General features: G+C 42.7%; 3 protein-coding genes across 3 annotated transcripts; all 3 read left to right on the top strand.

Moving 5' to 3' along the window:
* The first annotated feature begins 17,944 nt into the window (after window positions 1–17,944).
* LOC140187238 (myeloid-associated differentiation marker-like protein 2) lies at window positions 17,945–25,507 on the top strand. Its single transcript, XM_072242340.1, has one exon. The coding sequence runs from the start codon at window positions 18,079–18,081 to the stop codon at window positions 18,973–18,975; it is 897 nt and encodes a 298-aa protein (XP_072098441.1). The 5' UTR covers window positions 17,945–18,078; the 3' UTR covers window positions 18,976–25,507.
* Window positions 25,508–35,051: 9,544 nt separating this feature from the next.
* Window positions 35,052–65,435, top strand: LOC140187307 (pyrroline-5-carboxylate reductase 1, mitochondrial-like). Its single transcript, XM_072242472.1, has 7 exons — window positions 35,052–35,318; window positions 41,518–41,588; window positions 47,465–47,644; window positions 48,224–48,445; window positions 51,636–51,728; window positions 53,453–53,616; window positions 57,468–65,435. Exons 1-7 carry the CDS (start codon window positions 35,252–35,254, stop codon window positions 57,607–57,609), a joined length of 939 nt encoding a protein of 312 aa, XP_072098573.1. The 5' UTR covers window positions 35,052–35,251; the 3' UTR covers window positions 57,610–65,435.
* A 5,132-nt stretch (window positions 65,436–70,567) lies between these two features.
* cep131 (centrosomal protein 131) lies at window positions 70,568–220,260 on the top strand. Its single transcript, XM_072242397.1, has 28 exons — window positions 70,568–70,828; window positions 88,903–89,094; window positions 93,140–93,249; window positions 94,330–94,444; window positions 97,103–97,230; window positions 105,829–105,942; window positions 114,712–114,937; window positions 129,638–129,825; window positions 130,763–130,918; window positions 138,748–138,865; window positions 142,958–143,074; window positions 147,177–147,345; window positions 148,129–148,205; window positions 148,712–148,900; window positions 154,155–154,346; window positions 155,114–155,251; window positions 167,536–167,661; window positions 178,730–178,846; window positions 182,850–182,952; window positions 186,046–186,247; window positions 186,864–186,971; window positions 187,927–188,044; window positions 191,016–191,090; window positions 191,798–191,940; window positions 194,172–194,349; window positions 214,211–214,407; window positions 218,348–218,408; window positions 219,867–220,260. The coding sequence occupies exons 2-28, from the start codon at window positions 88,927–88,929 to the stop codon at window positions 219,936–219,938; spliced, it is 3,705 nt and encodes a 1,234-aa protein (XP_072098498.1). The 5' UTR covers window positions 70,568–70,828; window positions 88,903–88,926; the 3' UTR covers window positions 219,939–220,260.
* Window positions 220,261–225,468: the final 5,208 nt, after the last annotated feature.

Here is a 225,468-nt window from a genome sequence, read left to right as displayed (position 1 = left end):
TTGCCATAAACTTTGATGCCCTGACCGATCAGGAAACTATCAACTATAAATATACCTACGGACCTGGCCACAATACAAATACAATAGAATTTATGAAAAACTACACAAAGGCTGACAAACAATCAATATGCAAAAGAAAACAAGTTGTTCATAGCTGGACATATAGATAGATGAATGCTGGGAATTTGAGTGCAGAGTCCATGGAAGTGAGTTCATAGATTGTGGAATCAGTTCAGTGTTGAGGTGAGTGAATTTCTCCACGCCAGTTCAGGAGCCTGATGGTTGAAGGATTATAACAATTCCTGAACCTGGTAGTGTGGGACCTAAGGCTCTTTTATCTCCTGCCGAAGGTAATATTGAGGAGAGAGCACAGCCTGGATGGTGGGGGTTCTCGATAATGGGTGCTGATTTCTTGTGGCATTCGAAGACAGCTTGGAGAATAAACAGGGCTCAACTCCAGCTGTGTCTTGGGATAAAATGAGAAATGAAAAACGTCATTCTGCACTTGGCGAACTAAATTCTCCTGACTTACTTTATCCCAGGACTAAATTCAATCTGAGGAACGTCAAGAGCTGCCCACTGCTGTCCCCGTGTGCTTGTGCAGAGTAATGCACCTTGTGACATTTGAACAGTGCCAGTCCTTTCATTGGTACAACCCAAAGTTCAAAACAAATTTCTTATCAAAGTACGTACACAGTATGCCACCATATTTTTATTTAGTGGTTTTATTAAGCACAGAGTAGGCCCTTCTTGCCCTTTGACTCACACCACCCCAGCAACCCCCAACAAACCTGATCTAATCACGGGACAATTTACAATGACCAATTAAACTACCTGGTATGAGTTTGGACGGTGGGAGGAAACCAGAGGGCCCTGAGAAAACCACGGGGAGGGCGTACAGAGACTCCTTACAGAACGACAGCGCCAGAATCAAACCCGGAACTCTAGAACCCTCACAGCGTCAAGCTAACAGTTATGCTACTCTGACGGCCAGTACTACTCTGAGAATCATTTCATTGCATGAAGACAAAGAAATACAATAAAATCAATAGAAAAGCTACACAGAAACAAGGTTTGGCATGGGAACCATGGCAACACTTGCCAGCTGCCCCCAGCACATCGTCTGTCTGTCTTGGTCACTGACACTAAGGATACATTTCATTTTATGTTTCTAAATTTTGATATACATGTGACAAATAAAAGCTAGTCTTAAAATTTAATGCCAAGTGGAGGCCAAGTTATTTGGCATATTTAAGGCAGAGGTTGATAGATTCTTGATTAGTCAGGGCATGAAAGGATACGGGGAGAATGTAAGAGATTGGGGCTGAGAGTGAAATGGATCAGCCATGATGAAATGCTGGAGCAGACTCGATAGGCCGAATGGCCTAATTCCGCTCCTATATTTTAGGGTCTTATCTAATCTTAAGTGCTGCAGTATTAAAATTCTGATGCTTGTCTTCAACTGAATCAGAATCAGGTTTAATATCACTGGCATGTGTTGTGAAATTTGTTAACTTTGCGTAGAAAAAAGAACTGTGAATTGTGGTAAGTATATATATATATTAAATAGTCAAATTAAATAGGTACTGCAAAAATAGAAATAAAAAAGTATATTTGGACTTTCAAAAGGCATTTGACAAGATGCCACACATGAGGCTGCTTACCAAGTTAAGAGCCGATGGTATTACAGAAAAGTTACTGGCATGGTTAGAACATTGGCTGATTGATAGGAGGCAGCGAGTGGGAATAAAAGGATCCTTTTCTGGTTGGCTGCCAGTGACTAGTAGTGTTCCGCAGGGGTCAGTACTGGGACCGTTTAATTTTATACTGTATATCAATGATTTAGATGATGGAATAGATGACTTTGTTGCCAAGTTTGCAGATGATACGAAGATTGGTGGAGGGACAGGTAGTGTTGAGGAAACAGGTAGGATGCAGAAGGACTTAGACAGATTAGGAGAATGATGGGTGTGAGGAACACGCTACCAGGGGCGGTGGTCGAGGCAGGTACACTCGCGATACTTAAGAGAAAAATACAGGAGATTCTGCCGATGATGGAAATCCAGAGAAACACACACAAAATGCTGGAGGAACTCAACAGGTCAGGCAGCATCTATGGAAAGGAGTATGAGTCCATGTTTCAGTCTGAGTCCCTTTGTCAGAATGGGCCCCTCTGGTCCAACAAGCCACACCGCCAACAACTTCCAATTTAAGCCTAGCCTGGTCATGGGACCAGTTACAATAACCAATTAACCCACTAACTGGTACGTCTTGGGGCTGTGGGAGGAAACCAGAGCACCTGGAGAAAATCCACGCACTCATGTGGAGAACGTACAAACTCCTTACAGATGATGAACTGTGAACTCCGATTGCCCAGGCTGTTCTAGTGTCGCGCTAACCACTACGCCATCGTGGCGCCCCCAGACAGATACTTAAGAGAAACTTAGGAAGGGACATGGTTGAAAAATAAAATGGAGGAATATGTGGGAGCGAAGAGTTAGATTAATCTTAGAGGAGGTTAATAGGTTAGTACAACATCATGGGCTTAAGGGCCTGTACTGTGGAGTAATGTTCTATGTTCTAAGTTCTATTAATGGAGATGGTGGTTATGGTTGAATTAGCATCAAAATCAAGTTGACCTTAGCACCAAGTTACAGCTCCAGCCTAAACAATTATAAAAATTTGACTGGGTTTGATTCATTTATTGCGAGGCAGATTTTCTTTTTGTTGAGATACAGTGTGGAACAGGCCATTCTGTCCCTTTGAGCTGCGCTGCCCAGCAACCCCCAGTTTAACCCTAGCCTAATCATGGGCCAATTTACAATGACCAATTAACCCACATGGTCACAGGGAGAACATACAATTCCTTACAGGCAGTGATGGAAATTGGCTTGGGTCGCCAATACTGTAAAGCGATGTGCTAACCACTACATTACCATGCTGTCGATCACCATCATCAAATGCCTGTTATGCTGCTGGCCTCCATCTCTGTCTGTCCTTGGCCATCTTCTCCATTGTGCCCCAGGAGTGTTTCAGGGTTCTCAATTCTGCCTCTACAGTATGGCATCAAATTATCTTTGGTCTCCAACGTTTCCTCTGCACTTCAGGGATCCAGTGAAGTGCTGTCCTGATGATGGAGTTGGCATCTCTTCTCATCACGTGTCCAATCCATCTCCAACGTTTCCTCATGATGAGTGTGGACATGTCCTCTTGGTGACACTGAAGGAGTAGGGTGTGCTTGGAGATCTTTCTTGGCCAGAAAATACAGAGGGATTTTCCTGAGGCTCACGGTGTGGAATGATGACAACTCGGCAAGGCCATTCTGTGTCATGACCCAGTGTTCTGACCTGTACAAGAGTGTGGACAGAACACAGCTTCATCATGGTGTGGACGCTGTACTTGGTTGATCCCCATTTGTTGCTCGTTGACCTGAAGACATTTCTAGCTGTGACGAGTCTGCACCGGATGTCATCCCTGCTCCCACCATCCTGCCGAAAGATGCTGCCCAGGTAGGTGGATCTGCCAGTGCTGGGTGAGTTGATGCCATATGCCTTGACGGGAGGAGGAGACTACATTGAGGGTCATGGTCTCAGTCTTTCTCTGGCTGACTCTAAACCCCACCTGTCCAGCAGAGGTACACGGGCGCTGGGTTTTCTCTTGCATGTGCTGGTATGTATGTGACAGTAATGTGAGGCCATCCACAAAGTCAAGGTCTTCTAAAGCAGAGAATAGAGTTCACCTGATGCCCCTCTGCTTACCTTTTGTTGTTTGCCTCATGACCAAGTCAGTCACCGGGTTAAATAATATCACTGATGTCACACAGCCTTGCCTGACTTCAAAGCTCAAATTGCAGTTCCCAACTGTGCAGGTGAAATTAACATGGACAATCCTGGAGGGGGTGCTGCCACTCGTGTGGATAGCCAGAGGCTTTTTCCCAGGGCTGAAATGGCTAACACGAGCGGGCATAGTTTTTAGGTGCTTGGAGGTAGGTACAAAATAAGTTTTTCTCACAGAGAGTGGTGGGCGCATGGAATGCACTGCCAGCAAAGGTGGTAGAGGCTGATACAATAGGGTCTTTTAAGAGCCTCTTAGATAGGTACATGGAGCTTAGAAAAATAGAGGGCTATGTGGTAGGGAAAATGTAGGCAGTCTCTAGAGTAGATTAAAGATGGCAGATGGAGTTTAATGCTGAAAAATGTGAGGTGCTACATTTTGGTGGGACTAATCAAAATAGGACATACATGGTAGGGCATTGAAGAATGCAGTAGAACAGAGGGATCTAGGAATAATGGTGCATAGTTCCCTGAAGGTGGATCTCATGTGGATAGGGTGGTGAAGAAAGCTTTTGGTTTGCTGGCCTTTATTAATCAGAGCATTGAGTATAGGAGTTGGGATGTAATGTTGAATTTGTATAAGGCATTGGTGAGGCCAAATTTGGAGTATTGTGTACAGTCTGGTCACCGAATTATAGGAAAGATATCAATAAAATTAACAGAGTACAGATGAGGTTTACTAAAATGTTGCCTGGGTTTCATCTCCTAAATTACAGAGGAAGGTTGAACAAGTTAGGTCTTTATTCTTTGGAGTGTAGAAGGTTGAGGGGGGACTTGATAGAGGTGTTTAAAATTATGAGGGGGATTGATAAGAGTTGACGTGGATAGGCTTTTTCCATTGAGAGTGGGGGAGATTCAAACAAGAGGACATGAGTTGAGAGTTAAAGGGCAAAAGTTTAGGGGTAACATGAGGGGGAACTTCTTTACTCAGAGAGTGGTAGCTGTGTGGAACGAGCTTCCAGCAGAAGTGGTTGAGGCAGGTTCGATGTTGTTGTTTAAAGTTAAATTGGATAGATATATGGACAGGAAGGGAATGGAGGGTTATGGACTGAGTGCAGGTTGGTGAGACTAGGTGAGAGAAGGAGTTCGGCACGGACTAGAAGGGCTGAGGTGGCCTGTTTCCGTGCTGTAATTGTTATATGGTTATATGGTTACATGGTCGGCACAACATTGTGGGCTGAAGGGCCTGTAATACGCTGTAGGTCTCTATGTGGCCCTCCGGGTTGGCTCACTAGTAATTGAGGGAGCTCCTCACCCAACCCGGCCCCTGCCTCTCCAGTACTGGAAGAACCCTACACTGTGGTGCTTCCTCACCAAGCCCTTACGATGGCCGCACCAAGCTTTGGGGCATCCCTCACCATGTACTCCTGCAGCCTGGAATGCGCTATTCAGATTCTATTCCGGACTGCAAAGCCACTGCTGGAAAGGTATGCTGGAACAAATGGCAACCGGAAGATTGGAATGCTATTGAAATGCAAAGTAATTGTTATAGAAGGAAGCTGTTTGTCATTCTTTACATTTCTGGGCTGCCGTTACCCTGCTGGCTCACTGGGGCCATACCATTCCCTCAAATGCCTTATCGTCCTTCTCCTCAGGAACGTTTTCTGCCTGTTTCAGAAGAGTTCTGAGGTAACGGCTGAGCCAACGTGGGTGCCTTAGACTCTTAAACAAGAGAAATTCTGCAGGTGCTGGAAATCCACACACAAAACGCTGGAGGAACTCAGCAGGTCAGGCAGCGTCTATGGAAATGGATGGTCAACATTTCGGGCCGAGACCTTTCTTCAGGAATGAGACGGAAGAGGGAGGACACCAGAATAAAAAGGTGGGGGGGAGGGGAAGGAAGCTAGTTGGAAGGTGATAGGTGAAGAAGCCAGGTGGGTGGGAAAGGTCGGGGACCTCGTGAAGAAGAGACTTGATAGGAAAGAAGAGTGGGCCGTCGGAGAAGAAGATGGAGGAGGGTACCCATGGGGAAGCAATTGGCAGGTAAGAAGAAGTAGAAGGTCAGAGTTTGGATAAAGGAAGAGGGTGAGGGAGAAATTTTGTTCTCTGGAAGGAGAAATCGATACTCGTACCTGACGCAATATAAGGTGTTGCTCCTCCACCCTGAGGGTGGCCTTATCTTGGTACAAGGGGAGGCCATGGGCCGACACGTCGGAGTGGGAATGGGAATTAAAACGTTTGGCCGCTGGGAAGCTCCGCTTGTGGCGGATGGTGCGGAGGTGCTCGATGAAGCCGTCTCCTAATCCCCTTAGCCGCTTCCTCATGGGGCAGGCAGAACCCGGCAGGGCCGCCAGGAGAGTCGTTTAGGAGGCAGAGATGGGAAAGACCTTAAGAAATACACTCAGTGGCCACTTTATTAGATACAGAAGTGGAACCCGGTGTGGTCTTCTGCTGCTGTAGACCATCCACTTCAAGGTTTGACGTGTTGTGCATTCAGAAATGCTCTTCTGCACACTACTGTTGTTACGTGTGGTTATTTGAGTTACTGTTGCCTTCCTGTCAGCTTGAACCAGTCTGGCCATTCTCCTCTTACCTCTCATTAGCAAGACATTTTCACTCACAGAACTGCAGCGCACTGGATTTTTTTTTCTCTGTTTTTCACACCGTTCTCTGTAAACTCTGGAGACTGTTTTGCATGAAAATCCGAGGAAATCAGCAGTTTCTGAGATACTCAAACCACCTGTCAGGCACCAACCTTCATTCCCCAGTCAAAGTCACGTAAATCAGATTTCCTCCCCCATTCTGATATTCGGTCTGAACAACTGAACCTCTTGACCATGTCTGCATGCTTTTATGCATTGAGTTGCTGCCACATGATTGGTTGATTAGATATTTGCATTAACGAGCAAGCAGGTGTATCTAATAAATTGGCCACTGAGTGTAATTCACTGTGCTTCTTGTCGTACCACCTTAGCTCAGTGTTACCAACGATGACCTCCTCTTATCAATAATGACTTGAAGTAATGTTCCAGTAATTATCACCTCACAACTTTCACACACAATCTGCTCTGAGTTTGTAGGGATCTCATACACGGCCTCCATTAAAGATAAAGACCAGCTTTCTTTATTCCACGTACACCAAAACATACAGTGGAATGGGTCATTTGCATCAACAGCCAGCACAGTCTGAGGATGTGCTGGGGGCAGCCAGCAAGTGTCGCCATGCTTCCAGTGCCCACAACTCACTAACGCTATCACGTACATCTTTGGAATGTGGGTGGAAACCGGGGCACCTGGAGGAAACCCACACAGTCACGGGGAGAACGAACAAGCTCCTTACAGACAGTGAGGAGAAGTGAAACCCATTTGGAGATTGCTGGCACTGAGCTAACAGCTGTGCCATTGTGCTGCCCAGCCATGATGTGTAGCACCCATTCTAAGGATCTATTCCGGACCCAACATATCGATGCAGCTACAAAGAAGGCACACAGTGGTTATATTTCATTAGGAGTTTGAGGAGATTTGGCATGTTACCAAAGACACTCCATGGAGAGCATGGTGTACCATGGAGAGCATTCTAACTGGTTGCATCACATGGGGAGAGGGGGCAGCCACTGCACAGGATTGAAATTGGCTGCAGAAAGTTGTGAACTCGGTCAACTCCATCATGGTCACTGGCCTTCCGAGCATCCAGATCATCTTCAAGGAGCGGTGCCTCAGAAAAGCAGCATCCATCATTAAGGACCCCTGTCACCCAGGATGTGCCCTCTTCTCGTTGCTACCATCAGGGAGGAGGTACAGGAGCCTGAAGGCAAACACTCAATGATTCAGGAACAGCTTCTTCCCCTCTGCCATTGGATGCCTGAATGGACATTGAACCCAGGAACACTACCTCACTACTTTGCAAAACCCACAACATCATAATCTTGGCCCGAAACATCGACTATTTTCCATCGACTGTTGGCGCGTGGTCAAGTGGTTAAGGCATTGGACTAGTGATCTGAAGGTCGTGAGTTCGAGCCTCAGCTGAGGCAGCGTGTTGTGTCCTTGAGCAAGGCTCTGCACGTTTACAGCCCGGAGGCGACGGTTGATGCAGTATGGACAAGACAGGACAAGACAAGACACAGATGCTGTCTGACCTGCTGAGTTCCTCCAGCACTTTGTGTTGCTCTGGATTTCCAGCATCTGCAGATTTTCTTGTCTTTGTGCTACCCCACAGTACTTTTTCTTTCTTTTCTCTCTTTTTGCACTAATTATTTTTTTTTCAAATATATATGTACTACAATTCAGTGGTCCCCAACCACCGGGCCGCAAGGCATGCGCTACCGGGCCGTGAGGGAACGATATGAGTCAGCTGCACCTTTCCTCATCCCCTGTCACACACTGTTGAACTTGAACATAGGGTTGCCAACTGTCCCGTATTTGCCAGGACATCTCATATATTGGGCTAAGTTGGTTTGTCCCGTATTTCCCCCGCTAAGGCAGAGCGTTCCTATGAAACCTTTTGTGCAGAAATGGCGTGAAGCGAACAAGCAATTACTACTAATTTATATGGGAAAAATTTTTGAGCGTTCCCGGACCCAAAAGATAACCTAACAAATCATACCAAATAACACATAAAACCGAAAATAAGTAACACTAACATATAGTAAAAGCAGGAATGATATGATAAATACACAGACTATATAAAGTAGAAATAATGTATGTACAGTATAGTCAGGAAGATTAAGCCAAAACCGATTTGTGGGGAAAAAAAATTGGCACGTACGCGCATGCGCACACAGGTGCCCACGCAAGGCTTCGTGGTCATGGTAGTCTTTCCTGCGGTAAAGTGTCCCACGATTTGACTGCTACTTTTGTCCCTTATTTGGGAGTGAGAAAGTTGGCAACCCTAACTGTAAAAGACATGTTGAGGTGAGTTTAACCCTGCTTGAACACCCCCCTCCCTGGTCGGCCGGTCCGCAAGAATATTGTCAATATTAAACCGGTCCGCTGTGCAAAAAAGGTTGGGGACTCCTGTACTACATACTGCAGTTTACAGCTTTAATCACTAGGTATTGCATTGTACTGCTGCTGCATAGCAACAAATTTCACGACATATGCCGGTGATACTAAACCAGTTGCTGATTCACCACCCTGGCCAGTCCTTATCTCCATCACCAGTGTGCATCAGATCTAAAAACGCATTGTGATACTTCGTGGAAGTTTCTTTGAAAGATCTCACAAAACAATGTTTGGACAATGTTTTCTTTCAAAGTTCCTCATTCCATTTGACTTTCAACCTAGTTTCCCAGTTAGAAAGATATCCTCCCAGCAAATTCTATTTTAGATTCAGATTTTTGGTGTTCGCAGTCTTCCTTTATTTCATTCAGATTCCATGAATTCTTCGCGGGGCAGCTGAGCAGCTGAGACAGTAATACAGGAGAGAGGGAGTCAAAATTCGAGGAATCTCTCTCCACCCCCACGCCCCCTCCCAAACTTGTCAAGCTGCGACAGGAATGCAGTGGTAATGTGCTTGCGTTTATAGAGCACCTTATACATCACAGGCAGAATACCCTAAAGTGCTGAAGGATCAAGATTCACGTTTATTTATCCCGTGTACGGTGCATTGAAACATACAGTGAGATGCGTTAACAACCAACACACCCGAGGGTGTGCTGGGGGCAGCCCACAAGTGTCGTCACCCACTCCAACGCCAACATAGCACATCCACAAAGCTCAGCAGAACCACACGGAATGCAACAAGCAACAAGACAACAACAGCAAAACAAGTCTTCCCTCCTACCCACACACATGCACAGTCCTCTAACCCCAAGACAGGCCATCTTCTTCAGCCTCCAGCGGACTCAATTTCGGATGTTAACGATGATGGTGTATCAGAAGCAACTGCAATTAATTTGAACACAACAAACTCCTCAAAGCAATAACGTTATCCCTCAGAAATATTGATTGCAAGAAAATATTGGCTAGAACACCAGGATGCTTCTTCTAATCTGTGAAACTGTAGCTTGGCTCTGTTGCACCCATCTTAAAGAGTTCAAAGATGTTTTCTGTTTCCTGATTTTAACTGTAAGACACTTACCTGCTCTCAGTGGCCACTTTATTAGGTACACCTGCTCGTTAATGCCAATACCCAATCAGCCAATCACGTGGCAGCAACTCAATGCATAAAAGCATGCAGACATGGTCAAGAGATTCAGTTGTTGTTCAGACTAAGCATCAGAATGGGGAAGAAATGTGACCTTAGCGACTTTGACTGTGGAATGATTGTTGGTGCCAGATGGAGTGGTTTGAGTATCTCAGAAACTGCTGATCTCATGGGATTTTCATGCACAACTGTCTCTAGGTTACAGGGCATGGTGCAAAAAAAATCAGTGAGCAGCAGTTCTGTGGGTGAACACGCTTTGTTAATTCGAGAGTTCAGAGGAGAATGGCCAGACTGGTTCAAACTGACAGGAAGGCAACGGTAATGCAAATAGTCTGTTTTTTTATGAATTATTGTCCATTATTGTTCATTTTTTTGATGGCGCATGGCCAAGTGGTTAAGGCATCGGTCTAATGATCTGAAGGTCACTAGTTCGAGCCTCAGCTGAGGTAGCAGGTGTGTCCTTGAGCAAGGTACTTAATCACACATTGCTCTGCGATGACACCAGTGCCAAGCTGTATTGGCCCTAGTGCCCTTCCCTTGGACAACATCGGTGGCGTGGAGAAGGGAGACTTGCAGCATGGGCAACTGCCGGTCTTCCATACAACCTTGCCCAGGCCTGCGCCCTGGAAACCTTCCAAGGTGTAAATCCATGGTCTCACGAGACTAACGGATGCCTATAATTGTCCATTTTCACAATTTCTGAACAGTGTCTGACTGGGCAGAAACAACACTGGCACATCTGTTTAGCAGTGAAAAAGAGTAAAGTTCAGTTTCTAATCTAGGGTGTTCTGTAGAGATGGGCCACGTGGTTTTACAACAGTGGTGTCAGATGAGCATCTCTGAAAGCACAACATGTCAAACCTTGAAGTGGATGGGCTACAAAAGAGTATAAACATACAGTCAATGGTCACTTTATTAGGTAGAGGAGGTAACTAATAGAGTGGCCACTGAGTGTACATCATGAATTAGGAGGGATGTCTTCTGAAAGGGAGATCCTGTTAAGGCCTCAAGACCCTGGGGCCTCTCAATGATTTCCTGGCATGGTTCAGCTCAGTTTGCATCTCTTGGGTTTGGCATCTTGTGCCTAATTCCCACTCAGCTCTGTCTGAGGTTAACAGATCATAATAGGCATCTGTTAGTCTCATGAGACCATGGATTTGTGCCTTGGAAGGTTTCCAGGGTGCAGGCCTGGGCAAGGTTGTATGGAAGACCAGCAGTTGCCCATGCTGCAAGTCTCCCCTCTCCACGCCACCGATGTTGTCCAAGGGAAGGGCATTAGGACCCATACAGCTTGGCACCGGTGTTGTCACAGAGCAATGTGTGGTTAAGTGCCTTGCTCAAGGACACACATGCTGCCTCAGCCAAGGCTCGAACTAGTGACCTTCAGATCACTAGACAAACACCTTAACCACTTGGCCACGTGCCAACACGGCTAACAGATCTGCAATGTCACATTTACACAGAAGGAAGATCCCATGAGTAAGAGAAGGAGTGAACAAAATTGAGACAATTAAAAGGTTAATTGAGCAGAAAGCTAAGACCATATCTTGTCCAGAGCAAGGGAGATTTCTGGCTGCAGTTTCATAGTGCATGCAGGACTTTAACAGCGTTAATCAGTTGGTGCTGGAAATGTGGAGAAATTCCTTGATTTCCTTCTTCTTGCCAATTGCCAGGACACTGAGGAAGATAAAGAAAACTGCCAGGTCTCCTTTAAGCCTCACCAATTTTTACTGATGCACCACAGAAAGCATCTAATCCAGATCAATCACACCCTGATGTCCTGGTATGACAATCGCTCTGCCTGAGACCACAAGAAACTGCAGAGAGTTGTGGACAAGTCATGGATACCAGCCTCCCCTCCATGGGCTCTGTCCATGTTTCTTGCTGCCTCAGACAAGCAGCCAGCATAATCAAAGACACCTCCCGCCCCAGACATGCTCTCTTCTTGCCCACTGCCATTGGGAAGAAGGTACAAGATACTAAAGGTGCATATCACTAGGCTCAAGGACAGCTACCATACAGACCCTAGGAGTCAATGCCTCCCTCTGCAACTGGCTCCTTGACTTCCTGACCATCAAATCATAACCAGTAAGTACAGGCAGCAATACCTCTGCTACGGTTATTCCAAACACTGGTGCACCTCAAAGTTGCGTCCCCAGTTCCTACCCTACTCCCTGTACACTCATAACTGCATGGCCAGATTCTACTCTAACTATATCTAAACGTCTGCAGATGATGTAACCATAGTGGGCAGTACTGTACCTAAAATAGCGATGAGTCAGAGCTCAGGAAGGTGATAGAGAGCTTCGGGACACCGTGTTATGGCAACAACCTTTCTCTCAATGTCAACAAAACCAAAGAGCTGGACATTGACTTCCGGTGGTTCACACACTCCTGTCTACGTGTTGGGGTTGAGAAGGTTGAGCTTCAAGTTCCTGGATATGAATATTACCAATATGCCCCAACCATTTAGATACCACAGCCAAGAAAGCTCACCTGTGCCTGTTCTTCCCCGGGAGGCTAAAGAAATTTGGCATGTCCCCCCAGTTGACTCTTACCAATGTATATCAATGCACCAGAGAAAGCATTCTGTCTGGATACATTATGGCAACTGCTCTGCACGTGACTGCAAGAAACTGCAGAGTTCAAAGTAAATTCATTATCTAAGTATATATACGTCACCATAAACAACCCAATTAACCCCACTGGTGCATTCAGCCAGCCTGCAGAGGACAATAAACTGTGCAAATACAAAATAAGAAATAATAATAATAAATAAACAATAAATATCGAAAACATGAGCTGAAGAGATCTTGAAAGTGAGTTCGGTTGTTGGGAGAACACTTCAATGATGGGGCAAGTGAAGTTGAGTGAAGTTAACCGCGTTGGTTCAAAGGCCCAATGGTTGAAGGACACAGCTCAACACATCACGGAAACCACCCTCTGTCTGTACTGCCTGCTGCCTCAGTAAAGCAGCCAGTATAATCAAAGACCCCACCCACCCCAGACATTCTCTCCTCTCTCTACTTCCATCAGGCAGAAGATACAAAAGCCTGAAAGCAACAATCACCAACCAGGCTCAAAGACAGCTTCCATCTCATTACTATCAGATAGATTCTTGGCCTCACAATCTACCTCATTACGATTGTGCATTTATCATTTATCTGCAGTGCACTTTTTCAGTCGATTTTACACTTTATTCTGCATTGTTATTATTTTATCTTATTCTACCTCAATGCACTGTGTAATGATCTGATCTGCATTAACAGTACGCAAGACAAGCTTTTCACTGTATCTTGTTACATGTGACGATAATAAACCAGCACTAATACCATCCCACTGTTATAAGACTCTTTGGACAGTCCCCTCATATGCTGAGATGGAATATTGATGTTACAATGCCACATTCTGGCCTTGCACCTTGTTGTCTGCATTCAATGTTCCTTCTCTGTAACGATAACACTTTATTCTATATTCTGTTATTGTTTTACCGTGTACTTTGTCACCGCACTGATTTAGACAATAGACAATAGACAATAGGTGCAGGAGTAGACCATTCAGCCCTTCGAGCCAGCACCGCCATTCATTGTGATCATGGCTGATCATCCACAATCAGTACCCTTTTCCTGCCTTCTCCCCACATCCCTTCACTCCGCTATCTTTAACAGCTCTATCTAACTCTTTTTTGAAAGAATCCAGAGAATTGGCCTCCACTGCCTTCTGAGGCAGAGCATTCCACAGAACCACAACCCTCCGTGTGAAAAAGTTTTTCCTCAACTCTGTTCTAAATTGTCTACCCCTTATTCTTAAACTGTGGCCTCTGGTTCTGGACTCCCCCAACATCAGGAACATGTTTCCTTTTAGCGTGTCCAATCCCTTAATAATCTTATACATGTATGTTTCAATCAGATCCCCTCTCATCCTTCTAAATTCCAGTGTATACAACCCCAGTCGCTCCAATCTTTCAACATATGACAGTCCCTCCATCCCGGGAATTAACCTCGTGAACCTACGTTGCACTCCCTCAATAGCTAGAATGTCCTTCCTCAAATTTGGAGACCAAAACTGTACACAATACTCCAGGTGTGGTCTCACCAGGGCCCTGTACAACTGCAGAAGGACCTCTTTGCTCCTATACTTAATTCCCCTTGTTATGAAGGCCAGCATGCCATTAGCTTTCTTCACTGCCTGCTGTATCTGCATGCTTACTTTCAGTGACTGATGAACAAGGACACCTAGATCTCGTTGCACTTCCCCTTTTCCTAACTTGACACTATTCAGATAGTAATCTTTCTTCCTGTTTTTCCTACCAAAGTGGATAACCTCACATTTATCCACACTAAACTGCATCTGCCATGCATCAGCCCACTCACCCAAACTGTCCAAGTCACCCTGCATTCTCATAACATCCTCCTCACATTTCACACTGCCACCCAGCTTTGTGTCATCTGCAAATGATTTGATGAAATGACCTGTATGGGTGGCATGCAAAACAAAGAAGCTCACTCTGTCATGGTACACGTGACAAAAACAAAACAACCTGATTTACCAATTTACATCCCAAAGTATTGGGCCCTCTCAGCGATCTCTTACCTCGGTTCAGGGTGGAGCGCGTCCCCAGTTTCGGTGTCTTGTGCCTTAATTCCTGACGGGGGTCCTTCTCTGGTGCCATTTTAGCAATGTTGCTTCACACAGAATTCAGGCTCTGCATAATGAGATTGGGATGGGTCAGAGGTCATTGAGCATAGAACCAAATCTTATTGTTGCTACTATTATTTCTTCTTTTTTTTCCTCTTTCTTTTTGTATTTGGAGTTTGTTGGGCCTCCAACCTCCAGCGGACTCAATTTCGGACATTATTATTATAACCCCTTCCCCCCCCAATTATACCTCTCCTTTGGACCCTGACTCTCACATTCACCATCGTTCTGTTCTGCCACTCTTTACTTGTTCACGCTCAAGTTCAAGTTTATTGTCGTTCGACCATACACAAGTATACAGCTAAATGAAACATCGTTCCTCTGGGACAATGCAAAATAGTACATTTATCACATATGGCACATAAAATAATAGAAGCATAATAATATTAACAGATAATTAAAAATATTCTGTAGATGTACAAGTTGGCATAAAGTGCATATATTACATTTAGTTAAATATACAACAGAGTAGTGTCATAAATAATGTGTACCAGGTGTTCAGAAGTCTCACAGCCTGGGAGAAGAAGCTGTTACCCAGCCTAACTGTCCTTGTTCTTGTACTGCAGTACTTTCTGCTTGAGAGTAAGAGATCAAAGTGACTGTGGGATGGATGGGAGGGTTCTTGACAATGCGGACTGCTCCTGGCTGGGGGCTGATAGGTGCAGGTGACAGAAGATTGCAGATAATAGAATCGCCTTTATAGATGTCAAGTGTACAGTATATTGACCAGCTGCATCACTGCAGCCTGGTATGGAAATATCAATGCTTTTGAAAGGAAAATCCTACACAAAAGGAGTGGACATGGCCCAGTCCGTCATGGGCAAAGTCCTCCCACCATTGAGCATATCTACACGAAACGCTCTCTCAGGAAAGCAGCAACCATCATCTAGGACCCCCACCACCCAGGCCATGCTCTCTTCTTGCTGCTGCCATCAGGATGAAGGTACAGGAGCCTCAAGACTCACTCCACCAGGTTCGGGAACAGTTATGACCCCTCAATCATCAGGCTCTTGAACTAATGGGGATAACTCCACTCATTCTCACTTGCCCCATCACTTAACTGTTCCCACAACCTATGGACTCACTTTCAAGGACTTTTCGTCTCATGTTCTCAATATTTAGCATTTACTTATTTAATATAATTTTTTTTCTTCTGTATTTGCACAGTTTGTTGTTTTTTTTTGCCACATTGGTTGTTTGACTGTCCTGCTGGCTGCAGTCTTTCATTGATTCTATTATGGTTCTTGGATTTACTGAGTATGCCCTTAAGAAAATGAATCTCGGGGTTGCCTATGGTGATGTATATGTACTTTGATAATCAATTTACTTTGAACTTGATAGGAAAGGGAGATGGAGCATGGAATCAAATAAGGGAGGTGGGGAGAGCAGTAGGAATAGGGGAAGAGCATGTGGATGAAGAGCAGATGGAGGAGAAAGAAACGGTGTCGGTGGGGGGAGAGCTGGGAGTGGGGTGGGTGTAGAGGAACTGGACTGCCCAGCAGGAGAGAGAAAGGGACAGAGGAGGAGTAAATTACTTGAAATTGGAGAATTAGAAATTAGGATGTGGGGAGCAACCGGAGAAACCCACATGGTCACAGGGAGAACATGCAGGCTCTGCCTGGACAGAAACCATTCTGGATTAGACCCGGGGTGCCTGGTCCTGTACCTGCTGCACCACTCTGCCCTCTAGTGGACGTTAGCGGGAGCGATCGCAGTGCAGGGTTTCCCGAATAAGTAATCACTCTTCACCATTGTACCGCTGGTGTAAAAGATGCTATTTAAATGCAGGTCGCTTTTACACTAGGTTTTACTGATTAGTGTGCCTGCCAGCGACAGAGATGGTAGACAGCAAGGCAGCAGTCTGTTCTGTTTAGCTGTGATCGTGCTATAATTTTTTTTGTTGTACCTGGCATTTCATTTAGAATCAGTCAGAATCAGCTTCATTATTACCGATCACTTGCCAGCTTGTACTCCTTCCCCTACCGCTGTCGTGTACGAGCTATATGTGCCTTGTGCTGTGAATGATTGTTGGTACTGTGTTTTGCACCCTGGCCCCGGAGTAATGCTGTTTCGTTTGTCTGTATTCATGTATGGCTGAATGACAACTAATCTTCAGCTTGAACTAGAGGACACACAAAATGCTGGAGGAACTCAGCATCTATGGAGAAGATTAATGAGACAGCAGAAGCCGAAACGACATCATTCCGCACATGCCAGGGATCCGAGCTGTAAACAGAAAGCACTGGAAGTCTCGGCAGGGCAGACAGCATCTGTGGAGCGAGAAACAGGGTGAATATTTATGGGGGGGGGGAGGAGCAGTGCATATCCTTCATATGTGGAGGACACAGTTTTGAGGTGAAGGGGGGAGTTTAAAGGAGATGAGCAGGGAAGGTTTTCATACATGGTGGTCGCCTGGCACGGGCTCAAGGGAAGCAGACATGATAACAGACACCTGGACTGGCATGAGAAGGAGAGATGGAGGGAAATGGAGAGATGGGATGACCGGAACACTGTATTCTGCGTCTTTTTCTATGCACTTAGTGTGTGGAATTACGTGTCTGGGCTGCACGCAAACAAAAGCTTTTCACTGTATCTCGATACATATGACAACAATAAACCAACGCCAATCAGTTCAATGTGTCATCATGGTCACCCCAGACACTTTTTTAGTGAAAACAGCGCGGCCCTTCGATACACGCTGCCCCAGCAAGCCCACAACCCCGATTAACCCTAACCTAACCGCGAGACCATTGACAGTCCCGTGGAAGGATTTCAAGGTACCCGGGGAAATCCCACGCATTCCGCCGGAATCGAGCCGCGCACTCCGGAACGCCCGGAGCTGGAATACTACCCGCGGCGCCCAACGGCGGGCCGAACGGCCTGTTGCTATTCTGTACCGTTTTATGGAGGCACAAGACACTGCAGATGCTGGGATCCGGAGTGAACTCAGCGGGTCGGGCAGCATCTGTAGAGGGGAATGGGCAGTTGATGGATGGGGTGGAGACCCTTCATCTAGTCTAATAGGTAGAGGGGAGAGAACGGGGGGGGGAGGGTAAAGGGAAGAAAGATCCGATTATCTTCCCTCTAGCTGTCCCCCTACTTGACCCGCCGAGTTCTTTCAACATCGTGTGCGTTGTTGCTCTGCTCTCTGGTACCCGCGGCTGCACCTCTGCCCCACCGAGATCAGATATTGCGGGGTTTACGGACGGCCGAGGGGTGGAGCGGGGGTGGGAACGGGCGCCCCCTTTAAATAGCCGGGCGTCGCGACGCAGAGTTTGTCCGCCCGTTGCTCCCGCCAGCCGCGGGGAATTCGCTGATGCGCCAGCCTCTGGAGGCTGACATGCCTGTCTATTTATAGTGAACCCCCGCCGACCTCCAGAACAGGACGGCGGCTGCCGCAATGTCAGCGGGCGCTGCCTGACTCCCGGGCCGGAGGGGAAGGGGAGCGGCCGGCCAGTCATGGAGCCCCGGGGGCCGTTCCTGAACCCCGCGGCCGTGCTCTCGCCCCTGGGGCTGGTGCGCGTCCTGCAGAGCGTGGCTTGCTGCATCGCCCTCAGCCTGGTGGCTCACGACGGGGGCTCAGAGGGAGCCCCCGGCCACTTCTGCATGTTCTCTTGGGGCTTCAGCCTGGCTCTCAGCGCCCTGATCGTCTGCTTCGAATTCACCCGCCTACACAGCTGCCTGAGCCTATCGTGGGACAACTTCACCATCTCCATCGCCCTGTTGGCAGCCTTGATGAACCTGACGGCCACCGTGGTCTACCCGGTCTATTACGTGGATCTGAACTGCCAGGACTGCCGCTCCAGGGACTTCAGGATCTCGGCCACCGTCTGCTCGGCCGTCGCCTGCATCGTCTACGGCTTGGAGGTACATTTCACCCGGGCCAGACCGGGACACTTGGCCGGTTACATGGCCACCACGCCCGGGCTGCTGAAGGTGGTCCAAGCGTACGTGGCCTGCATCATCTTTGGCGCCTTGCTCAATGACAGCGAGTACAGTCGCTATGCGGCCACCCAGTGGTGTGTGGCGGTTTACTCGGTCTGCTTCATCTTCACCGTGCTGGTCATCGGGCTGAACGTGTCGGGGAGGGCGGCCCTCGTCCACTGCCCCCTGGGCAGAATGGTGGTGCTGCACACTTTCTTCTCCGCCCTGCTGTACCTGAGCGCCGCTATCGTCTGGCCCATCTTCTGCTTCGACAGCAAGTACGGCTCGCCGGAGCGGCCGGCCAGCTGCAGCCGCGGCCACTGCCCCTGGGACAGCCAGCTGGTCATCGCCATCTTCACCTACGTCAACCTCATCCTGTACGTGGCCGACCTGGTGTACTCGCAGAAGATCCTGTACGTGACCCAGTCCTGAGCAATCGCCCGCCCCACCTTCGGCCACCTGGAGACCCCAAGAGTCTGCAGGCCCTACGGTCCGGAGATGCTGGAGAAAATCAGCAGGTCGGGCAGCATCTGTCGGGGGCAAATGGGACAGTTGACGACTGGGTCCTAGGGTCTTCATCTGAACTGTAAGATAGAATCAGATTTAATACCACTGTCATATGTTGTGAAATTTGTTGTTTTGCAGCAAACTTAGTAGGTCAATTGGCCATTGTAAATTGTCCTGTGATTCGGCTGATGTTAATTAGGTGTGTTGCCGGGTGACGAGCCTTGTAGGGCCGGAGGGGGCTGTTCTGTGGGGTATCTCTAAATCAATAAACAACATTTTAATAAGTTGTGCAAAAATAGTGAGGTACTATTCCAAGAACGTAAGAAATAGGAGTAGAAGTAAGCCATCTGGCCCATCAAGCCTGCCCCGCCATTCATGGCTGATCTGGCTATGGACTCCTCTCCACCTACCTGCCTTTTCCCCATAACCCTTAATTTCCCTACTATACAAAAAACTATCCAACCTTGTCTCAAGTATATTTTCTGAGGTAGCCTCCATTGGGCAGAGTCCATGGTTCATTGTCTGTTGGGAAATCTGATGGTGGAGGGGCAGAAACTATGGGGGGTGGGGAGAAAAATAGCCAGTATAGCTCCTGCTCCGTCCCTTCCCTTCACCTTTTTATACCAGCAATCTACATTCTATCTTTCAGTCCGGACAAAGGGCCTTGACCTCCGGAACATTGACTCTCCATCTCCCTCTGCATATGCTGCCTGGCCCCCTGAGTTCCTGCCCACCACCCGACTCCAGGACCTGCAGTCTCTTGCGTTTCTGGTCTGCTGGAGGAACTCAGCGGGTCAGGCAGCGTGCGTGGGAGGAGTTCCTCTCCCCGCCGTTGTCGCTGGACCGGCAGATTGCTTGGCTGCATCCTCGTGACGGTGACGACCCCTCCGGGCCCAAGCGTAGGCCGCCACTGCCTGATTCCCTGCTCTTCAAGCAACGCACATAAGAATTGCTGGTGGAATGCAGCAGGCCAGGCAGCATCTATAGGAAGAGGTACAGTCGACGTTTCGGGCCGAGACCCTCTTCAACATCGGATGCAAACGGGTCTGCTTTTGAGATTCCGAGTACTCTATTGCTGCTTACACCAGTGCAATTAAGTTCCTTGCTGGCACGAAACTGACAGAGTGAAACAGCATACAGCAATCTGCCCGAGGAAGTGGCGGATGCGGGTTTGATAGTTTGGATAAGCACATGGATGGGAGGGTTATGGAGGGCTATGGTCCAGGCGCAGGTTGAAGGGACTGGGCCGATAGTAGTTTAGCATAGACTGGATGGGCTGAAGGGCCTGTTTCTCTGCTGTAGTTCTCTATGACTCTAATGGTAATCAATAACATCATAAACTACATCATGGTTTAAACACAAAATGCTGGAGGAACTCAGCAGGTCAGGCAGCATCTATGGAGAGGAGTAGAGATGATATTTCTGGCTGGGTGAAGAGTCTCAGCCCGAACTGTTGACTCTTCATTTCTTTCTATAGATGCCGCCTGACTGGCTGAGTTCCTCCAGTATTGTGTGTGTTACTCTGGATTTCCAGCATCTGCAGAACCTCTTGTGTTTGAAATGGTGCAAAATGGTTAGGCAAAAGTTTTTTTTTCCCCGTCAATGTGTGTGTCGGGGTAAGGGGAAGTGAGACAAGCAAATTGTTGATTACGAATGTAGAAGCGTCTGACCGCCTTTCTGAAGGAACTCTGGCATCAAAGCAGTTTGCCGCAGAGACACAAGAGAGCGAAGGTGCTGGAACCTGGAGCAACAGTTTGCTGGTCGAGCAGTGTCTGTGGAGGAGGAAGGATTTGGCCACGTTTACGGGTTGAGAGCCTGCATCAGGTTCCTCCAGCAGAGTGTTTGTTGCTCGACGGTGGGAATCTGAAATCTAAGTAGAAACTGCTGGGTCGCTCGGCAGCTCTGGTGTTAATGTTTTGGAACTGCTGGCAGCTGGCTGGTTTGAAACTATAATTAGTCCAGTTTGTGTCTGGCTAAGCCATTCACAGTGATGGCTCCACCAAATATGTGGGTATGTGGGTGGAACATAAGGTTGATCACCACCCACTGGATGTCAAAAATGTTGATTCAACTCAGGGGCTGCAACGTGGGATGGGTTGGCTGGTACAGGTATGATGGGCTGAATGGCTTCCTTCCATGTCCGAGATTTTCCATGATTCCAGCATTGTCTGACTATATTATATTGTTGCTGCTTTGTGCCTTGGACAGGATATTGATATTCTGTTAGCTTGAACCTAAGCGTATTAACAAGAACCAGAAATGAGAAGTGAGGTGGGTGTTTAAGGAAAGCAGGGAACAAGTTTTAATAATAATTAAAATAGCACTAATATGTGTGTCCATGTTAGAATAATATGCTGGGGCTGCTTACACAAGTCAAACAGTAATGTTCATACTGTCGCACCATTAATGCTCCACTGTATTTTAGGTTGAAGCGTCAGATAAGGGCATAAGGCATAGGAGCAGAACTAGGCTATTCAACCCATCGAGTCTGCTCTGCTATTCCATCAAGAGTGGTTTATTACCCCTCCCACTCCCCATTCTTATGCCGCCCCCCCATAACCTTTGATGCTCCTAATGGTCACCAGATGAGGAATAGAAAAAGAGGGAAGGAGGGAAGGTGGTTCAATATTCGTCTGCTGTGGCTTCACATGAGTGAAGATGGGGATGTTTAGGGTGGGTCTGAAGTCACACATTGGCCAGATTCTGTTATCAGCTGCTCATAAATCTCAAACGAAGCTTCAAAAAAAAATCAAATGTCACCAAAAACAAAACTGACAGGAATGCTCCAAAATATAAGCCAAAACTTCAGAAAACAAGTCCTAATTTTGAACACGAGATTCTACAGATGCTGGAAATACAGAGTAGGACCACGCAAAATGCTGGAGGAACTCAGCAGGTCAGGCAGCATCTGTGGAAATGAATAAACAGTGTTTCAGGCCAAGACCCTTCGTCAGGCTTGATGACGTTCAGCCCGAAATGTTGACTTTTTACTCCTTTCCAGAGATGCTGCCTGACCTTCCAAGTTCCTCCAGCGTTTCGTGTATGTTTCTCCTCGTTTTAGATTTAGGCATTGCAAATGAAGAACTGAAAACACCTAAACATGCATTTATTTTTTATATATAAAAGTGGCAAATACTTAAGCAAGGTTATTGACCCAAAGCCTGAACTGATTCTCTTTCTTGTAATGCATCCTCACCTGTTCACCTGTCCAGGATTTTTGTGTTAATTGTTATGATCTTGGTGTGTATTATTACAAAGAATTTTCTGAATGTAATTAATTGATTGACTCCCAAGGTCTGTGCCTGCGTTCACACTCTACAAGCCTCCTCCCACCCTCTTTAACTCGCACTTTCAGCACTTCTTTCCCTCCCCTTCTCTGCCATGTGTTTATCCTGTTTCCTGTCACATGACTGCTTTGGCCTGAACCACTTCCTGTGGTAAGGAACTCCACACTCTGGCTAAGGCAGTTTCTCCTGTTTTTCCAATTATTTTGATTAGTTATTATCTTATAATTATGAATCCTAGTTTAGGTCTCACCCATAAGTGGAATCATATTTGTCTCCAATTATCTGCAATCAGTGGTCACTTTACTAGGTGTTTCCTGTACTTCACGGTTTGGTGTGCCATGTGTTCAGAGATGCTTTTCTGCTCACCACAGCTGCTGTAGCCCGTCCACTTCATGGTTCAATGTGTTGTGCATTCAGAGATGCTCTTATGCACATGGCTGGTGTAACATGTGGTTATTTGAGTTACTGTCAACTTCCTGTCAGCTTAAACCAGTCTGGCCATTCTCCTCTGACCTCTCTCCATTGACAAAGTGCTTTCGCCAGCAAAGCTGCCGATCACTGGATGTTTTTTTTTGTTTTCCCACACCATTCTTTGTAAACTCTAGAGGCTGTTGTGTGTGAAAATCGCAGGAGATCAGCAGTTTCTGAGATACTCAAACCACCCTGTCTGGCACCAACAATTATTTCACAGTCGTAGTCACTTAAATCACATTTCTTCCCCATTCTGATGTTTGGTCTGAACGACAACTGAACCTCTTGACCATGACTGCATGCTTTTATGCATTGAGTTGCTGCCACATGATTGGCTGATTAGATATTTGCATTAAAGAGCAGGTGTACCTAGCAAAGTGGCCACCAAGTATATGCTATAAATAATCATGAAGACCTCTATGAGTCTCCTTCTGTCCAGTTAAAAGAATTTGCTTGTTTATCTTCCCTGACAGCTTATCATCTCTCACTCTGTTAAGACTTTGTTGTCCCTTCTCCGATAGATCTATAACTTTTTACTAATATAGAGACCAATATTGTATGAAGTATTCATGGTGTAACTTAACACAACTCCTCTGGAAGTAGACCTCAAGGCCTTGTAATGGCCCATTTCGCCCTTGTCATTATATTTTATTCTGTGAACACATTGAAATAATCACGGTGTTACTGTGTAGAAATGTATTTTGTAGCTCTGAATTAATTTGGCCCTTTGGACCAAGCTGTCTCTTTTTAATCCTACTCCCGAATCTAGCAGAGCAGGCATGAAATTAAATTTGCCAGGTTTTATCGAAGGGCGTGCACCCAATTCCTTGATGTTATGGGGTGAACGTGAGTGCGTGCATTCACTAGGTCCCATAAAAACTTTATTGAGGTGTCTATGCCCCTGCCTAGAACACACTACAAATATATAGAGTGTTCCATTAAATATTCCAAACTGTTGATTCAAAATGTTGGCGTCTTTCTAACTTGCATTTTATATGTAGAGAGTCAGAAAAGTGTTAATGCTCTATAGGAGCAGAGTTTGGCCATTCGGCCCCTCAAGTCTGCTCTGGATTCCATCATGGCCCTCTCAACCCCATTCTCCTACCTTCTCCTTGTACCCTCTGACACCCCTACTAATCAAGAACCTATCAACCTCCGCTTTAAATATATCCGGTGACTTGGCCTCCACGGCTGTCATTGGCAATAAATTCCACAGATTCACCCTCCACTGGCTAAAGAAATTTTTTCCTATCTCTGAACTGAAGAGACATCCTTGTATTCCGAACCTGTGCCACACCACCACTATAAGAAACATCCTCTCCACATCCAGTCTGTCTGGGCCTTTTTATATTTAATAAGCTTCAATGAGATCTCCCCCTCATTCTTCTAATCTCCAGCAAGTACAGGCCGAGAGCCATCAAATGCTCTTCATATGTTAACCCTTTCATTCCTGGGATTATTCTTATGAACCTCCTCTGGACCCTCACCAATGCCAGCACAGCCTTTCTTAGATAAGGGGCCCTACTCCGCTCACGCAAGTGTGGCCTGACCAATACTTTATAAAGCCTCAGCATTACATTCTTGCTTCTATATTCTGGTCCTCTTGAAATTAATCCTAATCAGAAACAGAATCAGGTTTAATATCACTGGCAAACAGTATGCCTGGAAATTTGTTGTTTGTACAAATTCCTACAAGCAGGATTTTATTTTCCCACGTAGGACGCCTCTGTAGCGTGGAGGTTAGCGCAATACCATTACAGCCCTTTGCGTCGGAGCTTGGAGTTCAATTCCATGTCTTCTGCAATGAGTTTGTACGTGTCCTTCTCGTGGAATGCGTGGGTTTTTCCTGGGCACTCCGGTTTCTTCCCAAGTTCAAAGATGTACCGGATAGGTTAATTGGTCATTGTGAATTGTCCCGTGATTAGGTTAGGGTTAAATCAGGTTTGTCAGGGGTTGCTGGGGCAGCATGGCTCGAAGGGCAGAATGGCCCACTCTGCACTGTATCTCTAAATAAATAAAAGCTGTTTACACCCAATCCACCAGCAGTAACTAGTCATACCTAAAAGTACTTGATATTTCCCAAGCGTGTTTACCTGATAAGATAAAATGTCTCCCAGAGTGTGTATCTCAGGATGTAAGTGTAATGTCTCACTGGTACAGATTTTATTTGGGTAAGGTAGAATGTGTGCTGTACGTGCTTTCTGCTGCTTGCATTAGGCTTGGCTTTCAGCCAGAGCTCGCGATGAAAAGATTTCCTTTGTTATGTTTTAGCTGAATCAGCGTGTTAATGAGGCTGAAGCCAAACAGGGTGTCTAACCAGGCCTGTTAAACAGAATTTGCTCAATGCAGCATGTACGGTGTGACTGGAGACTTCAATACTTTCAAATATCTAACATCTGTTGTTATGGTCATTTTCTGGGTAAAATCAGGCTTCTCAATCTGAACGCATGGATGCAATTTAAGCGTTTACTTGCACAGATTTACTACTTTGATATGTTAATCAGGATGAATATTAACTGACATGTAGCAGAGCATGCAACGTTACAATGCAGTTAACTCAATTAGCAATATCAAGTGTAAATTATTTAATGCTATTTTGAAAAAAAACTATGCAGTAAAAACTGCAATTAAGACTGTAATCCATCCTGGAATAATAGCAACTGTTATAATTAATGTGTTTACTGTGTGATGAAAATAAAACTTATTTATTATCTTGTGCCTATGTCTTACACTTTGTGTCAGATTATGGAGGTATAAGGAAACAAACTGTGCGGGTGCTGGAATTCTCACTGGGTATGGCAGTGCAAGTGGAAATATGGAAATGCAGTTTAATATTTTGGTGTGGATCTCATGCCACTGGTATAAACAGGGTAAGCATTTGAAACAAGGACTTCAGACACTCTGATACAAGCCCAGAACACTGCAGCAAGGACAGAAAATGCTGTTTTCCTCCCCCAGCCACTGTGGTTGTTTCTCTTCTGTTCCTGACAAACTCGTATGAAAGACACACACACACACAATGCTATAGCAGGCAGCATCTATGGAAGTGAATAAACAGTTGACGTTTCAGGCCGAGACCCTTCTCAGGACTGGAAAGGAAAGCAGGGAGATGCCAGAATAAAAAGGTGGGGGGAGACGGGAAGGAGGCTAGCTAGAAGGTGATAGGTGAAGCCAGGTGGGTGGGAAAGGTAAAGGGCTGGAGAGGAAGGAATCCGATAGGAGAAGAGGGTGAAAGATGCCTCAAACAAGAGGAAATCTGCAGATGCTGGAAATCCAAGCGACACACACAAAATGCTGGAGGAACTCAACAGGCCAGGCAGCATCTATGGGGGGTAAAAAAAATATGGTTGACGTTTCAGGCCAAAACGTCGACTGTACTTTCCCATAGATGCTGCCTGGCCTGCTGAGTTCCTCCAGCATCTTGTGAAAGGTGCCTCTTGCCTTTGATAGAGCCTTTTTTTAAAAGTATTTTCACGTGCTGAGAATGTCCTAAAGAACTCCACAAACAGCAAATTCCTTCTGGTGCAGTCAGTCCTGCCAATACCTGAGAGCCACTTTGCAGAGTGAAGCCTCATCACCTCCAACTGGATGAATGAGCTTCCTACCTGTTCTCTGTCAGTCAGAGGAGGATACTGGTCTGTTTGCTGGGGGAGACACTGTTACACACTTGGAAAGGTCCTTTTGGCTTTTAATATCAACTTGGACACACATAAATGGAGCTTTAATTTGCAGTGTGACCCAACTACCAAAGCACCTCTGATAAAGGATCACTCACTAGATGCTGAATTAAGACATTACCTTGGATGTATATGCTTAATTTGTGCATAATGCTTAGTGCCATTACTTTGTGATTCACATTTTAATAAACTACTCCTGCCTGTTGCTGAAGCTGTATTCCCTTAAACACAAAGGACTCGACAGATGTGGAAATCCAGAGCAACGCACACAAAATGCTTGAGGAACTCAGTAGGTCAGGTAGTGTCTATGTAGGTGGAATAAACAGTCGTAAGTTTTGGGCAGGGATCCTTCATCAGGATATGTCATCCTGATGAATGTACCTCAGCTCCCTCTGGTGCCCCTCCTCCTTCCCCTTCTCCCGTGGTCCACTCTCCTCTCCTATCAGATTCATTCTTCTTCAGCCCTTTACCTCTCCCAGCTTTTCACTTCATTCCATCTCCCCCACCCACCCACCAGCTAGTAGTCCTTCCTCTCCCCTTTCCTTCTTATACTGGCCTCTGCCCCTTTCCTTTCCAGTCCTGATCAAGAATCTCAATCTGAAAAGTCGACTGTTTATTCCCCTCCATAGATGCTGTCTGACCTGCTGAGTTCCTCCAGCATTTCATGTGTGTTGCTATAAGAGTACTATACAGTTGTGTTGCTGATTTGGGCAGCGTTATACTGTACAACTAAATCTCAGTTAATAGTCTCTGTGTTTCCTGCTATACAGTTTTAAATGTGTCTAGGGTAGAAGTTCATCCTTGGTCACATGTGTCATATGTAGCACTTGTAAAATGCTTTGAACAAGATTAAAAGTTCAAAGTATGTATATATTATACAACCTTGAGATTTGTCTTCTAACAAAGCCATGAAAGTCAGCCATGAAACAAAGAAACCCAAAAGAACCCATTAAAAAAGACCGTCAAACACCCAATATGCAGAGAGAGAGAAATAACAAACTATGAAAACAATAACCATAAGCAAATCCGCAAGAAGTTGTAAACACAAAATAATCGGCAGACGCTGGGGTCAAAGCAACACTCACAACACGCTGGAGGAACTCAACAGGTCGGGCAGCATCCGTGGAGTGAAATAGGGATATGCCCTCTTCCCCAGCTGCCTATCACCTCCCTCATTGTTCAGCCTCCTTCTACTACCCATTGTGTTTTCCCCTATTCTTTCTTCACCTTTCCTGCCTATCCCCTCCCTGCCTCCCCTCCCCTACCCCTTGATCTTCCCCCTTACTGGTTTTTCACCTAGAACCTACCAGCCTTCTCCTTCCCACCCTCCCCCCACCTTCTTTATAGGGCCTCTGCCCCTTCCCTCTACAGTCCTGACGAAGGGTTCTGGCCCGAAATGTTGACTCACCGTTTCCACAGATGCTGCCCGACCTGCTGAGTTCCTCCAGCGCGTTGTGAGTGTCCGCAAGAAGTCCACAAGGAGAGACTGAGACCCATAGTTCAGCACAGAGCCAAATGTTTAGCACCTAAAACTGATGAGGAATATATACCCCAGGGGTGACATTACCATGAATTATAATGTAAATTCTGTATTGCGGAGGTGGTGACTTGCAGGGGAGCTGTTGTATGGAGCCTTGCGTAAAAGAAGCCATTGCAATATTGGCTGAATTGGGAGTCTCCCATGTTCCTCAGGCTGCGCCATCTTTTCCTGTATTTGCTGTACATCAGCTGGCCTTGAGAAAGTGATGGTGAACAACCTTCTTGAGCTGCTGACTCTGTGAGGTGAGGGTACTCCCGAAGATCAGTGGAGTAGGGACATTCAGATCCAGACCCTGCTGCGTTGAAGATCATTAGATCATTAATGTGCTGTTTGTGACATGTATATAAACTGGCCGCTGCGTCTTACTGTGTAACATGTTTTGCACTGAAAAATAAAGTTATTCTTTGGTTAGAGTGCACTATGTGAATGTATGGGTTAACATTAGCTTTATTTGTCACACGTACAACAAACTATCAAAAATACAGTGAAATAAATGTTTCATTTGTGTCAAATCAAGTCAGCGAGGACTGCGCTGGGCAGCCCGCGAGTGTCACCACGTTTCCAGCACCAGCAGAGCGTGCCCACATCTCGCTAACCCTAAGCTGTGAGTTTTTGGAACGTGGGAGGAAACTGGAGCTGACGGAGGAAAGTGTTGCAGTCACGGGCAGAACGTACAAACTCCTCACAGACAGCTGCGGAAATTGACTCCCCGTTGACGGTCGCAGGCGCTGTAAAGCGATGCGCCACCGTGCTGCCCCGTGATCACATGAAAAGGTGAGAAATAACCACAAAAGCATTGTTCCGTTCCTTCTTTTACTCCGTACTCTGATTCCTTTATGCAAGAGCTCTGTTCCAAGTCTCAGACATGACCCCTACGCTTAGTTCTCCCTGAAACAAAGTTCTTAGGTCCTTTGATGTGTTCTAAGTGATGAACATTCATAAACATACACAGGACGTAGAAACTAGAACAATACAGGCCCTTCAACCCACGATGATGTGCTGACTTTTTAACTTAAGATTAGGCACTTGCAGCAGTAGCTCTGAAAGGGAGGATCAATGGACACCGTACAAACAACTGTGCGGCCAATGTCTACTGACAAAATCGTCAAAGTGGGATGCTTTGTTAGCACCTCAAAATCCTGAATGATCAGCTTCTGAACCATTGTGGATAACTTCACTCACCACAACTCTGAACTGATTCCGCAACCAACACACATTCAAGGACTCCGACACACATATTCTCAGTTTTATTTGTTCTTCCCTCTTACATAGGCCTCCATTTTTCTATCATTTGTGCATCTAAGAGCACATCTCCTGGTTAAGCTACTTTATATTTTCTGTTACACGTTGTACATGAACTCTTAATTATTTTTGCTTACCTAGTGGTCTACAGTTACTTCCTGCCCGTTACATCGCTGGTGTTTAGGGCAGCAATGAAGGTCCTCCATCTCTGTGTGTATAGAAGAATTTTTCATTGCTGTTTATTCTTTTTGACCCTACCGAGAACCAAAGCACAAGACCCTGACGCCAGCAAACATAGCTCTCTGGATCATTGAGGCACACAACCTTCCAAACCATGTTAAAGTTGTAACCCTCTTGGAGGGCTCTACAGTTAGAAGGACTGTAAATTTTTGGAGCACAGATTCTCCTGAATTGGAGGGAAAAGGTCACTGTCCTCAGAGTTCCTGGTATCGAGTCAGAGAGTCTCCATCGTGACCTCTTCATTGCTAAAAACAACTGAAAAATTCAGTGTGCTCTCTCTGTAACCAATTTGTGAGCCAAGAAATATCCAGATAAAACAACCGCTTTTCTTGAAAAATCATCAACTTTACAGAGTAGCTGTAAGTTATTTGCTAACTCCCAACCACCGGAATTTATTTTTGGTTCTAGCGTAGCTTAGTTAAATTGTTTACACACTAATCTATCTGGAATTGAAGGTAGTAGAATTTGTTTCTGATCTATGTTGAGTTGTTTACCTGAATTTATTCTTTATTTTGCATTTCATTCAATTACAGTAGGCCTTCAGAGGATATGGGTTAAGGGTGAAGGGGGAAAAGTTTAAAGGGAACATTGGCGGGGGGCTTCTTCACACAGAGAGTGGTGGGAGTGCGGAATGAGCTGCCAGACAAGGTGGTAAATGTGGGTTCTTTTTTAACATTTAAGAATAAATTGGACAGGTACATGGATGGGAGGTGTATGGAGGGATGTGGTCCATGTGCAGGTCAGTGGGACTAGGCAGAAAATGGTTTGGCACAGCCAAGAAGGGCCAGAAGGCCTATTGCTGTGCTGTAGTTTCTATGGTTTCTATGACTGCTCAGCCCTCAGCACTAATCTCCATCATGGCACTTACCTCTGCAAGTGACAAAAGTGTTACACCTGCCCATTCACCTTCTCCCTCACCTCCATTCAGGGCCCCAAACAATCCTTCCAGGTGAGGCAACATTTGCACCTCCAAACGCTACTCAGCTCAGGACGTCGGAGTTCAGAGTTCAGTTCGGGCGCCGTCAGTAAGAGGACTGTCCGTTCTCCCTGTGACCGTGTGGGTTTCCTCCCATAGTTCAAAGACGTACTGGTTGGTAGGTTAGTTGGTCATTGTAAATTGCCCTGTTATTAGGTTAGGGATAAATAGGTGGGTTGCTGGGCAGCGTGGCTTGTTGGGCCGGAAGGAGCTGTCCTGCACGGCTTCTCTAAATAATAAACCTTCTGGGGTCAAACACTGTGTCCCGTACTCCTGATGCAGCCTCCTCCATGTTGGTGAGACCTCGTCGTAAACTGGGGAACCGCTTCATCGAGGACCTCCGCTCCATCCGCCAAAAGTGAAACTTCCCGGTGGCCAGACATTTTAATTCCCATCCCCACTCCAACAAGATGAGGCCACCCTCTGGTTGAAGGAGCAACACTCTATATTCCGTTTGGGTAGCTACCAACCCAATGGTATGAATATTGATTTCTCCTTCCAGTTAAAAAAAGTTTCTGCCCCCTCCCCCCTTCTTCTATTTCCCAGTCTGGCCTCTTACCTTTTCTCACCTGCCTATCACCTCCCCCTGGGTCCCCTCCTCCTTCCCTTTCTCCTATGTTCCGCTCTCCTCTCCTATCAGATTCCTTCCTCTCCAGCTCTTTATGTTTCCCACCCGCCTGGCTTCACTTATCATCGCTATCCTCCCCTCCTTTTTATTCTGGCATCTTCCCCATTTCGAGCACCTCCGCTCCGTCCACCACAACAGACAGGATCTCCCAGTAGCCACCCACTTCAACTCTGCTTCCCATTCCCATTCAGATATGTCCATACATGGCCTCCTCTACTGACATGACGAGGCTAAACTCAGGTTGGAGGAGCAACACCTCATATACTGTCTAGGTAGTCTCCAGCCCTTGGTATGAACATAGAATTCTCCAACTTCCGGTACTTCCCTCCCCCTCCCTTCCTCTATCCCTATTTCACTCTGCCCCCTCCCGCAGCTGCCTATCACCTCCCTCATGGTTCCACCTCCTTCTACTACCCATTGTGTTTTCCCCTATTCCTTCTTCACCTTTCCTGCCTATCACCTCCCCACTTCCCCTCCCCCATCCCTTTATCTTTCCCCTTACTGGTTTTTCACCTGGTACCTACCAGCCTTCTCCTTCCCACCCTCACCCCACCTTCTTTATAGGGCCTCTGCCCCTTCCCTCTACAGTCCTGACGAAGGCTTCCGGCCCCAAACGTCGACTCATCGTTTCCATGGATGCTGCCTAACCTGCTGAGTTCCTCCAGCGTGTTGTGAGTGTTGCTCTTCCCCATTTCTTTCTAGTCCAGAAAAAGGATCTCAGCCTGACTATTTATGTATTTCCATCGATGCTTCCTGACCTGCCGAGTTCCTTCAGCGTTTTCTGTGAATCGTTCTGGATGTTACCTCATTACCAGCTTCACACCCCTACTCCACTCTTTACTCAAGGGACAGATGCAAGGCTCGATACAAGCTTTTTTTCATACTTAAGAGTAAATTTATTATCAAAGTTTATATATCATGCCATATAATAACTTGAGATAATTTTCTTACTGGCATTTACAGGAAAATAAAAAAATACAATAGAATTTATGGAAAACTATGCATTAACACACAAAGACCAACAAACAACCAAAGTGCAAAAGAAGACAAATTGTGCAAATAAAAGATAAATAATACAGAGAGCATGAGTTGTAGAGTCCTGGAAAATGAGTGTGTTAGTTGTGGAATCAGTTCAGAGTTGTGCTGAGTCAAGTTTTCCAAGTTGGTTCAGGGGTCTGATGGTGATTTCTCAGGATTTTGATGTGATCACTCTGCACCAACCCATCCCACTTTGACCATTTTGTCATCGAACATTGCCCAAGTCTAGTTGTTCATACAGCATCCATTGATCCCCCCACTAAGGGATTGCTCCATGAGTCTTTTTCACATAGTTATGTTTCATCAGGGACACGCTCACCCAAAGCTCTAGGGAAAATTGCTAATGGCAGGATCCTTAGCTGTGTGGAGGAACAGAGGTATTTGGGGTTCACGCTCATAGATGCCTCAAATTTTCAAGCAAGTTGATCAGGTGGTTAAGAAGGCGTATAGTGTGTTGGTCTTCATTGGTCAGAAATTTGAGTTCAGGAGCCACAAGGTAATGTTGCAGCTCTATCAAACTCTGGTTATTGTGTTCAGTTCATTATAGGAAGGATGGAGAAGATTTAGAGACAGTGCAGAGGAGATTTACAACAACGTTGCCTGGATTAGAGAGCATGTTTTATGAGGTTAGGTTACGTGAGTGAGGGCTTTTCTCTTTGAAGTGAAGGAGGATGTGAGGAGACTTGATGGAGGTGTACAAGATGATAAGAGGTATAGATCGAGTACAGCCAGAGACTTTCTCTCAGGATGGAAACGGCTCCAAATGGCTTCATCTTAAAATTAAGCCCCCTCGTATTAGCCATTTCTGCTCTGGGAAAAAGTCCTAGTTGTCCACTCTATCTATGCCTCCTATCATCTTATACACCTCTATCAAGTCTCCTCACATCCTTCACTCCAAAGAGAAAAGTCCTAGTTTGCTCAATCTATCGTCTTAAAACATGCTCTCTAATCCAGCCGGCATCCTCTGCACCCTCTCTAAAGCTTCCACATCCTTCCTATAATAGGGGGACGAGAACTGAACACAATACAGGTCTGGTCCTACCAGAGCTTTACATTATCTCGCAGCTCTTGAACTCAATCCCCCTAACTAATGAAGACCAATACACTATACATCTTCTTAATCACCCTATCAACTTGCGTAGGGACTTGGAGGGATCTAGGGACGTGGACTCTTAAGACCCCTCTGTTAAGACCATAAAGCATAGGAGCAGAATTAGGCCATTTGGCCCATTGAGTCTGCTCCGCTATTCCATCATGGCTGATCCCGGATCCCACGTAAACCTTATACCTGCCTTCTTGCCATAACCTTTGATATTCTGACCAATCAGGAAACTATCAATTTTCATAGACATAGAACATAGAACATAGAATAGTACAGCACAGTACAGGCCTTTCGGCCCACAATGTTGTGCTGACCCTCAAACCCTGCCTCCCATATAAGCCCCCACCTTAGATTCCTCCATATACCTGTCTAAAATATACCCATATTCGCTTTAAATATACCCACGGTCTTGGCCCCCACAGCTGTCTGTGGCAGAGCATTCCACAGATTCACTACTCTCTGGCAGTGTGTTCTCCTGCCATTAACTCTGCCTTGAAGTCCCATCTTCCCAATTGTATCTCTTCACACTTTTCCAGGTTGGACACCATCTGCCACTTCCCAGCCCTGCCCTGCATTGTATCATTGGCCTTTTGTAACCTATAGCAACCTCCTACACGATCCAGAGCACCACCAGCCTTCATTTCAGATGGGTCTTGGATTATGAGTTCAGGATGAGAATTAGTACGAAACTTCTCTAGTCCTGAAAGTACAGCTCCAGCAGCAACCTTTCGTCAATGTTCACTTCAGACAGGAGTGCCCGACCTTTTTTATACCATGCACTAATACCATTGAGCAAGGGGTCCATGGACCCAGGTTGGGAACCCTGACTGGATTTTTATGCTTAAGATTGAAGGGTATAGTAAAGACTCACAAGGATGATACTGGGCCTGGGGTGCTAGAGTTATAATGAGAGGTGGGCTAGCTGGAGCTTTTCTTCCCCAGAGTGTAGGAGACTGAGGGGTGACTTTACAGAGGTAGATGGAATCATGAGGGGCATAGATAAAGTGAATGTTCACAGTCTTTTACCCAGGGTAGGGGAGTCTAAAACAGATTTAAAGTGAGGGGGGCAAGATTTAAAAGGGGCCCAAAGGGCAACTTGTTCACACAGAGGATGGCGAATGTATGGAACAACGTGGTAGAGACATGCATGTTGAGGACATTTGGACAGGTACATGGAGAAGAAAGGTTAGCGATGAGAGCGAAACGCATACAAATACACCAGGCAACGTAGGCATAAATACAAGAGATTATATATATAATTTATTGATTGAATAGGCCCTTCCAGCCACAGTGGACTGTGTGGGAGGAAACCCGCGCGATCACGGGCAGAACACGCACAAGCGTACAGCGGCGGGAAATGAACCAGGGCATCCGTACTGTAAAGGCGTTGTGCTAATGTTGCCGTGTCTCACACACACACACACGGTGCTGGAGGAACTCAGCAGGCCAGGCAGCATCTATGGAGCGGAATAAACCCTTCGTCCGAAACGTTCTTCTTCCCCAGTGTGGATGCTGCCTGACCTGCTGAGTTCCTCCAGCATTTTGTGCGTGTGGGCGTAGCTCAGGTAGGCACGGACAAGATGGGCCGAATGACCTGTTTCCCCACTGTATAACTTTAGGACTTGGAAAGAAACAAATGCAAAGCCAATCTTTCAGCCGCTTCCTCGCGGTTCTCGACCGAATGATGCAATGCCGAGGATCTGCTGCAAAGCCCACCTAACTTGGTAGCAGGAATCTCCTGTTTTGCTCTCTATCCATTGGTGAACGGCAAGCAAGGTGGGCGGGCTCTGGCTGCGACTCTCAACGCCATTGGCGGGTGCGGCTGTGGGCCGGTAGCAGGCTTGGTTGCTCCGAGCCACGTTGACCTGAGGAGTTACCGGGGAGGGTCGGCACAGCCTGCGGCTTGGGGGGCTTGAAGCGCGCCGTTCAGCCGCTGTCCTGTTGCCACCGGGACTGGCCGAGTCCATCCGAGGCATTGCTCCTTGAGGAGGCTCCAGAGGATGAGTGTTGGGTTCATTGGAGCGGGCCAGCTGGCCTTCGCCCTGGCTCGTGGATTCACGGCCGCAGGTGAGTGCAAGGCACAGCTCCAATTTCCCTGGTAGATCTGGGATGAGCTGATCCATAGAGAAGTTTCATGTTAACCAGTTTACTATTTCCTCATTCCCAGTTCTATCAGTACCATGTCCAAAAAGAACAGTAATAACTTCTCCCAGTACAATTCAGACACAGGTAACGTTGTTCTCTCTTTAAAACACACGGGTCCACTGAGGTCCGAACATCTTCTGGGCTCTGACCCTGACTTCCATCTCGCTTCCATTGTTCGGGCCACCTGAACCCCTCTGTCTCTCCTATCTCTCACCCATCCCTTTTTACGATTTTTGCTTCCTCGCCCGTTGTCTCTTTGTCCTCTTCATATCTTCTGCACCTTAAATCAGTCTCTCGTATTCTGTCACTTGACCGCCATCTCTCCTTCCACTGTGTTTCTGGCCATCATTCTTCCCAAACAGTCTGTGGACACCATCATCGAGTCCTCCACCATCTCTCGCTCTGTCCCTCAGCACTATAAACCCCCATTCCCACCCTGTACCTAACCACCTCTTAGTCATAGAACCCACATCCACCATTTCTGCTAGCAGCTCATTCCACCCTCTGAGTGAAGAAGTTCCCGTCATATTCCCCTAAAACATTTCACCTTTCACCCTTAACCTACGACTTCTAGTCTCACCCTACCTCAGAAGAAAAAGCCTGCTTGCATTTACCCTATCTGGATCCTTCAAATTTGGATACCTATCACATCTGCCCTACGCTCAGTCCTCTACCGGAAAGTCCTAGTCTATTCAACATTTCCCTATAACTCAAGTCCTCAAGATTTGGCCACATCCTTGTAAATTTTCTCACTATTCTTTCAAGCTTATTGATACCTTTCTGTCGGTAGGAGACCCCGACTGCACACAATACTCCAAATTAGGTACCATCAGTGTCTTCTACAGCTCCAACGTAACATCCAACTGCTGTACTCAATACTTTGATTTATCAAGGCAAGCTCCCATTACAATCCTATCTTCCTATGACACCATTTTGAAGGAATTGTGGATCTGTATTCCCAGACCACTATGTTCTACCGCACTCCTCAGTGCCCTACCATTCACTGTTTAGGTCCTGCCCTGGTTTGTCCTCCCAAAGTGCAGCACCTCACACTTGTCTGCATTAAATTCCATCTGCCGCTGTTGCTGTAATAATGTTAACACTAACCGCTAAACTCCCCTTGAATTAAACTGGCGCCCACCTCCCTTGGCCCACTATGCAGCTTCTCAGCCCCCTGTTAGTCTATTTCTGCCTGGATTTCTCAGTGGATCAGATTTTAAGTCTTTAACTATAAATAACCCATTTATACGGTGTTGCACAGGTGTCTGCCTCCTTTCAGCTCTCCACTGCTGTGATTTTCATGGTTGGTGCATTCCCTGTCTCTGCAGATGGCCCTACAACATCACTGATAGCAGAATATTCCTATTTCCTTGTAAATTGCTACTCCTTTTTAGTAATTCTGTTCAAACCACTTCAGTGTTCAGTAATTACTCCTGGTTTTTCCATTCAGCTTGGCAGCTTGCTCTCTTTCAGAAGTTTGCTTACAACAAGGGCGCTGTTGTGGCAAACACGTCAACGTAAGACAGAGGAGCAGAATTAGGCCGTTCAGCCCATCGAGTCTGCTCTGCCATTTGATCATGACTGATTCATTAATGTTCTCAACCCTATTCAAACTTCAGAAGTTCAAAGTAACGTATTATCAAAGTACTACCTCGAGATTCATTTTCTTGCAGATATTCACAATAGATACAATAGAATCAATGAAAAGCTACACACAAAGATTGACGAACAACCAATGTACAAGACAAACTGCTAATACAGAAAAAAAACAATAATAATAAATAAGTAAATAAATAATACTGGGAACATGAGTTACAGAGTCCTTGAAAGTGTCTTCTCCCTGGAACCATTGAGACTTTTACTAATCAAGAAGATATCAACTACCAAGTTAAATATACCCAATGACTTGGCCTCCACAGCCATCTTTAGCAATGAATTCCACAGATTCACTACCGTCCATCTAAAGAAATTCCTCCTCATCTCTGTTCTGAAGGGGCATCATTCTGTTCTGAGGCTGTGCTTTGAGCTATTGGGAATGGTAAAGATTTGGTTGAAAAGAAAGGTTTATGATAAAAAAAATGGTTTAGGGCATTGTGCTTTTTTTGCTGTTTTGAGACGGCTGGCAGTTCAGGAATGTCTGTGTGACAACAGTAGTTAAACTTCAAAAGTAATTAAGTCATTAGAGGATGTAGCAGCTTTTCTAACAAATCAATGCCACTGCTGACGACCTAGCATTGGTTGTGTTCCTTGTTATGACCTGCCCGCCAATCAAACCAATAAAAATATTCCAAAAGTCAAAGAAATATATTTGATCTTTTATTAACAACTAGCGAAGTCTACCATCTTGAAGCTATGCAATTAAGTGTAGTTAAGCGTTGTTATGCGGTCAACAAAAGATAATGACACCCAACAGTTCCCCAGAACCAAACTGCCCAGAATAAAACACAAACATGTAACTTAGTCCTTTGCTTTTACCGCACCCCCAGCCACGTGACTAACTACCATAATAAACCCGCAACGCAGAATGCAATGCAGATAGAAAGCAGATGGCTCCTACAGAGGGGGCATGCTTGCCTTTCATTGGGGGGGGTAGGCTGACCGCTCCTCACTGTACATAAACGACTTCTCCGTGGAGAGAGATCGGAGCACCAGGTCTCTGGGAGTGTGCGTAACAAATGATCTCTGCTGGTCCCTCAACACAACCTCTTTAGCCATGAAAGGTCAGCAATATCTCCACTTCCTGAGGAGATTGAGGATCTCCCCCCCCCCCCCAACCATTCTAACAATTTTCACAGGAGCGCCATTGAGAGTGTCCAACTGCATCACCGTCTGGTATGGGAATTGCAAGGCATCTGACTGCAAGATCCTACAAAGGATTGTGAGGACTGCTGAGAAGATGAGCGGGATCTCTCTTCCACCTATCTGAAATATTTACCAGGAGTGCTGCGTGGACAGGGCCCTTAGCAATGGCAATAATCCCTCTCATTCATCCAACAATCTCTTTGACCCAATACACTCAGGTAGGAGGTACAGTAGCATTAGGACAAGGACTGTTAGGATGGGAAACGGCTTCATCCCCCCAGATTGTGAGACCCTGCCACCACCCAGGTCTCATCACGTACGTGTGTACTGTTTACTTTTTGATTTGTGTCGTAAAAGCACCTTGTAATGTTCTGATGAAGGATCCTGACCCGAAATATTGACTGTTTATTAATTTCCACAGATGCTGCCTGACCTGCTGAGTTCCTCCAGCATTTTGTTTGTGTGGCATCTTATTATATATTAATTTATTTGTGGTAATATTACCTTTGTGTTGTGTGAGTTAAATATACTGTGTTGTGCACCTTAAGGCTGATTTATACTTGTGCGTACCAGCCTACGCAAGTGGGCTACGCCGTTGTGAGCATTTATACTTGTGTGTTGCTGTGTCTACGTTGCTCTGCAATTCGGGGGCACACCTACCAGTACACGGCTTCATGATCATGGTAGTCTTTCTCGGGGTAAACAAGTTTAAAGCGAGTGTCTTTTTTTGTAAAAGTGAAATGTGCCCTCCATAATTTCGGAGGTCTATAAAGCTTTATGGAAAGCATTGTAGCCAGAGTTCCTTCCCTGCCCTTCAGTTGCCCAATGGGAAGCTATTGCAGCGTAGGAGGAAATGCGATGCTACCAAGCAGACCAAACCCAGCTGTTGTGGTCTGCGTTGCCGCGACGCGTAGTTACATTTTGGGAGAGGTGCGCGTCAGGCTACGGCGTAGGGATCCACGTAGGCACTGCGTAGGGTTCGTGGCTATGCCGTACCTACAGCGTCGATTTGACGCACAAGTATAAATCAGCCTTTAGTCTGGAGGAATGTTGCTTTGTTTTGGCGGTATACATGTGTACAGTAAACTTGAACTTAAAATCAAGCTGTTGTTTTTCACCTGAGGTTGTGTGAGACTCAAACTAGAGGTCATAGGTTAAGGGTGAAAGGTACAATGTTTAAGGGGAACCCAGGAGGGGGAGCTCCTTCATTTGGTAGTGGTACGAGTGTGGAACAAGCTGTCAGCGGAAGTGGTGGATTTAAGTACGTGAGTGGGAGGAGTATGGAAAGCTAAGGTTCAGATGCAGGTCGATGGGACCAGGTAGAATAACAGTTCAGCACTGACCTGATGGGCCAAAGGGCCTCTTTCTGTGCTGTAGTGTTCTATGACTCTAAGAATCATTGCTTGGAAAACGTTGGCTGCCAATTGTACTCGTCTCCTAATGTTTGGTTCCACTAAAGATGTTGGAGTTGATTGTACCAATGCTCCTTATATAGGCATCCGTTAGTCTTGTGAGATCATGGATTTGCGCCTTGGAAGGTTTCCAGGGTGCAGGCCTGGGCAAGGTTGTATGGAAGCCCATGCTGCAAGTCTCCCCTCTCCATGCCACCGATGTTGTCCAAGGGAAGGGCACTAGGACCAATACAGCTTGGCACCAGTGTCGTCGCAGAGCAATGTGTGGTTAAGTGCCTTTCTCAAGGACACAACACGCTGCCTCAGCTGAGGCTCGAACTAGCGACCTTCAGATCACTAGACTGACGCCTTAACCACTTGGCCATGCGCCAACACTCCTTAGTAATCAACAATAAATTATTCTCCATTGAGTCCTTTCATATTGGGAAGCTTTGAGAAACATTGTCAGAGGTAAAGAGCTCAAGATAATTGAAGACTACATTCTCAGTGCTGGTGGGATGGAAGATGCAGACACAAAAGATCAGTCATAGGAAACTGAAGATGGTAGGATGTACTGTAATGCTAAAAGAAATGCACACTCAGTGGCCATTTTATTGGATACCTTCTGTACCTAATAAAGTGGCTACTGAGTGTATGTGGTCATCTGTTGCTGTAGCCCATCCACTTCAAGGTTCAATATGTTTCTTGTGCATTCAGAGATGCACACCAGTGGTTATTTGAGTTACTTTCACCTTCCTGTCAGCTTGACCCAGTCTGGCTATTGTCCCCTGTCCTGTCATTAGCAAGTGTTTTGTCTGCAGAACTGCTGCTCACTGGATTTTTTTCTCACACTATTCTCTAAACTCTAGAGAGTATTGTATGTGAAAATCCCAGGTGATCAGCACCTTCTGAGATATTCAGACCACCCTGTCTGGCATCAGCAGTCATTCCACGGTCAAAGTCACTTGGATCAAATTTCTTCCCCATTTTGATGTTTGGTCTGAACAACAACTGAACCTCTCGACCATGTCTGCGTGCTTTTATGCATTAAGACAAATGAGACAAAAGTCAAACTTTTTGACAGAAATGCACACCACTACATTGGGAGGGAAAAGGGCGCTGCACACCAACACCAAAGCTTCATCCCAACTGTGAAGCCTGGTGGAAGGAGCATCATGGTTTGCAGCTGCTTTGCTGCCTCAGGGACTAGACGGCTTGCAATCATTGAGGGAATAATGAATTCAAAATTGTATCAGGATAGTGTCAGGGTAGTGGTCCATCACCTGAAGCTTAATAGGAGTTGGATGATGCAACAATGATCCAAAACAAAAGAGTTAATCAACACAGAATAGTTTAAAAAGAAGAAAATTTGTGTTTTGGAATGGCCAAGTCAGTGTCCAGACCTATACCAATTGAGATGCTGTAGCATGACCTGAAGAGGGCTGTTCATGTAAGGTATCCCAGAAATATTGATGAACTGAAACAGATTTGTATGGAGGAATGGTCTAAAGTTCCACCTTACTGTTGTGCAAGTCAGATCAGGAGCTACAGGAAGCATTTGGTGGAGGTTATTGCTGCTAAAAGAGGTTCTTAAATTCAAGGGTTCACATACTCAGACTGTGAATGATTAACCGATGTGTTCAATAAAGACATGAAAAGTACAATTGTTTGAGTGTTATTAGTTTAGGCAGATTGTGGTTGTCTATTATTGTGACTTAAATGAAGACCAGACCATATATTACGAATAGTTAATGCAGAAAACCAGGTAATTGCAAAGGGTTTACATACTTTTTCTTGCGACTGTATGCCTTACTGTCTATGGTCTAAATTAAACAGAAACATGGCTTTAAAGCAAGTTGCCTAATTGCGATTGAGAATTCCATTTACCAGGACTTCATTTTTCATAAATTTTTGTTTTTCTTCCTCAGGTGTCCTGGCTGCACACAAGATTATAGCAAGTTCACCGGATCCTGATTTACCCACTGTTGGAGGCCTGAGGGTAGGACTCACTTTGCTCTGTTATCTCTTTGGCAGTCCTTTGGGAACAAAAAAGTTTCGTGGGTTCTGGGGTTGAAGAAGAGCTCATTGAGGCAACCACAGACTCAGCCACTCGTGTGGACACAGTTCTCCAGTAGCTTGGGTGGTTTGTTTTAACAGCGGTTGGCTTCCACTGCATCGATATTTCAGCAGCCTTGGTTGAAATCACTGAGGGCTGAGATTACATCTAGAGTTGGCTCTGGGCCCCGTTGCAGTAACGTAAGAGTTACACTTTTGGCATGATTGAACGAATACAGCCTGCCTGGTGCCACGTCGATACTGTATCCTGCAGCACTGAGATCTAAGTTTAATGTTGAGCCAAAAGGACCAACTATTTTGTTACTAAAAGCTTTGTTGCTGGGCCTACGCACGTTTCCATTTCAAACTATTCCATATTTAACTTGGCTGAATTTTTTTTCCATCTTTAACTTTTCCTAGTTCGTTGACTCAGTTTCTCCCTTTGAGTGAGGCCATCTGTTGGCTGGGGTTGACCTATGGGTGTTGCATCCTACGCAAGCCAGGGCAGTATGACGTGGAGAGCAAGCTATAGCTTATGCAGTAGGCTCCCCCTTTCAACACACAGCTGATGGATCCAAAGGAACAGTTTGGCTCCAGCGGCATTGCAGGAGTTGCCAGTCAGCATTGAACCCAATGTTGGACTACCTTAGGGACTACAGCTAGCGAGCTGGAAACTCCAGCGAGTTGTCCTCGGAGGGCGGTGGGGGGGGTTTCTCCTGAAGCCTTCTCATGAGTGGGTATAGCTGCAAGATAGCGGAGATTTGAGATCAGTTTCCCTCCCAGATGAGCTGCCAACCATGCCTGACGAGCCCCACCTGCCCTGGAACAACTGGTTTTAAGGTGCCAGTAACCTGCCTTTGCCCCTTCTCCTGTTAGTAAAAACATTCTGCTGGGCTTAGTAGCTAAGCCACACGTGAAGGCCAGGAGCTGGATTTGGTTGCCAAGGCTATTTGAGGTGCACACCATTGGGAGCATTTAATAGGTAGTGGGAGCTTATCCCCTCTAACACCCTGGCTATAACAACCTTAGGGAACCTCCCTTTGAGTACTGAATACTTTGAGTATTTTTGGAATTCATATTCTTTTATCTCAAACATTCATGCAACATTGAAACAGGCCCTTTGATCCCACTCGCCTTGCTTCACCATCAAGCGTCTGTTTACACCAGTCCTACACAAAATCTATTTTAATGTCCCCTCTTAGAGTAGGTTAAAAGGTCAGCACAATATCATGGGCTGAAAGGCCTGTACTGTTTTAAAAAAAAATTGTTCTAAAATTTGTTATGTATCCTCTCCTAGTTCAGCTCAGGGTATTTAGATATGTATTCGTAAACAAAGGAGAGGACACGGATGTTCAAGGCCACAAGAAAACACTTTATTAGAATGAGAATAAATGCAAAACAAAAGGGAAATGAAATCTCTGTAGCAGTGTAGAAATCAAAATAATATTTATCATCCTCTGAATGAGCTGATCTGCGGAATGCTGACAGTCACTCTGTCCCCCTCCCTCTGTTGCTCCCCCCGCCCCCGCAAGAACACGAGATCAAGAATGCTTGGAAGTAAGTCCTAGGTTGTGGGAATAGTTTAGTGTTGGGATTGGTGAAGTTGTCCCCTGTGGTTCAAGAGCCTGATGGCTTAGGGGTAATATCTTTTCCTGAACCTGGTGGTGTGGGTCCTGAGGTTCCTGTAGCTCCTTCTTGAGGGCAGCAGAGAGAACAGAGCATGGCCTGGGTGGTGGGGGTCCTTGATAATGGATGCTGCTTTCCTGCGATAGTGCTCCTTGTAGATGTGCTCATTGGTAGGGAGGGCTTTACCTGTGATTGACTGGGCTGTATCCACTACTTTTTGTAGGCTTTTCTGTTCAAGGACATTGGTGTTTCCATACCAGGCTGTGAAGCAACCAGCCAGCACATTCTCCACCACTCACCTAGAGTAGTTTGTCTCAGCTTTAGATGACATGCCACATCTTTTCAAACTTCTAAGAAAGTAGAGGCGCAGCTGTGCTTTCTTTGAAATGGCGCTTGCGTGCTGGACCCAGGACAGTTGGCACAGTATGGACAAGACAAGTGTAGCCCAGAGGTGGAGGTTGGTGCAGTATGGACAAGGACAGATCCTCTGAACTGATAACACAGGACTTTAAAGCTGTTGACCCTCTCTACCTCTGATCCCCCATTGCGAATTGGCTCAGAGACCTCTGGTTTCCTCCTCCTGAAGTCAATAATCAGCTCCTTGGACTTGCTGACATTGAGAGAGAGGTTGTTGTGGCACCACTCAGCCAGATTTTCAGTCTCCCTCCTTATATACTGATTTGGTCACCGTAGTGATGTCAACAAACATAAATATAACATTAGAGCTGTTCTTGGCCTCGTAGTCACAAATATAAAGTGAGTAGAGCAGTGCTTAGTAATTAAGGAAGTCACCAAGCTGGAAAGGGTGCAGGGATCAAAGGACGGTGCCTGACTGAGTGCATTAAGAGCTGGAGAGGTATTGGAGATGGAGGGCTGCAGCCTAGATGATTGAGAGTCTTCAAATACTTTGCACATTTTAAGCCTTTAGAGAATTCCAGAGATTTGCCAACCCATGGGCAAAGAAATTTCTAAACACAAGAGATTCTGCAGATGCTGGAAATGCATTGTAATACACACACATGCTGGAGAAACTCGGCAGACCAGGCAGCATCTATGGAGGGGAATAAACAGTTATAGTTTCGGGTTGAGACCCTTTGTGAAGACTGGAAAGGAAGGGGAAGGAAGCCAGAATAAGAAGGTGGGGAAGGAGTACAGGCTGGCAGGTGATAGGTGAAGGGGAAGGTGGATGGGTTCTGGGGGCGGGGGGGGGGATGAAATGACAAGTTGGAAGGTGATGGGAGGAAGAGGTGGAGGAGGAATCTGATGGGAGAGGAGAGTTGGAGCATTGGAGAAAGGGAAGGAGGAGGAGAACCAGAGGGAGGCAAGAAGAAGAGAAGGGGTAAGAGGAGATACTTTTTTAAAAGAAAGGAAATACTTTTTAAAAAAACACAATGCAAGGGCAGTAGAGTTATAGATGGCCTATCTGCTTCCTAATTAAGGAAGATGCACAGTTACGCTTATTTAAAAGCCAGGCTTTTCAAGACCATAAGACATAGGAGCAGAATTAGGCTATTCGGCCTATCAAGTCTGAGCCATCATTCCATTATGGCTGATTTTTTATCCCTCTGGAGCCTTCTCTCTGTAACCTTGGATGCTTTGACAGATCAAGAGCCTATGAACCTCTGCTTTACATATACTCAACGACATGGCCTCCACAGCTGTCCATGGCAGTAAATTCCACAGGTTCATCACCCTCTGGCGAAAGAAATTCCTCCTCATCTCTGTTCTAAAGGGACGTTCCTCTTTTCTGAGATTGTGCACTCTGGTCCCAGACTCTCCCACTATAGGGAACATCCTCTCCACATCCACTTTATCTGGGCCTTTCAGTATTTTATAGGTTTCAATGAGTTCCCCCCACCCCCCATTCTACTAAACGCCAGTGAGAAAAGGCACAGAGCCATCAAACACTCCTCTTGAGGCTCACTGAACTTACATATTCATGTATATATTGGGCGGAACAGCGGTGTAGCGGTTAACGCAGCTCTTTATGGGGCCAGCGATTGTGATTGGGGTTCAATTCCCACCACAGTCTGCAGAGAGTTCCTATATTTTCCCCGTGATCCACATGGGTTTCCTCCCAGTTTTCCGGTTCCTTCCCACATTGCAAAGATGTACAGGCTCAGGTTTTAAAATTGCGGGCATGCTACGCTGGTGTCGGAAGCATGGTGACACTTGGAGGCTGCCCCCTGCACCACCTTTGGACTGTATTGGTTGTTGGTGCAATCGACACATTTCACTGAATGTTTTAGTGTATATGTAACAAATCAAGCTTTATCTTTATATTGAGAAAGGGAGGCAGATTCTGATTTGCAGCCAACTTTCAAGAATGTTGTCAGGAATGAAAGGGAGGCTCGGAGATATCACTTACATCAACCTACAGTTCTCCTGTACCTTGATTGTGAATGTTTCCTGGATTTAAGCTGAAGGCTGTGTAATTTTCAATTTCCTCGTGTTTGCCTAATTTTCAACTTTTACTAGGTTTCAATAGGTGCATTTAATGTCAGGAATGTGTAGAATATACCCCCTGAAATTCTTTTTCTTCCCAGACACCCACAAAAACAGAGGAGTGCCCTAAAGAATGAATGACAGTTAAAACATTAGAACCCCAAAGCATCCCCCCCACTCCCTCTCCCATGCACAAGCAGCAGCAAGGCAACAACCCTCCCCCAACCCCCACCAGCAAAAAAGCATCAATAAAGACACAGACTTGCAGTACCCCAAGACTACTCATACACCCAGTAATTAGACATGCCACAGGCTCTATCTCTCTCTTCCTAATAAGGGAAAAAGAGGTGTCCCTGTTTCACAGTGAGAGGGGAGACATAACAAACAACTCGCTGATTTACGATGTTAAAAGTCTGTTGTGTCGCTTTTTCCGAGCTCTGCACCCGGAGAGTCAGTACTAAGAAGGGGGCAGCTCTCTGGGTACATGACCCCCAGCAGCTGACCCACTGCTCCAGATGTACTGTGTTCTGTGACACTTCAGTCAGGGGCACCGGCCGAGAATCAGCATGTCCCCGGAGCCATAAAATCCCCAGAACCCTGAAGGCACGCTCGTCTTCTGGATATCAGAAAGCGGCTGGTCGTGAAGCCCTGAGAGCAGGTCCCATTCCCACAAAGAACTGAAGTCAGAGTGTAACTCCAGGTCAGGGTCTTCAAAAGAACCCTTCCACACCCTGAAAAGGGAAAAAAGAGATATCAAAGATAGAAATAAAGCTGTTTCCAAAGATGCAAGCAAAAGAGTTGCCGTTAAGTGTCATCTTGACTTTGCCCCGTCTTCTTTCCAGTGCCATTTCGTAATGGTATAACAGTTCGGGGCATCAGAGTTCAATTCTGGCATCCTCCAAGAAGCTTGCACATTCTTCCTGTGAGCATGGCTCCCACAGTTCAGTTACTGGATTAAATGGACATTGTAAATTGTCCTGTGATTAGGCTAGGGCTAACGGGTAGATTGCTGGGTGGTGCGGTTTGTTGTACTGGAAGGACCTGTTCTGTGCTGTATCTCTAAAATAAAACAGAATTCAATTTATTAAGGAAACAAAAAATAAGGTATAGCCTTCAGTTGTGATATTTGAAAACATTGATTCATGTGTGATAAACCAGACTCAGGTTTATTATCACCAACAACTTCTTGGACTGTTAGCTCCCGGTAAAGCACAGGCCATCGATGACCTCCCGTCTCCAACGTCCAAAACGTCCAAAGTCGATAGTATGGTTGGTGTTCATCAAAGCTTCTGCAATCCATTGCATCCACCGTACAGGGAATTGACCTAGAACTTCACCAGAGTCCTGTTGGCCGCCTTGCCCACTTCCACCTCTCACAATGGGAACGTAGAGTTGGACTTGGAGAGGCTATTATCCCTAATGTATGTTGTGAAATTTGTTGTTTGGCAGCAGCACTACAGTGAAATACATGTAAAAACCACGTGAGTTACAATAAGAAATATTTAATAAGTAGTGAAAAAAGTGTGCAAAATAGTGAAATTTAAAGAAGTATTGAGGTAGTGTTCATGGGATCAATGTCTGTTTAAAAATCAGATGATATAATAGCAATTATATTTTAGGGAAGTGATTTTGATCACAGGCTTTTGCATCTACGCAGTGCACGTTACAGGAGATCTGAAGATCCACTTTACAATGTGAAATGTTCTTTCATATCAGTACTCTTGTTTTTGTTCCAATTTCATTTTGTAGAAACTGGGCGTCAATTTTACCTCAAGCAACAAGGAAGCAGTTCAGAAGAGTGATGTACTGTTTCTGGCTGTTAAGCCACCTATTATCCCTTTTGTGTTGGATGAGATTGCTCCTGACATTGAAGATCGCCACTTGGTTGTGTCGTGTGCTGCTGGGGTCACAATTAGCTCCATCGAGAAGGTTAGGCTCTCTCTTAAAGGGAACTGTTAAATTAATCGTGTTCATGTAGTTACTGAAATGGCAATGTAATTGTGGATCACGATCTGTGATTTTTTTTTTTAGCACTTAAAGAGTTGATGGTTCACAATGAGACCTTTCATCAGGTCTCGTTATCAATGTTGACTATATTCCTCTCCGTAGATGCTGCCTGACCTGCTGAGTTTCTCCAACATTTTATGTGTGCTACTTTGACGTGAAATGTATTGTTTTGTCAAGTCAAGGTTATTGCTATTTACCTATATAACATGTATATAACTAAATAATGTATATAGAAATGAGGTAACATTTCTCTGAACCAGGTATAAAACACAGTAGTACACATAACACATGATCAGTTATGAAGGTACTGCACATAACACACTATAACTTATGAAGGTTGCAATACAGTGCAAGATGTAAAATTACCATAAATTACAAAAATAAATAGTGCAATAAAAGGAATAATGTGGTGGTATTCATGAACTTAAGCCGTTTGTTGTCAGTCCAGCGCATTTGGTGATCTGGCCATTCGTTTACTCAGAGAGATGTTTGATTTTGCAGAAACTGTCTGCTGTGAGCCAGTTTCCCAAAGTGATTCGTCTAATGACCAACACCCCGGTGATAGTGCGAGAGGGCGCCACGGTGTACGCCACAGGAACGCACGCAGAGGTGGAGGATGGGAATGTGCTGGAGCAGCTGATGGCCAGTGTTGGTTTCTGTGTGGAGGTGGAAGAGGACCTGATCGATGCGGTCACTGGCCTCAGCGGCAGTGGCCCTGCCTATGTACGTACAAAGCCTGTTGTGACTTGTCAATATGCTGATAATCATTGAGCGGAAACAGGTACAAGTCCATGGTGGGGGTGCTGGAAAGAGGAATAATGAGATTTGCGGGTCTATAGACCTTCCAGACATCTGAATGTGGAGGGGAATCATTGAGCATGGCTCTTCATGCTCTTGTACCTCTTCTCCAATGGTGGTAATGAGAATGGGGCATGTGTTGGGTGGTGGGTATTGGATCTTGATGCTTTTGCGATCCAAAGATTCTCCGGAAGTCAAGAATGAGCTATAAATTTGTTACTTATGATCATTTTCTTAAGTGATACAAGTGCAAAGGAGAAAAGGGAAGAGGCAAGCTGAGAGACAAAGAAAGACTAAAAAGTAGTGTAGTCTCTTCATATCAGACTAGAGATAACAGAAGTTCCATTGATAAAATCATCCGTGTCATTGTGTTCCATGTTGTATGACGTGGGCGATCATGGTCTTCCACTTGTCTTTAATCTGAAGTTCTTCAATTGTTTGTTTTTTCTATCCATGACCATGATTGTTCTTGGCAAATTTTTCTACAGAAGTGATCTGCCATTGCTGCCTTCTGAGCAGTGTCTGTACAAGGCAGGCAACCCCACCCATTATCAATATCCTTCAGAGATTGCCTGGCAACAGTGGTCGTATAAGAAGGACATGATATGCACCACCTGCCCCCATGGCTTCACGTGAGCCTGATTTGGGGGGGGGGGGGGCTAAACAGGTGCTACACCTCCTTTGGGACAGATGCATTTCCACCCCACTCCCACTGATAGCAGTTAACCAATAAGATAACTAGATTCAAGTAATATGACTCCCCCCCCCCCCACCCCCCACCCCGAAACCAAGAAGTCTCCAGAAAAATATAGATGCAACTGTAACCACTGGAAAGCCAACTGAATAATCACATGTATATTGATGGTTATATACAAATGCAAACAGGCATTTTAGAAATTCAAACTACAAGAAAAATCATAATTCTACAGCCCAATCTGACATGAGGGATGTTGCCTTCTTGAAGGCACCCTCGATGTTGGGGAGGGCTGTGGCCATGGTGTAACTGCAGGTCACTGAAAAGTTGGAGACAGCAATAAGCAATAAGCCTCTTCTCGTTGCCCTGCCACCGTTTCCCCAATGTAAACGTGAGCGTCAGACAAACTGCAGCAGTGCCTCTCGCCCATTGCCACTGTGTTCTCTGTCCCAACAGGTTCCAGGATGGGCACAGCCTTTCCATTGCTTTCAAAATTCTCTGAGAATCAGGATCAGGTTTTCTATCCATGGCATATATCATGAAGTCTGTTGTTTTGCAGCAGCAGTACAGATCTGTACATAAAATGCAAGAGGTTACAACAAGAAAAATAAAATTTGGGTGGTGGGGTGGAGTCACATCTCTATCAAAGGAGGTGTGAGGCACTCTGCTGGCCTGCAGATTCCCCCTTGGGCAAGGTGTAGCATCTGCTTAGACCCCATTTCCCCCCCCCCCCCCCCCCAAGATCAGGGTCACGTGCAGCCAAGGGAGCAGGTGGTGGATGGTCATATGAGCAGCCGGTGCATATCACAAGTTCTGGTTATGTGACCACTGACGCCAGGCAGACAATCTCTGAAGAGTATTGATAATGGCTGGGGTCACCCGTGTGGTAAAGACACTGCCCAGAAGGCAATGGCAAACCACCCCTCTACAGAAAAATTTGCCATGAAACAATCTTGGTCCTGCAAAGACATGATCGCCCATGTCATACGACAGGGCACATAACGAATGAACAAATATATAGAATAAATAAATAATGCAAATAGTGAGGTAGTGCCCACAGAGTGTTCAGAAATCTGATGGTGAGGGGGGAGGAAGCTGTTGCTAAAACGTTGAGTGTGTGTCTTCAGGCTCCTGTTCCTCCTCCCTGATGGTTGTAATGAGAAGAGGGCTGCGTGTTTGCTGTTTCCCTTTGGGCGTAGATAACTGTGTTTCAGTTTAAGCAATCTCTGGGCCTCTACAAGCTTGCTTTATCACCTTCACTTGTCTGAGCCCAGATCAGAAATCCTTCTGCAATTCTCTCCTTCTCTCTGCGCCCCCCCACCCTTCCCATTGTTTTTCACCTGTAATGCCTCTCTATGACTTGCTGTCAAGGTTTGTTTGAGAATAACTCTTGTGAAAGGATTTAGGACAACTGAGTGTCCTAGAGTGCTAATGTGATACTGCGTGCTCCTGTAATGTCTTTGCATTTATTGATTTAGCTGAGTCCTAGATAAAGGGTAGGAAGCTCAAGTGAATCTGCAGAATCCCCAGCTGGGTGGGTATAAATGATAGTAGGAAAAACAATCCCATTGGCAAGATGTGTGCATATTCACAGATGCAGGAGATTCTGCAGCTGCTGTAAATCCAGAGCAACACATTCAAAGACTTGTGGAACTGAGCAAGTCAGGCAGCATCTTTTGAGAGGAATCTTGTGCCTGACCTGTTGAGTTAAGACCATAAGATATAGGAGCAGAATTAGGCCATTTACTCATCGCGTCTGTTCTGCCATTCCATCATGGCTGATCCAAGCTCCAATCTCCTGCCTTCACCCTGTAACCCTTCATGCCCTGACTAATCAAGAATCCATCAATCTCTGTCTTAAATATACCCAATGACTTGGCCTCCACAGCTGCCTGTAGCAATGAGCTCCACAAATATACCGTTCTCTGGCTAAAGAAATTCTCCTCATCTCCGTTCTAAAAGGACATCCCTCTATTTTGAGGCTGTGTCCTCTGAGACGACACTCCCACCATCGGAAACATTCTCTCTGTATCCACTCTATCAAGACCTTTCAACATCAATACGTTTCAATGAGATTTCCACCTTCATTCTTCTGAAATCCAGTGAGTACAGGCCCAGAGCCCTCAAATGCTCCTCATATGATAAGCCTTTCAATCCCGGAATCATTTTTGTGAACCTCTCCAACATCCTTTCTTAGATAAGGAGCACAAAACTGCTCACAAACTCCAAGTGAGGCCTTACCAGTGCCTTATAAAGCCTCAATATTACATCCTTGCCTTGATATTCTCGTCCTCTCAAAATGAATGCTAACATCATGTTTGCCTTCCAGCATTGTCTGTGTGTGTGTATACGCGTGGCATTCTTAGTTGTTTAGCCATTTGCCCAAGCCAAGTGGGTTAATCCTTGTATCTTTATTTCCAGGCTTTCACAGCTATTGATGCCTTGGCAGATGGTGGTGTGAAGATGGGTCTCACTCGTAGATTAGCAGTTCGACTTGGTGCTCAAGCATTGATGGTCAGTAAATCACATTGCACCTTTAATTGGCTTCAAAAGCCGAGGCTAAGGCAGTCAATAAATGAAACTTATCGATCTCACATACTGTAGCTCTTCTATTCAAACCACTTCACTACTGGTCTGGTCTAAACCACTGGACTGGTCAAAGAACACTGAGGCTGTCTACAAGAAGGGTCAGAGCCATCTCTATTTCCTGAGGAGACTGAGGTCCTTTAACATCTGTTGGATGATGCTGAGGATGTTTTATGGGTCTGTGGTGGCCAGTGCGATCATGTTTGCTGTTGTGTGCTGGGGCAGCAGGCTGAGGGTAGCAGACACCAACAGAATCAACAAACTCATTCGTAAGGCCAGTGATGTTGTGGGGATGGAACTGGACTCTCTGACGGTGGTGTCTGAAAGGAGGATGCTGTCCAAGTTGCATGCCATCTTGGACAATGTCTCCCATCCACTACATAATGGACTGGTTGGGCACAGGAGTACATTCAGCCAGAGACTCATTCCACCGAGATGCAACACAGAGCGTCATAGGAAGTCATTCCTGCCTGTGGCCGTCAAACTTTACAACTCCTCCCTTGGAGGGTCAGACACATTGAGCCAATAGGCTGGTCCTAGACTTACTTCCTGGCATAATTTACATATTACTATTTAATTATTTATGGTTTTATATTGATATATTTATACTCTATTCTTGGTTGGGGCAACTGTAACGAAAATCAATTTCCCTCGGGATCAATAAAGTATGACTATGACTATTAAGCAGGTAGACCAAAAGTGATTTCACCCCAGCAAATGAAGTACTTAAAGATTAAGGCGCCACAGTAGCATACTGGTTATTAACCTGAATTCATCAGATTCATGCTCATCTTTATTGCAATACAATTTAGCAGCCTTGGGGAAGTAAAAAGCATGGACAAGCTTCAATAATAAATTTGACAGTAAAAGCAGTCTTCTATCGGCCAAAGTGCTGATCTGCTGTTGATAATGCCACTCATTGTAAAAGTCTTCTTCGAATTCAGTTACTGTTACAATTGCATATTATGCCACAGTAGCGTATCGATTAGTGCGACGCTATTACGGCACTGCGTGGTTCCGGAGTTCGGGGTTCAGTTCCATTCTGTAAGGAATTTCTGTACTCCCTGTGGAATGCATGGGTTTTCCCCAGCTGCTCTGGTTTCCTCCCACAGTCCAAAGACTGTAGATCAATTAGTCATTGTAAATTGTCCTGTGATTAGGTTAGGGTTATAGAGGGGTGTCCCTTTAGAATGGAGATGAGGGGGAATTTCTTTCTTCGCTGGTGAATCTGTGGAATTCGTTGCCACAGGTGGCTGTGGAAGTCAAGTCATTAGGTATACTTAAGGCAGAGGTTGATAGACTCTTGATTAGTCAGGGCATAAAGGAATATGGGGAGAGGGCAGGAGATTAGGGATGAGAGGAAAATTGGATCAGCCATGATGCAATGGCAGAGCAGGCTCAATGGGCCAAATGGCTTAATTCAGCTCCTGTATCTTATGGTGTTAATCAGGTTGTTGGGTTGCTGGGCAGCAATGCTTGAAGGGCCAGGAGGGCCTACTCTGTGTTGTATCGCTAAATAAAATAAATAAACTTGCTGACTGTTCAATCGAATCCACAGCAGCTGACTTTGCAGTTTTTGAATTTGAAATTTCCACTGTGTCGTGAGTTTTCTTGTGAAGTGAGGAATTCATTCTGCCATCTTCTGTTGCCAGGGAGCAGCCAAGATGTTGCTGGAGTCTGAGCAGCATCCTGGGCAGCTGAAAGATAACGTGTGTTCGCCAGGCGGTGCGACCATCCATGCCCTTCACTTAATGGAGAGCGGGGGATTCCGCAGTCTCCTTATCGATGCTGTTGAAGCCTCCTGTATAAGAACAAGGTGTGTGTGTGTGTATTCTGTCTATGGCGTGTGTGTGTGTGTGTGTGTGTGTGTGTATGTATGTATGCTGTCAGTGGCGTGTGAGTGTATTCATTCTGTCAGTGGCATGTGAGTGTATTCTGTCTATGATGTGTGTGTGTGTCAAAAGTCTGCCCGTGTGTTATTCATACATGGATTCATACAGCTTTGTCTGTGTCTGTTTTTACCCTTTAGATAGCACTTAAAACAAGAAGTTAACAAATTAGTGGCGGTAAATGATATTTAAGTTGTGATTGGACTTCGTTTCCAGTTCTTGAACTCTCACGCACCCTGGGTCGGCATGGTATTATAGTGGTTAGCACAACGCTTCATGGCACCAACAATCGGGGTTCAATTCAATTGTTTAGCTTGAGTTGCTAGAATCCTGGCATCTTTTTATCCCTGCCTCTTAATGTTTCTTTATTGAAAGCAAGGAACAGAGTCCAACATCTGCAGTCTCTTGTCTTCCTGCTTATGGGAATTCTACATATCAAACGCCCTGCTCTGATTAATGAAATTACCATGTAAAAGTCCATAACACCATAAGACATGGAAGCAAATTAGGCCATTCAGTCCATCCAGTCTGCACCGCCATTTCATCGTGGCTGATCCTGAACCCCACTCAACTCCATACACCTGCCTTGACATAAGAACATAAGAAATAGGAGCCAGGAGTTGGCCATCTGGCCCATTGAGCCTGCTCCGCCATGCAATAAGATCATGGCTGATCTGGCCGTGGACTGATCTCCACCTATCCACCTTTTCCCCGTAACCGTTAATTCCCCTATCATGCAAAAAGGTTCCCCTGCTATGCAAAAATGGTCTTACCATAACCTTTCATGCCCTGACCAAATCAGGAAACTATCAATTTTCACCCATGGTCTTGGCCTGCACAGCTGTCTGTGACTTAGCATTCCACAGATTCATATTCTCTGGCTAAAAAAAAAATCCTCTTTAACTCCATTCTAAAGGGTTGCCCTTCAATTTTGGGGTGCTACTCTCTAGTTCTGGACACCCCCACTGTTAGAAATATCCTCTCCACATCCACCTTAGCTAGTCCTTTCACCATTCGGTAGGTTTCAATGAGATCCCTCCCCCCACCCCAACCACATTCTTCTAAATTACAGTGAGTACAGGCTCTAAGTCTACAGGAAGTGGTGGATACAACACAACTCGGGCAAAGGCAAAGACCTCCCCATTAATGAGCACATCTATAAGGAATGCTGCCACAAGAAAGCAGCCATCATCCAGGATCCCTACCATCAAGGCCATGCCCTCTACTCAGTACTACCATCGGGCGGGAGGTACAGAAGGTCCCACACCATCAGGTTCAGGAACAGTTACGGCCCTACAACAATCTGGGTCCTGAACTGGCCTGGATAACTTCACTCATCACAACTCTGAACTGATTCTGCCTCACTTTCAAGGAGCCTTTACAACTCAAATTGTATTTTTTTCATGTGTACAATTTGTCTTCTTTTGCACATTGATTGTCAGTCTTCAAAGTTCAAGGTACTACTACTACGTCACCTCAGGCCTAGGGGCCAGCGTCGGGCAAAAAAAAAAAAAATTTTTTTTGCCTTACAAGGTGCAAAACGAAAGACTGTGTGGCGCGCCACTCCTCACACAGACAGTAAGTGGCCGTCGACTCACAAAGAGTTCATCCGCCCTTTGACAGGTTTTGTTTTTAGTCCTGCTGGGTGCCTACACACCTTCTTCCCTGGTTAACCAAAGTGCACCGGGGGGTGTGCCAGTTGAGTCGCTGACAGCCCGACTCGAGACAGGTAGTCCTGGGCTACGTGGTACCAATAGCAAGGCAAGGCCCTGACCTGACCTGATCAAGGTAAATATGTACATACTGTATATGTCACCCTGAGATTTCGTTTCTTGCGGGAAATCACAGTAAGTACAAGAAACACAATAGGTTCAACGAAAGAATGCACCCAACAAGATGGATCACAGCCAATGTGCAAATATAAAAAGAAAGAGAAAACAAAAGAAATAATAATAAATATTGAGAAGTGAGATGAAGAATCATTGAAAGTGAGCCCAATGGTGGGGCGAGTGAAGTTACCTTCTCTGGTTCAAGAACCTGATGGTTGAGGAGCGAACCTGGTGGTGTGAATCCTGAGGCTCCTCTACCTCCTTCCTGATGGCAGCAGCGAGAAGAGAGCATGGCCTGGATTTTAGGTGTCCCTAATGATGAATGCTGCTATTCTGAGACAGCTCTCCGTGTAGATGTGCTCAATGGTGGGCAGGGCTTTACCCCCATCTTGGCAATCCATTTGCAAAAGTTTCATCGCCATACAAGGAGACATCATCATTTGGTGACAAAACATTTGCAAATGGATTGCCAAGATCGGAGAACAGCTCAGCCCAACCATCAACCACCCAAGCTGCACGTTTACGAGTTATTTCCAGGGCTTTACCCATTTTCAATTGGGCTTTATCCACTACCTCTTGTAGGATTTTCTTTACATGGACATTGGTGTCTCCATACCAGCCTGTGATACAACCAGTCAATATCCCCTCCACCGCAAATCTCTGGAAGTTTCTCAAAGTTTAGATGGCGTGCAATATCTACACAACTTACTAAGGAAGTAGAGGAGCTGCGGTGCTTTCTTTGTGCTGGACCCAGAACAGTTCCTCTGAAAAGATCTTTTGTATTTCTTTATTTCCTGTAAATTCCTACAAGAAAATGAATCTCAAGGTAGTATATGTTAACATTCAAGATTCTAGGGTGTTTATTGTCATTCTTCAGTGCAATGAGTGTAAATGAGAACAAAATGATGTTACTCTGGATGTGATGCAGCATTAAAAAACATAAACATAAAGAACACAAATATAAATATGAAAGAAATACTATAAAACACAATGTACAAGTAATTGTTATATACATTGAGGGCATGTTCATAAAGCGACGCGAGGTAATGTGTATGTAGTGGTGGTAGTTCAGTCGTAGTTCAAATTTAATTGTCATTCAACCATACATGAATACCCATGAATGCAGCCGAACAAAGTTACTCTGAGGCCAAGGTGCAAAATACAGTACCAACAGTCACACACAACACAAGGTACATATAGCGCATATAAGCTAGCAGGCACATGCAAGATGTCAGTAAAATACAGTCACACAAAAAAAAATAGTCCAAGACCCTGAGTCCATGAATGTTGCAGCAGTCTGCAATTAAACACAGTGCTTCTGCCGAGCGAACACTGGGGGGCAGCACTGACTCCAGCTTGGGCGCTGCGGCACCCTGCTTCCGCCAGAGTGCACTGATTCCAATGCCTCGCTCCTGGGCGGCTGTAAACAGGCGACGCAGCGGCTTGGGAGCCAGTCCTCGTTACAACCGAGGCTACGCAGCTCCCCCCTGCCATCCGTCTCCCCAGTCCGCCAATAAATCGGCAGATTGGACTTGCATAACAATGTCTGACAGGGTCTTGTGATCACAAGAAAAACAACTAAGTTGGTCACTCACTGTTCAGCTGTACACAGCTTTCGCGCACCGACTCCATCGTGCCTCTCTGATGCAGGCAGTAGCATGAGCCCCAGCAAGTTCAGCTTCTTCCACTTCTCCACGAACGAGCGACTCACTGATAGGGTAGACCTGCAGTACTTTATGATGTCCAGCAGGGTTTTCTGATCATAAAAATGTTTAAAAAAGATGTTTTTAAAAACTACATTAAAAAAAAAGTTGTTGATCCACCTGGTGGGTTGGGAGAAGAAACAGGTTGTGAGACTACTAGTCCTGGCATGGATGCTGCATAACCTATGTGTACTTTGATAATAAATTTTACTTAGAATTTGAAAATTTATACCTGTCTCTGTTTAGGGAGCTCCAGTCTCTTGCAGACCAGGAAACTGTTCCCCCAGCAGCCATTAAGAAGACCACGCTGAACAAGGTGAAACAGAGTGCCTCTAAAGCTGGCATCAGCCTCTTCAACCACAAGTACCCTGGAAACAAGAGTCGTTAAATGCAGGAACTAGCATTTGCAATTGGATGGAAGAAAGAAGAAGAGAATTGCCAAACTACAGATCAATTACATAAAGGAAGGATGTTCCTTTATCACTGTGCTGTATTGCTTCTTAATCTCCAGTATGTTGAAATGGTAATGTGGAGATGAGAATGCATATTTAAGATGCCCTGTTGAAAATGAGGGCTGATTGTGAAGTAACACTGGCTATAGTAGTACATATAGCTTGTTACATCTTTCCTTCCTTGAGTAGAGATGTCATTACATTGCAGAAGAGCAAGAGAATAGTTGGCCAATATGAAGATGTTTGATATGGGAGTTTGCTGAGCTCAAATTGGCTCCAGCATTTTCTCCATTAGAGTATATAAGGTTTTGAATTCTATTACTGTAAATTGTTTTGGCCTTGCAAAAGGCTATTTGATTCCTTTCTTGCTAATATTGCTCCCTTGTTTACACAATGGTTGGCTCCTTTTGTGAATCTTCCCACGCAGACCAGAGAAAAATAACTTCTCTCGCTTTCTGTCCCTCAGTCGGTTTCATCTGGAGACATCTACAGCCCTTTAATCCCATGATTTGAGCCATATAGACATCAACCAGAGACTGACAAATGTTGACCTTGTTAACAAATCCCAGGTTCAAAATCAGGTTTATTATCACCTGAAATGGGTTGTGAAATTTGTCATTTTGTGTCAGCAGTACAGTGCAACACACATAAAAAATTACTATAGGTTACAAAAAGAAATATAGAACTAAATAGTGCAAAAAGAGGGTCATATCAAGGAATGAATTTAGACAAGGTCTGCTAAACCTATGTGGTACTTTATTAAATACATTTCAACTCCTCAACCCTTTATTTTCTTGAAGAACAGCTTTATATTTGCCATTTGCAACTTGCCTTTTTCAAATGTGTTGGCTGTTAGTTGTTAACCTATTTTTTTTTCGAGTGAAAAATACATGTACTCCAGTTTCATGTTTTATCCTGGGACCATGCTTTGTAAATGTAACCATAGAAATTCCTCCATGGTAACTTTGAATGGGGTGACGAGTGCTGGCTTCCCATGTTATCTTTATTTTGTCTAATGAACAGGGCATGTACAATCTTCCAGGAATTTAATACCATTCCAATAGATAGGTGGGCAATTTCTTTGAAAATAAATTAGATGTTTTTCTAATCCAATTATTTACAGGAATAATTTGGGTGGGCTTCTTGATGAAGGGCTGGGTTGAGGAACAATGAAGGCAATATCTAGCCTGTTGGGAAAAGGACATGTTCTTTGATTCTTAACAAAGAGTCGTCTTGAAGGGGATTTAAAACAAAAAGTATGGTTAATGTCTATTATTTGTATAAAGTAGCGTGCACCTTCTTGAAAATTAATATTCTGCTCAATTTTATCTCCCTGGGCTTGAAATTTGTTCCAGCAGGGTTGTTCCAAATTTCATGTGTGATATCAAAGCAGAGGACAATATAGTTCGCGTTTATAGTTTCGGACTGAGGTGAATTTTCTTCCCCACTGACTTGTAAATGTTTACAGAAATTCCCATAACACAGCATTACAGCGTGTTCTATCAAGCTATTTACATAACATTGAATAGATTTGAGAACATGTTTAATGGAGGTAAGGTTCAAGAACCTTTTATTTGATAAAAGAACAATTGAGACAATCCAATATATTAATGGTAATATGACTGTTTGTACTTGAGCTGTAAACCATTGCCTCAGTCAGCTACAAATACTTTCAGGATCATTCATGAAACTCTAATGTTGAGGATGTATTTTTTCCACACTTTGGTCTTGCAGCCAGACCAAGAGAGAATTTTATGAACTACCAGAAGTGATCAATGATTGTGTGTATTAGAAGTTAGCCAAAGTGATTAAATTCTGTACATTTACATCTTGGTGATCAGTTGGAAAATGCTGCAGACTTCCCATAGATACTCTAGAAAAAGTAGAATAAAATTTTAAACATTTGCCAGGACTGTGCCTCCTGGTTTTGTTATGACTAATGGATCATCATCTAAAAGCATGGCCTCTTTTAAGTATTATAGAGTTATGGGCCTATCTGGCAAAATAAAGCCAGCCTACCAAATCACAAGTGAAGAGTTCCTGGTTAAGTTATTGTACTGTTAATCTGTGGAGTTCATTGCCATATATGGCTTTAGAGGCCAAATCATTAGGTATATTTAAAGCGGAGGTTTATAGGTTCTTGATAGTAAGAGCGTCAAAGGTTGCGGGGAGAAGGCAAGAGAATGGAGTTGAAAGGGATAACAAATTTCACCTTCTTACTTCATTTCCCCCCTCCTGCACTCACTGGGCTTCACCTATCATCTTCTAGCTTGTACTCCTTCCCTTCTACCCACCACCTTATTCTGGCTTCTTCCCCCTTCCTTTCCAGTCCTGATGAGTTCTTGGCCCAAAATGTCGACAGCTTATTCCCCTCCATGGATGTTGCCTGACCTGCTGAATTTCTCCAGCATTTTGTGTGTATTGCTCTCGATTTCCATCATCTGCAGAATATCGTGTTGATAACTCTAACATGATGGAATGGCAGAGCATAAATGATGGGCCCAATAGGCTAATTCTGCTCCTGTGTCATATGGTCTTATCATACAAATATTTGTAATATAAGTAGTTCTGGTTGATATTTTTTAATTATCTGAATTTATCTGACAGTTTGGAGAATTGTTTACAATTTTCCAACAGATAAATAATCTTGTGAGGGTGAACTTCCTTTGAGTCAACATCAAGGAATTCACTACTTCATGAAATTTTACCATTTAAATACCAAAATATTTATTCATAGTACTGTATCTGTTACATCAGGGTAGGCCTTGTACATTGAATGGTAGCACCCTGGGGAGTGTAGTGGAACAGGAGGACCTAAGGGTACAGTGAAAGTGGCTTCACAGGTAGACAGTTGGCACACTGGCCTTCATTTATCAAGGCATTGAGCGCAAGTCTGTAATTGAGCAACTCTTAGAGTCACATCGGAACTTTTTAATCAATAAATAACTACCTTTTAATTTTTATTTACTTCTATCTCTACTATCTTTCCAATTTCATGTCCATTTTTAAGACTGCTACCAAGTACATCTGCTCCAGAGATTGGAGCAACTGAATCGGAATTGGACTTATCACTGGTCCTGGACCTTTTGTACTTTGTATTGTCCTTGGGCAATAGGCAAGCAACAAACATGTTGGGAATTACACGTGCAGATGCGTTACGAGAATGGGAATAAATGATCTCGATAGACTGGATGTGGAGAGGATGTTTCCTATAGTGGAGGAGTCTAGGACCAGATTGCAAAGCCTAGAAGGACATTCCTTTAGAACAAAGCTGAGGAGGAATTTCTTTAGCCAGAGGGTGATGAATCTGTGGATTCATTGCCACAGATGGCTGTGGAGTCACTGAGTATATTGAAAGCAGAGACTGATATGTTCTTGATTAGGAAGGGTGCTAAACGATCCAGGGAAAAGGCAGGAGAATGGGGTTGGGAGCGGTAATAAATTAGCCATGATGGAACGACAGAGCGGCCTCGATAGGCTGAAAAGCCTATTTCTGCTCCTAAGCCTTCTGGTAAACCTGTTTACAATTCAGCATGTCGTACACACTATATTGTTACTATGATACAGTGAAAGGAAAGCCAGCATCAAAGCAGTAAATTTTAAGTGCTTTATAGCTCAATATAAAAGTATGTCAGTTAACAATATAATTTGTATCTATGCAGCTTCAATATATATTTAATAAATAAAAGATGTTTTCTAAAATATTGAATACTTATCTGTTCCACACAAAGGCAGAATGCTTAAATCGAGTCACAGAGGATTGCAACACAAAAACGGACCCTTCAGCCCATCTAATCCATGGCAATCTATTCTGCCTAGTTCCCCTCCCATCCACATAGAGATCAGCATATTAAGAAGGTATTTTAGACCTTCACTGTGGGTCTGGAACATCATTCTCCATTTGTGTGTTTTCTTCTAGTTTTAAGGTGACATTTTGTGTTGCAGAGATGATAGGAGCTGGGTCAATTTCCAATGCCCTTAAAGACAGTTGTGAACCATAGTCTAGACCTTATGGGGTATATTGTCTACATCAGGGGTTCCCAACCTTTTTGATGTCATAGAGCAATACCATTCAGCAGGAGTTTGTGGACCCCAGATTGGGGTCCTGCATGGTAGGCTTGTTTGGAAGGTTGGATTGCAAGGGATCTAGGAAGAATTAGCTACTTGAATCCATGATTGGCTTGACAAATAATAAGGTGCATTTATGACGCAAGTTAAAAAGTAAACGGTATAACACTACTGGTGCTTTATACATTATGAGTCCTGGGCAGGGAGTTCAGTAGTCTTATTGCATGGGTGAAAAATCTGTTTTCAATCCTAACAGTTCTTGTCCTAATGCTACAGTACCTCCTGCCTGATGATAGGGAGCCAAACATATTGTTGGATGGATGGTGGGGATCATTGACAATGACAAGGGCCTTGTGTATGCAGTACTCCTGACAAATATCTGATAGGTGGAAGAGAGACCCTGATGATCCTGTCAGCAATCTTCGCAATGCTTTGTAGGGTCTTGTGATCAGATGCCTTGCAATTCCTATACCAGATGGTGACACAGCTGGTCAGGATATTCTCAGTAGCGCTCCTGTAAAAATTGGGTGGAATAGGTGGGAGGGGGGAGTGAATGCCTTGCTCACCTCAATCTCCTCAGGAGGTGGAGATGCTGCTGTGCTTTATTGAGCAAAGAGGTGGTTTTGAGGGACCAAGAGAGACCATCTGTCAATCCCAGAAACTTGATGTTGCTAACTCTCTCCACAGAGCTGCTCATGTGCAGAATGGAATAGCCAGCCTGCACCTTCCTAAAGTCCACAGTCATCTCACTGGTATTGTCCATGTTGAGACTTAAGTTGTGCTTGCACCGCTCTACCAGGTGCACTGCCTCCACTCTGTGCGCCGTCTCGTCACCATTGTTGATGAGGCCAACCACTGTTGTGTTATCAGCAAAGTTGATGATTCGGTTTGAACTGTAACTAGCAGTGCAATCATGCATTAGCAGTGTGAACAGCAGCGGAACGAGCTGCCAGAGAGGTAGGTACAACAATGACATTTCCATTAGAATGTATATCGATAGGAAAGATCGACAGAGATGCAGGTAAATGGGACTAGCTTAAATATGAAAGCCTACAGATGCTAGAGGAACTCAGCAGGTCCTGATCAAGGATCTCAACTTGAAACATTGACTCTTTTTTCCTTTTCATGTATGCAGCTGGCCTTACTGAGTTCCTTCAGCATTTTGTATGGAACAAACTTAGCTGGATATCTTGGTTGGCAAAGGTGGGATAGGTCGAAGGGCTGTTTTCCTGCTGTATTTCTTCATGACTCTACAATGCAATGCTGAGGGTGTGCTGCCATTTCTGATGAGGGGTATTTAACTGGGACCCTGTTATCAGAATCAGATTTATTATCATGTCTCACATGACGAGAAATGTGTTGTTTTGAGACGCAGTACAGCACTTCCAGGTGGGTGTAAAGGATGAGGTGATTTTAAGAAGAATATTGGGAGAGGGGTGTGGGGTGATAATACCCAAGTGTAGTAAACAATATTTATCCTTCAATCTGTGAGTAAGTGTGATCGTGTGGTCATTAATATAGTACTTTGTGGGATCTCGTTCTATGCAAAGTGAGTACTGCATCTCTTGTAATACAACTGGGCATCAAGAGTACTTACCATCAGGTTGGTAGCCTCCAACCTGATGACATGAACATCAATCTCTCTAATTTCCAGCGATTAATCCTACTCCCCGTTCTCTCTTTTTCCATTCTCCATTCTGGCTCCTCCTTCCCTTTCTCCCATGGTCCATTCTGCTATCCTACCAGATTCCCCCCTTCTCCAGCCCTTTAGCTTTTCCATGTTATCATCCAGTTTTTCACTTCATCCCCCTCCCCCTCACCTGGTCTCATCTATCACCTGCCAGTTTGTACTTACCCCTCTTCCCCATCCCCCCAACCTCCAACCTTCTTATTCTGGCCTCTGCCCTGTCCTTTCCGGTCCTGATAAAGGATCTTAACTTTTGCACTATTTATTTTTGCAACCTTTTTTTAATGTATTGCACTGTACTGCTGCTGCAAAACAACAAATTATCAAATTACACTTTGATACTTTAGACATTGAAAATCTACAGAAATTGAAATAAGTAATTAAACAAAAAGTTTAAACATTTAAGAGCCCCTGGTTTTCTGGCCAAAACATCGACTGTACTTTTTCCCATAGATGCTGCCTGGTCTGCTGAGTTCCTCCAGCATTTTGTGTGTGTTGCTCAGATTTCCAGCATCTGCGGATTTTTTTCTTGTTTGTGAGGAATTCAGCAAGTCAGGCAGTACCTATGGAAGGGAATAAACAGTTGCTGTTTTGGGCTGAGACCCTTCAGAAAGAAAAAATGGAGGGGAGAGAGGGGTTATTCTGGTTTCTGCCCCTTACTTTCCACTCAGAATGATCTGATTTCTCCAGCTTCAGAGTACACAGAAACCCCTATAGCATGGGTTCCCAAAATTTCTTATGCCAATGACCCAATGCTATTAAGAAAGGGGTCCATATACCCAATACCATTAAGGAAGGGTCCGTGGACCCTAAGTTAGAAATTCCAGCCCACTGGTAAACTTTACAGTTTTGGAGCATTTGAATTCTTATCAGCTGATAGTTTGGAAAACTTGTGACAAACATTATCTTCTGAACATGTGAAATTCAACCAGAATCCCATCAAATTGGGGGGAATAAAGTTCTTGAGACATTATCAACAAGCATAGCATGTTTTAAAAACAACTTTCTACGCCACTGGAATCAAGTGCTAATCTAGGGATTACTCCATAATTCGTTACTACTGACGCAAGAGTTGAGCTTTTTCTAGAAAACATTCTCATTGTTTGCAAAATATTTGTCGAACACATTCTTGAAGTTTTACTTTCGAAAATTTGATGTGCATCTGAAATGCTGCCTCAGCATTTTGACTGAACGCGAACAAATCCCAGCGCTGCATTTTATACCAATTGCTTATAAATTGTTTTGGCCTGAGCACAAATTTCTTCCATTCCCCAGGTCATGAGGGGGCATTTCAATGTGAATAATATTCATTGCAGGGGCCTTTACTGTAGCTCATTCTGAAGTGTTTATTTGTGAGAAACCTTTAAGTATACTTTACTAACTGTGTTCCTATCGGTGGTACTTATTCACACCTAATCAAAGAGGTGAAGGAAATTAGTAGATAGGAACTGATAGCCATCTAGCCTTTCAAACCTGCACTGCCATTCATTAAGACCATGGCTTAACTTCTCCACTGATTCTGGGCAGCATGCATATGGTTAGCGTAACGCTATTACAGCACCAGTGATCTCGGTTCAATTCCCCCCTGCTGTCTTTGAGAATTGACACTCTCCCAATGACTGTGTGGGGTTCCTCTGTTTCTCCAGTTTCCAGTTTCCTCCCACAGCCCAAAGGCTTACAGGCTAGCCAGTACATGTGAAATTTGGTCCTATGGGTGTAATTGGGCGTTGTGGGCACATGGTGGCAAGTTACCATGCTGTATCTCCAAATAAATGAAATAAATAAATTCAAGACAGAGAGGATTGAACTCTACATGTGTTATCTGTGACAATAAAATAGCTATTGCCACTGTCTGCAGGATGATAACCACATTAGGAGAATGTTAATGTATCATAGGAAGTTGTTAGGTGCAGATGTAGTTTGTAGATATAGATTAGTAAGGAAGAACTGAAATAATATGAACCGTAAAACCACAATCTAATTTGTGATTTGTAATAAGTATCTTACTTCTTATTTGAGTTGCATTCAAACAATACCAATAAACATTCTGGTCTCAAGGAATACCTTCTTCCAAATACATGAGATTCTGCAGATGCTGGAAATCCAAAGCAACACACACAGAATGCTGGAGGAACTCAGCAGGTCAGGCAGCATCCATGGAAATGAACAAACTGTTGACACTTTGGGCTGAGGCCCTTCTTCAGAACTCTTCTTCTTCTCCTCAAGCCCATCACTCCCGCTGGGGCATAGGCCTCTGACAGCAGCTCACCAGGGTCCTCTCTCCTGGGCCAGTCTTTCAAGTTTTCTCCAGGTGTAGCTCATCTTCAAAGATGGGCTACACCTGGCATTTCTGTAGCTCTGGGTTTTTACGGGATGAAGTTGCTAGCCCCATGCCCAACCCCCCTCCTTTCACAGCCAGGCTTGGGGCAGTCAGTGGCAGAATTTTCAAAGATCATACTGAACATTATAATAAGCTATGAATGTAACTAATCTGTGGAGCATCCTGGAATGTTTGACTGAAATCGAAGCTTATCAGGCCAGTGTGTGATTCAGCAGGTTCGTCCTGAGAGGGTCCATGGTGCCAGTAAGCATAAGAACAGAAAACTGCCTTGAGGACTAAGACTATACACGAGGACAAGATACAATAGTGTTTGAGCAGTAATTAATAGTCAGATGGACTAGATAAAGTTCAAAGTAAAATTTGTTATCAGAGTACATACATGTCACCACAACAACCCTGAGATTCTTTTTCTGTGGGCTTACTTATCAAATCTATAGAACAGTAACATCAGGAACTGTTAACTGTAAACAAACTGCAAATGCAGATTTAAATAAATAACAATAGATAATGAGCATGAAATAACATAGAAACATAGAAACATAGAAAATAGGTGCAGGAGTAGGCCATTCGGCCCTTCGAGCCGAATATAACAATATAACAGAGTCCTTAAATGAGTGTAGCCATCCCCTTTTGTTCAAGAGACTGATGGTTGAGGGGTAGGAACTGTTCTTGAACCTGGTGGTGTGAGTCCTGAGGCTCTTGTACCTTCTACCTGATGGCAGCAGCAAGAAAAGAGCATGGCATGGGTGGTGAGGATCTTTGATGATTGTTGCTGCTTTTTTACAGCAACATTTCACGTAGATGTACTCACTGGTTGGGAGGGGTTTACCCATGATGTACTGGACTGAATCCATTTCCTTTTGTAGGATTTTCCACTCAAAGGCATTGGTGTTCCCATACCAGGCCGTAATGCAGCCAGTCAGAATCAGAATCAGGTTTATTATCACTGGCATGTGACGTGAAATTTGTTAACTTATCAGCAGCAGTTCAATGCAATACATAATCTAGCAGAGAGAGAAAAAAATAATAATAAAATAAAACATAATAATTAAACAAGTAAATCAAGTACATATATTGAATAGATTTTAAAAACGTGCAAAAACAGAAATACTGTATATTAAAAAAAGTGAGGTAGTATCCAAAGCAATGTGCATTTAGGAATCCGATGGCAGAGGGGAAGAAGCTGTTCCTGAATCGCTGAGTGTGTGCCTTCAGGCTTCGGTATCTCCTACCTGATGGTAACAGTGAGAAACGGACATGCCCTGAGTGCTGGAGGTCCTGAATAATGGACACTGCCTTTCTGAGACACCGCTCCCTAAAGATGTCTTGGGTACTTTGGAGGCTAGTGCCCAAGATGGAGCTGACTAGATTTACAACCTTCTGCAGCTTCTTTCGGTCCTGTGCAGTAGGGCCCCCCCCCCCATACCATGATGCAGCCTGTCAGAATGCTCTCCACGGTACAACTATAGAAGTTTTTGAGTGTATTTGTTGACATGTCAAATCTCTTCAAACTCCTAATGAAGGATAGCCACTGTCTTGCCTTCTTTATGACTACATCGATATGTTGGTACCAAGGTTAGACCCTCAGAGATCTTGACACTGAGGAACTTGAAGCTGCTCACTCTCTCCACTTCTGATCCCTCTATGAGGATTGATATGTGCTCCTTCGTCTTACCCTTCCTGAAGTCCACAATCAGCTCTTTCGTCTTACTGATGTTGAGTGCCAGGGTGTTGCTGTGGCACCACTCCACTAGTTGGCACATCTCACTCCTGTACAGCCTCTCGTCACCACCTGAGGTTCCACCAACCATGGTTGTATCGTCAGCAAATTTGTAGATGGTATTTGAGCTCTGCCTAGTCAGACAATCATGGGTATACAGAGAGTAGAGCAGTGGGCTCAGCACACACCCCAGTATTGATCGTCAGCGAGGAAGATAGGTTATCACCAATCCGCAGAGATTGTGGCCTTCCGGTTAGGAAGTCAAGGATCCAATTGCAGAGGGAGGTACAGAGGCCTATTTTCTGCAACTTTTCAATCAGGATTGTGGGAACGATGGTATTAAATACTGAGCACACTTTCCACGACACATCTACAGAAGTTTTCAATGACATGGCTAACCTTTGCAAACCCCTGATGAAGTAGAGGCACTGTTGTGCTTTCTTTGCAATAATATATATATGATGGGTCCAGGACAAGTCTCCGAAATAGTGACCACCCAGGAATTTAAAGTTACTGACCCGCTTCACCTCTGATGTTCTGTTGATTACTGCCTTATGGACCTCTGGTCTCCCTCTCCTGAAGTCCACAATCATTTCCTTGGTTTTACTGACATTGAGTGAGAGATTGTTGTCAGCCAAATTTTCATTCTCCCTTCTGTATGTTGATTCATCACCAACTTTGATACGGCCCACAACAGTGGTGTCGTCAGCAAACCTGTGTGTGGTGTTGGAGCTGTGCTTAGCCACACAGCTATAGGTGCAAAGCGAGTAGAGCAGGGGGCTAAGTACACATCCCTGTGGTGCTGGGGGGCCATGGTAGTATTGTAGTTGGTGTGACGCTATTACAGCTCGCAGTGTTCCAGAGTTTAGAGTTCAATTCGGACATTGTCTGTAAGTACTCACTGTGAACCATGTGGGTTTCCTCTCACAGTCCAAATATGTACTGGTTAGTAGGTTAATTGGTCATTGTAGATTGTCCTGTCTTAAATAGGGGGGTTGCTGGGTGGTGCGGCTCATTGGGCTGGAGGGTCCTATTCCACATAAAATACAAGAGGTGAATCTTTTCTTAATAACTTCATGCAGAACTAGAGAAACTTTGTTTTGAATAATCAGAATTGTCTTATGAATTACATGGAAATTGTAGAGCAGTGGCTGGCTATTTATCCTAGATGCCAGTATTTCTGCTTCATATAGGTCCTCTCTACCTGACTGCATTTCATCATTTCAGAATAGTTTCTACGGAGAGAAATGACCCTGGACTGACTGGTAACTTCCATGGTCCATCCCCCCTCCTCACTGCTCAACCCACTGAGTTCTTCCAGCATTTTGTTTGTAGCTCCAGATTCCAGACATCTGCAGTGTCTCCACATATCTGCAGATCTCTACAGCATCTCTCACTCTCTTGTTCATCCAGATTAACCGTGTAGCTAAAAATCTCTGAGACCTGCCTACTTAATCCCCACCGCAGTTTAACAAAGTCCAAAGTAAATTTGTTATCAATATGTGTACAGTATGTGTCACCTTGAGATTCATTTTCTTGCAGGTCTACACAGTAGAGCAAAGAAATACAATAGAATCAATGAAAACGACACAAAAAGTCTCTCAAGCAACCAATGTGCAAGAAGAATACAAACTGTGAATTAAATTAATTAATTAATTAATACTGAGACCATTAATTAATACTGAGATCCTGACCCAAATCTGGGCCATACCCTCCAAATATCTGGACCTGCATCTCGGTTTCTTTGCACTACCTTACTTTCCATTTTTCTATTTTCTATTTATGATTTATAATTTAAATTTTTAATATTTACTATCGATTTGTAATCCAGGGAGCAGGAAGCACAGAATCAAATATTGCTATGATGATTGTACGTTCTAGTATCAATTGTTTGGCGACAATAAAGTATAATTGTAGAGTCCTTTAAAGTGAGTCCATAGGTTGTGTTCAGTGATCATTTCAGTGCTGTAAGTGAGTGAAGTCATCCACTCTGGTTCAGGAGCCTAGGGGTAGAAGGGTAATAACTCTTCCTGAACCTGGTAGTGTGGGACCTAAGGCTCCAGTACCTCCTTCCCAATGGCAGCAGCAAGATGAGAGCGTGGCCTTGATAATGGATGCTGCTTCCACCGAAACCATGAACACTACCTCACTAGTTTTTATTTCTGTTTTTGCATTGCTTTTTTAATTTAACTACTTAATACTATAATTCAGATTTCACGACAGCGGATCACCGCTGGAAGTCTCTGTAATTGGGGAATTGCTACTCTCTTTCTTTCGATGGTGGGGGAAGAGTTTGCCGCTGATTCTCGAATCAGCGAACTCGGGAGAGGAGAGAAGCAACGCGGCCGACTTTTAACATCGTAATCAGCGAGTTTTTGTTTTGTTTTGTTAGTCTCCCCGTTTGGTGCGTGACACCTTTTTGAGAGAAAGGGAGAGGGAGAGAGATATGCCGAGTTGTCGGGTGGGCGATTGTTGTACTGCATGCAGATCATGGTCTTTCCTGGGGGGCTTTGCTATTTCTCGCTCGGTGGGTGGTGGGTGCCTGTAGTCAGTGGAGAAAAGGGAGGGTGAGGGTTGATGTTTGCTGCTGTTTGTACGTGGGTGGGGAGTCTTGGGGTTCTGACGATTCTTTCTGGTACCCTTCTGCTTTAGTGGATGTCTGCAAAGAGCAAGAATTTCAGGTTCTCTGATATTAAATGGAACTATTGATTGGCTATTGACATATGGCGGTGATATTAAACTTGATTCTGATTCTTTTGGCAGTGAGGAGGCTTTGCATGTGATAGAGTGGGATAGAGTCGCATTTTTTTTTCACACCAACAATTTCAGAGGTGGCCGTGCACTTGGACTGAGTCGAGAAACAGCCCCCTCACCCTTTCGAACAACTAACTTACCCAGGCAGAGCGGCAAAGACTCCCCTTTGTGGGCGCCCGCCTCAACCGACCCTGATGACGGAAACAAGACAGGGGCGAGATTGATGTCGGTCTTGGCCAATCAGCCGTCGCGGGCGGGGCCACTGCTCGGCCGAGCGCGAATCGGCGTTGAGAGAAGCCGCTGAGGTGAGGTGAGGTTTGGTTGCATGATGACTCGGTTGCTAAGTGTCCCGGGCCTGAGATGACTCAGGAGGCCTCGGAGTCCGTTTCGTACGGAGTGTGGGCGTCGGTGTTGGGTGCGGGAAGGAGGCTTTGTGGCATTGTATCGTTCCTTTGTGCAGATTATTATTAAGCTTATCTTAAGCCAGAGGCTTTGAAAATTGTTTTGACATATCAGAGAGGCCCCGGGCTGGTTACTTTGAGCTTTCGGCTGTTACATGAAGACTCTGCACAATCTGCAAGGCTGGTAAGATGGGACAAAACCTAACAGTTAGTAAACAACAAAAAAAGTACTATGCATCGACTACATCTTTAACAACCTAATCTTGCTGAAGCTGCTGGGGTCAGGTGGGATCTCTGTCATGCCCGATCGCTCCAACCCAAGTGTGTTTTTAATCAATAAAACGTTCATGGTTAATTCTCTGTAGCGGGAAGGGACTGAATGGTGAAGCATGCTTGTGGATGTTGCCAGCGTTGCCTATGGTAACCCTCGACTCAAGTCAAGAAAATTATGCGTTAGTTCACGTTTGTAAGGTGATTTTGTTTGGGTTGAGTTTTATGTGGATGATCTGTGGAAGTTGAGCTTGCAAAGTATTAATCCTCTTTTGTAAAATGAAACTGTCTTTTTGATACGCATTTACATCGCAAGTTATTTCAAATAATGTTTGTAAGAAACTCTTACATGTAAAATCATATCGATCATACCGTGCAATTGGAATTGGTTTATTATTGTGACATGCGCCGAAGTATGGTGGAAAAACTTGTCTTATTCATACCGACTTGTATGAATAGACGTTTGACTTAATGAGGTAATCTAGGGAAAACAACAGAAAGCATAATGAAGCGCAGCAGTTACAGAGAACTGCAGAATAAAGTGCCGACCTTCAGGGAATGTTAGCTTTTCTTGTTCAATTGCTCTCCTGCTATTATCAGTGTTCAAATTTGTACTTAAGTCACAGATCTGATGGATTGCAGTCAATATAATTCATCTCAGGATAAATTTTTGCTTAACCGAAACACTTGGAATATTCATTAGAATCTGATGCAGGTGAAATAAAATGTGGACTGTTGCTCACTCACCAATATGCTTACTGACAGAACTGCTCTGCAACAGATGCCAAGCATCTGTCATGCACTTGGCCCTGGCACACCTAGAAAACAAGGACACTTGTGTCGGAATGCTGTTTGGGATTTCAGTTCAGCATTGTCCTACAGACCTTGGTAATGAAACCACTAAATACATCACTGTGCAATTGGGTGTTGGACTTCCTAACCAATATACCTCAGATAGTCAGCGCCAATCCTTATTCCCCATCATCCTGAACATGGGTACACCCAAGGCTGTGTGCTAAGCCCACTGCTGCGCACTCTGCTCCCACACAACTGTATGGCCAAACCTCATTGTCAAGTTGCTGATGATATTGGTGGTATGGCTTATCATCAGCAATGATGAGATGGCCTACCGGAAGGAGGTGGAAGAGCTCAAGGCCTTGTGCCAGGAAGATAACCTTTTCGTCAGTGATAAGACAAAGGAGATGGTTATTGACTTTCGGAGAACTCGCGTTCCCCCCCCCCCCCCCACCTCTTATATCAGTGGCACAACAATGGAAACTGTCAGCAGTTTCAAACTTCTGGGAGTGCACATCTTGCACAACCTCTCATGGTCCCAGAACACATCCTACACAGTCAAGGAAACTCACCAACGCCTCTACTTTTTGAGGAAGCTGAAGACAGTTGGATTATACACTTCAACATTCACCTTCTATGATGTACAGTAGAGAGTATCCAAACATACTGCATCACTGCATAGTATGGAAACTGCAGTGCGGCTGACTGGAGGGCTTTGCATGGGTAGTCGAAACTGCCCAATGCATCATCGGCAATAGTCTACCTGCCATCAATGACATGTATACAGAAAGGTGGCAGAAAAAGGCCAATTACATCATGAAGAATTCCACCCACCCTGTCCATGAACTGTTTATCAGTATGTAGCATCTATGTCAGGGCCATCAGACTCAAAAATGGTTACTTTTCACAAGCAGTAAGGCTGATCAACACCGCCACCCACTAATGCCTCACCACACTTCTTCCCCCCCCAACTACTTTATCATTTCCTCTCAAAGTCACCTAGAAAACAAGGACACTTCCAAGCCTATTGTCACTCTATGGACATGCAAGATATATATATCTCCAGGATCACGCATCAAAGTTGCTGGTGAACGCAGCAGGCCAGGCAGCATCTCTAGGAAGAGGTACAGTCGACGTTTCAGGCCAAGACCCTTCGTCAGGACTAACTGAAGGAAGAGTTAGTAAGAATTCTCTTACTATCTCTTCCTTCAGTTAGTCCTGACGAAGGGTCTCGGCCTGAAACGTCGACTGTACCTCTTCCTAGAGATGCTGCCTGTCCTGCTGCGTTCACCAGCAACTTTGATGTGTGTCGCTTAAATCTCCAGCATCTGCAGAATTCCTGTTGTTTGCGTTTTTATATATATATATATATCTTCACTATCTCAAGTAGTCATATTTATTGTTTATATTGTTTATTTATTTTTATCATTGTGTTCTTCATCTGATTTTTTTGTGCTGCATTGAATTCAGAGTAACAGATATGTTGATTTCCTTTACAATTGTGTACTGGAAGTGTCATTAACTAGTCTTGAATCTTGCTGAATGTTTATACCCATCCACCTGTCATGAAGTGAACTTTACTGTGATTCATTACAAGTTGAAGGAAGCTTTAAAAAACCTAATGTGTGTGTTACTGAACTGGAAAGCAAACAACTGTAGATGCTGAAAATCTCAGTGAAAAATAACAGAATATACTGGAATAATTTAGCAGGTCAATTTGCAGCCTTGAAGAGAGAAATCTGATGAAGTGTCCTGTACCAAAACATTAACAGCCTCTCTCTCCACTGTTAGACATAGTGAGTATTTCCGGAATTTTTTAAAAATTCTATTGCAATTTTCTTGAAGGTATTATCCTCAAATAACTACTGAAATAAACTGAATTTATAATTTACATGAAAGCTAATAGCCTTTGAAATTTGCATGAAAATATGTTGCAGGGGTTAGTTAAGTGTCCTAAAGCAGCATCAAACTGGCATACATAACGGTGATGACAGAGGAGGTTCAGAAGAATGATCCTGGGAATAAAATGTATACTGAGCATTTAGTGGCTTTGGGCTTGTACATGTTGGAGTGTAGAAGAATGAAGTGAGTGAATACCATTGAAACCTATCGAATATTGAAAGGCCTAGGTAGAGTGGATGTTTCCTGTAATGGGGGACTCTAGGACCAGAGTCCACAGCTTCAGAATAGAAGGATGTCTATTTAAAACAGATGAAGAGGATTTTTTATAGCCAGAGGGTGGGGGATCTATGGAATTCATTACCATAGGTTTTTGTGGAGGCTAAGTCATTGGGTATATTTAAAGCAGAGGTTGATGGTTCTTGATTAGTAAGGGTGTCAAAGGTTATGGGGAGAAGGCAGGAGAATGGGGTTGAGAGAGATAATAAATTAGCCATGATGGAATGGTGGAGCAGACTTGATGGGGCAAATGGCGTAATTCTGCTCCTATGTCTTATGGTTTATTGCAAGAAAAACTTTACTTAGCATTACATTGGGATGTCCTGAGTTAGACAAAGCAATTTATAAATAAGTCATTTACTTCTTTACAACTTTATTTACTTTTACTTTTTACCTCCTCTTGCCCGGCTTTCCTCTAAGAATGACAAAAGCATTCATGGTATCTAAACCCTTACTTGCTTTGGAAAAACGTAAGTTTATAAAATTTTATATTATTTCAGAAGGATGTGTAGGCATGAGTCCATTGGGATGAGTGGTTGCTGTATTGCCATTAATGGGCTGTCCATTAAATTTTCAGCATTGAGCAAGATATTAACCCCATTGAAATGAAAAACTTTGTTCAATTATCTCAAACAGCCAATACAAAGATCCTTCGCAGGTGGTAATAGCAAAGTTTTAAGCCTGTGACTCAGCAGCTTTTCTTTTGAGACTCTTGATTGGCAGAGGCAACATCTGTAAAGAGACAAGATGACACACTGTGCCCCAAAAGTGGCCAGATTTTAGAAACTAAAAACAAATCAAAAATATCTCAGAAATACAGTATTAAAATAGAGCATGGTGTAAATAAATTTGCTTTTTTAAAAATATAGCAAAGTTAGAATTTTGGATGTTACTGACGAAGGGTCTAAATTAAATCTTTCATATCATTACTGGTGAACTATGATAATGTTCTTGCAAATCACCCTGGGATGTCTTACTGTGTTAAGTGCATGTTATTGTCAAAATTGCAAGCGATTTGGATCCGGCGTCCTACAACCAGGGGTGAGATAAATGATTAATTTGTTTGCTTTGGTGAATCCTGGATCAGTCTCTATAGCCACCTGAGGATTCACCAATAGACAGCCCCTTAGAACATCATACTCGACTTGAGTGATTGCACTACTATTATTTGATAAATCTTAATATTACCAAGCTGCTTTATCCTTCCATGAATACTACTTCCACCTGCATGTACAGTTTGGATTTTCAGTAGAAGTTCTATGCAAACGTTATCTGATGTAGTGATGCAATACTTGTAAGTATACTGGTAATGTTGGCTCACATTTATGTCCCTGAATCATGGAATGGGACTTGAACCTTCACTAAATGTATTTAAGATACAGTTAGATAGGATTTTACATAGTAAGGGAACTAAGAGTTATGGGGAAAAGACAGGTAGATGGAGCTCAGTTTATGGACAGATCAGCTGTGATCTTATTAAATGTCAGGGCAGGCTCGATGGGCCGGTTGGCCTACTCCTGCTCCTATTCTTATGTAACCTGTAATCTAATAACATAGTGACAAGATGTTATAATTGAACCAAGACTGACATATGAACTTTTTCCAAATTTTTTTTCTTGTAGAGCAGTCTTTTTAACTTGCCATGATCTTAAGCAGCTTCCAGCAGGTTTTAGTATGTTCTTTTTTGCTGGAGTTATTGTCTACATTGAACAATGCTTTTAGCATCAAGAAGTTTTGTAGAATGTAATGAGATCCTGGCAAATAAATGTCTAAAAATTAAATTGAATTTCCTTCTGGTTTTCCAAGGAGGCTATTAACTGACTTCATTTTAAGTAGGTTAATAGTCCACTTGGAAATAATGGTAGAGATGTGTTATTTTGTAACCTGTGCATTCGTTTCACAGTATCATACAAACATACAGCCCAACATACCAATGCTGACTGTAATGCCTATCTATGTAATCCCATTTACCAGCAATTAAATTCATATCTCTCTATTCTATTCCTGGCAGAGGAACTGAACAAATATTTTGCATCAGTCTTCACTGAGGAAGACAGCAGGATACCAGACACTCAAGGGTGGCAGGGAAGAGAAGTGTGCGCAGTCACAATTACGACAGAGAAAGTACTCAGGAAACTGAATAGGCTAAAGGTCGATAAATCTCCTGGACCAGATGGAATGCACCCTCGTGTTCTGAAGGAAGTAGCTGTGGAGATTGCGGAGGCATTAGCGATGATCTTTCAAAAGTCAATAGATTCTGGCATCGTACCGGAGGACTGGAAGATTGCAAATGTCACTCCGCTATTTAAGAAGGGGGCAAGGAAACAAAAAGGAAATTATAGGCCTGTTAGCTTGATGTCGGTGGTTGGGAAGTTGTTGGAGTCGATTGTCAAGGATGAGGTACAGAGTACCTGGAGGCATATCACAAGATAGGCAGAACTCAGCATGGATTCCTTAAAGGAAAATCCTGCCTGACAAACCTATTACAATTTTTTGAGGAAATTACCAGTAGGCTAGACAGGGGAGATGTAGTGGATGTTGTATATTTGGATTTTTAGAAGGCCTTTGACAAGGTGCCACACATGAGGCTGCTTAACAAGATAAGAGCCCATGGAATTACAGGAAAGTTACGTACGTGGATAGAGCATTGGCTGATCGGCAGGAAACAGAGAGTGGGAATAAAGGGATCCTATTCTGGTTGGCTGCCGGTTACCAGTGGTGTTCCACAGGGGTCCGTGTTGGGGCCGCTTCTTTTTACATTGTACATCAACGATTTGTATTATGGCTTTGTGGCTAAGTTTGCTGACGATACGAAGATAGGTGGAGGGGCCGGTAGTACTGAGGAAACGGAGAGTCTGCAGAGAGACTTGGATAGATTGGAAGAATGGGCAGAGAAGTGGCAAATGAAGTACAATGTTGGAAAGTGTATGGTTATGCACTTTGGCAGAAAAAATAAACGGGCAGACTATTATTTAAATGGGGAAAGAATTCAAAGTTCTGAGATGCAACGGGACTTGGGAGTCCTTATACAGGATTCCCTTAAAGTTAACCTCCAGGTTGAGTCAGTAGTGAAGAAGGCGAATGCAATGTTGGCATTCATTTCTAGAGGAATAGAGTATAGGAGCAGGGATGTGATGTTGAGGCTCTATAAGGTGCTGGTGAGACTTCACTTGGAGTACTGTGGGCAGTTTTGGTCTCCTTATTTAAGAAAGGATGTGCTGACGTTGGAGAGGGTACAGAGAAGATTCACTAGAATGATTCCAGGAATGAGAGGGTTAATATATGAGGAACGTTTGTCCGCTCTTGGACTGTATTCCTTGGAGTTTAGAAGAATGAAGGGAGACCTCATAGAAACATTTCGAATGTTAAAAGGCATGGACAGAGTGGATGTGGCAAAGTTGTTTCCCATGATAGGGGAGTCCAGTACGAGAGGGCATGACTTCAGGATTGAAGGGCGCCCTTTCAGAACAGAAATGCGAAAAAATTTTTTTAGTCAGAGGGTGGTGAATCTATGGAATTTGTTGCCACAGGCAGCAGTGGAAGCCAAGTCATTGGGTGTCTTTAAGGCAGAGATTGATAGGTATCTGAGTAGCCAGGGCATCAAAGGTTATGGTGAGAAGGCGGGGCAGTGGGACTAAATAGGGTAAGATGGATCAGCTCATGATAAAATGGCGGAGCAGACTCGATGGGCCGAATGGCCTACTTCTGCTCCTTTGTCTTATGGTCTTATGGTCTTTCTAAATAGCAGCCTAAATGTTTTTTTTACTACCTCTCTGGCAGCTCTTCAAAGTATTCATCACTTCCTGTGTGTGGGGAAAAATACTCTTCAGATCTTATTTACAGTTCTCTCCTCTCTTAAACCTATGCCCTTACATTCTAGACTCCCCTGCCCTGAGAAGATGATTCTGACTATTCTAGCTATGCCCCTCGTTAGATTGTTGGAGTTTAGTCCACATGTTTTTGAAGAAGGCAAGACAGATTGAGAAGACCATTTAAAAATTAAGTTTTGGCTTTGTTAATCTAGTGCAAAAACAAAACTGTGTTTAAAGCTTTGCAAATTGTGGCTAGAACTTAACGTACTCATTTCAGAATACTCCTGTTTAGGAATTGTTAGGTTTTAGGAAATAACACAGAAGAAATTTAAATGAATTGTACCAAGAATGAGAGATTTCAATTTGCGCAAAGACTAGATAAGATGAAGTTCTTAAAGTAGAATGTTTAAAAGAGAATCTATTAACTCAATGGTATGAATTTGGCAGAGTAATGAGGTGAATCTGTAGCCCAGTGGCAGCAGGGTTGATGACCCAGAGCATATATAATGATCAGCAAAAGGTTTAAGCTGCCATGTGGAAATGTTTTCTTTTAATACAAAAAATTATCATGGTTGAAAATGCACTTCCTGAAATGATAGTGGAGGAAGATTCAATAATTGTGTGCACATATTCTTGATAGGTTACGCATGCTCTCACATAGCCGCACTTTTTATTCTGTGGACCAGTGATAATGCTATTTTTGATAGTTCCTTCTGTTCACTTTATGCAGTTTGGGGGGGGGGAGTTGTAGCAGGTGGGGGTGGAGGAAGCTAATCCATGTCTCTGTTCAATATGCTTTCTGCCATTTTCCAGATAAAAAACTGTAGTTTTTGGCAACATTTTAATATTTTTTGAATATAGTTCATACAATCTTTGATGCCAGGTACTATTTTGATTCTTTGATAAGAATGTAGAATAAATTCTTATTTTGTTTTCTAAATCAAAGCTACATTTCTCTTTGATGCTTCTAATTTCCTACTTAATCCTTTTGGAACAGTTAAACCCATTGCACTAGTAGGCATTTCAAATAGCTTATTGTATTATATTTGACACAAATAGCAATTTCGTGTGCCGCTGCTGATGTAACAGCCCTCTTTTAGGGATTGCTTTGCTGGAGAATGTTTGTGACCCTAGTGACAGTAAAGAAGACAAATGAACTTTATTCATTGGCTTGGATGAATTGTTTAGGGTGGAATTTAACTAATAACAAAAGATTGCTAATTTAATAACATTGATACCCTTTAGTGGATTATTAACATGAATTCTAAACTTGTCCTCATTTCTCACTTTGTCTACCATAAAGCTGTTAAGTCTGTATGCTTGGGACTTTGGTGCTAAATTAGCATATTTACCAAATATTTGTTATTTGTATCAATATCCCAGTTCACTTTTCTTTGTATATTACATAGCAGAGTAGTAAATTAACCAGTGAGCCATGTAAATTTAAAGCCAGCTCAGGAAACAAGACCCTGGTTAGTTTCATGGAAGGGCAGGAAACAAGTGAGTGATGTTCATTAGAGTGCCAGTAAAGAAATGTTGCCAAGCCATCACAATTTTGGAATAGTTTGCTAGCGGATTATTGGGATTCTGCTTTACTTTTGGATTTAAGGACCATCGTTTTTGAACCCACACTATAGCCACCTAACAGTGATCCTCAAAATTGCCTAAAATAACAATACCTTTGTTTTAAGTATGCTGACTGGCCTGAGGTAGCCCAAATTAGTTGGGCCTGAAAGGGTCATTGAAAAGGCTTTTTATATGAAGAATACCAAAACATGGAGTAAAGTTCTCTAATAAAGAGTTGAAAATTGAATTGTTCTGCAGTATATTTAAGCAACAGCTGCAGAAATTTTAAGATGCCTTCAGATTTCTAGTCAAAGTTTGTGGTGTTTCAAGAACCTTTGTTAGGGCCGTTTTAAGCAGAAAAGAATGAGTGAAATTTTCTGAAGTAAAAACACGAACAATGGTAAGTGTTTTGACTTCTGTCATAAATTTTGACTTGGATTACCTTGTATTTGATATTGTTGACTTATTATTCATGAATTTGGCAAGCCTTCAGATGTTTCCTGGTGCCTGATACAGCACTTAAGGAGCTGAAGGCTCCTTAAATTGTGGTTGATCGTTTGCTCTACGTCCTTTCACCATATCGCTTGTTCCTGCAGTATGCAGACATCTCAGTCATAGAGTCATACAGCTCGGGCTTTTTGGCTCACTTATCACTACAGATCAAGTTCAGGTTTAATTATCATTCAGCCATACGTGAATACAGCCAAACGAAACAGCTTTCCTCTGGGGTCAAGATTCCTGTGTGGGTGCCATGGTAACGTAGTGGCTAACACAATGCTACTACAGCTCGGGATGTCTGGAGTTAAAGTTCTCTAAGGAGTCTCTGTACTTCCTCCCAGTGGAACGCATGGGTTTTCCTTGGGTGCTCTGGTTTCCTTCCACAGTCCAAAGCCGTACCGGGTAGGTTAATTGGTCATTGTAAATTGTCCCATGATGAGGTTGTGGGTTTGCTCAAAGGACTGGAAGGGCTGTATTGCGCAATAAATAAACACAGTACCTATAGTCATACACAGCACGGCACACATAGCACATAAATGATAGCAGTAAACAGTAGTCACACAAAAAAAAATATATAGCCCAAGTTCCTGAGTGAGATGTTCTGTTAATTGACGGTGCATAGGTGTTGTTGGCAAGAAGAAGCAGTTCTCAGCAGCCCACAGATGATCATACTGTATACCAGCACTCAATCCAGCTTGTCTTCCTCTGAGTGAACACTGGAGGGCAGCATTGATAGGAGGGGGCCATCCCCCAACCCAGCATGGACACTGTGCCACACCGCCTCTGTCATCTCTCCTTCTGGACTGCTGCAACAGGCAAGCCCACGGCATGAGGACCCGTCCTTAGTACAACCAAAGCTGTGCAGCTCCCCCACTGGGGGTCTCGTCAGTAAACCAGAGAACTGGGTTTGCACTATTTTACATTATCAATGTCTAGCAAGGTTTTGCTATTACAAGAAAAACATCCAGGCCAATCCCTCGCTGTTAGACTGCACACAGCCTTTGAGCACAGACTCCAATGCCTCTCTGGAGCAGGCATCAACACAATCCACTCCAAGTCTAGCTCCTGTACTATCGAGCATCTCACTGATGGGGTAGACCTGCAGGACCTGAAGCTCTTAATGTTCAGCAGTATGTTACGATTGTAAAAAAATGTTTTAAAAAGGACAAAAGGACCTTTGGTTGGTCCTGGAGAGGCTGCTGTATCTGAGCACACCACCGTCTTACTGGATCAAGTGCCGATCTGTGCTGATCCTATTTACCAACACATAAACACAGGAGATTCTGCAGATACGGGAAATCCAAAATGCTGGAAGAACGCAACAGGTCAGGCAGCATCTATGGAGAGGAATAAACAATTACTATTTTGGAATGAGATCCTTTATCAGGAGTCTTAATTTATTAAACTTTTTTGTGGAGCTATGATTAAAGTGGAAAGATGCAACAAGCCATTTTAGATAATGACACGTTAATTAGTAATCTCAGATTAGGGAATCCATTAAGGAAAAACTGAATGCAACATGATAGAATTGAGTACGAGCATAACACCTTTCCGATGGAAACATGAGTCCTGAGAAAACTAATTGTATGTGCATGGAAAGAATTTCCAAGGTACTTTGATACATTAGTGAATAAACTTCATATAGACCTACACTTGGTCCATAGCCTTCTATGCATTAGTAGTTGAAGCACTCTTCTTGAAATGTTTTCAATGTTGTGAGAGTCACTGCTTTAATTACCCACTTAAGCAGTGCTTTCCTGCTTCCAACTACCAGCTGGATAAACAAAATGTACTTTAGATAGCCTGTAACCCTCTTTGCCTATCACTCTAAATCTATGCCTACTTTTAGATATCTCTGCTATGCAGAAAATTTCTCTACTGTCTAACTCATGACTTTGTACTTTTTCACCAGGTCGCTCCTTGTCCTCCCCCCACCCTTCTCCATTTCAAAGAAACCAAATCCAATCCCTCTTGTATCTTCCCATAACTGAAATGCTCCATCCCATGCAGCATCGTGATGAATCTCCTCCGTATCCTCGCTAAGTGAATTTTGTCCTTCCTGCAATGTGGTTACCAGAAATGTACACTATTCCAGCTATGGCCTAATAGTTGTTTTTATCAAGTTGTCCCATAAATTCTCTTGTATTCTACCCCTTGTTGAATGTAGGTCTATCCTTATTCAGTCTCTCCTTTTGGGACAATGCTTATCCCACCTGCCAACCAAATGTATTTATACTCCATTTCTGACTTGCAGTTGAATTGGTCCTTTGACGATTGGGCTATAGTTTGGACAATCTGCATGACATAATTAATAATGAGTTGCTGTATCACTTGCTCCCCAAGTTGTGAGTTTTGTTGGACTCATCTCTCAGGTGCCTGCAGGTGCCTTTATCATTGAGGTGGCTAGTCCAAGAATGACTTGTCTTTGTAAATCATTATTTCTTGGAGCTTCCGGTCAATCTAATAAAAACGGTCCTGAAATTTTCAGATGGGGAAGAAGAGTGGCTGTGCATAGATGATAATTAGATTACCTTTGTTTTCACATGTATATTGAAACATACAAGAAATTAATTGTTTTGCACCAACTACCCACACAGTCCAAAATGTGCCTGGGGCAGTCCACAAGTGTTGCTATGCTTCCGGTGCCAAAGTACCATGACTAGAACTCTCTAACTCTAACCCGTCATCTTTGGGATGTGGGAGGTATCTGGAACAGCTGCAGGAAACCCTTGCAATCATGGGGAGAATGTACAAGCTTCTTGCCTACCGTGGTGGGAATTGAACCCTGATCAGTGATCGCTGGCTCTAGAGCATTTGTGTTAACTACCAATATCGAAAAGCCTTTTGATCTTGGTTTTGATTGAAGTTGATGATTGATCTCAATGGCCTTCTGGGATGGAAAATTATCCCGCATTTTGAGTGAGAGCGTACAATTTTTAAATAATTTCAAATAATAAATCACTTTTTATTCCCTTAGCGTCATTTTAACTGATAGGTTTTCTGCTGTGAATGATTTAATAAGTTATATTTTCCCGGAAGTTTGCCTTAAACCAGCATTATAAATTAAAGACAAGTAAAAGGAAAGTAATACTCATCTATTTTCTGCCATGTTACATCAGTCCTCAACATCTTGTTATTTGGGCAGCACTTTCTATTCTGCTCTATACTCACAGCTCCTGTTGCCAACTGCTCTTGCATCTCAATAGATAGAACATTACAGCACAATACAGGTCCTTTGGCCTATGATGTTGTGCAGCCTTTTTAACCTACTGTAATATCAATCTAATTGTCTCCTGCTTAACCTTCCATATTTCTGTCATCCATGTGCCTAAGCAAGAGTTTTTTGAAATGCCCCTAACACCACCCCTCGCAGGATGTGCTATGCATCCACCATTCCTTGTATAAAGAACTTGCCTCTAAGATCTCCCCTGTAATTTTCTCCAATCACCTTAAAATTACACCCCCTTGTATTAGCCATTTTTGACCTGTGGGGGGAAAAAATCTCTGGCTATGCACTCTGTCTATGCCTCTTATAATTTTGTACCCATTTATCAAGTCACCTCTCATCCTCCTTTGCTCTAAAGTGAAAACCCTTAGCTCACTCAACCTTTCTTCATAATACCAGATTGTTAAGTGCAGACCTTTTTATCAACCTCGAGAGTTTACATGCATCATTGCTGTCGCAGTTTATGTTCCACTGGATGCTAACGCTAAAGTAGCCATGAAGGACCTCAGTGCCGCTATTAGCAAGCTGCAGACCGTGCTTCCAAGATTGTACCAAAATGTATCATGCACCATGAGGGGTAATAAAACCTTAGATCGTGTCTACACAAATGTGGCTGATGCTTACAAAGCCACTACCCTCCCCCACCTGGGACAGTCCAACCGTCTTTCACTGTTTCTGCTTCCCAAGTATAGCCTGGTCATTAAACGTGTGAAACCATAATGAAGACTATTAAGATCTGGCTGGAGGGTGCTGACTCTGCTCTTCAGCACCAATTCCAGCACACAGACTGGAGCGCGTTTGCTGCCCATGCCACCACAGACCCTCAGGTTAACATTGATTTATATACCAACTCTCTCCTTGAGCACATCAACAAGTGTGTAGATAGAGTGACATCACAAAAACAAATAAAAGTTTTCCGCAATCAGAAACCATGGACGAACAGAGAAGTTCACCTCCTGCTCAAAGCCAGAGATTCAGCCTTCAGGTCTGGAGACCAGGAGGCTGACAGCTCAGCCAGGGCCAACCTGAGGAGGGGAATCTCCCAGGCTAAACACATACACAAACAGAGAATCGAGGAGCATTTCAACTCCTCGGACCCCCGGCACATGTGGCACAGCATACAGGTCATTACAGACTTCAAACCACCTAGCACCGTGCCCCCTTCCAGCTCTGCTTCCCTCCCTGATGAGCTCAATTACTTCTATGTTCGCTTTGACTGAGAGAACAAGGAGGTCACCCTCAAAGCGGATCTTCCACCTGGTGAACTGCCTCTCTCACTTTCTACCTCCGATGTTTGCGCTACTCTGAGGGTGAATGTACGGAAGGCAGCTGGTCTGGATGGAATATGTGGCCGTGTGCTCAGAGTCTGTGCAGGGCAGTTGAATGGGGTCTTTATGGACATTTTTAATCTGTTCCTGGCCCAGGCAGTTGTTCCCACAAGCTTCAAGATCACCACCATCGTGCCAGTGCCGAAGCATTCCACTGCCACAGGCCTGAATGACTTCTGTCCAGTTGCAGTCACCCCCATCATTGCAAAGTATTTTGAGAGACTGGTTCTATCACATCTGAAATCCTGTCTGCCCACTACCCTGGACCCTCATCAATTTGCCTATCGCACCAACAGGTCAACAGAGGACACCATCTCCACGGCACTTCACTCTGCCCTGACCCACCTGGACAGCCCCAACTCTTACGTCAGAATGCTGTTCATTGACTTTAGTTCGGCATTCAATAATGTGATCCCTTCCAAGCTGATCTCCAAACTTCGCCAGCTCGGTATCAGCTCATTCCTCTGCAATTGGACCTTGGACTTTCCGACTAACAGATCCTAATCAGTTAAGTTAGACAACCTCTCCTCCTCCACTCTCACCCTGAACACAAGCGTGCCTGAAGGCTGTGTGCTGAGCCCTCTTCTGTACTCCCTTTTCACCTATGACTGCGTTCCTGTACATGGTTCTAACTCCATAATCAAGTTCGCAGACGACACCACGGTGGTTGGCCTGATCAGAGGGGATGATGAGACAGCCTACAGGGACGAGGTCCAGCACCTGGCCGCGTGGCGTGCCGACAACAACCTGGCCCATAACACCCAGAAGACCAAGGAGATCATTGTGGACTTCAGGCATGCTAGGAGCCACACTCATGTCCCCATCTACATCAACAGAGCTGTAGTGGAGCGTGTGTCAAGCTTCAGATTCCTTGGTGCCCACATTTCCGAGGATCTCACCTGGTCCCTGAACTCCATCCTGATCAGAAAGGTGCAACAGTGCCTTTATTTCCTGCGGAGCATCAAGAAACTTACCTCTGTCCCAGGATACTGACAGACTTTTACCGCTGTACCATTGAGAGCATACTCACCAACTGCATCTCAGTGTTGTATGGCAATTGTCCTGTATCGGACTGCAAAGCACTCCAGCGTGTGGTGAAAACTGCCCAGCGGATTATTGGCACCCAATTGCCCACCATTGAGAACATCTACCATAAACGCTGCCTGGGCAGGGCGAAAAGTATTATCAAGGATGCATCTCATCCTAACCATGGACTTTTTACTCTCCTCCCATCCGGTAGGCGCTACAGGATCCTCCACTCCCGCACCAGCAGGCACAGGAAGAGCTTCTTCCCTGAGGCTGTGACCCTGCTGAACCTCACACCACAGCGCTAAGCAGTATTGCACCCATTTTGTACTGTCTCAGTACTTTTATATTTGTGTACTGTACCACTTTTTATTCGCAGTTATTTTGTAAATAACAGTATACTTTGCATTTTGGGTTAGATGCTAACTGCATTTCATTGGCTTTGTATCTGTACTCGACACAATGACAATAAAGTTGAACCTAATCTAATCTCAAATCCAGGCAGCATCGTGGTAAATCTCTGCACCCTCTCTGGAGCTTCCACATCCTTCCTATTATAATGAAGCGACCAGAACTGAACCCTACGTTCCAAGTGTGGTCTGACCAGGGTTTCATAGAGCTGCAACATTACCTCTTGAGAAGAGACTACCTTTTGTCTTCCATCAGCCTTTAACCCTGCTTTGCATTCTCTGTTTTATATGTTTCCAGTTCATCCTGGGATCCCTTTTCTCAAAGAGGATTAAGGACCAATTTATTTGCTATATTTATTTACATAAGTTAGGAATTTGCTGTGGTGTGCTGGTCAGGGTGCAACATGCAACAGGAAACAACATTCAATAATGATAAAGAGATATAAAAGTAAATTTAGAGGTTAAAGAATGGATATGGGGTAAAATGTGCATAAATACATAAATACCAGCATGTATTTGCAATGTAAGCAGCATTATGAAAAGTGCAGCATTTTATCCCACTCTGTACAATAATGTGCTTTCATTTTTTATAACTAGTTGCATAGATTTGATTCTTTGCTTTTTCATCAAAGAAATTTTTATTATTTATTTCTCTGGTATCACTAGTTAACGCGTCAAGGAATGCTCTCTGGTGATTCAGCAAAAGTCGACCCTTAATATATTCTCCTTTTAATACAACAAATGTGCTTCAAAGTCCCTTTTTATTTGATTATTTCTCAAACACGAGGGAGCTGTTTTAGAAAACCTTAACTGGGGAGGGGAAAACAGAAGAGGAGCCATTTGAGAAAGAAATCTAGTGCGCAGGATGGAAAGGACAGTACATTTGATGTTGGCTTGGATATCTGTAGCATTGATTGAAATCGACATTGATTGCCTTAACCAAATTAACATTCATACGGGCAATGATTTTGACAGTGTAGCTCTTCTTCGGCCTGGTTAATGGTAAACTTTTAAGAGTGAAACAGCTACAAACCCCATTTCCAGAAAAGTTGGGATATTTTCCAAAATGCAATGAAAACAAAAATCTGTGATATGTTAATTCACATGAACCTTTATTTAACTGACAAAAGTACAAAGAAAAGATTTTCAATAGGTTTACTGACCAACTTAATTGTATTTTGTAATCATACACAAATTTAGAATTTTATGGCTGCAACACACCCAACAAAAGTTGGGACAGGGGCATGTTTACCATTGTGTTACATCACCTTTCCTTTTAATAACACATTTTAATCATTTTGGAACTGAGGATACTAATTGTAGTAGATTTGTAATTGGAAATTTTGTCCATTCTTGCTTGATATAAGACTTCAGCTGCTCAACAGTCCGTGATCTCCTCTTCATGATGCGCCATACATTTTCAATAGGAGATAGATCTGGACTGGCAGCAAGCCAGTCAAGCACGTGCACTCTGTGTCTACAATGCCACGCTGTTGTAGCCCGTGCAGAATGTGGTCTGGCATTGTCCTGCTGAAATAAGCACGGACGTCCTGGGAAGAGACATCGCCTTGATGGCAACATATGTCTCTCTCAAATTCTAATATACGCCTCAGTCAATGGTACCTTCACATACATGCAACTCACCCATGCCATGGGCACTGACGCACTCCCATACCATCACAGATGCTGGCTTTTGCACCTTTCGCTGATAATCTGGATGGTCGTTTTCATCTTTGGCACGGAGAACTTGATGCCAGTTTTTTCCGAAAACTAGCTGAAACGTGGACTCATCTGACCACAGCACACGGTTCCATAGTCTTTCAGTCCATCTGGGATGAGCTCGGGCCCAGAGAACTTGCCGGCGTTTCTGCATAGAGTTGATGTATGGCTTCCTCCTTGTGTAATACAGTTTCAAGTTGCATTTCTGGATGCAGTGACGGACTGTTGAGTGACGATGGTTTTCCGAAGTACTCCCGAGCCCAGATGGCTATAATTGCCACAGTAGCATGAGAGCTCGAAGATCACGCGCATTCAACAGTGGTTTCCGACCTTGCCCTTTAGGCAGTGAGATGTCTCTGAATCCTCTGAATCTTTTCACAATATTATATACTGTAGATGCTGAAAGACCTAAATTCTCTGCAATCTTGCGTTAAGAAATGTTCCTTTTGAACTGACTAACAATTCTCTCACGAATTTTGGCACAGAGGGGTGAGCCACAACCCATCCTTGCTTGCAAAGACTAAGCCTTTGATGGACGTTACTTTTATACCCTGTCATGATACCTCACCTGCTACCAATTAGCCTGCTTAATGTGGAGTCTTCCAAACCGGTGTTACTTGAATATTCTGTGCACTTTTCAATCTTATTTTAACTCTGTCCCAACTTTTGTTGAGTGTGTTGGAGCCATCAAATTCTAAATCTGTGTATGTTTACAAAATCTTTTCTTTGTACTTTTGTCAGTTAACTAAAGGTTCACGTGAATTAACATATCACAGATTTTTGTTTTTATTGCATTTTGGAAAATATCCCAACTTTTCTGGAAATGGGGTTTGTACTCCAGGATAGTATCACATGAGGCAAGCCTTATCTCCAAGCTAATTTGTTTACAGCAAGTGGTGTCAAGGTTTCATGCATTGTCCATCTTGTTAACTGATTTCAGCTAGTGATGTTAAAATGTTAATCCTACTCCTAACAGCTTTCTTTTGTACACACTGTAACCAATTGCTCACTCAGGGTCAAAGCAGATATTTTGATGGTTTTATTTGATGAAACATTAATTGACTGTAGGACTAATTGCCTTGCTTTTTGAAAGAGATAACAGATATTTGGTGGGATTAAAGCAACACACATAAAAGTTGCTGGTGAACGCAGCAGGCCAGGCAGCATCTCTGGGAAGAGGTGCAGTCGACGTTTCAGGCCGAGACCCTTCGTCAGACTTGAATTTCCAGCATCTGCAGAATTCCTGTTGTTTGGTGGGATTAATGCAGCTTTTGTACGGTACTATTTTATCTAAAAATTGGCAGAGCTTGAGATTGCAAGTGTTAACTTGTTTGTTATGAAACCCACAGAAAGGTTTAATTATTTTAAAATAGTAAACTATTATATTCAGAAAGCAAATGTTTATATCTTATTTTCTTATTTTATTCCAGGTTGCTTTCTCATATGTGTTCATTATGAATTCTTCTCGAAGCAGTTCTTCATTCCTATGTGATGGATTTGATCTCAGTTTGACCGGTTCTCAATTATCTATAACCAAACGCCCCAGCAGTGCTTCACCTGCTAAACAGCTAGCGCGGTCCACCTCTGTCAGCTCTGAAAACAAGTCCAAAGCAAACCTTTTGGTAAATGTATATGGAATTTGTAATGTAGCTTTGAGGTTAGCATAATGCTTTACAGCACCAGTGACCTGGGTTCATTTCCCGCTGCAGTTTGTAAGGAGTTTGTATATTCTCCCTGTGACTGCATATGTTTCTTCTTGGTGCTCTGGCTTCCTCTCACATCCCAAAGACACTTGGGTTAGTAAGTTAATTGGTCACGATTATAATTAGGTGGCACATGTTCATTGAATTGTAAGGGCCTACTGTTGTGTTGTATCTCAAAATAAAAATAACATAAGTTTCTCAGAACTGAATAAAGTTTAAACACTGAGGCATGAATATGATGATTTGTGCTCAGGTAACCCAGTGAGCACATAACTCCTGTTCCCTCATTTGCTCAGCTTGTGTACTTTCTAGTGGATACATTCCAGAGCATTTAGAAACATGAACTCCTGAAGGATTGTTCCCAGCCTTTGGCATGCACACACATTCAGGGAGTGTCATTTATTTTCAGTCAGTCAAACTTAAAGACACTTTTAGCTGTTCTGTCATAGAAAGACTGCCCAACCAGGGTGTTAAACCAGAGTGCAGAAGATACAAGCTGTGCAAATACAAAAAGAAATAATAATAAATACATGAGTAAGTGTTAAATATCGAGAATGTGACATGACGAGTGCCTGACAGTGAGTCAGTTGGTTGTGGAAACAGCTCATTGATGGGGAAAGTGAAGTTGAGTGAATTTATCACATCTAATTCAAGAGACTGATGGTTGAGGGGGAGTTAGACTATAAAATATACGAGCAGAATTAGGCCTTTTCCCTGTATCCCTTCATGCCCTGACTAATCAAGATTCTGTCAACCTCTGCCTTAAATATACCCATTGATTTGCCATCCACAGTTGCCTGTGGCAACAGATTCTGCAAGTTCACCACTCTGACTAAAGAAATTCCTCCTCTTCTGCATTCTAAGAGGACACCCCTCAAGTCTGAGGCTATGTCCTCTGGTCTTAGACTCCCCCACCATAGGAAACATCCTCTCCTACATCCACTCTGTTGAAACCTTTCAACATTTGATAGGTTTCAGTGATCTCATTCTTCTGATTTCCAGTGACCACAGGCCCAGAGACACTCTTCATATGATACGCCTTTCAATCCCAGAATCATTTTCGTGAAGCTCCTTTGAACCCTCTCTGGTTTCATCACATCTTTTCTAAGATTAGGAGCCCAAAACTGCTCACAATACTCTGTGAGGCCTCACCAGTGTTATATTAATTCTGAACATTACATCCATGCTTTTTTATTCTAGTCCTCTTGAAATGAATGCTAACACCCCTTTTGCCTCCCTCACCACTGATTCAGCCTGCAAATTAACCTTTAGGGAATTCTACAAAAGGACTCCCAAATCCCTTTCATCTCAGATTTTTAAATTTTCTCTCCAATTAGAAAATAGTCTACCCTTTTTATTAATTCTACCAAGGTGCATGACTATATACTTCTTGGCACTGTATTCCATCTGCCATTTCCTTGCCCATTCTCCTAATCTGTCTAAGTCCTTCTGTAGCCCCTCTACTTCCTCAAAACTACCTGCCCCTCCACCCATCTGCATATCATCCACAAACTTTGCCACAAAGCCATCAATTCTGTCATCCAAGTCATTGACATATAATGTAAAAAGAAACGGTCCCAACACTGACCCCTGTGGAATACCATTTGTCAATGGCAGTCAGCCAGAGAAGCTCCCCTTATTCCAACACTTTGCTTCCTGGCAATCAGCTACTGTTTTATCTATGCTAGTATCTTTCCTGTAATATCATGGGCTCTTACTTGCTAAGCAGCCTCAAGTGTGGCACCGTGTCAAAGGCCTTTAGAAGATTCAAGTACACAACATCAACTGATTCTCCTTTGTCAGGTGAGATTGTTCCTTAAGGAAACCATGCTGACTACGACCTATTTTATCATGAACTTCCAGGTACCCTGAAACCACATCCTTAACAATCGACTCCAGCATCTTCCCAACCACTGAAATCTGATTAACTAACCTATAATTTCCTTTCTTGAAGAGTGGAGTGACATTTGCAATTTTCTAGTCTTCCAGAACCATGCCAGACACAATTGATTCTTGCAAGGTCATTACTGATACCTCCACAATCTCTTCAGCCACCTCTTTCAGAACCTTGGGGTGTACATGATCTGGTCCAGGTGACTTCTCTACCCTCTGACCTTTCAGTTTCCCAAGCACCTTCTCGCTAGTAATGGCAACTTCACATACTCCTTTCTCCTGATACTGGTAACTTCCAGCATAGTGCTGGTGTCTTCCACAGTGAAGACTGATGCAAAACACTTAATTCAGTTATCCAGCATTTCTTTGTACCCATTACTACCTCTCCAGCATTGTTTTCCGGTGGTCCGATATCCACTCTCACCTCTTTTACTCTTTATCTGTAGAAACCTTTGGTATCCTCTTTAATATTTTTGGCTTGTTTACCTTTGTATTCCATTTTTTTCCTTAATTACTTTTTTAGTTGCCTTCTGTTGCTTTTTAAAAGCTTCTTAATCCTCCAACTTCCCACTAATTTTTGTTTTAATATTTGCCCTCTCTTTTGGCTTTTACATTGGCTTTGACTTCTCTTGTTAGCCATGGTTGTGTTATCCTGCCTTTAGAATCTACTTCTTTAGGATGTATATATCCTGTGCCTTCTGAATTGCTTCCAGAAATTCCAGCTATTGCTGCTGTGCTGTCATCCCTGCCCATGTTCTTTTCTAATTATTTTTGGCCAGCTTCTCCCTCATGCCTCTGTAATTCCCTTTTACTTAACTGTAATACTGATATATCTGATTTTAGCTTCTTCTCAAATTTTAGGGTAAATTCTATCATATTATGATCAATTATCCCCTAAGGATTCCTTTACCTTAAGCTCTCTCATGAATTCTGGTTCATAGCACAACACCAGTCTAGAATAGCTGATCCCCTAGTGGGCTCAGCCATGAGCTGCTCTAAAAAGCCATTCTGTAGGCATTCTAGGGATTCCCCTTTTTGGGATTCTGCAGCAACCTGATTTTCCCAACCTACCTGCATATTGAAATCCCATGTGACTATTGTAATATTGCCCTTTTGGCATGCATTTTCTATTTCCCATTGTAATTTGTAGACCACATCCTTAGGGGCCTGTAAACAGTGCCCATCAGAGTCTTTTTCCCTTTGTAGTTCCTTAGCTCTATCCACAATGATTCAACACCTTCTGAACCTACGTCACCTCTTTCTAATGATTTGATTTCATTTTTTATCGATAGAGCCAAGCCACCTCTTCTGCCTATCTGCCTGTCCTCTCGATACAATGTGTATCTTTGGACCTTAAGCTCCTAGCTATAATATTTCAGCTACGATTCAGTGATACCCACAACAACATACATGCCAATCTGTAACTGTGCTACATGTTCATCCACCTTATTCCACATGCTGTGCGTTTTCAAATATAACACCTTCAGTCCTGTATTCACCCTTTTTGATTGTGTCCGCCTTTTATGTTGCAACTCATCCTATTGACTTCAATTTTGCCCCATCATTAGCCTCTCCTTGCTGGGAGTCTCACTACTCACTGCCTCTTTTTGTGAACCTGCTACCTCATCCTTAGCGCTATCATTCCGGTTCCCATCCTTCTGCGAACTTAGTTTAAACCCTTCTGAATAGGTCTAGCTATTCCCGAACCTGGTGGAGTGAGTCCTGTAGCTCTTGTACCTTCTTCCTGATGGCAGCAGCGAGAAGAAAGCATGGTCTGGATGGTGGGGGACTCTGATGATGGATGCTGCTTTCCTGCAATAGTGTTTCATGTGACAGCGTTTCAAGTAGATTTTGGTGTTAATCGTTGCCAGCTTTAGTCCTGTGAAATTTCTTTCTTGGGTCCTTGCATTAAACCATCAATATAATTAAAATGGGAAGCTGTTCAGACAGAGGCAAAACATTCTTTGGCATGGCTGGAAAAAAGAATTTAGTGTATGTAAGTGCAGAAATGGAGTAGGTATCTGAAATGTCACATGCAGAAGTCACATTGATGCCATTTACTTCCTTCCAGGGTGATGCTGGTCGTGGAAACATCTCTGGTGGTAATTCTCGTGCGATTAACAATTTACGAAGATCAAATAGTACCACACAAGTCAATCAAAAAGCCAGTGCCACATCAAGGTATTGTAGTTAATTTGTCTGGGAGGAATATGAGCCAGGTCAGTGTTTAAGTGGAATTTAATCTCTAATAGGAGAAAGAGCGAGCTTGCAAATGGGTCCATTAATAACTGTGCCATTATACCGCATCAAATAGCCCCATAAGATTTCCCTGTACTTTTGGAGTTTGAAATATGAAGCAGGCATACGACCCATTGAATTATTCTCTCCCTGCCATCGATAGGGGAAAGATTGAAAGTGAAGGCAGCAGGTGCAATGATATTCCCAGCCTCTCTCATCATGGCTTGCCTTGTGCCAGCCCCACAGTGGATTTACTTGTGCACATTGGAATTTCTCCAGTAATGCAAGATGTTTCAGGAATGATAATGCCCATTTTGCCTGTTGGTAAGCATGCTTTTATTATGAAAAAACAGTGGACCAAGAGGTCCCAATGGGTTGAAAAGATGTGCTTTTATTATTCCAGCATGAACATCAAAAAATGGGATGAGTGACAATTTGGCTGCTGCATATTCTATATGGGGTGTTACGGTACTGTAGTGGTTAGTGCAATGCTTTACAGCAGCAGCTGTAAGATTAGGTTTCCATTTTCGCCCCTATCTGTAAGGAGTTTGTTCTCTCAGTGACTGTGTGGATTTCCTTCCACATTCCAAACAAATATAGATTAAGGTTAGGAGTTGTAGGAATGCTGTGTTGGCACTGGAAGCGTGGTGACACCTGTGAGCTGCCCTGCACAATCCTCGTTGATTTGATTTGATGCAAAGCCATACGTTTCACTGTATATTTTGAAGTACATGTGACAAATAAAGCTAAACTTTGTCTTTACATTTCAACAGTTACAGCACTTCGTAAATCTCTTGGGGACTTCTGAAAAGATAAAGTTGTTTTGTGGCTAAACATTATTAAGTAAACACTAGATAATGTTTTTTTTTTCTGTAAAGCTACAATGCTTTAGGGCAGGGTTCCCAACCTTTTTTATGCCATGGACCTCTACCATTAAGTGTGAGGTCTGTAGACCTCAGGTTGGGAACCCCTTGTTTAGGGAAATAAGCCCATTAATTTTGTCTGTCACACACCTCTCCCCAGTGAGGAAAGAACAGATGATTTCCTGGCTCTGTTCGATAGCTCTGCAGATGGAAGAAAAAAGCTGTCCAGTTTGAGCAAGGCCTCCTCAGAGAAGAGAACCACTTGGAATGTTCTGGTAATTATGAACTTATAATTCAGACATGAAAATTGGTGGTATTAAATTCAATAACTCCTGCAAATAGCACGAAATATGATGCGTGATTTAATGTGTTCAATATTTAGAATGCTGTAAGCAGACAGAAGTCACACTGTTTATTCTATTTCCCTGTAGAAATGACCAAATATTAATATAATACAAAATTAGTGTATATCCCTGAGAAAAATGTAGTTCCGCTTGCCAAAATAAACAGCTGTAGTAATGTTTAAGAGTCAAAATTGTTCAGACTGAATTTGGAGTGCTTTGGGGTCCCATTTTGTGCTGTCATTGCGGAGTGTCTAGAGGAGGTCCACAAGAATGATCCTGGTAATGAAAGGTTCACATGTCAAGCATTTGATGGCTCTGGAGTTCAGAAGAATGAGGGGGGGGGATCTCATTGAAACATTCTGAATATTGAAATATAGGATGTTTCCAATTGTGGGAGAGTCTAAGACCAGAGGGCACAGCCTCTGAATTGAAGGACATCCGTTCAGAACAGAGATGAGGAGGAATTTCTTTAGCTGGGGGTGGTGAATTTGTGGAATTCATTGCCACTCTCGGCAGAGAAGGGCAGGTCGTTGGGTATATTTAAAGCGGAGGATTGTAGGTTCTTGGTTAGTAAGGATGGCAAAGATTGCGGGGAGAAAGCAGGAGAATGGGGTTGAGAAGGATAATAAATCAGTAATGATGGAATGGCAGAGCAGACTGGGCTGAATAGCCTAATTCTTCTTGTATGTCCTCTGGTCTGTCTTATTTTTATATCTGTAAGTTGTAAAGAGAAGTCAGCAAGGTTAGTATTTATTTCCTTTCTCTAATTGCCCTGGAGAAGGCGATGGTGAGCTGTTATCCTGAACTGTTGCAGTCCATCTGTGGAAGATATTGGACAGCCCTGCAATTTGCATTGCCATGTCAGGTGGTGTGTGGTTTGGAGGGAAGCTTGCTAATTCTTGCATTTTCACATGCATGCTATCATCGTCCCACCAGGTGGCAGAGCTTGTGTGTTTGGGAGGTGTTGTCAAAGAGGTTAATATTTGCAGTGTATTGTGTAGGAATGAATGTACTGACTGTAGCCATAAAATCTGACTAGTGTTGGGTGTGAATGTTGAAGGTGGTTAATGGGATGCCAGTCAGCCAGTAGAGGTTCTTTTAGAGCCTTGTAGGTGGAGAGTTGGCATATAATCACACAACAGAATTCCAAGCCTTTGACCTCTTTCAGCAACAATGCTTCTGTGTCTGGTCCAGTTTTTTTCCTTTTCTCTCTCAGTCCTAACATTTCCCCAGTCCCCTCACGTGTCTCCATTCTGTTTTCTGAGTAGGTCTGAAGTAATGTGTAAGGTCTCCAACTATTCTAAGTAAGCTGGTATGCAAAGAGTGGTTACTTCAGTATTCTTAAAATAATTCATCCATGGGATGTAAATAATAACAATACTTATTAACAGCCCATATGTGCCCTGGATATGAGCAGTTACAAGTCAATCACATTGGTATTGCTCATTTCTAATTGGGTGAAAGTGCATTTCCTTCCTCAAAGACTGTTGGTGAGCCAGGTGGATTTTTACAATAGTTTGATAGTTTCATGAACTTTTAAGTCTGGTCCTATGAACTGACTTAAATTTAAGTTCATCAGATACCATGATGAATTCAAATTCACATCCTTGGATTAATGGAATCAGCATGCTACCCATGTTCTAAAGAGAAAAAAAAAATAACATTCCACCAACTGGGCAGTTTCTCCACTTGCTGTTATTAAAATTCATATTTGAGATTGATTTCAGTTTGGTCGTATGCTTGTACAATGAAGTACGTACTGCAGCAAATTCCTAATACATGTGAATATATACAGGTACGGCGAATAAAAGTTGATCCTTATTGCAGAACCAGGTAATCCTTGTTGTAAAATCCTAAAGTACGCACTGCACTGTCATTAGAAAATAATGATGGAAATTTTACCATTGTATTTGTTCACTCATAATGTAGATTATCACAGCTTCCTTTAGTTAATGCATGAGAAAAGAGTTCAAATGCACTACTAAATTTAAAACAAGGTGGAGTTTCAAGATATCTTTGAAAGCTAAGTCTTCTGCCAGAATGTTATTTAGTATTGCGTTTGTAGAAGCGTTTAGTTTTTACAAATTTAGTCAGGATAGTTTGATTGTATACTAAACTAACCTTGATCTCTTCAGTTCTGCAGAAATACTGGGATATTTCCTAACTAATCTGGAGCTCTCAAAGGGATTGATTTGCATTTTATGACCTTAATGCCTTCTGTTTCAAAAAAGAATCCAGTACTTCTCCAATCCAATGCTGTTGTTTCCTCTACACGATGCAATTTAATTGGCTAAATAAAATGGTTTGGTTATCATATGGCATACACTTTATTAAAAATGTATTTGGGGAGTTCCTTTTTGCTGTAACTATTTGAAAATAATGTTTTTGATATCAATTATCTTATAACACTTGCATATAATTCTGCAGGGGCAGTGTTTACCTAATTCAAATATGTGCAATTTATTTCAAAATCATTGGTTGAAATATTAATGTAAGTGTTTGTAGAGTGATAATGTTGTGACCTCAAAACCCTTTTGAAAGAGCGCACAGTATTCTAAAAGACAAATCTTATTTTTTTATTTTTGACAGGATGAGGAGCCCAGAGTTTTTCCAATTCCTGTTAGTGGTCGCAGCAGCAGCAGTACAGATGTGCCAGTCTTATCTAAAAGGCGGGAATTGGGTGTAGCACTAGCAGCCAACTTTACAGCCAACAATCGGTTAGTATATGGAAGAATATGAACAAAATATTTAGAAACAAAATGACTTAATTCCTATATAGTGTAAGTATATTTATCTTTGCATTGTCAACGTTAGTTTTTTTTGATCGAAGATGAACTATGAATGTGATAGAGGACAGAATCATGAGAAGATCCTGCCAACCATTGTGATTCAATCCTATAGAATTAATAATTTTAAAATAGTGCTGAATAACACAATTAGATGGAGATTTAATATACTCTTCTTCATAATAAAAGGACAATTTCCAATTTATTTTTATTTGATGAAATAACTTATTGACAGACTGACCACTTCGATGAACCTCGTGCATTTGTCATTGTTCAATATACTCTATGGGAAGTACAGCTGATACAACACTGATATTTATGTCACACAGCAAGTGGTGACATTGACAAACTCAAAATCATATTGCAATGCATAATATAGGTTGACCATCACAAATCCGGAACGATTGGGACCTGTGCAGTGCCAGATTAGTGATTTTGCCAAATTACAGGTGGTTAGGTTAGGATTAAATAAATACCTCTAACCCACTTGATAATAATTTAGCGAACTCATCAACAGACTCAACAGCTCTATCCCTCCCCCTCCTGTCTTCTCCTATCATTTTGGATCTCCCCCTCCCCCTCCAACTTTCAAATCCCTTACTCACTCTTCCTTCAGTTAGTCCTGAAGAAGGGTCTCGGCCTGAAACGTCGACTGCACCTCTTCCTAGAGATGCTGCCTGGCCTGCTGTGTTCACCAGCAACTTTGATGTGTGTTGGTTGAGACTCAACAGCTACTTCTTTATCTGTTTTTCACCACACACTGCACAAAATTTTATGTCATGTCGCTGCTTGAAATGCTGAATTCACCCTTCACTGAAATCATACTTATAACCCAGTCCTAATTTTTCATGAGATAATTTTGCTTGTTCCTTCATCATCTCTCCTGAAGTTCTGCACCTTTGCTGATGTGGAGTTTAAACCACTTTATGAGAACTTTACCTAGTTGTGAGCATCTTCCATCTATCATTGTTTTCCTTATACACATTTGCTATTTTGATTTGCTGTCAGCAAAGAACTGGAGCAACCATTCTTTTGCAAACAACAGGAATTCTGCAGATGCTCGAAATTCAAGCAACACACATCAAAGTTGCTGGTGAACGCAGCAGGCCAGGCAGCATCTCTAGGAAGAGGTACAGTCGACGTTTCAGGCCGAGACCCTTCGTCAGGAGTGTCCTGATGAAGGGTCTTGGCCTGAAACGTCAACTGTATCTCTTCCTAGAGATGCTGCCTGGCCTGCTGCGTTCACCAGCAACTTTGATGTGTGTTGCAACTATTCTTTCTGTTTCTTTATATCATAAACTGTGGAAGAGTCCCAATGTTATACAAGTCACATATGCCTTTCACAGATACACCACTGTTGAGCTTTTTTAGAACTTCCACCTTATCTTGTATTGATAATGTATGGTGTTTGTGCTTTTTACCACGAGAAGCACTTCCTTTATTGACATGACTGGGGCTAGATAAGCACAGGTTATATAAAACAGTGGTCCCCAACTACTGGGCCGCAAAGATGTGCTACCGGACCACGTGAAAACGATGTGATTTGGCGATATGAAAAGATATGAGTCAGCTGCACCTTTCCTCATTCCCTGTCACGCACTGTTGAACTTGAACACCAACCCCCACAGCCCCGTCGGCCGGTCCGCAAGAATATCGTCAATATTAAATTGATCCGTGGTGCAAAAAAGGTTAGGGACCCCTGATATAAAAAAAGCAGAATAACACAGAGGATCAACTTGCTTCTTTTGAGAAAGACTGTGCCAACAGCTGATTCTACTAATGGTGCCACTAAAACAGTGGCAATGGGTTGGCATAACGATGCAGGAAATTTGAAATTAGGCTGGTGAAAATTATGTCTGAACCAGTAGTAGAATTGGATTAAGGATTGCTTGATTCGAGATGGTTGACCTGTAATAAAAATTGGAAGTATATATAACTAGTGTAAAAAGAGAGGAAGTGTTCGTGGGTTCATTGCCCATTCAGAAATCTGATGGTGGAAGGGAAGAAGTTACTCCTGAGACTGAGAGTGTGTCTTCAGACTCCTGTACCACCTCCTTGATTGTAACAATGAGAAGAAGGCATGTCTTGGGTGATGGGGGCCTTTAATGATGGATGCAGCATTTTTTGATGCATCACCTTTTGAAGATGACTTGAATGCTGGGGAGGCTAGTGCCTATAATGGAGCTGGCTGAGTTTACAACTTTCTGCAGCTTTTTCTGATCCTGTGCAGTGGCCCTGCCATACCAGACAACTCTAATAATGATGGTATTGGCTTTGGTACTGCCACCAGCACTTGCTTGAGTCATCATTTTTAAAAAATCTGATACTTTATTCTTCCATTTTAGATTACTTCGCAGTCTTATTTCCTATCTCTCTCTAAAATCTTTGAGCAGAAGTGCACTTATCACAAATACAAACTTCTTTCCACTGTGATAAAGACGATCTTTTCCTTTTTCAGGTTCTTAAAATTTGTCCTCAGCTTTTATCACTGTTGACAGAATCTTCCTTTTTCATTGTATTCCAATGTAATCTAGCTGTGTGAGCCATAGATTAGGTTTCTTTTCTATCTAATATTAGCCAGAGAATTACTGGCAGTGCTCTCCCTGTATTCCCATTTATTGCTAAAGTCTAGATAGAGTAGACACGGAGAAGATGTTTCTTGGAGTGGAGAAGTCTAGGACCAGAGTGCACAGCCTCAGAATAGAAGAACTTCCATTTAGAACAGAGATGAGGAGGAATTTCTTTAGCCAGAGGGTGATGAATCTGAGGAATTCATTGCCACAGACGGCCATGGAGGCCAAGTCATTGGGTATATTTAAAGCGGGGCTTGATAGGTCCTTGATCAATAAGACTGTCAAAGGTTATGGGGAGAGAGCAGGAGAATGGGGTTGAGAGGGATAATAAATAGCCATAATGCAATGACCTCACTGGTGAGGTCTCACCTTGAGTATTGTGAACAGTTTTGAGCCCCTCATCTTAGAAAAGATGTGCTGGCATTGGAGAGGCTCCAGGATGATTCCAGGAATGAAAGGGTTATCATACGAGGAACGTTCGATGGCTCTGGGTCTGTACTCGCTGGAACGCAGAAGGATGAGGGGAGAACTCATTGAAACTTTTTGAATGTTGAAAGGCCTAGACAAAGTAGATGTGGAAAGCTTGTTTCCCACTGTGTGAGAGTCTAGGACAAGAGGGCACAGCCTCAGGATGGAGGGGCGCCTTTCAAAACAGATGCGGAGAAATTTCTTTAGCCAAAGGATGGTGAATTTGTGGAATTTGTTGCCACATGCAGCTGTGGAGGCCAGATTGTTGGGTTTATTTGAGGCAGAGATTGATAGGTTCCTGATTGGACGTGGCATCAAAGGTCATGGGGAGAAGACCGGGGACTGGGGTTGAGGCGGACATTTAAAAAAAAAGGATCAGGCATGATTGAATGGTGGAGCAGACTCGATGGGCTAGATGGCCTAATTCTGCTCCTATGTCTAATGGTCTAAGCAGATTCTTGGTTGAATGGCCTAATTCTGCTCGCATGTCTTTTTCTTTTTTCCCTATTCTCTCTTTTTTTTCTTTATATCTGTGAGTTTTAAAGAGGAGTCAGCAAGGTCGGTATTTATTCCCCATCTAATTGCTCTGGAGAAGGCGATGATGTGCTGTCATTCTGAACTGTTGCAGTCCTTCTGATTAGGGTTTGTCAGCATGGCTTTGTCAAGGGCAGGCCAAGCCTTATGAACCTGATTGAAATCTTTGAGGATGTAACAAAACACATTGATGAAGGTAGAGCAGTGGATGTATATATGGATTTCAGTAAGGAATTTGATAAGGTTCCCCATGCGAGGCTCATTCAGAAAGTAATGAGACATGGTATCCAAGGAGACCTTGCTTTGTGGATCTAGAATTGGCTTGATCACAGAAGGCAAAAGGTTGTTGTGGATGGTTTGTATTCTGCATGGAGGACAGTGACCAGTGCTGTTCCACAATGATCTGTTCTGGGATCCCTCCTCTTTGTGATTTTTATAAATGACCTCGATGAGGAAGTAGAAGGGAAGTAAGTTTGCTGATGATACAAAAGTTGGGGGTGTTGTGGATAGTCTGGAGGGTTGTCGGAGTTTACAGCAGTACATCCATAGGATGCAGAAATGGGCTGAGAAATGGCAGATGGAGTTCCACCCAGATAAGTGTGAAGTGGTTCATTTTGGGAGGTCAAATTTGAAGACAGAATATAATATGAATGGAAAGACTCTTGGCAGTGTGGAGGATCAGTGAGGTTTTGGGGTCCATGTCCATAGGACACTCAAAACTGCTGACAGTGTTGTTAAGGCATATGATGTGTTGGCCTTCATCAACCGTGGCATTAAGTTCAAGAATTGTGAAGTGATGTTACAACTATATTAGATCTTAGTTAGACCCCACTTGGAGTACTGTGTTCAGTTCTGGTCACCTCATTACAGGAAGGATGTGGGTGCTATACAGAGAGTGCAGAAGAGATTTCCAAGGATGTTGCCTAGATTGGAGAGTATGCCTTATGAGGATAGGTTGACTGAAACTTGGCCTCTTTTCCTTGGAGCGATGGAGGATGAGATGTGACCTCGTAGACGTATATAAGGTGATGAGAGGCATTGATCGTGTGGATAGCCAGAGGCTTTTTCCCAGTGCTGAAATGGCTAACATGAGAGGGCATAGTTTTAAGGTGCTTGGAAGTAGGTACAAGGGGGATGTCAGAGGCAAGTTTTTCACACAGAGTGGTGGGTACATGGAATATTCTGCCAGTGACGGTGGTAGAGGCAGATACAATAAGGTCTTTGAAGAGAAGCTTGGAAAAATAGAGGGCTATGCGATAGGGAAATTCTAGGCAGCTTCTAGAGTAGGTTACGTGGTCGGTACAACAGTGTGGGCTGAAGGGCCTGTAACGTGCTGTGGATTTTCTATGTTCTACATTGGACAGACATGCAATTTGCATTTCCATGTCAGGTGGTGTGTGATTTGGAGGGAAGCTTGCCAATTCTTGTATTTTTCACATGCTTGCTGTCATTGTTCCACCAGGTGGCAGAGCTTGTGTGTTTGTGAGGTGTTGTCAAAAAGGTTTTTTTTTGCATTCTATTGTGTAGGAATATACTGACTGGCCATAAAATTTTACTAATGTTGGAGTAATGGGTGTGAATGTAGAGGGTAGTTGATGGGATGCTAGTCAGCAGAGAGCATCCCTTGAGGTTCTTATACAAGTTATAATCCTGGGTGAGCCTTGTAGGCGGAGAGTTGGTATATAATCACACAACAGAATTCCAAGCCCTTGACCTCTTTAAGCAACAATGCTTCTGTGACTGGCCCAGTTTTTTCTTCCTCTTCCTCAGTCCTAATATTTCTCTGTATCCGATTGTATTTGATTGCCCTCTTTTGTTGTGCTGTGGAATACTTAAAGATATTACATAGTTGTTTCCATTTTCTAGTTTTGTACTTAGATATTATTAGCACTGAGAAGGTGGTGCAATAGTCCAGATGAGGTAGAGGAAGCTATGACAGCAATTGATGCTTGGTTAGATGAATTAAGATAATAGAGTCCTTCAGAGACTGAAAAAATCTTTTGTTATTTTCTTGAAACATAGAAACATAGAAAACACAGAAACATAGAAAACCTACAGCACAGTACAGGCCCTTTGGCCCACAAAGCCGTGCCGAACACGTCCTTACCTTAGAAATTACCTAGGGTTACCCATAGCCCCCTATTTTTCTAAGCTCCGTATACCTATCCAGGAGTCTCTTAAAAGACCGTATTGTATCCGCCTCCACCACTGACGCAGGCAGCCCATTCCACGCACTCACCACTCTCTGCAAAAAAAAAACAACTTACCCCTGACATCTCCTCTGTACCTACTCCCAAGCACCTTCAAACTATGCTTTCTCGTGCTAGCCATTTCAGTCCTGGGAAAAGGCCTCTGACTATCCACATGATCAATGCTTCTCATCATCTTGTACTCCTCTATCAGGTCACCTCTCATCCTACGCTCCAAGGAGAAAAGGCCGAGTTCACTCAATCTATTCTCATAAGGCACGCTCCTCAATCCAGGCAACACCCTTGTAAATCTCCTCTGCACCCTTTATATGGTTTCCACATCCTTCCTGTAATGAGGCGACCAGAACTGAGCACAGTACTCCAAGTGGGGTCTGACCAGGGTCCTAAATAGCTGCAACACTACCTCTTGGCTCTTAAACTCAATCCCATGATTGATGAAGGCCAATGCACTGTATGCCTTCTTAACCACAGAGTCAACCTGCACAGCAGCTTTGAGTATCCTATGGACTCGGACCCCAAGATCCCTCTGATCCTCCACATTGCCGAGAGTCTTGCCATTAATACTATATTCTGCCATCATATTTGACCTACCAAAATGAACCACCTCACACTTAGCTAGGTTGAACTCCATCTGCCACTTCTCAGCCCAGTTTTGCATCCTATCAATGTCCCTCTGTAACCTCTGACAGCACTCCACACTATCCACAACACCTCCAACCTTTGTGTCATTAGCAAATTTACTAACCCATCCCTCCACTTCCTCATCCAAGTCAGTTATAAATCACGAAGAGTAGGGGTCCCAGAACAGATCACTGAGGCATATCACTGGTCACCGACCTCCATGCAGAATATGACCCGTCTATAACCACTCTTTGCCTTCTGTGGGCAAGCCAGTGCTAGATCCACAAAGCAATTTCCTCTTGGATCCCATGCCTCCTGACTTTCTCAATAAGCCTTGCATATGGGGCACCTTATCAAATGCCTTACTGAAATCCATATATACTACATCTACTGCTCTACCTTCATCAATGTGTTTAGTCACATACTCAAAATATTTCTAACTGTGCAATCTGACTTACCCTTCAAGTTTACTTGAAATTTAAAAAAGTTAAGAAATGAATGATGTCATGATTGATTTTTGCCCAATGTCTTCAATGCAAGGTGCTGATATGTACTGTAAATTGGTTGAGTAGGTGAATCACATTGTTATTTAAATGCATACAATTATGCAGCAGACGAGGGGAGGATTCAAGTCATTGCATTTGTGCTAACCTATTCAGAGGTTATCCAACTCACCATTTACTGGTCCCATTGCCCTGCTATTTCCTGTAGATTTCAAGCACTGCATTTGAATGTGCTTCCACTATGTGTTCAATTAGGGCATTTGAGTCCGCAACTCTCTCTGTGTAAAATAAAATGTTTTTTTTTGTCCCTGGACATTCTTGTCAGTTTTCTGAAAGTGCCTGTCCCCTGGTTATCTACTTCCAGTATTTATTCTATCTGTACCAGTAACCGTTGTGAATGTTGCTGTGAAACTTTCCTTCAACAAGCTCTTCATGATATGAAGCCTTTATAATTAATAACATAGATTTCACTTATTGCAATGCCAACTGTGTCCTCACTTTGTAGCACTTCACAGACTTATGAGTGCCAAAGTGTAAGTTTACAGCCTTCATTTGAGAAACTTGAGGAAAAAGATTTGGGGTGATGCAATTCTTGGGGATAATATGGTGCTAAAGATGCCATCTTTTAGACAAGATTTTTAAAACATGTCCCATCTGCTTTCTTAATGGGCACTAAATATTGATGGTTCTACTTAAGAGGAGCAGCCATCATATCCAGAGACATCAGCCAATACTTATACCTTCATTCAACATCTCTAGCACAGATTATTTGGTTATTGTCACTCATCTGTTTGTGGGAGCTTGTAAATACATTGGCAGCCTGCTTATTTTACAATATTAACTACAGACCACCAAGCTCTGAAGATGTGTGAGCAGCCTGATCATTGAAGTTTATAATTAAAGTTACTGGTTATTCTATTTATTACAGCAAGAAAAAATGTTTCATGGAATTGACTTTGAAATATATTCCGAGTTCCTTCATTGTCACTGAATCAAAACTGTGGAGCTCACTACTCAAGGAAGGAGTTGGGTCATAGTGTTTTAACAATGCTGCTGCCACTTGCCAAATGAGAGGAAGTTTAATTCAGGGCAGAGAAGACAAAAGATTGTACTTTTCTCCCACTTCTACATTTGAATTGCTGCCATCTCCAGTCTATTTCAACTAATTCCCACAACTACTGCTTTACTGCTCTGTAAGAAATAGTGAGACATTCAAGTACCAGAGGGAGTTAAGGTGAGAGGGGGAAACTCTAATTGATATTTACAAGATAAGTTTTTTTTTAAAGACTGAGTGGTAGGTGCTTGGAGCACACTGCTAGGAGAGGTGGTAGCAACTTTTAAGAGGCATTTGCACTGGCACATGAACAGGCTGGGAATGGAGAGATATGGATCATGGGCAGACAGATGGCATCATGGTCTGGTGAAGCACTGAGGGCAAAGGGGCCTCTTCCTGTGTTGTACTGTTCTAAAACATACCCCAAACAAAAGTATTTGAGTTTGCTTAACTGAGTAATGAATGTAGATGTAGTTTAGATCCAGTTCATGGACGAATATTTGTATCCTAATTTGGCTATGCTGTAGCTTTCTTTGTGGAATAAATCATCCTTGTTTTGCTTTTAGGAGCAACAAGGGAACTGTTGGGAATTCTGTCACTACAATGTTGCACAACAACTACTCAACTGTTGACAAGCCCTTGACTCCAAAAAGCTCTAACCAGAAAGCAACATCTCTTAAGTAAGTTCACTATTTTCAATATTAGTGGAAATAAGATTAGTTTTAAATCCTAGTCTGATCAGCCAGTTATAAAGCTGATAAAGTTATAAAGTTATAAACATGTTTATGAACATGTTATTCCTGTTTAGACTAGCTTTATTGATGTATATTAAAGGGAATACCAGATTTCAATACAAAGGATTATTACCGTGCTGTATCTCTATATAAAATTCCAGTTCGAGGGTTTTTTTTTGGAACAAGTTGATCCAATGTATATTTCCAATAAGAAGGATAGAGCTTTTGGGCTCAGGGTTGAACTTTATTGGCCAACAGCAGAAATCCCCCCAGCAAAACAAAATGATTTACTGCTTTGGACTAAAGTTCAAAATAAATTTATTGTCAAAGTACAGCAATGTCATCATACTGTGGTGCTAGAAAGTTTGTGAACCCTGTAGAATTTTCTCTATTTCTGCGTGAATATGACCTAGAATGTGATCAGATCTTTATGTAAGTCCTAAAACTAGATAAGGAGAACCTAATTGAATAAATAACACAAAACCATTATACTTGTTCATTTATTTATTGAGAAAATTAATCCAACATTACATGTATTTGTTGAAAAAGGTATGTGAACCTCTGGGGTAATGCCTTCACAGAAGTTATTTGGAGTCAGGTGTTCCAATCAATGAGATGCGATTGGAGGTGTGGGTTGTAGAGGTGTCCCGCCTTTATATATTTATTTATATATAAAAAACACAAAGTCAGGTTACTGACAGAGCCTGCTCTTCTCAAGAAAGATCTGTTTATGTGTACTTTGCCTTGATCAAAACAACTTTCAGAGGACCTTGGAAGAAGAATTGTAGAAATACATGGAGCTGGAAAAGGCTAGAAAAATATTTCTAAAGACCTGAGTATTCATCAGTCATAGTAAGAGAAATTGTCTACAAATGGAGGAATCTCAGTACTGTTCCTCGTCTCCTGAGGACAGGGCGTCCTGCAAAGATCACACCAAGAGCAGAATGTGCAATGCTGAACGAGGTGAAAAAGAACTGAAGGGTAACAGTAAAGGACCTGCAGAAATCTCTGGAACTTGCTAAAGTCTCTGTTCATGTGTCCACTATAAGAGAAACACTGAACAAGAATGGTATTCATGGAAGGACACCACAGGGAAAACCACTGCTCTCCAAGAAAAACATTGCTGCACATCATAGATGGCGGTTCTGTGGACGTGAAAAAGAAACCAGGATGGTAGTTTGCTTCCCAGGTGCCAGCATTTGTGATGTCGCTGAGCGCGTCCACAATACCCTGAAATGGGAGGGTGAACATCCGGAACTCGTGGTACATATTGGTACCAATAGCATACAGTGGCATGCAAAAATTTGGGCACCCCAGTCAAAATTTATGTTACTGTGAATAGCTAAGTGAGTAAAAGATGACCTGATTTCCAAAAGGTATAAAGTTAAAGATGACACATTTCTTTAATATTTTAAGCAAGATTACTTTCTTATTTCCATCTTTTACAGTTTCAAAATAACAAAAAAAGGAAAGGGCCCAAAGAAAAAGTTTGGGCACCTTGCATGTTCAGTACTTAGTAACACCCCCTATGGCAAGTATCACAGCTTGTAAACGCTTTCTGTAGCCAGATAAGAGTCTTTCAATTCTTGTTTGGGGAATTTTTGCCCATTCTTCCTTGCAAAAGGCTTCTAGTTCTGTGAGATTCTTAGGCCGTCTTGCATGCACTGCTCTTTTGAGGTCTATCCACAGATTTTCGATGATGTTTAGGTTGGGGGACTGTGAGGGCCATGGCAAAACCTTCAGCTTGCGCTTCTTGATGTAGTCCATTGTGGATTTTGAGGTGTGTTTAGGATCATTATCCTGTTGTAGAAGCCATTCTCTTTTCATCTTCAGCTTTTTTTTTACAGACGGTATGATGTTTGCTTCCAGAATTTGTTGGTATTTAATTGAATTCATTCTTGCCTCTACCAGTGAAATGTTCCCCATGCCACTGGCTGCAACACAAGCCCAAAGCATGATCGATCCACCTCCGTGCTTAACAGTTGGAGAGGTGTTCTTTTCATGAAATTCTGCACCCTTTTTTCTCCAAACATACCTTTGCTCATTGGGGCCAAAAAGTTCTATTTTAACCATCAGTCGACAGGACTTGTTTCCAAAATGCATCAGGCTTGTTTAGATGTTCCTTTGCAAACTTCTGACGCTGAATTTTGTGGTGAGGCTGCAGGAAAGGTTTTCTTCTGATGACTCTTCCATGAAGGTCATATTTGTGTAGGTGTTGCTGCACAGTAGGACAGTGCACCACCACTCCAGAGTCTGCTAAACCTTCCTGAAGGTCTTTCGCAGTCAGACTGGGGTTTTGATTTGCCTTTCTAGCAATCCTACGAGCAGTTCTCTCGGAAAGCTTTCTTGGTCTTCCAGACCTCGACCTCCACTGTTCCTGTTAACTGCCATGTCTTAATTACATTACGAATTGAGGAAACGGCCACCTGAAAACACTTTGCTATCTTCTTGTAGCCTCTCCTGCTTTGTGGGCATCATTTATTTTAATTTATTTTACTTTACTTTATACTTTATTGTCGCCAAACAATTGATACTAGAACAATACAATCATCACAACGATATTTGATTCTGCGCTTCCCACTCCATGGATTACAAATATTAATATTAAAAATAGTAAAAATTAGTAAATATAAAAATTTAAATTATAAATCATGAATAGAAAATAGAAAAATGGAAAGTAAGGTAGTGCAAATAAACCGAGAGGCAGGTCCGGATATTTGGAGGGTATGGCCCAGATCCGGACCAGGATCTGTTCAGCAGTCTTATCACAGTTGGAAAGAAGCTGGTTCCAAATCTGGCCCTACGAGTCTTCAAGCTCCTGAGCCTTCTCCCGGAGGGAAGAGGGACGAAAAGTGTGTTGGCTGGGTGGGTCATGTCCTTGATTATCCTGGCAGCACTGCTTCGACAATGTGCGGTGTAAAGTGAGTCCAAGGATGGAAGATTGGAGATTGAAAATTTTCAGAGTGCTAGGCAGTTGCTTAGAGGAGCTCTTGGCTGCTGATTGTTGGGACAAGTTTTGACGAGAAAGGGTATTTATAAAGCTTTGAAATTTGCATCACCTGGCCTTTCCTAACAATGATTGTGAACAAGCCATAGCCCTAACAAGCTATTTAAGTTCTGAGACCTTGGTAAAAGTTATCTGAGAGCTCAAATCTCTTGGGGTGGCCAAACTTTCACATGGTGCTCCTTTCGTTTTTCCACTCTAAAATTGTACAAAACAAAAATAATACACTAATCTTGCTTAAAATGTTGAAAAGAATGTTTTATCTTTAACTTTATGACTTTTGGAGATCAGTTCATCATCGATTCACTTAACTATTCACAATAAAAGAAATTTTGACCAGGGGTGCCCAAACTTTTGCATGCCAACGTAGGTAGAAAAAGGGAGGAAGTCCTGAAAGCAAAATACTGGGAGTTAGGAAGGAAGCGAAGAAGCAAGACCTCAAAGGTAGTAATTGTGGGATTGCTGCCTGTACCACGTGACAGTATAGGAATAGAATAAGGTGGAGGATAAATGTGTGGTTGAAGGATTAGAGTGGGTGTAGGGATTCGGATTTTTAGATCATTGGGACCTCTTCTGGGGCAGGTATGACCTGTACAAAAAGGATGGGTTGCACTTGAATCCGAGGAGGGGGGCAGTGTGGGGGGGAGACCAATATCCTGGTCGGGAGGTTTGCCAGTGCTACTGGGGAGGGATCCTGGTTGGGACGTTAGCCAATGCTATTGGGGAAGGTTGAAACTAGATTTGCAGAGGGGTGGGAACTGAAGTGAAGAGGCAGAGGATGGGGAGGTTGGAGCACAAGTAGACACAGCTTGTAGGGAGTTTTTGAAGAAGGATCGGCAGATGTTAGAGCAAAGATGCACTCAGCCTGATGGTTTGAGATGTGTCTATTTTATTGCAGAGAGTATCATAAACAAGGTGGATGAACTTAGAGCGTGGATCAATACATGGAACTGTGGCATTGTGGCCATTACAGAAACTTGGATGTCTCAGGAGCAGGAATGGCTGCTGAGTGTACCAGGCTTTAGATGTTTCAAAAAGAACAGAGCGGGAGGCAAAAGAAGTGGGGGCATGGCATTGTTAATTAGGGATAGTTTCACAGCTGCAGAAAAGGAGGAAGTCATGGAGGGATTGTTTATTGAGTCAGTGTGGGTGGAAGTCAGAAACAGGAAAGGGGCAATAACTCTACTGTCTCTTTTATAGCCCCTCCAAAAGTAACAGGGATATCGAGGGGCAGATTCTGGAAGGGTGCAATAATAGTAGGGTTGTTCTGATGGGAGATTTTAACTTTCCTAGTATTGATTGGCATCTCCTGAGTGCAAGGGGTTTAGATGGGGTGGAGTTTGTTAGGTGTGTTCAGAAAGGTTTCCTGATGCAATATGTAGATAAGCGAACTAGAGGAGAGGCTGTACTTGACCTGGTATTGGGAAATGTACGAAGTATGTAGAAAATGAAAATAAAAGCTTATGAAAGGTTCAAGAAACTAGGTACTGTTATAGCTCTGGAAAATTACAAGGTTGCTAGGAAGGAGCTTAAGAATGGAATTAGGAATGAATGAAATTTATTTTGGTCAGTACAAACAACAAAAAACATCATTGTCAATAATGATTTCATAAGACAAAATTACAACAAAAAAAACATAGATATTCTTTAAAACAGACTGAAAGAGTGTTGGCCGAAACTACAGCTTATTATTACCTATCCCTCTTAGTAATACAACAACATATTTGGCGTCAATCATAACATCAAAACAAAAAATTTCATAATCTTTTAACACAAAATCCAATTCCAAGTATCATGTATCATTTATTTACATTACTCCCATTCATTTTAAATCATGTATTTTGTATTTGTTCATTAAATTATTTTTAAATAATTTTTTAAACTTGTGCATGTTTTTAAATTCTCACTACAACTGTTCCATAGATTCACCCCTCTGACTGAAATACAATGATTTTTTACATTTGTTCTTATCCTTTGTTTTTGAAATATACATGTTCCTCTCAAATCATGTTGACTTCCTCTCATTTTAAACAACCTTTGGATACTTTGTGGTAGCTGTCCATTTTTTACTTTATACATAATTTGTATTATTTTAAAATTATGAAATCTCTGAATTTTAAAGTGTTTAGTTGAATAAATAGTGGATTGGTTGGCTCATAATAACTTGTCTTATTTACAATTGGTATGACTTACTTTTGGAGTAGAAAAATTGAGTTTGTATTTGTTTTGTATGTATTTCTCCATACCTCTGCTCAGTATGGGACTCTAAATGAACAGTATAATGTATACAAAGATTCCTGATTTAAGAAGTTTTGTGCTTTGTACAGTATTACAATAGATGTTGACATTTTTGCTTTGACATAATTTATATGTGGTTTCCAGCTTAATTTATTATCTATTACCACTCCAAAAAATTTTGTTTCAGATACCTTATCAATTTCAACATCATTTATTCTAAGTTTACTATGTGAGTTTGGTACATGGTTTCCAAATATTATGAATTTAGTTTTATTTAGATTCAGTGATAACTCGTTAGTATCAAACCATTTCTTTATAATTTTTAGTTCTTTCTCCACTGCATCCAAAAGTTGTTTCAGATGTTCCCCACTACAAAATATACAAAATCATCAGCAAATAACATACATTTTAATGTCTGAGAGACCATACATATATCGTTCATATACAAAATGAACAGCAATGGACCAAGCACTGGAGGGGCCATGAGCAGGCCTTGGTGAGCAGGATTAAGGAAAACCCCAAGAAATTCTACAAGTATGTGAAGAGTAAGAGGATGAGCGGCTTGAGAATAGGACCAGTCAGGTGCAATAGTAGAAATGTGTGCATGGAGTGGGAGGAGGTAGCAGAGGTTACCTAATGAGTACTTTACTTCAGTATTCACCAGGGAAAAAGACCTTGGCAGTTGCGGGGATGACTTACAGTGGACTGAAACGCTTGAGCATTAAGAAAGAGGATGTGCTGGAGCTTCTGAAAAGCATTAAGCTAGATAAGTCACCGGGACTGGATACCCCACTCTTCTGTGGGAAGCAAGGGAGGAGATTGCTGAGCCTCTTGCGATGATCTTTCCTTCATCAATAGGGACGGAAGAAGTACCAGAGGATTGGAGGGTTGCAAATGTTGTTCCCTTGTTCAAGAAAGGGAGTAGAGATAACTCAGGAAATTATAGACCAGTGAGTTTGACTTCAGTGGTGAGCAAGTTGATGGAGAAGATCCTGAGAGGCAGGATTTATGAGCATTTGGAGAGACATAATCTGATTAGGTATAGTCAGCATGGCTTTGTCAAGGGCAGATCGTGCCTTACGAGCCTGATTGAATTCTTTGAGGAAGTAACAAAACACATTGAAGGTAGAGCAGTGGATGTCGTGTTATAAGATTCCCCATGCAAGGCTCCTTCAGAAAGTAAGGAGGCATAGGTTCCAAGGAGACCTTGCTTTGTGGATCCAGAACTGGCTTGCCCACAGAAAGCAAAGGGTGATTGTAGATTGTTTGTATTTTGTATGGAGGTCGGTGACCAAAGGTGTTCCGCAAGGATCTGTTCTGGGACCCTTCCTCTTTGTGATTTTTATAAATGACCTGGATGAGGAATTAGAAGGCTGGGTTAGTAAGTTTGCTGATGACACAAAGGTTGGGGGTGTTGTGGATAGTCTGAAGAGTTGTCAGAGGTTACAGTGGGACAGCGATAGGATGCAGAACTGGGCTGAAAAGTGGCAGATGGACTTCATCCCAGATAAGTGTGAAGTGGTTCATTTTGGTAGGTCCATTTGAAGACAGAATATAATATAAATGGTAAGACCCTTGGCAGGATGGAGTAACTGAGAGATCTTGGGGTCCCTGTCGATAGGATATTCGAAGCTGCTGCGCAGGTTTACAGTGTTGTTAAGAAGGCGCATGGTGTGTTGGCATTCATCAACCATGGGATTGAGTTCAAGACCTGTGAAGTATTGTTACAGTTATATATGACCTTGGTCTGACCCCACTTGGAGTACTGTGTTCAGTTCTGGTCACCTCGCTGCAGGAAGGATGTGGATACTATAGGGAGAGTGCAGAGGAGATTTACAAAGATGTTGCCTGGATTGGAGAGCGTACCTTATGAGTGTTGGTTGAGTGTACTTGGCCTTTTCTCCTTGGAGTGACTGAGGATGAGAGGTGAACAAGATGATGAGGGGCGTTGATTATGTGGATAGCTAGAGTCTTTTTCCCAGTGCTGAAATGGCTAACACGAGGGGCCATAGCTTTAAGGTGCTTGTTAACAGGTACCAGTAGACAATAGACAATAGGTGCAGAAGTAGGCCATTTGGCCCTTCGAGCCAGCACTGCCATTCACTTTGATCATAGCTGATCATCCACAGTCAGTATCCAGTTCCTGCTTTATCCCCATAACCTTTGATTCTGCTATCTTTAAGAGCTCTATCCATTTCTTTCTTGAAAGCATCCAGAGACGTGGCCTCTACAGCCTTCTGGGGCAGAGCATTCTGTACATCCACCACTCTCTGGATGATGGATTTTCTTTTTTCTTTTTTCTTTTTTCCTCAACTCCGTTCTAAATGGCCTACCCCTTATTCTTAAACTGTGGCCTCTGGTTCTGAACTCACCTATCAGTGGGAACATGCTTCCTGCCTCCAGCGTATCCACTCCCTTAATAATCTTATATGTTTCAATAAGATCCCCTCTCAGCCTTCTAAATTCCAGAGTATACAAGCCCAGTCGCTCCAATCTTTCGACATATGACAGTCCCGCCATCCCGGGAATTAACCTTGGGAACCTACGCTGCACTCCCTCAATAGCAAGAATGTCCTTCCTCAAATTTGGAGACCAAAACTGCACGCAGTACTCCAGGTATGGTCTCACCAGGGCGCTGTACAGCTACAGAAGGACCTCTTAGCTCTTATACTCCATTCTCCTTGTTATGAAGGCCAGCATGCCATTAGCTTTCTTCACAGCCTGCTGTACTTGCATGTTTGGTTTCAGTGACTGATGTACAAGAACACCTAGATCTCGTTGTACTTCCCCTTTTCCTAACTTGACTGCATTTAGATAATAATCTGCCTTCCTGTTCTTACCATCAAAGTGGATAACCTCAGGTTTATCCACATTAAACTGCATCTGCCATGCATCAGCCCACTCACCCAGCCTGTCCAAGTCACCCTGCATTCTCATAACATCCTCCTCACATTTCACACTGCCACCCAGCTTTGTGTCATCGGCAAATTTGCTAATGTTACTTTTAATTCCCCCATCTAGATCATTAATATATATTGTAAACAGCTGCGGTCCCAGCACTGAACCCTGCAGTACCCCACTGGTCACCGCCTACGGTTCCGAAAGGGACCCATGAATCGCTACTGTTTGTTTTCTGTCAGCCAGCCAATTTTCAATCCATGTCAGTACTCTGCCCCCAATACCATGTACCCTAATTTTGCCCTCTAATCTCCTATGTACCGAAGAGATGTCAGGGATAAGTTCTTCACACAGAGAGTGGTGGGTACGTGGAATGCACTGCTGGCAGCGGCGGTGGAAGCAGATACAATAGGGTCTTTTAAGAGCCTCTTAGATAGGTACATGGAGCTTAGAAAAATAGAGGGCTATGTGCCAGGGAAATTCTAGGCAGTCTGTAGAGTAGATTACATGGTTGGCACAACATTGTGGGCCGAAGAGCCTGTAATGTGCTGTAAATTTCTATGTTCTATCTCAAGTTTGCAAAAGGACCATCTGGATGTTCTACAATGTTTCTGGGACAATGTTCTGTGGACAGATGAGACAAAAGTTGAACTTTTGGGCAGAAATGAATACTGCTGTTTGGAGGGAGAAGGGAACTGCACACCAACACCAAAATCTCATCACAACTGTGAGGCCTGGTGGAAGGAGCATCATGGTTTGTGGCTGCTTTGCTGCCTCAGGGCCTGGACAACTTGCAATTGTTGAGAGAGCAATGAATTCAAAATTTTATCAAGGCATTTTACAGTGGAATGTCAGGATAGCAGTCCATCATCTGAAGCTTAATAGAAGGTGGATAATGCAACAAGACATTAATCTGAAAGACAAGAATAATTCAACAACAGAATGGTTTATGAATGGCCAAGTCAAAGTCTTGACCTTAATCCTATAGAAATGCTGTGAAAGAACCTGAAACAAGCAGTCCATGCAAGGTGCCCACCAACATCCCGGAGTTGAAGCAGCTTTGTAAGGTGGAATGGCCTAAAATTCTTCCAAACTGATGTGCAGAACAGTTACTGAAAACATTTGGTTGACATTATTGCTGTACAAGGGGGTCATACCACTTACTGAAAGCAAAGGTTCATATGCTTTTTCCAACAAATACATGTAATATTGGATCACTTTTCTCTATTAATAAATGGAAAAAGTACAATGTTTCTTGTGTTATTTATTTAATTGGGTTCTCTTTATCTAGTTTTAGGACTTGTGTGAAGATCTGATCACATTTTAGATCATATGTATAAATAAAGAAAGTTCTACAGGTTCACAAGCTTTCTGATACCACTGTATGCAACCCTGAGTTTCATTTTCTTGCAGGCAAACTCAATAAATCCATAACATAATCAATGATAGACTGCAGAAACTTGGACATTTAACCAGTGTGCAAAAGATAACAAACTTTGCCAATGCAAACAGAAAGAAATACTACTAATAATTAATAAATAAGCAATAAACATGGAAAACATGACATGAAGATTCCTTGAAAGTGAATCCATAGGTTGTGGGAACATTTCAGTGAATGTACAGATGAAGTTGGGTGAAGTTATACTTGTCGCCAAACAATTGATACTAGAACGTCCAATCATCACAGCGATATTTGATTCTGCGCTTCGTGCTCCGCGCTCCCTGGAGTACAAATTGATAGTAAATATTAAAAATTTAAATTATAAATCATAAATAGAAAATAGAAAAGGGGAAGTAAGGTAGTGCAAAAAAACCGAGAGGCAGGTCTGGATATTTGGAGGGTTCGGCCCAGATCCGGGTCAGGATCCGTTCAGCAGTCTTATCACAGTTGGGAAGAAGCTGTTCCCAAATCTGGCCATACGAGTCTTCAAGCTCCTGAGCCTTCTCCTGGAGGAAAGAGGGACGAAAAGTGTGTTGGCTGGGTGGGTCATGTCCTTGATTATTCTGGCAGCACTGCTCCGACAGCGTGCGGTGTAAAGTGAGTCCAAGGACGGAAGGTTGGTTTGTGTGATGTGCTGGGCTGTGTTCACGATCTTCTGCAGTTTCTTCCGGTCTTGGACAGGACAACTTCCATACCAGGTTGTGATGCACCCTAGAAGAATGCTTTTTACGGTGCATCTATAAAAATTAGTGAGGGTTTTAGGGGACGGGCCAAATTCCTTTAGTTTTCTCAAGAAGTAAAGGCGCTGGTGGGCCTTCTTGGCAGTGGATTCTGCTTGGTTGGACCAAGTCAGGCCATTTGTGATATTGGCCCTGAGGAACTTAAAGCTTTTGACCTGTTCCACTTGCGCACCACCGATGTAAATGGGGTCGTGTGGTCTGCTACTCCTTCCGAAGTCAACAACCAATTCCTTTGTCTTGCTGATGTTGAGGGATAGGTTATTGTCTTCGCATCATGCCACCAGGTTCTTAATTTCCTCTCTACTCAAACTCTTCGTTGCCCGAGAATCGGCCTATAATTGTGGAGTCATCAGCAAACTTATAAATTGAGTTCGATGGAAACTTGGCTGCACAATCATGGGTGTACAGTGAGTACAGCAGGGGGCTGAGTACACAGCCTTGTGGGGCACCGGTGCTCAGAGTGATTGTAGAGGAGAGCTTGTCCCCTATTTTTACAGCCTGGGTCCTGTCTGTGAGGAAGTTGAAGATCCAGCTGCAGATCTGAGTGCTGAGGCCCAGGTTCTGGAGCTTAGGAATCAGTTTACTTGGAATGATGGCATTACAGGCAGAGCTGTAGTCAATGTTATCCCCTTTGGTTCAAGAACCTAATGGTTGAGAAGTAATAACTGTTCTTGAACCTGGTGGTGCGAGTCCTAAGGCTTCCATACTACCTTCCTGATGGCAGCAGTGAGAAGAGAGCATGTACTGGGTGCTGGGGGTCCCGTTACAGCAGTGAAGAAAACTATTGAGCCCATCGAATCCAGGCTGGCTCCTTGTTGAGCAGTCAGTTACTAGCTAGCACAGTTATGAGCTCAACGTTTACTCTGATAATGGAATGAGCTTAAAATATAAGTGTTGGCATTGTGTAAGAGAAGATTTGATTTGTATACACTAACAAGTTCAGTCAAGAACAGTAATGCAGTTTTCACTGTCTTGTGACTCAAAAGACGAGTGCTCAGTGTTTTTGGGTGAAATTGTCACTTCATGTATATACACTCAGTAGCCATTTTATTAGGGATACCTATACATCTGCTCTTTAGTGCAAATATCTAATCAGGGAACTCAGTGCCTAAAAACGTGCAGACATGGTCAACAGGTTCACCAGATCAAGCATTAGAATGAGGAAAAAATGTAATCTAAGTGACTTTGATCATAGAATACTTCTTGGTGCCAGAGGGGGTGGTTTAAGTAATCTCAGAAACTGCTGATCTCCTGAGAGTTTCATGCACCACAGTCCAGTTTACAAAGAACGGTGTGAAAAACAAAGGGCATCCAGTGAGTGACAATTCTGTGGGTGAGAGAGGTCAGAGGAGAATGGCCATGGTGTGCAGAAGAACATCTCTAAATGCACATCATGTCCAAACTTGAAATGGATGGGCAACAGCAGCAAAAGACCACGAACATATGCTTAGTGGTCACTTTATTAGGTAGAGAGCCTGTACTACATAGAGCTAGATAACTATAATGTGTCACCTCTGTGCCTACTGAAATTCAGTATTCCCTGCCTGTATTTCAAATCCCTAAGACCATAAGGCATAGGAACAGAATTAGGCTATTTGGCCTATTGTGTCTGCTCCGCCATTCTATCAAGACTAATTTATTATCCCTCTCAGCTCCATTCTCTTGCTTTTTGCCTGTAACTTTTGACACCCTTATTATTCAAGAACCTATCAATCTCCACTTTAAATATACCTAATGACTTGGCCTCCGCAGCCTTCTGTGGCAATGAATTCCACAGATTCACTACTCGCTGACTGAAGGAATTCCTCATCTCTGTTCTAAAGGAACGTCCTCGTATTCTAAGACTGTGCGCTCTGGTCCTAGGCTCCCCCACTATTGGAAACATCCTCTCCATATCCACTCTATCTGGCCTTTCAATATTATACTTTATACTTTATTGTTGCCAAACAATTGATGCTAGAACGTACAATCATCACAGCGATATTTGATTCTGCGCTTTCCGCTCCCTGGATTACAAATATTAAATATTAAAAATAGTAAAAATTAGTAAATATTAAAAATTTAAATTATAAATCATAAATAGAAAATAGAAAAATGGAAAGTAAGGTAGTGCAAAAAAACTGAGAGTCAGGTCCGGATATTTGGAGGGTACGGCCCAATATTAGATGGGTTTCAATGAGATTCCTCCTCATTCTTCTAACCTCCAGCAACTGCAGGTCCAGAGTGATCAAATGCAGCTCATACATTAACCCTTTCATTTCTTGGATCATTCTCATAAGCCACTTCAATGCCAGCACATCCCTCTCCAATGCCCATATACGGTACACAGAACTGCTCTCAGTACTCCAAATGTGGTCTGACCAATGCTTTATAAAGCCTCAGCATTACATCTTTGCTTTTTTATTCTAGTCGTCTCAAAGTTTCTCTGACTCCAGCTAGAAAAAGTACAAGTTATCTGGATTGCATTACTATGCTGCCTCAAATTTATACTCTACATGAAAAATGAATATTTAGCATGGTACTAATGTCTGTTTGGAAGCTCAGTATCATATTCAGGGTTTAGTTAATTCTCTTCAGTGGGTGGAATTCCAGAAGTGAGTGTGCAATTGTCAGTGTTACGTGCTGAGTATCAAATATATGCATAAGTTTTGAATACGTGAACTTGTTTTAATGTTGGTAATGTGAATTGAGGGTCTGAATACCAACCACTTTCTCTGAATGCAGAAAATAATGGCATACCTTGATGTAATTAATTGAAAGGGAAATTTTGCAAACAACTGCTTAATTATGTTGAGCAATACTAGTTTGCCAGAGGATCATTCAGACGCTTAGTTGCAAACGCCATCAGGTGTTCGGCAAGATGTTGTAAGCTTAGGAAATTACAGTCATAACTATCTTTAGACATGATAAAACAAATATGTTTTATTTGTTGCAATTGTACAAGTGATTTGATAAAGAGATGGGCTTAAAACACCTAAAATTTGTCCACGGGGCCGGCACAGTAATGTAGCAGGAAGCGTAATGCCTTAGACCGCAGCTCTAGGATCATGGTATCATTTCTCTCTCTGTCTGAAGGGAGTTTCTTCGTTCTCCTCGTACCAATTGGGCATCTTCTGGATTCTTCGGTTTCCTCCCACATTCCAGAAAGACACGGTTAGAGTTAATGAGTTATGGGTATGCTCTGTTGGCACTGGAAGTGTGGCCACACTTGTGGGCTGCCCAGCACAATCCTTGCTGATTTTATTTGATGCCAACAATGCTTTTCACTGTATCACGCACAATATGCTGGAGGAACTCATTAGATCAGGCAGCATCTATGAAAATCAATAAACAGTTGACATATTGGGCTAAGATCCTTCATCAGGACTGGAAAGGAAGGGGGAAGACACCAGAAATAAAAGGTGGGGGGAGGGAAGCTGGGAGGTGATGGGTGAAGCCAGGTGAGTAGGAAAGGTAAAGGGCTGGAGAAGAAGGAATCTGATAGGAAAAGAGGGTAGACCATGGGAGAAAGGGAAAAAGGAAGGGCACCAGGGGAGGTGATCGGCAGTCAAGGAGAAGAGGTAAGAGGCTAAAGTGGGGAAAAGAAGAAGAAAGGAGGGGAATGGAAATATTTTTTTACCAGAAGGCAAAATTAATATTCGTGCAAACATGAGGAAATCTGCAGATGCTGGAATTTCAAGCAACACACATGAAAGTTGCTGGTGAATGCAGCAGGGCAGCAGCTTTTATGTGTGTTGATCAATATTCGTGCCATCAGGTTGGGGCTACCCAAATGAAATATGAGGTGCTGCTCCTCCACCCAGAGAATGGCCTCATCGTAGCAGACGAGGAAGCCATGAACCAACATGTCAGAATGGGGATAAGAGTTAAAATAGTTGGCCACTGGGAAGTTCTGCTTTTGACAGATGGAGTGGAGGTTCTCGACTAAGCATTTCATTGTATGTTTCAATGTACTTGTGACTAATAAAGCTAATCTGTATCTCTCTTTAGATGAGAAGAGACCAGTTTTATGGGGTTTAGATTTCTTCTTAGAAGTGCTCCTCTGTTCAGCCAAGGTGGCTTGCAGAGGGTAAGAAACATTGTCCAGAATTTCCAGGATTTTCTGCAGGGTCCATTGTTCTGCTACAGCCTCCGGTGTGTCCAATTTGACTCCTATAACGAAGCCAGCTTTTCTAATCAGATTGTTCTCAGAAAGCTAAAACACCTGAAACTGGCCTCATCTGATATGACATATCTGATGTTCGTCATCATCATTATGTGCCATGTGATAAGATGCGGGCAATCATCATCGTCATCAATCCTGGTCTTCCATCTATCTTTAATCTGAGAAGTTCTAATAAGCTCTTCAGAACTTTTGCCTGTCCATCCCTTATGTAACTCATGAACGTCATGCACTGTCTACTGCGACTGTTTCTTCCATCAGTTTATCCTGTCATTGCAAGATGTTCAAGCTTCTTCCTCTGTACGTGTCCCAGAAATTCCATCTACTGTTTCCTGATTTATGGTATCAGCGCTCTTCTTATTCCGGCTTTTCACAACACTTCCTCGTTCGTCACTCTGTTCTTCCACAATATTTTCATCATTCTTCTTAAAAATTACTTTTCTGCAGCTTTGAGTCTTCCCTCATTTTGCTTTGATATTGTCCAGCATTCACTTCCATATGTTAGTGTGGAACGAACGTAGCACCGCAACACTCTGAGTTTCATACCCAAAGAAATTATGTCATTCTTTAGTATCTTGCTCAAACCTACATTCAGCAACCCCAATCCTCCTCCTAATTTCAACATCAGCCCTACCGTCAGATGTTATCGTGCTCCCTAAATAATTGAACTTCCACACTTGTTTAATTGTTTCATTACTCACTTTCAGTTCAAATTTCTGTATTTGTGACAACCAAACATTTAGTCTTCTTGTAGTTAGTTAGATAGATAGATACTTTACAAATTACAGTGTCACAGTAGTATTACAAGTGCGCAGATATACAAATATTAGAAGAGGAGTAAGAAGGAATAAAAAATTGGTTAAAAATAGGTTACAGTCTAACAGGAGGGGGTCATCACTTCCCCAACTATAGGTTGGCGCATTATAGAGCCTAAAGGCCGAGGGTAAGATTGACCTCATATATCACTGTTTGGAGAAGCGCAGTTGTCTTAAGTCTTATTACTAAAAGTTCAAAGGTTTCAAAGGTACATTTAATGTCAGAGAAATGTATATAATATCCATCCTGAAATACGTTTTCTTTGCAACCATCCACGAAAACAGAGGAATGCCCCCAAAGAATGAATGACAGTTAAATGTTAGAACCCCACAGCAAAGACAAAGACTTGTAGTACCCCAAAGACTACTTGTTCACCCGGTATTCGACATACCACAGGCTCGCTCTCTCTCCCTAATAAGGGAGAAAGAGGTGTCTCTGTTGCACAGCGAGAGGAGAGACATAACAAACAACCCACTGATTTACGATGTTAAAAGTCCATTGTGTTGCTTTTCCGAGCACTATGTCCAAAAAACTTGGGTCTCTTGGCACATAACCAGCAACCAGCTTACTGCTTTCGATCTTCCGTCTCCCACGACACACTGGATTCCTGCAGAGATACCGACCTTCGGTCCGCCTGTCTCCAGAAACGCGAGATCCTGGAACTCCAAAGGCGAGCTAATCTCTTAGGCCGCATCCTTGGCATATCGAATAATAGCCAGCTGTGAAACCCTGAGAGTGGGTCCCATTCCCGTAAAGAACCAAAGTCAGCATGTAACTCCAGGTCAGGATCTTTAAAAGAACCCTGAAAGGGGAAAATAGAGATATTAAAGATGCAAATAGAGCTGTTTCCAAAGATGCAAACAAAGGAGTTATAAAGGTGGCTTGCAGAGGGTGGGAAACATTGTCCAGAATTTCCAGGATTTTCCGTAGGGTCCATTGTTCTACCACAGCTTTCAGTGTGTCCAGTTTGACTCCTATAACAGAGCCAGCCTTTCTAATCAGTTTATTAAGCCTGTCGGCATCACCCATCTCCTCAGGAAGTAGAGGCAATTCTGGCCCTTCTTGTACACTGCCTCTATGTTGGTGCTCCACTCAAATCTGTCATCCAGGTGCATCCCTAGGTACTTGTAGGTTCCCACCATATCCATGCCCTCACCATCAACAGTAACAGGGAGCAGTGCAGGCTTAATCTTCCTAAAGTCCATCACCATTTCCTTTGTCTTACTGACGTTGAGCTGCAGATGATTCAGCTTGCACCATTTGACAAAGTCCTCCACCAGGGCCCAATATTTATTCTCCTGACCTCCCAACTATTGCTGAGTCATTAGAGAGTTTCTGCAGATGATATGACTCAGTGTTGTACCTAAAGTCTGAGGTATACAGGGTAAGCAGGAAGGGAGCCAATAAATTCCCCTGTGGGGTCCCAGTGCTGCTTCTAGCCATGTTTGAACACAACTCTGAAGCCGTGCAAACTAGTCTGTACCAGTCAGGTGGTCCAGTGTCCAGGATACAATGGAGGTGCCAACCTGAAATGAATGGAGCTTCCCCCCCCCCCTCCCCCCAGCAATGAGGGCTGTATGGTATTGAAGGCGCTTGAGACATCAAAAACGTGATCCTCACAGTGCTGCCCTGCCTATCCAAATGGGAGTAGGTTCTGTTCAGCTGGTAGATGACAGCACCGTCGACTCCAATGTGCTCCTGGTAGGCAAACTGCAGGGATTGAGGGATGATCTGGCCGGAGGTTGGAGGTGAATCAGGACCAGCCTCCCTAGGGTCATCATGATGTGTGAGGTCAGGGCCACTGGATGATAGACATTCAAGGCTTTTGGCTGGCCCTTCTTTGGTACTGGGACCACACATGATGGTTTCCGCACAGTTGGGACCCCTTCCAGCCTGAAACTCAGATTGAAAATGTGCTGGAGAACTCCACACAGCTGCTCAGCACACTCCTTCAGGGCCGTGGGGTTCACACCATCCGGTACCAATGCTTTGCCATATCTGAGTTTCCCCAGAGCCTTCCTTACCTGTTCAGTGGTGAAGGTGAGTCCATGGTGACTGGGGAGTTGGTGGAAGATGGGGGCTGAGGGAGGTGAAGATCGAGACGACAGCAGTTGGTATATGGAGATGTGGATGGCAGGTACAGGGCAAGGAGGGGATGTAGACAGTGGGTAGCCTGTGTTGTTCATCCATGTGTTGAACTGAAGAGAGGAAGAGAGGTGTTGGTGCTGAGGGAGCATTAGGTGCCTCGGCAGTTGGACTGGTGTGCTGAGGGGGGCATGAACAGGAGGGCAATTGTTAAACCCATTGAAGAATTGGTTTAACTCATTAGCCCATTCACGGCTGCATTCGGCTCTACGGCTAGGCTGGTTGAAGCCAGTTATGTTATTTATGCCTCTCCACACCTCTGTTTGCTCAATCCCCAGTTTCATGTTTTCTCTTGCTTTCATCATAATGATTTGTAGCAAGAATTTCACAACATAACTCATCAAGCTAGTTGTGAGCTGTAACTTGCAGTCAATTGCTCCATGTTTTTTTCAGCAAAGCAATAAATACTGACTTGTTAATTTCCTCTGGTGTTTTCCTGCTGTCGTATACTCATTCAGCAAATCTGTCAACCTTTCAATCCCAAAATCTTCCGTGCTTGAATCATTTCTATAGCAATGCCATCAGTCCTAATGCCTTATTCTTTTTCATTTTCCCCACTGCTGCTTGCATAATAGTAATTATTGGCTTCTCTCTTTTTGTATCTTCAAACAAGTCAGCAATGTATTCAGACCATTTAGCCTGTATATCTGCTTCTTCCATGAGTATGGATCCATATTTTACCTTCAGACATCCAGTAGATGTAGAATATTTAGTGCCTTCTTGTGCATATTGCCAGAAGTTTTTAGTTTCTCTACCTCTTCGCATTCTCCAGTTATCCACTGTTCTTTGACTTCCTTACATCTTTGCTTGATTTCTTTGTTCAAGGTTATATATTTGTTGGTGTTCTTTGGCATGATTTTCTGTCTTTCTTTCATTAGATCCAGAATTTCATCTGTCGTCCACTTCTTTTTGTTTTCAGTATCACTTCATTAGACACATCCACACTGCCTTTTTAAACTTCAGCCGGCTTCTCCACTGTGTGTTCTCCACTGTCAGAGCTTCATGTCTATTCTTCACTGCTACAGTGTATTTCATTTTCATGTCCGAATCAGAATTAGTTTAATATCACAGGTGTATGTCATGAAATTTGTTAATTTAGTGGTAGCATGTAATGCAATTCATGATAAATACAGAAAAAAATAAATAAGTGAATTACAGCAAGTGTATAAATTTATATTAAATAGTTACATTTAAAATAGTGCAATAACAGAAATAATAAAAAAGTGAAGTAGTGTTCATGGGTTCAGTGTCCGTTTAGAAATCAGACGGCAGAGGGGAAGATGCAGTTCCTGAGTCATTGAGTGTTTTCCTTCAGGCTTCTGTACTTCCTTCCTGATGGTAACAATAAGAAATGGATATGTCCTGGGATATGTCCAACCAATTTCCCCCAGGATTAATAAAGTATGACTACTACTACTACTACTACTACTGATGGGGGTCCTCAATAACGGACATTGCCTTTCTGAGGCACCGCTCCTTGAAGATGTTGTGAATACTACAGAGGCTAGCATTCATGATGGAGCTGACTAATTTTACAGCTTCCTGTAGCTTCTTTAGATCCTGTGCAGTAGCCCCTCCCCTGTCCCCCGTACCAGACAGTGATGCAGCCTGTTGGAATCTCTCATGCAAGCCAGGTCTAATTTGGCATTACCCTTAGACTTCTTTAACTGTCTAAGCTTAACTTTCAGTTTGCCTGTCAATGGAACATAGTGACTCTCACAGTCTGCTCCTGGATATGCCTACTGTTGCATGGCTTTCCTCAAACACTGATGATTGTGATGTAGTCTATTTGACTGCGGCGCTGATCTTCTGCGCCTCTTTCTCCAAGTCCACAATCTTCTTGTGTGCTGCTCGAACCATGTGTTTGTTATTCTATGATCATTCACACAGCACCAGTCTATGAATCACTCACCTCTGTCATTCCTGGCAATATTACCATCTTGTTATCCAACTTTAGCATTCATATCCCTTATCATCAGAACGATGTCTTGTGTCTGATATTACATGATAATAAATAAACATGTACAGAAAAGTTCAGTATTATTTTTCTTTGTGTTACTAAACAGTATATAAACACAGAAATACAGTAATCTTCTTGGCAATTTCCTAAGATACATTTGTTATTCACTGTAGGTACACACTCAGTTCATTTGCTGATCTGGTAGAATTCTAAACCTATTAACTTTTGTCAGAGTTGGATTGGGATAATTATGGAATAACACTGCACCTGAATTAAATCAACTCCTTTGATTTTTGCTCAATCGTTGTTCTGTATTGGCTCTTGAAACGTAAAGTGTGCATTTGACTTCCACATATGGATAACTAGTCCTATCCCTTGCAGGTCATAAGCCCAGTCCTAAAATAAGTTGCCAAATAATCCTTTGATCTACTCTTTTTGAGGACTTATGACTTGCTTTGGTGCCCAAGGTTGCAAATGTGGTAATTGTCATGACTTTTTGACACGCAAAGTTGCTCTTTCCCATTAGCCATCTATTAACAAAAAATTCAGCAACATAGTAACTCTATGGCAGTTTGTTAAGAATTAAAGTTTAAAATTCAGTAACGTAAACACGAAGAATTCTGCAGATGCTGGAAATTCAAGCAACACACATCAAAGTTGCTGGTGAGCGCAGCAGGCCAGGCAACATCTCTAGGAAGAGGTACAGTTGACGTTTCGGGCCGAGTCGACCCGAAACGTCGACTGTACCTCTTCCTAGAGATGCTGCCTGGCCTGCTGCGTTCACCAGCAACTTTGATGTGTGTTGTTTAAAATTCAGTTTTTGCACTTACTGTGGTGCCTTATGTGATACAATTCAGTGCACGAAACTGTAACTGATTTCACACAGTTTCCAGTTATATTAACCCCACTCACCTTTTATTCTCTTCTCTTTATACCAGCTGGTTTCCCCCTCCATTCTTGGTCGCGATTCAAGGTCTCGATCTGAAATGCCAGTAGTTCCTTGTACTGCACAGCTGCTCAGCCGCTGAGCTCCTCCAGCAGTTTGTTATTTCAGATTCCAGCATCTGCATTCTCTCTTGACTACATAGTCATTTTCTATCTTAGTGTAACATGTTTCTTGTGGGGTGTCTTGTCTATATTGCAGAGTGATAATGTTTTGGGTTGGAAAATTCTGTTTTATTTATATATGCCAAAGACTTCCACAAAACAAAGAATTGGAATAAAAGAGCCTTTCTTTGGCTGGCTCTCGGGGACTAGTGGCGTTCCTCAGGGGTTGTTGTTGGGACTGCTTAATTTCACGTCATGTCAGTGATCTGGGTGGTAGAATTGATGGCTTTGTGGCCAAGTTTGTAGATGATATAAACATAGGTGGAGGGGGTAGGCAGTGCTGAGGAAGCAGTGAGTCTACAAAAGGACTTGGACAGATTAGGAGAATAGGCAAAGAAGTGGCAGATGGAATGCAGTGCAGGGAAGTGTATGGGAGAAGACAAGAATATAAAAGCAAGGATGTAATGCTTAAAGCTTTAGAAGGCATTGGTCAAATCACACTTCAGATATGGTGAGCAGTTTGATCTAAGAAAGGATATGTAAGAGAAAACCTGCAGATGTTGGAAATCCGAGCAACACACACAACATGGTGGAGGAACTCAGCAGACCAGGCAGCATCTATGGAAAAAGGTCCAGTCGATGTTTCGGGCCAAGCCCTTTCAACAGGACTGGAGAAAAAAGCAGAGGAGTAGATTTAAAAGGTGGGGGGAGGAGAGAGAGAAAGAGAACCACCAGGTGAAAGGTAAAACCTATCATGACAGTGGAGGAGGCCATGGATGAACATATCGGAATGGGAATGGGAAGCGGAATTAAAATGGGTGGTCACTGGGAGATCCTGCGTGTTCTGGCGGACGGAGCATAGAAGCTTGGCGAAGTAGTTCTCCCAGTCTACGTCAGGTCTCACCGATATGCAGGAGGCCACACTGGAATGAAAGGATTAACATTCAAGGAGTGTTTGATGGCTCTGGGCCTGCACTTGCTGGAGTTTAGAAAAATGAGGGGGGTATCTCATTGAAACCTATCAAATATTGAAAGGCCTATCCAGAGTGGATGTGGAACGTATGTTTCTTGTAGTGGGGGAGTCTAGGACCAGAGGGCACAGCCACAGAATAGAGAGATGTCCATTTAGAACAGAGATGAGGAAAAATTTCTTTAACCAGTGGGTAGTGAATGTGTAGCATTATATTGCCACAGCTGGCTGTGGAGGCCAAGTCAGTGGCGGTTGATAGGTTCTTGATTAGTAAGGACATCAAAGGTTACGGGGAGAAGGCATGAGAATGGGTTTGAGAGAGATAATAAATCAGCTAAGTTGAAATGATGAAACAGACTCAATGGGCCGAATGGCCTAATACTGCTCCTATGTCTTATGGAAAAGTTGAATAGGTTATGACTTTATTCACTGGAGTGCAGGAGAATGAGGGGAAATCTTATCAGGATTTCCACTATTATAAGGACATAGATAAGGTGAATGCAAGCAGCTTTCTCCCCTCAGGTTGGGAGTGACTAGAACTAGTGGTCATAGGTTTAGGGTGAAAGGTGAAATATGTAAGGGGAACCCGGGGGGAGCAACTACATTCAGAGAGTGGTGAGTGTGTGGAACAAGCTAGTAGCAAGAGTGGTAGATGCGATTTAAGTTGCAACATTTAAGAGATGTTTGGATAGTTACATCGATGAGAGAAGTATGGAGGGCTGTGGTTGGGCTGCAGGTAGTTGGGCCTGTGCACAAGGGGAGACTGGCATGGACTAGATGGGTTAATGGACCATTTTTGTGCTGTATATTTGACTCTATTAAAAAGTGTTAGTTACAGTGATTTCATCCCTGCCTGTAGTATCGTGGGACTGTGGCCAGATAGCCATCTTTCATCAGATTGTGTGGCCTGCCTGCCATTTTCCTGCAGCATATCTCGCAGTGCGCAGGGCTTATGAATTACGACCAACTGTTTTCATCACTTGCACTATTTTAGTTCTTCTACATTAGTTTTGTGGATGATATTTACAGCATCTAATTCTAAAAAATGTAGGGTGGTGAGAGGAGATTTTGAGATGTATAAAATCATGAGGGACATAAATAAGATGAAAGCGCTCAATTTTTCCAGGGTTGGAGAATCGAGCTTGAGGGCGCAGAGGAGAGATTTAATTGGAACCCAGGGGGCGATTGTCATCCTGAGGGTGGTCTGTGTATGGAATAAGGTGTCAGAGGAAGTCATTGATGCAGGTGCACTGACCACATTTAAAAGACACTTGGATGGGTATTTGATAGGACAGATTTAGAGGGATATGAGCCCAGGACAGGCAAACGGAATTAGCCCATGAAAAAGAGAGGTTTTATGTCAGAAGAGGAAGAAGAATTCATATTCTCTGTTGAGAATATATCAAATAGTATTGTTTACCAAAGCAAATATTGTAAATACAGTCAGAGTTCTACTGATCTATTCCCCGAGGAGAGAATTAGGGAAGATCAAGGTAACAATTAAAATAGCCAACAGAGGACAGTGTTTGCTATTAAATGGAATCTTTTTCATGCTGAAAGCCCATATTCTGATGGAGAATTTATTAAGAATATTGCAGAAGCTTCTACAACTTGAGATACGTGTATCACAAGACTCTAGTGACTAATGAAGCAGGTTTAGTTTTCTGAATAACATAACACAACCAAGTGCAGACTCACAGAGCTTCCGTTTCTAACAGTATGTAGCCATGAGGAAGGGCGTGATTTCACTATTTATTTTGGACTATAAATTTGAAAAGAAGGTTAGTGGTAAAAAGTCTTGTGGTTCTTGAACTGTAGAGTACAATTGCATACGGCTCTGAGGACCTTTAGATTTGGCCACCCTTGCTCTGTGTGACAAAGAACAATCTATATACTAATAGAACTGTCATGTTCTGTCTGTCTGTTTGTCTGTTTGTGACCTCCAGTTAGCGCAAACGGTGCATTACAGCGGCACTTTTTTTTGGCTAAATCAAATTAAAATGCGCTAACTTACAGAATACAGGCAAAGTTCAGGGTTTTATATTTGTATAAAATTGCTCATTCACCAGAAATCAACAGGCTGCCTTTCACCCGAGACCCGATTGGCCATCATGGAAATCGGGACGCCACAGTCCGACACATGCACATGGCCAGCCTCAGCAGCGCCCCATGATGCTCACAGAGCTGCTTCCACCTTCCATGGATTCCGTGACGCCACAGCCCGACACATGCACATGGCCAGCCTCAGCAGCGCCCCATGTTGCTCACAGAGCCGCTTCCACCTTCCATGGATTCCGCGACGCCACAGCCCGACACATGCACATGGCCAGCCTCAGCAGCGCCCCATGTTGCTCACAGAGCCGCTTCCACCTTCCATGGATTCCGCGACGCCACAGCCCGACGCATGCGCATGGCCAGCCTCAGCAGCTTGGAGGCTTTGGTGTTACTGCTTCCTATCTTCTATCAAGCATTAGGGTAAACATATATGGATAGCCTAATTATGCCACGTGGAAAGAGAAGGGGGACATTGTGGTCAAGAGATGACGCCAAACGTCTTCAGGAAGCGGCAAGGAGAACAACAATCGGATGAGGAAAGGGCCACACAACTCCAGGATCAAAGAATCAGGGCAACAAAGATGAGAGAAGATGAGACAGAGGAGGAGAGGCATGCACATCTCCAGGATCAGAGACAAACAACAAACAGCAGAAGAGGTGAAGAGACGGGGGATGAAAGGACTGCATGTCTCCAGAATGACAACGAGAGGCACAAGGGTGGCAGATAAACCAGAAATGATGCCATCAAAATTGTCCTTCCTTAAATGAGGAGCATCAATATTTGCTTTGCTAAGTGTCGTTCTTCTTTAATAAACTGAGGTTTTCTACTTCAGTTTCCAAAGCAAAGCGATACCAATAGCATTCAGGAAAATTTAATGTTCATTCTGGTCACATCAGACTGCACTACCCTTCTCTCAAAGGGTGCCCCAACGGGTCACCCCATTGTCTAGTATTTATTAATAATGTGCATTCTCACTTATCAACTCTGGGTATTTGAATTTGCTCCTAAGTCCTGGCGAAGGGTCTTGGCCTGAAATATGGGCTGTTTATTCCTCTCTAGAGATGCTGGCTGACCTGCTGAGTTCCTCCTGCATTTTGTTTGTGTTTTGTCTGAATAAGCTCTTGCTGGGTGTTTGAGGGATGAGAGAATATTATAATATATTTGTAATTGTCTCTTGTGAAGATAAAAAAAAACGTGCCTAGATTATCAAGTGCATTAAGACTTAAAACTGGTTGTTTGCTTTGCTGTGTGGATTCCAAAAAAATATGCTTGCGTTTTTTTTTTGACAGCAACATGATTAAAGTGCCAACTCATGATGAAAACAGCTTGGACCAAAACTCTTTAAAGAAATCACAAAAAAATTTCTCCAGTAATAATGTTGCAACAAGAAACAACACCAGTACTTTGAACAAAAAGAAGGAGGTGACTGAAGAGGAAGCAGAAAGGTCAGTTTTAATCCTTAGGTCATTGAGGTTCAAAAGCAACAGAAATCTGTCGTACGTGAGTTTGTAATCCCAAATTAGTTTGATAAAGTTGGTATGTTTTTCTGTTCCCAGAGAATTGGATATTTGACCATCAAACTTTATTTGCATGCAAGAATATAAGAAATAAAAGAAAGCATATTCTTAATAAGGTTCCACAAATGTGTTCTGCTATAATTTTGTTGTCTAATCCTTTGAGTGCTATTATGTATGAACAAATTGTCAGTCTCCAGAATGATGGTCTGAATGTCCGATAATCTTTGAAGTAGAGAGGTACTGTATTTAATACTGTTGAGTTTACATTAATTTTGTGCAGTCTGATGATACCACATATCTGTGCTTCACCTGCCAGCTCCTACTAAAGAAATGAGGGAAGGAAGAAGCAGAAGTCGATGATAAATATCTAATCATATAGAACATAGAACATGGAACATAGAATAGTACAGCACAGTACAGGCCCTTCGACCCACATTGTTGTGCCGACCCTCAAACCCTGCCTCCCATATAAGCCCCCACCTTAAATTCCTCCATATACCTGTCTAGTAGTCTCTTAAATTTCACTGGTGGGACTGACTCAGGCAGTGTATTCCACACACCAACCACTCTCTGAGTAAAAAACCTTCCTCTAATATCCCCCTTGAACTTCCCACCCCTTACCTTAAAGCCATGTCCCCTTGTACTGAGCAGTGGTGCCCTGGGGAAGAGGCACTGGCTATCCACTCTATCTATTCCTCTTAATATCTCGTATACCTCTATCATGTCTCCTCTCATCCTCCTTCTCTCCAAAGAGTAAAGCCCTAGCTCCCTTAATCATTGATCATAATGCATAATCTCTAAACCAGGCAACATCCTGGTAAATCTCCTCTGTACTCTTTCCAATGCTTCCTATAGTGAGGTGACCAGAACTGGACGCAGTACTCCAAGTGTGGCCTAACCAGAGTTTTATAGAGCTGCATCATTACCTCCTCGTGACTCTTAAACTCTATCCCTCGACTTATGAAAGCTAACACCCCATAAGCTTTCTTAACTACCCTATCCACCTGTGAGGCAACTTTCAGGGATCTGTGGACATGTACCCCCAGATCCCTCTGCTCCTCCACACTACCAAGTATCCTTCCATTTACTTTTATTTACTTTGTACTCTGCCTTGGAGTTTGTCCTTCCAAAGTGTACCACCTCACACTTCTCCGGGTTGAACTCCATCTGCCACTTCTCAACCCACTTTTGCATCCTATCAATGTCTCTCTGCAATCTTCGACAATCCTCTACACTACCTTTGTGTTGTCTGCAAACTTGCCAACTCATCCTTCACCCCCACATCCAGGTCGTTAATAAAAGTCACGAAAAGTAGAGGTCCCAGAGCCGATCCTTGTGGGACACCACTAGTCACAACCCTCCAATCCGAATGTACTCCCTCCACCACGACCCTCTGCCTTCTGCAGGCAAGCCAATTCTGAATCCACCTGGTCAAATGTCCCTGGATCCCATGCCTTCTGACTTTCTGAATAAGCCTACTGTGTGGAACCTTGTCAAATGCCTTACTAAAATCCATATAGATCACATCCACTGCACTACCCTCATCTATATGCCTGGCCACCTCCTCAAAGAACTCTATCAGGCTTGTTAGATATGATCTGACCTTCACAAAGCCATGCTGACTGTCCCTGATCAGACCATGATTCTCTAAATGCCCATAGATCCTGTCTCTAAGAATCTTTTCCAACAGCTTTCCCACCACAGACATAAGGGTCACTGGTCTATAATTACCCAGACTATCCCTACTACCTTTTTTGAACAAGGGGACAACATTCGCCTCCCTCCAATCCTCCGGTACCATTTCCATAGACAACGAGGACACAAAGATCCTAGCCAGAGGCTCAGCAATCTCTTCTCTGGCCTCGTGGAGCAGCCTGGGGAATATTCTGTCAGGCCCCGGGGACTTATCCGTCCTAATGTATTTTAATAACTTCAACACCTCTTCTCCCTTAGTATCAACATGCTCCAGAACACCAACCTCACTCATATTGTCCTCACCGTCATCAAGTCCCCTCTCATTGGTGAATACCGAAGAGAAGTATTTATTGAGGATCTCACTCACTTCCACAGCCGCCAGGCACATCTTCCCACCTTTATCTCTAATCGGTCCTACCTTTTCTCCTGTCATCCTTTTGTTCTTCACATATCAACAATAAATCAGTGCAGAAGTTGGCCAATCTGTTCTTCAAGCCTCCAAGTTCTTCAAGAAAATCATGGCTGAACTTATTGTCAGCTCAACTCTAGATCCGTGCCTACTCCTTGCAATCAAGAAAATCTGTCTACCTCTGCTTTAAAGATATTCAAAGACACTGCTTCCACTTCTCTTTGAGTAAGAGGGTTTAAAAGATTCACAACCTTCCGAGGTTGTGTGGAAATAACCTTATCTCAGTTTTAGTGAGTGGCTCATTTTGCGAAATCTAGTTGTAATCTCTCCCACATAGGGAACACCCTTTCTTTATCTACCTTTTTGAGGTCCGTGGCTGGATCATGTGCACACCCTTCCCGAACTCTATGCCATTAAGGTAATTTCTGTCAGAACTGTGGTTGCTGTCAAGCAAAGCTGCTTAATAGTAAAAAGGTGGATATCTTTCACTTTGCACTGTAGGGTAAACATTCATCCAAGACTAAGAGGTCACTTCGAGAAAAATTTGCCCATGGACCAAACTTAATCTTCTCTATTCTGCTATAGATGGCTGTGGAGGCCTAGTCATTGGGTATATTCGAAGTGGAAGTTGATAGGTTCTTGATTAGTAAGGGCATCAGAGATTACAGACAGAAGGCAGGAAAATGGGGTTGAAAGGAAAAATAAATCAGCCATGATTGAATGATGGAGCAGACTTGATGGGCTGAATGGCTTAAATCACCTCCTATGACTATGGTCTTGTAGTCTAATACAAGAATTATTATTATTTTCGAAGATTAAATGTATTTGCCATATATATTTGTATACAGAGTGGATTCCAGTTAATTGGATGATCGGTTAATTGGGGCAGCTGCTTAAATGGGACAGCTCTTGAAGAACAAAAACTAATCAAGAAAATAGCCAGAATTCCCTTCATTTATTTGGGATAATGCGCCACTTAATTGGGACAGAAGACTTGCTGCACAGCTTCCACCTAGTGTCAGTCGCATGTACTTGTGTGGCGGTAGACTGTACACCTTGCTTAGAGCTAACAGTTTTTAAATAGAGTCAGTTGTGTGTGTTTGTGTTCGGAAAGCAGTGATTTTTGTCACTGATGGTGAGAAATAAACAGTAAGACAATTCAGAGCTGTTTTGCTTACTGTAAGCATTCAGGCTTGGAGATGTCAGAAATGGCTGTTAGACGTTACAGAGCAAACTTTTTTTAAGTAGTGTTAGCTGAGCGTGCTTGTGTTATCCATTTGGCTAGACAGGCGCCGATTTGGAAAGACAACAATTTTTAAATTTTTTGATAATTTCATTTTTTAGTTTGACTTTCTGCAGAAAGGCAATGAAGGTAGTCCATTATCTGCACCAGGAGTAAATGATTTTATTCATTTACGGTTAATCAAAAGAACACGGCAGTGATGAACTCTTCTATCAATAGTTATGAGGAATTAATACACAGTTTTATAATGCTGCAGTGGTATTGGTAGTGTTGTAATTTGTTCTATATTTCATTTAAATGCATAATTTGTCACTTATTTATGATAGTTTGTCTTCCAACTATTTTCATGAAACCGGTTAATTGGAGCAGCCATTTAATTGGGCCAAAATGTACTGGTCCTAATGTGTTCCATTTATCAGGTATCCACTGTATTAGGAGTTTGCAGTTAAAGTACAGATATGGAATAAAATATGCATAAATACCAGCATGTATTTACAATATAAACAGCACTGTAAAAAGTGTTTTTAAGTGTTCACAGTATCTTTTCCAGGCCTTAACTCCTCCTCTGTGCCAGATGCTCATTGTCCTCAATGCCTCAGTATTTCAAACAAATTTATCTACCATTCGGACTTTCCAGGGAGCGCTCATGGAGTGAGCTACACTTTGGCGTTGCCCCATTCCCTTTATCTGTTTTACCTGTAACCACCCGTATTTACTTTATCTGTACCTACACTAAAGGGTTTATACTACAAATATATCTTTGAACTTCGATTTTTATTTACTGAACGTGCTGACCAGAGCACATGAAGTTAAAAACGGAAAGGGCTGCGGCGGGAACGGAAAAAAAGATGGCGATCTTAAAGCATCGAAGGAGACTCCATGAACTGTTGAAATAATGACGAAACTCAGAGAGAATACACTTAACCAAAGATTTGCTGTGTTTGAAGAAGTTTTGAAGACGATTCAAGATGCCGTTAAATCATTCAGATGCGAAGTTGATCAACAACAAATTAGAATCTTGGAACTAGATGAAGATGGTCGCAAAAGGGATCGAAAAATTGAATCTTCTGAAAAAAATCTAACTTCGACAACTCAGCAGTTGGAGCGTTATAAAGCAAAGATTATCGATCTTGCAAATCGTTCTCGACGACAGAATCTGCGAATAATCGGACTTCCTGAAGATGTTGAGACGGGAGATCCTACTAAATACTTTTCTAAATTGTTAATGGATGTATTTGGTCCAGAAATTTTGGAGGAGCCCCCATTGCTAGACCATGCACATCGTAGTTTACACTCTAAACCATCTAAACAATTTAAACCGAGGCCCATCATTGTTCGGTTTCATTATGTTCGTGTTAAGGAACAAATGATACGAGCTGCTCGGCGGAAAGCATGATCGAATTTCAAAGTTTTAAATTTCGTATCATTGAGGATTTCAGCCAGGAAGTATTGAAAGAATGGATGGCTTTTAAACCACAGATGTCAGAACTTTATCATAAGGGCTATAAATTAGCGTTGCTATTCCCAGCCTGGTTGAGAGTTGTTATGGCGGATAATTCTCGTCGTTTGTTTAAAACTCCGGGCAAAGCTCAAAGTTCTCTCGACAATTTGTCTTCCTCTGCTGAGGTCTAATTAACGCACTGTTTTTTTTTCTTTTTTAAATTTGTTTTTCGTTTCCTTTTTGGGAAAAAAAAGCTAATATCTAGCTTACAGATTTAGATTTTTATATTTTGAGGGTTCTTGCCTTGATTCTGTAGTGTAGGTATTTTTCACATTTTTAAATGAAAGTACTCTTTTTTTGTTAGTGATTTTTTATATTTCACTTTTAATATTTTTTCTTTTTTGAAGTTTATCTCTAATGATTCAGCTTCCACAGCTCTCTAAGGCAGAGAACTGTAGAGATTCACTGCCCTCCACAGATATTTCTACCTACCTCAGTTTTAAATGAATAACAGCCCATTACTTTGAAAGAGTCCCCCTTGCTTCTAAATTGGAGGTGACACATTTTGCAAATTCAAATCAGGACAGGAAATACCCAGCTATTTGTAGGAACCTAAGTAATGTTGATGAGATCTTGGAGGTTCACGTCCATAGTTTCCCTGAAGTTGTAATATGGGTTGATAGGGTGGGGCAGAAGGCAAATGGCACGAGGCATATAAAAATTGGGACATCATGTTACAACTTTATAAGATGCTTGTTAGGCTGCTTTTGGAATTCTGTGTGCACTTCTGGCTGCCACACTGTGGGAAGAATACAATTGCAGTGGCGAGAGTGTAGAGGGAATTCATGGGATACTGCCTGGATTGGAGAGATTGAATAGGCTGCACTTATTTTTTGTGGTGCAAAGGAGGCTGAGAGGTTTAAAATATTATAATAGTTGTATATAGTGGATTGAATCTTTTGTCTGTGATAGGGATATCAAACACAAGAGGCTGTATGTTTAAGGTGAGAGGAAGGAGTTTCAAAGGGCATCCTCAGACAGAATAATAACATGGGAGATTGTTTTGTCAACAGCATTGGCTTGGTTTGGTGTGGAAAGTACTGGGTTTGGATCGGCCATGATTAGGTTAAAATTTGATTTTATACCCAAACGGACCTTGAGTACAATGAAATTGAGCGGCTTCTTTCTGGTACTTAGGGAAATAGGAAGTTTTTTTATGATATTTATTTTTAATTGTCAAGTTTCAATTCAGATGGATTTTTTGCTTTCTACCCAGGGGAAAAAAAACAGTGATATTTATTTCTTTATTTTAGAGGTTCTCTGCATTTTCCATATTTCACTTAATAATTCTCTGTATAAACAATATTGTTATGAAGTAACATTTGATGTACATGTGGCTTCATTCATTTTTGAGTAGATTGGTGTGTAGTGCAGCAATATGAAAATGCCCATGCTAGCAGTACCTTATAGCCTACCTAAACAGTGAAAGGACTTTGAGTCAATTATCTCTAAATGTGTTTTTCTACCATCCTTAGAATCCAGTACTTAAACCTTAATGATAAAAAGGACTTTACCCAAGTGCTTCAGAACGATAATCCAGATATCACTCATCCTGATTTTGGGTATGCACAGTTTTCCATGAAAGGGTGTGTTTTTTGTGGTATTGTGCTGATAGCTAGATTTTGTAGTGCACATTCTAGCTGGTGCCTGTGCTTTGCAGAATATATATAGCATTGTTTTAGTGTTTCCTTGCTGTACTTTCTAGGTGTGTTTGTTTACATCTTTCTTGATTGGGGTTTTCTTATCTTTGCAATACATTCTAAGCTAGTGTCCAGTTGTCACAATGCTGTAATTTCCCTGCAGCTGGGTTTGATATTGGTGAAAATGATGGGATGGAATCTTTCCTTGTGCTTTTCTATTTGCCTGCTGTTCCTCTGAGTTGTAAGAATAAAGTGGGAAAGTAGTCTGGTGACTCTCAAAGTCGGGGCTTGACTTAAAATGCATCAATCTACATTGATCATCAATAGGTTGAAAGACCATTAATTCTGAAGTGAACAGGACATGAGAGACACAGGTAAAATATCTGTAGAAATCTTTTTTTTAGTAATGATCTGGTGTGAGGTTTTATTTCTTTCCAACATCTGATTCATATTTATTTACTCTGTGACTACTTCACAATTAGGCCATTGCAGGAATCTGGGGAATGAATTTAATGTTGGTGATCATATTAAAAGTTGATACAAGGATGGATTCCCATTTTGAATTTTCTGTTCCATCTAAAAACACCTGTTTAACACCATAAACCAAATTAAAATAGTTCCATGGAATATCACTTCATAATATATTACCGGTGGAGCACCACAAAAGCTTTACATGACACAAAATATATGTTGCACTTGACCTCTTGGTTCCAGATCCTGAGACCAAGTGTCCTGGTACTCACAGCCTTCTGTGACCAACACAGAATTTTGTGTTCCACCTGAGAATTATTGTGCTTTATGCTAAATGGAGGTGGATGCCAGAAGTGAAAAAAATTCAGGAACTTGGGAATATTCCTTAGAAAGGAGTTAGGAATGTCATGCTGGGTAAATTAGTCACATTATTGACAAGAGTTTAATCAGAACAATTTAGATTTTGAGGTGGATTTGTGTATCTACATGAAGCAATAATTAGTTATTGTTGGTTGTTGTAGCATGCCTTGGAAAGTGTGGTGTAATTGCTTCATTCTGCACTGTATGGTGTGTTTAAGAAGAAAGCACGCAGAGGCAAATTATTCATGGTACTCCAGAGCAAAAACTTGGCTAAGGAATCATGAGCTGAATGAATAAAAAAAAAACCCTCTGTAAATCAGCACCCAGCAGGAAGAAAGGAGTTCTTTTTCTAAAATGGGAAATGATGAATTTCAAATTGTTTTAAAAGGACATGCTTTTTGTTAACAACACCTCCCTCATTCCCTCTGCCCACAACAGATTTATACAGCATGTGAGTCATGCAGCGATTACCATTCAGCGATGGTACCGGCGGCATTTCCAGAGGCGCAGAGCAGGTCAAGCTGCACTTAAGCGACTTCTTGCTGCAAAAAAACAGGTGCTAACAAACTTTTGTAAGATGATTTGTCAGATAATTTGCAGCACACTAGATATTGGCATTTAGTTCATTCAAGCTGTCTACAGTGAATGCGGGGAATATTGTGTGATAAAAGATCTCAGTTCATCTAGTTCACCCTCTGTTACCCTGGCAGTTGCATGTAGTACTATTTATTATTATCTTATATTAGCAATCAATAGCTGTCAATTAGAATACTACAGAGGTGGTTATGAGACAAGCACTTTGTAAAAAACTTGGAGAAGCATAGCTCCAAGCTAGGCACAAGATATTCTGTTAAAATTTCGAGCAATACACAAAATCTTGCAGGAACCCCGTAGCTTAGGCAACATCTATGGAGGGGAATAAGCAGTTGATGTTTTGGATTGAGACCCTTAATCAGGACTGATTAAGGTTCTTGGCACAAAACAATGACTCTATTCCTCTCCATAGATGCTGCCTGACCTGCTGAGTTCCTCCAGCATTTTGTGTGTTGCTAGCTCCAAGATAACATGTCTTTTTCAAAGCAATCTCTATGCCTCCTTATCTTGTGTGCTTCATTCCAAAAGATTTTTTGGAAATTATCTACCTTACATTTTAATCAGCCAGTGCATTTCTTTACCTCCTCCTGTAGTCTCACTGCTTTTTAGATGTATGCTGAAGTAATCTTGCCAGAGTGGTTTTGTTTGTTCACTTTTCAAATGCAGCATGTGTCCTGTGTTGTGGATACAATGGAACAGTTTCATGATTTGCCTTATCTAACCCTTGCTAAATGTCAAGTCTCTCACAAATATTAGAACTAGTAAATGCAAGGCAATGTCATAGAATGGTAGCAATACAGGAGATCATTCAGTTCCTTCTGGTACTCTGAAAGATCACTTACTCATTGTCCCACTTTTACATCCTTTCATTGTTGGATCTTGTTCCCTTCCAAAAGCCATGATTGAATCGGAGTCTATCAACCTCTTAGCTTGTTAATCACTGTGTCTGTTTTCTTCTTTATTAAAGTTTAGGTTGCTTTTTGATTTCAACTCTTCTGCCATTGGAAATAGTTTATTTCTGTTTAGGCCACTTATTCTTTTGAGTATGTTGATCACATCTCTTTTCAGTCTCCTCTGCTCAATGGAAAAAAGTCTCACTTTTTCCAACTATTCCCTATGTTTCTTTGATTCGTAGAACCCCAAAGGAACAACCTTAAAATTGAGGAACGTTTTAACTTCCAAGGAGCATGAAGCACTAGCAAGGAGGGGTTATCTGTTTTATTTGGGCAATGGGGGAGAAAGAGTAAAAGAAAGGACAGTGGAAATAATTTTAACAATAATATATTTTAAATACAAAGCTTCAATCTGAGACCATAAGATATAGGAGTAGAAGTAGGCCATTTGGCCCATCAAGTCTGCTCCGCCATTCAATCATGGGCTGACCCAATTCTTCGAGTCATCCCCACTCCCCTGCCTTCTCCTCATACCCTTTGATGCCCTGGCTGATCAAGAACCTATCTATCTTGCCTTAAATACACCCAATGACTTGCCCTGCACAGCCATTTGTGGCAACAAATTCCACAGATTTACCACGCTCTGACTAAAGTAATTTCTCCGCATCTCTGTTCTAAATGGACATCCTGCAATCCTGACGTCATGCCCTCTTATCCTAGACTCCCCTACCATGGGAAATAACTTTGCCATATTTGATCTGTTCTGGCCTTTTTAACATTTGGAATGTTTCTATGAGATCCCCCCTCATTCTCCTGAACTCCAGGGAATACATCCCAAGAGCTGCCAGGTGTTCCTCATACGGTAACTCTTTCATTTCTGGAATCATTCTCGTGAGCCTTCTCTGAACCCTTTACAATGTCAGTATATCCTTTCCAAAATAAGGAGCCCAGAACTGCACACGATACTCACAAGTGTGGTCTTACAAGTGCCACACTGATATTTTCATCAAAATGTGTTTCTAACTTGCTTTATAAAAACTAATTGAAACTACAGGATATTGGTGGTGCATGGATAATTGTATACTAAATTTGGGCTGCATGATAGCGTAGTGCTATTACAGTGTCAGCAACCCGGTTTAAATTCTGCTGCTGTCTTTAAGGATCTTGTACCTTCTCCCCGTGACAACGTGGGTTTCTTCCGGGTGCTTCAGTTCAAAGGTTCAAAGGTCTAATTTAATGTCAGAGAAATGTATACAATTTACATCCTGAAATACTACTTCTTTGCAAATATCCATGAAAACAGAAGTGCCCCAAAGAATGAATGACATTTAAAGGTGAGAACCCCAAAGCCTTCTCCCAGCTCCCCCCCCCCACACACGTAAGCGACAGCAAGCAACAATACCCCCTCCCCCCACCGGCAAAAAAAAAGCATCGGCACTGCCACCAAGCCATCAAGCGTGAGCAAAGCAACAGCGAAGACACAGACCTGCAGTTACCCCAAAGACTTCGCGTTTCATCTGGCATTCGACATACCACAGGCTTCCTCTCTCTCCCTAATAAGGGAGAGGGAGGTGTCTCCATTTTCCCAGCGAGTGGGGAGACATAACAAACTCGTTTTTTTAAAAATTATGTCAAAAGTCCATTTGGTCACTTTTTTTGAGCTCTGTGCCTGAAGATCGCAAAGAACCCGGGTCTTTGGGCACACTGCAGCAGTAGATTTTCTGACTCCCCCGATGACACACGGATCTCCTCCTGTGACACCGACCCTTGATCCGCCCGTCCCCAGAGCCTCGAGATCTTAGGCTTTCACATACGAGCTGGACTCTCAGGCCGAAACCTTGGTGTGCCGAACAATGGTCAGTCCTGAAACCCCGAAAACGAGTCCCATTCCTGCAAAGAACCGAAGTCAGCATATAACTCCAGGTTAGGGACTTCAAAAGAACCCTGAAGGGTAAAATAAAGATATTAAAGATGGGAATAGAGCTGTTTCCAAAGATGCAAGCAAAATACTTGCCATTTAGCGCCATCTTAACTCCGCCTCCATCTCCGTCATCCAAAGATGTACAGGTTAGTCGACAAACAAGACAAAATCTGCAAATGCTGGAAATCCAAGCAACACACACAAAATACTGGAGGAACTCAGCAGGCTAGGCAGCATCTGTGGAAAAGAATACAGTCGATGTTTTGGGCTGAGACCCTTCTGAGATCCTGCTGAAGGGTCTTGGCCCGAAACGTCAACTGTATTCATTTCTGTAGATGCCACCTGGCCTGTTGGGTTAGTCAGCAAATTAGTCACATGGGCGTAATTGAGCGGTTGGGTCGGAAGGGTCTGTTACTGTGCTAAATTAAGTGTAGCCCCCCTGGTAAGCCTTAGGCTCGCTCAACTCGCTTTCGTCTAGGGGAAGCAGTCTTTGGCCCCACCAAACTGGGTAATCAAGTTTGTGTAGATGCTGTGTGATGTACCCCACCCCGCCAAATAACAGACAATACACCATATACGATTAAATGATTACAATTTATAGATATTACTGGAACTATGTAATTAATAGAGATAAAATATAAAAGGAAAGTAAAAGGTGCCAAACTTATCAAAGTTCAACCTCTTTGAGCACAACAGTTGGAGCTCTAGTAACGGGGTCGGCTTTCCAACTTTCGATCCTCTCCGACCACCTCGACCCGCTGCCTGGGACCAACTGTGGTGGTCGACCAGACGCTCCACATGGGTCTGTCTTCGTCTCCTCTCCTCACCGAAGACCCTGGACCTCGAACTCTGGCTCAGGGTCCGCCCCGTCGCCAGCTCACAGCATTGCGTCCACTCTCTTTCTCCCCATCGCGCCTTCTGCTCAAAAATCCGTGCATCACAATAGCTTACAGACACACAAGAAAGAATAACATCTATCCCAATTGGTTCGTTCTTCCTCTTATCAATAATATAACCCAAACAAGCTACTAGCAAGAGAACTTGCTCAGCAGTTAACATAACAAAGAAGCCATTTTAATTAGCCTATGCAGTAACATAAAAGAAGAAACCCCTTACATAAGAAAAATAACTATTACTGTAGGCTGAATTTTCTTTATTTCTCAGTTGTCTGAAATTGCAGTTGAGTTGGCAGGTAAAACGTTGTGCTTCACTAATAATCCATTAGTACTTTTACTGTCAGGAGAAAGAGCAAGAAGTGTCAACTGAGAGTATGCAAGAGTACCAGAGGAGAAAAAGTGAGGACAGAAGAAAGATCCGTGAAGAGAAAGCTCGACAGGCTCGGAAGGCAGCCATACAGGTACTCCATGTTCCTGCTATAGTATGTTCCTGTTTCACACAAAGTTTATCTATTATATCTTTAGATTATTTGACTCTAATAGCCTTTTTAATGTGATTATGCTACAAACAGTTTGTTTCTTCATCAAGGATTACAGTACCGTGTAAAAGTCTTGAATTTCAGAAGTTTGAAGTATGTATACTATATACAACCTTGAGATTTGTCTCCTTACAGGCAGCCACAAAACAAAGAAACACAGTAGAGCCCATGAAAAGAAACACCCAATATGAAAAAAAAATTCAAATCATGCAAAACAATAAAAATAAGCAAATAACATTCAGCACTGAAATTCACGAAAGTGAGTCCACAGCCAAGAAACCAGTCAGAGTTGTTATATTTTAGGCATATAAATATTCTATATATATTGCACTGTACTGCTGTTGCAGTAAGTTTCATGGCATGTGTGAGTGATGATAAACCTGATTCTGATATGGATCTCTATTGTGGTCTGAGAGTGGTAAGGGGGCAGGGAGAGCAGAATCATAAAAACAAAATAATCTGCAGATGCTGGGGTCAAAGCAACATTCACAACACGCTGGAGGAACCTCCCTCATGGTTCCGCCTCCTTCTACTACCCATTGTGTTTTCCCCTATTCTTTTTTCACCTTTCCTGCCTATCACCTTGCTGCCTCCCCTCCCCCACCCCTTTATCTTTCCCCTTATTGGTTTTTCACCTGGAACCTACCAGCCTTCTCCTTCCCATCCTCCCCCCACCTTGTTTATAGGGCAAAACCTCATATACCGTCTAGGTAGTCTCCAGCCCCTTGGTATGAACATAGAATTCTCTAACTTTCGTTAATTCCCTCCCCCTCCCTTCCTCTATCCCTATGTCACTCTGCCCCCTCCCCCAGCTGCCTATCACCTCCCTCATGGTTCCGCCTCCTTCTACTACCCATTGTGTCTTCCCCTATTCTTTCTTCACCTTTCCTGCCTATCACCTCCCTGCCTCCCCTCCCCTACCCCTTTATCTTTCCCCTTACTGGTTTTTCACCTAGAACCTACCAGCCTTCTCTTTCCCACCTCCCCCCACCTTCTTTATAGGGCCTCTGCCCCTTCCCTCTACAGTCCTGACGAAGGGTTCCGGCCCGAAACGTCGACCGATCTTTTCCACGGATGCTTCCAGAGCGGAATCATGGTTGGGAAAAGAGAAGAGGGAGCAGGAAGCACCAGAGAGACATTCTGTAATGATCAATAAGCCAATTGTTTGGAATGAAATGACCTCTATGCCCGCTTTGAAAGGGAGAACATAAGTACAGCTGTGAAGATCCCTGCTGTACCTCATGACCCTTTGATCTCTGTCTCAGAGGCCGATGCCAGGCTGTCTTTAAGGAGGGTGAACCCTCGCAAAGCGGCAGGCCCCGGTGATAATAAACCTGATTCTGATTGTGACCTTGCCTGGTGTCTCAGGATTGGGTGTGTTTTTCTCTACCACCTGTCCTATACCCCTCCTGTGGCACTGCATCCTCGCCACTTCAACATCCTTTGCTCCCACCAGATTTACAAACTTGCTTTTCACTCCACGTTGACAAATACAGTACTGTGCAAAAGTCTTATACACCCTAGCTATATATATGTGCCTAAGACTTTTGCACAGTACTGTCCTTCTCATGATTGGCCCACCACATCGTTACCAACCTCTTCACTATCTATTTTAGTCCCATTTGGCCGCATTAGGTTCCTTCTTGTCCTTGCCCTTTGAAGTTTCAAAGCCCCGTAAGTGTAATGATTGCATCTGATTCAACTTTGGTAGGTCTACTGACCACTAAAACACTTTCCACTTAGATCCCTTTTAAAGTTAGAATCAGGTTTACTATCACTGACATGAAATTGTCATGAAATTTGTTATTTTGTGCAAGATGATTACTATGTTACAAGAATAAATAAATAAATAGTGAAAAAGCGGAATAGTGAAGCAGTATTCATGTACTGTTCAGAAATCTGATAGCAGAGGGGAAGAAGCTGGTCCTAGAATGTTGAGTGTGTCTGTTCAGACTCCTGTACCACCTCTCTTGGTAGTAATGAGAAGAGGGCTTGTTCTGGATGGTGAGGGTCCTTAATGATGGATGTTGATATTCTTGAGACACCACTTTTGAAGATGTCCTGAATCATGAGGAGGGTGTTGCCTGTGATGGAGCTTACTGAGTCTACAGCCCTCTGTAGCCTCTTGCCATCCTGCACATTGAAGCCTCCATGCAATGCTGTGATGCAACCAGTCAGAACGCTCTCCATTTGTAGAAATTTGCTGGACTCTTTGGGGCCTCTTATTTTTGATGCCCCTAGCACGTGAATCATATTCTAGCAATCTACATTGTCTAAGTTTCCTACAATTATATATGCGTCTATCAGTTTATCCTCACTTTCTCTGAGGATAACAAAGAAAACAAGCCCAGACTATCCAATTTCTCTGTATAACAAAAATCCTCCAATGCAAGTAACATTGTGGTCAGTCTTCTCTGCACTCTCTCCAACACATCTTCATAAAAAGCTTTATGCAGCACAATGTAGTACTTCTCGTGTGGAAGCACCATGATATTTACGCTCACACCCCATTCATCTTTTCAAGTTTTTCAATTTCATAATTGGGTGAGTTTTGAATTTAGATCCCTGATTATTGAATTCACCTAGGCAGGACTGGAATTAGCATATTAAAAAAAATCAGTTTTAGTTTGACCAGCATGGATATGATGGATTGAATGCACCTCTTGGATGCTGCAAAATTTCTGGATTGGTGATCAGATTTTGATTTCTGTGACATTTCTATTCAATGGTACCTGTAGCATGGTTTGTTCTGCTCAATAATGAGCTTTAATGTGTCTCAGTGTGAGTATGCCAGTCTTAGAATTTGAAGAATTGTGAACCAATTCTGTACCATTGCTCTCTGCAGCACGAAGGGAAAGGTACATGGTTACTGTTGATGGCTTTTGAGTAGATATTAAGTAAACTCAAATCACTATTCTCAGTTCTGATGCAGGGTTTTGACCTGAAGTGGTAACAGTTCCTTTCCCCTCCTCAGATCCTGCTTGACCCACTAAGTTCTTCCAACAGGTTGTTGCTCCAAAACACCATTCTATTGCCCACTCAACACTTACTTTTTCTGTCACCACCAAGAAAACGTTTTTATTTTTGATTTCTATTATTTGTTGTTTGTGGGACTGTGCTGAGTGCAATTATATCTGCATAGCATGAATAACATTTTTAATTGGCATCCAGAGATCTGAAAGGAACAACATTAGTACATGTTTGTTTTCTTCCAAATTAGTTCTGGGAGTGACCTTAGACTTTACCTAATACTTGGCTGTAGATTTATGTGATTATTGGACTGTAATTTATATTGCTCTCCCTCAGTTGTCTCTGTTTTCTTGTTGCCAATTTGTAGCTTGCAGTTCTGGGTGGGAAATATGTTAGTTTTTGTGTGAGGGAGAGGTTGGGGATTTGGGGCCTGATGTTCTTGTTGGTTTTTCTGTGTGGGCAATCTGTTAGCTTTTGTGTGGGAGAGAGGGTTTGATGCTGTCGACACTTTTTTTTGCAGGGGTTGGGGTTTTGATGTCATTGTTGCTGTTTTTTTGCAAGGGGGGGTTAGGAGTTTGATAATCTAGCTGCTGTTTTTGTGTGAGGGAGGGGTTGAGGGGTTTGCGAGTTTTGTTTTTCCTTTTTGTGTGGTGGGTGAATGGGAGGGTAATGTCTTTTCTTTCAACGACTCCCATGCTTTTCCCCGCCTATATTTCATGGCTATCTGGAGAAAACAAATATCAGAGTTGTATTGTTTATATATATTTTGACAATAAAATGAATCTTTGAATTTGACACTGCTGGGACAGCAGTTTCAAAATTTCTATCTAAATCTATGGATTAAGGAGGTTATCACTACCTAGCTTAGTCTTGAGATAACGTTATAACATTGCAGAGTAATGTTAATTAACCAGCTGAAATGATTCATTAATATGATTGACAGCAGTACTTTAATTTAACATAAGAAAATAGTTCTGGAAGTATGATTGTGGTATTAACTTGCTAGTAATCTGAAAATATGTTTTAGCTTTTAATGACTTTATATTTGTTATAGGAACTTCAACAGAAGCGGGAAGAGAAGGCTGCAGAAGATAAAAGAATTAGTGAGGAAGAAGTGGCAGCATTGAGAGAAAGGGCAAAGGTTCTGAAGAGAAAAGCAACTAAGACAGTGCCCATAAATAATACAAGTCCAGTCCACAGTCAAGTCAAATCTAGAAATTCAGGTATGGGACAGTACTTGTATGAACGTGGATAAGGAGTGAATAAAATATAGGAGAGAATTTATTGGATTCATTGTTTATTTATGATTTTTGAAGACTACTTTCCATTCTTGCTACATTTTAGCTGAAAGGCACAATTGTTTCAGTATCATAAAATTTTAACACAGTTGTGCACTGCAAAGAAAAGCAGCAGAAATGAATATGGTGTACTTTTCCGAAGGTTGCCCAGGTCAGTCACTGTAATTTTGGGGTAGAATTAATGTAAAAATTCTGGAAAGCCAAGAAGTGGTGTTAATGGCGCTTTCAGGGCTTTAGTTACGTTTATGGAAGGGAGATGTTAATCCCACATGGTAAGTTCTTCTTACCTACTAACCTACCTACACCCCCCATAACCTTCTACCAAATCCCTGTAATGAATTTTTTTGATAAAATATATTAGTTTACATTCAGATTTTCCTCCCTCATTTTACTGAATAATATCCATGTATGTGGAGTTTGCACATTCTCTCTGAGGCGAAATAGGTTTCCTCCCGCGTGGATAGATGGTAAAATCTGGATGAGTTGACGGGAAGGAAGTTGGAATCAAAATGTGGTTAGTGCTTGATGGTTGCTGTGGACTTGGTGACCTAAAGGGTCCATTTTCTTCTTGCATAACTTTAACTCTATGACAGTGTGCATTAGCTGTATGCTGCTCACACTTCTAAAAGACTATTCAATCTTTTGACTGAACTTCTGCTAAGTCAGCATTTTATCTTTATTTCATTCCTTTTTAAACTTTCAATGTAGCTGTGGATCTAGAAGTATATTCTAACCAGAGAACTGAAACTTCTGTTGGACCTGGTATGAAGACAGAAGAATTACAGGTATGAATTAAATTACCGTTTCATCAAAGGCAGTAATTCTGTATCTTTCTACTTTTTGATCTCTGATAATTTGGCTCAGTAGCATGATTCTCGTATCTGAGATTTAAGCTGAATTCCATGGGATGAATCAGGCCACCGCTTTACCAAGGGGAATGTTGTACTGTCTGAGATGTTTTCATTCAGATGAATTATTAAACTAATGTCCCGTCTGTTTAAGTAGATACAACAATTACACGGCATAGTCAAACAAAGAGCATATAATTTCTCTCAATGTAGTCTCTGGCATTCTTTCCTCATTTAGAAAACCAGTTGATGTAATTATTTGCTTCTAAGATTTTTTGGAGTTTTGATGCAAACAGCTTGACTACTACATTTAGTTACAGAATAATGGTACCCAATTTTTTAAGTGTAATCCATTAGTTGTATTTGGAGAACTTGTTAATGCAAAGAATCCTATATATGTAATTCTGTTTGGCTTTAGCGGACTAATCTCAATACTTTTGTAGAACCATTCACAGGACATGATTCTGAGAGAAACACCAGTTGAGGAACAGGAGACAATGACGCTGAGTGTAAGCCATTCTAAAACAACATTGAATGATGTACTTGACACACTCAAACTGTTGGAGGAAGAACCTGAATTACTTCCAGAAACAAAGGTCTACAAGAAGGATAAATATGCTTGGATAGATGAGGTAATTTTTGACTTTTTTTTGAATGAAAGATACCAGAGAATATATACAGGTAGTGCTTAGCTTGCAAGTCATAAGAGTGCTCATATATTTCATCATTTTCCTATTCTTAAAGACCTACAGCCTCTAAAGATTTCTCAAATGAAGTTCCCTAGAGACTATAGCCTTTAAAATGGGCAAGGAATCTCACCCTTGTATTCAGTTTGAGTATCATAAAGAGAATGGAAAGCTATTAGATGTGGGAAGTGCTATTGTATTAAAAATAAAATTATTCCCATCTGATTTCCTAAACCCAAAAGGTTGCCTGCTTCTTGTTTATTTTGGTCATCTACTCCCTTGATCCAAGGAGTGGCATTAAAATGCCCTCTGTGGAGAAGAATGACTGCTCAGTTCCATAATTGTTTGGCCATTAATGAGAAATTATTGTTGCTGTCAATTAATTTCAGTTAATGCATAGGATTATAACAGTGTAAATTATTGTATTTTATTTTACTTGCCACATTAAACTCTCAATTCTCAAAGAACTACTCTCTGTCCATAATAAATGGTTCCATAGTATACTTCGCCCAAGTCCACTGAACCCTGGCATACTCTTCCCTCCAGTGATATCAGCCTCACCCAAATCATGCCAATGCAGTGATCTATGGCTGAAAAATGGCAGATGAAATTTAATGTAGTGTGGTAGAACAACAGAACCTGGGAATACAAGTCCATAATTCATTGAAAATTACATCACAGGTAGATAGGGTATTAGGGAAAGTTTTTGGCACATTGGCTTTCATAAATCAAAGTATTGAGTTTAGGAGATGGGATGTTTTGTTTAAGCTGTATAAGATGCTGGTGAGTCCTAATTGTCTGCAGTTTTGGTCACCTACCTACAGGAAAGATGTAAATAGGATTGAAAGAGTACAGGAAAAATTTACAAGGATTTTGCCAGATCTGGGGGACCTGAGTTATCAGGAAAGATTGATTAGGTTAGGACTTTATTCCTTGGAACATAGAAGATTGATGGGAGATTTGATAGAGGTGTACAAAATTATGAGGGGTATAGATAGGGTAAATGCAAGCAGGCTTTTTCCATTACACAAAATTCTCTGCAGACGCTGGGGTCAAAGCAACACGTTCAACATGCTGGAGGAACTCAGCAGGTCAGGCAGCATCTGTGGAAACGAACAGTCAACGTTTCGGGCCGTGACCCTTCGTCAGGACTGAAGAGGGAGGGCGCAGGGGCCCTATAAAGAAGGTGGGGGGAGGGTGGGAAGGAGAAGACTGGTAGGTGCCAGGTGAAAAACCAGTAAGGGGAAAGATCAAGTGGTGGGGGAGGGGAAACAGGGAGCGGATAGGCAAGAAAGGTGAAGAAGGAATAGGGGAAAGCACAATGGGTAGTAGAAGGAGGCAGAACCATGAGGGAGGTGATAGGCAGCTGGAGGAGGGGGCAGAGTGAAACTGGGATGGGGGAAGGGAGGAGGAGGGAATTACCGGAAGTTAGAGAATTCTATGTTCATGCCAAGGGGCTGGAGACTACCCAGACTGTATATGAGGTCTTGCTCCTCCAGCCTGAGTTTGGCCTCATCATGACAATAGATAAGGCCATGTATGGACCTATCCGAATGGGAATGTGAAGCAGAATTGAAGTGGGTGGCAACCGGGAGATCCTGTCTGTTGTGGCGGACGGAGCGGAGGTGCTCGACGAAACGGTCCCCCAATCTGTGTTGGGTCTCACCGATGTAGAGGAGGCTGCACTGGGAGCACCGGATGCAAAAGATGACCCCAACAGACTCACAAGTGAAGTGTTGCCTCACCTGGACGGACTGTTTGGGGCCCTGAATGGTGGTGAGAGAGGAGGTGTAGGGTCAAGTGTAGCACTTACGCTTACAAGGATAAGTGCCAGGTGGGGAGGGACGTGTGGACCAGGGAGTCGTGGAGGGAACGATCCCTGCGGAAAGCGGAGAGGGGTAGAGAGGGAAAGATGTGCTTAGTGGTGTGGTCCTGTTGAAGGTGGCGGAAGTTGTGGAGGATAATGTGCTGGATCCGGAGGCTGGTGGGGTGGTAGGTGAGGACAAGGGGAACTCTGTCCCTGTTGTGGTGACGGGAGGATGGGGTGAGGGCTGAAGTGCAGGAAATGAAGGAGATATGGGTGAGGGCATCATTGATGATGGCGGAAGGGAAACCGCGATCCTTAAAGAAAGAGGACATTTGAGATGTCCTGGAACGGAAAGCCTCATCCTGGGAGCAGATGCGGTGGAGACGGAGGAACTGGGAATAGGGAATAGCACTTTTGCATGTGGCAGGGTGGGAAGAGGTATAGTCGAGGTAGTTATGAGAGTCAGTGGGCTTATAGAAGATGTCAGTGGACAGTCTGTCTCTAGAGATGGAGACCGAGAGATCGGGAAAGGGGAGAGAAGTGTCCGAGATGGAAGAAGTGAATTTGAGGGCTGGGTGGAAGTTAGAACCAAAGTCGATGAAATTGATGAGCTCAGCATGGGTGCAGGAAGCAGCACCAATGTATTTGTCAGTGTAGCAAAAGAAAAGTTGGGGAGCAGTACCAGTATAGGTTTGGAGCACAGACTGTTCCACATAACCAAAGAAGAGGCAAGCATAGCTGGGGCCCATGCGAGTGCCCATAGTATACGCCCTTGGCTTAAAGAAAGTGGGAAGAGCCAAAAGAGAAGTTATTAAGTGTGAGTACCAGTTCCGCCAACCAGAGGAGGAGTGGTGATGGTGGGGAACTGGTGAGGTCTGTTGTCCAGAAAGTAACGGAGGGCTTTGAGGCCTTCTTGATGGGGAATGGAAATGTATAAGGATTGGACATCCATAGTGAAAATGAAGCGGTTGGGACCGGGGAACTGGAAGTTATCGAAGAGGTGGAGGGCATGGGATGTATCTCGGATGTAGGTGGGGAGGGACTGAATTATGGGTGACAAAATGGAGTCCAGGTAGGCAGATACAAGTTTGGTGGGGCAGAAGCAGGCAGAAACTATGGGTCTACTGGGACAGTCAGGCTTGTGGATCTTGGGGAGGAGGTAAAACTGAGCAGTGTGGGGTGTGGGAATTAATGAGTTTTGTGGCTGAGGATGGAAGGTCTCCAAAGTTAATAAGGGTAGTGATGGTATGGGAGACAATGGTTTGATGTTTTTTGATGGGGTCCTGTTCCAGGGGTAAGTAAAAGGAGGTGTCAGAGAGCTGCCATTTGGCCTCAGTGAAGTAGAGGTCCATCCACCAGACGACGACGGCACCACCTTTGTCTGTGGGTTTGATGGTGAGGTTGGGATTAGTACAGAGAGAGTGGAGGGCAGTGCATTCAGCAGGAGTGAGGTTGGAACAGGAGAGTGGAGTGGTGAAGTTGAGACGGTTGATGTCTTGGGCGACAGTTGGAGATGAAAAGATCAAGTGCAGGTAGAAGGCCTGGGCTGGGTGTCCAGGAGGAGGAGGAGGGTTGAAGATGGGAGAAGGGGTCATCAGTGGGGCGAGGGGAATCCTTGCCAAAGAAATAGGCTCGGAGACGTAGGTGATGGAAGAAGAGTTCAGCGTCACTGAGGTGTGGACGGAGAGGGACAAAAGTGAGGCCCTTGCTAAAGGCAGAAAGTTCTGCCTCAGAGAGGGGAAGGTCAGAGGGGATGGTGAAGATACAGCAAGGGTTGGGGCTGGGGTCAGAGGAAGGTAAAAAGTGGGAGGTCTCAGGAAGGGGGGGATTGCGATGTTCAGGGAGAGCAGGGTTAAGGGAGGATGAGGGATCAGAGGAATGGAGGGGCGATGAGGGGTAGAGGGAAGGTTGGGAGTCACGGGGAGAATAGAGGGTAGTGGAGGAATAAGACGAGCAGTAGGACCCTGTAGCAGTAAGAGCGGTCCCGGTCTGGAGAGGGTCAGGACCTCGGTCTGAACTGCATCTGGAGCTGGGGGTGGCGGAGCCTGTAGCCTGCAGGGCCCCAGAGCTGTTGGAGTCAGAGGCAAGTGGGTCTATGGCCTGCCAGGGGCTGGTGCCCATGTCCGGGAGGCCATGGTTCCAGTCAGGGTCAGAGTCAGAGGCGGATGGGTCTTCAGCCTGCCGAAGGTCTGAGAAGTCGAGGTCCGAGGAGTCGGGGTCCGGGCTGGAGCCGGTCGTCGTCGTGGGCTCCAGGCGGGTGAGCTTGTGGTCCTTCTTGGACACGAGGAAGGAGAAGAAACGGCGGTTGGAGGTGTGAATTCGGCGGAGAATGAAGTGTAGGAGAGGTCCAGAGTGGTGGCAGAGGGAGGGACAGGGCCCATAGGTATCTCCACATGGCAGCGAGCATGGCGCGGAGGATCCGGCGGGAGCAGCGATCAATGAAATGGAGGTACCTGGGATCCTCGCTGGGCCCGAACTGCGAGGTCTGGAACCGGAGCTGGAATCCCTGCGGTACATGGTGGCGCTGGAGACACGTTTCCAGGAAGGAGACGTGGCTGTGGTAGCGGGTCTGAGTCAGGATGTGGTTGAATAGTCGGAGAGAGGCGGAGAATGGCTTTTTCCATTGATGTTGGATGGGATAAGGGTGAAAGGTGAAAAGTTCAAGGGGAACATGAGGGGATATTTCATCACTCAGATGGTCATTAGAGTGTGGAACGAGCTGCCAGCCCAGTAGTACATGTGAGCTGGACTTAAGCATTTAAGAGAAGTTTGGATGGGTACATGGGTGGTATGTGTATTGAGGGCTGTGGTTCTGGTGCAGGTCAATGGGAGTAGGCCATTTAAATGGTTCGCCACAGACCAGATGGGTCAAAGGGCCTATGTCTGTGCTCTACTTTTATGACTAAAACTGCTTCTCCATGGCATGCAGGGTATGCTGACATTTTATGACTAAAACTGCTTCACCATGGCATGCAGGGTATGCTGACATTTAAGTCGTTTCACTGTTTCTTGAAAGGCACATTACTTTTAATCACTGTAGCTAGTTTGGCCCCATTATAGTCAAAACTGTTGCGGTAAAGTTCAGTGGGATTAATTGCATTCATGTCAATTATGGCTGATTACCTCAAGTGCTGATTGTGTCATAATTGTAAGGTTGTGTTACGGTCTATAAGGTACAATCTCAAATGGGAATAACAAAACAACAGCAGGAATGAAAGGATCAAACAATTTGAATACTTATCACCTGGTATGTAAATGATTACTTCAGTCCCCGTTCTATGTACTTTTGAGGCTATTTAATACAGTAACATGTAGCAATATTAAGGGCAAAGTAGTTGAAAGGCATAATTTGGTGTTATCTTCTTATTGTCCTACCCTCTGTTTAATAAGCAGGATTGTGACTCGACATCCCTGACAGCAGACAATTTGGAAAAACTGGGACAAATTGAAGGGGCATCGGGTCGACCCGAGGATGGCACTTTGCTATCAGAAGCAAAGCTGAAAAGCATTATGAGTTTTCTTGATGAGATGGAGAACTCTGAGCAGGAGCGCCCCATATCCCGTACCTCAGTGGCACACAGGGAGGCAAGTCATACTCTCCACTTTCTTACATTTCTACAATCAAAACCAAAGAATCTTAAAGGAAAATGCAAATGATTTACTTAATCTATGTAATGTTTCTACTTTTGTTCCTCTGTTGGTAAGGTATAAAATTATAAGTTATGAGGACATGCTGGAAACTGGACTCTGGTTTCTACTTATTCAAAGCATGATGCTTGTGAAGGAACGAGTAATTTTAAATCCAGCCTGCCCGTGAAGAATTGAGGCAGATCTCCAGTTTAAAAGCTCTGGCTTAGCAGCTGCTGACCTTTCAGCACAGTGGGAAGTGGAAGCTTTGGTTTGGGAGAGAGGGTTGGGTGGTTAAGAGAAAGAGAATGTGTGTGGATGGTGCTGGCGCTGAAAGATGGTGATGCAGGTACGTCTGAATGAATAAATTACAGAAAATGTCAGATACACTCGGTAGGTAAGGCAGCATCTGTCGAAAGAGAAACAGAGTAATGTGCAGTCAAAGACTCCTTGTGATGAATAATATTTGACCTGAAATGTTGACTCTTCTATCCACCTGTGTTATCCGATCTAATGAGCATTTCCAGTTTTGATCCTCCTTGTTCTTGCTGATTGAGTTTACATTTTGGTTGTACAAGAGGCAGGCTACAACGTGACGGGATTCTCCTTTGTTTAAGGATGAGAAAAAGAAACCTGAGATTAAATATTTCATTGCTTTTCAAATTTAATTAAAGTTTAATTAAATTTGTCTATGAATAGTAAAGTTTCCCGTGTCCTCTGTCAAGGGTTTATTGTCTGAAGAGGAACAGGCCCACCTGGAGCAGGCGTCACTCGTGGCAACAGAGGTGACAAGCTCAATGATCAAGTTAAAACTGGAATGTGAAGAGAAGAAGCGTGCTGTTGCTATGTTACAGACTGCTTTGGTAAATAACCAGTGTATCTCAATAATATTTATATCTGGTAATGCTTTAAAGTGTGGTGAAAGTGGATCAGTGCCAAAATTGATGTTTTGTAAGTTCCTCAATTGGCTGCAGACTTCTGGATCGAAGCTGTTGGAACTTGATAGAAATCAAGTTCCAATCTGATTTGTGCTATATCTTAAAATAAATTTGAATTGGTCCTATCTAACTCCAGGAAGCACAAGAGATTATATAGTTGCTGGAAACCAGATTATAACATGCAAAATACTGGAGGAACTCAGCAGGTGAGGCAGCATCTATGGAAAGAAATAAACAGTCGATGTTTTGGGCCAAGACCCTTCATCAGGATGAAGAAGAATAAGCAACTGAAGTAGAATAAGTCAGTTTTGGATTAGGTTAGCTTTATTTGTCAAGTGTACATCGCAACATACAGTGAAGTGTATCGTTTGCATCAACAACCAACACAGTGCAAGGATGTGTTGGGGCAGTTTGTAAGTGTTGCCATGCTTTCAATGTTAACATAGCATGTCCACAACTTATTAACCCTTACAAGTCCATATGGCTTTGGAATTTGGGAGGAAACCAGAGTACCATGAGGAAACCCATATGGTCACAGGCATGTAATAGTTACATTCCACCTCCACTGGATGGTCACAAAAGTTAAGTCTTGTACATTGCTGAGCACCATTGATAATCTAATTTTAATCCCTTAGCTTCAATTGTTTAGTGTAAAGGTTGCCAACTGATAGATCAATTTTAAAAAAACTGAACTATGAAGGGATGGGACCTAAACAAATAGAAATTCCAACTATATGACAATAGTGGCTGTTCTGTTTATTTATAAACTTGCAACTTCAGAATGTGTAACAAGCAGAACATTCATTTCCTTCATGCTTTTAAAAAAGCAAAAGGAAAGCATTTGTTTCTCCACAGGTCTGCTTTGTTGTGTAATGCACTGCTATAGAAGCAGCCACAAATGAACTTGTCTTATTGAAACTGAGTATTCAGTGCATCACCATAATGTTTCTTGCTCACATGATGTCAATTTCCAGCATTTTAATTTTCTAATGTTGCCCAGCAGTCATATTTCCAAGTGTGAATTACCCAAACAAAAGAGCTTACAAGGCCAGCCACTTTGCTGTGGGCCTGGAATTGCAAAAAGGCCAGACACACGTGAGCTGGATATGTTTCTGTAGCAGTCTGAAAGTCTTGAGTAATGAAAGCTGCAATACTAAATTTCCTTTATTTAAGTTCCTGATTAGGAACTGAGTTTATAATCCCCAGGGCTGGGTTGGTGGGCTTCAGAGTCAAACAGCACCAGTGACTTCAGCCCAACTCATTCATACTGACCAAGGTGCCAACCTGAGCTAGTACCATTTGTCTGCATTTGGTTCATTTACCTCTAAACCTTCCCAATTCATGAACCTGACCAATTGCCTTTTAAGCATTGCAGTTATACCTGCCTCTAGCACAGGGGTCCCCAACCTTTTTTACACTGCGGACCGGTTTAATATTGACAATGTTCTTGCGGACTGGCTGACCCGGTGGGGGGGGGGGGGGGTTGCCAACGGACAAGAGTAGCAGTCAAATACGTTGGGTTTACCCCGAGAAAGACTACAATGACCATGAAGCCTTGCGCGGGCACCAGTGCGCACGTGTGACTTGCGCATGCACGTACGTGCCGATTTTTTTCTACAAATGGTTTTTGGCGATTCTGTTTGGGGGGGGTGTTAATCACAACCGGAATATAGGTGATAAGTGGCTAATACACTCAATTTCGTTTCTAAAAGGGTTTCTCTAACGAATTTAATATTAAACACACAGTGCATATTTTCCTCGCATGAATATAGTGATAAGTCAATTACCAGGGGAGGACAGGGGAGCTTGAAGTAAGTGTTGAAGGAACTTCCAGTAGACGTGGTAGAGGCAGGTTCGATATTATCATTTAAAGAAAAAATGGATAGATATATGGGCAGGAAAAGAATGGAGGGTTGTGGGCTGAGTGCCAGTTGTTGGGACTAGGTGGGAGTAAGCGTTCGGCACGGACTAGAAGGGCAGAGATGGCCTGTTTCCGTGCTGTAATTGTTAAGTCACTTATATGTCAATAGCATCATAACATTTTAAATAACGTTTGAATATTAAACACACAGCACATATTCTCCCCGTATGAACATATAAAATCATTGCAACACACCAATATCGCTGAATCAGTGGGAGTCCTGGGCTGAATACTTGTTCCCTGCAACAAAACGGTCCTATGGAGGGGTGATGGGCGACAGCGATACTCGAAGGGGGTTCTTTCTGTCCAGTCTATTCCGCAATTTAGTTTTCGTTGCATTCATTGCAGAGATATGTTGGAAATGGAAGCAACGTTTTCAGTGCTTTTGTGACTATCTCAGGATACTTAGCCTTGACTTTGATCTGGAATGCTGGTAGAGATGTTATGTCAAACATACTTTTCAGCCCGCCGTCATTTGCAAGCTCGAGGAATTAATCTCCTTCTGGCGCTGACATGGATGACGCGCGGGTAATGACCTCGCGTGCATTCAAGCTCAACAGTGGGCATGACGGAATGAGGGAAGGTGCAGCTGACTCATATCGCCAAATCATATCGTTTCCTCACGGCCCGGTAGCGCATGCTTTGGGGCCCAGTACCAGTCCACGGCCCGGTGGTTGGGGACCCCAGCTCTAGCAGTTTGTTCCAAGTACCCTCAGCTTTCCTTTAAAGCTTTCCTCTCTTATCTTAAAGCAACGCCCTCTGATTTTAGATTCCTCTTCCCTGGGGAAACATGTGACCATCCACCTTATCTATACCTCTTGTGACTGTGATCTTAGTCACTGGGAGACACTGAAGATAGTGATAAAGAAGTCTTTATTCATCACAACAAGCAGGTATTTTCCTGGAGATCCTTGCGGTAGAGTCCCCCAAAGTCAATGTACATCACATTTTATAGCCTAAAAATCAAAAGTAACAAGATTCAATACAATTTCAATAGTTACACTGACATTATTTACTTCAACACTTTGAGTTTCATGGTGCTTACTCTGAGTTGTATGTCTCCAGTGGGTGACATCCCTGAATGTCCTGTCATGTACCCTGTGACGGGTTAAAGAACCAGCAGAAATAGAAAACACCTTGGAGTCTGGTATTGCCATTAACAAATACTATTTATTAGTAACTACGCAATACAGTAATATAAATTCAGATATATCAAACAGGTTAGCAAAGATTATAAGTATATAAGTGTGGAAATATAGAAACCAAGCTTCTTCAAGCCTAGGGGTAAGTGGATACAGTCTTACGGTGATGAGTAAAGTTCAGTTCAGTTCGTGGTATTGAGTTGAGTAGTGATGGGGAGAGAGAGAGATATTTGTAATCCAGGGTAAATGTCGAGAGAAGGCAATTACGTCGATATTCCACAGATTCCACAACAGCAATATAAAATAACAATAGTAGTAGGTTTTATCTCCGAAGTTGTTCCACTCCACACACAAAATATCACCGACAGTGATCTTCAACAGATATTATTTCAACCCAAGTGGTACCACACCCGAATTCAGCTATAGGTCTTTCCAAAGTGATGGCCACAGGATACTCAAACAGAATCCACATATGGATTATCACCAACAGTAGCTTATCGCTAAGGGGACCTTCTTCAAGGGAACCAACCCCAAACATACAACGTGATAGCCACTTATCCAGTTTCACGACATACGAAATAACTCCAACAGTGATTTGCCACAGGGGTGCCTTTCTTTAGTGAACTACCACACCCAAACAAGGGTAACACACAAGTGGTATTCACAAAGGTAACCCCCTCACCAGAGAACCCATTCTTGTGGATTAGCTACGTGACAATCACACTTTCGTATTCGAATGGGATCAAACTCACCCTTACGGGCTACTTAGAGAGAGAGTCCAAACAGTGACCTCTTTGTCACTGGGTTTCTTCTGTTTCAAACCTATCTCTCCGCTCTTCTCTTCCTGCAGACTTGTTCTAGTTGCAGAAAACTTGTGAGAGTCAATTATCAATACTCAGAATCGATCTCAACTCATCCCTTTTGGGCTACTGAAAGTTTAAATCAGGACCTCACTCACTGGTATCTTTCATTGATCGAATCTATCTTGACTCTGAGCATATATTTCTCTGTGTCTGTAACTATCCTTGTAAAAAGTAAACACGCTGCAGAGAAACCATAACATCGATTGTCCATCAAATAACTCCGCCTTTCTCTCTCTCTTTCCATGGCAACCCAGAAGCTGACAGTAGTAGTTAGTGTCCTTGTAAAAGTGTAAACATGAGCTGAAAGGCAGGCTCTGCCCCCCTCTCTCAGCAGAAATCGGAAAGTTAGTCTCAGTTCTCTCTTGTGCCTTAAAGTGACTGTCCACAGCAAATATGAACCCCAGGGGTACATAACAGTTCAAACACCTCTGCTGCGACAAGATGGTCTAACAGCTTCTGAAGACTGAGATACCAGACACCCAAATTTAATGATGAGGGCAGACTGATTACACAACTACCCCAACTATTGATAATCAATTGTGCTTGTGGCCATGTTTGATGTGCTAAGTGACAAAAATAAGTCTGGTCTGCAACTTCCTTGAACTCAGTCACAATGGTGCAAATAACTTGGCCTTTTGCCTGGTCTGATGCAGGCCAGTTAACATCCCAATGATTTACGTTTGGCTGATGCAGACAAGAAAGTCTCATTCATGGTCAGTTCACTTTGCAAACCACATCTCTTGAGACTGGTTCTCATTTGAATAAATATCTGCTGTATTCGTGAAATGTATAATTCCAGAATAATCCCCTTCGTCCCTTAGGATTTTATAAACCCCATAGGGATACCCCTGAGCTGTCTTAACTTCTGGGGAGAAAACTGCTGCCTATCCAGTCTCTCCTTGTAACTCACGTCCTCCTGTCTTGTTAACATCCTTGTGAATCTTATCTGCATGTTTTCCAGCTTAACATCCTTCCTATAGTTAGGTGACCAGATATGCACATAATATTCCAAATGTGGTCTCACCAACCTCAGCTCCCTGAAAAATAAAGGCAACTATGCTATATACCTTCTTCACCACTTTGTCTACTTGTGTCGCCACTGTCGGGAACAATGCCCTTGGATCCCTAGGTTGCTGTGTTCTTACTCCCTGGGGATCTGCCATTAACTGTGTTTGCTACTCCTCTTGTGGTTTAGCTTCCCAAAGTGCATTTCCTTGCACTTGCCTGAGTTAAACTTCATATGCCATTGCTTTGCCCACTTTCCCAGTTTGCCTCATTCTTTTCTTTCTTACTTTTGCTTGACTAATTCCCCTTGAATGCATTAATGCTATTCATCCCAATAACTCTTTGCAGTACCACATAACATATTGTAAGTTCTCTCTGGGTGAAGCAATCTCCAGAAATCCCACAGGTTTTGCAATAAAATCAAGGTGATTTTATTACCACCTTGCGGTGTTGTTGCATTCAAGCACAAATACTGTGGTGGAACTACTTCATGACATGGAGGTGCTGCAACATTTTGGTGCTAGTTAATGACACAAAGACACATCATCATCATCATCATACATGCCTTGTCATATGACATGGACCATCATGGTCATCCATTTTTTTTTTACAGAATTGGTTTGTCATTGCCTTCTTCTGGGCAATGTCTTTACAAGATGGGTGACCCCAGCCATCATCAATACTCTTTAGAGATTGCCTGTGTCAGTGGTCACATACCCAGGGCTTGTGATGTGTTACAGCTGCTCATATGGCTATCCACTACCTGCTCCCGTGGCATCATGTGACGCTGATCAGAGGGGCTAAGCGGGTGCTACACCTTGCCTACGAATGACCTGCAGGTTAGCAGAGGGAAGGAAGGCTTTACACCTCCTTTGCTAGAGACATACCTGCACCATGCCGCTGAAACCCAGACACTGTGCATGTTAAAATGGGTCATCTCATCACAATTGTGCACAGCGGTCCTTCCTCTGGAGTATTCCATTGGAAATGGAGAGATTGGTAAAGAAGCAAATGTGATCAGCTGCAGGGGGATTGATGGGATGACGAAAGGATCACAGAGCTAGGCACAAGTTGGTGGGGGTTAGTGGAGCGGGGTGTGGTGGAGATTGCTGTGTGTGAGCTTGAAGGGGCAGGTTGTAGAATGGAGTGGGTACTGGAGAGATAACTGAGAAATAGAGGAAATTAGTAAGGAGTAGGGACCAAAGGAGGTGCATGTGTGAGCAATTTGGATTCAATTTATACAAATTTGTTAAGTGCACCTCATCAGTAGGGTTTAGGTAAAATTTAAAGTGTTGAAAACATTTTGTGTTTCATAGTAGATGTGATTGTAGCTCTAAACTCTAAGCTCTGGTATCATTCTGATAGGTTCCTTCTTTGCATCTTCTCCAGTGTCATTTATAGCTAAAACGAAGGGGCATAATTTTAAGATGATTAGAGGAAATTTAAGGGAGATGCCAGAGGTAGTGTTTTTTTTTACACAGAGCAGTGGGTATGTGAAACACCCTGACTGGGGTGGGGAGAGAGGCAGATACATTAGGGAGATTTAGGAGACTCTTATATAGTTACATGGATGAAAGAAAAATGGAGAGCTATTTAGATGGGGAAGGGTTAGAATAGTTTTGCAGTAGGCACAGCATAGAGAGCCAAAAGGTTGGTATTGTGCTGTGCTGTACTGTTCTATGTTCTATTTCTCTGTATTCTTATAACTTAGAAGTCAGAATTGTTTACATATTCCAAAGACTGATTCACAAAGAGCTATTAAAACTTAAACCATTTTACAATTCTAATCAGAAACGAGAAAATTTGCAGATGCTGGAAATCCAAGCAACACACACAAAAAGCTGGAGGAACTCAGCAGATCAGACAGCATCTATGGAAAAACAGTTCAGTCAACATTTCAGCAGGGTCTTGGCCTGAAAAATTGACTCTACTTTTTTTCATAGATGCTGCCTGGCCTGCTGCATTCCTCCAGCCTTTTTGTGTGTGTGTTGTTTACAATTCTAATCCTCCAGGAACTAACCTCAGTGCTTTGTTTTCTTATTTGATGGCTTGTTCCCCATTCACGCTCAGTTACTTAGCACTTGGTCCATATCCTTGCATGTCTTCGCATTTCAAATGTTCATTTAGATATTCATATTAATAGCTAATGTTGGATTAAAAATGTAGTATCTTGTCATATGTAGTGAACTGACACTCTGTAGAGTTAGGTGCTGGACTAGTAGATCCTCTGGACCATTGCTTGTCATTTCTATTAATACCCCAAGATGCTGCTAATCCACCTTTTTTTTAAAAAGATATTACACAGTAACATGATAACATTTTCAGTGAACTAGATGATTTTAAATGGAATGCAGGAGACCAGACATGGCCAATATACAGGGTGTGTGGGAAACACAACCCTAACAATTTTAAGGCGTGTAAGAGAAACTTAGTCATTTTTTATCTAGAGCTACAGCGTGGAACAGGCTCTTCCAACTCTTCGAGCTGTGCTGCCCAGCAGCTCACCTATTTAACCCTAGCCTAACCACAGAACAATTTACAATGACTAATTAACCTACTAGTTGGTACGTCCTTAAACTGTGTGAGGAAACTAGAGCACCTGGAGAACACCCAGGTCGTGGAGAGAACGTACAAATTCCTTACAAATGGTACCATAATTGAACTCTGAACTCAGACACTCTGGGCATTGCGCTGCACACCGGGGATCCAAACAGGTTTTGGAGTGTTTAAAATAGCACAAAAGTAGGTGTCAGTGAGTTTAAATGGAAAGTGAGAATTGGGAGCTCTGCTGAATTTACAGGGAGCATAGGAAGCAGAACTTGATGTGCTTAAACAGCACAGGAAATGGACCCCCAGTGAGTTTAAAGGAGGGGCAGGGAACAAGTTCAGAGAGAGAGTGAAGGAAGTTCTGGGAACCAAACCTAGTGAATTGAACACTGAACCACTGGGATTTCTAGACAGGGATCTCCAGATTTTTATGGTATATTCATGCTTTGTTATCTGTCCAGTAACTAGTTCTCAGCACTGGGTAAAATATTATCTCTTCTGTGAGCGCTAACCTTGTCAATCAACCTTATTGAAAGTTTGACAATCTAAATGAAATAATCCTAATCCAAATAAATCACATCCACTGACTCCTTATCTATACGAATCATTAGAACTTCAAGCATGATATTTCTTCCTAAATCTGTACTGACTCTGCTAATTCCTCTTTGTTTTTCCATTTTTAGGTGTTCTATTATTATGCCCTTTATTATAGATCCCAGGATTCCCCTTATAATTGACATTAGCCTAACAGATCAGTTTTTGCATTTTTCCCTATCTTCCTCTTTTCTTAAATTATGAAATCACATTTGTCTGCTCTTTAATCTACAGGAACGATCCCTGAATCTATAGAATTTTGAATGGTGATGAACAGACCACTTACTTTCCCTGTAGTCACGCCTTTTAAAGTTCTGGGATGTCGATCATTTGGTCCTTGGTATTTAGCAGCTTTTCTTCTCATCAACTTCATCAGTACTATTTTGTCCACTAACACTTACTTCTTTCAACTCCTTGTGCCACAAATCAATCAGTTGCAACTGTAAACAATATATCTGTATCATGGTTGAATATTGCAGTCACAGACACATCACTTACATTGGTTTAAGTGGAAGCTTGAAAGTAAAACAAGCTACAAATTGACAAATCTTGCAATAACACAATCTGAAATAAGCATATAATCAACCAGCAGATTGGATGGACTGCTGCTTGGTCCATCAGTGAGCCTTTTCTTTCAGTGAATGCAGATAGTATTTAGTAGGAAGTTTAACCTGTCATTACTCTGTCATAAGTTCAGATATGGCTGCAAAAAGTCAAAATGCATTCTAAGTTACCTGACTGTTTATTGAACAGCTTCACCAGTCTCCAACCTCACATTTGTGATAGTGCTTTAGAAAAATGTTATAAATAAGAACTGCCTTGAAAAATCTCTGAAATTCTTTTGTAATTACTTGTCAACCATTTACACCTTCTTTACTACCATTCACATTTTCATCTCTCTTACCAATCCTCTAATATGTCTTTCTGAAACATAGACACAGCCATAAACACAAGGGATTCTCCAGTGCTGGAAATCCTGGGTAATAGATAGAAAATGCTGGAGGAACTCAGCAGGTTAGGCAGCATCTATGGAACGGAATAAACATCTGTAATTTTGGCTGAGACCCTTCATTAAGATTCATGGCTAATTTCTTCATCATTCCTTTGTCCTCCATTTTAACTCTATTTTAGGTGTCTAAGTTCAACACTTCTAATAAATAGAAATAGATGTGTACTTTGCTACGCTGATTCATGGAGATATGGAGAAGAAAGAACATCTTTGCGTGACCTTGTTTTAAGTGGGGAGGCTGATGCATGGACTGCCACTACAGAGTCCTTGACAGATCAAGATCAGGGTGCAGTGGCATGGGATTCTTTACTGCTGCAGCCTTCCTCTGCCTTCACTGCCGTTGTGATGTATCATAATCTTTTGCCAGTTCCACAGTTGAGGTCTTGTGTGGAACCTTCCCTTTGACCTTACCAGCACGGGTGGCCATTCCAGGAGCAAAGTGCCAGATGACTAAAGTCTAGACAGTGTCAATATCAGGAAGTCACAAGCCTCTCCACCACGACAAGCTGATGAACCTCTGAGAAGGCATGGAGATACACAGTATGGAAACAGACCCTTCAGTCTATCCTGTATATCGCCGTGAATCAATGTAGCAGTCAATACCATTTACACTAATCCTACTTTAATCCCATTCTTTGTGTATCTCCATTCCATAATGAAAAATAATCTGATTTTTACTTTTATACACACACGCACGCCCACACAGTTTATATTGAACACGAGAATCTGAAGATACTGGAAATCCAGAGCAACACATACTAAATGCTGGAGGAACTTAGCAGGTCAGGCAGCATCTATGGAAGGAATTGAACAGTCAATGTTTTGGCTGAGACACTGGAAAGGAAAGAGAGAGACACCAGAATAAAAAGTTGGGAGAAGGGCAAGGAGGATTAGCTAGAAGGTGATAACTGAAGCCAGATGGCTGGGAAAGGTAAAGAGCTGGAGAAGAAGGAATCTGTTAGGAGAGGAAAGTGGACGATGGGGGAGGGGGAAGAAGGAGGGCATGGGGGGTGCGGTGGTGAGGTGATAGGCAGGTGAGGAGAAGAGGTAAGGGGCCAGAGTGGGGAATAGAAGAAGAGGGAGATTACTGGAAGGTGAAATTGATACATCGGGTGGAGACTACCTAGATGGAATATGAAGCGCTGTTCCTGCACCCATAGAGGCCGTGGACAGACATGTCTGAACGGGAATGGGGATAGGACCATGGACTGACATGGTGGAATGGGAAGTCATGGCTCAATAAAGTGCTTTAGACGTGTACTCAGCATTGTAGTACAGGTACAACATACAGGAGTGCAAAGATGTCCATGTAATTCTTCAGTAGTGTATGAGGGATAAAATATTGTCCAGAGCCTTCCTACCCTCCTTTATGATAACTCCATGGAAAGAAAAGAGATTGAAGCCAGAATAAGAAGGTGGGGAGAGGTGAAGGAGTACAAGTGAGAAGGTGAAGGTGCCACTGTAGTGTAGCAGTTAGTGCGACACTACTACAACTCGGAGTTCTGTAGTTTGGAGTTCAATTCTGACATTCTTCTGGAAGGAGTCTATGTCCTCCCCATGGAATGCGTGGGTTTTCTCTGGGTTTTCCAGTTCCTTCCCACCGTCCAAGGACTAACTAGGAAGGTTAATTGGTCATTGTAAATTGCCTCTTGATTAGGTTAGGGATAATCAGGTTAGATGGGGGTTCCTGGAAGGAGTGGCTCGAAGACGCGCGCTGTATCACTAAATAAGTGAAGCCAGGTTGGGGGGGGGGTGGAGGAGTTGAAGAAAGAAGCTGGGAAGTGATAGATGAAAAAGGTAAAGGGTTGGAGAAAAAGGAATCTGATAGGGAGGAGAGTTGACCATGGAAGAAAGGGAAGGAGAAGGGGCTCCAGGGGGTGATAGGCAGGTAACAATAAGAGGTAAGAGGAAGGCCAGAGTGGGGAATTGATAAAGAGCGAAGGGGAAAATTACAAGTCCGTCAATCCCATTGTGTCCATGTTCTAGCTCTGTCTGTCCTTCCTTTCAGACTTGTATAACCTAACCTCTCCCTTTCTCTCAATCCCTCCACTTGCTGACATACTGCTCTTGTTAAACCCACCCAAAAAGCACTAGCAAAACTTCCCTGTGACAATATAGGTGCTCCTATAGTTTGGGTCGGAGATGATATTAAAATTCTAGGATATACCAGGAATGCTTAAAAATCTTAACACATCCTTCTATTTATTTAAACTATTTGTTATACTCTCACTTTACAGTTAGTTTTTTTAAACAAACTGATAGTGTTCTTGACAATATCCTTAACAAAATTGATTTGTTGACAATATTTTAGAAAGTCCTAATTACTACCTCTTCTATTTGTTCTTAAAGTATCTATGGAGCTGGAGCACTTCCTTAAAGTTGAGTTCATCAAGCTTGAAGCTTGTTTTTAAATCATATATAGATTCTGAAATTGTTTCATTGAAGTCTACAAATTTGAACATAGAACAGTGCATCACAGTATAAGCCATTCAGCCCATAGTGTTCCAAATTTTAACCTACTCTTAAGATCGTTCTAACCCTTCCCTTCCCACATAGCTCTCCATTTTACTAGCATCCTTGTGCCTATCTATGAGTCTCTTAAATGTCCCTATTGTATACCTCCTCATCACCACCCCTGGAATCACATTCCACACATCCACCACTCTCTGTGTAAAAAAAACACTAACCCTGACATTCCTCCCCCACTATACTTTCCTCCAATCACTTTTAAGTTATTGCCCATTGTATTAGCGATTTCGCCTTGGAGGAAAAAGTCTTTGGCTACCAACTTTATCTATGCCTTAATCATTGATCATCTTAAGCTGTCAGATTGTAATCGTAAAATCATCCTATATGCTTTTATCAAGTCACCTCTCATTCCCCTTCACTCCAAAGAGAAAAGCCCCAACTTGCTCAGCCTATCCTCATGAGACATGCTCTTGTGAATTTTGGAGGTGGAATACAATGCCCAGACGTTACTAGATCATGTTTCTTGTCTATATGAGCGAGGAGGAATTTCTACCCCATTTTGCTTGCGAAGACATTGCAAGGTAAATATTTGCATAAAACAATGGAAGCGTGTGAATAATTTCCCTTTTACTCAAATAACCAAAGCATTTCCTTCTTAGACCCAGCAAAGGGAATTAACTGCGCGGCACGTGAAGGAAACTGAGAAAGAAATGAGTCAACGATTAAGAGCGCAAAAGGAGCAGTATGAATCAACTATCCAACGGCATCTAACGTTCATTGATCAGGTGAAATCTCTTTACTTTTGGCTTCATTTTACACTCAATCTTATCTGAATAAAAATATCCCAAGTTAGGCAAGATAACCTACAATCAGAATGGTAAAACAGAAAACTGATGATTTAGCAATGCACATTGTTTTCCATTGTTAGGTGGTCTGGCACCTGTAGTATTTAATAGGGTTGAGATAGTAATTTTGTTTCAGATAATGTTATTTTGGTCTCTGCAGGCTATGTTGTTGTGATTAAAGTGATTAATAAAGGCAATTGGTCTAACCAAAATCAGAGTTGAGTTTATTGTCATATAGGTGTGCACAGTTGCAGTGAAAAACTTGCTTGCAGCAGCATCATAGGCACATAGTCATATAATCAGCCCTCATGAGAAAAACATCAATGAAACAATAAAGAGCACAATTAAAACAAAAGTCCATCTTAGTATAAATTGATCAAAATGACAAATTTAAATAGTACCCTAGTCTCTTGCTTTTATTTGATGGGTTCTGCATTCTTTAACTTGCCGTTGAGATAGTGACATTCTGGTGCTAAACTCCTTATTCTGGAATGCATATTTTATTTTTCTGGGAATCTCCTATTTGTCTTCAGGAAGAAGAGAAGATCACTGTAGAAATGCAGGTTTGGATTAGAACAGATTATTTCTCATGCTTCCCAAGAACAGGGATGAAGGGCATTGTATCAGTATTGCAATGGAATAAAGGGAATTCCAGAGGCATGAAAGAAGAGCTTGCCCAAGTGGATTGGAGTGGGGTACTGGTGAGGATGATGGCAAAACGGAGATGGCTGAAGTTGCTGGGAATAGTTTTCAAGGCACAGAATAGATATGTCTCACTGAAGAAGTTCTCAAGTGGCAGGACTAGGAAACCGTGGTTGACAAGGGAAGTTAAGGGCTGCATAAAAGCCAAGGAAAGGGCATATAAGGTAGCAAAAGTGAATGGGAACTCGGATGATTGGAAAGCTTTTAAAATCCAGCAAAAGGCAACTAAAAAATCTATAAGAAGGGAGAAAATGAAATATGAGGGCAAACTAGCCAATAGTATAAAGCAGGATACTAAAAGTTTTTTCAGTTATAAAAGAATAAAAAGGAGCTCAGAGTTGATATTGGACTACTGGAAAATGATGCTGGTGAGGTAGTAATGGGGGATAAAGAAATGGCAGATGTACTTAACAAGTACTTTGCTTCAGTCTTCACTGTGGAAGACACTAGCAGTGTGCCAGAGCTCCGTGAGTGTCAGGGAGCAGGAGTGAGTGCCATTGCTACTACGAAGAAAAAAGTGCTAGGCAAATACAAAGGTCTTTACCTGGACCAGATGGACTATATCCCAGGGTCCTGAGAGAGTTTGCTGATGCATTAGTCATGTTCTTTCAATAATCACTTGATTCTGGCATGGTCCCAGAGGACTGGAAAATTGCAAATGCCACTCCACTCTTTAAGAAGGGAGAAAGACAAAAGGGAGGAAATTATAGGCCAGTTAGCCTAACCTCAGTGGTTGGGAAAGTGTTGGAGTCCATTATAAAGAACAAGGTTTTAGGGTGCTTGGAGACTAATGATAAGATAAGTCAAAGCCAGCATGGTTTCTGTAAAGGGAAGTCTTGCCTGACAAATCTGTTGAGTTTCTTTGAGGAAGCAGGGTGGACAAAGGCAAGGCAGTGGATGTCATTTACTTGGATTTTCAGAGGGCGTTTGATAAGGTGTCACATATGAGGCTGCTTAACAAGATAAAATCCTGTGGCATTACAGGAAAGATACTGGCATGGATAGCGGAATGGCTGACAGGCATGGGGCAGCGAGTGGGAATAAAAAGAGCCTTTTCTGGTTGGCTGCTGGTACCTAGTGATGTTCCTCAGGGAGCACTACTTTTCACATTGTTTGTCATTGATTTATATGATGGAATTGGTGGCTTTGTGGCAAAGTTTGCAGATGATATGAAGATAGGTAGAGGGGTAGGTAGTGCTGAGATTGCAGCAGGACTTAGACAAATTGGCAGAATGGGCAAAAAAGTGGCAGATGGAATACAGTGTTAGGGAATATATGATAATGCATTTTGGTAAAAGGAACAATAGTGCAGACTGTTATCAAAATGGGGAGAACATTTAATCATCAGAGGTGCAAATGGACTTAGGAGTCTCGTGCAAGACTCTGAGAAGGGTAATTCACAGATTGAGTCTGGTATTGAAGGCAAATGGAATGTTGACATTTATTTCAAGGAGAATAGAATATAAAATTGAGATAATGCTGAAGCTTATAAGACATTAGTTAGGCCGCATTTGGAGTATTGTCAACAGTTTTGGGCCCCTTATCTCAGAAAGGATGTAATTGTAAAGTCCAGAGGAGGTTCACGTGGATGATTACAGGAATGAAGAGGTTAACAAATGAGGAACATTTGGCTGCATTGGGCCTGTACATACTGGAATTTAGAAGAATGCATGGGGATCTCATTGAAACCTACTGAATGTTGAAAAGATTAGATAAGGTGGATGTGGAGAGGATGTCCAGAACTAGAGGACACAGGCTCAGAATTGAGGGACGACCTTTTAGAACAGAAGTAAGAGGAATTTTTTTAGCCAGAGAGTGGTGAATCTGTGTAATGCTTTGCCACGGACTAAGGCGGAGGCCAAGTCTATTGGTATATTCAAAGAAGAAATTGATAGATTCCTGATTGCTTGGGGCATCAAGACATATGGTGAGATGGCAGGTGTATGGGATTGAATGGGATCTGGGATCAGCCATGTTGAAGTATCATAGCAGACTTGATGGGCTGAATGGCCTAATTCTGCTCCTACGTCTTATGGATGTTTGGCGGCTCTCAAAGCAGTTCAATAAACCCAATGACCCCATTTACTTCCCTGTAATCAATTGTCCCACTCCATTGCTACCATCCACCTGCACCGGGGTAGTTTATGGTGGACAATTTACCTACTAATCTTCATGTCTTTGGGATGTGGGAAGAAATCTCAAAATCTGGGGGATGCTCCGGAGCCAATGGAAGCATGTGCAAATTCCACTCCATCTGTCCTATTGTATTTCAGGTCAAAGACTTTGCGTCATGACCATGAAAAGATGAAGATTAAAATATTTTAAATTGTAGAGAAAGGGATGTGAGATTGAGAGAACTGGGATGTCAAGACACAGTTCAGTACTACTGCAATGCTGGATGTAGAATCCTGGAGATATTCCCTTTACCCTAATTGTCCAATCAGTAGACTCTCTACAACTTAAAATCATCCTCCCCATTCCCAGTGAGCGTGCTTTGTTTTGAAATGTTAACTCCGTATCTCTTTCCACAGATGCTGCCTGATCTGCTCAGTGTTTCTGGAATAGTATCTGCAATTTTTTTTGATTTACATACGAAATGTAATGCATCAAAAGTTATGAATTAGTGTGGTTTATTTTCAATTTGGGTGAGGATAACAAAGTGAAGGTTGATGGATGACCTTTAGAAGTATGAAATATTAATCGTAGAAACAGTGTATTTTCTTTTGAAGGAATAATTTTACTTAAAATGCTGAGACCTGTAGAAGTGTTGGAGGCAGAATGCTGGGCAAAAGGCTGGGCAAATTGCTTGATGGAGAAGAGAATAAGGATGCTGATCAAAGTGCATAGGAAAAGACCGGGAGGCTTGAGCGATGTGTAAATGTTGACGTGAAATGGTTGGGTTATTTGACTTGTTCTTTGTTGCACATTTTGTGTAACTCTGTGAAGTGCAAATGTTGAGCACCCTGCAGTTAGTGTGCTGTAATCTGGCTTATTTTAAAGCAGTCAATGCATGTGCACATAGTTTTGTATGACCATTTTCTCCATATACAATGTTGGAAAATGCCTGGTCAAGCACTTTGGTAGTAGAAATAAATGTGCAGACTATTTTCAAAATGGGGCGAAAATCCAAAAATCTGAGATGCAAAGGGACTTGGGAGACCTTGTGTCGAACACCTTAAAGGTTAACTTGCAGGCAGAGTCTGTGATGAGGAAGGCAAACACAGTGTTAGCATTCATTTTAAGAGGTCTAGAATACAAGAGCAGAGATGTGATGCTGAGGCTTTATAAGGCACTGGTGAGGCCTCATAGAACAGTACAGCACAGTACAGGCCCTTCAGCCCACAATGTTGTGCTGACCCTTAAACCCTGCCTCCCATATAACCCCCACCTTAAATTCCTCCATTTACCTGTCTAGTAGTCTGTTAAATTTCACTAGTGTATCTGCCTCCACCACTGACTCAGGCAGTGCGTTCCATGCACCAACCACATCTGGAGTATTGTGAACAGTTTTGGGCTCTTTATCTAAGAAGGAGTGTGCTGACATTGGAGAGGTTTCAGAGGAGGTTCACAAGGATGATTGAAAGGCCTAGACAGGGTAGATGCGGAAAGAATGTTTCCCGTGGTGGGGGAGTCCAGGACAAGAGGGCACAGACTCAGGATAGAGGGGCATCAATTTAAAACAGAAATGCAGAGAAATTTCTTTAGTCAGAGGATGGTGAATTTGGGGAATTACCACAGGCAGCTGTGGAGGGCAAGAGGTTGGGTGTATTAAGGTAGAGCTTGACACGGCATCAAAGGTTACGGGGAGAAGTCCAGGGTGTGGGGCTGAGGAGGAGAGAAAAGGATCAGCCATGATTGAATGGTGGAGCAGACTCAATGGGCCAAATGGCCTAATTCTGCTCCTATGTCTGGTGGTCTTGTGTTGGGAAACCCTCCACTACAATCCATCCTCACCCAAAACAGAGGTCTGAAAATTAATCTGTGATTAGATTACAGTGTGGGGGAGGGGGAAGAGAAGAAAAGGATTTTTGGTTGATCTGATCAGGATCTTTATTGACATTGCTGGTATTATTCTGTGATGCTAATCATTGAGACATAGCTCAAAAGTTTCAAAATGACTGGAGTAGAAACGGATAACAGTATTTTCTCATTGCAGCAACAATTCAGTTTCCCACGCTAATGTTGCACGTCCAACAGTATACAGAGGAAGCTCACCCATGCAGTTGTACACTTGATAATCTAAGGTTAAAAACCTTTTTTGTGCAAACACAATAGTTGCTGGTTGCTGAAATCTGAACTAAAAGCAGAAAACGTTGGAAACCTTCAGCATATTGGGTGACATCTGTGGAAAGGGAAACTGAATTAACGTTTGGTTCACACTTTACTGGCTCTAATGAAGAACTTTTGCAGTCTGGATAAGTTTGTATCTCTTCGTACTGAATGTGAGGTTGCAGCCCCTTTGAGTATTTCAGTGGTGTGTTCCTCAAATTCTGCTTGCACTTCAGCTCCATGCTCCCAATCCTTGGGCATCTGGTACAGAAGCTGTGGTGGGGTAGAAGTGACCTACTCAAGGGTAGAAATAACTTGCTCAAGTGACCCGTTTGTTGATCTGGTCCTTGACCTGATTCACAGATCCAGATCACAGGCCTTTGTAGGGTCTGTCAATGCTGTTTGCTTGCTCTTCAATGGTTACGTTTATAATGAAGTATCTTCAGAGAGGCAGCACATAGTGTTCATGGTGATGTGTGTGAGAGAGACAATGACAGCATATGGTATTCTGGAGGACTTCTAGGATTCGAGTGCACCATAGTGTCTGGAGAACATTGTGGACAGTGAGAGCAACATTCTACTTCAACTGGTTTGTGGTTAGTATTTTATTTGAAGCCACATCACTAAAGCACAAAGGCAAAAAAATAACAAGAGGGTTACTTCTTATCCGCATTCTGAAATAGTCTAGCAAACCAGTAGATAAGTCTGCTCTGCAAAGCAGTATCCAGATTCTATGGCAGAGTAAGAGAGTTTGCCATTCATCTTGAAGGAACCTGAAAGAGTATAACCCTAAACCATACCTGCTCATTTGAAAATGCAGTGCATTTGGTTGTCTATTATAAAACACTCCAAATAATTTATTTAGTGCTGTTGCATTGAGTAGATCTGCAGCTGGATCTTCAGCTTCCTCACAGACAGGACCCAGGCTGTAAAAATAGGGGACAAGCTCCCCTCTACAATCACTTTGAGCACCGGTGCCCCACAAGGCTGTGTACTCAGCCCCCTGCTGTACTCACTGTACACCCATGATTGTGTAGCCAAGTTTCCATCGAACTCAATATATAAGTTTGCTGACGACACCACAATTGTAGGCCGTATCTCGAGTAATGATGAGTTTGAGTACAGAGAGGAAATTAAGAACCTGGTGGCATGGTGCGAAGACAATAACCTATCCCACAACATCAGCAAGACGAAGGAATTGGTTGTTGACTTCAGAAGGAGTGGCGGACCGCACAACCCAATTTACATCGGTGGTGCGCAGGTGGAACAGGTCAAAAGCTTTAAGTTCCTCGGGGTCAATATCACAAATGACCTGACTTGGTCCAACCAAGCAGAGTCCACTGCCAAGAAGGCCCACCAGTGCCTTTACTTCCTGAGAAAACTAAAGAAATTTGGCCTGTCCCCTAAAACCCTCACTAATTTTTAATAGATGCACTGTGGAAAGCATTCTTCTAGGGTGCATCACAACCTGGTATGGAAATTGTCCTGTCCAAGACCAGAAGAAGCTGCAGAAGATCACAGCGCAGCACATCACATAAACCAATCTTCCGTCCTTGTACTCACTTTACACTGCATGCTGTCGGAGCAGTGCTGCCAGGATAATCAAGGACATGACCCACCCAGTCAACAGACTTTTCGTCCTTCTTCCCTCCGGGAGAAGGCTCAGGAGCTTGAAGACTCGTACGGCTAGATTTGGGAACAGCTTCTTTCCAACTGTGATAAAACTGCTGAACGGATCCTGACCCGGATCTGGGCCGTACCCTCCAAATATCCGGACCTGCCTCTTGGTTTTTTTGTACAACCTTACTTTCTTTTCTATTTTCTATTTATGATTTATAATTTAAATTTTTATTATATTTACTATCGATTTGAATTCCAGGGAGTGCGAAGCGCAGAATCGAATATTGCTGTAATGATTGTACGCTGTAGTATCAATTGTTTGACGACAATAAAGTAATAAAGTAAAGAGCATATTTCAAAATAATGTTGAGTTGGATTACAGGAAGAAGAGAGAGAGCCTACTGAAGTGGTGTCATGGCAATTATATTTTCCTTAGTGTCAGCAAAACTAAAGAACCGGTTACACACACAAAATGCTGGTGGAATGCAGCAGGCCAGGCAGCATCTATTGGAAGAGGTACAGTCGACGTTTCGGGCCGAGACCCGTCGTCAGGACTGGCTAGTCATTGACTTCATGAAGGGAGATTGGGACATGCTCCTGTTTACTTCAATGGTGCTGAGCTCAGGAGGATTGAGAGTTACAAGTTCCTCGGAACGAACATACTGGTCCAATCTTTTTGAGGTTGTTCATGATAAAAAAAAGCTTATTCATGTCCTCTTTGAACCTCACCAATTTTTATCTATGCATCTATCTGGATGCATCGTGGCTTGGTATGGCAACTGCGCTGCCTATGACCACAAGAAACTGCAGAGAGTTGTGGACAAAGCCTAGAACATAATGAAAACTAGCTACCCCTCCGTGGATTCTGTCTACACTTCTTGCTGCCTCAAGAAAGCTGCCAGCATAATGAAAGACCGCCGTCCGCCCCAGACTTTCTCTCTTCTCTGTCTCTCCCATCAGACAGAAGATATAAAAGCCTGAAAGCACATATCAGCTGGCTCAAGGCCAGCTTCTATATGCTGTAGAGGACTATTGAATAGTTCCTAGTACAATGAGATGGACTCTTGACCTTATTATCTACCTTGTTATAACATAGAACATAGAATCGTACAGCGCAGTACAGGCCCTTCGGCCCACAATGTTGTGCCGACCCTCAAACCCTGCCTCCCATATAAGCCCCCACCTTGAATTCCTCCATATACCTGTCTAGTAGCCTCTTAAACTTCACTAGTGTATCTGCTTCCACCACTGACTCAGGCAGTGCATTCCACACACCAACCACTCTCTGAGTAAAAAACCTTTGTCTAATATCCCCCTTGAACTTCCCACCCCTTACCTTAAAGCCACGTCCTCTTGTATTGAGCAGTGGTGCCCTGGGAAAGAGGCGCTGGCTATCCACTCTATCTGTTCCTCTTATTATCTTGTACACCTCTATCATGTCTCCTCTCATCCTCCTTCTCTCCAAAGAGTAAAGCCCTAGCTCCCTTAATCTCTGATCGTAATGCATACTTTCTAAACCAGGCAGCATCCTGGTAAATCTCCTCTGTACCCTTTCCAATGCTTCCACATCCTTCCTATAGTGAGGTGACCAGAACTGGACACAGTACTCCAAGTGTGACCTAACCAGAGTTTTATAGAGCTGCATCATTACATCACGACTCTTAAACTCTATCCCTCGACTTATGAAAGCTAACACCCCATAAGCTTTCTTAACTACCCTATCCACCTGTGAGGCAACTTTCAGGGATCTGTGGACATGTACCCCGAGATCCCTCTGCTCCTCCACACTACCAAGTATCCTGCCATTTACTTTGTACTCTGCCTTGGAGTTTGTCCTTCCAAAGTGTACCACTTCACACTTCTCCGGGTTGAACTCCATCTGCCACTTCTCAGCCCACTCCTGTATCCCATCAATGTCTCTCTGCAATCTTTGACAATCCTCTACACTATCTACAACACCACCAACCTTTGTGTCGTCTGCAAACTCACCAACCCACCCTTCTACCCCCACATCCAGATCGTTAATAAAAATCACGAAAAGTAGAGGTCCCAGAGCCGATCCTTGTGGGACACCACTAGTCACAACCCTTTAATCCGAATGTACTCCCTGCATCACCACCCTCTGCCTTCTTCAGGCAAGCCAATTCTGAATCCACCTGGCCAAACTTCCCTGGATCCCATGCCTTCTAACTTTCTGAATAAGCCTACTGTGTGGAACCTTGTCAAATGCCTTACTAAAATCCATATAGATCACGTCCACTGCACTACCCTCATCTATATGCCTGGTCACCTCCTCAAAGAACTCTATCAGGCTTGTTAGATACGATCTGCCCTTCACGAAGCCATGCTGACTGTCCCTGATCAGACCATGATTCTCTAAATGCCTATAGATCCTATCTCTAAGAATCTTTTCCAACAGCTTTCCCACCACAGACGTAAGGCTCACTGGTCTATAATTACCTGGACTATCCCTACTACCTTGTTTGAAGAAGGGGACAACATTTGCCTCCCTCCATCCTCCGGTACCATTCCCGTGGACAACGAGGACATAAAGATCCTAGCCAGAGGCTCAGCAATCTCTTCTCTCGCCTCGTGGAGCAGCCTGGGGAATATTACGTCAGGCCCTGGGGACTTATCTGTCCTAATGTATTTTCTATTTTTCTATTGATCTATTTCTATGATTTTCTTTTTTTTTGATTCTATATTTTCTTTTTCTATGATCTTTCTATTTTCACTGCACATTCTCTGTAACTGAAATTCTTTATTGTTCATTCTGTTATTAATTTGCCTTCCACTGTTGTAATGAATTGACCAATATGAACAGCAGGAAGAACAAATTTTTCACTGTACCTTGGTATATGTGGTAACAATAAGCTATGATCTTGGGAATGAGGAGTGTTTGGTGGCTCTGGGCCTGTACTCACTGGAGCTTAGAAGAATGAGTGGGGATCTCATTGAAATCTATTGAATATTGAAAGGACTAAATAAAAGTGAACATGGAGATGATGCTTCCTATAGTGGAGGAGTCTAGCACCAGAGCCTGCCGCCTCAGAATAGGACATCACTTATAGAACAGAGATGAGGATGAATTACTTTAGTCAAAGTGGGGGGTGGGAGGTTGGGGGGAGGAGGTGAATCTGAGGGATTCATTGCCACAGCCTAATGTGGAGGTCGAGTCATTGGGTGTATTTAAAACAGAATGTATTTTAAAAGGATTCAAAGGTTCATTTATTATCAAAGTACATAACTTTGAAATTCTTCTCCAGATAGCCATGAAACCAAAAAAAAAAGAACAGCAACAGGATCATCAACCCCCAAATCTCCCCTCCCCTGCACAAAAAAACAAACAAGAAACAAAACAGGAACATTGACTCACAAATCCCCCTCCCCTGCACAAAAAAACTAACAAGAAACAAAACAGGAACATTGACTCACAAATCCCCCTCCCCTGCACAAAAAAACAAACAAGAAACAAAACAGGAACATTGACTCACAAATCCCCCTCCCCTGCACAAAAAAAACTGAGAACCATCAGGTGAAAAACACAGAATATAAATAACTATAAGACTGAAAATAAAAGTCCATAGTGCAAATCTATATTCATAACCAAAAACACAGAATACCTCGGTAATATCTTCCATCCAGCACAGCGACAGGCCACACAGTCTCCCTTCTCTGGCAGCAGAGTGATCCCACCAGCGATTAAAAGGCAGACAGCCCATACTTACCTCCTGCATTTGCCTCAATGTTTCAATCTCCCTCGTCGCTTTAATCGGTGAAAAATGAAAGCTTTAATTAGCAAAATGGAGTCGCAATCAGCTCATGCTTCCCCCTCCCCTCCGTAGCCTCCTTGCTATGAGGCTTGCTACTTCCCGGAATCCTCTTGATCAAAGCGCTGGATCGCACAAACAATCCCCAAACTGCAAATCACAGGCTCTAACAGCTCCAGAAACACATTCAAGATGAAAAACAGGTATAAAAGAGGTGAAATAAATAATTTTGTGTTCTATCCAGAAGATGACAACAGTGGGTGCATTTTACATAGGTGTCATCTTGACCGGGAGGTGTGAAAGCTTACAGGAAGAAGGCAGGTGAATAAAGTTGAGAGAGATAATTATCAGCCATGATGGAAGGGGTGAGCAGACTTCATGGGGACAAATGCCCTAATTTTGCATCTGTGTCTTATGGTCGAAACCAGTTTACCAATTTTGTTATTGCATTTTACTTTAATGCTTCCTATTTGGTCCACCTGGCTAGGTTGCATGACTTTCAAGTAGTAGGATTTGAAGTAATTCAAATTTAAAGCAAAGGATCTCTTTGAATGTTTGTGAGAGCTAAATTTAAGTTTATTTTCTACTTAATGTCCTGTTGCTTTGGTAGCAACTTTCTGAGTTTTTTTTAAATTTATTCTCAACAGCTAATAGATGACAAGAAAGGGTTAAATGAAAAATGTGAGTCTGTGGTAAATGAACTGAAGCAGGTGGACCAGAAATACACTAAGAAAATCCAGCAGATGCAGGATCAGCATGATCTGGTGAGCATTACAAGCACTGTCTAAATGAAATCACATTGAATTTGCAGTACAGGTCATATGGCCCAACCAGTCAACAGATGTATTGATAGTCCACACAAACCTCATTCTGCTTTACATCATCACCCCTATCAGCATATGCTTTTATTTTTGTCGTACTGTCTCTCTGCCCCAACTAGTTCTCTATAATTAATTTTAATTACTTCCTGTGATTCCACATTCAAACCACTCCTTAGATGAAGATGATTTTCTATAAATCCCTTTTAAAATTTCAAATAACCTATTCTCTGGCTTCCAGCCGGGTACAGGTATCACCACCGATACCTGTGTATACCACCGGACTAGGCATCATATCTGATGAAGATGGCGGAGTTTATCATCACAGCATCGGTGAAAATCGATACCTGTACCTGGCTGGAAGCCCAAGAAGAGTTTAATCATCATATATGCTAGGAAAGCACTAGTTCCTTTTTCCTTTTAAGATATATCACTGACTGTCATGTTCAGTTTTAAACATTTCGAAAATGATAACATTTTCTATTTTTAAGAGCCCCTTTATAATTTTAATCCTGGTTTCATCCTTTCAATCTCTTATTTGCTCTTTTTCTGTTTTTTTTTTCCATTCATTAGATTATATGGAGACCAGAACTCTTTAACTTTATGGTCAAGATAGGATTCTATATTTTTGGAATAAGTTCTCAGATTTTGAATTTTATTCCCCTAAAATGAACTCTTGAGTTTTGTTAGCTCTTGTTATGAAGTTGTTAACCGCATTGCAACTTCTGCTAATTTGTGAATCCTAATCTTTGGACTGCTTTTGATCCAGCACACAAATTTAAACACTTGTCTGTCAGCAAGTGATCTTATTTTGTGTCCCGCAGAAAATACCATATCTCATTCACCTACAGTATCATGCAAAGGTGTGTGTGTGTGTGTGTGTGTGTGTATGTGTATATATATATATACACACACAAATACATACATACATATATATATATATATATATATATATATATAATAAGCTAGGGTGCCTAAGACTTAGTAATTTTATGTATTGCACTGTACTCCTGCCACAAAAAAAAGAAATTTCATGACATGTGAGCAATGATAAATCTGATTCTGATGTGGGTCTCTATTATGGATTGAGAGTGGGAAGGGGGCAGGAGGAGGGAATAATCACATAGGAAAAGGGGAAGGGAGAGTGGAGGGAATGGGAAGCATCAGAGAAACATTTTGTAATGATTAATAAACCAATGGTTTGGAATCAAGTGACCTTGCTTGGCATCTCAGGGCTGGTTGTGTCTGCAACCGCACCACTCCCCCTCCACCCTGCCCTGGCACTCTTTCTCTGCCACCTCTCCCACACCCCTCCTATGGTGCTGCAACCTCACCATTCCCAACATCCTTCGCACAGTACTGTTGATTGAAATTTATTTACAGGAGAAGATAAACAGTCTACATTTCAGGCTGAGACCTTTCTTCGGGACTACCTAGGATGAAGAGTCTCAGCCCAAAATGTTAACTGCTTATTCCCCTCATAGATGCTACCTGACGTGCTGATTTCCTCCAGCATTTTGAGTGTATTGCTGAAAATTTCCAGCATCCGCAGAGTCTCTTTTGTTTTCAAAATTTATTTGCTTATTTTATGCATCCATTCTGCAAGTTTGTTGATGCTGTTTTTCAGGGTTTTTTTTGTTCTGAATCACTGCAATCTTTCTGGTTGTTTATTCCCCAAATCTCACCTGCTTTCATTTAAATATAATTCTCTTAAATTAGGTTTAATTGAATGCTTTTTGGAAGTCCATCTTTTATATTATGCATGTCTACTCTTTTTACTTAAAATAAATCAACAGGGTTATTTAACATGAACTTTTGAAACATAGAAACATAGAAAGCCTACAGCACAATACAGGCCCTTCAGCCCACAAAGCTGTGCCACACATGTCCTTACCTTAGAATTTTACCCATAGCCCTCTATTTTTCTAAGCTCCATATACCTATCCAGAAGTCTCTTAAACGACCCTACTATATCCGCCTCCACCACCATTGCTGGCAGTCCATTCCATGCATTCACCACTCTCTGCATAAAAAAAACCTACCCCTGACATCTCCTCTGTACCTACTTCCAAGCACCTTAAAACTGTGCCCTCTCGTGTTAGCCATTTCAGCCCTGGGAAAAAGCCTCTGACTATCCACACGATCAATGCCTCTCATCATCTTATACACCTCTATCAGGTCACCTCTCATCCTCCGTCACTCCAAGGAGAAAAGGCTGAGTTCACTCAACCTATTCTCAAAAGGCATGCCCTCTAAACCAGGCAACATCCCTGTAAATCTCCTCTGCACCCTTTCTATGGTTTCCACATCCTTCCTGTAATGAGGTGACCAGAAATGAGCACAGTACTCCAAGTGGGGTCTAACCAGGGTCCTATTTAGCTGCAACATTACCTCTCGGCTCCTAAACTCAAATCCATGATTGATGAAGGCCAATGCACCGTATACCTTCTTAACCACAGAGTCAACCTATTTCACACTCATGAATTCCACACTCATGATTTTTCATTATATTATTGATTGCTAAGAATTTTCTAGAGCTTCTTGAAGCAAAGCTATTAGAATCCTCATTACCTCTGTTGTTAAGATTATCGATCTATCGGCCCCTGGGTTTGTTCTTGAAATTGGGAATGACATTAGCTATTGACTAGTTCTGGCAGTATGTCCGTTGTTAAATCAGAATTATTTTGGTTATTGGTGGCACTTGCAGCACAATTCAGCTTATGTCAGATTTCTTTAAATGCAAACAACAATTAAAAAAAGCCATCCATAAACTTCGACTATTTTTTGCATCAGACTTTTAGAGAAATATTATGTGAAACATAAAAAAGAACCAATATTGCCACCTACTACATTTATTCCACATTAATTTATATAATTAATAAGTACTATATATAATTTATGTTTTGTGCTTACTGTTCTACAGAGAATTCAGTCATTTAACTTACAGACTTTTAAGTTTAGCAGTATTTCTATGTGTACCAACTGAGAACACCATATCTATTGCCATGAAATAATGTCTGTCTTTCCCCTGAATAATTTCCAAAGTAGCTGTTTTCTTAATTTTTTATGGTGTGACCAAAACCATCCAAAGCCTGTAATCTCTTAATATTGTTACTGTATCCATTTAGTTTGACTGACGTCAGAACATAATTTATTCCCAAGCAGCAGATAAATAACTTACTGAATATTGCTTTTACTCCAAAAAAAAAATTGGAGAGGGAGGTGGAGTGAAGATATAACTAATATTCCAATGTATGAATTAGGAGTAAGAATCTGCACTCAGTCCCTCAAGCCTGTTCTAGCACTTGTGTGATCATTTCTGCACTGCCACCCATCATAATCTCTCACTGGAAATGTCCTGAAGAAGGGTCACAGCCTGCAACATCGACTGTTTATCCATTTCTATAGATGCTGAATATCATTTTATAGTTACAGAGAATGTACAGTGCTGGAAGTCAAAATGCAAGGCGATAATGAAGTAGATTATATGGTCAAGAGTCCATTGTAATGTACTCGAGGACCATTGAATAGTCTTATAACAGCAGGATAGAAGCTGTTCTTGAGCCTGATGGTACATGCTTTTGGGATTATGTATCTACTGCCTGATTGCAATTACAATTTAACCTGTTTTTTTTTAGGGAAATTAGCATTGCTAAACTAAACACACATATCTTTCTGTTTATATATTTTTCCACTGGAAATAAGTGTTTTTGTTGTGATTTAATTTATAATTTTGGTTGTACTCCACTGCAACAAGATGTTAAGCTGAGGTTCTGTCTGGTGCTCAGCAGACCTAAAGGATCTTATGATCCTATTTCAAAGATATAAAGAGCCTTATTTTCTTGATTCCTCTCATTCACTATTTTCTGTAATCCGAGAATTTCAAAAATCACCCTTTTTGAAATGCAGGGTTTCTTGTAACATCCTTACAATATTATTTTGTTTGCAGGAAATCAAGAAGTTAAAAGAATTAATGAGTGCAACAGAAAAAATCCGCAGAGAGAAATGGATAGATGAGAAAACAAAGAAAATTAAAGAAATTACTGTAAAAGGTATCAACATATAAAATTGTCTGTTCTAATCAAAATCCAGAATCAGGTTTATTGTCACTGGCATATGACATGAAATGTGTTGTTTTTCGTCAGCAATACAGTACAATACATAAAATATACAATAAATTACAATAAGAAATATACAGTATATTAAAATTAAATTAGTGCAAAAAGAGAGCAAAATATTGAGGTAGTGTTCATGGGTTCATTGGCCATTGAGAAATCTGATGGCGGTGGGGAAGAGCATCCTGATCATCATCGGGCGTGTTGTGAGTAGCCACTACCAATGATGGAATATGATGGACTGCTCTTTACTTCACTGGATGAGTACAATAGTGACAACTCTCATGAATCTTTACGTCATATGGGACCACAGATCCTGCTTGATGAAAACTTGATCAACGTTCAAATACTATTTCCTTCCCAAATCTTGCACAACAGATGCAATGTGTATCAGGTATAAACACGTCACAACTCTCCCAACACCTCCCCAACATACGATCTGTATCATAAAAAGGACAAAGGCACTAGACGTTAAGTTGCCACAAAGTTGCACGCCATGCTGATTTGAAAATACATTCAGTAGCCACTTTAGTAGGTACACCTGTACACCTACATGTTAATGTGATATAAGTGACTTTGACTATGTAATAATTGTTGGTGCCAGATGGGGTGGTTTGTTTATTTCAGAAACTGCTAATCAACTGAGATTTTCACGCATGCCAGTCCATAGAGTTCGCAGAGAATGGTGCGAAAAGCAAAAAAAAAAACACCCAATGAGTGCCAGTTTTGTGGGTGAATGAGAGAATTCATTTGTTAATGAGAGAGGTCAGAGGAGAATGGCCAGACTGGTTCAAGCTGACAGGAAGGCAGTGGTAACTCAAATAACTACGCATTACAACAGTAGTGTGCAGAAGAGATCCAGGCATTGAATCTTGAAATGGATGGGCTACAGTGGCAGAAAACCACATTGGGTTCCACTCCTGCACCTAATAGAGTGGCCACTGAGTGAATACCTCTGGTCCTCACTTCGTCTATATTCTGGTACTCTCTCCTAACAACACTAAGTATTGTCACCAGAAGAGCATCTTGGGTGGGCAATTAATGCTCAGATCCCAGAAATGAGTAACAAGAGATAAAAGTTGTAATCTGTATCACAAACAAGAGAAAGTCTGTAGATGCTGGAAATCCAAGCAACACACTCAAAATGCTGGAGGAACTCATAGGCCAGGCAGCGTCTATGGAAAAGAGTACAGTTGACGTTTCGGTCCGAAACCCCTCGGCAGGACTGGAGTAAGAATTCTGAGGAGTAGTTTTAAAAGATGAGGGAGGGGAGAAAGGACCTTCAGGTGAAATGTGAAACCTGGAGGGGAGGGATGAAGTAAAGAGCTGGGAAGTTGATTGGTGAAAGAGACAGAAGGCCATGGAAGAAAGAAAAAGGAGGAAGGAGCACTAGGGGGAGGTGATGGATTGGCAAGGAGATGAGGTGAGAGAGAGAGAGAACAGGGGATGGGAATGGTGAAGGTGGGAGTGGGGGCGAGCATTACCGGAAGTTTGAGAAATTGATGTTCATGCCATCAGGTTGTAGGCTACCCAACCTAAGCGTGGCCTCATCACGAAAGTGGAGGAGGCCATGGATCAACAGATCGTAATGGGAAGGGAAGTGGAATTAAAATGGGTGGCCACTGGGAGATCCCGTTTGTTCTGGTGGACGGAGTGTAGATGCTCGGAGAAGTGGTCTCCCAATCTTCATTGGGTCTCACTGATGTATAGGAGGCCACACAGGGAGCACCGAACACAAAAAATAACCCCAATAGACTCACAGGTGAACTGTTGCCTCACCTGGAAGGACTGTTTAGGGCCCTGAATGGTAGTAAGGGAGGAGGTGTAGGGGCAGGTGTTACACTTGTTCCGCTTGCAAGGATAAGTGCCAGGAGGGAGAATGGACAAAGGAATCGCACAGGGAGCGATTGCTGCGGAAAGCAGATAGTGGAGGGTAGGGAAAGATGTGCTTGGTGGTGGGATCCCATAATGTATTTCCTTGAAATGAGCTGCTCTGCACACTTCAGTACATACATTTTGCAAATGTGTTGGGGAGAAATGCTGATTTAATTAAATGGGCATCTTCCCTATTTAAAATATAAAATTTTAATCTTCACAAAATGTTTATCTTCCTGCCTCTCCCATGTTAAACATGGAAACATTTTCTTCTTGTGCAAAGATTGGACCTTCAAGTAAATACAAGCCTGTAGGCCTTTTCCTGGCAGTCGTGGAGTTGAGAATTAGTAGCTAATAATTAACCAATTAATCTGAACTACGTGACCTCAGTCTTCTATTCAAGCCCGAGGAAAGCTTTTTACTCAAAACCCACATGACTGAGAAGGCAATTGATTGTCACATCCTTGCCTTGTCCACACCTTTGTTTTCCCCCAGTTATTCCTCTTATATCTTGCATCAGCTTCCATTTACTCAATATCCTGACCTGCTCAGCCATCGTCCCTGTGAACATACATTTTGTCTGCCAATCCTTGTATGTCTAGCCCTAACAACCGAGGTCAAATCTAAATTCCAAATCAAGTTTGAGGTCAAATGTTTTAATCTCGACCTGTGTCTCTTACGCTCCCCAGCATCTCTGTGTTTTCGTCTCTGAGCTTTTTGCCTTTGTAATATGCCTTTGTCAAAAGGCAGCATCCATACTTAACTGCCCCCAGGTTATGCCTTTTCTCATTACTACCGTCAGAGAAGAGGACATATGGGAGCCTAAAGACAAAGTCTCAATGTTTTAGGAGCAAAATCTCCCCCTCCACCATCATATTTCTGAACCCATGAACACTACCTCACTATTATTGCTCTCTTTTTGCACTATTTATTTTTTATGTATATTTCTTATTATAATTTAGAGTACTTTATGTATTGCACTGTCCTGCTGCCACAAACGACATATAGCAGTGATAATCTGATTCTGATTTTTGAAGTAGTTGAAGTGAGGTGTTTTTATATAAGAAGCTGTAAACAGTATAATTTCATTTCAATAATATTTTTATTCCATAGCATTACTCACCGACGTGTATAACTGAAGTGTTTGACTTCCAGGCTTGGAACCAGAGATTCAGAAGCTAATAGCTAAACACAAGCAGGAAATAAAAAAACTAAAGGCATTGCATGAGGCTGAACTTGCGCAGTCTGATGAACGTGCAGCTCGTCGGTACATCAGGCAGACCGAAGAACTGAGGGAGCAGCTGGAGAAGGAGAAAGATGACCTCTGCCAGAGGGAGCGAGATCTTGCCAGGCAGAGGTTTGAGGAAAATTGAATTAAATTGTTGCCTGCCACTTGAGTTGAATGTTGTCTACTTTACGAGTTTGCATCAGCCTTATTCCCTAATATCTATGATTTTATTTTAGACCTTGAATATTACTAGGATTTATACTTCAAACTTGCATTTGGTCATAAAAGCTCTTTGTGGCTGATTTTAGATATAGATTACTTGACCATTCTAAATGTTTCCTGGTACTCTGAGGAAGGCACATAAAGAACAACTTTAAACTAGAGCTTTGTTTCATTAAAAATCATATAAAGTATCAAATTGTACTGATGCATTCATTTTAAAAAATTAAATACTTTGAAATTTGTTGACTAGCAACATAAGTGTTGAAGACCTTCTGTGTCCCTTTCCAATTTTATTAACATGACTTCTTACAAATTGATGTTGTGAATGCCATGAAAAAGCAAATTCAGCACTTTGGCTTCTGTGTTGAACTTTTTGAAATGAATGTTTTCTGTATATAATACCACCCAACTCATTGGCTTGTTTTCTCCTGCATAGTTGGCACATCTTTGCAGTCTTAAAAAGAAATAGATATTACCTTATTCGCATTGAACAATGAAATTGATCACTGCTGTGTGTCGACAGATATGAGAAGCAGCTTGAACAGGAGGAACAAGCTATCCAGCAACAGCGAAGGAGAATGTATGCTGAAGTGTCTGAAGAGAAAGAACGCCTGAATCTGCAGGCAGCTCGGTGAGTTGACTCTGTAATTGGGATTTTAAGTAGAGCTTCAATTCACTTTTCATCCATTTCAATCTTACCAGGGAGTTGAGGGCCTGAGTTATAGGAAAAGGTTGAAAACGTTAGGACTTTATTCCCAGGAGTGTAGGAGACTGAGGAGAGATCTTGATAGAGGTATAAAAAATTATGAGGGCGTTTGGATAGAGTAGCAAGCAGGCTTTTTCCACTGAGTGGGAAGACTAGCATTAGAGGTCATAGGTTAAGGGTGAAAAGTGAAATATTTAAGGGGAATCTGAGGAGAAACAACTTCACTCAGAGGGTGGTGCAAGTGTGGCATGAACTGGTTGGAAGTGATGGATGCAGGTTCAATTGCAACGTTTAAGAGAAGTTTGGATAAGTACATGGATGGGAGGGGTATGGATCAAGTACAGGTCGATCGGACTAGACAGAATAATAGCTTGGCATGCACTATATGGGTTGAAGGGTCTGAATCTATGCTGTTAGGGCTCAATGAGTCTTGATTCTCTTCTGAAAGATAATTTTCCTGTGAGGGTTGTTTGCACAACACTTTAACCTACTGCTACCGAACCTACCCAAATAGAATTGTTTAGTGACTCATCCTGAGAGTTCAAATATGTAAGGTCTTGTATTTCCACCCTTTGCCTTCTAGCAGGAACTAATGGGGACTAAAAGTTGAGACCAATTTGTGTCAGCGACATCCCTCATGAAGTTGGTAACTCTGCTGACTTGGACTTGGTGGGTTGAATGACCCTTTGAGCTGTAACAAGTCTGACTTCACTCTCTAGCAATAAGGCTTTACAAAAGAACATGTACTGAGCTTGTATGCTATATATCACATTGATTATTCTTTTGGATTTAAATGACATTGATAGAACACTGTTGTTTGAAATAGTTCTTTCCTTTTAAGCACATGATATTTTACAGATATTTGATTATTTTTATAAAGGCAACGAGCAGAGTTGGACGAGCTACGAAGTCAGCTGGAGGAGAATTGTTCCCTTGTAACAAAAGCCCTGAAGGAGGAATTTGAAAAGGCAAAGGAAGAGCAGGAGAGACGACACCAGGTAAAATTCTCTTGGGATATATATGTAAGGGCTGGGTCAATACCAGTATATTTATAATGTTTGGAAATAGTTCTTCTTGGAACCTCTTTATCATATGCATCTGCAGGGAATAGATGGTGACTGATATGGGTCTGTTAGAAGTCATTGAGTAGCAGGGAATTATACAGCAATGTAACAAACCATCTGCTAGAGGAACATAACCAGTCCTACTGCAGGATTTCAGCCTGAAATACAGACAATTCCTTCTCCCCGCTCCAGAGATACTGTTCAACCTGCTGAGTTCCTCCAGCAAATTGTTTTTTGCTCCAGATTCCAGCATCTGCAGTCCTGTGCGTCGCCAATAATACAGCAGGATTTGATCCTTGGATGGCCCTTGCATGTCATAGTCATAGTCATACTTTATTGATCCCGGGGGAAATTGGTTTTCGTTACAGTTGCACCAAAAATAATAAATAGTAATAGAATCATAAATAGTTAAATAGTAATATGTAAATTATGCCAGTAAATTATGAAATAAGTCCAGGACCAGCCTATTGGCTCAGGGTGTCTGACCCTCCAAGGGAGGAGTTGTAAAGTTTGATGGCCACAGGCAGGAATGACTTCCTATGATGCTCAGTGCTGCATCTCAGTGCAATGAGTCTCTGGCTGAATGTACTCCTGTGCCCACCCAGTACAATATGTAGTGGATGGGAGACATTGACCAAGATAGCAAGATGTATTAACAACATTAGCCCACTCATCCCTTTGATCCAGTTCTGCCAGTTCATGAGATGAGAATCAGAATCATATTTATTATCACTTTCGTGCCATGTTTTGCAGCAGCAGTATTGTGAAAGCCATAAAGAAGCATACTATAAGTTACAGTAAGAAATATATTAAAAAAAGTGCAAAAATAATGAGTTAGTGTTATTATTACTGATATATGTAGTGAAATTTATTGTTTTGTGGCACACTGCAATACATACAATATGGCATAAGTTACAATAAGAAATATATTTGAAAAAATTAAGTGGCGAGGTAGTGTTCATTGTTCAGAAATCTGATGGCGAATGGGAAGAAGCTATTCCTAAAATGTTGAATGTGGGTCTTCGGGCTTTTGTGCCTCTTCTTTGATGGTAATGAGAAGAGGGTGGTGCGGGTCCTTAATGACAGATGCCGCCATTCTGAGGCATCGCCTTTTGAAGATGTCCTGAATGGTGGGGATGTTATTACTGACATATGCTTTCATGTCTCAAACTTGGCTCCTTATCACTTTGTTCCCTTGTCTAGCGAAAACCTGTCAATAGGATTTAAAATTACTGAGCTACCGTTTACTGCTATTGTGGGAAAGATCTCTATGAAAGTAGAGCTTTAGGATTTGAAGGCTGCTAATATGATACCATTGTTGAAAGAAGGTGAAAGGGATAGGTTACTTAATTACAGGCCAGTTAATCTAATGTAGGCAATGGATAAATTTGATTAATCTAAAAATTCTGATCTTAACAATGAATTAGCACAACTTAGTCAAGGGCCTTCAGCAAAATTTGATAAGTGTCAACAACACTCCTGTGGATCTGGAATCATTTTGTGCAAATCCAGTAGCGTCTTGGATACAGATACTGACAGTCATCTTTTGAAATTTTATTCCTATTGATATGGCCAAGTTTAAGTTTCATAGCTGCTGTTGAATTTGAACCCCTGCCTCTGGATCGATCTGTGTTACTGAAATGGTTACAGCCAATTGTGCCACCATCCCCCCAAGGACTTTAGCAGGCTGTGTGGCGAATATTTGAGTGGCACAGTGGCATAGTGGTTAGTACAACACTTTACAGTACCAGTGACGTGGGTTCAATTCCCACGGTTGCCTCTAAGGAGTTTGTATAGTTCTCCCCATGACCACATGGATTTCCTCCAAGTGTTCCAGTTTCCTTCCACAATCCAAAAAAGTACCAGTTGTAAATTGTCCTGTTTAATTTGGGGGATTGCTGGGCAGAAAGAGCTGGAAGAGCCTAGTCCGTGCTGTATCTCAATAAATAAATAAATAAATAATAAATATTAAATGCAAATACGGTTCACAGCCAGTGACTAAATAGTTACTGTTGCCCCACAGATGCCAACACCCTATTTGTGACACACTGGAATTTCCAGCAAGCATTTGTGCTTAATTTTTCTAAGATGTTAGAATAAAGTTCCTCTTCAGGATTTCCTAAGAGCTTTTGGCCTGATGGTTCAAAGTAAGTGTATTATCAAAGTACATTTATGTCACCATATACTACCTTAAGATTAATTTTCTTGCAGGCATTCGCAATAGAACAAAGAAATACAGTAGAATCAATCAGAAACTACACACAAACACTGACAAGCAACCAGTGTGCAAAATAAGAGCCGGACTGTGCAAGTACAAGGGGAAAAAAAATGAATAAATAAATAATACTGAGAATATGAATTGTAGAGTCCTTGAAAGTGGACACTTGTGTGAGGGTGGAACACAGTACTTTGTTTTTTCTGTGACCTTTTTGAGGAGCACCTGCTTTACCATTACATTTCCAGTGATTTTGTGATATCTTTCGTTTTTCCCGATATCTTGTCTCAAAGTAGCTTTTGCTCATTGTCTGTAGGTTTTACTGTAGGTAGGTTGTTCAGTGGCAGGAGTTATTGCAGCTGTGTTGATCATGCATTTATGCATTCTGCCAGCAATGGCTGAATAACGTCATGAATATTAACTCTTAAATGGTTTAATCCCCTTCTTCAACTCAAGGCATTGTGTATGCCGAGCAAATTTAAACCCAGTTTGAATTTGGCTCAATCCAGGTCTAGCTGATTACTGGTTTAATTACTTAAACTGCCACAGGGAATGTTACAGATTTCTTTTGTTTAGTCTGTTAATATACTGTGGTAATATTGAGCTTCTTTCACTTAATTAGTTTGCAGACAAATGCATGTAAGCAGAAGTTCAATCTACTTTTTAATATTTCCGTGTTAATTTGAACAGGCTGAAATTCAATCATTGAAAGAAAGACTAGAAATTGAGAAACAGGCTTGGGAAGAAAATTATATGAAGAAACAGGTAACTTAATGTTAAAATGTGTACAAAATATATTTTAATACAGCTGAAATTGTACCTTGACAGAGAATATGCTTAGGCAAATAAATGTTTTGTTAAAACTAAAGGGTGAATTTTAAAACGTAAATTATGTATGTGTGTGGGAGGGAGGAACAGAGCTTGCTTTGATGTTGTTTTGTTGCTTTGTGTGTTCTGTGTTGTTCTGCCGAGCATTGTAGGCATTCTCTGTTGGTGCCTGAAAGTGTGGTGACACTTGTGGGCTGCTCCCAGCATGTACATGTGATAAATATACTTTAATTTTGATCTTGGTCTTGAATCTTAAATTTTGATCCTGTGTTTTGACCCGAAACACTGGCAATATCTTTCCTCCCATGTATGTTACAAAACCATATACTGTCACAAAAATAATATTAGCACAAGTCCCTGGCCAGAAGGTTGATAGTGCATGGAATATTGTCCAGGAGTCATGTTTCTGCAAAAACAAGTATGCAGCAGTTCCTCATCTCATGTTGGGTCAGCTGCAGACAAAGGCAAATCAGTTTGTCTCACACTGTGCCAGCCACAGACAAAGGCAAATCAGCTTGTTTTCTTAATTTGAACAATTGATTATTTTAAGCTAAAATCATTAGGTTTGCAATTGTTAAATCAATCATTATAAGGAACCCCAAGGTGGCACTGTGAAAGATTCAACCATTTTCCTTTTTTTGTAGGAGGCTTGGTTACTAACCCGTGAACGAGGACTGAAAGAAGAGGTACGCAAAGGACGGGACAAAGAAATTGAACTGGTGATTCAACGACTGGAAGAAGAAGTTAGAGTTTCTAAGCAGGAATGTGAGAGGGCGGCTGAAAATACGTAAGAACATTTTGAAGTTTTTTTTTGCAAAATAGGATATTTTTGTACTTTAATTAGTGGCTTAAAGTATAATCAGTGTATTTCACCTTTGCATAGGTTCTCAACCTTATGGAGAGGTGAAAGCGAGAATATAGCAATGCAGGTATCAGAATCATAATCAGGTTTATTATCACTGATGTCATGAAATTTGTTGTTTTGCAGAAGCATAGTATAAGTACAATAAGAAAGATACACTGAGTGTCCACTTTGTTATTTATAGGAGTAGAACCCAGTGTGGTTTTCTGCTGCTGTAGCCCATCCACTGCAAAGTTCTATGTGTTCTGCATTCAGAGATGCTGTTCTGCACACCACCGTTGAAACACATGATTATTTGAGTTACTGTCATTTTCCTGTCAGCTTTGACCAATTGGCCATTCTCCTCTGACCTCTCAATGACAAGGCGTTTTTGTCCACAGAACTGCTGTTCACTGGATTTTTTTTTTCTTGTTCACACCATTCTCTGTTAGCTGTAGAGATTGTTGTGTGTGAAAATCTCAGGAGATCAGCAGTTTCTGAGATACTCAAACCATCCTACCAGGCACCAACGACCATTCCACAATAGAATAAGTCACTTAAATTACATTTCTTCCTCATTCTGATGTATATAAAAAACAGGAATGCATCCTCGGTTGCTGAAGAAACCAGAGTTGATCACATCATCTATTTCTCATTGGGTTCACCAATGCTGCTGGAGATCTGAAGGGCTGCTGATGCTATTCTATTACTCAAGAAAAGAGAGAGGGTTAAACCAAGAAACTACAGGGTGATGAGCCTAGCACTGATGATGGGAAGCTTACTGAGTAGTGTTGTCAGGAACAAAATAAATGTTAATTTGGAAAGCTGTTGATTCCCCAAGGAGAGTCTATGTGGATTTGTTGAAGGATGTTTGATTTGATTAAATTAATTGAGTTAGTAGAAGATTGACCACCAGCTCTGGAAGAGCTGTATAAATATAATACAATTGAAAGTTATTCTTCAAGATACTCGTCGTCGTCATTAGGTCGCATCTGGAATTTCCAGTTGGCGGACGATTTCCCTACATGCCGCTGTGTCCCAACACTTGCCCACAACATCCCTAGTCTTGTCCAGCTTGGTCCAATCCAAGATACTACAGAGGGTATTTGTTAAGAAGACAGAAATCTATGAATATGCAGAGGTATGTTGATAATGATGTAGAATTCAATAGGGAAAACAAAAGCATTCCCATTGCAAGTATTCATATTTAAAATTGTTGGAAACCATCTGGAAGGGAAATCAGGCAAATTCTTTTTGCTGGAATGTATTAGGACCTGAAATGCTCTTATTGGGGAGGTGATGAGCCCACAAAAGAAAATTAAGCAGATATTGGAAGGGGAAAGACTAAATTGCAGATCCACAGGCTAAAAGTATGGGAACGGGTCTAAGCACACTTTCTCTTTCGCAGAATTGACACAGGGATGAAGGGCAGAATGACCTGTTTAGTTGCAAATTTCTGTTGTTCTAAGTTGTGGACTTCCTTGTAACTTGTCAGACAATCTTGAATGAAAAGATTTATGAATTTCCATCATTACAGACTTCCACCATTTGTCATTTTTTCAAAGAAAGGATTTATAAATGCTGGAAGTCTGTAATGATGGAAATAGCACATAAGGCAGTATTTTTGGAAAGAGAAAAACAAAGGGGATGTTAAAAGCAAAAGCATCAGTGAAACAACATTCAAACCAAAGCTTGCTGCAGGAAGTTTCAGAGTAAATTTATTATCAAAGTATGTATATGTCACCTTATACTACCCTGAGATTTATTTTCTTGCAGGCATTTACAGTAGAACAAAGAAATACAATAGAATCAATGAAAAACTACTTGCAAACAAAGACTGACAAATATCCAATGTTCAAAAAAAAAGACATGCTGTGCAGATACAAAAAAAGCATATAATAATAATAAAAAATAAAAATAGCTAAATAAGTAATACTGAGAGCATGAGTTATGGAGTCCTTGGAAAGTGAGTCCGTAAGTTGTGGAATCAGTTGTGCTGAGGTGAATTGAAGTTATCCACACTGGTTCAAGAGCCTGCCAGTTGAAAGGTAATAACTGTTGGTATGGGACCTGAGTATCACCACAGCAAATAATGGGATCGATGGGGTGCCAATGTTGTTGCATTACACAGAATGAAAAGCAGCTGCCATCCAACATGTAAAACCAACCTTTTGCAGGATTAAACATGTTCGTCACAAATATGAAACGGAATTACGGGAGCTGGAACATTCCGAACGTAACCTGCAGGAAAGATGCAATGAATTTAAGGCCCAACTGATGGAAGCAGAGGGAGAGACCATCCGGTTCAAAGGATTGTTAAAATATAAAGAGCAGGAAATAGAAGATATAAGAAAGGTAACATTGTTTGATCTTATTTATACATTCTGTTATCCACTTCTTCCATCAATGACATCAGAAACAAAGCTGGTCAATCCAGTTCCTCACTTGTAATGAGTTTATTTTGGCACTGGCTCCAGTCTGGATGCTATTCGTATTGCGGTTAGGGAGGATTAAACTAATTGACGGGGGTTGGGAACTGGAGTGAAGGGACTCAGGATAGGATGGATGGTTGAAAAAAGCAAAGATAGTGTGCAGTCAGACTGTCAGGAAGGGCAAGCAGATGATAGGACAAAATTGCAGCAAACAGGGTGAGTATCAGTGTATTAAGGATGCAGAATCAAAAAGTGTAGCAAATACAGTACTCAAAGTGTTATATCTCAATGCACAGAGTATAAGAAATAAGGCAGATGATCTTTTTGCACTATTACAGAGGTGGACCTCAGATTGCAACAGGAACTAGAAAAGGCATGTCAAAAGGCAATGTTATGATAGTCATGGAAGATTTCAACGTGCAGGTCGATTGCAAAATATCAGGTTGGAAATGGATCTCAAGAGAGTGAGTTTGTTGAATGCCTGTGAGATCGCATTTCAGAGCAGCTTGTCGTTGAGCCTTCTAGGGGATCAGCTATACTGGATTGGGTGTTAAGTAATGAACTGGAGGTGAGTAGGTAGCTTAAGGTTTAAGAATCCTTAGGAGTCAGTGATCACAATATGATTGAGTTCAATTTGAAATTTGATAGGGAGAAAATAAAGTCTGACATAGCAATATTTCAGTGGAGTAAAGAAAATTACAGTGGTTTGACAGAGGAGTTGGCCAAAGTAAATTGGAAGGAGGTGCTGGCAGGGATGAAAGCAGAGCAGCAATGGCGTGAGTTTCTGGGAAAAATGAGGAAGGTGCAGGATAGATGTGTTCCAAAAATGAAAAAATATTCAAATGGCAAAATAGTACAACTGTGCTGTAAAAACAAAAGAGAGGGCATACAACAAAGCAAAGATTAGTGGGAAGATAGAGGATTGGGAAGCTTTTAAAAACCTACAGAGAGCAACTAAAAGAATCAATAGGAGGGAAATGTTGAAATATGAAAGCAAGCTAGCAAACAATATCAAAAGCTTCAAGTAACAGGGCATCAAAGGGTATGGGGAGAAGGCAGGGGAGTGGGGATGACTGAAAGAATTGGATCAGCCCATGATTGAATAGCGGAGCAGATTCGATGGGCCAAATGGCCTACTTCTGCTCCTATATCTTATGGTCTTAAGTATGTACAAATAAAGTAGAGATGAGAGTGAATATAGGACCACTAGAAAATGATGCTAGAGAAATAATAATGGGGGACAAGGAGATGGCAGATGAACTAAATTAGTATTTTGCATCAGTCTTTACTGTGGAAGACAGTGTGCCAGATGTTGAAGGATGTGAGGGAAGAGAAGTGAGTGCAGTTACTATGACAAGGGAGGAGGTGCTCAAAATGTTGAAAGACCTAAGGGTACCTAAGTCACCCAGACCAGATGAACTGCACCCTGGGGTTCTGAAGGAGGTAGCGGTAGAGATTGTAGAGGCATTAGTAATGATCTTTCAAAAATCATTGAACTAAGGCATGGTGCCAGAAGTCTGGACAATTGCAAATGTTTCTCCATTCTTTAAGAAGAGGAAGGCAGCAGAAAGGAAATTATAGACCAGTTAGCCTGACCTCAGTGGTTGGGAAGATGTTGGAGTGAGTTGTTAAGGGTGAGGTTGCGGAGTACTTGGTGACACAGGACAAGTTAGGACAAAGTCAGCATGGTTCCCTGAAGGGAAAATCTTGTCTGACGGAACCTATTGGAATTCTTTGAGGAGATTACATGTAGGATAGATAAAGGGGATGCAGTGGATGTTGTATATTTGGACTTTCAGAAGGCCTTTGACAAGGTGGCACACATGACGGTGCTTACCAAGTTGAGAGCCCACGGTATTACAGGAAAGATACTGGCGTGATTAGGGCATTGGCTGATTGGTAGGGGGCAGTGATTGGGGATAAAAGGATCCTTTTCTAGTTGGCTGCCAGTGACTAGTGGTGTTCCGGAGGGGTTGGTGTTCGGACCATTTATTTTTATACTGTATATCAATGATTTAGATGATGGAATAGATGGCTTTGTTGCCAAGTTTGCAGATGAAATGAAGATCGGTGGAGAGGCAGGTAGTGTTGAGGAAACAGGTAGGCTGCAGAAGGACTGAGACAGATTAGGAGAATGGGCAAGAAAGCAGCAAATGAAATACAATGTTGGAAAATGCATTATCATGCACTTTGGTAGTAGAAATAAATGTGCAGGCTATTTACTAAATGGGGAGAAAATCCAAAAATCTGAGATGCGAAGGGACTTGGGAGTCCTTATGCAGAACACCCTAAAGGTTAACTTGCAGGTTGAGTCGGTGGTGAGGAAGGCAAATGCCATGTTAGCATTCATTTCAAGAGGTCAAGAATACAAGAGCAGGGATGTGATGCTGAGGCTTTATAAGGCACTGGTGAAGCCTCACCTTAAATATTATCAACAGTTTTCTGCTCCTTATCTAAGAAAAGATGTGCTGGCAACACATACAAATGCTGGAGGAACTCAGCAGGCGAGGCAGCATCTATGGAAAAGAGTACCGTTGACATCTCAGCCCAAAATGTCGACTGTACTCTTTTCTATAGATGCTGCCTGGCCTGCTGAGTTCCTCCAGCATTTTGTGTGTGTGTTGGTTAGATTTCCAGCATTTGCAGATTTTCTCTTGTTTGTGAAAGATGTGCTGGCATTGGAGAGGGTTCAGAGGAGATTCACAAGGATGATTCCAGGAATGAAAGGGTTATCATACAAAGAACATTTGATGCCTCTGGGTCTATACTCACTAGAATTTAGAAGTATGAGGGGGGAATCTCATTGAAATCTTTTGAATGTTGAAAGGCCAAGACAGAGTAGATGTGGAAAGGATGTTTCCCAACGTGGGGGAGTCAAGGACAAGAGGGCACGGCCTCAGAATAGAGGGGCGTCCATTTAAAATGAAGGTGCGGAGAAATTTCTTTAGCCAGAGACTGGCAGATTTGTGGAATTTGTTACCACAAGCAGCTGTGGAGGCCAGGTTGTTTGGTGTATTTAAGGCAGAGATTGATAGGTTCTTGATAGGACATGGGGAGGAGGCCAAAGAGTGGGGCTGAGGAAGGGAGAAAAAGATTCAGCCATGGTAAAATGACGGTGCAGACTCGATGGGCCAAATGGCCTAATTCTGTTCCTATGTCTTGCAGTCTTATATTTTTGTACCAACACCTTAAAGTTATGCCCTCTTATATTAGCTATTTGTTTACCTTCCAGTAAACAAATCCCCCCCTTTCCTCTATTCCCCTCTCTTGTCCTTTATCTCTTCTCAGCTTCCTATCACTTCCCCTTGGATCCCCTCCTTTTCTTTTCTCCTGTGAACCACTCTCCTCTCCTATTTGTGGGTGGAGTTAAGAAATTGCAAAGGTGAAAAAAACATTATAGAAATCATATGTAGGCCTCGAAATAGTGGCCAAGGTGTGGGCATGAGATTGCAAAGGTGGCTGGAAAAGGTATGTAAGAAGGGTAATGACACAATTGTAATAGGGGACTTCAATATGCAAGTGGATTGGGAAAATTGGGTTGGTGTCAGATCACAAGAGAGGGAATTTGTTGAATACCTACAAGATGGCTTTTTAGAGCAGCTTGTGCTTGAGCCTACTCGAGGAAAGACTATTTTAGATTGGATGTTGTGCAATAACCCAGATCTTATTTGGGAGCATAATGTAAAGGAATCCTTAGGAGGCAGTGATCATAATATGATTGAATTCATACTGCAGTTTGAGAGGGAAAAGCATAACTCACATGTATCGGTATCCCAATTCTTCTTATCGTGTCCACGGACAGTCTATACATGGCCCAGCCAGAACTGGACACATTTTTGCGCCTTGTTGTTGAATTCAGCAAGATCTGCAACAGTACAGGGTTCCTCTAGTGATGGGCATTGCAGGAGATGTTGCATAGTTTGTAGCTCAGTTCCACATTCACAAATTGTCGGGCTGGTTGTATATCCCCATTTGCTTAGTGACACCTTTGAACGACCTACACCAGTCCTAAGTCTGTTAAGGCACTTCCAGGTTGCCCAGTTGCAATTAGCTCCTGGGGGAAGGCTTTCATCCGGTGGAATTTCCATCGTTGGGGGTTGTTTGAGACTGGCGAGCTGGTTTTTCCACAAGGCGATGCGGGCTTCAGATGGGGTTGATTGAAATGGAACGACACTGTTCATGAAGCTGGTTCAACATAGAACCGGCGATTCTGAAGCATGCTTTCTAACAGCTCTGTTAAGTGAATATCTTTTGTCATCTCTAGGATCTTGCAGAGGAGATGTCTATGGTTCACTGTATCATAAGCTGCTGACAAGTCTACAAAAACAGCACCTGTTACCATCCCTTGCTCAAAACCATCTTCGATATATTGTGTGAGGTTGAGCAGTTGGCTTGTTGTTGATTTCCTGGGGCGGAAACCTGCTTGCTCTGGAATGATCTTCTCATCTACGGTTGGTGCTATCCTATTGAGTGTCAGGCGTTCAAACAGCTTATTGGTGTGGCAAAGCAGTGAGATTGGCCGAAAACTCTTAGGATCTGAGGGCTCTTTTCTGGGCTTTAATAGTGCTATTACATGTGACTTCTGCCAAATACTAGGTAGCTTGTGTGTTGCCAGACAGTGGTTGAACAATTGTAGGAGCCATTTCTTTGCTTGCTGTCCAAAATACTTTATCTGCTCTGATGCTCTGTTGTCAGGACCAATTGCTTTCCCGTGTTTTAGCCTAGATATACCAAATTCCAGCTCTTCTGTGGTGAATGGTCCAGTGAAACCAGGGTCAATGCTGTACTTCTTCCCATCTAGTTGTGCTCTTGGTTGTTTCTTGTTGGTTTTTCCATTTAGGAGCAACTGGTGTGCAACTTGGTTAGCAGACACATTGGGATGTTGGGCAGCTTTCTTAGGATCGCCTCCAAGTTTGCGTATGAGAGACCATGCCTCCTTGCTGTTTTTTGTAAGATCTGTTGTCTCTATCAAGGTGTTCCAGGTGTTTTGATGCTCTTGAGAGATACTTAACATCGCCCTCTCACCGGTAGATATTGTTTCCTCTGAGAAGGGGTCAGATTCAAACATTGAGACATACTCCCTGTAGAGTTCAGCGTTCTCTTTGGTGAGACCAGAGATGTAGTGTGCTCTGGAACCTCGAGAAAACTTCCTTTTGGCTGTTTTCTGGACAGCTTTTGCAAACAGGTTGTAGTGCTCAGGTAGTGGTTTAATATGTTTAACCTTATGGTCAAGTGAACCCGTTCCAATTGGCCGCCTTGTTGTTGAAGCGCCTTTTGAATGGTACGACGGTTGGTAACACTGCTGCATTTACCTGAATACCAATAGGACGGTGCTGTGTCTGTGGTATTGGGTCTGTGACAAGCTTCTTGCAGAGACCAGCGATGTTGTTGCTGACAACGGCAAGATCTGGGTTATTACTGCACTTCCAGACGGCACTGTGGAAGGAGGCTGGCAATTTAGGATCGTGGATGAGACTAAGCTGGTTAGAGTCCATCCATTCTTCGACTGCTTCGCCATCGTTGTTAGACTTCTTGTACCCCCATTGGGTACTGTGGCTATTAAAGTCTTTAATGATGATCTGTGGTTTACTGTGCAGGTTGGATACAGGGTTAAAGAAGCTGAAATCTTGCCTGGTGGCTTGCACACTGAGGTCACTACTACTACTGCTACTATCCCAATGGAATAAAGGGAATTCCAGAAGCATGAGAGATGAGCTTGCCCAGGTAGATTGGAGGAGGATACTGGTGGGGATGATGGCAGAGCAGAGTTGGCTGAAGTTTCTGGGAATAGTTCACAAGGCGCAGGATAGATATGTCCCACAGAGGAAGAGGTTCTCAAATGGCAAGGGTAGGCAACCGCGGCTAACAAAGGAAGTTAAGGATTGCATTAAAGCCAAGAAAAGCACATATAAGGTAGCAAAATTGAGTATGAAGTTGGATGATTGGGAAGCTTTTAAAATCCTACAAAAAATAACTAAAAAGCTCTAAGAAGGGAAAAGATGAAATATGAGGACAGACTAGCCAAAAACATAAAGCAGGATACCAAAAGTTTTTTTCAGTTATATAAAGAGTAAAAGGGAGGTGGAAGTTGATATTGGACCACTGGAAAATGATGCTGGTGAGGTAGTAATAGGGGACAAAGGAATGGCAGATGTACTTAATGGGTACTTTGCATCTGTCTTCACTGTAGAAGACACTAGCAGTGTGCCAGAGGTCCGTGAGTGTCAGGGAGCAGGAGTGAGTGCCATTACTATTACAAAGAAAAAAGTGCTTGGCAAATTGAAAGGTCTTAAAGTGGATAAGTCACCTGAGCCAGATGGACAACATCCCAGAGTCCTGGGAGAGGTTGCTGAAGAGATAATGGATGTATTGGTCATGATCTTTCAAGAATCACTTGATTCTGCCATGGTCCCGGAGGATTGGAAGGTTGCAAATGTCACTCCACTCCTTAAGAAGAGAGGAAGGTAAAAGAAAGGAAATTATAGGCCAGTTAGCCTAACCACAGTGGTTGGAAAAGTGTTGGAGTCTATTATTAAGGATGAGCTTTCGAGGTACTTGGAGACGAATAATAAAATAAGTCAGCATGGTTTCTGTAAAGGGAAATCTTGCTTGACAAATCTGTTAGAGTTCTTCGAGGAAGTAACAAGCAGGGTGAGCAAAGGCAAGGCAGTGGATCTCATTTACTTGGATTTTCAGAAGGCGTTTAATAAGGTGCCACACGCGTGAGACTGCTTAACAAGATAAAATCCTATGGTGTTACAGGAAAGATACTGGCATGAATAGTGGAATGGCTGCCAGGCATGGGGCAGCGATTGGGAATAAAAAGAGCCTTTTCTGGTTGGCTGCTGGTACCTAGTGATGTTCCTCAGGGATTGCTACTTTTCATATTGTTTGTCGTTGATTTATATGATGGAATTGGTGGCTTTGTGGCAAAGTTTGCAGATGATATGAAGATAGGTGGAGGGGTAGGTAGTGCTGAGGAAGCAATGTGATTGCAGCAGGACTTGGACATTTTGGAAGAATGGGCAAAAAAGTAGTAGATGGAACACAGTGTTGGAAAAATGTATGATGCATTTTGGTAAAAGGAACAATAGTGCAAACTTTTATCTAAATGGGGAGAAGGTTCAAACATCAGAGGTGCAGGAGGACTTGGGAATCCTTGTGCAAGGCTCCCAAAAGGTTAATTTACAGGTTGACTCTGTGGTAAAGAAGGCAAGTGCAATGTTGACATTTATTTCAACGGGAATAGAATATAAGAGCAAGGAAATAATGCTGAGCCTTTATTAGACACTAGTCAGGCTACACTTAGAGTATTGCCAACAGTTTTGGGCCCCATATCTCAGAAAGGATGTGTTGCCATTGAAGAGAGTGCAGAGGAGGTTCATGAGGAAGATTCTGGGAATGTAGGGGTTAACATGTGGAGCATTTGGCAGCTTTGGCCCTGTACTCACAGGAATTTAGAAGAATGCGAGGGGGGATTTCATTGAAACCTACCAAATGTTGATAGGACTAGACAGGGTGGATGTGGCGAGGATGTTTCCTATGGTGGGTGTTTCCAGAACTAGAGGGCACAGCCTCAAATTGAGGGGCGACCCTTTAGGACAGAGGTGAGGAGGAATTTTTTCAGCCAGAGCGTAGCAAATATGTGGAACGCTCTGGCACCAACTGCGGTGGAGGCCAAGTCCTATTTAAGGTGGAAGTTGATAGTTTCCTGATCGGTCAGGGCATCAGAGGATATGGCGAGAAGGCAGGTAAATGGGGTTGAGTGAGATTCAGGATTAGCCATGATGGAATCGCAGAGCAGACTCGATGAGCTGAATGGCCTAATTCTTCTCCTAAGTCTTATGATCTTATCAGGTTCCTTCTTCTCCAGCTCTTTACCTTTCCCACCCACCTGGATTCACCTATCACCTTCCAGCTCACCTCCTTTCCTTCCCTTCCCCCCACCTTTTTATTCTGGCTTTCTTCTCCCTTCCTTCTCAGTCCTGAAGAAATGTCTCGGTCCAAAACATTGATTATCTATTTATTTGCATTGATACTGCCTCATCTACTGCATTCCTCCAGCATTTTGTGTGTGTTGCTTTGGATTTCTCGTGTCTGCAGACTTCCTCGTGTTAGTCATTTCTGTCCTTGGGAAAAGTCTCTGGCTGTCCACTCGAACTCTGTGTCTTATCATCTTGTACACCTTTATCAAGTGACCCCTCATCCTCTTTTTCTCCAAAGAGTAAAGCCCCAAAGGTATTCTGGACCATCTACACTCCTCTCATTTGCCTGCACTATGTCTGAATCCTTCTGTGCCTTGGCTGTGTAAGTGTCTGTCTAAATGCCTCTTAAACAAATGGATGAGCAGTAATATCCTAAAACTAAATAAAGATAAAACTGAAGGACTTTCCTTTTATCCCAAAGCCAAGAGGTAAATTTTCTGATAAACTTTGGAACTTGGCTCCCTTTGTAAAATCGGAAGTAACAAGCCTGGAGGTTATCCTTTATTCAGATTTGAATTTTAAATCCATCATGAAGAATTGACCAGAGTAACATTTCTACACTTAAGAAATATTGCAAAGGTACGTCCATTTCTGTCACGTAATGATGCCGAACAACAAGTTACACATATCAAAGTTGCTGGTGAACACAGCAGGCCAGGCAGCATCTCTAGGAAGAGGTACAATCGACGTTTCAGGCCGAGACCCTTCGTCAGGACTAACTGAAGGAAGAGCTAGTAACCAACCCTCCCCTCTCCATTGATTGTGACTCCCGTCTCCCCTTCCCCCACCACCACTCTGCAGCCCCATCTTCCTCAGATCCCACTGTCAACTCCTGAGCCCTCAGAGGCTCCATCTTCCTCTCACCCCAACCCTCCCCTCTCCATTGACACCCCCAGCCTCCCCCCTCTCCCCTCTGATCCCAGCTCTCATCCGTGCCGGGTCTTTACCATCCCCTCCGACCTTCAACTGTCGGAGGCAGAACGCTCTGTTCTCAGTAAGGGCCTCACGTTTGTCCCCCTTCGCCCACACCTCAGCGAATTCCGTGTTCACCATGATGCGGAACTTTTCTTCCGCCGTCTCTGTCTCCGAGCCTACTTCTTCGGCAAGGACTCTTCCACCCCCACCGATGACCCCTTCTTCCGTCTTCAACCCTCCTCTTCTTCATGGACACCCCGCTCTGGTCTTCTGCCTGCTCTGGATTTCTTTATCGCTAATTGCCAACGGGACATCAACCGTCTCGACTTCACCGCACCTTGTCCCCATTCCAACCTCACTCCTTCGGAACGCTCTGCTCTCCATTCCCTCCGCACGAATCCTAACCTTATTATTAAACCCGCCAATAAGGGGGGTGCTGTTGTAGTCTGGCGTACTGACCTCTACCTTGCTGAGGCACAGCGACAACTCGCGGATACCTCCTCTTATTTACCCCTCGATCGTGACCCCACTAAGGAGCACCAGGCCATTGTCTCCCACACCATCACCGACTTTATCCGCTCAGGGGATCTCCCATCCACTGCTACCAACCTTATAGTTCCCACACCCCACACTTCCCGTTTCTACCTCCTACCCAAGATCCACAAACCTGCCTGTCCTGGCCGACCTATTGTCTCAGCTTGCTCCTGCCCCACCGAACTCATTTCTGCATACCTCGACACGGTTTTATCACCCCTTGTTCAATCCCTTCCGACCTATGTTCGTGACACTTCTCACGCTCTTAAACTTTTCGATGACTTTAAGTTCCCTGGCCCCCACCGCTTTATTTTCACCATGGATGTCCAGTCCTTATATACTTCCATCCCCCATCAGGAAGGTCTCAAAGCTCTACGCTTCTTTTTGGATTCCAGACATAATCAGTTCCCCTCTACCACCACTCTGCTCCGTCTAGTGGAATTAGTCCTTACTCTTAATAATTTCTCCTTTGGCTCCTCCCACTTCCTCCAAACTAAAGGTGTAGCTATGGGCACCCGTATGGGTCCTAGCTATGCCTGCCTTTTTGTTGGGTTTGTGGAACAATCTATGTTCCGTGCCTATTCTGGTATCTGTCCCCCACTTTTCCTTCGCTACATCGACGACTGCATTGGCGCCGCTTCCTGCACGCGTGCAGAACTCGTTGACTTTATTAACTTTGCCTCCAACTTTCACCCTGCCCTCAAGTTTACCTGGTCCATTTCCGACACCTCCCTCCCCTTTCTAGATCTTTCTGTCTCTGTCTCTGGAGACAGCTTATCCACTGATGTCTACTATAAGCCTACTGACTCTCACAGCTATCTGGACTATTCCTCTTCTCACCCTGTCTCTTGCAAAAACGCCATCCCCTTCTCGCAATTCCTCCGTCTCCGCCGCATCTGCTCTCAGGATGAGGCTTTTCATTCTAGGACAAGGGAGATGTCTTCCTTTTTTAAAGAAAGGGGCTTCCCTTCCTCCACTATCAACTCTGCTCTTAAACGCATCTTCCCCATTTCACGTACATCTGCTCTCACTCCATCCTCCCGCCACCCCACTAGGAATAGGGTTCCCCTGGTCCTCACCTACCACCCCACCAGCCTCTGGGTCCAACATATTATTCTCTGTAACTTCCGCCACCTCCAACGGGATCCCACCACTAAGCACATCTTTCCCTCCCCCCCTCTCTCTGCATTCCGCAGGGATCGCTCCCTACGCAACTCCCTTGTCCATTCGTCCCCCCATCCCTCCCCACTGATCTCCCTCTTGGCACTTATCCGTGTAAGCAGAACAAGTACTACACATGCCCTTACACTTCCTCCCTTACCACCATTCAGGGCCCCAAACAGTCCTTCCAGGTGAGGCAACACTTCACCTGTGAGTCGGCTGGGGTGATATACTGCGCCCGGTGCTCCCGATGTGGCCTTTTATATATTGGCGAGACCCGACGCAGACTAGGAGACCGCTTTGCTGAACATCTACGCTCTGTCCGCCAGAGAAAGCAGGATCTCCCAGTGGCCACACATTTTAATTCCACATCCCATTCCCATTCTGACATGTCTATCCACGGCCTCCTCTACTGTAAAGATGAAGCTACACTCAGGTTGGAGGAACAACACCTTATATTCAGTCTGGGTAGCCTCCAACCTGATGGCATGAACATCGACTTCTCTAACTTCCGCTAAGACCCCACCTCCCCCTCGTATCCCCTCTGTTACTTATTTTTATGCACACATTCTTTCTCTCACTCTCCTTTTTCTCCCTCTGTCCCTCTGAATATACCTCTTGCCCATCCTCTGGGTCCCCCCCCCCCCCCCCGTCTTTCTTCCCGGACCTCCTGTCCCATGATCCTCTCGTATCCCCTTTTGCCAATCACCTGTCCAGCTCTTGACTCCATCCCTCCCCCTCCTGTCTTCTCCTATCATTTTGGATCTCCCCCTCCCCCTCCAACTTTCAAATCTCTTACTAACTCTTCCTTCAGTTAGTCCTGACGAAGGGTCTCGGCCTGAAACGTCGACTGCACCTCTTCCTGCAGATGCTGCCTGGCCTGCCGCGTTCACCAGCAACTTTGACAAACTTAATCTCATTTAGGACATCATTTCTAGACTCTTAACTAAAACCAGGATGAGGGAGGCTATCGCTCCCGTCCTAGCTACCGTTCATTGGCTTCATGTATCATTTAGAATTAATTTTAAAGTTCTATTATAGCGCTTAACGGTCTGCGACTGGAATACATCACAGAATCGTTTTTGTTTAATAATCCTGCTTGAACCCTCAGCTCTTCTTTTCCCAGTCTTTTAAATTTAAACAATTTCTCCCTTGAAAGATAATTAATGGGTCAGCTTTTTTGAACTACGTTCCTAAACTGTGAAATTCAATACCTAAAACCATAAGGGATGCAAATTCAATTGACACTTTCAAAAACTAGCTCAACATCTACTTATTTAACCTTGCTTTTAACTAACACCTTTTTGTTTTTTATATTCATGTTTGCATTCTATCCCATTGTAAAGCACTTTGAACTACATAATTTGTATGGAAAGTGCTCTATAAATAAGATTATTATTATCTGTGGTGGCCAGTGCTATCGTGTTTGCTATTGTGTGCTGGGGCAGCAGGCTGAGGGTAGCAGACACCAACAGAGTCAACAAACTCATTCGTAAGGCCAGTGATGTTGTGGGGATGGAACTGGACTCTCTGACGGTGGTGTCTGAAAAGAGGATGCTGTCTAAGTTGCATGCCATCTTGGACAATGTCTCCCATCCACTACATAATGTACTGGGTGGGCACAGGAGTACATTCAGCCAGAGACTCATTCCACCGAGATGCAACACTGAGCGTCATAGGAAGTCATTCCTGCCTGTGGCAATCAAACTTTACAACTCCTCCCTTGGAGGGTCAGACACCCTGAGCCAATAGGCTGGTCCTGGACTTATTTCCAGGCATAATTTACATGTTACTATTTAACTATTTATGGTTTTATTACTATTTATTATTTATGGTGCAACTGTAATGAAATCCAGTTTCCCCCGGGATCAATAAAGTATGACTACTATGAAATGTGGTGATCTTATCTGATTCCACTATTTCTCTGGTATTCTATTCCAGTATACCACTACTCTCTGGGTAAAACAAAACTCACCCCTTTGATCACTTTGCCTTTCCTTCTGATTACCCCTGAGTAAAAAGATTTTGACTATCTCCACCTCTTCTAGGGAAAACAAGCCCAGCTTTTTTTCCCCAATCCAGCTCAGTTTTTCTCCATAACTAAAGTTCACCAATCCAGGCAACATCCTATTAAATCTCCTCAGTATCGTCTCAACTGTGCAGTCACATTCTTGTTGTAGTGTGGTGCTCAGAACTACATACAATATTCCAAGTGTACATAACCAGTGTTTTGTAAAATTGCAACAAGACATCCCAACTCTTACATGCTTTTCCCAAACCTACGAGGGCAGGCATGACATTTTCCTTTTCACTGCTGTATCGACCCAGGTTGCCACTTACAGTAAACTATGGACTTGGATGCCTAGACCTTCAAGTTCATCTCACCTGGTCCCTGAACGCCTCCATCCTGATCAAAAAGGCGCAACAGCGCCTTTATTTCCTGCGGAGCATGAAGAAAGCTCACCTCTGTCCCAGGATACTGACGGACTTTTACCGCTGCACCATTGAGAGCATACTCACCAACTGCATCTTGGTGTGGTATGGCAATTGTCCCGCAAAGCACTCCAGTGTGTGGTGAAAACTGCCCAGGGGATTATCGGCACCCAGTTGCCCACCATTGAGAACATCTACCATAAACGCTGCCTGGGCAGGGCGAAAAGCATTATCAAGAATGCATCTCACCCTAACCATGGACTTTTTACTCTCCTCCCATCCGGTAGGCGCTACAGGAGCCTCCGCTCCCGCACCAGCAGGCACAGGAAGAGCTTCTTCTCTGAGGCTGTGACACTGCTGAACCTCACACCACAGCGCTAAGCAGTATTGCACCCATATTGTACTGTCTCAGTACTTTTATATTTGTGTGCCGTAGCACTTTTTTTGTTCGCAGTTATTTTGTAAATAACACTATTCTTTGCATTTCTGGTCAAATGCTAAATGCATTTCATTGGCTTTGTATCTGTACTCGGCACAATGACAATAAAGTTGAATCTAATCTAATCTACTCTAATCTAATTTCAACAGTCCCCAACTACACTCAGTGGCTACTTTATTAGGTACACCTCTACACCTGCTCATTAATGCAAAGGTTCAATCAGCCAATCATGTGGCAGCATAAAATCATGCAGATGTGGTTAAGAGGTTCAGTTGTTCAGACCAAACATCAGAATGGGGAAGAAATATGATCTAAGTGACTTTGACCGTGGAATGATTGTCAGTGCCAGACAGGGTGGTTTGTGTGTCTCAAAAACTATGCACATCTGTCTGTAGAGTTTCCAGAGAATGGTGTGGAAGAACAAAAAAAAATCCAGTGATCAGCGGTTCTGTGGGTGAGAATGCATTGTTAAATGAAGAGAATGGTCAAACTGGTTCAAAGTGACAGTAACTCAAGTACCTGCCTGTTTACAACAACAGCGTGCAGAAGAGTATCTCTGAACGCACAACACATCGAACCTTGAAGTGGATGGGCTACAGCAGCAGAAGACCACACTGGGTTCCACTCCTGTTTCTAATAAAGTCATCACTGAATGTATTTACTGATGAAGGGTCTCAACTTGAAACGTCGATTCTTCATTCCCCTCCATTAATGCTGCTTAAACTTCTGAGTTCCTTCAGCATTATGTGTGTTTACTCTAGATTTCCAGCATCTGTGAAACTCTTGTGTTTTTAACTATTTCCTGTATATTTTCTGCCCATATTTGACTTCCCAAGATGCAGTACTTTGCACCTTAGATTAAATTAAATCTCCCTCCCGGCACTTATCCTTGTAAGCGGAACAAGTGCTACACATGCCCTTACACTTCCTCCCTCACCACCACTCAGGGCCCCAGACAGTCCTTCCAGGTGATGCGACACTTCACCTGTGAGTCGGCTGGCGTCTGGTGTTCCCGATGCGGCCTCCTATATATTGGCAAGACCTGACGCAGGCTGGGAGACCATTTCGCTGAACACCTACGTTCTGTCTGCCAGAGAAAGCAGAATCTCCCAGTGGCCACACATTTTAATTCCACGTCCCATTCCCATTCTGATATGTCTATTCACGGCCTCCTCTACTATAAAGATGGAGCCACACTCAGGTTGGAGGAACAACCACCTTATATTCCATCTGGGTAGCCTCCAACTTGATGGCATGAACATTGACTTCTCTAACTTCCGTGAACGCCCCACCTTCTCTTCATTCCCCATCCGTTATTAATTAATTAATTATTCTTTTTCCCTCTCTCTCTCCTTTTTCTTCCTCTCTCCCTCTCACTATACCCCTTGCCCATCCTCTGGGCTTTCTCCCTCCCCCTTTCTTTCTCCCTAGGCCTCCCGTCCCATGATCCTCTCCCTTCTCCAGCCTCGTATCCCTTTTGCCAATCAACTTTCCAGCTCTTAGCTCCATCCCTCCCCCTGCTGTCTTCTCCTATCATTTCGGATCTCCCCCTGCCTCTCCCACTTTCAAATCTCTTACTATCTCTTCTTTCAGTTAGTCCTGCCGAAGGGTCTTGACCCAAAACGTCGACTGTACCTCTTCCTGTAGATGCTGCCTGGTCTGCTGCGTTCACCAGCATTTTTTGTGTGTGTTGCTTGAAATTCCAGCATCTGCAGATTTCCTCATGTGTGCAATCCTTGCTGATTTGATTTGTTGCAAAAGATGCATTTCACTGGATGTTTCAGTGTATATGTGGCAAATAAAGCTAATCTAATCATTCCATCTCATCTACACCCTTTAGCTATCCACAGTTCTCATGTGATCTGCAAACTTACCAATCATACTTCCTGTATTCGCAGAAGAGTATATCATCATCATCATATGCCATGTCATATGACACGGGCGATATTGGACTTAATAAGCATGATTGTTCTTGACCAATTTTTCTATAGAAGTGGTTTGCCATTGCCTTCTTCCGGGCAATGTCTTTACAAGAAGGGTGACCCGAGCCATTATCGATACTCTTCAGGGATTGTCTGTCTGGCATCAGTGGTTGCATAACCAGGACTTGTGATTTGAACCGGCTGCTCCCATGGCTTTACTTGATCCTGATCCGGGGGGCGGGGGTTAAGCAAGTACTACACCTTGTCCGGAGGGAAGGGGTGCCCTTCAGCTCCTTTGGCAAAGACATATCTCCACCCCACCACCCAAATACAGTACATCATCAATACTAAACTTCCAAGCACCAACTTTGTGATATATTACTAGTTCATTACTAAATTAGTTTTGACTGAAAATGGATCATTGGAACATAAGCTCAAGCTCATGATAAGTTTATCAGTTTTGCAGCAATATGTTGTTTTATTTCCCTGTAGTTAAAGCATGTGAAACCTGTGAAGTGCTTTAGTTAACTTCAAAGTCCAATGCTGACTTGAGATTCTTAATCTGTCTCACTGTTTCTATGAGGGCTCTGTGATATTTGTGACATGATTTCAGTTATTTTCCAGCTTCACAGCCTTGTGCATTTACCATGTGATAGCCAGTTTAATTGTTTGGATAGTTTGCAAAACTGCTTTCCTGTATCTTGCAAGTTGATTTTTAACCCATTTCTTCACATAATCAGTGTATTCCATTCCTCTCCATCTTAACTTTTCCTGATAAGCGTACAAAATTATGAGCAGTCTGGACAAGCCAAATGGAAGCCTTGACGACATTTTGAAAGAATCTGAATTGAGCCCTTGAAGAGCCAAAACCCGCAGGGCTGTGGATCAAGTGGTAGGAAGTGGGATTAATTTCAGTTTAATTTATTAGTCAGCATAGAACGTAGGTGAATGTTCTTGTCCTATAAAGATTGCAACATTCTAGTGATTGTTGTCTGCTGCTGGTGGTTTTTTTGAGAGACAGGAGTATTGAAGCAGGCCAATTGTATTAACAGCAATTTTTATTTGATGTATTAAAATGGAGACAGGGTTTAATTATCTCTAAAAGGAGCATTTTAAACTTTGCTCATCAGAGCTTCCCACCTGTTTGCAGTAACAATGTCATAGGCATAAGTTGTGAGTCACCGAAGTAAAATGTGAGACTAAAAAGTTGGGGGGGGGGGCGCAATAAAGTAAGAAGCTGGCAGGTGAAAAGTGGAAAAGACAAAAGACTGGAGAAGAAGGAATCTGATAGGGGAGGCCTGAGTGGGGATTTGAAGAAGAGGAAAGGGGGAGGGGACAAATAATTACCAGAAGGAGAAATTGATGTTCATGCCATCAGGCTGGAGGCTACCTAGATGGATATGAGGTGTTCCTCATCCAGTCTGAAAGGGGCCTCATCATGGCAGAAGACGAGGCCGTGGACCGACATGTTGGAATGGGAATAGGAGTTTTAACATGGTTGGACGCCAGTTAAGTTCCACATTGCAGATGGTGCAGAGGTGCTTAACATTGTGTGGCATTCCATAGCCATTGGTAACTGAAGGCAGGGAGAAGAGCTACAGTCAGATGGTATAGTACCAGTGAGGGAGAAGACAGTTCTAAAAATGCTGATGATTGTTTCTTCTGCCTGTTCAAACTACAGTACATTACTGAAACTGGACTGTCAGTTTTTCTTATTTCACATCTCTTTTTACGGCCTTAGAAATACTGAACATCTAGCAGCCACCCCACCATTCAGAGGCAAAAAGCAAACAACTGGAGGAACTCAGCATATCGAGCAGCATGTGTTGGGGGAAGGAATTATCAATGTTTCGGGTTGTGACCCTGCAATATACAAGCGAGACTGACAAACATTCTACAAATATAATGTGCCACTCGTGATCTTGACCTGTGATTTCCCCCTGGATTTCCCCCCTCCCCACACTGAATTTGTCTCAATGAAAATGTAAAATGCTGGAATCACCCGGTCAGTCAGACAGCATCTATGGGAAGAGAAACAGTTAATGTTTTGGTTTTGGGATGATAAGCGTTCCTAGATCTGAATTATTAACAATTCTCTTTTCACAGATTTTACCTAACCTGTCAATTGTTTCCAGCCTTTTAATGCCTTTTAGATTTCCAGTATCTGCAGTTTTCTTGATTTTCATTTACTGACCCCATTTATGAATTTAAACCAACTGGTAGATTGCTTCTTAGAATGATACACACAGTGGAACTTTTTATTTGCATGAAGATTTTCCATTGTTGGTTTTACTCGCATTAATTTGAAGAAATTGTACCCAGCTGTTGAGTTTATTGAAGTTATCTTAAAAACTTTAATCAGTGATTAGTAATATACTTTAAAAAAAATAACATTTGGCAAATTGCCCTAAAATATTTGGTTGCAAGAGTTTTATTTTCAATATTGTATACCCGTTATTAAAAAGAAAAATTCTAAAATAGTACAATTTACATAAACGCTACTCTGAGAACTGCACCATTCTCAGTGGTTAGACCATCAGAATCCTCTGTGGATTGAAGGGGAGAGGAAGGCCCGATGAAAATTTAGTCTGGTTTCTGTGAAGTAATTGAAACCAGAGAAGATGTTAATTTTTTCTCTTCGTTTCCTACTCTGCCTGGAACGATGTTTCTTCCAGCTGCCCTGAATGCGGACACTGGCTTTGGTTTTCTATCTCATCAGTTCTGTGGGCAAAAACACTTTGTTAATGGGAGAGGGAGCTTTACTCCATGAACAAGACCTTCCATCCTTCTCTTCACCCCCTTAAATTTCAAAAATAACTATTCATTATAAAGATTTGTATACAAAGGAAGGAACTGTGCAGAACCCTTATATTCAGTAATATAAACTATTCAGAAGAAAAACATGGCACCATGCTACTCGTGTGCCTTGATCGTCTGAAAGGCTTCCCCGCTCAAATCAGCTGCACTCTTTTGGCAGTTACAAAAACCTTGTCTGGCTGTCTTGGTTAGTGGAGCGCACTCGCCTGCCTCTATTGCTGTTTCGTTTCCTGCTCTTTAGAAATACTCTCAGAGTGCGGGTGTGTATGAAGTACGCGTCCGAGTGCAGGCCCTGAGGTATTTGGTGCTTCTGCAATTACACAGCTTCAGTGCACTTAACAAAGTTACACTTTGTTGTGTACCTGTATTGCACTTTCTGTGTAACAGAAGCACTTCATTATGTACTCTATTACTGGTACCTTATACCACCTTTATTGTTAGTTCCTCATATAACCTCAGTGCACTGTTGTGGAATAATAGTGTCATAAAAGCCCAACAGCACAGAAACATACCCTCTGGCCATCTAGATCATGCTGAACTGTTATTCTGACTAGTCCCATTGACCCACACCTGCACCCTAGCCCTCCACACCCCATATACCTATCCAAACTTAAATGCTGCAATCAAACCAACACCCAACATTTCCACTGGCAGCTTGTTCCACACTCTCATCTCTCTCTGAATAAAGAAGTTTTCCCTCAGGTTTTCCTTAAATATTTCACCTTTCACCCTTAACCAATGACCTCAAGTTCAAGTCTCATCCCACCTCAGTGGTTAAAAAAAGCCTGCTTGTGTTTATGCTATTTATATCCCTCGTAATTTGATATACCTTTATATATCATTCTCCACGCTCCTAACCTATTCAACCTTACCCTATAAATCAAGTCCTGGCAACATCTGTGTAAATTTCCTCTGTACTCTTTCAATCTTTTGTCTTGTAAAGAATTGATCTGTATGCATTGAAAAAGAATCTAGTGCTTTCCCGGCGTATATAACAAATACTCTCTTCTCCAGCTTCCTGCTGGTACAGGCATCGATTATAACTGGTGTTTCAGTGACAGCTCTGCCATCTTCATCAGGGATGATGCCTGGGCATGACCAGTCCAGTGGAATTTATACCCCCATAGTCCACCTCTCCTGATTGGTTAGTCCTCATCCAATCAGGTGGGAGAGCCAGAAGTCTGATTGGATGAGGACGAACCAATCAGGAGGGACGGACTACAGGGGTATAAATACCATCGGACTGGACATGCCCAGGCATCATCTCTGATGAAAATGGCAGAGTTTGTCATCAAAATGTCGGTTATAATCGACGCCTGTACCCAGCTGGAAGCCCGAGAAGAGTTTATTCACCTGTATGAATTGTATGCAAGTTTTTACTTCAGTACATGTGGCAATAATAAACCAATGTATCAATTTAATTTGAAAAGAAGTACAAGAACCAATTTATTATTATTGCATACTCATCCCTTTAAAAGTCAAATGCATTCTGGGATCTATCGTGTTTCATATAATCACGATGATAAAATATGACTTGGGGGCCAGAGAATTCATTGTGTTTTTTTTGCTTTGAAACAGATTAAGGATAGGCTTACAGAAGAGCGAAACAGTTTAGCGGAGGTCATTCGCCAGGAGTTTGCAGACCGGTTGGTAAGCACCGAGGAAGAAAATAAGCGGTTAAAGACCGAGATGTTGGAGATGCGTGCGCGTCATCGCTTAGAAATTGAACGAGTCACCAAAGAGAAGGAGGAGGAGCTGGAGGAAGTCCATAAACGGTGAGATGCAGCAAGGTTGGATTTGGTGCATTCTTGAAGAAGTTATTATGTATACCAAGACCTGATTTATTTTTTGTTTGAAGCTGTAATCTTACTAGGTTGGCATTTGTAGTTTCCTTCCGTACACCTGTAACCTCTGTGGCTTCTTGTTCTTCCATTGCCTTCCTCGCACTGATGTCTGCCCACTCATAATAAGACCAGAAGGTATAGGAACAGAATTAGGCTATTTGGTCTATTGAGTCTGTTCCAGCATTTCATCATTTCTGTTCCAGTTTTCCTCTCAGTCCCAATATCCCCATATCCCTGCATGCCCTGACCAATCAGGATTCTATCTGCCTTAGATGTACATAAAGACTTGACCTCCAAGCTGCCTATGGCAACAAATTCCACAGATTCACCACTCTCTGGCCTAGGGAATTCCTCCTCATCTCTGTTCTAAAAGGATGCCCCTCTATTCTGAGGGTGTGTCCTCTGGTCTTAGCCTCTCCCACCATAGGAAACATTCTCTCCACATCCACTCTATCAAGCCTTTTCACCATTTGATAGGTTTCAATGAGGTCACCCCTCATTCCTCTGAATTCTAGTGAATACAGGCCCAGAATCATCATATGTTCTTCATATGAAAAACTGTTCAAACCTGCAATCATTTTCGTGAACCTCCTTTGAATCTCTCCAGTGTCAGCACATCATTTCTAAAATAAGGGGCCCAAAACTGCTCACAATACTCCATCTGAGGCCTCACCAGTGCTTTATAAAGTCTCAACATTACAAGCTTGCTTTTATTTTCTCATCCTCTCTTGAAATGATTGCTAACATTGCATTTGTCTTCCTCACCACAGACTTGACCTGCAAATTAACCTTCAGGGAATCCACGTCCATTTAGAAACTAGTCAACCCTTTCATTTCTTCTACCAAAGTGCATGACTGTACACTTCCTGACACTGTATTCCATTTGCCATCTCTGTACCCATTCTCCTAATCTGTTTAAGTCCTTCTGTAGCCCCTCTACTTCCTGAAAACTACTTGTCCCTCCATCTATCTTTGTAGCATCAGCAAACTTTGTAACAAAGCCGTCAATTCCAACATCCAAATCATTAACATATAATGTAAAAAGAATCAGTCCCAACTCAGATACCAGATATCAGACAACACTAGTCACCAGCAGCCAACCAGCAAAGGCTCCTTTTATTCCCACTCTTTGTCTCCTCTCAATCAGTCACTGCTTTATCCATGCTAGAATCTTTCCTGTAATACTGTGGGCTCATACCTTGTTAAGCACCTCATGTGTGGCACCTTTGTCAAAGGGCCTTCTGAAAGTACACAGCATCAATCCATTCTCCTTTATCTGTCCTTCTTATTATTTCTTCAAAGAATTTCAACAGATTTTTCAGGCAAGATTTTCCCTTGAGAAAACTATGCTGACTACAGCCCATTTTATCATGTGCCTCCAAGTACCCCAAAGCTACATCCTTAACAGTTGACTCCAACATCTTCTCAACCACTGAGGTTAGACTAACTGGTCTACAGTTTTTTTTTTTGCCTCTCTCCTTTCTTGAAGAGTGGAGTGACATTTGTAATTTTCCAATCTTTCAGAACCATTCCAGAATCTAATGATTCTTGAAAGATCATAACTAATGCCTCCACAATCTCTTCAGCTACCTCTTTCAGAAACCTGGGGTGTACACCATCTGGTGCAGGTGACTTATGTACCCTCAGACCTTTTAGTTTTTCCAAGAACCTTCTGTCTAGTTATGGTAACTTCACATTCTTCATGACCCCTGACACCTGGAACTTCCACCATACTGCTGCTGTCTTCCACAGTGAAGACTGATGCAAAATACTTATTCAGTTCATCCGCCATTTTGTTGCCACCCCTCCCATTAGTACCTCTCCAACATCATTTTCCAGTGGTCCGATATCCCCCTGCACCAGTTCCTTAGCCACGTATTCACCTGCCAAATCATCCTCCTCTTACCCTCACTAGCTCTGTTCCTCTGATCATGGAATCTCCTATCAACACTGCAGTCCGCTCACCTCAATGCTCTTCTGAGCCACAGCACCAGACTCAATGCCAGAGACCCGGTAACTGTGCCCCCAACCCATTAGTATCTAAAGTTGTATATTTATTATTGAGAGGAATGGCCACTGCTGTACTCTGCACCGCTGTGCATTTCCCTTCCTTCTCCTGACAGTCACCCATTTGCCTTTCTACTGCAATCTAGGGGTGTCTATCTCCCTGTAGCTCCTGTCTTATCACCTCCTCACTCTCCTGTGTGTGTCGAAGGTCATCGAGCTGCAGCTCAGTGCATCTGGTGCAGGTGTGTTCATCTGAGAGACTGGACATCTCCCAGACTTCCCACATCCCACACACAGTACAAAACTCTGCCCCTGGAGCCATTCTCACTAAACTACTATGCCTTAACAGTTAAGAACAGAACGAGAGAAGCTTAGCAGATACTTTACCTCATCCAAGCCTGCTGAGCCAAAGCCAAGCTAAAACTGGCACACTCAAAAGAATGGCCGCTCCGCTGGCACTTGAGTTATTCTTTTTGGCCCTTTCTAGTGAATCCTTTTTTTTGATTTCAGAGAAACTGCCATGAAGCTCTTGCCTTTTAAACGTAATAAGACACTCTCTGAAGGAAGAGGCCAGTTCGACCCAATATTACATGACATTTAATATGCTATAGATCAAAGGACAATTCTATATTTACAGTGTATCTACAATGCTTCCTTTGAATTACATATAACCTTCGCATCTCCTTCTTTGCACCCACAATGGAATGTTAATCAGCATTATCTGTTTTTTCAATTAGCTGCTGTACACAGCGCTAAGAACCTATTGTCCAGAGCTGCATTTCAAATTTAATCTACAGTTCACTTTCAGGTCTAAAGATTGGTTGCTGAAGCTCATAGTTTGCTATACACCCTAAATCCAGAATATGCCCTAACACAGCCATGATAATGCCCATTTCCTGCAATAGATTTCTCAATATGCTGGAGCTGAATGTGTCATATCTTTTGATCAGTTATGTTACGTATATCTGCAGTTAGTTTTAGAGGAATGAAATTGCAAAGCAGAGGTATATCATTCTTGGAAAGAAAAGTTGAGGGGTGGCTTGTTAGAGATTTTAAAAACAAAACAGTAGACCTAAAGAAAATGCTACCATTGCACCATAAAAGAAGTAAACCCTTCAGCCCATCGAATGCCCATCAATTATAGCTGACTTTTTTTCATCCCCATTCTCCTGTCAGTGGTAGGTTTTTTACATGGAGAATGGTGGGTGCATGGAGCATGCTGCCAGATGGTAGAGGCAGATACATTAGGGATAGATGGATAAAAGAAAAAGGAAGGGTGGGTTACATTGATCTTAGAGTAGATTAAAAGGTTGGCAGCGTGGTGTGGCTGAGGGGTCTATATTCTATATTCTTCCCTTACCAATCAGGAACCTATAAATCTTAAATAAATCCAGTGACTTGACCTCTGCTGCCCTCTGTGCAAATGAATTCCACAGATTCAGCACCCTCTGGCTGAAGAAGTTCCTCCTCATCTCAGATTTAAAAGGATGTCCCTTTATTTTGAGGTTGTGCCCTCAAATCCTAGACTCTTACATCCTCTTGTGCAGGAGACTCAATTCCAGATGATCATTAAGTCATGGAATGTAAGACCATGAGGCAAATCACATGGATAGGTTGATAAGCAAATTAAGGGAAAGTTTAAAAAAAATTCGGTTCGAGGAGCCTTTTATTCATCTTAATGCTGTCACCCAGTAGTAAATGACCTATTTCTGCACTTTGTAATTAAATTAATATTTGATCTGGCAACACATAAAATTAGAATATTAATGTGAAAGATGAAGCCTTTAAGTCTGTAGCATGTTGGGACATTTAACTGATTCACTATGTACTATCATAAACAAAAGAACTTTTTTTTTCTATTTAGTGTAAAAGCAGCTATTGTGAAGAAAGAGGAGACAGTGAATAATCTTCGCAAACAACACGAGGTTGCTAAGTATCTCACTTGACATTGTTTTAACGGGGTTGTTAGTGGGAAAGGGGCTTGCTCTGCTGATCAGTCTTGTTTTGTTGTTAGTCATGTGGAAAAGTACAGCACAGAAACAGGCCTAACTAGTCCGTGCTGACCCATTTAAGCTGTCTAGTCCCATCAACCTACACCCAGACCGTAGCCATCCAAACCCCTACTATCCATGTACCTATCCAAACTTTGCTTAAACATTGAAATTGAACTCACATGCACTACTTCCACTGGCAGCTTGTACCACACTCTCATGAACCTCCGAGTGAAGAAACTTTTCCTCATGTTCCTTCTAAACTTTTCATCTTTCATCCTAATGCAACCAACCCATTTCACTGTATGTTTCAATATACTTGTGATAATTAAATTTGAACCCATCTGTTGCTGATCTTGCTTTATAATTGTGAGGCGTTATAGAGGCGACGAAACACTTAAGTGAATACTTATTGTGCCATTATTCTCATCTTTAAGTACCTGCCTCCATTTTCCTATTTGGGAATAAATACCCTCTTCTCTCCTTTGCCCTATTTGGGTTTTATATAGAACACATAATCTGCCTTCATTTTATTCTCATTGATTGTCCAGTAATAAACAATGCAGCAAGCTTTAAAAAAACACTTTTTAGTATTAAGGTTAATGAGGGGCTAGAGTCACTGATCTCATGCATCCATTGATTAAAGCTGCTGCATTTCTGCCATAGATTTCCGATCTCTGGAAAACTTTCTTCATCAGCTGACTGATGACAGTGCAGCAAGCATTAGCACACTCAAGCTTAGATAGATTCTTCAACTCTGTGTCGAGTGCATTCATTTTTTTCACCAGGCAAGAGACAGCAGTCTCTGTGGCTTTCCAAATTTTTCATACACAGTGTATTCAATTAATTTAACCATTGGTTAATCGGGGCAGCCACTGAATTGTTTGTATAATGAGTGCTTATGTAGGAATATAGTTCAAAGCAAATTTATTATCGAACTATGTACAATATATGTCATCAGATATTACCCTGAGATTCATTTTCTTGCGGGCATTCACAGTAGAACCAAAGAAACACAATAGAATCAATGAAAAACTAACACAAAGATGGACAAATAACCAGTGTGCATAAGAAGACAAACTGTACAATTACATCCTGTGTACTTAAAACTTCAGAGCAAAGTTCAACATAAAAATTTCACTCATTCAATATAGCAGTGTTAATTATGAACCAGTGCTGAAGAAGTGTCTCGGCCCAAAACATCAACTGTTTAATCTTTTCCATTGATCTGCCTGACTTGCTGAATTCCTCCAGCATTTTGTGAATGTTAATCATTGTCCAAAGGTGCAAAAATTAAAGTGCAAGTTGACAAAGTTGCAGTTTATTGCTTTCCTGCCATGTTCCAACATTTGTTGATGCTACTTTTAACTGTTTATCATTTCTCTGTACTAGGCAACACTGAAGAGAGCTGACCACCTGGAAGCTCTGCTCGAACAACAGAGGAAACAGCTCCTAGGAAAATAAATGAGGGGCTTGTGTATCGGAGAAGGCATTGTAATCCTAGACAGCAAAACTATCACACAAGGAACATCAGACTGTTGGGTAGTACACGTGATCCGCACAAGAGTGACTCATTTGAGAGAATGCCAACAAAATAGTGTTTGTTTTCCGTCAGTAATTATACTGTAGTTCCATTGTCCAAATGAGACACTATATGTTTATCTAAAACAATCTTTTTAAAGAAAAAATGGTTTTTATTTTTCTACATTACCTACTGTAATATTTTCTCGATGTGCCGTCTTTGTTTCGTATGTTAGCTGTAAAGTGGAGCTTGATGGAATTTATATATAAAATAATCAATATGTTTCAGTATTGTACGGCTCCTGTGATTAAATGACACACTTTCATTTGCTCTTATTGGAGAATATATCATGGAACTTAGTGCCAAGGCAATGCAAGTGTTATATATATAAAAAAAGACTTACACATAGTGGCCACTTTATTAGGTACATATATACACCTGCTCATTAAGCAAATATCTAATCAGCCAATCATATGGCAACAATATAATGCATAAAAACATGCAGACATGGTCAAGAGGTTCAGTCACAAACAAGAGAAAATCTGCAGGTGCTGGAAATCAAAGCAACATACACACAAAAATGTGGAGGAATTCAACAGGCCAGGCAGCATCTATGGAAATGAGTAAACAGTTGACGTTTTGGGCCTAGACCCTCATCAGGTCCTATTAAAGAGTCTTGGTCCAAAACATTGACTGTTTACTCTTTCCCATAGATGCTGCCTGGCCTGCTGAGTTGCTCCAGCATTTTGTGTGCGTTGCAAGAGGTTCAGTTGTTGTTAAGATCGAACATCAGAATGGGAGAAGAAACAAAATTTCTAGCTCCACACAAAGGTGTCCCCTTTGGTCTTTGAGGGGTCCTATTCTCTCTTTAGTTACTTTTTCTCTTAAAATACTTATAAAATCTCTTTGGATTTTCCTTAATCTTTTCTGTCAAGTTTATTTCATGCCCCCTTTTTGTTCTCCTGATTTCCTCCTTGAATAAACTCCTGCATTTCCTACACTCTTCCAAAAATTCGCTTGGTCCCAACTGCATATACCTAACCCATGCTCCTTCCATTTTCCTGGTCAGGACCTCAATGTCCCTTGTCATCGATGGTTCCCTAGACCTGTGGACCATTCATTTGTATCTTGCTGCACTGCCTGTCCTTTGTAGAAAAATACCTTTGATCCTAAGTTCATTAAGCAGTCATCAATGTGGAATGTCCTGGAAGCTCTGCGGGAAAAGAAGTTGATGGATTCCCTGTGATGGTTCCCTAAGAAGGGTATTGTTTATCTGGCAGAATTCCTCATGGTAGAGCTCGATTGGCTGGTAGGGAGAGGAGCTCTTCCTTTCAGACCCTTCAGGCACAGTCGGGCCTCAGTCCCACCACATACTGCTTATGAGATAGCTGCGGAAGTGGACATCATCCACCTTGTGGACTATATTGGGGAAAATATAGTGTTGAAGCTACTGAAGGATGATTCATGGAATCATAATCTATTAACCAGACTACCAGAGATATATTCTGTTTCTCCTCTCCACCACTCCCTGCAACTTAAACTAGACAGCAAAACCATCACACAAGGAACATTCAGACTGTTGGGTAGTACACGTGATCCGCACAAGAGTGATTCATTTGTGAGAATGCCAACAAAATAGTTCTTTTTCTTTTGCAGTATTGATGTCTTTGACTTGAAACATGAACTCAAGGTTTCCTTTTCATGGCTACTGCCTTGACCTGCTGGACTTTTCCAGCATTTTCCTTTTTATTTTGGACTTCTAGTTTCTGCAGCATTTTGATTTACAGCTGTAAACCATTCCTTCTACAGGATTACATCCTTTTCAAAGTTTGTTTCCCAGAACTGATTGGAGAGCATGCCTTATGAAAATAAGGCATTCAGTGTTCAGTTCTGGTCATCTCACTACAGGAAAGATGTGGATACTATAGAGAGAGTGCAGAGGAAATTTACAAGGATGTTGCCTGGATTGGAGAGCATGCCTTATGAGAATAGATTGAGTGAACTCGGCCTTTCTCTTTGGAGCGACAGAGGATGAGAAGTGACCTGATAGAGGTGTATAAGATGACGAGAGGCATTGATCGTGTGGATAGCCAGAGGCTTTTTCCCAGGGCTGAAATGGCTAACATGAGGGGGCACAGTTTTAAGGTGCTTGGAAATAGGTACCAAGGGGATGTCAGGGATAAGTTTTTCACACAGAGAGTGGTGGGTGCGTGGAATGCACTGCTGGTGGCGGTGGTGGAAACGAATACAATAGGGTCTTTTAAGAGACTCTTAGATAGGTACATGGAACTTAGAGAAATAGAGGACTATGCGGTAGGGAAAATCTAGGGAGTTTCTAGAGTAGGTTACATGGTTGGCACAACATTGTGGGCCGAAGGGCCTGTAATGTGTTGTAGATTTCTATGTTCTATGAAAGTATAAGTGCCTGTTGTGTAATCTCCTAGGATTTTCACACACAACTATCTCTACAATTTATAGAGAATGATGCATAAAACCCAAAACACAACCAGTGAATTACAGTTCTGTGGGCAAAAACTCGTTAACAAGGGAGGTCAGAGGAGAATAGCTATACTGGTTTAAGCTGACAGGAAGGCAACAGTAACTCAAACAATCACGTGTTGCAACAGCAGTGTGCAGGAGATCCGCATGTCAAACCTTGAAGTGGATGCGCTACAGCAGCGGAGGACCACATCAGATTCTACTCCTGTACTTAAAAAAGAGATGCCATTCTGTGTATGTTGCAGATAATAACTTTTTTCTTCATCTCCATCAGATCTAACCAACTGTGATAACATGTCTTGCTCCTTAAATCTGCAGGGGTGGGCTGAGCAAACAGCAATAGAGAGCAGGGTGGCGTATCCACAGTGTTCAACAGATCAGCTGACTTGATTACACTGAAAGAAGGGAGAGTTGCTTTAAAATATTCTTGTAATTTGTAGATGTAACTCCCAGGTTCAGTGGGCTGCGTTGGTCTAGGGAAAGACTCTCCTCGGCCCGCCAAGCTTGTAAAATCTCGTTGTGTGGATGCTGCATGATGTTTTCCCCATTACAAATCAGTACCATGAAATAACAAATAGTACACCATATGCAATTAAATGGTCTAGCTTTATAACTCTTAATTTAACTGGAGGGTTAGTAAAGAAAAGGGCCCATTTTAATGAAACCGTCTAATGCGCACATTGGAGCTCACAACTTTCTCATCCGTTCGTTCTCCATTGATTTCCCCCAGGCGTTGTCAACTCCCAACCCCATTCCATGTCCGCTCAGTCCTGCCGTCTACAACCTCTCCATTCTGGCATCTTCTCTCTCCACCTTCTGCCGAACAAAAGCCCACAAATCCCTTCTCAGACACACAAGAAAGAAACAACTCATCTCTCATTGGATGGCGCACATTCCAAAGCCCCCATTATCTCTAGTCATAACCCAAACACTGCTGCTACAGAGAAGCCATTACATTAGCAGTAAAACCTTAGAGTATTACATAGATATCCCAAGGCACATAAAGTGAGTTCTAGGCACATTGCCCTTCATAAATCAAAGTATTGCGTTCAGGAGTTGGGATTGTTACGTTGAAATTGTTCGAGATATTGGTGAGATCTAATTTGGAGTATTGTATAGAGTTCTGGTTACCTACCTGCAGGAAAATATCAATTAAAGTTGAAATTCTGCAGAGAAAATTTACAAGGATGTTGCCAGGACTTGAAGACCTGTGTTTGAATAGGCTAGGACTTTATTCCTTTGAGCGTAGAAAATAAGGAACAATTTGAAAGAGGTAAACAAAATTATGAGGGGTATAGATAGGGTAAATGCAAACAGGCTTTTTTCCATGGAGATTGGGTGAGAATAGAACTAAAGGTCATAGATTAAGGGTGAAGGGTGAAATGTTTAAGGGGAACATGAGGGGGAGCTTCACTTGGAGGGTGGTGAGAATGTGGAATGAGCTGCCAGCAGAAGTGGTGGATTCAGGTTCAATTTCAACATTTAAGAGAAATTTGGATAGGTATATGGATGGGACGGGTATGGAGGGCTTTGGTCTGTGAACAGGTCGATGGGACTTCACTACAGGAAGGATACTGGCATGGATAGAGGAATGGCTAACAAGCTGGAGGCAACGAGTGGGAATAAAAAGGGCCTTTCCTGGTTGGCTGCTGGTGATTTGTGGTGTTCTTCAGGTCAGTATTGGAAGCACTGTTTTTCACATTGTTTGTCAATGATTTGGATAATGGAATTGATGGCTTTGTGGCAAAGTTTGTGGATGATACGAAGACAGGTGGAGGGGTAGGTAGTGCTGAGGAAGCAATGTGATTGCAGCAGGACTTTGACATATTGGAAGAATGGGCAAAAAAGTGGCAGATGGAGTACAATGTTGGGAAATGTATGATAGTACATTTTGTAAAGAAACAATGGTGCAAACTATTATCTAAATGGGGAAAAGGTTCAAACATCAGAGGTGCAGAAGGACTTAGGAGTCCTTGTGCAAGACCCCCAGAAGGCTAATTTACAGGTTGAATCTGTGGTAAAGAATGCAAGTGCAATGTTGGCATTTACTTCTCGGGGAATAGAATGTAAAAGCAAGGAGATAATGCTGAGGCTTTATAATTCACTAGTCAGGCCGCACTTGGAGTATTGACAATAGTTTTGGGCTCCATATCTCAGGAAGGATGTGTTGTCATTGGAGAGAGTCCAGAGGAGGTTTACGAGGATTATTCCAGGAACGTAGGGGTTAACATATGAGGAACGTTTAGCAGCTTTGGTCCTGTACTCACTGGAATTTAGAAGTATGCGGGGTGGAGGGGATCTCATCGAAACCTACGGCATGTTGAAAGGACGAGATAGGGTGGACGTGGAGAGGATGCTTCCTATGGTTGGGGAGTATTGAGAACTAGAGGGCACAGCCTCAAAATTCAGGGGTGAACCTTTAGAACAGAAGTAAGGAGGAATTTTTTAGCCAGAGAGTGGTAAATCTGTGGAATGCTCTGCCACAGACTGAAGTGGAGACCAATTTCGTATGCATATTGAAGGTTAAAGTTGATCATTTCCTGATCTGTCACGGCGTCAAAGGATATGGCAAGAAGGCAGGTATATGGGGTTGAGTGGGATCCGGGATCAGCCATGATGGATTGGTAGAGCAGACTTGATAGTCGGAATGGCCTAATTCTGCTGCTATGTTGTATGGTCTTATGATTAATAGTTCAGTCTGGACTAGATGGACCAAAGGGCCTGTTTCTATACTGTAGAGAAAAGAAAAAGGAAAAAAATCATTTTGGAGTTTACGAAATATAAACAGTATTATTATGGATTAAATGAAATGAGAACCTGAATTCTGTAATTAAAACCTGTTTATATTCATGAAGCTATCCCTCAACTCTTCAGCATTTTGAGTGCGTTAATTTGGATGTCCAGTATCTGCAGAGTCTCTTGTGTCTAGAATTATCAGGTCTGGCCCATCTCCAGGCGTCTCCCCATTCATTC

Source organism: Mobula birostris, chromosome 24 (genome assembly GCF_030028105.1).
Source record: "Mobula birostris isolate sMobBir1 chromosome 24, sMobBir1.hap1, whole genome shotgun sequence".
In the NCBI taxonomy this organism is placed as follows: Eukaryota; Metazoa; Chordata; class Chondrichthyes; order Myliobatiformes; family Myliobatidae; genus Mobula; species Mobula birostris.
The sequence above is the reverse complement of the archived record's forward strand: the minus strand, read 5'-3'. Positions and strand labels throughout refer to the sequence as shown.

Coding starts and splice junctions, on each gene's coding strand:
- LOC140187238 (XM_072242340.1), top strand. CDS start 18,079: ATGGAGCCCCGGGGGCCGTTCCTGAACCCCGCGGCCGTGCTCTCGCCC.
- LOC140187307 (XM_072242472.1), top strand. CDS start 35,252: ATGAGTGTTGGGTTCATTGGAGCGGGCCAGCTGGCCTTCGCCCTGGCT. Junction 35,319..41,517: donor TCGTGGATTCACGGCCGCAG/GTGAGTGCAAGG, acceptor TTTCTTCCTCAG/GTGTCCTGGCTGCACACAAG. Junction 41,589..47,464: donor CCACTGTTGGAGGCCTGAGG/GTAGGACTCACT, acceptor TTCATTTTGTAG/AAACTGGGCGTCAATTTTAC.
- cep131 (XM_072242397.1), top strand. CDS start 88,927: ATGAATTCTTCTCGAAGCAGTTCTTCATTCCTATGTGATGGATTTGAT. Junction 148,901..154,154: donor AATATGCTTGGATAGATGAG/GTAATTTTTGAC, acceptor TTTAATAAGCAG/GATTGTGACTCGACATCCCT. Junction 214,408..218,347: donor CTGGAGGAAGTCCATAAACG/GTGAGATGCAGC, acceptor TTTTCTATTTAG/TGTAAAAGCAGCTATTGTGA.